The sequence below is a fragment of the Lepidochelys kempii genome, chromosome 14, assembly GCF_965140265.1.
Source record: "Lepidochelys kempii isolate rLepKem1 chromosome 14, rLepKem1.hap2, whole genome shotgun sequence".
Lineage (NCBI taxonomy): Eukaryota > Metazoa > Chordata > Testudines > Cheloniidae > Lepidochelys > Lepidochelys kempii.
The window spans coordinates 6,251,683-6,523,554 of record NC_133269.1 but is presented as its reverse complement, the minus strand read 5'-3'; the positions used below and the strand labels follow the sequence as shown (position 1 = coordinate 6,523,554).

The 271,872-nt window shown below is 44.0% G+C and overlaps 4 protein-coding genes across 18 annotated transcripts; all 4 read right to left on the bottom strand.

Annotated features, from left to right (window-relative positions):
• Positions 1-765: 765 nt before the first annotated feature.
• FAM20A (FAM20A golgi associated secretory pathway pseudokinase) lies at positions 766-43,195 on the bottom strand. Of its 3 annotated transcripts, none has more exons than XM_073312020.1 (11): positions 42,556-43,195; positions 19,723-19,907; positions 18,532-18,582; positions 17,006-17,084; positions 14,907-14,999; positions 9,848-9,963; positions 8,334-8,514; positions 7,683-7,792; positions 6,448-6,529; positions 5,767-5,826; positions 766-2,879 (listed from the first exon to the last, which is right to left on the bottom strand). In XM_073312020.1, the coding sequence occupies exons 1-11, from the start codon at positions 42,882-42,884 to the stop codon at positions 2,615-2,617; spliced, it is 1,551 nt and encodes a 516-aa protein (XP_073168121.1). In that variant the 5' UTR covers positions 42,885-43,195; the 3' UTR covers positions 766-2,614. The 3 variants fall into 3 exon arrangements, with proteins under 3 accessions (XP_073168121.1, XP_073168122.1, XP_073168123.1); XM_073312022.1 differs by lacking the exon at positions 766-2,879 and adding an exon at positions 3,675-4,641; XM_073312021.1 differs by lacking the exon at positions 5,767-5,826.
• Positions 43,196-64,550: 21,355 nt separating this feature from the next.
• On the bottom strand, positions 64,551-117,547 carry LOC140897711 (cilia- and flagella-associated protein 337-like). Of its 2 annotated transcripts, XM_073310656.1 has the most exons (21): positions 117,458-117,547; positions 116,060-116,221; positions 113,822-114,089; positions 113,097-113,243; positions 112,373-112,495; positions 111,035-111,206; positions 109,761-109,807; positions 108,483-108,620; positions 106,442-106,630; positions 103,099-103,290; positions 101,090-101,350; positions 96,849-97,013; positions 95,961-96,110; positions 95,524-95,708; positions 93,457-93,596; positions 89,759-89,904; positions 86,033-86,250; positions 77,849-78,033; positions 70,101-70,234; positions 66,758-66,910; positions 64,551-65,297 (listed from the first exon to the last, which is right to left on the bottom strand). In XM_073310656.1, the coding sequence occupies exons 2-21, from the start codon at positions 116,179-116,181 to the stop codon at positions 65,016-65,018; spliced, it is 3,417 nt and encodes a 1,138-aa protein (XP_073166757.1). In that variant the 5' UTR covers positions 116,182-116,221; positions 117,458-117,547; the 3' UTR covers positions 64,551-65,015. The 2 variants fall into 2 exon arrangements, with proteins under 2 accessions (XP_073166757.1, XP_073166758.1); XM_073310657.1 differs by lacking the exons at positions 101,090-101,350; positions 117,458-117,547 and having other exon boundaries at positions 116,060-116,684.
• A 15,297-nt stretch (positions 117,548-132,844) lies between these two features.
• On the bottom strand, positions 132,845-192,884 carry LOC140897624 (ABC-type organic anion transporter ABCA8-like). Of its 3 annotated transcripts, XM_073310476.1 has the most exons (39): positions 192,692-192,884; positions 189,883-189,989; positions 188,532-188,736; positions 187,715-187,885; positions 184,814-184,923; positions 182,137-182,363; positions 179,312-179,453; positions 178,055-178,240; positions 177,477-177,624; positions 176,554-176,728; positions 176,211-176,269; positions 175,419-175,529; positions 172,344-172,519; positions 166,708-166,827; positions 165,008-165,146; positions 164,045-164,135; positions 162,626-162,765; positions 161,662-161,781; positions 160,628-160,829; positions 157,912-158,081; positions 156,686-156,813; positions 155,910-156,047; positions 154,691-154,801; positions 154,064-154,237; positions 153,251-153,364; positions 152,724-152,840; positions 151,120-151,203; positions 150,294-150,385; positions 150,029-150,149; positions 148,226-148,343; positions 147,314-147,405; positions 145,616-145,794; positions 144,614-144,689; positions 143,370-143,464; positions 142,174-142,293; positions 141,346-141,486; positions 139,293-139,372; positions 135,623-135,678; positions 132,845-134,801 (listed from the first exon to the last, which is right to left on the bottom strand). In XM_073310476.1, the coding sequence occupies exons 2-39, from the start codon at positions 189,985-189,987 to the stop codon at positions 134,703-134,705; spliced, it is 4,932 nt and encodes a 1,643-aa protein (XP_073166577.1). In that variant the 5' UTR covers positions 189,988-189,989; positions 192,692-192,884; the 3' UTR covers positions 132,845-134,702. The 3 variants fall into 3 exon arrangements, with proteins under 3 accessions (XP_073166577.1, XP_073166578.1, XP_073166579.1); XM_073310477.1 differs by lacking the exon at positions 153,251-153,364; XM_073310478.1 differs by lacking the exons at positions 188,532-188,736; positions 189,883-189,989; positions 192,692-192,884 and adding an exon at positions 188,458-188,515.
• A 6,259-nt stretch (positions 192,885-199,143) lies between these two features.
• On the bottom strand, positions 199,144-253,890 carry LOC140897656 (ATP-binding cassette sub-family A member 9-like). 10 transcript variants are annotated; one of them, XM_073310547.1, is made up of 37 exons: positions 253,788-253,890; positions 249,127-249,285; positions 247,861-247,961; positions 244,837-245,063; positions 243,300-243,438; positions 241,343-241,528; positions 240,581-240,728; positions 238,685-238,856; positions 237,807-237,865; positions 237,049-237,159; positions 236,767-236,942; positions 235,039-235,158; positions 233,757-233,895; positions 231,517-231,607; positions 230,497-230,636; positions 228,388-228,507; positions 226,115-226,316; positions 224,327-224,493; positions 223,148-223,383; positions 220,050-220,187; positions 219,046-219,159; positions 215,818-215,988; positions 214,427-214,540; positions 212,190-212,318; positions 210,981-211,049; positions 209,449-209,540; positions 208,486-208,609; positions 207,578-207,695; positions 207,234-207,325; positions 206,053-206,231; positions 204,705-204,780; positions 203,890-203,984; positions 202,903-203,022; positions 202,421-202,561; positions 202,028-202,107; positions 201,876-201,931; positions 199,144-200,936 (listed from the first exon to the last, which is right to left on the bottom strand). In XM_073310547.1, the coding sequence occupies exons 1-37, from the start codon at positions 253,813-253,815 to the stop codon at positions 200,838-200,840; spliced, it is 4,728 nt and encodes a 1,575-aa protein (XP_073166648.1). In that variant the 5' UTR covers positions 253,816-253,890; the 3' UTR covers positions 199,144-200,837. The 10 variants fall into 10 exon arrangements, with proteins under 10 accessions (XP_073166648.1, XP_073166645.1, XP_073166646.1 ...); XM_073310544.1 differs by lacking the exon at positions 253,788-253,890 and adding an exon at positions 252,924-253,078; XM_073310545.1 differs by lacking the exon at positions 253,788-253,890 and adding an exon at positions 252,924-253,078 and having other exon boundaries at positions 208,486-208,606.
• Between the last annotated feature and the right edge of the window lie 17,982 nt (positions 253,891-271,872).

Sequence of the window (271,872 nt, the reverse complement as noted above, 5' to 3'; positions counted from 1 at the left end):
AGGATAGCAAACTGTTGACCTGGTTTCCATTATTGGAGCTCATAAGCTTCTCTAAATTGTCCACTCTAGTTTCCTATGTGACCTGAATGGAAACTTTGACTATATGGGGACTCTACGTGCGTGTCTTGCTGGGCACATGAAAAGAAATAAGAAAGGTGGGTGTGATTCTTAACTCACTCCTGCTGATGTAAAGTAGGAGTAACACCATTGACAGCTGGAGACTCACTAGAGGTGAGAGGAAAATCTGTCCTGATGTGTTCAGCATCTGGGATCGGTGGAGGTGGCTTCTGGGTAGTCAGCCAGGGGTGTTCCTGTCTCTTTTCCTTGGTGAAATCAGCAGCTTATTGGAAGCCTCAGAGCACATTTAAGAGCAAGGGCTCAAACCTAATTCCTCCTGATACATTTGCTAGTAACAGGTGTTTGTATATGTTTTGTTGAACAATTCTTGGATTTGGCCAATTTTCTGCAGTGCATTAAAGGCACCAGTAGAGGGAGATCTAACTTTGGGAACATCAAGTCCATGTGTTGAAATAACTACACTACATTGCAAGCTAAATCTCTCAACTCCTTTCATTTTAACTGATTCTCTGCTGTACTAGAATCGGTGTAAAAGGGGCAGGAGGGAGAACCCCCACCAGTATGCAGAGCTCTTTTGAGCACTGATTGAAAATAGAGAACTAGTTAACTGCTTTATATAGAGTTGCTTTGGTAGAAAAGCTCAAAGTGGAAACACTTGATGGAATCAAGACTCAAGTCAGGCACCTATTCTTTGGTTTCTTATCTTTATTACATTAAAATATTGGAGGAAGCTTTAATAAAAGACACAACAAATCAAACTTCCTCAGACAGGAAAAACTGGGGATCTGTCTTGCTTTCCCACTCTGGGTTAGCAAAGATTTACCACTAACAATTGCCACAGAATCACTGAGAAGATGTTAGCTTTGCCAAAACACAACTCTGATTACTCCAACTGATAATTGCAGTCTGCTGTGGACCTGTTATAGTATGTTGACATACAGCCAATTTAAAAATCATTCTGGAGTTGGGGAAGTTTAAAGTACAGTCCCATGGGGAAGGTGGTATGTGGGATGGGGACAGACTTGATTAAGCTAGAGTTGAGGTTAATCTTCATTTTGCACCTGTTATCATGACTGAAAACTCACTGACTTAAAATAGTAAATTTCAACTAGCAACAAAACTAATGCTGAGGCAGCTTGCTCAAAGATGGTTAAGAACTCTAGTTGAAATCCATGTGTCTTGTTTGTAAAGGCTTAATGCATCAAATGCAATCTGAGTCAAATTCTCAGCTGACAGGTGTCAAATGTTCTGTCAAGCACACCGCAGAATACAGTGGTGTTGATAATTTGGCACAAATCACTGGAAAAATCACTGGAAAATAACACAAGTTCTCAACTGCTTCCATTAGGCTACCAAAAAACTCAGCTCCATCATTCTGAACACTTAAAAAATGGAACCAGTTGGTAAAGATTCAATTAGCAAACTATTCTTAAGCCTCATCCTAGGGAGGCAAGGGGAAGAGGACAGCTTATCTAAGGCCTTTTGAGGAGCTGGCATGTTTTGTTTTTGGTCTCCAGTTCCTATGATACTTTTTGAAATCTGCAGAGGTGCTAGAGAGAATGAAGGATGAATCTCTTGCAAGCTTCCACTGTGTTCTGATGAACTGCTTAACAATTGCTTAAATAAATATTGGTTTTTAAAGCTGTTATTCTGTGCCTACATTAACCTGAGAGAGAGCCCCTTGCTTAGCATCCCAGTTCTCAAGGCAGTCATGCTCTTGGCTGAGTGGATGTATCTCTGTCAAGCTCTTTATCTTTTGCAGAGCTGCACTGCTGGGGCCTAAATACTATGAATGTTAAATTGCCTCTCCTTTGCAACACACAGCATAATTCCTCTTCCTCCCCCTTCCCCCCCCCTTCATAACACCAGCTGGAAAAACTCAAATATTTGGCTCTGTGGTGTAGGCCTTGTGACACACAGCTCACCTGGAGCTTCTTGTCATTTTACCCAAGGCTGATGGAGGGTTTCTGATTGCATGAATAGTAGACAGGTGGTGCTGAGCTGGCCCCATGAGCCTTCTTGACTTTAAAGTGACAGATGCTGCCCTAGCTTGCAGTGATGAAGGCCACTTTTACTCAAGTGTATGAGCTCTCTCACAGAACCTGGCCGTGCTAAGCACGTTTTCCTTTCAGCATGGCTTTATTCAAGCCTCATTCTTGGATCCAGTTTTGGGGTGTCAAGGACAGGATGTGGCTCCCATGCAGGTACAGCAAGCCAATGCCCAGGCTCTTCTCCTGCAGCTACAAAGCAGATGAGTCTGTGCTGCTCCACTGAGGGACAGCAGCTCATGGAATGAGTCTAGTGGTCAGGCCCTGGCCTGCAAATGTACTTGCAAAAGTTTACCCCATGCACTGAAGCTTGAGTGGAACAGTCTTGCTGGGCACAGTCACCATAAAAGCCCAGTAAGAATCTAAGCCCTTCCAAACAGCTTTGACTCTCAATCCAACAGGCTTGTGTAGGTGAAAATTATCAGCAATTAAAGTTCACCGGCTGGCTCCCAGGGGCTCTTCCCTGCCCCTCCAAAGAATTTAAGGCTCTAGCTGGTTGGCATCACTCTGTCAAACAAGGGCACTTCCAGCTGCTTGGTGTCATTGGCCACAACCTTGTCTTCTCCGTGTGCGTCTATGCATTTCCCCACTGTCTTAAGGATGAGCCACAAACGTCTGTCCAAAGCCAAGAGATGAGGTTCAGTGAGGACAGGTGCAAGGTGATCCAGCAGGAGGGATTCCCTCATGACATCACTGAGCCGGTACTCAGGCAGGGCCAGGAGCTGCAGGTGTAGTAATGTTGTCCTCTTTATTCTGGGAAAACAAGGACTCGGATCAGACACTTTTACACCAACTTTTTGTATCCTCCCAGTACTAAGTTGCTGTGTCAGCCCAGCAATCTGCCAGTGGGCGACAGCGAGAATGGGTTTAATTAATTTTTGTCACAGTATTTTTGGCAAAGTGGTGTTTCGATGGAAGTGAAGAACACTCTGTTCCTTTAAAGTGTAACAACGGTAGGGATGATACATGTTTGTGTGGCTACGTGAAATTTGAGCCGAGAACCTCTAGGCACTTTACCAACCAGGAGACACCCTGCAAGGTAGCCAAGCACTGGTCTCAGTCTTCTCTCTGCTTAGCTTTAGATTTTTGTTGAGCTAGGACAAGGGCCCTCTTTTGCTATAGAGCTATAAAAACACTGAGGGCACTTTGTAAGTGATAGTAACAGCAATATCTGGGACTAGAGCATATCTTGACCTATCTGTATAAATACCTTAACCTGAATCTAGCAGGCTCTTTAGCTTAATAGACACAGGCAGAACAGGAAGCTGAAGTTAGGAAAAACTCAAAGGGGAAATAAGATGTTAATGTTTAACAATGAAGGGGACTGAACTTTGGTGCAGCTGGCTAAGGGATCTGGTAGCTTCTCCGTTAGAGTCATTAAGACCAGAAGAATGTCCTTTTCGAAAAAACAAAACCAAACACGGGGCCAGAGTCTCAGCTGGGTTAAATTGAGGAATGGTAAAGAAATAAGTCAGACATTTCCTAAAGAGAAACCACAGGGAACAGCAGCTCTCACCATGACTCCCTTTAATTTAACTTTCAGCTATTGATTTATGTGAATTAATAAGGGAGTAGCTGAAATAGGATTCAAATAGTAAAATTTATGAGCACTTTTTAATAATTGGAGAGGGGGAAACCAGACTGATTAACTATATCAACGTTCTCCCAGGCCTTTAAAAGGCAGAGATTGTCTGAGTGTTACGGGCAGGGTTCTAAAGAATTGGATCTGAAATTCACCTTGTACCTTTATTTGTTGATCATTTTGATGGCGATTGAGGTTTATTTTTAAGTGTTGATTTAAAATTTTCACAGTTGCGCAAAATAGCGGGTGTTAAGCCTTTGTTCCCTGATTCGTACTGATTTTACCATTGAATGAAATTATGGTGGGGGGGAGGTCAGACAATTATTGAATGACAGCAGAGGATGAGATTCAAAAAGCTAAAGCTTTATAACTATTAAAACACACATTGACAACATCACCTGTCACAATAGACAAAGTAAATAGCCTTTAATCAAACCCTGATAACTTTTCAGATATTGCCTATCTGTACATTTTTATTATTCGTGGTGGAAATATTTTTTCATTGGTTTCTGCATGTATAGTGAAATCAGTGTGTGTGGACATTTACTAACAAAAATCTAATCCTTCCAAGCCTATGTATAGATGAGCAACCCAACCTCTCGGGAAGAAAGTGTAACCCACACCTGCTTGGTGTGGCACTCTGTCCCCCTCTAATGGCACCTAGACCAGCTAGCGATTGATGAGCCTGAAACAGCCTTGGCTAAGAGATGTATCTTTTAACTCATGCAAGTAAGCGCCAGAGGTCCTAGGTTTGATCCTGGCTGCCAGCGTCTATTGGCGTTACAAAAGCGTGGCTGTACGAAGGCTGTTTCAAAGAGTTGCTCCTCTGCACCAAATCTGTCAACATTTCATGTTCCTTATGTAACTCCTGGGGTGTTGGGAGGCCCAGCTGGGCTTTTTTGATATGATGTAAGATGCTCTGCTGAAAAGGCACTAGAGAAACGGAAAGTGTTAGGAGTTGGAAAGTGTAATGTGATACAATATTCTAGTATACTGCAGCATTGTAGAGCTTAGTACTATAATATCATGCTGGAGCCGTGGTCTCCAACCTTTTTCTACACAGGACCACTTTTTGAATTTAAGTGCAACCCAGGATAGGCCCTGCCCCTTCCCCAAGGCCCCACCCTGCTCACTCCATCCCCCCCTCCTTCTGTTGTTTGCTCTCCCCCACCTTCACTCACTTTCACTGGGCTGGGGCAGGGGGAGGGGTGCAGGCTCGGGGCTGGGGTTGATGGGTTTGCAGTGTGGGAGGGGTCTCTGGGCTGAGCCTGGGGCGGGGGGTTGGGATGCAAGAGTGGGTGAGGGGTTCAAGCTCTGGGAAGGAGTTTGGGTGTAGGAAGGGGCTCAGGGCTGGGGCAGAGTGTTGGGATGCAGGCTCCAGGAGGGGGCTCAGAGCTGGGGCCAGGGGTTGGGGTGCAGGCTCCCACTGGGCAGTGCTTACCTCGGGTGACTCCTGGTTTGCAGTGCAATGGGGCTAAGGCAGACCCCGTGCTGCTCTTGGAAGTGGCCATCCCTGCGGCCCCTGAGGGGGGAGGGACATGTCTCCACCCGCTGATCCTAGGCACTGCCCCCGCAGTTCCCATTGGCTGAAGTTCCCCATTCCTGGCCAATGGAAGCTGCAGGCAGGAGCAGCGCGGAGAACCCCTACCCCCCGCCTCCTCAGGGGCCTCACCCCCATAGGGGTGTGCTGGCCACTTGCGGGACTCAGCACACGGGGCCTGGGCAGGCAGGGAGCCTGCCTTAGACCCGCTGCGCTTCTGGACTTTTAGCAGCCAGAGATCACGATAGACTGTCAGAGACTCCAGGATCGACCAGTCGACCGCGATCTACTGGTTGGTGACCACTGTGCTATAAAGCGTGTTGCAGCATTGTGGAGCATGGGACTGTGTGGGGGTAACACTATAGAATCCTACGGTTGTGTCGAGCATTATGCTAGAATATCGTGTAGAATTAAAATTATACTCTGCTCTCTTCCCAAACTCCCCTGTAGTAATGCAGGTGACTCCCTAGCATGACTGGCTAGCAAATACAATTAACCAAGCTTGCCATCTCACTTACATGCAGCACTGGGAGAGTGGAGCCAGGATGGAGGTTTCATCATGGGAATGTCTTCCAAAGCTAGGGGCCAAAGGAAGGCAAGGGTGAACAGCTGCTACCCCCAATGCCCTGGACACACAGCTGTGACTAGAGAGTCCGAGCCTATATGAGAAGTGTTCAGAGGAAGCACTCAACACCTGTCTGCATCAGACCCTTGCTCCTTGGTTCCCATAACAGAATGGAACAAAACTGGCCATGGGGCGTTCTGGAAAGGCTGAGATGCCAGGAGCTGCAGGAGCAGGGATGTTACAGGTTAGAGCGTGCTGTGCAGGGGCAGGTCATATCCCCATTGTGCATGCCTGGGCAACATGCCCTTCATTTTCATGGGCAGCAAATTCTTTCCCTAAAGTAAATTTAGATACACATTCTAGGATGTCAGGGCAGAGTTCAAGTCACTCATAGTGCCACCTGAGGTCTGCCCCCTCCCAAGGCCCCAGCATCATCCGCTCCTTTTGAACCATTGGACCATCTGCCCACCCCCCAGCTTCATTGGGCCCCACTTACGTCCCCCCAGCACAATCTGACCCCCAGCACAGTCTGCCTACTTCCATGCCCCCTGGTACTCAGCCCCCTCCTGTGTCTCCATCTGCTCTCCTCACATTCCAGGTGCCCCAAAATTCATTGCTGGGGCGAGTGCCTTACCCTCTGGCATTGTCCAGGTGAATGAGGAAGCCTTCATCCCCGAACTTAGTGAACATTTCATAGTGATGACGGTCCATGTTCCCTTTTGAGAGAGAGAGAGAGAGAGCATATTGGTCTTGCCATATGCTGGGTAGTGACTGAGTGCCCCTTTGAACTGGCCAGCGTGAAAACGCTGGTGCTATGTCATTCTTCAGGCCCGCGCTGAGCAAGGGTTACTTGGCTTGGGGTGGAGTATTTGTGCAACACCAGCTGTGAGTCAGGAGGCCTGGCGTTACTTGACAGCGGTAATAGTTTGCTCTCCCTAGTACCCCCAATCCCAGGATCTCATCTCAGAGTGCTTTACCAGCAGTAATGAAATTACCTCCTTGCTGGCTAAGTGCGGTGCTTATATGACCCTCATCTCCATAGTGTCTCAGAATCTATGAGAGATTAACCCCATTTTACAGTTGGGGAAACTGAGGCACAGAGTGAGGTGAAAGGAGTCACCTAAGGGGATGAACCCCAGAGCTACTAACTCCAGGATCTGTGTTTTTTTTCGCCAGGTCAGGCTCCCTTTCCTGGATCTTCCTCCAGGAAGGTGAGTACAAGATGGACATCTGTCTGTGCCAAGGGCGTTCAGGTATTACAGTGATGAGGGCATATAAATTCCCGGATGAAAGGATATTGGCGCCTCTTATAAACTTCTACATCAGTTGACCTCAACCTGGCAGCCAGGGTCTGATTAGTGAGACAAGACCACAACGGGGCAGGCTGCAGAGGGATGGTGGATAGAAGCATATCTGCACAGTCCTGCCCAGCTCCAGATAATAAAAAGATAATGAGAACCACTGCCTTAGTCCTTGTGCCCCAGCACCTGTTGGCTCAGCAGTTCAGAGCCCCGGCACCTCTGGGCTTGCTGTGTCCGTTATGAATGTAAAACTGCTTGAACCCCGGCACTTTGTTACAAATTAAGCACTACCTGTGTCCATAGGGTCACCAAGGGGCTCTGTGTTGGCTGGGCATTGTGTGCTTGCGGTAGGGAAGGGAGCCTCGGAGACCGTAGGAGTCTCTCAAACCACCTCTACGGAGCAAGCGTAAGATTTGGAAAACTGGCCTCTGAGCGACCTTGAGAATTACTGGGGGGTGTAGAAGGGAAGAATGACTAGACGAAGGGAGGAGGTGTAGGAAGATGGAAGGAGATGAAGGGAGGCGGGGGGAAGGAGGAGAGCAGGGGATTGTTGTTCTGTCCATCATACCGATCAAGAAGTCAAATATGGCCATGTCGATGATATTGAGCAGCCGGTTGCCGCTGTTGTAGGGGTAAATCTCCCTCACTGTGTTGCAGTAAAGTGGATTCACTTCCCACCTACAGGAAACAGAGGGGAAGCATGAACACAAGGCGGCTTCTCAAACGCATCCTCCAGGAGCTACTCGAAGGCAGGGATGTGATCGCAGTTGCCCCAGCCAGCTCTGCCTTGCTACGGCTCTGCAAGCCTGGAGAATGGGCAGAGTTGAGACGCCAAGGGCTGGATTCAAGTCTGGCACGGGCAGCAGTGGCTCTGCTGACGAGTGCCAGCTGCTTACAGCAGGGCTGAGTTTGGCCCACACTGCTTCTCAGTGCCTGCCACATTTAGCTGGCTACCCTGCTTGGCAGGTTTGTTGTCTCTTGGCCACAGCAACGATATTCCCCCACTCCCCTTCAGCTGAGTTAAAACTGCATCCTAATAGCAGCAGCTGGAGGGGAGAGATGCTGCATCAGGCCCAGGCATTAGGAGCTGGTAGGCTACATGCAGGCAGCCTCTGAGTCTTGGTCTCCACCTCTCCCCCACGTGCATGACCACTCGCCCCCTTCTTGCTACTCCGCTGCCTCCTTCCACTGCACAGAGCTGCAGCATTTACCCACTTACTCCTCTTTTCCAGCAAACGAGTAGGACCGGATCCAGGGGTTTGGGATGGAAAGTCTCGGGGCCAGATTGAGAGACGGCAGGAAAGCGGAGAGGGATCCCTCCAGCAGGTGAGGGTTCCCACACACAGCATACTCCGTCTTGCACATGTACGGGCATTTCGCAAAGAAACACACGTTGCTGGCTACGGGAAGAACAGAGAGCCAGCTAGTTCATATAATGAATTGGCTACTGTATATGTGCACCGCTGCCCTCTGCTGGGTGGGGTTGGAATGGCTCTGCTTTGGGTCATAGGCCCTACATTGCCACCACCCAATGGAGATTCACCTTTAACTCAGGTGCTGGAAGTGCTGTTTATGCAGCAGGAAGATCCCAGTGTTGCCAGGCAGTTCTGAGTGGCTATGACATTTAGCATTGTAACAGGAAGTCCTAGATGGCCACCAATTCATTAGGGTGTGCCGTAGCGTTAGCTGTAGCCAGCTGCATACAGCACTGGCTTATGTCTCTGTGTGTGTGCTTGTGAGGGGCAGGAGTGGTGGACACTCTTCACAAGTGAGGGGCTACTGGTGCCCAAACTGTGTCTCCGTCCCTCCTGCGCTGCCCCTTTTCCCCAGGCTCCTGCCCCTGCGCTGCCTCTTCCCCTCAAGACTCCACCCCCTGCTTGCTCCTCTCTGCCGGCTCGCCCTTACGGACAGTAAAAAGTGATGGAGCCATGACCCTCTGGTCCCCCCCGTTCAGGCGCCCCTGGAGGGGGAGGAGGAATAAATCCTGTAGGAAAGTTGCAAATGATGGAAGCAAAACACTCTCTGGACCAGATCCTCAGCTGATGTAAACTGAAGTCAATGGAGCTGTAACAATTTACATTGGCGGAAGGATCTACCTCTCTACCTGTTGAAGAGACTGCAAGTCATAATGTCCGAGAGAGAGACACCACTGCCCTCTACAGGATGGAGTCTGAGTGTGAGCGTTGGGTATAGCCCACCTGTTATTCCCCACTTCATTTCCAACTAGCTACATAATAATGTTACATACACCAAACCACACTAACAGAACGTTATTAAGGTTGCCAAGACAAGTGCTCAGAAGTTAGGAGATGCCAGTTTTGGAGCTGCCTGTGCTTAATTCAGCCTCCTTGTGCTTGTGCATTACAATACACTCTTTAATCACATAGATATAATCCAGTTCTCCAGATCAGCATTCAACTGCCTTAACTGTGAGATCATCCTTTCTCTTTCTGCAATACCCTGCCTCATTCACTACACACCTTCCACCTTCGGCAACAAATGAGGCAGGGGCGCTAAACACAACAGCCTCATTCGCTACTCAGCCCTGATTTGGTGGAAGACGCGATAGAGGTATTATTATAAACATGTGTCATGCAGAGTTTGATCTCTCCAATGCAGCATCTAGCGCACACTTCCTTTGGACCTTTCCTGTGTACACCTCTTTCCCCATCCGCTTGGTACTGCAGAATGTATTCGTAAAAGGAACTCGCTTCTGCATCTTCACTCACGTACCGGGTGAAACGAAGAAGACGCTCCGTAGGATTTCATTCTTGGTGACCTCCAGGATGTCCTTGGTGACGTTGATCAGCCTTCCGATTGTGGGCGGGACCCGTCGGAAATCCAAGATCCTGTGCAAAAGTGAAAATGTGTCAATCAAAGGGTACTGAAGCAGAGTCCAGGAGGTGGGGAAGGGAAATGGTTTCTCGGCACATGGTAGGGCTGGGGAAATGGTCCAGCAACTGAATCCAAACCCCGCTCCATATAAAAGAGCTTGTTTCTATTCTGAAATCACGCTCCTTTTTAAAAGTCTGACAACATTGCCAAATGAGAATCTTTCTTGTGTGATCTCTAGCAAATATGCAAGCCCATTTTACACTCCAAACCAAAAGAGGTGTGGTCTGGGATTTACTGCTTCGACAGCTGGGCCTTGTAAGAGTTTGGAGACTGGCTATTCCATCCAGGATCTGCTGTAATTCTAAGCATCTTTTCCCCCAGCCAATTTATCGTGTATCCATACAAGTCTGTTGCCTCTTTCGAGGGTGAGAGACCGCCAAGGACCTGCACAATGTTGTGTTTGACACTCTGCAGAGATGTGCTGAACCTGCTACAGCACAGCACAGACAGTGGGAAGCTGGGAGGGGCTCGCACACACACCAGGAGCCACTTAGCCTATTGTCTCAGTTGATTCATCTCACTGATCTCACTTCGGATAATCAACAGCCTGGGGCTGAGGGAATTTTTAATGATGACTCTGGGAGTGGAAAACCATTGCTGATTCCTGAGTCAGTAACCACTGGGCAGGCTCAGTAATGCCATGATGCAAACACTGAGCAATCACTCAGCTTCCAAGAATCAAATGTGAAACTGAATTTAGCTTGTCAATTACTGAGCACTTTAAAAAAAACAATATTTCGCTGGTATCTAGCTGCTTTCCTCTTCAGACTTCAAAGCACTTTAAAAAATTGAGCAGGTGAACATAAGAACGGCCATACTAGGTTAGACCAAAGGTCCATCTAGCCCAGTATCCTGTCTTCCAACAGTGGTCAGTGCCAGGTGCCCCAGAGGGAATGAACAAAACTGGTAATCATGTGATCTAACCCATGTTGCCCATTCCCAGCTTCTGGCAAACAGAGGCTAGGGACACCATCCCTGCCCATCCTGGCTAATAGCCATTGATGGACCTATCCTCTATGAATTTATCCCGTTCTTTTTTGAGCCCTGTTATAATCTTTGCCTTCACAACATCCTCTGGCAAGGAGTTCCACAGGTTGACTCTGCGTTGTGTGGAAAAAATATTTCCTTTTGTTTGTTTTAAACCTGCCATCTATTAATTTCATTTGGTGACCCCTAATTCTTGTGTTACGAGAAGGAGTAAATAACACTTCCTTATTTACTTTCTCCACATCAGTCATGATTTTATTGACCTCTATCATATCACCCCTTAGTCATCTCTTTTCCAAGCTGAAAAGTCCCAGTCTTATTAATTTCTCTTCATATGGCAGCTGTTTCATACCCCTAATAATTTTTGTTGCCCGTTTCTGAACCTTTTCCAATTCCAGTATAACTTTTTTGATATGGGGTGATCTGCACACAGTATTCAAGATGTGGGTGTATCATGGATTTATATAGAGGCAATATGATATTTTCTGTCTTATTATCTATCTCTTTCTTAATGATTCCCAACATTCTGTTAGCTTTTTTTGACTGCTGCTGCACATTGAGTGGATGTTTTCAGAGAACTATTCACAATGACTCCAAGATCTCTTTCTTGTGTGGTAACAGCTAATTTAGACCCCATCATTTTATATGTATAGTTAGGATTATGCTTTCCAACATGCATTACTTTGCATTTATTAACGTTGAATTTCATCTGCCATTTTGTTGCCCGGGCTTTTTCTGTAGCTCTTCAGTCTGCTTGGGATTTAACTATCTTGAGTAGTTTTGTATCATCTGCAAATTTTTCCACCTCACTGTTTACCCCTTTTTCCAGATCATTTATGAATATGTTGAATAGGTCTGGTCCCAGTACAGACCCTTGGGTGACACCACTATTTACCGCTCTCCTTTCTGAAAACTGACCATTTATTCCTACCCTTTGTTTCCTATCTTTTAACCAGTTACCAATCCATGGGAGGACCTTCCCTCTTATCCCGTGACAGCTTACTTTGTTTAAGAGCCTTTGCTGAGGGACCTTGTCAAAGGCATTCCTGAAAATCTAAGTAAATTATATCCACTGGATTCCCTTTGTCCATATGCTTGTTGATCTCCTCAAAGAATTCTAGTAGATTGGTGAGGCATGATTTCCCTTTACATAAACCATGTTGACTTTTCCCCAACAAATTATGTTCAGCTATGTGTCTGACAATTTTGTTCTTTACTATAGTTTCAACTAGTTTGCCCCGTATTAAAGTCAGGTTTACTGGCCTATAATTGCCGGAATCATCTCTGGAGCCCTTTTTAAAAATTGGCGTCACACTGGTGTCATTAGCTTTGTTTTATAGATGGTTAAACTTGAGTCCCAGAGAGGCTGAATGGCATTGAGGCACAGGGAGTCTAGGTGTGTCGCTCCAGGTCACAGAGCAATGGCAGAGCTAGAAATGGAAAGAACTCAGTTCTCCTGACTCCCTAGCCTGGGGTTTGAATGATCTAGCTACAGGCCTAACAGCCAGCCTTATGTAAGTTGCCTTTGTGAAAGGAAGAAGATGGAGTGCAAAAAGCAGCAAAGCAGCCGCATCCCTTGTGCTTAGTGGAACCTCTCCTGAGGGAGAGGAAAGCTGGCTCCTTTTCCAATGGGATTTCATTTTATGTTACCTGTAATCTAGCGCTGGTGAAGGGGACCAGGTTAGCCCTCCTCAGGGTAACAGCCTGTTTCACTGTGGGCTTGCTGCAAACAGAAGTTGCACCGGTTTTATTCAAATCAATTTGAAACCTGATTTAGGTAAACTGGAGCAACGGATGCTTTGACATACGTTTAAAACTGGTGATATCGATTTAGCCAGCACCTGTAAATGTCCTGATGGGCTCTAAACCATTATAAGCTAAGTTTAAACCCATCTAAGAATGTCTGCAGACAAAGAGGCAACGCTGTAACTAAATCGGTACAACTTTGTGTGTGTTGACCAGGCTTTACACCCCAAATGGCCCCCATCCTTAACAGGGCCAGACCACTTGGAGGGTTAAGAAGGGCGAGTCGCCTCTGGGGTTGGTTAGTCTGCGCTGTCTCTGCTAACACTGCCAACTCATGGCTGCTTTTGGAATGAGGACATCTGGAACTGGACTGAAACTACTGGCTCATTTTATATCAGGCTTCCAATAGGCTTGGGATGGAAACTGGCAAATTTGGACAGGTAAATCAGAGATGAAAGGCTCTCCCCTGTCACCCAGCCCCTATCTAATTGAACTCGACTTCAAGGAAAAGAAGGCAAGGGCTGACAAGAACAGTGTTCTGCCTTACTAGAGATCAGTGAGCACTTTGAATGGGGCTGGTAATTCACTTCAGAGGGACTGGAGAATTTACAGTATGGAAAACAGGCCTAATGCAATTCTGCATTTCCCTCTGAAGTGGCAGCTCATGGAACAAACTCTCCTGCATTGTCAGGTGTTTGTTTCCTGTCTCAGTGAGCAACAGTGACTCAGAATATTCTGTATGATTAAAGGCCTGATCCCAAAAGGATCTCAGCCGCTGCACATTCTTACTGACTTCCATCAAGCACTTCTCAGGATCAGGACCAAAATGTGTAATGACTAGGCACAAGGAGTGGCTGCAGATTTTTCCCATAATGCAAAGCTGTCTCCTTTGATAGTCTTTGGAAATGGCCTGACTCGAAAATGGAAACAAATCTGGATTTAGCAAATGGCCTTTTATCCCTCCAAACCTCTGTTAAAAATATAGGATCCAAATTCTCCCAGACTTGGAAGGGTTTGAAATCTGGATCTGGACCTAAATGCGGCAGCTCAATAATCAAGGGCCATTGACCTCAACAGGAGTTTTGCACAAATAAAGACTCACTAAAATCTGGCTCCATCTGTGCAGTGAGGATGTGCGACAACAGCTGGGATTCTAATTGTATCCCCTTTTGGCTGATTGTTTTCAGAATGGAGTCCAGCCACTAAGCTACTTTGAAGCAGTATTTCACAGCCAGTGCTGTTTCCAGAAATTGCAAACCAGTGTCAGCCTCCCAGGGAAGGGTTTGCATTTCAAGAACCCTGGCTCTGTTGTAGCTGGAAGCTACTGCAAGGGAGGAAGAGGACAGTGTCTGACTGTTTGGAGTTTAGGGTGAGCAGAGGTTTTGATTAGCGATGGGAGAGAGAGTGGCCTGGCCAGAACAGTGAACTGGGAGTTGAGACTCCTGAGTTCTAGTCCTGCCTTTCTGTGCCTCATTTTCCCCATTCATTGCATGGAGGAAACATTTTCTTGCCTCACAGAGTGGGTGCTATGAGTTGGAATTAATTAGCATTTGTAAAGTGCTTGGAAGTCTTTGGCTGGAAGGGGGTATAAAAAGGGAAAGGCTTATTAAATCCCATGTGCCTACCTACCCTGTCTCATTTCCTCCCCTGACTTCCCTGCTGGGGTGGTTGCCTTGGAGAAACAATACAGTTCACCAGTGCTACAGGCTGGCAAGCTACTGACCCATTGACAACAGGTAATTCATCATCAAGTCTGTCTTCATGCACGTGCCTAATACAAAGCTCAGTGAAGTCAACAGGGGTCTTTCCTTTGACTCCATTGGGATTTGCATCTGGGCTATAGTCCCACAGTGAAAGATGTTTGAAATACTAAGCTGACACTGTGCTTGACGTTGGCCAAAAAGCTGCTCAAGTCTTGCAATGCCCAATCCTGCTTCCTCACATCAACGCTCTTTGGCCTAGAGTTTGACAATGGGAGTTAGGCATCTCATTACCCTTAAAACTCTTGCCCTTATTAACATCCATGAGAAGAAGGAGGCGGCCCATACCATGACTTGGATTCCCCCAGGTCACTGCGGGTTTTTAGGAACTGAATTAATGGCTTTTCTCCCTAGGAAGTGAGAAGAGGAGTAACTCAGAAGCTCCGTGTTCTGGGCACAAATACCTGTCAAGGTGAAAGGCGGCTATTTCCGCATTGTGTCTCTGAAAGTCAGTGAAGTAGAAACAATCTTCTGGAGTCTCTTCCTCTCGTTCCTGTCTGAAAGAAATGAAGGGGTTACTAACCGGGCCAGGAGAACACACCCGGGGAAGGATGGAAGCGACCCGGGAGCAAGGTGGGAAGCGAGCTTTTCAGAAGAGCCCAGGGCACCGCAGAGACCTGCAATGCTTGTGCTAATGACATTCTCCGAAGGACAAGAGCATCAGGCTATGGCTGCTATTTAAAAGGCACTGGTGATGGGCCAGGGATGATTAAAAGCAACAGCTGGATGGAGCAGTGCTCAGATGCTTATTGGAATGGCAGACACACGGAGAGAGGCGGGAGGTGGACAGTGCTTCTGGGGTTTAGAAATGTTTGTGCCTGCACGTAGATCAGGACTGGCAGCCCCAGAAACCTTGTTTACCCACAGCCTGGGGCCAGGCTGCCCTGCCAACATGCCTCACTCCTCACCACCACCTCTAGGGGGGCAGAGCGTCTCGCTCTTCCTATCTCTTTGATTCCTGGTCCTTCTGCTGAGACTGGCACCAAAAGCCTTAGGGTGCGTCTACTCTGCCACTGGGAGGTGTGATTGCAGCATGTGTGGTAACAGTGGTCACTCAAGTATACGCCCAGGGACCTGGGTTGGGGGCTAATCTGTGAGGCCACCCATGCTGCTACAGCTTCACCATTGCAGTTACTAGAGCTAGCTGAAATCTCGGTCAATCGAAGGCTACATGTGCTGCAGTCACACCTCCTGAGAGCAAGTAGCCATGCCCTTACCATCAACCGTGGACATCTGTCCTTTAGCAACAGGACTGAGACCAGCCGCCTATTTCTCTCAGGCCACCAAACAGCCATCAGATAGCGATTCTGAGTTCCTACCGTCTCTGTTTATGAAGCAGCACCGTCGGTTCCATATCCCCTGAGCTAATCAGTCCTCCAAGCTCATGTGTTTAACAGGAAAGCATGCTAAAATCCAAAGCCTGCTGGCCTTGTCTCCTCACAGCAGGCGAGCCAAGACATACCTTCCTACCAGCCCCAGCTAAGTGAGTGTCTTCGGAAACTATATATTTTACCTCTTGGAATTAATAGAGACAAGCCATGGGGAAGAGAGAGAGAGAGAGAAGCCTCTCTTATAAGCACATAGTTGAACTCAGAAAAGCTCGACCCGTCATTCCGAGCCAAGGCAGTGCGCAGAAAGCAATCTGAATGGAAATAAATGTAAAGGGCCAAAAGGGCTATAAATAAATGCAGAAGCAATTTAAAACTGCTATTCAAGGCTAGCAGCACCATGAGATAGTTCCTGGAAATAGACATGGGACTTAAATAAAAAAAACAAATAAAGGAAAATAAGAATTCTATTGGGAAACAGCAGAAATTTATAGGCCTCAACAATCTTCTTCCTTTGTCTCCTTCCTTAGAAGTTTTTAAGGTCAGGCTTGACAAAGCCATGGCTGGAATCGGTCCTGCTTTGAGCAGGGGGTTGGACTAGATGACCTCCTGGGGTCCCTTCCAACCCTGATATTCTATGATTCTAATCTCTCTCACACACACACACACAGAGCACGGTCTTGCGGCATCAGCAGTGTGGAGCGAATCCAGTTTTAAATATGCAATTCCAACAACAGGTGTAAGAACTTCGTGTGTTTTTCTGGGCCATGCACACCTGTCACACAGTGGGAACAGCCAATGATAGCTAATTTTTATGGAAGCCTTTTGCGCCATCAAGACAAGGTTTACTGAGTAAAGGAGACAAAAGATGCTAATGCAGTTTCCACATCCTTTGTCAACCTGTGTTACTACAAAGCCAGGTGGTCAGTGTCCCATTGCTTCACCCCATCCACTCCAGCCTGGAGCTATTCACTTGCATCATGTCCTTCCCTGCTGAAACATTTCGGGTTGGTTGCTGTCAGTGGTTATTTGCGCAGAGGGCTCTGCTAAAGAAGCCAGAGGTCAATTGCCTTTATTCTAGCGTAGGCCACCTTGCTTAGCGGCTAGGTGAGGCTATTTTGGGGAAAAGCAGCTGCAGGTGATTTAGAGCGAATATGTATGTACACTCTCCTTACCTCATGGGTTTAAACATGGCTTTCCCAAAGTCCTGGAACCTCAGGACCAGTTTCAGGTGTACACCGCTGGGCTTCACAACTTGCGTCAGGGAAGGAGAATAAAACAGAGTGGGAAATTCTTGGTTTGACACTGGTAAAATATTTCTTAAGTATCATTTTGTAGCAAAGAAATTCAACTTCCTTCTCCACATGAGTAAATCTCCCAACTCACTATGGATAAAATAGCTTGTGTCAGCTGGTCTATTTATTGGTAATTCGCTGCTGCATCTCACTCCTACAGTTCTTGCCATGGTAATTTTCCCTGATCCTCTTCTGTGCTAGGCACACTATTTTCCTTTAGCATTTCTAGTCCTCAGTCATTTGACATTTCTCCTCTGCGATCTTGGATTTCCCCATCTCACTTACCTTTATTGAACAATAACTGAGAGTAAAAGCTGCTGGTGGTGTATATGTGCAAGTCAAAAAATCCGCAGTGGGAGCGCCAGATGGAAGCTGACTGCCTGGATTCTGCCTTCTGGGAAAATCTTCAACACAGCCCAGGAGCATAAGTGGGGTTGGCCCAGGAGCCAGGGCCGTGGTCTATAGTATGCCCACTCAGCTGTTCTCACCAGGCACTGAGTGCTACATGTATTCTACTCTTTTTGAAAAAACAGAGTGAACAGGGGGCTGAGAGCTGGTCCTAGCAGCTGTGCAGGGTGACAAAAGTGCTACATTGGCACCCACTGCAATTTAAAGTGATTCTCATGCTGGTGAAAGCTGCTAGCTTGTTTAAATCCTGAGATGGTGGGCGGAACCTCCCAAAGAAACGGAAGCCCTGCCCCCTCGTTTAAGCCATAGAGCTCAGGATTTGTGTGACAAGGCTGCATAGACAGCCCTGGAGAATGGAGCTCTCTGCTTGTTCTCAGAGCAGGTACAGCCTGGGCACGGAGCAATATGAGCTTCCTCCTTGCTGCCCTGCGAAGTTGTCTCAACCTCAGGCTGGAAGGGTCCCCTCTAGGGGTTGTGGGGGTTAAGGCACCTCCATGCTCACTCCGGGTTTGACTCAAAGCTCACTACGTCAACGCAAAGACTCCCAATGCATTCAGTGAGTTTGGGAGCAGTTCCCCAGTTCTTGGCCTCGCGTGCTAAGGCTAAAAGCAAAGGCACCAATTAATTGCACTTGTGGTCATGTGCTTCTGCGATCTGGATCGCAGTTCCACTCGAAACAGAACTCAGGTCATCAGCTTTCTTCACACAGGCCAGCAGAGAGATAAGGGCTTTGGCTCAGCACTGACCTGGTCTGGATTTGCAACTTTCACCTTTATTGTTTAAGGCAGCAGTTTGCACAAAGACTGAGGAATTACTGAATGAAGCAGGAAATGTTCACATGGGATTCAGGGAAAATTCAAAGCTGCTATTTCTTTTACATGCATTGCACTTAACAGAAGAAAATGTCCTCTCCGTACAAGGTGTCAGGTTTGCTAAGCTATCTAATACAAGGAGGTAAAATGAGGTGCAAGTAGCTAGGACACAAATGAATCACTTACTCTGGGTGCAGTCACAAGCTCCTAATAAAGCTTTCTCGTCCTGACTGTAATCTGCAGGGAAAGAAAAAGCGATAAGAGAATCATTCACATTGAACCTGGACTCATTCTAGCAATGTTTCATGACCCAGCCTCTGCCATTTCAAAACAGATACGTGCCGCTGGAGACTGGTGCTGCTGGAGTTAACCCACTTGCTGCGAAGCAAACGAAATGAAGCAAGGTCAGGTCGGTCTGGTGTCTGGCTCAGGACGACTCTCAGAAAAGGCGGAGTCAGAGACCAGTGTGAGTCCAGCAGTCACTTCTCACAAGTGACTATCCCCCTGGCAGCAAGTGCCAGAGTTTGGGTCAACTGACTTGGGCTCGTGTGTGGGTGTAAAGGTAGCACTATCTGCAGGGGTCCTCAACCATTTTCTTTCTGAGGCCCTCCCACTCCATGGCCCACCTCAAAACTCCATGGCCCACCTCTGCCACAAGAACTGTTTTTCTGCATATAAAAGCCAGGGCAAGCGTTAGGGGGGAGCAACAGGTCAATTGCCCAGGGCCCCATGCCACGGGGGCCCACAAAGCTAACTTGTTTAGGCTTCAGCCTCAGGAGGTAGGGCTCAGGGCCCTGGGCTTCAGCGCCATGTGATTGGGATTTGGCTTTCTACCCTGGGCCCCAGCAAGTCTAAGGCTGACCCTGTTTGGCGGACCCTCTGAAACCCGCTTGTGGTCCCCCACCAGAACCACTGGTGTAGACCACTGGTGTAGACACCTGTGCTCTGAGGCCCTCTGCCCTCGTCAGGTTTCAGAGCCCAGGCCCCAGCCCGAGCCAGAACATTTATAATGCTCTCTTAGCCTCGCAGCATGAGCCACAGTCAGTCGCCCCAGACTCGCTGCCGTGGGTCTTTTGTTTGCAGTGTAGGGCACTTAGGAGCAGGTCAAAAAAATGGAAAACCTATTTTCCCTATTTAAAATCATGTTGATAATGTTATTGAAATTTGTCAGTTACGTTTTCAATAAGGTTTTGGAGAAAGTTTTATACCAAATAAAAATAAAACCCCAAGGTTTGAAGATTGTCCCTAAATGTGTGCATGTATTTATTTTTTACAAAAAAACCTTTTCATTTGAAAGATTCCAACTAGTTCTATTCTGGTGCCAAGCGAGCAGCCTTTCCCAGCTCTTGTTGAATGTGAGTATATGGAAACTCTTACCGGCACTGACAGTGTTAAAATCTTGCATGTCATGAAGGAGTTTGTTAGTGGCAGGGCTGGATCTGGGATACAGCCCATAGCGAGTGATGCCCAGGTGGAATTGGAGCCAGCTTGCTTCCCGCCCGAGCTGCAGCAGTGAGTCAGGAGATGTTAGGTTGAGCTCCTCTCTGTAAAGCTTGTGTCTCCTGAAAAACATTACGTTATGCGATGAAAAGGGCACATCACTGAATGTCAATCCTTAGTACTTCAAAACAAGCAGACTGTGGGTTTTCAAAGAGCTGGGAAAATGCTATTAACCGACAGCTCCAGATTATACAGAGCTTTCCAGTCACAGATAGCAAATTGCCTTACGAGAGTGGGTAAGGATTACGATCTTGATCTTACATGTGAGGAAACTGAGGCACAGAGAGAGTGAGAGCCTTGTCAAAGGTTACCCAGCAAGACTGTGGCAGAGTTGGAACCAGAACGCAGGTCTCCTAAGTCATGTCTTAACCACGTGACCGTTATTCCCAGTGTGGTGTTCTCTCTGCCAAACCGGAGAAAGCAAAAATATTCTTTTCATTACCTTAATATGGTTACACGGGGTAGTAGCTAGGGACCCCCGTTGGAGTTCCATGCAAACTAACAGCCTCACAATCTAGGATTTAGACAATATGCAAGAGGAAAATAAACAGACAAATGGGGGAGGAAGATACCAGCAGAAGTTCTCATAGTTTTACAATAGCTTCCCACTTTAGCTGCCGGGGCAGCAGTCTGAAAGCTCCGGCTGGTGGGTTAGCAGAGGAGGAGCTTCTGCTAGTCTGTTGAATGAAACTCTTGTGGGGAGTTGGAAGGCAGGGTGGGAAGGTGAGTCCATAGAAGGGTCTTACTCCTACAGAGATGCCTGCAAAATGAAAAACACTGAACAAAGGAGAGAAAAGGCCACGGTGGGAAGAAGCTGCGTCTGCTGAATGTTATTGGGCAAACTGGGGATAATGGGACTTCCCTAGCACACGGGCGTTGTAAGGATAAATCCATGAAAGACTGCGAGTCCCTCAGGTACTGTAGTGATGGAGGCAGTCAAGTACCTAAGATAGTCATTTTGAAAAGGGCAAGTTTCAGAGAATAGTATCATAGGACTGGAAGGGACCTCAAGTCTTCCACTCATGGTAGGACTAAGTATAATCTAGACCAGGGGTTCTCAAACTGGGGGTTGCGAGGTCATTACATGGGGGGTTGTGAGCTGTCAACCTCCACCCCAAACCCCACTTACCTCCAGCATTTGTAATGGTGTTAAATATATTAAAAAGTGTGCTTAATTTATTAGGGGGGGGTCACACTCAGAGGCTTGTGATGTGAAAGGGGTCACCAGTAAAAAAGTTTGAGACCCACTGATCTAGAACAATGGTTCTCAAACTTCATTGCACCGTGACCCCCTTCTGACAAAAAAAATTACTTCATGACCGCGCCGGAGGCAGGACCGAAGTCTCAGCCCGTCTGAGCACTGTCACCCTGGGTTCGGGCGGGAGGGGACTCAAGCCTGACCACCCAGTGTGTGTGTGTGGGGGAAAACTGAAGCCTGGGGCTTCAGCCACAGGCAGGGGGCCTGTAACCTGAGCCTCACCGCTGCCCAGGGCTGAAGCAGCAGCTGAGCCCCACAGCCCAGGGCTGAAGCTCTTGGCTCAGCTTCAGCCCCAAGTGGAGGGGCTCGGGCTTTGGCCACAGGCCCCAGCAAGTCTAACACCAGCCCTGGTGACCCCTTTAAAACAGGGTTTCGACCCACTTTGGGGTCCCGACTCCCAGTTTGAGAACCGCTGATCTAGACCATCCCTGACAGCTGTTTGTCTAACCTGCTCTTAAAAACCTCCAGTGATGGAGAGTCCACAACCTCCCTAGGCAATTTATTCCAGAGCTTAACCACCCTGACAGGAAGTTTTTCCTCATGCCCTAAACCTCCCTTGCTGCAATTTAAGCCCATTGCTTCTTGTCCTGTCCTCAGAGGTTAAGGAGAACAATTTTTCTCCCTCCTCCTTGTAACAACCTTTTACGTACTTGAAAACTGTTATGTCCCCTCTCAGTCTTCTCTTCTCCAGACTAAACAAATCCAAATTTTTCAATCTTCCCTCATAGGTCATGTTTTCTAGACCTTCCATCATTTTTGTTGCTCTTCTCTGGACCTGCTCCAATTTATCCACATCTTTCCTGAAATTCGGCACCCAGAACTGGACAATGATCCATCTGAGGCCTAATCCGTGTGGAATAGAGCAGATGAATTACTTCTTGTGTCTTGCTTACAACACTCCTGCTAATATATCCGAGAATATGGTGTATTTTTCCACTGCCATTTGCAATGATGTATTTGCAATTCCACAACCGCTTTCTAGAGTGGTTTGGGCTGGGTTGGCTGTAGAGACCCTTGCCCGCTGGCAGCGTGTTTAAATCAGAGCCCTGTGAGACTGGGTGGTTTCAGTTAACAGGGGTTTGCGTGAACATTTATTTCGGTTACGATCTGCAGAGTTTTTGCACTTCCCTTTCCCACCACTCCGTGCCCTCTCTCCCGTCCCAAGTTTTACTTTGCGAGTTGGATTTAAAAACTCCCCAAAATTCAAAGCCCACCTCACTGGAAACAGCAGAGTCACAGATGGTGTTGGATGGGAATCCTGGAGAACGACAGGTTTTGCATACCTTCTGGGCCAAGCCCTAAATCTGCCCAAGCTTGCTCAAATAAAGGATTCCCCTCCTCCACTCGCCCTGATTCATCAGCATCAGCAAACCTGCTTTGAGTCACTGCTTTGTAATTTACGAGCCATCTTCCGCATGGTTTGGAGATTCATTGCAATCGTTTCTCAGGGCTCTAGTCATAACAAAGTACGTTAGGGCCAAGGCCAGTGGGAAACTTCTGTGGCTTAATTCATTAATACCTGAAAAGCAGCCTGTGCTCTGCAGATGGCTGGGGCTAATGAAATGCCGAGCTCCTAGTCTATTTTATACAGTTTCTTATACCAGGTTCATCTCCACAGCAGCCAAGTACATTCCAGTAGTGGATTAAGCAACATGACTAACGTCTGCCACACGTGTTTTATTCTCAGCTCATGTCCCCAAGAGAGCATTGGGTGTGGAGCTGGTCGGCAAACACATTTTCTGTTTCGTGAAAAACTTTGGGATTTCAAAGAGTTTGTCTCTGGGACAAAAAACTTGCAACTATTTTTATGGACTGAAATTCCTAACAGCAACAGCAAATTGTCTGGGGGTCCATTCAAATGGCTCATGTTGATCATTTCAAAACATTTTTTTTTGATTGTGGAATGTTAAAAAAAATTAAATTGGTTTTAATATAAAATAAATTAAATGTCTAAACAAGAATCTTTTCAAAATGAAAAATCAAACCTCCTTGTTCTGAAAACGTCTGAATGGGACATTTGAACATTTTCTAAAAGCTTTTCCAGTTTTTTTCCAAATGAAGTTTTGTTGAAATTGATGTGACAGCATGACCAATTTTGGTTTAGTCTAAATGGTATTTTCTGATGAAAAACAGCTTCCTCGGAAGTTTTCTGATCAGCGCTATGCAGCAGAGTGTTTTAGTTTGGTAGAGACTTAGTTTCTTGTCTATATTCCCACTCCACTAGATCATTGAGATTTCACCACCCCCATGTTGCTTCCCCTTTCACTGTCATAGTCCTTGCCCTACATGACCCTCAGATGGAGTAAGTAGGGATGAAACGTCCCCTTGTCTACCTGATTCTGCTCCAACCATGGGCCAGAGTAGAACGGGGAGGAAGTAAAATTTAGTCTGCCCCAGTGAGTGCAGAAGTCTCACGGTGCACGCAGATGGCACGGAGAACTAATCCTGGGTGGAATATACAAGGGAAGCAAAGGCAAATTGGGAAAAGTCACCCAAGACTATGAACAGCAGCTTTCCAAACTTCCAGTTTAAGATCATTGGCTGGCTTTTGTGTCCACAAAACACAGCTCTTCCAGGGGATAAAAGGCACTCGCCCTTGCCAGAGCATATGGTCTTTTGCAGTACCCCATAAAGAAGAGAAAATGGCACTTAAATAGTGTTTCTTTGCCATCGTTGAGTCGGAGCCTCTCAGAACATCTCATAAAACGTCTGCTTTCCCCCACCCCCAGCGCACAAGGGAATTATAGATCTGGCTGCGGCATGCCTCAGATCTTGTGACACGCACTGTAACGAACAGCCAATTTAATGAGGCTTTCAGAAAACTGTCATTCTAAATGCAGACCTTGAAAACTTAACCTCTCTGGAGAGATGCATCGGCACAGTCAGAGGAGGGCTGGCCTTGCCTTAGACTGATGAGTTCTGTAAAGGCCCCCTTGTTAGCTCAGCTACACCACTTTGGAGCTTCCCTCTCCATCATCCCTTTCACATGCTCTCCGTCGACATGTTCATTTAGTGATCCAAAGAAGGCAGTGCTGGCATTTGTGGTGACCAGGAAGCGACCCCAGCACTGGCAAGAGGTAGCTGCTCCAGGTTGCATCCGGCGCTGTTAGATTCTCCTGGCCACATGCCATCAGCTCCATTCCACCACAGTGCTCAAACCCCCTTCCTGCTCGAACCCACAGTCCCTCCTCAGGCAAATCTCCCATGGGAGTCACCTGGAGTTTTGCTTGGGGGCATTAGGCACTTCCTTCCTGCTACACCCAGAGCGAGCTACAGGACTGACCATATATTAACTGTCACACAGGTTAGGGACTCCGAGGTCATAGCATTGCCGTGCATTTGCTGGGTTTATTCTAGCTCCTGCTGGTAGGTGGCGCTCAGTGTCATTAAAAACCAAGGTTTCAGAGTAACAGCCCTGTTAGTCTGTATTCGCAAAAAGAAAAGGAGGACTTGTGGCACCTTAGAGACTAACCAATTTATTTGAGCATAAGCTTTCGTGAGCTACGGGTGAGCTGTAGCTCACGAAAGCTCATGCTCAAATAAATTGGTTAGTCTCTAAGGTGCCACAAATACTCCTTTTCTTTTTATTAAAAACAAAGCATCGCTGTGAGAGGTTTCATTTGGGAGAGGCCCATCAGTGGAACAGCAGGCCTGTTGGAGGTGGACTGCCAGAGCTGTGCAAGGGTTTTACACAGCATCTGACCACTTGGGTACTACCCACCTCTATCTCCCACCTCATCACAATCAGGGCAGAAATAGAGCTGCTGGGTTTTCCCCTCCTTTTGTCTGTGGTGTTTACTGAGCAAAGCTCAGAAGCAGGAATGTTCAGCAAATCCACCCTGAGAGGGAGCACAAAGACCCACAGAGAGCCGTGCTGGTTTAATACTGTACCACATGGTTATAGCTTCTTCCTGGTGGACAATCAGCAGGAAGGGGCTAGGGAGGAACTGAATTCCCTGGACGGACGTGTTCTCAACTAATTGATCTGTCAGGGATAGGAGGGCTTGGTTTCTCCTTCTCTGCCATTGAAGAAAAGGGGTGCAAGTTTGTTCTCGAGAACCTACAGACCTCTCTAGGTCTGCCCAGCGTACAGGGGATCTGTTGGAGAATGAGGGTCTTCATGGGGAGGACCTGTCCCTCTTCACTGGCTTTGAGCCCCCATAATCTCCTACCAAGACCTGGGGAGCAGGACGCCACACTAGGAACCCCTCCTTCCCGAACACCAGCCCTTAAAGAGAATCCCAGACCAGAAAGACTTCTGCTTACATGCAGCTGCATCCAATTGTAAGTGGATTCCTCTCGTGGGGTGGTTGCTATGAGTGATTGGGCACATGCAAAGTTAAAATGTTTTTGTTACATTTAAGGCTTGACCCCAGCCTGCCTCCTCCTGTCTCTGGCTTGCATCCTTCCCAAAGGGTGGGTTCTGGCCCCTGGTGAGGGCTCTCTGCAGGGACAGGGCAGGAGCCGGTGTGGGGAGCTGACCACTTTCCTTCCTCAGGGAAAGAGCCTCCTTCTTGAGCAGAGAAAGGGTGTAAAATGCATAGACAGCCCATTTACTCCTCCTGTATCCATCGCCCCCCCCCCCCATGGCCCTTTGTCATTGATACAGGACAGTCACTTGCCCAGTAACTTCACTGCATTTGTCCATGCTCTAGAATGCTGCTTGCCTCGGTCCCAGCAGGAAAAACGAACATTCCACATGTTCACTGGAAATCCTGCCAGGCCATAAAAGAAGGAGGAGGAAAGCCAACTTCTGCTTGGTAAACAAGTGAGGAGAGAAGGGCGAAAATTAGGCCAGTGAAAAACCCTACATGGGTAGCAAACTCCCTCTTTCCATAGCCGGGCTCAGGAATATGAGGGGCCTTTAACTAGAGTCAGTGGGGAACTAGCCAAAGTGGGTGGAGGCAAAGGAAAATGTCCTGGAATGTGGTGCTTTGTTTCTGGGTTGTATTTTTCATCGACAGGGCTCAACTGCTTGGCAAATGAGGGTACGAATGTACATGGGACAATTAGTTTGGATGCCTGCCTTCTATTTCTACCTTTCTGCTCTGCGATTCCAGCTCATCTATCAGTCGAATCTTAGGGTTTTATCGTGTCCACCAGCACCGTAGTCTCTGAATCCCCCAAGCTCCAATGGCAATTTGTTCAATTTGTGCCTCAATTTCCCCATCTGTAAAATGTGGGTAATCGTTCCTTCCCCGCAGGGGTGTTGTGAAACTGAATGCTGACAAGTTAGTAAAGTCTTTCAAGGCCCTCAGCTGGAACTCCCCCTATCACAGCAACCTATTATTAATGGAGTCTATTTCTAAGTAAAGTGAAGAACAACAGGATAAAGTGTGTGTCATTCAGTCTGTTTTGGCACTGTGCAAGCCTGGGAAGAGGCCAACAGATGGCAAATATGTGCTGGTGTGCTGGAAAAATTACGCAAGTGCTCTTCATTGCATCTTAGACCTGAAGTCCTAGAAAATTTTTCAGCCTATTGGCAGATGTTTCTGCTGTATCTTGTCTGGAAACAGTTCCTGCAGGGGGGATTATGCCACACAAGAGCTCCACAGGAGTAACTAAGTGCCAATGAGATGGCTGCTCTTTCGCAAAGGCTGGTTAGTCAGACATAGTCTGAGATACAGGGCCAGATTGTGAGCAGCTGATGTCAATCAGGATAGCTCCCCTCACTGCAGGGCTGGTTAAATCCGCTGAGGCTCTGGCCTGGAATGAGACGGTCTCAAGGCCAGGCAAGAGTTTGGCCTTGGATTGCCTAGTGAGGAGGGTCCAAATGGAGGGCCCCAGAGGCTGCTCTTGGGGCCATTCGGTAACTGGACAGGCAGCTGAACTCAGATGTAACAGAGGCTCTTGGCGTGGCTGGTAACACAGAGGCACCCTAAGGAAATGTGTTCCAATGGCACCAGAAACGGAGGCAACCCCCCCAAGCTTCATTGTTACTGCAGAGCGGGGCAAGCCCTTCTCTAAGGCGAGCAAATGCAGTCACACACGCCCTTTTTCCTCGGGGCTGGCATCTCCCGTGTGCCCTGGGACCTGAATGGTGCAGTGTCAGAAATCACCTGCACTGATCTGCTGCTATAAAGCTGTGATTAACCCAGACAAAGGAGAAGCAGCAACATGTATTTGCAGTTACTAAAGCTAATTACATTACTGCAAACAGCTGGAAGGCTGCCTGAACTGGGCAATCTACCAGTGCAATGAATTCCCAGTTGGCTAGAGCCAGTGTAGCCAGCTCCACGCCACCCCTGCCTGCCGCACTTGGTATTGGGGAGGGGGTGCGTTGGGGCCTGGGTTTGTGGAATGGCCTCCGTGGGTATGTTTACACTGAACTGTAGGGCTGTCTGTGGGACCCAGGCTTGTGGACTGGCAGTTTCCAAGCCCAGCTTTGTGTGTCCACGCTGCATCGTAAACCTGGGTTACCTCAAGTCTCAGAGCTGTGCTAACATGTTCAAATGGAATTATGCAGCCCCTCGCACTCAGGTTTGTGGCTTGAGCTGTGTCCGCACTACAGAACGACAGAGCTTGAACACAAGTCTCAGCGGGACTCAGGTTCTCACCCAATCCCCTACTAGGATCCTAGGACTCACGTGCTGAGTGCTTGCTGATCAGGCACAATACAGGCAGATTTGTGTGTCGACAGAAGTGGGCTCAAACCTGAGTCACAGCCTGGCTTTAGTCAGTGGTTTAGACATACGGGACCAAACCCCAGCCTGGCTGGTCCAGAATTGGGAGAGTGCAAAGGTAGCGTGGGTGCTGGGTTGAATGTAGCTCAGTCAGGTCTCAGGCTCTGACCCTACTACACAATGCTAGGCCTCACCATTTCATGTGGCACGCAGGGGGATTTCAGATGAGTTACACAGAGCTCTGTATGAAACTCTTTGTTCAGGACCAGATCTGTACCTCAGGGCTTGGGTAATTGGTGCTTGTTTTCATGTTGTTTGCATGCTTTTTAAAAGGGTGAGGGAGGCATTTAGGAGACCAAAATAACACAAGACTTGGGCCTTTCATGACGGTGGCCTCCAGGCCAGGACTTAGAGAGACCCTGAGAGGCGATGGTAGGCAGCCCAGGCTAGAGATATCGAGCTAGCTGGAGAGGTAGGGTCCTGTCTGAGTCCAGAAGCCTTAGCGAAGGAATCTTTTTATATTAATTACAATCGAGCCCTGTCTGTTTTTTTTTTCATGGTGTTTAAGATCCTGGCGAGTAGAAAAGTTCATATCAATGTAAAGTGTGAATGCAGTGCTGTAAATGGCTGTGATGATACCAGCTTTCACATGATTTCTGCCCTATAAATGATGACTCTATGAAGCAATTTTTGACAGCACTACATTCGTGTAATGGTATAAAAGACAATTACCGGAACCTGGACCTTCCTTGATAAGTAGAGCGGAGCAGGACTCCTGGGCTCTATAGCAAAACTTCGGGGGATCGGGAGGTGGGTTGCGGGGAAGCGCTACCTTTCATTTGGATTTTGCAAATGTTTGCAACATTTTCAGCTTTGGGCCAATCTTTGCTAAACCGCAGTGAAATTAAGTGGCGAGTGGACTAACTGGAGGGACACTCACCACATATCCTTTGGAGGAGAGAGCACTGGCTGTTCATTCCATTCGCAGCAGCAGAGCCATGGACAGGGAAAGCAGCCTTCCCAGCCCAGTTTGCATTGAATGCCTGGGTAGATCAGTGAAAGAAAGCAGGAGCCTGCAGCTGATAACAAGTGGTTCATTAACAGAGAAGGGGACTGGCTGGGACTGAACACTCTAGAAGAGGAAAGCGCCAAGTTAATCCAGGCCCTTAACAAAACACACACTGTTGGGCAACACAAAAGCTGAAAAGAAAGTTGCCTCTGAGAAGGAGCTTTATTTTCTGGATTCCTGACGTAAGCAAAATTAAAAGCATCGAAGCACTGGAGGTTGAAGGCCGGAGTTGGCAGTGTTCAAACTGGTTGGAACAAAGGACATGCTGTGGGAGAGGAAACCCAGAAGGCTCTTGCTGTACGTGGGTCTGCACTCACAGATCTACAACTGGCAATCACTGTGCACCCCCCACCCCACTCCCCACTCTGCCGTGCCCTGCAGCAGGCAGGCGGTTGTGCACTCAGACTGGATGGCACCTGCAGACCTCAGCCAGGCTGATCCTGACCTGCAGCTCTGGCCGAAGGGAGTGGGGATTAAGGGGATTAAGGATGGGAAGGGACACCAGGAGCTGCTCCTTTCCCCTAAACTGTAACTAAATAATTCACTAGGGGGCCACTGCTGGATACAGATGGTGCAGCAGCATGCAAGGTGGTTGGTGTTTTCCACCGGGCCCTGAGGAATGCTGGAGTAGATGGACCAATGGTCTGGCCTGGCCTGGCAAATTCTCTGCACCACATGCTGCCTTCTTTTATGTGTGCGCATCTCCCAGTAACATCATCACTGCACTGCTCCCCTCCAGCCTTCCCACCCGCCTCAGCGGTGTTATGCCTACATCCTGGAGCAGGATTCAGTTCCGAGTGTCTCAAAGGGACGTCTGTGCGGTTTTCTTGCATGCAATGATCAAAGCCCCACGTGCTCCGTAGCAAGTTGGACTGACATTCTGCCGCAACTGGTGGAGATTCACCCTGGGAATAAATGTGAACAGTCCCCGGGCCCCTCAATCCAGCACGTTAGAAGAGTCGAATAAAGAGGAAACTTTAAATCAGGGCATGCAGAGCCGCTTGGAACGGGGCTGGGACCTGCAATGCTGCTTTGGGAGGTGGTTGATGATAGTATGGGGCTCACTCCTTCCCTGCCTCCCTCCAACGGTCACAAGGTCGCAGACGACAGGAGTTTGGAGGTTTCTGGAGCACACAACCGTGGCACTGAACAGACAAGGGGACCCATGGTGAATGCTGGCATTGACCACCGGTTAGGCACCGCACAATGGAAGCCATTTGCAGAGCATAATAACAACTTTATTGAACCCACAAACTTACAGGCAGTGCCGCATATTCCTATGTGCTAGCAGATGAGATTTTTTTTCCATTAACCAACTTCAGTTATACAGACGTCTCTCTTTTCGAGAGCAGTCCTGCAACACCCTCTGCCGAGGCGGGGCCAGAAGTTCATCAGTGTTTGGGCTGAGCCGACTTCCTACCTGTGACATAAACTAAATGGATAAAATGCTTCACCTTGGTTGCATTGCGGAACCAATGGACAGAGCACACCTAGTATCAAAAGCTCCTTTCCAGAAACTGGCTGGGCTGAGCCCAAATGTACATCCCCTTTGCCGTTTAGTGCCCCAGGAGGGAGGTGGCTGTGAGTGAATTCAGCCTGAGCATGTTCTCAGAATGCTTCCCATCTTTATGAGAACCATATTTTATTTCAAAGTGACTAAGGAATAATCAATACCCACTCCCCCAAAAGAATAAGAGACAAAGCTAAGTCAAACAAGGGCAAGTGACTGCCTGGCCAGCACGGATTCGCTCCCGGCTGGGTAATAAATAAACGTCATAACCAAAGGCAAACTACAAACATTTCTTCACAGCAAACAAAATAAGCTGCAAAGCGAAGTGGGTAGACTTATTACCAAATAGTAGGAGCTGTGCCCCAGGTTAGAAGGCAGCAGAGTAATGGGAGTGTTGCTGTAAGCAGCCAGCATTTAGTGTTATGGGCTTTTGTTGGTGATGTAGAGTGTCATCAAATCACCTACGTGATCTGATTGTGTTTAATGTTCCCACAATGCACTTGCTCCAGGAACATCCATCTTAGTTTCAAAATTCTAATATATTCCTGACACGTTGCCCAGCTTTTAAAAATGTAATCTCTCTGCTTAGCACAATAGAGATTTGCATTGCTCCAGAATCTATGCAGATTATTTATAGTCCCTATATAGACCCTACATCTCAGACATGCACATATCTGCCATAACAGCTAAATTGGTGTTCACTCTGAGCATCTAACTTCCAGCCTACTGTTATTGTTAAGGTGCTGATATAACAAGATAGTGTCTTGGTTGAGATTAGTCCCAAAGCAAATTCCAAATCAATATCCATTCACAGGAACGGCAGCATAACCTGATAATGCTTAAATACTTTTTACTTAGTTACCCTCAACTTTATTTCTCCAGCTTTTGTTGTGAATAAGTACAGCAACCTCACTGCCTTGAGCTCCCGGTTTGCTCAGCCATGTAAACGTGCTATGGAAAGATATTAACAAGCACGGCTCCTAGTTTGTTCTACACAATCACAACACTGCAGGCTGTTTGCAAAGGGTAAGGGCCAGGCGCTTCAGTGGTAAAAACTAAATGGTGCTCAAGCATTTCCAAGGCTCCTCTTCACGCCTTGACTTCAGTGGGCACTGGAGATGCTCAACACCCCTGAAAATCAGGTCTTAGATGTCTCAAACTGGGCATTGTAGTAAGATGAGGCCCTGAAAACATAAACTCTTGTATCAGAGGCCCAGTCTGAGGCCTGAAGCCTGAACCAAAGTACTTCCAGGCATTGCTAAGCAAAGGCTGGGCTGTGAGCTAGAGGCAGGCCCCAATCACAGAAGTTGGCAGGAAGAAGAACTTGCGCCAAGATGGCATCAGAACACTCCACAGAGATAACAAGGAACAGGCAGGTGCATCTTAAAGACAGGGTCAAAAGGACAACATGATGGATAGATTCGTTTGAACCAACATGTAACAGGGGAGAAACAGCACCCTAATGAGTAAAGGGGCTGCACCTCAATACATCAGGAGGGATGAGTAATCTGTTCTTCACCTGTAGAAGACTAGGTCTGGAAGGGCACATTGTCGTCCAGCCTAAGGGGCAGTGGAGTGTCCCGCCCCTGGCTGAGCTGTGTCCATTGCCGGGGGCACATATTCGTAGTATGCCCTGTAGAGTCTATAGGAAACTATTCCTGTGCTTCGTTTGACAATAAACCTGGCCGGGTGCCTTTGTACATTATTGGAGTCTGTGGTCTTTGGGGGTTCTCTCGGGGTCTGCTGTGTCAGCGATCTGCGCAGAGCTGGGGCAGCACACAGAGGGAACACGCACGCAGCCGACTGTTATCATCATCGAACAAGAGAAGAGCACCACACCGGTAGCTACTGACAACAGGCATCACATAATGGAGGTATCCAAATTACAGACCACTTATGAAAATATAGGTTTAACTGACAAGCCCGAGGGCAGCAGTGGAGAATTCAGGACTCTCAAAAACTAGCTCTGCTAAGTAAATATTTATTGACATCGCTACAGTATAGTCCACTGACCTGCATGGCTCTGGACTAGTCTGTTAACTTGCACAGAAAATGCTTCAGGCTGCTTCTCTATGCTAATCAGTTTCTGCCACGTTCATCCTCGTGATATCTGAGCACCTTCCAATAAGGCACTGAGCGATGTGACTAGCATATGCCAGGTATTGTTTGCCACTGGAAAAAAATAAAGAAGGTCTCACCAGCACAGTAACAAGTTTCCAGTCTGAAGAGTACTATGCTGTGCCGTGGTCTCTGAGAATCTTTTTCTACTTAAGATAAGTATCTGGCCCTCATTACCATGGTCTCTGGAGTCTGGCAGTCTTTCCCAGTGTGATAGGAAAGTGGCAGGATCACCAGTTTATAAAGGGGAAACTGAAGCACAGAGTGCCTCGGGCTCAGATTTCTAAAGGTATTTAGGTGTTGCTGTGCTCAGCATTGCAAGGCCTAACTCATTTAGGAACCTAAATCTCCTTTTCAAAAGGGATTTAGGTTTTTCAGTGCCAAAATCCCATCAAATGTCAATAGGATTTAGGCTCCTAAGTGCTAAAGCTCTTTTGCAAATGAGCTTTAGCATCCTAAATCAGTTACGCCTTGAAACACCTAAATACCTTCAGAAATCTAGCCTAAGTGACTTGGCCACACAGAAAGTCTGTGGTGGCGCAGGACTTGACCCCAGGTGTCACAAGTCTTATGCTAATGCCCGAACCACTGGACAAGATTTCCTCTCATGTCTGTTTTCTGTTCTTTAAACTTGAGATCTAGCTCTGGTTTACACCAATAGTCGCACCAATTGCCCCGAGCTTCTTTCTCATCCGCTCTGAGCTCAGTGTTCTGCCCGTGCTGTCTTCATCATATTTTCTCATCTATTCTACTGACACATGTGGTCAGACTCCAGCGTTGCTCACATCAGCGTAAATCCAAGTAACTCCACTGACTTCAACGAAGTTAAATTCTGGAATGAATGAGGTCAGAATCAAACCATGTCTCTCACATGTGTTTATCCGGAGGAAGTGAGTCTGATTTTCCGCTGCAATGCAATGCGGAAGCTCCGTTGTTACATCAGTGTAATGCTGAAGTAATGAAGTGGAGAATCAGGCCTAGTACAGGGATGAGGGCAGAACATAGGCCACAACTATGTACATACTGAGCTATGCGTTTACAAGAAGTGATAGACAATGACATGGAGTGGTAACCAGATGCAGCTCAAAGGAGAAAGACTGGAAACACTGGGAGTTCCTTTTATTTCAGTTCACCAGAGAACAATGTCAGCCTTGGTGTTATAGGCGACATGCTCTGTGACCTTCAGCACAGTGTCTGACTGTGCACAAGGAACAACATAGTCCCCCCAAAGCCTCTGCAGCAGAACTTGGTGGTTGAAAGTTAATAAACTGCTTTACAAGTAAACCAGAGCAGAAATATGTTGATCTCTGCTGAAGTCCAACAGCAAAGTGATCACTTGTACAAGAGCCTCAAGAGCCAGCTACACACTGCACATCCTGGCGTTTACATGGGCGCTCCGTGAAGTGTCTTTTATACCAGCAGCGTCCAAAGCTGCAGGAAAAGCAGATTCAGCCTCTTTTCACCCCAAAACGTTTCTCAACAAAAGAAAATGCATTGAGTATCCACCAAGAGGAAGAAAATAGGATCCTTTCCTCATCCCCTAATCAACACGTCACTTACACTAATGTTTTGCTGTGGTTTGTTACATGATCAAGGTTGTTCACATGTGGCTAGGTGTCCATCTCAGACAGAATTCGGGGGAAGCAATCTGTGCATGGCACATTTCTCTATGACCCCCTTCCCTCCCTTGTTTGCTACCCACTCCCTAAACATCGTGGATGAGATCTTCAGCTGGTATAAAATGGTGTTATTCCATTGACTTCAATGGGACTACACCCGCTGATGGTCCCCTGTTTTCATAGCTTGCTTTTCCTCACTCTGGAAAGATCTCAGCCATTCAAAGAGATAATGGACTGGGGATCTATTCAGTCAACCGGATGATTTACAAAGAGTGTCCGTTACCGGCTCTTTGTAACTTCTACACAGAGAGTACCACAGGTGCCCTGCCTCCAAGACCAGACCTCAGGCATGGGAGGCTGTGGAGAGGCACGCAAGGGCTGGAGGCTTTCTGGAAGGCAAAAGTTTTTAAAGGAGCGATTTGAAGAGGGTGCTTGGGGGACAAGGACTGGGGAGTTGGTAGCGAGACTAGGGTACAGCATGAACGTGTGAGGACTGTCCTTTGGTTCTGTGTTTGTACAGTGCCTAGTGCAACGGGATCCCGGTCCATGCCTAGGGCTCCGAGGTGCTGTGGTAATACACATGATGAATAATAATAAGCCAAGCGTGAGATGGGGACGTGTCAGAGCAGTATGGAGATGTGGGCGGGGAAGACATCGGAAGGGAGAGGTGGAGTAGAAGGAAACAAGTGCAGAGAGAGAGACATAGTTGAGATTATGCAGGGCCTGGAAGGATAAGGATAAGGCGCCCGAGTATGAAACAGCAAAAGGCCAGAGCCGGTGAAGGGAGCCAAGCACTAACTCTTGTTTTCTGCAGCTCTCCCCTGGAGCTCAGACACCAGCTTCTAGCATTGCCCAGGGCCCACACTCACAAGGCATAACTGCCTGAAGTGAACTTGTGCTGAGACAACAGTGATGTCAATGCACAGGGGAAGGCCGATATTACCCAAAGCACTGTGGGAGTGAGAGGTGCCCCGCTACAACGTCATTGACCAAGGGGCTCAAAGTCAGCATTGACCTATACCTCCAGCAGAACTATGCCATTCAATGCCACATGTTGCCATCAGGGGGACTGCACAAGAGGAAAGGCTGTGTTGCTTCTCACCCAACTGGTGACATCTCCTGGTATCTAATGCACTGCACACCATGCAGGAATTTAAAACACAGGATAAGGATAAGGCTTACTGTAAGCCTAGAACAAAAAGTGAAAGAAATGAAAGCTCCACTAGGTGATCTAATCCAGTGCTACTCAAAGTGGTGGTCCGTGGACCGCTGCTGGTCCGCGAGCCATCGGCTGCCGGTCTGTGTGCACATCGGGAAAAAAATTTGCCGGTCCCCCACATCAGAAAGCTTGAGAAGCACTGATCTAATCCATCCCTCTGCCAACACAAGACTCTCCCCTACAGGGTATTTTCTACTCCTTTGTCCTGTCTAATTTTATGTCTCAGACCTATGTAGGCGCTTATATGGTCCTCAGTACTGTTGTATATGAGTGTGATTCAGTGGGACTTCTACTGCCTGAGAGATTATTCCAGTGTCTAATGTATGCACTAACATCCAGAGACTTACAGATGTCTGCACGTAAAAGCAGAGTTGACTGGAAAACACACTCAAAAAAAACCTCCACGAATCTTTGTTTCCATTTTTCATCAACATTGAAATGTTCTGATCAACTCTGACTGCAAGTTAGGGGGCAACACAACCCCAGTATGATTGATCTGATCTGCAAACAGGAAGGGCTTCTTTAAGAAGATGGCATCTTTTGAAACATCATTCAAACCACCTAGCTCAAAGCACATTGTCGTGGCGCTTATGAAAGAATCTGGGATTGGGCAGCAAGCTACCCTGAAAAGCAAGCAAGAGATAGTATTTGCACAAAGAGACTGGGCTTGAAATGTTCAAGAATGCTGAAGGCCCAGATTTTTAAAGGTACGTAGAGGTTTCTGCACTCAGCATTGTAATGCCTACCTGCTTTAGGTGCCTACATCTCACTTCCAAAAGTAATGGACGCACTTAGGAATCTAAATAACATCTACTGTCAATGGGATTTTGGCTCCTAAATGCCTAAATCCCTTTTGAAAATGAGATTTAGTCTCCTAAGTCAGTTTGGTGCTGCAACATTGAATCTAAATGCCTAAATTAAATTAGTTAATGCCTAAATACCTTTAAAAATTGGAGCCTGTGTTTTCAGTTATCTAGTTAGTCGCTTTAAAAAATTGATGCCCTGCATGGAGGGATAGCTCAGTGGTTTGAGCTTTGGCCTGCTAAACCCAGGGTTGTGAGTTCAATCCTTGAGGGGGCCGTTTAGGGATCTGGGGCAAAAATTGGGGATTGGTCCTGCTTTGAGCAGGGGGTTGGACTAGATGATCTCCTGAGGTCCCTTCCAACCCTGAGATTCTATGATCCTGTCTATGACTTCTACAGATTCAGGTGTTTGCTTATTTTTGATTTGTTCCCCTCCTCCCTTGGTTTTACACCTAATGAACACTGAATGGTTTTATTTATATGGTATGTCCATCTTGTGCATGTATTTATATATGTTTTCTTTTGTTATGTGTTTACATTTTATATAAAAACAATAAAGTAAAAAATCTGAGCCTAAATGATTTAGGACCCTAAGTTCCTTTGTCAAAAGTGATTTAGTGGGATTGTCAAATGTGCTTAAATGAGTTAGGTGTCTAAGTGCCATTGGTTTTCAATAGGAGTTAGGTGTCTAACCGATTTAAGTACTTCTCTGTTCTCACTCTTAGGCATGTCCTCAAACGTATTTAAGTGCCTAACTCCCATTGAAATCAACAGGTGCTTAAATAACTTTGAGGATTCGGGCCTTAGGAGCCTAAATCTTATTGAAAATTAATGGGACTTCAGTACTGAAGTGCCTAAATCACTTTTGAAAATGGGACTAAGGCTCTAAAATTGTATAGGCACTTTTGAAAAATCTCACCCTATGTGTGCAAGCCAAGTGCATTTGTCAAAGGTAGCAAGCCCAGGCGAGTCCATAGTGTTGGAGGTGACAGGACTGGAGTGAATACCTGGGTCATCTGTTATTCTGAGCTTCTGTAACTGTGGTTCTGTGGACCCATGTGATCACTTATGCAGCAGGAGACTGTGTTAGCAATGGCAATGTAGGCCTGAAAACTACCCGAGGCCCGGGGGCTGGCCTGACTAGATTAGGTGAGGGAGATTGCACAGGAGCTAAGAAACTCTCAGACTCTGCCACTCAAAGGCGGGGCTATAAACTGTCATTCTGGGAGTGATCTTGGACCCAATTCAGCATGACTCCCATTGATCTACAGATAACAAATGCTTTTGTGAATCTAATCTCTGGCCCAGGGCCAGTTAGTTACAACAAACTGGTTGTTGTAATGTGAAGGAGTGGGACTATGTCTGTACAACTGATGAATTCTGTGTGAGGTTATGAACCCCATAGGTCTGGGTCAGGCTGCACACTCCACTGTGAATGGGCAGCCTCTTGCCTTCTCTATGGTCTGTTTGCCTCCAGGATGGGTTGAAAATTCCAGACTGGTGGCAAAAGAACAACCATAGAGGGGATTTGGCTCTTAAGTACCCAATTGTTGGAAATCAGTTCACGCTTGACAAAGGACTGGTCCCTGTCCAGAAGAACTGGTTTAGCAGGGGCTAAGTCACCTTGGCAACAAAGTCACCTGGGAGGGGTTTGTGTTCAGATGGGGAACCTGGCAAGGATGTCACCTGACATGGGAGGGTAGGGGGCTGAAGATTTTACAAGGGTAGAGGCTGATCTGCTAACTTCGGGGGGGTGGGGGGGCATATTCTCCAGTCCAGGAGGGAGAGGTTAACCTGATATGGGCAGGACCCTCCTGCCCTATTCCTGATCCCAGATGGTCCCAAGGACTCTGGCAAATCCAAAAGACCCAGACTCCAGCTTAAAGAGTGGTGAGGAAACTGAGGCAGGGCCATGCGTTTAGTGTTTATAGTTTTGTACGATCCATACTCTTCTGTGCTTTAAATATAAAAGAGCATAAAGGTGTTAGATTGGGCAAAGCGTGTGTGTGTGTGTTGACTGCTTCACAAGTACTGCTTGCCCCTGAGAGAGTTAAACAGTAAACCAGAAGCTTTGCACCTTTGGGGTGGAGGTCTGGAAGAGGGGGTGTGTTTAAGTACTGGGGAGTCTGAAGGATCAGTGCTGCACCCAGAGGGGCTAGGTAGCTGGAGAGCGAGTTCCAACACCCTGAGAGTGCATGTAAGGACCCCGAGAATGAGGCAGTAGCTAGACTCCATTCAAGCTCCAGGAGCTTGAAACACCCCATGGAACCAGAGTGCAAAGGTTTGGATTTCCCTCACAGCAGACTTAGCGGGTGGAAGGAAGTGGTGCTTGCTAGGATCTATGTAGTAGTGTGTGGAGATTTTTAAAACACTTTGCAAGGGTTTATGCTTTTGCTCTTAAAGTGTAAAGTAGGAGCAGGTCTGGTAGTTTATCTTGGGTATAAATTAGATAGCAAGCATGAATTATGAGCAGCTCAGGAAAGAGCAGCTTCAGAGCCTGTGTATCTCCAGCCCAGGACCTGTTAATGAGGCTGAACTGGGTGTTGGTTTCGTGATAAGGATAACCATTCACTGAGCATTAGCTAAAGGCAATTGACCCCCTTTCTCATGTGATCTTCTTTGATCTGAACATCTTAGGACTGGTAGCATGACATAGAATAAGCTGCATCTCTAGAGGGAACATCAAGAACGATTTTCACTCTCCAGCTGAGTGGTTCCCATTTACGCCATATGACTGGCGTTCTCCAGAATACAAGGTCCCCCCTAGCCGCTGCCAGAAACTGGTCTCCTGCCCCACGAGAAATTTTGAGACTTTGAAATTTTTTCTCATCCTTAAGCAGGCCCCCATATTGAAAGCTCAACATTTTCCATGAACTTATAGTCTGAAAGAAAATCCCCTTGGGCCACTCAAAGCTTATGCTCAAATAAATTGGTTAGTCTCTAAGGTGCCACAAGTCCTCCTTTTCTTTTTTCAAAGCATTTTGTCTCAATTTTGACTTTTCAACATTTTTAACTTTTATATTTTAGTATAAATAAACTCAAATTTCAAACAGAAAAGTCATTTCCAACAAGAAAACAAAATGTTTCATTTTCCAAATGTTTCAAACCAGGGCATTTTAACCATTTCAAAACTTTTCTCCCCAAGAATGTTCCAGATTTTGTAGTTTTGGCAAACCTGCCCCTTTCGTGGGAGCCGTTTCAGTGGCGATGAATCAGCATTTTCCAGCGTAAAAATGGTTTGTTAGAAAATTCCCCACCAGCTCGCCTCACGCGCTAACTCAACTCCTTCCCTGTACTTTCTCCTTCCCCAACTCCTCGCTCTTCCTGCCCACACCCCCTCTTTCCTCTCTTCCTCCTCACAAACTGCTGTACACAGCACGCAGTGTACACGGCTGCCAGTTTACTCCCCCTGCCTTTCTCTCCACAACTGTCACTTCTGAAAGCCTGCCCGGATGTGTTGCTGCAATTCCTTTCCAGCGAGGGCCAGGCTTTCTTGCCGTGACAGCAAGTGGGTGGACAGAGGGGGAGGGCAGTAGCTTCCAATGGTCCAGAAAAATTGCGGGCCACAGGAAAATGGTTGGGGCTGCAGTGATAACAAAGAGGTGGCTTCCTCAGTCTTCTGAGACGGGACCCAGAGTGTAGCATGGAGGAACACAGCATGAGAGAAAAGGTGTGTTGATGCAGCGTCGCATGGTGTATTGTCATAGACCATGGCAAGGGGCACTATTACAGGCAAATGTGCCATGCAAGGACAAAAGGACAAATTCAGCGCCAACATATGTGGGCACTTCGCCGATTAGCTTCCCTGGGACTTGCACCCGCTGGGGCTGGAATTGGGCCCAGAGTATCTCGGAGGGAGGGAGCGTAGTCTAATGGTTAGAACAGGGGAGTGCTTCTCGAGAAGTATCAGCAGTGAGCACACCAGGCGTTATTCCCCGCTCTGCCACTGACATGGTCACTTCGCCTCTGAGCGCCTCAGTTTGCCTGTGTGTAAACTGAGCAGAAGGAACATGCAAAGGGAAGCGGGAGGCATTGTTAACTAACGTCTCTGAAGCGCTTTGAGATCCTTTGGGAAAAGGCTCCGTGGGAGCAGGCTCATCACACAGTTCGGATTCTGCTCAAGCACCATTTAATTTTGTTTTCCGTATTCATCTCTGGAGTCAAGTTTGTGTAGCACCCTGTTATTTTTATTTGATGCTGTTTAAACAACAACTCAGAAGGGTGAAAAGGGCACCTCTCTACTACTATCGAGGAGCGCTACAAGCCTTCATACCTTTGCTCTCTGCTGCTGGATATTGTTATAACAATGCAACTGGGCTCCACTCCCACTGAAGTCAATGGGTCTGTTGCCATTGACTCCAGCGGGGACAGCAGGATCGGGCCCTTATGATAAGTGACGGGCTTGTTTAATTCTACTATTACATCCCAGTGGTTATATAGACGTACAGTTTGCAGTGCTGAGCCAGAGCAAGGTCACAAGCTCCCATTGATCTTCTGGATCCAAGATCATTGCTTGTTAAAAAAAAAAAAAATGTACGAAATTGTGACACGTAAGCGGCACGGTTTAGAGCACATGCTCAAAACAGAGAGGCAGGCAGGTCTGTGAGGATGATTTTGGCTGCAGTGCCAACATACGTCCGGTAGAAAAGTCAAGCAGAAAAAGTGACCCCTGTGGTTTAAAGGTTGCAGGTAAGTAGCTAAACAAGCACAATCACTGCATTTACAAAGGTTATCTTCTCAGCACACTTTGGCACACAGCCTCCCTCTGACACAATTTGTTTTGTATGCTGGCTGTTTTTTTTAGAAGAGGCAATTACCTATTTTCCTTGCGAGGGCCCTCTCCGGATCCCTGCTCCACCTACTCTGTCCTAGAGACATAAAAGGGAATTCATAGAACTAGGCGCTGTCCCAGCCACAGTCGTCGTCATTTCAATTGTCCTGCTTGCTAAGGATGAAGCTGCAGTGTGACTGTTGCTCTGTGGGACTGTTGATGGGCTAGGAGGGTGGGGCAGGTCTTCTGGGAGTCAGGAAACCTGGGTCAGAGCCTTCCCTGCTTTGCCACAGACTGGCCTGTCTGGTCTTGGGCAAGATATTTACAACTTGGTTTCCAAAGGCCTTGAGCACCCCACAGTTAGTGGGAGCCAGAGGCATTCAGCACCTTTCAAAAATCAGCCCTTTGCTGGGCTTCTGCAATGCCCTCTGCAAAACAGGGATGGTGATAATAAAACTCATCTCCTCCAGCCCAGCTGTGTTGAGAGGCTGCATGAATGGGCCAGCTCACCCCTCCCAGGGAGCTAGGGGAAAGGAAGCCCGGGGGAGTTTTCCTGTAAATTTGGAGGCTCCTCCTACTCCCAACCTTATGGATCACAGGAATCTGTGAGAGGGGAACCCTTTTCAACCTAGGGCCGCATCCAGGCCTCTCCTCCGTCATGGACTGTCCATGCAGCCTGATTCCTCCGTCCTGCCCTGGAATCTTTCCCCACAGTTCCTGCTCTGGAGGATCCCTAGAGGAGGGGCTGTTCACTTCTGGCCCACACTCCGGCTGCTGGCTAGGTGTTTTCTGGTGGGTATACAGCAACAGTGTCAGTCAAGGCACCCAGCACCAGTGTGGCTGTACTTCTGGTGTGGCAGATCCCAGGGCCAGTTCCCCACTGCCAACCTTTGATAGGGGCCATTACAGGCCTTGGGGCCTCATGCGGTATGGACCGCAATCCCAGCCTATAAATCAAAAGCCCTGAAAATGAGTTAACTTGTCTAGTAGATTCAGCCCAGCCTCACTCACCACGGACAGTGCTTGGTTGTCACCCACCTGCCCAAGTAAGCCTGGGCCAGCGCTGTGTTTTGCCTCAAGAGATCAGACCAGAGAAGTTAGAGAAGAGCCACCCAGATCGAGTGGGATGATCTCACAGGCTGCCTGGAGAAAGGAAAGCCTGGGACAGGCCCTCGGAACAAAGCTGGAGAATGGTCCTGCAGGAAACCACCCAGCCCCTATCACAGAGAACAGTGAGGCCAGCTGTGCAATGGGCCGGGGGAGGTCTCCGTCTGGCCTCTGACACTTCTCTGCCTAAGCGGAGGGCGAACATGGGTCTGCAGTGAAGATGGGGCATCCCGCAGAGACAGTCAATGGGGACAGGGTGGCAGGGACTGAGGGAGCTGAGAAGCCTGGAGAACTGGAGAGACCAACCGGAGAGCAAAGCAGATGCCCCCGGGAAGCAAGACACACAGTGTATGTGTGTGTGTGTGTGGGGGCCCTAGCTCCACGGGCAGGGAATGGGGGCCGGGTGGGTATCCGGGGTATGGGGTGGGCAGGGGCACCCGCGCTCCCGCGGGGCTGGGGAGAAGCAGCAGCCTGGCACGGGGGGGGGGGTGGGCAGGAACCCGGCATGGGGACACCCAGGGTTGGGGAGGGGAGGAGGCGGCTGTCCCCGGGGGGTGTCCGGGACGAGCTAGGAGCCTGCCCCCGGCGGGGAGGGGACCCGGGCGGGACGCACCTGTTCCAGCGGACCATCTTCCGGCGGTAGTAGCGCACCGCCTCCTGCCGGCTGAGCAGCGTCTCCTCCGGCCCCCGCGGCGGCTGCTCCGGGGCGCGGTAGAGCGGGTGAGCGAAGAGCCGCCGCAGCTTGGAGCCCCGGGCGCTCGGGGAGGCGGCCGCCGGCGAAGGGGGCAGCGCGGGGCGCGGCGCCCGGAGGCAGGGGCAGCCCGGCGCGGCCCCCGCAAGCTGCCGCCGCACTTCGGGCCAGAGGTGGAAGTAGAGGTCGGCGCTGAGCAGCGCCCCGAGCAGCAGCAGGATGAGCGGCCGGTCCCGCCGGATCCAGGGCATGGCCCGCGCGGCGCAGCGGGGCCGGGGGAGCCCCGCCAGGGATCGGGCTCGGGCGCCGGGGCAGGGGGCTAGTGGCGGAGGCGCTCCCCGAGGGGCAGGGCTGGGAGCGGGGCAGCCCGCCGCAGGGCGGCTCCGGGCTGGCGGCTCGGCGGCAGCAGGTGAGCGCCCGGCGAGCGTCTCTGGTTCACACCCGGACCCGCCGCCGCCAGCCGGAGCGCGGGAGCCCAGCCCGCTGCCGGAGCCGCTGGGAGAGCTGCCGCGCAGCCCGCACCTTGCCAGACCTCCCCCGACCCAGCCACCCCCGGGCAGCGGTGCCCGGAGCGCGTGTGGCGCCGCTCCAGGGGGAGGTATTAGGCGCTAACCACCCCCTCCACCCAGCCCTGATCACCTGCCAGCTCCCCCCTCCATTGCAGCAGCCCGGACTCGCCCATCCCGAGCGCCCACTGAAGCCCGAACCCCGCCGTGGGATGCTGCGGAAATGCCCTGGAGCCGGGTGCGCGTCAGGCCCTTGGGGCTCTCCAGGGGTCTGGGCGCAGAGGGATGGACCCCTCTCCTGGCCTGTGTTCGTACAGGAGTAGGAGCTGGCCTCCAGGCACTGCCTTTCATCCCTGAGCTGCCAAGGATGGAACTAAGGACACTAGCTCCTGCAGCCCCAGCTGCAGTGGTCACTGCATTTCCCTTCTCAGGTCCTGGTTTCCTTTGCCCATCAACCCTGGCAGGGTTTCTACACCCCACAGTCTATAGGAATCATTTCATCTTTCACCAAAAGGCAGCCACCGCTGAGGCGGGAGTGGGTAGCTGATTAAGGTGCTGCATGCGTCAAAGACTTAAGCACCCTCTGGAAGTTAAGCTTCATCCTAGTTACTCCCGATTTTGGCCCTGATTCAGAAAAGCACATAACCCTTTATTTAAGGGGACGTGTTTCAATGGCGCTGCAACAGGTGCTTATGGGTAATCACATGCTTAGGCGCCCTTCCTGACTAGGGATTGTTTTTTGGGCCAGGCCCTTACACTGGAGTAGGTGAGGTCAGGGAATCAGAGTCAGGACATTCAGCTGAAGCTGCAGGTGGAATTTAGGTAAGCAGGATGAAATGGCCACACTTACTGCTCAGAATGTAGGTTTGGGGTTATTTTAAAGGATTTTGCTATAAATCTAAATTCAAACCCTTCAATAAACCAAACAAGTTGTTGGTTGGATTTAACTTTACCTCTGCAGCCTGCAGAAGCCAGATGGCAATTGAGAAGAGCAGAGTGCCTGTCCCCATACTGCTAAATGAGAAGGAGGGGTCCCTGCTGGAACCTGGCTGGGGACCCCAGTATGGTTGAGAATCACCTTACTTAACCCTGAGCCCACAGCAGTGAAATAGAGGAGGGACTGAATATAAACAAAAGGGCGAGTGACAAGGCTGAGCTAGTTTCATCGTTCCAGCTGAGTGAACAAAAAATTAACAGCAGAAAGGGTGAAAGGAAAATTCTATTTTTTTAAGCAAACTGACAAGTTTTATTTTTCACAAAGCTGAGGGATTTTTGTTTAATGTGTGCAGTGGCCTGATCCACAGGTGGGAGACACTGTCCTCAATGGAACTAACACTTGAGAATCTGCATCATGATTTTTAACCCCTACTCTACCCTATAGCAGGGAAAAGATACTTTGCAAAGAGGCTGCAGGAATTCTTATCTCAGATTTTCCATGCCTGTGTTTTAGGGTGTTTTGTACCTGAAAGCTCTGATTCTGCACCCTAACCATATATGCTGTCAACACCCAGATGGGGAGGGGGAATGGGGAATCCACCAATGTAGGGGTTATAGTGCAACCTTACATTGCCTTCCTGTGCTGCCCCAGCATTCTGGCAAAGTGGCCCATAGGCAGCCGTTCAAGGCTGGCATAATTTAGAGTAACCCCTTGACTGCTCTAAGTTGTGGCTAGGCTTGGGAATTCAGAGGGGGCAAAGGTGGTTCTGTCTCTTTGCTTCACCTGTACTGCACTGCCTGAGTTGTGTTACTCAGGTGGTGCATCACCAAACTAGGGCTGGGAGGAGGCCAACATTTCAAAATTAGGAGGCCAGATTCTGATCTCAGTGACACTGGTGTAACTCCACCGACTTTGATAGAGTTACTGAGGCTCTACACCAGTGTTATAGCTGTCAGAGTCCACCCCACACACTGTACATGGAATGAAAATGCAGCCCCATGCCTCCCCTCCCTTTTATCCCAATAAAAACACCCTTTATTTTTAGGCAGGTAGAGGAGGAAATTCTGGTCCTTTCTATTTTTTCCTTCTAAGCTTCTGGGAAGATTTATACTCAAGACGTGTGCCCTGATTTATCCTGACACCTGTATTTCCCAACTACTCCATCAAACGTGAACCATTCATACAGTTACCAGAACGTAGAGGCCCATCTGTCCCCCAACATGCTTGGGGAGACACACAACCCTCAGTCTCCTATGCAGCATAGAGCATTTTCTCCTTTGGAAACAGGCATAAGTGAAATGCAAAAATCTTCCATTTCTCCTCTCTTCTCTTGTTCTTTGGAAGATCTGGGCCATTTTACACTCTTTCCAAAGAAGAGATCCTTTACTCTGCACTCTCTTTTATTCACGATCTAAAGAGATTCGAGTTATTTGAAGAGGATTTGCTTTAAAGTTCCGTGATTATCAGATATTTTTTCTAGAATTCAGCATTTTCTTCAGGAAAATCTGTATATAGATTTTGAAGAATTCTGACAAGCAAGGGCACCAACTATGAGTGAAATTAGTTCTCATGAACTAATTAGTTCTTGTGAAAATAAGGGTTTGCTAATGCTAGTCACAGTGCAGGTAAAGGCTATACCATCTAGTGGCACTGACAAAACAACTTGTGTGTGATCTGCCACAATCCTGGTTCTCTTACACTGAGACCAAGTATCAGAGCGGTAGCCATGTTAGCCTTATCGATTAGTCTCCATGCATCTGAGGAAGTGGGTTTTTTACCCACGAAAGCTTATGCCCAAATAAATCTGTTAGTCTTTAAGGGGCCACTGGACTCCTCATTATTTTTACACTGAGACGGTCAGCTGGGCCTGAGCATGCAGCAGCCTTGGGCCCTCTTGGGAGTAAGATGAAACCATTAAACTTGGTTTCACTTATGATCTAAACCAGATTTAACCCCAGGTAACCACAGGCACAATAGTTGGGTTTTCATCTATATTTTAAAGGTTGTCAGTCACTGCTGCTGCCCTGGCATTTGTGTCTTGCCATGCTAAATTAACACTTGCAGAGTGATTGACTCAGAGGGGGCCCTGCTTTCGAAGGTGTTGGTTTAGGGTCTGCTTCAAAGCTTGCTGCCATCAAGGGAAAGACTCATTGACTTCAGTGAGCTTTGGATCAGGCCTTTAGTGTATTTAAAGGAGAGAGAACCTGGCAGTGGCATAGAAGATCTTGATTTATATTTTCTAGATCATAAGGACAGTCTATGATGGGGGCAGGGGTACATTATGGAGGGTTCTCTAGCTCTAGATAAATTAAAAGGGAACCACGGAGGCAGAGTAGAGCGATAGTAGCTGTAAAACAGCAGCTAAAGTAGCCCGCAATGTACAAATCTGTCCAAGTATCGTTGGCTACTCAGAGTGCTCTGGTCATGTGTCTGTCAACATCAGTAGAAGATGAGGGGATCGCCACCTCCCAAGATCAGCCTCTGTGCCAGGTTCTTATTTCCCGAAATTGATTTCATTCTAAGCCAGCTGCAAGTTTCTGCGATTCCTGAGAGGTGTTGTAAAAGGAGGGATTAACCAATCCATTCCAGGACAAGCTGGATTCCAGCAAACCTGAATGAGTCTGAACAGCAAAACGCGGCTCAGGGATTTACGGTATTTAAAAGGCACTTACTGACTCACTCTGACCTAAGGAGCAACTTGTGACTAAATGCCATCCAAATAGCAGAGTTAACACTGGATTCGTTTTTAATTCTCGGTGCTATTGCCCCATTACTAATCTCTCCACGGGCCCAGTGTTACATCTTTTCTCTTTCTTGGCACTAATTCTAAACAATGACATCAGCAGAACATTAGCTAGGGCCATGTCTTTATCTTTTTTATCCTCAACGTGGAGATCGTATTTTTGTAATTAGTCTAATTAAAAATGAACAAAAAGAGTCTCAGTCCCTATTAAGCTGGAGTAAACCCGCACACTGCAGTCTCTCTCAGAGCTTCCTCTGCCATTTAGATATTGCCAGTCACTAAAACACTGGAACAAAAATGACTGTTCATGCTATTGTTCAGAACATTTCAACAATGCACACATAATACTAGCTTTACCTGGATTTTTGCAAACAAAGCCTTTTGTTCAGCATTGTTTGCCTGGTAAGCTGTAAAGACCAATATGTTTAGCATACATCTGCATATGCATTGCCTTAGCAGATGAATGCAAAATAAAAAACAGCAGGCATTAGCTAGCTATAGGTTTTTTACAGCACCCATCACCATAGTATCTAAGCAATTCCTGGGGAAATTAAATCTAGGAAACAAAGTTCCCACTGAATTTTATGGAGTCTCTTTTCCCTTCTCTGTTATACCGGCTCTGGAGAGGTAGTTGCATTCAGGCAGTAGAATGCACAAAAGCTGGTTTTTAACTAAATTTCAATGAGCTTGTCTACTAACTTCGAAGGCCCCACTCCTGCAGACACGTAGGCTTAACTTGAAGCAAATGAATATTCCCGTTGACTTCAGGGTAGCCATTCACATGCTTAAAGTAAAGCATGTGTATAAGTGTCTGCAGGATCAGGCCTTCCTGAGGGTGGAGAGGTTGGGCAAACCTTATGATAATGTTTAACTTGTAAGTGTTTCACCTCTATGTTCCATACCAAACAGTAACACCATACTCAATGGAAGCCGGGGCCACATCTGACAGAGCTTACGAAGGCAAAACTGCCCATCGACTTCAGTGTCGCTATATCTTGGCCCAATCCTACATGCATCCAAGTTAGTGGGAGTTTTGCCATTGACTTTAATGGAATCAGGATCAGGCCCTCCCCTTCTCTCTCATGCGCTGTATTATTCAAAATAGTTCAACATTATCCGAAGACAATGGGAGATTTTCTTAAGTAACTGCCAGGACTGCACGACATGGCTCCCAGGGTGGAAAGCAGAGTTTTATGTCCAACTTTACTTCGGAAAGCACCTAAACACGTGCTTAACTTTAAGCATGCACTTAGGTCACCTTGTCTTCAAGTGAAGCAGTACCTACCATCCTGCCATGTAGAAGTGCTCATAATGGCTGGTCGTGTTCCTAAAATTAAACTGTACAGTCTGATTTGATAGGAAATTGACAGATTTTTACAAAAATCCCAGTATCCCTTAGAATTAGCAGTTAATTGGCCTTATTTCTATTTCAAGACTGAAAAAGAGTCCCCCTGCTGCAGACAACTGCTGTGGGGAAACATCCCCATTCAGACAAAGTCTCTTAACAGCTTTAAAGCCATTGTAAATAACGTCTTGCGCTGAGACGGCCTTTCTTTGGTATTTCAGAGAGCAACTAGCAAGTTATTGCTAAAGTCATAGTAAAAAAACCCTTTCCCTCCCTCTCTCCCCCTGTCCCAGATACATAACTCAAAACAAAATATTTGGGAGCTATAAATATGTAATTTGAATTATTTGATGCACTATCGGTTGAAAAATCAGCTTCCTCAGAGATGGCTCATGTTTGCCAAAATGCAAATGCTTCTGGAACAAATGCACCCAACACACAATTTTTCTTCCTTTTCCTCTTTATTAGGAATGGTATAAAAATTACCCGGGTCTGAGCCAGTAGATTATCAGGTTTGTAAAAAGAAGAAAGAGACCGTAACGATCCCTCTTCTATCTGTCTGCCTCATTCGGACCTGGGATAAAACCCCAGAGCCACCACATCAGCATTATAAAGAAAATATAAAGGGGAAATCAAGGGGCAGAGTTCTGCATTCCCTGTTTAACTATCAATCTATCTAAGCAGGACACACTTTATGGTCAATAAACTTTCTAACAACAAACATCCAGATCAGCTCTCTTTGCTTAATCATCCAAACAAACTGCTAGGAACCTGAATTGCTTTTCCAACATGTTCTGCCCCCAGCTTGCAGACTGAGGAGTGGATTCTATCTTCCACTGTCAGCACCCTGTGACCTTCTCCTACACAGTACCTTTTCCCTTTGCAATCATGCCGGGCTTTGAATTTTACTTCCCTGCAAGCCAGAGGAGATTTGACCACTTTAAACACCGAGAGCTGGGAGTGGCAGTCACTTACTCCAGTAGTAAATTTGACTCTAAATGTGGTTTTAGGCTATTTCACTTACAGAAAAATTCTCATCTCTGGCTGGAGCTCATGCTAAACAGAGGAGGGAAATCCACTCAGCACTCTCATCCTTCCCCATGGACTAAGCTGTTTGCTGGAGTCAATTGCTGTGTTTCATTAAGGTGTGTTAGTGCATAGCCTTGGGGGTCAAAGTCTGATTCTTCTTCTGAAACTTGGACTATAAAATGAATGAGTAATGTCAATGTCATCGCTGCATTTCCTGCCAGTGGCAGCAGCTCTTCCACCCTGGGTTGTTTCCTCAGCCCCTTTGCTTTCCAAGTCAGCCAGAGATGTGGCCCAGCAAAGGAGCAGACACAGCCATAGTAAGCAACTGATGGAGTCTTGGGGGCATAGCCAGGCAAGGGAGAAAAAGGCATGAAAGTGAGACTGACCCATAGCATTTACACGGGGCCTTCCCTCTTCAAAACACTGAACCCCAATCTGTGGCCACTGATATCAGTGGGAGTTTTGCTACTGATTTTAGCAGGAGCAGAAGAAGGTCTATTAACCCGCCCGTCCTCTTGGGGAAGTAGGTACAGATGGGGAAATTGAGGCACAGGGAGGCTAAGTGAGTCACTCAAGGCCGCACAGACAACAGAACCTAGGAGTCCTGACTGCCAGCCCCCTTGCTCTAACAGCTGCACTAGCTGGTAAAATGTAACACTGTTGAAAAAAGAAAATATTCCACATCCGAACAAAATAAAACTCTGAAATGAAGATCCTGTGCTTGATAAAGGAGGAGAAAGCCTCCAAGGACTGGAAAACAGAGGAAATATATTAGAAGGGGTTTTAAAACATTGGCAAAAACCAGCAGTTTAAACCTGACTGGGACAGACCCAGCATGTTCAAAGGCATTCCGGGCATGCAGCTTATCCGTTTAAATCATTCCCTGTTTCCCTGGGCCTATGATGTAGATTCTTGTCTGCTTTCAATGCTTTTCTCATTCAAATGAGCACGCAGCCAAGTTTTCATCCACTGTCATAATAGTTCCTGCCACACCCCTCGTGTTCTCAACATGGTTTCAGTGAGTCCGGTGGCTTTGGGGAACTTGGCTTGCATGGGCTCTCAGCTTCCCAGGAGGTTCCTGAAACTCTTCTTCAGTGTTGGGCTGGGCTCCTCTTGGCCATTCTTCATTTGGTGTGACCTTTTAGACTGTAATTAGAGTTCAGGAAATAAAACTGCTGGCATGGGTTCCGCCTGTGACCTCAGATACTAAACCACAGCCTCCAACCAAGGGATTTGGCAGCGAGGGGGAAAGCAGATTTAGCACAGATGTGTCCGCTGCTCCTTTTTGACCACTTTGGGAAACGGTCATTCTCATAACCTGGCCTCCTATAAAGAGAAGGCCAGATAATCACACGTCACCACCTCTTCCTGGGAGGAAAGCACATTTTACCACTGACCTCGAAAACGAATGCAACAGGCTGGGTTTATTAGCGAGGAATGTATCTTCGTTGTGTTGCTTTCTAAACTCATCTCATTCTTCGACGAGTGTGATCCAAAGCCTAATGCTTAAAGCTTTCAGTAGGGTGCATCCAGCCAGCTGCTGCCCTATAAACTATCTGGTAAACAGATCCGTGGCGCTAGGATTGCTAGCCATCTCCGGTTCTGATACACAGGGAGGGCAGGAGGCCCTTTTACTCCTCACTGTTTGCTAGGGTGCCCGGAGCGATCGGGATGGACGTGCAAGATATTTTCTTCCCTTTAAGGCCTGGTCTACCCACAGTTTTTGGCCAGCATAACTCTGGCAGAGCGGGGAGTGATTTTTACAGACACAGTTATACTGGCCCAACCTGTAGCACAAACACCATGAGGTGACTTAGAGCTTATTTCCCTTCCCATACTGGACTAAGCCACACCGAACTTTATACGGGCACATTTATCCTGGCAGAGCTGCAGCCACTGGTTGTACTGTTTTAGTACAGTGATGTAATTCAAGCAGTACAATGGCTGCATGTAGACAAAGCCTTACGGCTGGGCTACACTGAAATCCACACCCCCGAGAGACACAGCTCTGCTGACCTAACTCCTGGTGTGGACAGCGCTAGATTGACAGAAGAATTCTTCCATCGACCTCTTGGGGAGGTGGATTGCCTTCGCCGGTGGGACGACCTCTGCTGTCGGCGCAGGTAGCGTCTTCACTGAAGTGTTACTATGGAGCAGCCACAGCGTTTTAAGTGCAGACAAGCCCTTAGTTTCTGTTGCTTTCTGAGGAGCCGGCTGAGCTGTTATAGAGAGATTTAGGTGTTCTTGGCTGGAGGGGGGTGTTGGGCTGTTCCTCTGCACTAATTCGGATTGGTTATGCATCAGAAAGAAAGAGGTGTGGTTGGAGTAGGAGGCAAGAAATCCTGAGTTTTGTAATCCAGGATCTGACACTGGTTCCTTGCACAGCCTTTCCGGAGAGAGCTGCGAGGTTCATTTAGATGATGTTTACAAAGTGCTTTGAGGTGTTAAGTATTATCTTCACATCTGCTCAAAAGGTTTGCGTAGGGTAGGAAAAGTGGTTGAGCTTGGATTGGAGTTAGCTAACGTGAGTGATTTAATCAACCCTTACTTAACCTCTATCACTTTTTCTAATCTAGACAATTCCCTAGAGCCACAGGTACCTTTACAAACCAACATTTATCGACAGTATTTACACCCACAAAAATGACATTATTTAGTTTGCAAAGTCAAGCACCAGGAAATGTCAGCTTTACAGCTCTGTGTGTGCTCCACGCTTGGTTGTTTTGGGAAGTTGTCTTGCAACTTTATCTCCTGCCTTGGGAGAACTGGACACCTTCCCTGGACAGACAGACTTCCCCTGACTTTCCTTTGCAAAGGATAGCCATTGTGCGGTACCCTCAAGAATGCTGCAAGTTTCCTCTGGAATTTCAGTTGAAAACAACTGGACATTCGATGGGCTCAGTGGGCAGGGCTATGCTGCACTGAATCAGCTGTTTCAAGATTTCATGTTGAATATGGGTAGTAATTGCTGCTCCATGGATACGTAGATGGCACAGGGGATTGGTAATGGAATAAGTCAGCCTTTACCCTCCTGGCTAGGTCTGCAAGGACAGCAAACCGTTACATAGGACAGCAGGCAGGAGGCAAAAGGAGCTGGTGGATCTCTCTCCTGGCTCAGAGGACTAGGGCTTTGTAGCGGAGCCTGGAGCTGGAGCGTGGAGCAGCTCTGGAGCAGTGGAGCTGCAGGTTTTTGCCTGGAGCTGGAGCGGAGCCGGAGCACAGCTCCAAAGCCTTGCAGAGGACAAATATCCAGTTCACAAGAGCCACCACCATCAGCACTAACTGACACCTGTTTGGCAGAATCAGTTGAGAGACCGAGGATTGGAAGGGTCAAGGAGCCTGAGCTCCTGTCCCACTGAAGGTCAGAGTAGAAGCATATTGGGCTGGGGAGGGCAGACGTGGCCCTGCTGATGTCTGTACTACACCTATTGTCCGTTTTCTAGGGCTGACAATCAGGCGTCTTTCATGAGCAATAAGGGCCCTATTGTTTTCCCAATGAGGACATAGGGAATCGAGCCATTCTTTAAAACAGGAGCAGAATTGTGCTTAAAATACTTCCCTCCTCCCCTTCTCCTTTATTTTCTTCCTTCTCTGGAGGGTTTGTGGGAGGGCCGAGCAGCATCCGCACACCATGTTATGGGACAAAGGATATGTCGCAGTTTTGAGAGCATAACCAAGCATCCGTTTGCCAGCAGAGCAGAACGCTAGGGGTTGTCACCACAGCACTAATTACCATAACACTACACATCCAGGTAGCTCTTAGTATTTGGGGTTAGATTTAAGCGGAGGAAAATTTGCCTCTGTTAACAAGCATTGCTCAAAGGTACATGTGGTGGGAGAGTTATATTAGCTGGCTCTGTGTGATGACCTCAAACAAAGAAAATCTTTTGCCTGGAACAATATATTTACATGGCTATTTTAACCCTGCCCACATAGATGATTTACACTGATCAAAGTTGAATAGTCAAAGGTCTGGGTCTGAGGCTGCAAAGCCTGGGAATGTGGAATGGCAAAATTTACTGTGTTCAGAGCTGTGCCTTGTAACTGGAGGATTTATAAATATGCATGCTACCAGATCATCTGTCACTTTTCTGATTTCTTTGCTGCTCTTTTGGTTTGCAGGAGTCCTATATCCTGTGCCACGCACTTTGAAATGACAACAATTTTTGGAAAGCCGGAGGAGGCAACGCTCTCTGGAAGAGGAGAGTTACCTGTTTTTTTCCTTTTAATATATGATGTTTTGGTGGGCTATATTTAAGCTCTACTGAGAAGTACATAATTTTGCGAAATATAAGCATCATGAAATTACAGACTTCTCCAGGTTCTACAGATGTAGCCATTGCTATAAAAATTCCTATTAGCCAAATAAACACAGCCATCACTAGGGCTTCCCCTATTTCTTACTAAATTGGGCATTCCCTGCGACTCCTCAGATATCTGTGACTTGATCCCCTGGAAAGGACAGTCCTGATTTACAAACCCAAAATTCTGTTTTCCCGAAGCAGACAAACTGTGGGTTTTAGTTGCATGCATCTCCAGTTGCCACCCATCACAGGTTGATAATGGCTGGAAGTCACTCCTGGAGCTGGGCAAATTTTTTGGCTGAAACTTTTTTCAGCCAAAAATGCAGCTTTGGTGACACCAAAACACTGCACAAATTTGTGTCAATTTTTCCCAAATTGTTTCAGTTAAAAAAAAAAACCCTTTGAAAATATTGAAACATTTTGTTCTGACGTTTTCCAAACAAAACATTGATTTTTTGGGTTCAAAATTACTTATTTAGCAACTTCTTTTTTTTTTAAAAAAGAAAAATGTAAAATGTAAACAATTGCTCACAATCCAAATAAAACATTTTGTTTCAGGTCAAACAAAATGTTTCATTCAACCTGACATGATTTTTGTTGGACTTTTTTCAATTTCCCAAAAATTTCAATTTTTTGGGATCAACCTGAAATGCCTCCCCTCTCCCCCCGAATTTCCAGTGAACTGAAAAGTCTCTATTTGCACTGCTCTGATCACCACCGTATGGTTGTTCGATAGTCTAAGACTTTGTCTACACACTTAATTTGGACCATTTGAACTATACTGGTATATTTAAAGCAACGCAACCCACTTTGTGCCTCGGTTTCCCCATCTCTAAAATGGGGATGATGACACTGACCTCCTTTTTAAAGTGCTTCGAGATCTACTGCATAAAAGCATTATGTAACAGCTAGGTATTATTAATTAGCTAATTATTATTATACGGGTATTTTTGTGCTTACCTATATAGTTATTCCAGTATGGGAAGGAGAAAAAACATCCACGGTTTTGGATGTGCCAGTATAACTATAGTGGTAAAAAATGACACCCTTCACCAAGATCATAGTTATCCAAGGAAAAGTGCTCTTTAGGAGCAAATTTCTATGCCACAAAGCCCACCCAAACTGGTAGTAGTTGGCAGACTCGCCAGAGGCAGCAAGGACTGAATGCCCTGTGTAACTTCTCTGTCAATAGCTCAGCTGGAACTGGTCTATGCTGTGGAAATGTGGGCAGAATGTGGTGGATTAATGCCCATCTGGCTGCCACAGCCAGATCTGGGCTCGGCACCATAACCCTATTCTTGGTTGTGAGATAGGATTTTGACTCTAAACAAATAGCAGCTGCGAACATGTGATCCGTCCTTATACGGGCAAGTGGGCTAAAAGTGTCTATTGGAGCTGTGTAATCTAACTGTGCCCACAGGCTGCCACAGGGAATGTAACAAGGATTTGGACCAGACTCACCATAAATGTTTCCACACGGAAACTCTCAAATGCCTAGTCGGGACATCTGGTTTTATTAAAAAGTGACCCTGTTTTGTTTTGTGTTGGTGTTCTGACAATCTGATGCCGGGTTATAAACAGATTTTTCCCCCCTTCCTCTAGTTTTGACAGCTGGCTCCTAAGGCTTGGTAGCCCTGCTTGAAGGAGAGATCTTCAATCTGACAGGAGAATAGAGCCTGTATTACCATTTCACATTCCAGAATCCTAGAAGGAGCTGCTCGTTTAACTTCTGCAGACTGCAAACTCTCTCTCTGACCAGAGAAGGGCTGTCTTGTGGGAATAGCCAGCGGGTACCCAAGTGACAGAGGGAGATTTGTGCATAATTTTTGCAGCAAAAAATGATATTCATCTGCTTCTGTGTTTTGTCACAAATGCAAAACTCACACCCTAAGTTCAAGTGACTTTGCTGAGGTCTACAAACTTTTTGAATGAACTGGGCTTAGTTATGGGAGAACCTGGGATGTTTTTTTTAGTTTTGCACTGAAATCATATGATCTTTGCAGTTTTCCCAAGGTATTGCCATGTAACCCCCCTGCACATGCAGCCATAGTTAAAGAGCAAAGAAGGATGGAGGCCTGGTCTAACTATCTGCATGCAAATTTGTGGGCATAAATTTTGTAGGTTCAAATTACCCTTGGTAAAGGGAGGCTGTTACATCAGAAAAATTGCCCCTGATTATTGCCCCTGATTTTCCTGTGTGTTAAGAGAACCAGGTTGTGTCTTGAGTAGGAACTTTATCCTCCTCTTGAAGCTAGGGACCGTTTTTCAAATGCATTAAACTAATTCAAGCAGAGCCAGACCTTCACATCCAACCAAGTGTTTTATCTACAGCCCAGTTTTACCACCATTGGCGGTGTGCCAGCTTTGCTGAAACAAGCAGCAAAATCTTCCTAAAGAAACTAACCTTCAAAGGGAAAACAAAATGTCCCAGAAATTCAAAATGGCTATTTATATAGAAAATAACAACTCCTGCCCCTTTCTAAACACTTCATTGGCCTCCAGTCCCCATGGTAAACCTGGGTGCTCTTTAATCAGAAAGTGAATTCTGATGTCTATTTCATCCAGTGAAGAGCCCTCAAAATAATGCTGTTGAAGAGATATCGATCCCACTCGCTCTGTCACTCACGCCTCACCACTGGAAGTTATTATTGCGGTAGAACCTTGTTAATCTACAATCGAAGCGGAGAGATGTGCCACTCTTCTCTGCAAAGATTTAATAGCAGATGCTGTCGTGAAGAAGGTGTCATTTAAAAAATAAAAAGGTCCCCTAGTACTTTTAACAGGTGTGCGATGAAATATTATTATTTGTACGGCAGTCACGGGCAAGAGCCTGAGTCATGGACCAGAACCCCATGCTACTACCTGCCATACAGCGACACGACAAAAAGATGGATCCCCCAAACTAATTTAAACTAAACTGCGGCTGTCAGAATGAATCAGTCACATGCCACGTTCTCAGTCCAGTCCTAGGGGACGGGTATCCATCTCCTTCCCCCTCAAAAAAGCATCATATTCAACCCAATTGGCACCCTGGTTGCCAGTCTCAGAAGCGAGACTGAGGATTTATTGGGCCATGGAGCCTAAGTCAGAGAAGATCCGTTTGTTTGACTCACATGGGACAGGGTGGATTGGAAATGACACTGACCTCTTAAGCAACACTTTGGTTTGCTGGAGCCTGGCTCAGCTTGCATTTCATTTATGAAGAGCTGACTTAGAAGATAGCAAAAAATAGCCTTTAGCTACTAGAACATTTGCAAAAGAGGAAGGAAAAATCTATTTGTATTTTAAAGATAAAATAGGCACAGCCTTCTCTCTCTCTCTCTCTCTCTTTCTCAAAATGGCGTCGGTCTGAGTATATGATTTCTTTAATCAGTATTTAGTTTGTTAATTACTTTTATTGGTAGTTAACCACCTAACAGTCTCAGTGGAACATCTGTTCCATGATTAGGAAAAAAAATATTCTTGCTGAGTGCAATTATTTTTGGATGCAAGGGGAAGATTTTAGAATCATTAACAAGATAAAATGCTAATTATTTGTAGAGTGTTTTTTTGAAGTTGCTTTTAAATAGCAAGAGAAGCCCCATTTATTTATTAATATTATTTTGGGTTGCTATGAGACACTTGTAAAAAAAAAAACCAGTAACGTCAGTGGGGTGGAGAGCACATGTAGCCTTGTAACTAGACAATGAACCTGATCCTGAGAGGAAGCGGGCAAGAGAAACTCCCACTGAAGTCACTGGGAGTTTGCAGTGCTGGGAACTTACGAATAAGAGCCTGTGTATTAATCATTTCCTTTATGAGAATGCTGAGGGCTTGTAGAGGGATCTCAAAGCACTTGACCATAAGGATGAGCATTATTTAACAGAAGAAGATGAAAGGCCTTGTCTTGTGGCAGTGCGGGGAATAGAATTGCAGTCTGCTCTCAGCCTACTCAGCTCCCACTGGACCACAACTCCCTTCTCAAGGATCCCTGCACTTCAGGTGGCCATTCTTGCTGTTTCCATTGCTAGCTCTGAAAGCAAATGAGACACCTCTGCCCAAACTAGAGACACATAGTATATCCGTATGAGCCAAACGGCATCTTAGCGGTAGAAAATCAACAGCATGTCATGTGGAAGCGTCCCATATACACTGGGCCACACTGGTTGACTCCACTCTGTGAGCAAGAACAGTGCTCTGAATTCCTGAGAGGAAACCAGACTGTGATGGATGTTGTTTGTTATTGTGGTTGCACATCTTGTCCTGGCGAGAACCACGCACAGTATGCGTCTGTAAATGTTCGCAGCAAACTAAAGCAAGCCTATCGAACCAGGTAATGACGGATGGTCTTGGTTGATAGTGGGAACTTCCTTTCCTTATTTGAGAATAGCCCAGTGCAATCTGACACATATTGGCCTTGGAGCCTTTCAGATGTTATTACTGGGACCAAGAAAAGACACCGTAACACTGACTGCATCCAATTATACAGCAGGCAAGGTGTCTGTCCCTCAACAGATGGCAAATGGGCGTAGGGGGATGGAGGTGAAGAATGCACCTACTGGTCACTTTCCAAGAAAGGTAAGAGCAGGCCTGGAAGCCGACCATAACCACCCTAGAAATGAAGTAGGGGACTTCTGGGTTCTCGCGGAAGAGGGAAGAGCACTGTTGGGCCCTGCCGGCCAAGATGACCAGGGTTGGCGAATTGTTATACCTACCTTGTTTCCTAGACAGGGGGCACAGGGAAGGGAGATTTTTCGGGGGTCTGGAACTAAACATTTTGGAACTTCAAACAAAGGTCGCTCTCCAGCCTGGTTCTACGGAAGGAGGTTCAGAGAGGGCATGAGCAAGGCACCCAAATGTTAAGTCCCCCAACCCCGCCCTCCAATCCTTCCCTGGAAATGCCCCTGCCTGCCACTGCATGCTCTGCTTCTCCCTGATTCCAGTTGCTTTGTGAGGTTTACTGCGGACATTCACTCCTCCTCACGCATACACTCAATCTTTTTCTCTGCCATGGTCACAGAAAGCCAGGGTCACCTTAACTTTAGCAGAAAGTCAACAATAACTCACTCTTTGGGCCATGACCTAACTGACCTTGCCTCCATGGGGAAACATCTAAAGTGATCATCAAGTTGGGCCATTTCCAGCACAAATCCAGGTTTTCTCACCCTCCACCCCGCCACACACAAATTCACTCTCCTGCTGGTGATAGCCCATCCAAAGTGACAACTCTCTACACAATGTGCATGATAATCAAGTTGGGCCATTCCCTGCACAAATCCAGGTTCTCTCACCCCCTCACCCCCCTCCCAAAAACCACACACACAAACTCACTATCCTGCTGGAAACAGGGAAATGGAAAACCGAAGAGTCTACGTCAGTGATCCCCAAACTGTGGGTCACGCCCCGAAGGGACGTTCAGGGGCACGCGGTGGGGCCTGGGCCAGCCCCCACTGGGGACAGAGAGGGAGCGCCACCTAACCCTGCTCTGCCACCAGCTCTCTCCAGCCCTACCCCCAGCCCTGCTCTGCTCCCAGCCCCAGGTCCCGGCCCTGGCCTCAGGCCTGGGCCCCAGCTGCGGCTCCGCTCCTGGTCCCGGCCCTGGCCTTGGCCTCAGGCCTGGGCCCCAGCTGCGGCTCCGCTCCTGGTCCCGGCCCTGGCCTTGGCCTCAGGCCTGGGCCCCAGCTGCGGCTCCGCTCCTGGTCCCGGCCCTGGCCTTGGCCTCAGGCCTGGGCCCCAGCTGCGGCTCCGCTCCTGGTCCCGGCCCTGGCCTTGGCCTCAGGCCTGGGCCCCAGCTGCGGCTCCGCTCCTGGTCCCGGCCCTGGCCTTGGCCTCAGGCCTGGGCCCCAGCTGCGGCTCCGCTCCTGGTCCCGGCCCTGGCCTTGGCCTCAGGCCTGGGCCCCAGCTGCGGCTCCGCTCCTGGTCCCGGCCCTGGCCTTGGCCTCAGGCCTGGGCCCCAGCTGCGGCTCCGCTCCTGGTCCCGGCCCTGGCCTTGGCCTCAGGCCTGGGCCCCAGCTGCGGCTCCGCTCCTGGTCCCGGCCCTGGCCTTGGCCTCAGGCCTGGGCCCCAGCTGCGGCTCCGCTCCCAGCTCCTGGTTGTGGCTCTGGTCCTGCTCCCAGTCCTGGCTCCCGACCATGGCTCCTGGGGGCAGGTGTGGACAGATTCCATTATGGGTGAGGGGGTTGTGACTTAAAAAGTTTGGGGACCACTAGTCTATGGGCTTGTCTACACATAAAACAAGCTGATTTAAGTCAGTTTAATAACGGTGCTCAGAGTTTGGATATTTCACACCCCTGACCGAGGTACTTAAAGCGTTTCTAGTATAGACCAGCGCTGAATCTCTTACAGCTGCATTAAGATTCAGGGTGTGGCACAGTCAAACAACAAGCTTCCTCCAGAACCCGGGAGAAAAGTAGTTCAAGCAAAGCACAGGCTGGAGTGGGCTGACCCACACTGCTAATGAACAGCTAAAGTCCAAAAGGTCCCTTATAAAGTAAAGTACACCTGACAAAACAAATAGCCCACAGCAAGATTAAAGGAGAGCGGCTCTGACCTTTCATACGTTGGCCAGCAACGAAGGATCCATCTCAGAAAAGTGGCCTGGCACTAGAAAAGACAGAGCGTTTTAGTTTTTCTCTGAAATCAACAGCGCGTCAAACGGAATGTAACCCCCAGAGACCCAAACCAGCAGCATGTCAATCAGCAGAGAAGAGGAAGAAATGAATGCTATTCCAGGCAGGGGAAACCGGAGCTAAGGTTTATGTGCTGCCTTCTCATTGTTTTCCTGGAGAGTTCGTTGGTCCTGTGGTTGCAGAAAGGTCAAAATCCAGAGCAGGATGAAACAAAACAAAACAAAGCGAAGTATGTCGGCAAAGGGATGTGGCTTGTGTTGTTCACAGCTTCTTTTCAAAGGACATGATTCACTCGAGGTCATTTTTCTGTAGAGAGCAGCTAAACGATGGAACCTGGCTAGTGTCCCCAAGTCCAAGCTTGTACGCAGTAAGGAGCACGTATCTGGCTCTGCACTGACATGTGACTCCTCTATACCTCACTTCAGTGCTGTGCAATCAAAAACCCACAATACTTGACCTTTCTACAGCTCCTTCCAGTAAGGAGCTTAAAACCTCTTACGAACAATAGCTAATTTTCTTGTTATATTGCAATAGCACCAACAGGCCCCCGCTCAAGACTGGAGCTCTAGTGTGCTTGGAGCTGTACACAACGCATAATAGAGAAAGCCTTTGCCCCAAAGAGCTGGACCAGGTATAGGAAGTATGACTATCCTCATCATACAGATGTGGAACTGAGACACACAAAGATTCAGTGACTTACCCTAGGTCACATAGGAAGTCTACAGCAGTCCTGGGGCTACAGCCCAGATCTCTTTGTGCGCTTTAGTCTCAAGACCATCCTTGTTCTCTTGCAATCCTCTTCCGCGCACCTTGGGTAGGCACGGTGGCATCGTGTATGATGAATAAAGAAGCATCAGCAAAAATATTCAGTGAGAAGTGTGTAAAATCTTGGGCTATGTTTACGCTTGGCAATACGGAGAGTCAGGGCTGCGGGCAACCAATCTGGTGACAGGAATAACTGACATGAACTTTCACCCAAACTGCTGAACCTTTGTGGAGGTTTTGGTTCCATCTCACACATTTCAGTGGGACGTGGGTGTGGAAATACAAGAGTTAAAATAGCACCAAAGAGGCTAATTCTGTTATATTTCCAACTCAGCAGAGTCCAAAGTTTGCTTTTGAGGTTTCTGGTGCTGGGGAGACCTGGATACAGTCTGGCTAAGCATGCAGTCTGTTCAGGGCCATCAGTGATCCCCAAGAATTGTAAACCATTTTCCACCTGGTCTGCATCCATCTCCTCAAGGCAGTTGCAGTCTGTGTGAGCGTTGCAAAAATAGACACCCAAGTAGACTACCCTGCATTACTGAGATACCACCATAAAAGGCTTTTCTAGTATAATGTAAGGAGGGATGTAATACCACGTTCAACACAAGTAGCTGCAGCAGAAATAGATCTTCTTGATATGCAGGCAGCGTCATTGAAATCTCAGTAAATTATATCCCAGGCTAAGCTATTCCTTAAAGTCCCATGGGGGAATTTCAGTATAGCTCGGTACATCATCATAGGAGATAGGTAGAAAATTATAGTAATTTGAGTTACTTTTAAAAGAGGAGCGTGGCTTAGCTCGTGAATCTGAATCTTAGGATCTGGTAGTGTAAGCCAGTGTGCAATGAATGTTTCCATTTAAGAATACAAACTCACACTAATTCAGTGCAGCTAATATAATTGCATACCACAATGTGTCACTGGTGATCTCCCCTATCCCCATGCTACGTGAGATTTTGCTGGGGATCATTCATGCCATCCCTTTCCCCCCTAATTCCACTTGTGTTCACATTTCTACCTCCATGTCACACATACGGGTGGTTCTGAAATGGACTCATTCACCCACCCGGTGCAATGCCACTCTGCAGGGAACATTTCTTCCTGACCTCAGTGGTCTTCAGTATATCCTCTGAAGCATGAAGCTTGAAAGCCCTTGTAATTTGCATCCCAGCTAGTGCAATGGTCGAGGCTGTTCTTATTCATATAAACGTCTAATCTTTCTATGAAAATTGCTCAGAGAACAAGTTTAATTGGCATCTAGAGAAGACCTAGCTGTTTCTGCAAAGTGTGTAAATTGCCTGTTTCTATTAACTCACCATAGTCTTCCTGTTAGGAATTGCATGCTGATTCAACACTTCTTTTTGTGGCTTATAGAACCCAAAAGTCATATTCAAGGTGCCCTTTGAACACGGGGGAAAAAGAGGCTCATGGAAAACAAATGCTGATCATTTTCTTGAGTGCAGCTCTTCTAAGGATTATCTCAATGGATAATTCTTGTGCACTTCCACCAACTGGTTCCCTTCTAATTTTTCTGAAGGCTACATGCATCTTCGCCCATGATCTTCTCTGTGGCTCTGTTATGGTTAGCTGCCTTTCAGGCTCTGCTGTGTGTGGCTATAATGTGGGCGTTTGCGTGAGGAGACAAGCATGTGCAGTTTCCTGGTGGACATTTATTTTTATTCCCTGCATAATGGTTGGAGTGTACAGCTCTCTGCCTGCCTAACCCCCTGGATCAATTCATACATTGTACAGTGCTGTACAATGCATATGTGGCTCTTCATTGCTACAAGAGGGGTTGTTTGGGGTTACTCACAAACCAAGATTCCCCTAGCAAATGACCTGAAGCTGCTTCTTCCCCACCCCCATCCCACCCAAACTGCCTCAAGGTTTTTGCAAGACAAAAATACTTTGGAATTGCTAACTGGGTGCTTTTTGCTTCTTCTCTGAAACCACTAACCTCACCACCCCCATAAATTTCCCGGTTCCACTTGAGATGGAGGTGTTTTTGGGACACCGCAGTAAAATTGCCATCTGATTTCAGTGACGGATCCATAGAGCCTGCTTATGTTTTATGAAACTCAAAATTACTTACTGGGGAAATGAAATCTCTGCAGTTTGCCACAAGTTCTTATAGGCTCATTTATAGGCCATTGGTCTTTATCACATTTCTTCTCTCTGCAAGGTTGAATTCCTCCAGTGGTTTCTTTTTCTACATAAATGTCATCAACATGAGAGACTCTGGTGGAAAGTTTAGACCATTTAAAAGAAATCTGATTCACTGAAATAACTTTTCCAGTTCTGCCTCCAGCCTTATACATAGTTAAACGCCACTGCCTTAAATTTTAATGCCAAGATCTGTCCATCTACAAATATACGAGTTCTGCATATCTGGAGAGAACTAGCTATGATAGCTCTCATATATATCTATATCTAATCTGTCCATTTCCAGTGTTTCTAAGATGCCTGTCATGGTGGTATCTTGGGATCCTATTTCTGAGAAGAATATTTGAATTGTAGGTAATATAACTTACATTCCTCTGAGCTACAGAACCAAGGTGCCTTTGTGGGGAATAAATCTTGATTTGCATTTACCAATCCCACTTTGTAATGAAGCTGCATGGCACCAGGTTGCAGTTTTAAAGAAAAATGGCAAATTGCATGCTGGGTAATCATTAGGCCACACCCATCGCATGGTTTGTATCAGAGCTGGTTAGGAATTTTCCATTGAAATGTTCTCCCACCCCCATGGAAAATTCTGTTTCCACAAAATCAAAATTTTCTGTGGAAAAATTTTAAATTTGCCCAATTTTTTTAGTTTTCCAGCAGGAAAATTGAAATGAAATAGTTCAACATTAACCTGCTGCTACCTAAGGTGCTCTTGTAGTGCAGGAGCTTCATACTGGTCATTAACTGGCTGGGCTCCTTGGTCAGACTTACACCTCCCATTATGATCTCCACTTGCAACTTTTCCAAACTGGGATTTTCCACAACTTTTAAAGTCCATGAAAAATTTCAACATTTTGATTTTTTTGGTCCCAATTCAGGCTGAAAACAAATATCAGAATTTCACAGAGGATGGACATTCTGATTTTCACTTGATTCTAGTCGCGACCCTCTGACGGCTCAAAATCTCTCACTCTGAATGCAGTCATAAAGACCTTTAAATCAAGCGACTGCTGCATCATCCAGAGAAAGGGTCTCTTTTTGAATAGTGCTTTGAGTCACATTGCTTTGTTTATATTATTTAGGTTTACTCCCAGCCTCCGGAAAGTTTACTGATGCAAACTATACAGTGAGACTGCAGTGTCTAAGGTCAAACTTATGATTTACTGAGTGTCTTCAAACAGCTTTCAACAGCTGTTCACCTTCCCCCACTTTTTTCTTTTTTTTAATAGTAAGGAGAAAATAACCATCCTTCAGTCATTGCAGCTATTGCTCAATTGCATAGTTATTTGTGACATGACTATTATAGGATAATTCTAGTTGAAGACACTATGATTTTACTAGATAACTAAGTATCAACATTTTATAAACTACAGGGAGTTTTTTTGCTCATATGGCAATATTTAGCCTTAACTGGAGACATAATTAACCAAGTAACTTCTAAAATACATAGTAACTACCAGAGAGAACTAACAAGAATGCAAGAATTCACTGAATCTTTCTTTGCCTGGCTTTGATTTCCCCCATTATATTCAAGACCTCATTTCAACAGCTAAAGCAGGCTTCATGGGGCACTTGAGATGCACAAATGATAGTGGTTTGGTTTGATCTCAGCAGTTTGAGTTTTTCAAAATTGGGAGGGATAGAGATTTGAGCCACAATTGATATGAACTTCCAAAGACTGTCAAAGGTTGGAGAGATGGTTTCCCTTTTGCCCCTCACAAAATCCAAGGTTAGTTGCTTTATTTTCATTGTTAAATGTAGAGATGTCACCATTTTCAAACTAAAGTACAAAAATACTCTTTTGCAATTACTTTGTGTGTGTATCAAAGAGGAATTTAGGTGTCAAAGGGATTGCTTAAAAGAATGCTCCAGGGTCTAATACAAAAAAAGACAAAGCATATTGCTCTAGAAATGGAATCCAGGTATTCTCTTTCAGAAGGTGTCAATACTTAGCATCTATTACAGGCTAATAGAAACAGCTAATGTGGGAACTGGGAGGGAAACTGGAAACTTTTAGCCTTTTTACTGTGGGAGAGGCTAGCTCTGGTAGGTTTAACTAATGGGGGGAGCAAAGGGGTTTTCATGTGGACTGATGACTTCTTTCTCTCACTCAGGCTGGGCTCTTCTGTCTTCTCGCCGTCCAGTTCTGGGAAGGTTAACGGTAATGACCTTAAGTCCGACTCGGTGCTGCAGACTATACCCTGCCTCAGCATCCGAGGGGTCATGGGTAAGTCTTGAGGTAAAGTTAATTTCTGCATCTCCTAAGACAGAAGTAGTTAATAAAAATGCATAATGAACACATAGGCCAACCTCGAGAAATACATTCTATCACAAGCATTTCTATAGCATCCATCATTTTAGCATAGGTGTGTATGTGTCAGGATTTTGTCTGAGGGGCTGATGATGGGGTGGTTCTCTAATTACAGCCAATTTCAGGGTTGAATCTCTCTGGATTTAGTTTGAGACTAGTTAAATTATTTCTGTGGTTCCAATAATCTATGTACAAGCACCCAGAGACATTGTAATTGGTGTATTTTTAAAAATCATTCAATTACACACACACACCACCCCTCCTCCCTCTCTGAGGACTCTACAGAACAGAGAGAAACAACAAAAGTTGATACAATCGGATTCCTCCAGTGCATTTTGTAAGGGTGAATATAGATGAGCCCAAATGGCTCCTCTCCTCACCATCTCCACATCTGGAAACCCCAAACCTGTATATCCCAAACACAGGGGCATTTGGGGTGAGAAGTAGCGTTCTCCTTGGCCATGGGCACAATCTTCCCTCTGCCTATAAGCGTGAATGGAATCCAGGGCCCATAGAATCCTAGCAGCTCAGAGGGTTGTTTTGTGGATTAATTATTTGATATTTATACAACACTTAGCATGTACACACCGTTCATATTTGCAGAGTATTATAATTATTATTTCATAAATATATTAAAGACTGTGAGGTGCTCAGATAGCATGATAATGGGAGCCAGACAGAGAGATTTCAAACATGAAAAAATTATCTAAGTTAAACAAGTATTTTAAGAAATCTCTGAAGGAATGAAGATCCTCTTTGAAAGGAGTTCAGCCAACTCGAATTTGACTCCACATTTAATATTTGAACAAGCAAGCTTTTAACCCAAGCGAGGATCAAGAAAAATATTCCCACGATATATTTTTTAAACAAATTCAAATGTAAACTATTATTTTTAAGAGATCAATATCACCCAGGCCTAGCTTGCAAACAGAAGCCTGAAAGTGATGCTAAGCAAAAGTGAAAGTGACGCCATTCATTTTCATTTTCCAAGAAGTAAACAAACAGAAAATAAATAAATAAAATAAAAAAATAGATTTTTAAAATTCTTTCCATTTTAATCTTGTTAGATTTTTAATCCATTTAAAATTTCCATTTTAATCTGTTGTTAGAAAGGTAGGTAGCATGACTTTACTTCAGATTATGATTTTTAAATTGATGTTAACCCATTAACAAACAGCTGGGTGATTTACTTACTTAATCCTCTTGTAGGGAAGTTTTTGGAGAAAATATTAACCCTTACAGGAAAAGCCACAAGGAAAATATAATGAAAACAAACAGCTTGTTTGGCAGGAGTCATTGCCTGGCTGATTCTGAAAATGCTTTTGGACTGGCTGTTGGCAGGATGAGCCTTGGCAACTGGGGGACTGGTTTGTATTGAATGTAAAACTACCCAGAGGGAAGGACACTTACCGGCGTTGCTAGCGCATGAAAAGGTGAACAGAATGTCCCAAACCGGTTGAATTTGTTAGCATTGATTGCCCCAAATACACGCCGACGGGCTTTCCTTCCTGTAATTCTTTTCACCAGGTCATTTTCCAGATGGTGTCTGAAAAGGCTCTGGCTCTGCAAAGGGAAGAGAAAAACTTGGGTTGCGCTGGCAATGATGTGGTCACACTAATTTAAAGACTATCTCCCTTTTCAGAATGAGGGAACATTGATTCGCATTGGAAACAACTAAATCCACCACCAGAGCTGCCCTCTTCCTAAAGCTCAGAAGCAGAGGGCATCAATATCACTTAATGGAAATGCCTGACAATGGTTTTATAACAACATCAATAGATCCCCTTCCCAAAGGAGTGCTAATTACAGCTCAGCTTCAAGAAAAGGAGGACTTGTGGCACCTTTGAGACTAACACATTTATTTGAGCATAAGCTTTCGTGAGCTAAACTGAATGCATCCGATGAAGTGAGCTGTAGCTCACGAAAGCTTATGCTCAAATAAATGTGTTAGTCTCTAAGGTGCCACAAGTCCTCCTTTTCTTTTTGCAGATACAGACTAACACGGCTGCTACTCTGAAGCTCAGCTTCAGTGGCTAAAGTGTAAAACGGACACACTATTCTATATATGATTATTTCCCCCAAACTCCAATATAGGCCAGACATTGAAGAGAAATAAACACAACACATGGCCCATGCCCCAAAGGGTTTACACTCCTATGCTCATGCAGAGTCCATGGTTTCCTAGTGGACATCTGCATGGAGCTCATTGTAGGAGCCAACAAGCAAAGATGATAGATGAGATTGGAGAGGAGAGACAAGGTGACAGCAGGATTCATGGATTATAAGGCCTGAAGGATTCACTGTGATCATCTATTCTGAGCTCCTGTATATCACACACCAGGAACATTTCAAAGGTTCCATCACATGTTTTTGGTTCTGTTTATTGTTCTTTTCCCTGCTCACTTCTCGTGTCCTTCCCAACGGATGTGAAATTTGAGGAGGGAATTGAACATGGTGAGGGATGTGGCAAGGTGACCTGGTTTTGGAAGGGTTTTTCCAGGTTAAGGGGAAGCATTGAAGAAGGAAGAGACACCTGGTGGTGGTTGCTGATTTTAGAGAAATTACACAGTTTTCTTTTAGAGTAACAGCCGTGTTAGTCTGTATTCGCAAAAAGAAAAGGAGGACTTGTGGCACCTTAGAGACTAACCAATTTATTTGAGCATGAGCTTTCGTGAGCTGCAGCTCACTTCATCGGATGCATACCGTGGAAACTGCAGCAGACTTTATATACACACGGAGAATATGAAACAATACCTCCTCCCACCCCACTGTCCTGCTGGTAATAGCTTATCTAAAGTGATCATCAGGTTGGTGGACAGTCTCTACGTAAAAGAATAAATGGACACAAATTAGATGTCAAGAATTATAACATTCATAAACCAGTCGGAGAACACTTCAATCTCTCTGGTCACGCAATCACAGACATGAAGGTCGCTATCTTAAAACAAAAAAACTTCAAATCCAGACTCCAGCGAGAAACTGCTGAATTGGAATTCATTTGCAAATTGGATACTATTAATTTAGGCTTAAATAGAGACTGGGAGTGGCTAAGTCATTATGCAAGGTAGCCTATTTCCCCTTGTTTTTTCCTACCCCCCCCCCCCCCAGATGTTCTGGTTTAACTTGGATTTAAACTTGGAGAGTGGTCAGTTTGGATGAGCTATTACCAGCAGGAGAGTGAGTTTGTGTGTGTATGGGGGTGGGGGGGTGTGTGAGAAAACCTGGATTTGTGCTGGAAATGGCCCACCTTGATTATCATGCACATTGTAGGGAGAGTGGTCACTTTGGATGAGCTATTACCAGCAGGATAGTGAGTTTGTGTGTGTGGTTTTTGGGAGGGGGGTGAGGGGGTGAGAGAACCTGGATTTGTGCAGGAAATGGCCCAACTTGATTATCATGCACATTGTGTAAAGAGTTGTCACTTTGGATGGGCTATCACCAGCAGGAGAGTGAATTTGTGTGGGGGGGTGGAGGGTGAGAAAACCTGGATTTGTGCTGGAAATGGCCCAACCTGATGATCACTTTAGATAAGCTATTACCAGCAGGACAGTGGGGTGGGAGGAGGTATTGTTTCATATTCTCTGTGTGTATATAAAGTCTGCTGCAGTTTCCACGGTATGCATCCGATGAAGTGAGCTGTAGCTCACGAAAGCTCATGCTCAAATAAATTGGTTAGTCTCTAAGGTGCCACAAGTACTCCTTTTCTTTCTACAGTTTTCTTTCTTTCTTTCTTCTTGGTGGTGTGACTTTTAATGACTGACAGTTCTGGACTGATTGCCCTGGAGATGGTCATTTCTCTGAATCCACAGAACAGCTATAGATGAGGCGGTACAAGCTTCCCCCACCCCTGCGTTTCAGTCCTGGCCTGGAGAGAGCAGACGTCCAGGAGTAAAAGGACAGTTCTCAGTCTCCTTGGCCCATGTAGTCCCTGGCCTTTTTACTGAGAATGCCAAGAAGATTGCAAATTAGTGCCAGTGGAGATATGTCCACTGGAAAATGGACCGATCCATCTCATTTCATGAAGGCGACAGAGCAGACTTGGGATGTGAGTAATTTCAGTCATTATGGATGTGGGCTAATTCCACTGCTTGCAGTCCGTTACAGTTGGAACAAACTACCCAGGGAAGTCTTCATATGAAGACTGGCTGCCTTTCTGCAAAATATGTGTTAGTCAAATGGAAGTTATTAACCTGGGATATAAGGGACATTAAACCAAATGATCAAATGGTCCCTTCTGGCCTTAAAATCTATGAATCATCAACCCTCTGTGCCACCCAAACACCCTGAAAATTTACATTTAACATTGGCATTAAACACCTGAAGAAGGGATACTGAAGAATACATAAGAATGAAGCATTCGTTATCAGACCTTGGAGATTACGGTTGTCTGCATTTCCTTATTAAATATAGTTCAGCTCTGCTGCCTCACACAGGAATAAAACCCACTGGCTATTACTTTAAGAAATCATCCATTCTTCTTCTTATTATTATTTTAAAAAAACCGTTCAACAGTCTGTTTGCTCTTATGTTTGCAATAGATTGGATTGCTCTGCATAATCCGCAAACTGTTCCCCATGCATGACTTCTTTGGCTTGCCTATCTGAAGCAATCCCCAATGCTTTATCACTTTGTGCGTCTTTTAATTAATCTGAGCTCATGGCAGATTTTCTTATCTTAAGCTGCAGGGTTTTACCCTTCAGTGGAATGGCAGAGGGTCAAGGTCAGAGATAGACAAAAGATCTCACAGACTCACCTCTTGTTTTCTTTGATTTGAGGTACCGGTTAACGATTGTGGAGTAGTCAGGTGGCTTTGCACTGCATCCTCGGCAGCAATCTGGCTGGAGGATGTGGATGGATGGGCACCATCCACTCTTGGTAATTGGAACTCTGTAGAGAAAGAATAGGGTCAGCAGGGGGCACTGTATGGTAGAACATGGCATGTACAGTATTTCTTAAAGGCATGGACAGTTCTGTCAGATTCTTCTTAAATGGAATCCCAGCAAAGCAAGGCAAGGGCCTAAAACTGAGCAGGGACCACACACACCCAGTGCTAAATACCATATGACTTAGGAGAAGAATCACACCTCTTTATTATGTGGATTTAGCTTCCTAACACTGTCACGGCCTGATAAGCATCACCAGATCTTAGTTTTCCCATTTGACTCATTGGCTTCTGGGACACCCATGTAATTGCCATAGGTGCGAAGGCTCTGCATGTGTTAATATTGCTTGAAGCACTTATCAACCTAACTAAAAAAAGAACCAGACTGTCGAACGTGTAGTCACACTCGGCCTGGCTCGGTCAAAAATGACTTGGGCCTATTAGTTCTTTGCATTCGAGCCAAATCATAGCTTTGTTATCAACAGCTGCCCCCTCCCACCTCAGCATCCTTCCTGGATTTGAAAAGTTTGATGGTTTGAAAGCCTTTGTGGGCATTTACAAATGGAAAAGTTTGTTTCTGAAGCCAGGCTGCAGTGTGACCAGACAGCTTCGGAGCACCTTTGCTTGAGCAACTGAGCTCACGTGTGCTCGGCTGGGAGACAAAGGAATGTAAGTGCCACAGTGATGAAATGATTCAGTAAGTGTCTCTGATCTTCCTGAGATGATGCTGATCCAACACTCCAGCATGGTTTGGGATCACTGTGCTGACAGAGGTCAGCAACAATTTCATTTCAGTCTTTGATAGAGGCGGGGTTTTAGCTCCTGGAGTCTGACAATTGCTCTCTGCCTCTTTAAACAGCTGTTCCAACTGGGACACATGCTGCTTCATTTCCTGTCCATGCAACCATGCAACATGCTGTTCGCTGTGAAACATGCTGCATTTCACCCCAGAGATGGCTGCACTTCGGTAATGCTTGAAGTGGTCCCCATGCAATTTGTCCATCAGCTTGCGAAAGGGACAGTAACGGATAGTTAAGGTCCAGTCCAAAAGAAATGTTTCCATGAATTATGAAAAATTCCAGTTTGAACTCCCCCCCCCGCTGCAGGGGCTGCACTTAAAACAACCCCCCTCACTTGCTTACGGGGGTAGAGCATGGCAAATACAGCTGGCGCAAATATTTTTGACAAAAATGTCAAAGCCAAATCGTTTCATGGAGATGCATTGATTTCGACCAAATTTTTGACAGGAAGGCTTCAGGGCTTTCTGGTCCCTTCTAGCTAAATAGAGGGAGCGAGCAACTTGACTGGAAAAACCTGACCTTTTCTATCCACAACCCTGTTTCACAAAAACACATTTTGAAACCTTGAAAGTTGTCATGCAACTGAATCGGCCTCCTCCAGCCAGCTCGTGCGAGATGGTTAGAAACACAAATGAAAGTCACACAGGTCTGTATTCATTGGACGCTCCTCTCAGCCCGGGCAAATGGCCAACAGCCCAGCCCACAAACCCTGACCCTCAGCTCAAGGGTTCACAGAGCCAGGATCCTAAACCTGAACTGCCTTAAAGTTCATGAGGGGCTTGGAGGGATGGGGGTAGGGGGAAAGAATCAGACCCATGTCTAATAAGTTGGAGAAGTGCATGAAAAGTGCATGTAATTATTAACATTCCTTCATCTTTAACAATCAATGGTTTCTTATAACATATGGAAGGGCATTTATTTTCCCCAAGCACCCGCTATTTTGCCTGGCAGTGCCCCTTTAAGCTTATGAAGTCCTTTGGGATGAAACGTGCCAAATAAGTGCAAGACATTAATTAGTTTTATTAAAGATGATGATACAAAGACAAATATCTCTGGACTCTGCCAAGCCCGCTTCGGGAGGCCCCAGACTGACAGAGACTGAGCGAGGTATCGAACAGTCACTAAAGTTCAAACATTTGGAGCGTGGCGGGGAGAGAGCTGCCCTTCAAAAGACCATCTCTGCATCGCTGTGGGACAGATGTTCACCTACCCTTTCCATATAGGGTGGGGTCCCTGAAAGGAGAGCGCTTCTCTTCTCCCCTCCTCGACTACCTCTCCACCCCTAGCCCCCTCACCTTTCCTCATGAGACCTTAGGTCCAATCCTCTGGTGCGGCTTTTTTCCTCCCCCTGACCTTGCCTGCTGGATATGGTTCCAGATCTGTCCCCTTCCTTCCAAGGGATGGGAATTGGTTTGCTGTCTCCCCTCCTTCCTGGCCTGCAGCTTTACGTTCTTGGCTTAAACCCCTTTCGTGTGGAACCCTACTCTACACAGCCTGCATCCCTAGCTAGGCTTCAGCATGCTTGTAACGTAGTTTGTAACAGGGCTAGGTGTGGACGCAAGCCCTGCACCATTGCACTAGGTAGGGTGACCAGAAAGCAAGTGTGAAAAATTGGGATGGGGGTGGAGGGTAATAGGTGCCGAGATAAGAAAAAACCCCTCAAATATTGGGACTGTCCCTATAAAATTGGGACATCTAGTCACCCTAGGCTGCAAGTGCATTTGAAGGTGGCTCCTAAACACAGGGCCTGATCCAAAGCCCACAAATGCCAACGGGAGCCTGTCCACTTCAGTGACTCAGAGTCCTGGTTAACAGCTCCAGGGTGGACAGAGCTTGAGACCCATGAGGGAGACAGGGATCCCACTGCTGTCACTGGGAGGTTTGCAGGAGCAGTTTGCAGGTCCACACCAGCATGGGATCCTGTGCAGCATGGATAGCTTTTGCTTTTGTTCCCCACTCCGGCCCCTAAGGGCTGAGAAGCGGACAAAGAGGCAGACGCAGCAAGGTGACTTCAGAGGATGCCCGGGCAGGGCAGAGATAATTCGTACAGCATGTAAAACAATGGCAGCCTCTGATGATCCAGGCGAGGCTTGGAAGGTAGGATTTGGAGAGAGAATTATGCAGCCGTGCCTGTTTGAATGAGGGAATTCGCTCTTTTCCCATTTCGTTCCTCGCCTCCAATACCTGTGAGTTTTAAACAATTTGATAGGCCGGAAAAAGGCATTCTTCAGCATGGCCGGGGCTCAGCACAGTCTAGACTTCAAAACACAACAGTGCACACCCCTCCTTGAACTCCTGCCACTGCCTTTCTCAACATTTCCTAGACATGGAAGCTGAGAGCCCTTTGCTTTGCCAAAGTCTCAATCATGCTAATGAGCCCCGAGTTCCTGTAGCATCTGGCAACTGGTCCTGCTGAACTTACAGCAGGTGTTAGCAAAGTTCATTTCCAAAACCACATCCATCTGAAAAATTCAGCCTTCACTTCCCATTATGGAGTGACAGCATCTCCCTTCAGGCTGACAGAGAGAGAGAGAAGCTTGGAGCAGTCCGTTCCTGGAGGGACTGCTTCCTAATAATTACGCTACAGGGGTAAGCTTTCTACTGGTGTGTTACTGTCAGGCCAAATTGCTGTCTAAATCCTGTCAGAAAGGAGATACCTCTTGTAGCTTGGAAGCATGTCTTCTTTTCTTTAAAACCAGCTATGTCCAGAGACCCGAGGTCGCAGCTGCCCTAAATAACCTGCTCTTTCTCGCGTATTTCCTTTCCAGCTTCTTATCTGTATGCTGAGGGATCTGTGGTTCTACAAATCTGGTTACCCTTAAGTGAATTTAGATTTCTCACATACTGAGGTGTTTTTTTAATTTTGGGCAGAGTTTCTCACGTTAATAGTTAGCCTTTAACTCCATGGGTTTTCATCACAAAGAATGGGACCTGGTTGTCCCTGTGTCTCTGAGTGCAGCCCAAGTGAAGAGAGTTTATAATGAGAAGGCACAGGGTTTGCCTAACCCCATGATCTAAGTAACTCCTTAAAACCCTGTTTCTACCCCAGTCATGCCCCCTCCACATCCCTCATGATGTGGCTCAGCCTGGACCCTTTAGTGCTGAGAGGAGGCATTTTCTAATTGCCTCTTGTCACCCGTACAGCGTGTGTCAGGTCCATGACACGTCCATCCCCTGCAGGCCTTAGTTATGTGCTGGTGAACGGGTTTGCCTCGCTGCTGTTCTCTACTGGATGGACTGTCAGACCTGCTCCTGTATCAGCTCTTTTCACCCTCTGGCTATCTTAGGTACTTTAGAGCCCTCATAGGACTTCATAGTTATTAATGGCTTTTATCTCACTACACTCTGTGACACAGGGAAATAATCTCCTCAGTTTTAGAAATGGGGAACTGAGGCAGGTGGTAGGTTGAGTGACTTGCCCCGTGTGACACACCGTGACCCTGTAGCTGAGCCAGGAATTGAACCTATGTCTTTTGAGTCTTAGTCCAGAATGCTGATGGCAAGGCCCTTCTTCCCTCTTGTGGCCTAGGAGGGACAGAACCAAAACTAACACTACAGGTAATTTAGCTCATGTAACAGAGGCCTATGGTTTCGGAGCTCAAGGTGTCAGTTGCCATGGGAGTGTCCTGTGATTATTTTCAGAAGTGACTAGTGATTTTGAGTGTCTCAATTTTTGCGTGCCTAACTTGACACCCCTTAAAGGGGCCTGATTTCCAGAAGATGGGTGTTCAGCACTTTCTGGAAACCAGATCCCTTTAAGGTATATCAAACCGGGCAGCCCAAAATGGAGGCCACCAGAATCACCAGTCACTTTAGAAACTTGAAGCCCCAACACTCCAAAATTTTGACCCAGAGAAAAAAACACTCAGCAGAAACAATTTATCGGTGTTGGATCACCGTGGAGCGGATTCCAGCCCCACAGCTCTGATCCAGCAGCCGGCAGCTGGCAGCTCTAACTGATAGGCTGGAAAAGTAAAACAAATCAATGAAAAACTCCATGTTAGGACTCCGCCCATCTGATGTAGATTTGACCGTGTGTGATAGATAATGTGTCAGATTGAGCTGCAGCTTAAAAAAAAAAACAAATGTCACGCGTGAATATGAAGGGTGTGTTCATCTAAGATGCAGTGTTCAGTGGCAGGACACCGAACGGTAATTAAAACATTCAGCAGATGGGAACAGACCAGCAAACACTTAAGTGACACTAAGCCCACCTAATACAAGGAATGCGGAAGGTGCACGTGCGAAGCAGAAAGGCAATAACCCTACTGCCTTCCATTCCACAGTGGATCTGAAACCAGTCTCATTAATTCAGTTCCCCCGCAAGGTGGGTTTTACACATGGGGACTCTGTGGCACGGAGTGTAAGTCATGCAGGAAATCTGTAGCAGAACCCCGGAATCCTGGCTCCATGTTTCCTGCTCTAATGGCTAAACAGCACGCCACCTAGTACTTAAGGGCTTGATCTCAAGCACATCGGAGTTAAAGGAAAGAGTCTTTAATTGCTCACTGTTCAGGATTTGGATATGGAAACACATAGAATCATAGAATCATAGAATATCAGGGTTGGAAGGGACCCCAGAAGGTCATCTAGTCCAACCCCCTGCTCAAAGCAGGACCAATTCCCAGTTAAATCCAGATATTAAGTGCTGCAGTGTATTGGGAGCTCTCCAAAGTGGCAAGATGGCAGATTTCTCTGTCCTCCCAGGCAGCTAGAACAGATTTTCCATTTGACAAAAAAGTCTGATCTATGGGCTTCCAAACAGCACTCTGGACAAAGCGCTTATATGTGTTTTAACAAACATGTTCGTGAAGGCAGGGTTTGCGGCTAGCCCACTAAGAGTTGGCTGCAAGCTGCTCCTAGTTTGGAAGGAAAAGTCCAGGAAATCTGTGTCCAGGCTAAACAAATCTGAGCACATGCACCCGTTCAGCCTTGAATCTCGGAAGCCTTTGACCGGCCAGTAGCTCCAGGTGGTCAGAATTTGCAGTCTTGCTGGTTGATTTCTATAGGGCAATCCAGACCCCAAATGGTTATGTGGGTGCTGTTCTTCACTCTCCTCCCAGCTTGATAACTGCACAGTTATTACCATCTCCATATGGCACATGATTTCCTGGGGCAGATTGCGTCATCAGCCCATCACATCCAGCATCCCAGCTTTTGCAGCAGCCAAGGCCTGAAACTTCAGAGCAAGGCAAATTGATCCTTTTAGGCCCTCACTCAGCAAAGCACTTAGGCGCTTGCTTCATGCTAAGCATGTTCTTAAGTCCATCTCTATTCTGCACTTAAACATGTGCTTAACTTTAAGAACAGACTTCAGTTCCCTTGACTTCAGTGGGTTTTAAACACCTGTTTATGTGCTTTGCTGAGCTGGCACCTTCATGCATCTGGCCTAGTATGTAATACTATCCACAGATGTGGGATTTCCTTCCTGAGCCCTGTGGTGATCAGGTGGCATGAAGCATGAGATTTAACTTCCCTGATCTGATCACGCATATGGCAATAATGGTAATCCAATTATCTAGCCTTTTAAAAATGCAGCCACACTATTTGACTCTCTGCTCCAGAAACGTGGTGTTTCACAGTGAATAGATTTCTGTTCATTTGGGAAGATGTAAAAGTATTTCCATTGTGGGCATTTGTTCAGTTTAATGTATACTAGGGGTCACTGTGTGTCCCCCGCTCCACTCCTAGGCTAGGAATTTTCTGGGCAGTGTTGATTTTTTTCCATAGTTTGTTTTTAGCTAGCTTTTTTTGTTGGTACCCAAAGACCTTTGGGTGTTGGCACTACATACATGAGAATATTTTATTATTTATCACAGTTATGAATGCGACTCTGTTTGCTGCATGGCCCCTAATGATTTACACAAATTCCTGGAACCCATATTGTGCAAAGTTAATGGAAACCTTGCAGCTGTGCATTCCTTAAGTGAAAAGTGCAGTCCAGTTCCAGTCTGTTTCTTAGCAATAAGTCAAGCCTTTGCAATCTATGGAACAGCTTGGCAGCCGTGTAAAACTGTCTGACTGTTAGAACAGTTTGTTGCTAATTTATTCTGAGTCCTGCCCTGAAGTCCTGACTTCAGTAAACCCCCATCCCTACATTTCCAATATTTGCCAGTTGGCTTCACTGAGTTTTGACTGCGAAGACTTCAAGATTGGAGCCTTAGGAGCACTCCTGACTCTTTGAAAATCACAGTTTTTTTAACTCAGCAATTGCAGAACATTCAGATCATTTTAAAGAGGAGGCAAACAAGCAGCCGACTGGGATTTGGCTGAAGTAATTAATTCAGCTCTTCACAGCCTCATTAGGTATAAATTTCTCTCTGGAACCTAATTAAAATACTTGAATATCCATCTTTCAGTACCTTTTGTGAAGCTTGATGACAAACAATGAGTCACTCTATTTTATAATTACATAAATGTTAACTTTTTTAAAAAGAGACACATTTGGGGCCAGATCCTAAACTTTCCATCTGGCTACTCTGGGTTGCGCAGACCGCACAGAACAGCCAGGAGCCTGACCTAGACGGGCAGCGGGGGATTCCCAAGGTATACAGCAGCATCTCCCAGAGAGCAGGTTGTGCTGGACTAGCTGGGGGTGGAGAGCCATGAAGGTGTATGGAGTAACCTGGGTAGGTTGTAAACACACATAGCATGGGTACAAGGGATCAGGGGATTACATTTTTCTGAAAGGGGAGGAAATTAGTCTTCAAAAGTCTGAGATATGCTGGCATGGGGAAAAGGCAGCATAGTGGGAATGGGGAACAGGTGGGAGGAGGCTCCTGGCTCTTAAGGCGGGCCCCACTGCTGGCAAACACTTACCCTGCGGTTGCTCTCTCTCCTCCATTGTACTTCCCCTGTTGATCTCCTGGTTTACCTTCGCTTCGGTCTCTCCCTCCACATTGCTGACAAGCTCCCCTGAGCTGAATAGCAACCCATCCGTGTATGCCAGCTGCTTGGTTGGCGTTCGTTTTTTCCTGATTTCTTTTCTCTCACTCCAGGGGTCCCTGATAAAAAAAGAAAAAAAAAAGTAAAATAAAACGGTGCTACTGTGAGAGTGGGTTAAATATCTGTAACCAAACCCGGGCTGATCATCGCAGCCAGCCGGAGAAAATGTGAAACCCAAACGGGTCAGAATCATCTTACCGACAAAGAATCATAGAATACCAGGGTTGGAAGGGACCTCAGGAGGCCATCTAGTCCAACCCCCTGCTCAAAGCAGGACCAATCCCCAATTTTTGCCCCAGATCCCAAATGGCCCCCTCAAGGATTGAACTCATAACCCTGGGTTTAGAAGGCCAATGCGCAAACCACTGAGCTCTCCCTCCCCACAAAGGATGTCGGGAGCTCCATTACAGGAGCCATTGGGAACAGGAAGTTACTGTTGAGAATAATCTTGGATTGGGAAGGGGATTGGATTATTTTACTTGATGACCTTTTCCATCTAAGATTTCTATGGTTCACACAATGTCACAGATAGTCATATTAACCCTGTTTCTATAGAAGGAAAAGACAATGCTCCGATTGAGTTAAGTGGTGCTAGATGCCATACAGAACACAGAAAGATCTGCCTCACGTGTTATTCTATATGGTAATAAGATATTTGGCCATACTGGCAACGTGGAGTGTGGCAGGGATTCCTGAAGACAGAGCTCTGTGAAAAGGAGAAAAGTATCACCCCAACTGTGTTAACAGTCTTTTGCCATATCAGCCTAGGTCATTTCACAGTCTGAAAAGTTCACTTTTCATTAAACGCATTGAAATGGAAAATTCAGCACAGTTTGACACAAAAATTCATCTTCACTAGAATGAAACTTCACATGTCCAAAACCAGTGGGTTTCCTCAAAGATACTATTGCGCAGAAATCCATGACATTGCCCCCTGCCCCATCTGGACCAGTTCCACGTAATCGAACCCGAATGCGAAAACCTCAAATACTGCGAATGTCACTGCAAATATTTCACATGGCCATAATTAGCTGTGTGGCCAAAGTAGGAGCACTGTAGAAGTAGAAATTCAACAGTGTAAGCTACGGAAGAGGTTAAAACCACTACAGAAGACAGTCCCAGCTCAATAGTAAACTGGATTTATTGGTTTAATTTACGGACACTAGTCAGATAACGATGCCTTTGAACAATAGTAGCAATGCTTGAGCTGCTGAGTCTAATCTTGACCTAACAAGTAGTTTTAAAACTGGCCTATTAACTGGAATGGTGTGACACTTGGCTTATATCTGTTTACCAAATGCTTTCTCTTTATATTGCACTTTTGTCTCAGCTTGTGGCTGCAAAGCCAGTAGAGGTGACTTACCTGCAATCCCCCATGCCACCCAGTCGCAGCAAATGGCAAGGAGAGAACAAAACAGAAATGCTTTCCCACAGGAAGTGGGCCAATTCAAGGGGAGCTGCACAAGCTTGACTTTCTGGAGTTTGTTCTGTTGAGAAGATGGGTAACTTCTACTAAGAAAGTCTTTGTGAGAGAATAAGCTTAAATCAGACTGTTCTCGCTATGTAATAGTCATGTCTGTCCGAAGCTGTCCACTGAGATTATAGATAGCAAATAAAATAGACTAAAGTAATGTATGGCCACTCATTTCTCTTCTGAAAAGGAAATTCCTTGGGCCAGATTCACTACAGGGGCATAAGCAGGCACAGGTCCACTGACAGCCACCGAGTTGAGCCTGCTTACGTCAGCCCAGAGTCCAAAGCTTCCTGACAGGCTGGAAGCCATGACAGAGTCATACACTTTATCCATTCCCACGGCCCTGAAAGAATTCAGATTCTCCATCTAATAGTCATACACAGCCAGCTAAATGACTATGCTTGCTGGGTGAGGCAAGCTGGCATAAGGCTCCTGAGCCCAGCATGACTCCACGGGTGGTTAGCTTGGTCCCCGGCCAAAGCAGTGAAATTGGAAGGAAGTATGTGGCTTCTCTTTGGTACTTTGTGGTTTGACCATCTGCAGGGAGCTTGAGTAGGCGAGCATCTCTCTTTCTGCCCATCCCCTCCTCCATACCAGGCCAACAGCCAAGGAGCAGTGATAGTCTCTATCGCTATAATAAATGACACTTCTATAGAGCTTGCCATCCGAGGATCTCAAAGCACTGGCAAGCCTGCACTTGGAACACTGCATTCAGCTCCTGCACCTCAGTAACAGAAAGACGTAGAGGAAAGAACAGCAGCAAAATGATTGCCGGAGTGGAGGGGCTGGTTTATGATGAAAGAGCTTGGCCGTGCGGGATGAGATAATCACCTAGAGTATCAGAGCTGTGCCAAGGGTGGAGATGAATGGAGGGCATAACTATGGGTAATGGGATGAAGGTAAGAAAAGGAGCATTGACGATACCATGGGGAGTCTTTCTGGCAGTGAGATTTATTAAATAGTGAAGGAGTCTTTCATTGGACGTGGCAGAGGCCTCACCATGTGGCAGGCAATTTTAGTCTAGGAAATTTGCTCTCCACCAGCAGGCGAGGGACTGGACAAGTGAGATGAGTGTTGAATCTCTAATTTCTGTGATTAATTGGAGATCATCGTTAGGGGTTACAATCAGGGAAAACTTTTGTAAATCAGTGTTTCCATTAGATGCCTATTTTTCTAGGGTAACCCATACCTTCCCTCCCATCTCCCCCAACTTTTGCTTTGGCCTGAAACGTACTGGTACATGGCCAGAGAGAAATGTTTGCTGAATACAGCTAAGGAGGGTGGGGAGGGAAAAGTACATTCATGTCATTTTTAAGATGCAAGATTACAAAAAGCTAAAAAATAGACTTTTGTGGTTTCTGAAGCCATTTGGCATTCCTGGATGGGAGCTGATGAGGCTCTGGGTTTTTGTTATTATTTAGACACCCTTACATTTTGCAGGGCTATTTCTCTTCAGTGTGGGTATGTGTGGGTAGTAAAGCAGAGGGTATTTTGGGGGAAAAAAACAAAGTTAAAAATGGCCTGGTTATCGAGTTTAGAAAAGTGCTCATTGCATGTGCAACCACTTGTTTTTTTTAAAAAGAGAGCTCAAATTTGCTGTAGATTTTGAGGACGTGGGCATGCAATACCAAAACACAATGAAGTATATATGGGAAAACAACTGAAGCAGGCTCCTCTTGAGCTGAGATCCTGAAGAATAGATATATTTCATATGCATTTCCTGATTTATGTTAGTTTGTATCTAGTACTGTGTGGGAGTGTGGGTTTGTACAGGAGTCAGCTAAACCTTCTGGTGGGCTAAGGTTGGATTGTTTCAAGGTTGCTCAGATAAAGGTCCACACAAACAAAGAACTCTCGGCTGAACTCATTGAACTCACAAACTCAGAGAGCAGCGTCGGCCCAATATGCTGGGCTCTGATGATAATCATATAAGTTTTAGTAACTGTTGCACCAAATTCAATTCTTGTGGATATCAACTTATACTTCGAACCCCATCTTCAGTGCTGAAGGATTGTCACTAAATCCTGCATGCTTAGAAGAGAATCCTATTCACTAGCATCAAGGGTTAAGTGGCTTTTGACCTCTCTGTCCCTATTAGTGCCCAGCATACTCCTAATCTGTCCTAGGACAATTGCTGTGGATCTTATTCTTCCTGATTCAGGCTATGTCTACACTACCGCAGGATCGATGCTGCTGTGATCGATGCACTGGGGGTCGATTTAGCGGGTTTTGAAGACCCGCTAAATCAACGGCAGACTCCAGTACTCCAACAGGAACAAGAGGAGTAAGAATAATTGACGGGAGAGCATCTCCTGTCAACCCAGTGTGGTGTAGACACCACAGTAAGTCGACCTAAGCTAAGTAGCTGGAGTAGCGTAACTTAGGTTGACTTACCGCGGTAGTGTAGACATAGCCTCAATGTTGACTCAATGTCAGTCCAGTAAGTCAAGAATTATTTCACTTCTTTCTGTTTCTTTCTCCCAACATTGGACAATTAAACACTATCTTCTCGAACGGTAACAGTCAACGGATCAAGTTGTGGGCTCAGTTACACTGGTGTGTAAATCCAGAGTGACTCTGCTAATTTCAGTAGGATCACTCTGGATTTACACCAGTGTAACTGAGAGTAGTGTTTGGTCCATAGTTTTGATGTCAGACAAAACTTAGAGAAAAACAGTCACTCGATCAGATTTTGTAAGAGAAATAAATAACTACACTTCATTCTCCCAGTAGCATTGCCATGTGGTGTGACAGTTTCCTGAAGGAGATATTCTTATGGCTTCAGAGGCTTGCCCTCAGATGCTGGACAAATCTCTCTTGACCAGAGGTGACACAGTTATAAGAGATGCACATTCTTTACTTGTCAGGTTCAAGCACTTATTAACTATTGACTCTCAGGTATTCTCTGATCTGAACTTCTAAAAACACAAAAATATTAAGATTTCTGTTTTCCTGGTCCCGAAGTACATACTGACTTATCTAACAAGTGCATCCCATTTGATATTCTCTTTACCCATTAATCCTTTCAAATGGAGGAAAAAGGACTTTAAATTTCCAGTTAACTCTCTTTGTTCAACTAATGCTTCCTTGTAAAACCTTAATATGGCTAGTTTTCCTCTCGGGTTAATTAATATTTGATTAGTCATCTGGAAAGGTCATGGATGTTTATCAATAACAGCAGAGAGATGATTGTCTTCCAAAAATTATAATATCTGTAGAATAATTAGGCATTCTTGATAACAGCTAGACACAGATCTTTATTTACTCTTTTGCTGTGAGTGGAAGTTAATTTTGTTTGGCTATGAAAGAATTAATCCCAACCTCTTCACAGGGTAGGTTTGTCCAAAGCTTCTTTGGTATCATTTTTCCTATTGTGAACACAATGCTTTTTTTTCTGGCTGAAACAACTGGATTTGTGGAAAGAAACTGGAAGAACTTAGTATAATAGGCCTGACTTTGGTGAACATTGTTGATCTGAGCCCTTTGTTGTTTTTGTGGACTGGAGGGAGATTGAAAAATCTGGCACTTTACAAAAGACTGTTTATAGCTTTGGCTGTTAAGAAAAGCTGGAATCGAGTCATTTACAAAGCATCTGATAACCTTTTCAGAGCTCCTGTCTGCTTCAAATTAACAGTGTTTATTTTCTTTGCCTCTGGTTCCAGCTCAGTGTAATCAGTTGACAAATCTTCTGTGACTTTAGCTAGGAGCACGTTTGAAAGGTACGTCTGGTCTGTTGCTTACACATGCAAAATTTTCAAAAAAGATTTACTTTTACTACTTCCTTGCACATTCCGCCCGGTTGCTGGTTTACTGAATGTACCCTGTACAAGGACTAGATTTATAGAGCATCTGCCTCACCTTTGGAGAAGACTCTGAATGCAGATGCTTCCAGGAATCAGCGACAGAAATGCTGTCGGGGGCCATAGTTTCTTGGGCAAGGCCGGCAGGGGGTATGTAGTTGAAACAAGAATTACTGAGGTCACTCGGTATGGGAGTATGGTAATACCAGAGAGATTTTTAAATCAAAGCACAAATCGGTAAAGCTTTACAATGATGGCTTTTTTCCCATCCTGGACTCAGGTGCCTTTCAGCCAGCATGCAGCCCTTGGCTGTGTCTGTGCCGAGCTTCTTTGGCAAACATTTCCCTCTGCAGCTAACACAGCTGCAGCTCCTTTCTTGTAGAGAGCCTTACTGTGTACATGGCTCTCACAGCCACTGGCATTTTGAGTGCAGTGTCATTTTGACTTGCTCTGAGAGCAGACTTGTGAAAAATACGACCTTGCCAGTGCTTCCACTGCAGTTAACGCGACTGGAACGGCACTGATGTGAGCAACAATGGGAAATTTTTGCCCCCCCCCACCCCCCCAGAACCCTTTGTGTAGACTGCTCTTGAGCATCAGCATCAGTAGGAGAAGAGTAAAGGGTGTCAGGGGAGGCTGCTTTCAGGGGGTCAAGTGTTGCCAATGCTCATGATTGATTTCATGATTTTTCTTTGTTTCCCTGTAAAGCACCAGCTCCTGGAGTCATATGATTACATAATAATCTCAGCTTTCATTAAAAAACCGTACTTTTCTAGTCGTCGTGTTTGAGGAGAAAAGGTTGAAAATGTGAACCTTTGAAGGCGCCGGTACAAAAAGTGAAAGAACCCCAAATGTATCATTTTAATAATCTCAAGGTTTTTATGTCAAGCTCATGATTGGCGAGAGGGGGAAGAGTAAGATTAACTCAGCTGAGTTTAACTGACACTGTGGGATCAAGCTGATGAAAGAAGATTTTCTCACCTACCCTATTAAAGCTCTCCTCAGCAGGTCATCACATCTGCTGAGCATCCTCTCATTTACTGGCTTCTTTAAGTAGGAGATTTTCTGTATTAATCTTTTCATAGCTCTCCCACACCCCACAGGATGTACTGTGGCTAAATCCTAGAACCTTAGTTAGGCAGGCATGCTAACACCTTTGATACGTAGGCTAATTAACAAAACTATTGTTAACCGACTTCCAACTGCACACCCCTAATTGTCACCTACCACCTCACACTGAAACCCATACTGGGTATCATTAAACAATTAAAACCCTTTCTCAATAGGGACCCCATCCTGAAAGAAATATTTCCTGAACCCTTTCTTCTGGCCTTCAAACAATCCCCCAACCTCACCAAGCTCATCATCAGAAGCAAGCTCCCCGCAGACCAGGACCCACCAACACAAAGGGGCACCAGACCCTGCCAGAACAATAGATGCAAAACCAGCAGCCATAGCTCCACTGTTACAATGATCAACACCCTCCCACAACACACCTTTCCAGATTCCTGGGTCCTACATGTGCCTATCACAATATGTGGTGTACTGACCCAGTGCACAAATGCCCCAGTAACCACTATGTGGGTGAACCCAGACAATCACAATGCTCTCGAATGAATTCACACAGAAACATAATAAAAGACAAAAATATCCTGTCACCCATGGGCCAACGCTTTCCCCAAAATGAGCAATCCCCCTCTGACCTCAGTCTTTGTCCTCAAAGGAAACCTGCACAATGCCTTCAAAAGATGAGCTGGGGAGCTGAAATTCAATCTTTGCTAGACGCTAGAAATCACGGTTGCAATAATGACGCGGGATTTATGGCTTATTCTGACACTCTTTTTGGTCGTCTGACTGCAGGGGTGTTAATGGGCCATGTCACCTTGAACGGTCCTTTAGAACGTGTGTTAACCACTTATGCTAAACGATCTGTTCCACCTTGTATTCAGCTATGACACTCTGAGTCCCTTCCCCAGACCTGAGGAAGAGCCGAGTGTAGCTTGCAAGCTGGTCTCTTTCACCAACAGGAATTGGTCCAATAAAAGATCTTGCCTTATGCACCTTGTCTCTCTAATATCAAAACTAGCCCACATTTGCCCAGCCTACTGTAGCTGTTATACAGACTCCCTATGTACATCACAGCTTGAATAGCCTTAACATTAAAATTAAAGCATTTTAATATGTCCTAGCACATAATATATATAGTTTAATCTTGCACCAGGCCAGTGGTTACAGGTCAACAGTGATGAAGAAGGGAGGAGAGAACTTTATCGTTTCGCATCTGTGGTACAGGTAGGGTGCTGGGGAGAAGATCCCAAGAGATGGGAAGGATCATCTGGAGCCAAAGAGTATGAGCCCCAGTGTCACCCAAGGCACCCATGGTGATGAGATTACATAAGAATTTATATAGAATAGAAGCAAAGAGTCTCTTTGCAACCTGCACCTTCATCCCCCCTAACTGCCTGAACTCGCCTCCAATCCCTTAATGGGAAGCACCCCAGCCAGATCAGACTAGCTGACAAATCAGCCCCTCCCAGAATTGGTATTGTGCAGGTTAGCCAAGGCTAACGGAGTTCCCCACACATATGACTTAGTACAGACTCCACAAATCCCAGGGCCATCCTTGCCCTTCAGACTGTCCAAGTCAGTATCTATTTGAATTTCTTGCTAGGTAAGCATTGGTCATGACAATGAGATGCACTGGGGGCAGAGGAGGGGTAACGTTCTCAGAAATTCATCACAGAAATAGCCTTAGAAGTGATCCATCTTGGGCTGGAAACTTACTTGGGATGGGCGAACGTTGATGGATTTTTCAAGTCCCATCTCTTTTCCTGCCCAAAGGTTCCCACAAATTTCCCGTCTGGGGTCCACAGTCTGGCGCTTCTGTCCGAGGAGCCGCTCAGGATGAATGAATCTGAACCGAACATGAAGTGTTCGACACTCACCACAATGCTGTTATGGGCTCTCCAGCTACACAGTAAGGGAGGCTTTTCCAGAGAGCCCTGGGACAATGGACACAGGAGAAAGAGATTCAGGTAGCTGGCCACTAATCATAACCTTAAAAAAATCCCAACAGAGAAAGCAGAATCCATGTCACATGAATGGAACCTAGGCCATGGGATTGATCCAGGTCAATAAGGCTTCAGGTAAGAAGTGGGGTTATTCATGTGAGTGATGCATTTCGTTGGGTCTGACCTACCTTAGATAAAGGGGGAGGAGTTGTATAACAGATTTTTTTCTGTATTTTATCATCTTAAAACCATCAGCGCAAAAACCATCCTGTATTAATTCCTGGCTAATTATCCTGAAGAGATTCAGCCTTTGACCTTGTGTCCGATATACTTGGCATGGATTAATGAAACATTTCATACCCAATCTCGTCATTTAATTAGAAAAGGAAGACAGGAAAAACTTAATGCTCCCAGCAGCTAATATGAATTTCCAAAGCAGTGACCAGTCCCTGCTTCCAGAATGAAGATCCTCATTACCTTTAAAAATGGAGAATAATGAGCCCAATCTTTTGTCCTTACTCAGGCGAGACTGCCTTGGGCTTAATTAGGATGTGTGAGGGAGACAAGGGTGAAGTTAAAAAGCGAACACATGGACAGTAGCACCATTGGGACACGTACATAGTGAACCTAAAGTAACTATGATCTCAGCATGGTAACCCTCCAGCTGCCCTTCCCACCTTTCTTCTCTCTGCTATTAGTTGACAGAAAGGTGGGATGGAATCAGGAATGGAATCTTATTTGTTCTATAAAACACTTAGTACACGGTATGTATTGTACGTACTGTATAAATCATTGTTAATAATACTATGTGACTGGCTCCGTGGAATACTCCAGCTGCGGTGTTAGCAAGATGCTTATCGCTCTAAGTAACTTGTTTACTTAGCAGGCTTAATAATTGTATCGCTTGCTTTCTGCATGTGCTGTGTCTATAAGCCCCAGCATTGGAGATTTGTAAGGGAAGCAATCCCGGTGCTCAGCTCATGTTATTAGCTGAGTCAGCAAGAAAGGAGCACATTAGAGGCTGAGCTGAACTAATCTTATCTTGTTGCAGGCAACATGGCCTTTTGTCTCTCCAGTTTTCTCCATAAAGATTTTTTTTAATCATGGAGTCCATTCAAGGAAATCAACAGTCTTTGCTTTCCTGCCAGAGATGTAAATGAATGTAGCAGACATATTTGTGGGGGATGCCTGAAGGCCATATTTAAGATGGTGATGCTACAAACTACCATGCTTACATGCTTACAAACTAGAAGTTCAGGGAAACCCCAGGAGTTCCTGTTCAGGAAGAATGGACCAGTGGTTAGAGCATTAGCTTGGGAAACTCAGGACCAATTCCCTGCTTCAACAATGTCTTCCTGTGAGAGCCTGGGCAAGTCTCTCTGTGTCTCAGTTCCTCCTCTGTAAAATGGTTCACTGGTAATGGGAGCCATATGGCATAGATGTATTGAGCTTTCCCCACCAACCCCTTTGGCCAGTGGAGCAGTCCTGATCTCACATATATACATTCATACATATAGAGAGGCCTCTAATCTGCAGTTCTGTATCAATTGTCAGTAGGACTGACAAGCTAATTGGGTCAGAACAGCTACCACAAAGCCCTGGGGCCTCGAAATGTGAGGGCTAGAATAGTAATGTGTTCCTTACATTATTCATGGGTGATGAAGAGTTAGAACATGCTGGCTTGGGAACATTAACCACCTGGTGAAATGTTTTAGTAGATTCATAGAGTCCAAGGCCAGAAGGAACCATTGTGATCATCTAGTCTGATCTCCAGTCTAATGCAGGCCAGAGAACTTCCTCACAGTAATTCCTAGAGCAGATCTTGAAGGAAAAACACCTAATCTTGATTTTAAAAAGGTCAGTAATGGAGAATTCACCACCATCCTTGGTAAATTGTGAATGACTCTCACCACTAACAAAGTCCTGTGGATTGAGAACAGTGCTGCATTAATAGTTCTTACCAGGCTTTCTGGGTGATGGCTAGATGGTCCAGAGGCTCGCTGTGCAGAAGGAACAATAGGACTGATAAATGACAGGGTGGTAACTATAACTAAACCCTTCCCATGAAGCTCCTGGCAACAGCTTACTTCACTTCAGAGTCTGGTCTAGTGATTCCAAACCCATGGATAATTCTCAAGCTACTGTAGCTACTATTGGTTGTCACTGAAACTTCTGGAACTTTTCTTCCAGACCTCTGTGAAGTCACCAACTCGCTGCCAGGCTTCTCTTATTCAGACACTATGGCACAAAAATGTCTGTGTCCTGGCCTGTGGGAGGGGCTTAGCCACCTGAAATGGTGGTAGTAGCCGGATGGGCTGGGCATGTGTGTGCTTGCAAGCGTGCATGTGTTAGACCTGTGGGAACTTAAACACAAAGGGAGCCGCTGGTAATTCAGTGAATCACATCTAGTCGTAGGCAGGCTCTTTACTTAAATATTATTATTTATTGTGAATTGACAATGTCTTGTTGGGATGATGAGGCTGTGCAAAACCAGAGGAAAAAGTGTTCCCTGCCTGAAGGATCTGACAACCTAAATCAGACAGCCACCTGTCAGACAGACAGCTAAACTTCTAGGGATGCGGATATTTTAGCAAATATATTGTAACAATCCATGAGCACCAAAAACAATTTTCATTCTGCTGCACACCAAGGGTACTCAGAACTTCATGGCTTCTGTGCTAGTGGCAACAGAATACCTGTTTTCCTGGAATTAAAAGCTCAGGTCTTTGCCAGCTGATGTACAGGTGAATCTCTGCAAACTGTGAGCAGTGCATTTCCTATGACAAACATCTGGGAAGTTCTGATCCCATCCAACGGTGTGTACACCCACACCTATGTGTGTGTGTGCTTGCCAGTTCATAAAAACCTAAACGATGCTTGCTGAGTTATCACTGAATGACCTGGGCAGAAAATGTGAAAACAGAGATTGAACCAAATCATAAAATTTGGATCTGGATTCTGCAGGGGGGGCTGGAACAATTTGTATAATGAGGGTGCCGAGAGCCATTGAACCAAACTGTAAACCCTGTATATAATGGAAGCCACTTCAAGCTGGGGCATGCAGTAGCACCCCCAGCATCCCTCGTTCCAGCATCTACGGATTCTGCCCCAGTGTAGGGCCCTGGGGTTTGGATTCAGTGATTTCAGGCCCATTGTTAGTTTTGAAGAGATGTTTGGAGGATCTTTGGCTCACCAGGAGAGAATGACAGCTTGAAGAATAAAGGGTGGCATGGAAGCCCTAAGATGGATAATAAAGACTCGGGAAGTACCTATTCAAGTTTGCCTAATGCCTGCCGGAGACATTAAAAAGATGCCTGACATGCTCTTGCCCAAAGAAGTGAGCAATGCCCTCGACAAGTGAAGCATCGTGGACATGAACTCCCTAGGGATAATCAGGAAATAAATAACAACACTCATGAACATGGTAACCCAGTGAACTGCTTTGTCCGTACATGCCAAGGCCATTTCCATATACCGAGAATGAAGTGTCAAGATTTACCTGAGTTCTAGGGGACAGCCCATAATCTGAAATGTCCCAAACCTGGATGAATCCACCTGTGTCTCCAGATACAAGAACACTGTTCATTTGATTGGTGGACAATCCAGTCACAGCCACGTCCTCTGTAGCTGGGGCATAATAAAAACCTGAAACAACAAGAGAGGATGAAGGGTAACACTTTCAAAAGCCTATTACACTGACACTGTGGAAAGTGGCTTCATTAGGTAGCTCATCAGCAGCACTTCACTGAAAAGAGGATGAAAATTCTTTGTTCCACTTCTAACTCTATCACACTGCACCTATTATTAACACAGGAAAAGGCGTCTCTTCTGCACCATTAGAGTCGCATTGGCAGCACAGGCCTCCTCACACTGTATCACACCTGTTATAATAAACAGGTGCTATATTTAATGCCTTATATCTATATAACAACTGTCGCTGGAAGAATACCAATGTGCTTGCATATATAAAATTAGTCACCCACTATTGAAATGCAGCCACCTCTGGGTTGGAATCTGGCAGCCACTCTAACAACACTGGGTAACAGTTCTTGTTGTTGTTTCTCCTTAGAGAGAGGAATATTGCCTTCAGTTGAAATGCTGGAGTTTTTTTGGACAGTTATTCATGTTGGACTTTGGCAGAGAGCATGGGACCCACTCCAGAATGGCCAATACACCCAGTGGTAGGAGACTCACCTGGGATGTGAGACACCTGGCTTTGGAGCAGGGACTTGAATCGGGGTCTCCAACATGTCAGGTGAGCATCCAAACCACTGGGCTATAGATTCTCTCTCTCTTTGTCCCAATGAATATTTAGTTATTTATACAAAGTGGAACAAAAGAGAACTAGATAAATTCATGGAGGTTAAGTCCATTAATGGCTATTAGCCAGGATGGGTAAGGAATGGTGTCCCTAGCCTCTGTTTGTCAGAGGTTGGAGATGGATGGCAGGAGAGAGATCACTTGATCATTACCTGTTAGGTTCACTCCATCTGGGGCACCTGGCTCTGGCCACTGTCGGCAGACAGGATACTGGGCTGGATGGACCTTTGGTCTGACCCAGTATGGCCGTTCTTATGTAACAGCTCTAGCAGGAGTTATCTATAGACAGATGGACTCTCTAGCATGGTTGGGACATGTGCCTGGGGTGTAGGAGATCCAGGTGTGCATCCAAACCACTGGGCTGTTGGCTATTCTGGGGATTCTCTCTCTCTGTCTTGTTTTTGTGTGGGAAATTTTGAAAGCTCTCAGTTTTGTTCTGATGTGGAACAAAAACAAATTCTGAAACCTCACCATTTTTCATGGAACGGAAGCTCAGCATCTTGTCAGGCGTCTCATGGATGTACCCCAAAATCAAGGGCTACTTTAGAAAATATTGGCCCGAGGGTGTGTCCACTCAGCAGCTGGGAGGTGCGATTTTCACCGCAGGTGGACATAACACGCACCAGCTCTGCTTGAGATAGTGCCTCAAGATCGCACTGCAGGGACGGGGCTTAGCCTGAGGATGTACCCATGAGGTTGGGCAGGACTGTACTTGGGCAACTAGCCTGAGTGGCTGCGTGTGACTCTGCAACCATGCTATTGTTAGGTGCTAGATTGAGCAAAGCTAGCATGTGTATGTCTACCTGCCCTAGGAATCACACCTCCCCGAAGCTATGTAGACGTATCCTTAGTGTCTCTGCGCAAAACCTGATCCTACTGAAATTAATGGGAGTTTAGCCATTGACTTCAATGAGGCCAGGATTTTGCCCTCTGTGTGTCTGTTTGACTCACAGTTACTGGTAGTCATCACAGATGGAAATTCCTCAGCTGCAGTGGGTTTCATTTTCGGTAACCGCTCACCATGTACAATTGCAGCTGCCTGGATTGCCATTTCCCACCCATGAACTCTGTGCTCCCTTTTATGCTTTGCTAAAATGATCTGTTCCAATGAGCGTGGCTGTGCATTGAATAACACTGCTTTGTCTTTTTGCATGGTAATTTGTTGTACGTTTCCTGCAGTTAGTTTAAGGCTTGCTCTTTGGTTTTCATTTTTGTAGTTTTTTTTCTCCCCCACAGGGATACTGAAGTGGGTCACTGAAAAAAACAAAACAAAACCCAGCCCAACCCCAATCACTGGGAAAATACATTTCCCAAGAGAAAGGGTTTGAATATCCTGTTTTTAAAGCTTTTCTCATGTCCTGTTTGGAAGCTTTTCTTGTTAGCTAGCATTTTGGTTTTGTAAATAACATACATTTTCCAATTGTTCTTAGTGCCAGTATCTGAAGTTCCAATAACTGGAATATTGGCACTATAGGAAGGAGAGAGAATAAATAAGCATCAGATACATCCCTGCCGTTAGACCAGGGAAGAATTTGGCTCTTTGGGCCAAATCCTCATTCCAATGTAGTTGATGGATATTGTGCTTTTAATCCAAAGGGATCGTGATTTGGTCCAATAATGTCTTATGTCTCTCAGTAGGACTATGGTTATAGCATATGTTGCCAGAATCCTTCTGAGAGAGAATTTCTGGAACAACAGATCAGTTAAAGATCCGAACACACCAATGAACATGGATCAGTTTAATTACAATCCAGATTTCAGTCAGATGCCGGCTGCAAGGCCTTTAACATTAAGCTGTGTCTACACTAGCACTTTTGTCGGTATAACTTATGTCACTCAGGGGTGTGAAAAAACACCCCCCTGAGTGACACAAGTGACACCGACAGAAGCGCTGGTGTGGACAGCGCTACGTCGATGGGAGAGAGCTCTCCCCTTGGCACAGAGCGGCTACATGGGAGATCTTGCATTGGGACAGCTGTGCCGCTGTAAGGTCTCTAGTGTAGACATGGCCTTAGTCCTGGTCTACACGACAAACTTATGTCGGGACAACTACGTTGCTCCAGGTTGTGGAAAAACGACACCTCTGAGCAATGCAGTTATACCGACTGAACTCCCGGTGTAGACAGTGCTCTGTTGACAGGAAGGCTCGTTGACTGCCTCTCGGGGAGGTGGAGTACCTACGCCAATGGGAGAAGCTCTTCCCGTCAGCGTAGGTAGCGTCTTCACTAAGCGCTACAGCAGTGGAGGTGTGCTGAGGCAGTGCTGGGAGTGTAGATAAGCCCGCAGTTACAATTAGCATCAGCTTTAGGAATAGGTGGGATACGTGATCAACCAAAGCATTTCAGAGGGAACATCAGAGCTCCGAACACTCGGGGATGAATTCACCTGCAGGAAGAGACCCCTGCGCTCCAGAAGCCCATTTACAGAGTACATGCTGCAGAAGAAGCCGGCTAGCTAGAAGACTCTGTACTCCTGACTGTGGGTTGCAGGAGAAGACCAGCTAGCCAGAGGACATGTTCCCCTCTCTAACATGGGTTGGGCATGAGACATGGAGAGGATGGGAAGGAAAAGTAATAGTGTACAATCCAGGATTAATTACTTCAGGTTAGATGGAGGCGTCTCCCTTGTTTCTCTAGCACCAAAACAAGCCGTTTCTGCCACATCCTCATGGCTTGTTGGCCCACGGACCAAGAGGCCCGGAGGAGACACACACACCTTCGGGTCTCTAGATAGGCAGCAACGAGCTCTTAACACCTGCTCCCCATTGAAGTTAATAGCAAAACTCCCACTGACTTCAGTGAGCCAAAATTTCTCCACAGGCCGCCAGGATCCAAACATCTAGCTGAAGCTATGATGACTTTCACAGGTAAGTCTTACCAAATTGCCGTTGTTCTGCAAAGACGCTCCACCAGCGAAGGCTCCCGGCATCAGAGCTCACAAGGATTGCACTGTCTTTTGAAACACCACCCAGGGATCGATGCTGGAGAAAGAGTAGCTTATCCACTGGAGGATGTGACCTAAAATTCAGTGAAGAAGATGTTCAGACCTATTTTCCCAACCCTTTGTTTTCTTTGAAGTCCACCTGGCAGGTCAAAACACCCAACTTTTTAAAAAAGGGCTGGTTATTCCCATTGGAAAGGAGGGGAAAAGCCCGGAACTATAAATGCGGTTGCATTTGGGAATACTAATCACATTTTCCTTTGATTGCTTTCTTCACACAGACATAAATTAACCCCCCCCCACACACATTTAATTGTTTTTATTTAACTATTAATGCCAATTTCTACAGGAGAACCCCCAAATAAATGTCTGTATGTATTGGCTGTTAGACATCCAACAAAACTCTGCATTGTCTTCAAAACTTGAGCTACAGGCATCAGAGTGCTGGGAGCAAGAAGTCAAAAGTAGATCAGAACGATGGTCCTGAACCTGCAACGGGTGGCATGTGGGTGAACTGCTGTGCCCATGAAGAGCCTGACTGAAGTCAGCGAGACTCTGTACCAACTCAGGGGCCTGCCCATGTGGAGCTCATGGCAGGATTGAGGTCTAGTGGGTATATATTTAAAAGAAGTTGGCAATTTTTTGTTCAGTGGCAAAGGGTTGGGGAATGTCTCCACAGCTGGTGGCTCGTGGTGGGGTGTTTCATATCATGTGGCTGATATTCATAAACCCGGGGGAAGAATTGCATTTGGCTCCTGTTCAAAACCTTTGCAAAGGGTGTAATTCTCCTCAGTGTCCCTATCAGCCCAGTAATATTTCATTAACCCACACCACAGGAAACACCGGGCCTGATCCAAAGCCCATTGAAGCAGACACACGTCTTCCCATAGACATCAGGGAGCCTCGGACCTGGCCCGTCGGTAGATTTTCACACTGAGCCAGGGCAGGGATGGAAAATGAAGTCACACTGCTGAAACTGCGTGGAGAGGCAGGCCCTGGGTGTTTATTAAGGGTCAGATTCTGCCATCCCTGTTGAGGCTGGGTCCAGCTGATCTCAGCACAGCGCCAGTCTATATCTGCAGCAAATTGCAACATCCTCCCGCCTCTGGCTCAGCTGCTACACTGAGGATGGCTTCAGCTATTCCCCACCCCTTCTCAGTCAGGGGCCGCTCAGGTGGCAGGAAGTGGGTGCACAAGTTCTGGGTTTAGCCAGTGGAGGGGTGTAAGGGAGGTTCTTACTCCCATGGATGCATGGTGCTTTTTAACCCTGTATAGCATAGACCAAACCCATAAAAGCTGGCTTAAATTTAATGGACCCAATCCTAGAAACCATCTACTCTCAAAGTTCTTGTCAACATCCATGTCACGCAGGATTGGGCCCAATTTCCCCTCAGTGGGGCAGATCCTCTGGTGGCGTGAACGGTCATAGTTCCATTGAAGTCAGTGGTGCTAAGACACTCTATACCTGCTGAGCAGCTGCACCAAGGGATTGAAACACACCCGCTGCCCGGGTGCGTTCCCAGATTTCACCATTCAAACATGCAGGCCCATGTAGTCAGGATAATGCTCATCACAACTATAGCTGCTTGTCGTCTTCAAAGCACCTTGCAAACATTAATAGTGCTTAGGCTGGTGCTTACCTTTTGTGAGAAACTGTCACTGTTTGCCCAGCATGCTGACATGATCTCAGGTAGAGAGAGCAATGCAGATTCTTTAGTGTCAAGCACCCGGTTTTCAAGTGTGTTTTTAATAAATAACAACACCACCACCCACTCACACCCAGCAGGTAAATCATCAAGGAGGATGTTACAGGGAAATAAGACACCAACATTTTAAGCAGCAAGGCTCTCATAAAAATGCCCTCTCTTTTTCATGCTGTTTGTTAGAAGAAAAAAACAACAACTTGGAAATGAAGCAGCTCTAACACCCGAGCAAAGCCCATTACTTCCCCCAGCCCACAGTTTAATGAATAACTCACCATAAGTCATTAAAAGAAAATGATACCTTTCGGGCTGAGTCTGTCTGAGGTAGAGATACACGCTCTGGGATTCCACATCCCACACGATAATTTCGCCATCGAAGCTGGCTGAAGCAAGGAGCCCAAGAGAAGGACAATAGTCTACAGTCAGGATGTCCTCTTTGTGCAGCTGCCCACCCTTCCAAGAAGGATGCACAGTAACATATAGGGCCTACAAACAGGCAGAGAACAGAATAAAGCTCAGGTTTTACTAACTTGATTAATAAGACATACTGGGGCAAATTCAGTGTTGATGTGAGCAGATGTGGGTTCCTCTGACTTCAATGAGGTTTTTACCGCTTACTCTAATGTCACTTCCATGGGTGTAACAGAAGGAACCATCTTGTTCATTTAAACACAATCAACAACTAGTACCCTGTTTTTTAACAGGTGGCTATTCCCATTCCACTCCTCCTTTACGCACCCCAGGTTCACAGAAATCATAAAGGACGATTTTCTGATTCCATCCCACTGCGAGCAATGTTTGATCCCGCAAAGCTACAAGTCCCATGACTTCAGCTTCTTCCACTACCTCCAGTTGGTGCAAGTTTTGGCCAGTCTGAAAATGCCAGACCTGTTCAAAAGAAAATATATTTAGTTTTATCCACCCACAATGTTAGTCGTATCTTATCTGGCCCCTCAGCTATGGTGCCTGGTGTCAGAAGGGGAAGAAAAGGCATGAAAGATGATAAATGAAGTCTCTGTCTCAAAGAGCAGACAGTCTAAAGATGTGCTGAACCAAAACTAGGTTCTGATCACATCTGAAAACTTCAGAGAAGTTCCTATTTGATTCCAGAGCAGAATATTGCAGCTTGGGCTATATGCTAATTGTCATACCATGTGGAGTCATCAGAGCTTTGCAATGATTATTATAAAGGCTCTTAATATACGCAGTATGAGCAACATGGTACTTCCTGTCTATCCATATTTAAGGCCATTGTAGTGAACTGACAGTGTTTGACTGAAAATCCAACTCTGCCAGCAAAGGGTGAGCACGTTAAGTGTGTTCTGCTGACTCACTGGGGCAGATGGGAATGTCACTCTAGAGAGAGGACCTCAGCTGTGAGCTGAGCCAACCTTGGTGAGGAACCCTGCGAACAGCCAAACCTCAGAGATTTTGTGCTGAGTTGTTTTTGTGAATGCAGCCAGACAGCAGAAAAGGGGCTACATTTTGACCTGCTACAGCTTGTGTAGGCTGTGCTTCAAGCAGGGTGGGGGAATCACCTGCTCCCAGCTCTGTATTCTGGAAATGAAGGAAAGGTCAAAGGAACTGTGTCACAAGAGCAGCTCTATTCTGTTTCAGTAAACAAACCTTTATGGTCCCATTCCTTGCTGCCGTAATGAGCCTCTGCTGGGAGTTGTCAAGGGCCATGCATGTAATCTCTTCCTTCCCATGGGCATTGTTTATGAGGAGGCGTTTGGCCCCCGTCTCCACATCCCACACAGCAACAGTGGCATCGTCACCTCCTGTCACCACCTGTCAGCAGAGAGAGCAAAGTTTGACATGTTCTGGTTTTGAGTTGCTTTACGTTTTGCTAAGGAAAGCCCTGAGGAGCAGTATGGAGCAGCATCTCCGTTTGGAGCAGGACTTCACCTTCCCTGGATGGTGCATCAGTCCACCAGTTTATGCAGAAAAGCCAATTTCCCCACTTCAATCCATCTATAATATAGGCAGTGGCTGGTTCAAAGCAGCTATAGACTGATCCATGTATATCCATTGAACTGAATCACTGAAAATCACCGTGGATAAACACTTGTGAGGTCAACAGGGGCCAATGTAGAATTGTTCTCTGCAATTTATCCTCTCCAGTGCTATGTTCAGTCTAGTTTGAAATTACTTCATGCTGAAGGATGTTGAGAAATTTGAAGAGGGATCAGAGAAGAGCCATGAGAATGATTGAAGGATTGGAAAACATGCCTTAGTGAAAAACTTAAGGGGCTTAGTCTGTTTAGCTTATCAAAGAAAAAGTTAAAGGGTGATTTGTTCACAGTCTATAAATACACACATGGGGAGCGGAGAGACAAGGTGGGTGAGGTGATGTCTTTTATTAGACCAACTTCTGTTGGTGAAAGAGACCCGCTTTGGAGCTAGACAGAGCTCTTCTTCAGGTCAGAGCTCTGGGTAGCTCGAAAGCATGTCTCTTGCACCAATAGAAGCTGGGCCAATAAAAATATTACCTCACCCACCTTGTCTCTCTAATATCTTTGGACGGACGTGGCTACAACACTGCAAAAGGCATGAAAGAAATTTGACGCCAGAGGGTTTTTTAGTTTAGCTGACAAAGGTGTAACAAGAACCAATGTCTGGAAGTTGAAGCTAGGCAAATTCAGAGTAGAAATATGGTGCAAATTTTTAAACAGTGAGGATAATTAATCATTGAAACAACTTCCCAAGGGGTGTGGTGCATTCTCCAGCACTGGAAATTTTTAAATGAAGATTGGATATTTTTCTTAATGATCTGCTGCAGTTCAACTACAACTATTGAACTTGAAGCAGGAATTAATACAGTGAAGTCCTAGGGCCTGTGTTGACTAGATGATCACAATGGTCCCTTTTGGCCTTAAAATCTATGAAAAAAAATGGAGGCACTTCCATCACATCTCTTGGAAGACAGTCTTATAGAGTGCAAACATCAGTTTTCCTTTGCTCATTTCCATTTGATTTTGTCCTGTTATACTGCCGTGAAGCATCCGAAACAAGTCTCCTTGTTTGGTATTTATGTCCTGGGCCTAGGCATTCCCTAGGACATACAAGAGCTATTACTGAAGAACAAAAATGAGTAATGAGGAAGTGAAACATAGGACAGTGCCGAGTGTGAAAGAGGTGAGCATTCCAAAAACACTCAGAAAAGATTGGTGTTGGCCAGTTCAATGAAAGATGTGATTTAGAGAGGTTTCTAAAGGCAGCCATGTGTCAGGCTGCTAATGAGCTCTCATTGGGCACTAGCGCTGCTTGGAATGGGTGTGAAATTTGGAGACCAAAGGGAGCAGAGGACAGAGCTGAAGAGGTGGGTATATTTGGGGCTGGGGAATATTAAGAAGCGAATCTTGACAAATTGAAAGAAGTCAGGCTGACCAGCAAAACCAGAGGAAGAAGATGCAAGGGATTGTGGCAGAGGATGGGTATGGAGGGGAATTTATAGAACAAGGCAGCTGGGCACCACACAACTTGCTGGAGGTTTAATGGCTGACAGTTGAACACGTACAGTGATGGCAATTTGTTCCTAGCCTCACGCATGAGAGTAAAGATGTCAAAGCTGCTTAGCTGCAAACCCCAAGTACTGCTGAGCTCAGCTTGGGAGGTGCTGGAGATGTCACCGAAGTCATGCTTTCCGGAGCCAATGGGATTTCTTTTTGAAACTTTTGATTAAGGCAAAGCTACAACAAATGGTTATCGTACTACACTATACTTTAATTATTACTTATTCAGGATCGGTTTAACATTCAAAGATCCTGGCTAAAAAGAGTTGAACGTACCTGGTTTCTCAGTCCTTTCTTGCATTTCCTGGCAGCTGCTCCCCTCCCCTCCCAGCTCCCAAAATATGACACAGAAACACATTCTGGAGCCAGACAGGACACAACCCAAGCCAAACCACATGAACTCAGGGTTCCGTGACGGTGGAGGAGATTTAGAGGGCTCCTGGACTTGTTTTCTGGGTGGGTTAATGGCTGGAGTTTGTTGTTCTAACCTTGTCCGCCCTGTTTAGGGCAGAAGAAATGCATCCCCGAAACAAAGTAACTCTTTTCTTGTGGCTTCTGACAGCGATTCAGCTGCACGTGTTCCAGGGCACACAACCTTTGACTGTGCTTTTCCAGTTGGTTTGGGATGCAGTCAAAACAAGCAAGTGACTAAAGTCTGCGAGCTGCCCCGGGTGAAGAGCTCTGCTTTGCCTTATTTGCACTTAGTGACTAATACCGAGGGTTGGACGGATGGGAGACAAGTACATAAGCTCATCATCTGCCTGCTCTGGGTCAAGGAAACAGACAAAGAAACCAGCAAACGGCGCACAGCTGCTTCATCCCACTGTTTGCTTCTCCAGCAATAAAACAGGGAGATTTTAGTATAGAACAAGAGCAAACCCAAGTTCTTGCTTTTTCCCTCCATAGCAACTCACTGGAGAAATCGCTAGCTCTCGGGAAGCTTCGTATTGCTCTTCTTCTTGTCCCAGAGGAGAAGACTGTGACTCCCTCAATGTGCTTACATTTTAATTCGAGACCAGAGAGCACCTCTCAGTCAAGCTCTGAAGAGTCTGGTCATCATAAATATACCTCTCCAGAGGGTAATGGGGTGGAGGAGGAATCCCTGCCTGGTGCAGGGATTGGATGTGTTGACCTATATTAAAGTGCCTTCCACACCTAATTGCTATGGGCTCAGTTGTGTCTGAAAAGCACAGCCCCGCCCTAGGGGCATTTCAGAGCTGCACCATTCTAGCAGGAGCAGCCTAGTCCCATCTGTGCACTAGATCTGCTCTGGTGCCTGGTCCCCAGCAATTCCCACTTTGGGAAAATGCCTGTGGCTAGCGGGAGCAGACCCAGCTCACCACTAAGCCCTTAGGTAAAAGTCCATTAGAATTTCTTAGGCATTTAATCTATGCCTAAGGTCTCTAGGAGCCAATGGAGGCTGAGACACGTTCACTGCACGGGAGCTTTGCCTGAGTCCAAACCATATAAGGATTTCAGCATTCAGTCCACAGTGAGCACTTTAAAATCCTGGGATCAGCATGCAGCTTGAGAGGGTGGGCTGCCGGTTGGAGATCTGTGTGGGGATTAATGGAAAGGAATACTTCCATTAGGCTGTGGAGTGGCCAGAGCTGCTTGCTCCTCAGCCACCGTTGCAGCAACAGGGCTGCCCGCACTGCTCTGGCCAGTGCATTCGAAAGAGAGGAAGCTGGGCTCTTTTTCTGGCTTGCACACTGTAATTGCAGATCTGTAGTCACTGGGGATGATGCTTGAGGCAATGGATCAAATTTGCAGAAGCGTTTGTGTGCTTTTTCCTGCATCCTTTTTGCAACGTGCAACACACACACACACACTTCTATGGATGTGCAAATCCGAGTTTGTGTGCCTGCATTAGGATTTGTGCAGCACCAGTCGAAAGCGTGAAAAAGTGCATGAGCACATCTAAAAATCTCTCCCAACTGGATTTTCAAATTGCCGGCAGAGCATGTGCCTCTGGTAACTGGAAAAGCCAGTTTTTTACTTGGAATTTCAAAAACTGGACTGGGAAAGTCACACAGAGAGAAGAAATACAGAGATCCATAATGATGGTTTTTACAATCACTTTCCTGAAACTGGTTTCTCTTGCAAACCTAGCATAGAAACTAGAGATGGGTCTGAACCAAACTCCCAGATCCAAACACCCCCAAACCTTTAGAGAGTGTTCAAAATCTCTATCTGATTTTCTCAGTTGCCCAATATCTACAGTGGGCCAAACGAGTATCTCACATGCAAACACATAAAGGGGTTTAAATTCTGCATTCGTATCCAAATTTCTTGGTTTAAGCCCAACCCTACCGGAAAGCGCTGATCAATAAAGTTATCAGAAGTGCTGACCTGGTGGAAGAAGGTGTTATACAGAGCACCGCATAATGGTGCATCATGGGTAGCCAGCATTTCTTCCTCAGGACTGTCATGCGCTAGCTTCAACAATCCAATATAATCAGCACAGGAGACTAAGAGGAGGTGGGGAGACTGCTGGATGAGCAAGAAGGGGAAATCCCCCTGTTCTTGTGTTTGTTCTGGCTGGACACATGGGAACTTGAGTGCCAGTGTGTACAGACAAGCCTGTGAGAAAATATCCCAGACTTTCAGGACCTGAGAGAGGAGAGAGAGAAGCTGGGATTTATTTACGTGTTTGCTAGAGGCAGCTACTAGTGGCTCTGCATACTCCCAAATTTTGTGGCTCAGGAAGATTTTTTCTATTTACCATGGAGCGACGTGCTCGTGCTTTGTGATGTTTTAGCTCGTCACCTTATGTACTTCCTTTCACACCCCATCTTCTGGCAGAGTTAAGGGCGTTGCTGAAGCAAGGCCAGTTACAATATATTGCACAAACACTGAGACTTTCATCTGAGCTTTTCAAAGGGCTTCATAATCCTTAGTAGAGCAGGGCGAATAATGGTTTTTGGTTTGTTGGCAATTTCAAAAGTAAAAAAAAAAAATGATTCCAGGTCGAACTGAAAACTAAAAATGTTGCAATTTTCAACAAACCGAAAAGTAAAAAAAAAAAAAGATTTTGGGTCAAACAAAACTTTTGTTTGTATTATGACCATTTTTAAATGTTTGTGGATTTTTTAAAAACAAAATTAAAGAGCATTTTGAAAGACAAAGGTATTTCAAACCCCAAACATTTCATTCTGAAAATGTCAAAGTGAAGCATCTTAATTTTTTTCTGATTTTTTTTTTCAAAACAAGCAATTCCAGGAAACCAACACTAAGTCGCAAAACGTTTGAGTCGCTGAATTTGCATTTTAATAAAAATATAGGCCAAAAAATGTCACACAGCTCTAATTCTGGATTAATGCTTTTATGCACACGATGCCTCTGGAAGGGGAGCCAAGTATGATATTCTCTGTTTCACAGTCCCATACATTTACCACTAAAAAAGGACTTCCTTGCTAGCCCTGATTCTTAGGGAAATGGCAGAATGTAATCATATTTACTTTTATGTAGTCCAACTACCAACCTGCAGTGAAGGTGTGTGCATTCTTTTTAAGCACTTATTTGGCTTAAAATTATTAATTGCTAAAATTGCTGAGAAATTTTGCCCCCTCTTTTAATTGCCTGCAAAATGAAAAAAATTCAAAATACTATAATAACAACCTCTTCAAAAGGCAAGAGGAGATAAAAGAAACTCCTGTTGCCTCAAAAACAGCTGCACACTCGTTCCTTGGCCACAGTTACACGTTGACTTTCCATATGCTTTGACACTGGCATCAGAATACTGGGAATGCCCATGATGTCTTTCAGCCCAGGATCTCAAATCACTTTGCAAAGAATCATTAGTTAATGAAGCCTCACAATGCCCTGATAAGGTAGGTGAGGAATTCATGGAAATTGCTTCATTCACCTATGGAGTGAAACCTGGCAGCTTTGTAGCAAAGGAAGTAAAGAATGACACAATACACTTCTGTATCCAATTGAAACCGCTGGAGGAATTTTGGGAGGCAGAATGAGCTGATATGCGACAAGAGCACTGGTGTCAAAATGCCTGTTCTCATGAAAAGTGTCTTAGAATCTTTCAGGACCACAAAATGGATGGGAGTGCCTTCGTTTTACAACCTGGTCAAAAGCTGGCCCCTTGGGCAGCGTGGTACCCATTAACTTTGTGCTGAGTCAGGCGTTTCGTTTGTCATGACTCAGATGGAAGAGCACCCCCTACTGAACCCCCACACCACCTGCTGCAGCACCTCAATGCTCCTTGGAGGTCTTCTACCCAAACACTGATCCAGTGACGTATCAAACGTCCATCTGGCATGGTGCATATTGAACAAGAGAAGGAGAGGTGAACATTGCCATTAAAGGAGGAGCGCTGGCTAAAACCTAGCACAAATATGACAAACCGAGTCCTTGGAATAGCTGAATACGTGTCCTCGGGGCTCATGGATGGCAACTGCCAGAATTGTAGTATAATGTCCCTGAAAGGTAGCAATTGGCCAGCTTGTGACATATTGGTTCCAGAGTTGCACAGCATGATCCACCCCTCCGGTAACCAGCAGATGCAGGGATTTGCAGTAGTCGAAGCATTTTACACCCTTGAAAAAATAGGAAAAAAGCAGTAAGTGTTTTGGAAAAGTTTGTACAGTCTATGCAGAGTATCCGGAATGATGCTGTGCAGGGCAGAGAGGCCCAAGAAGACTCAGGGCTCATCTATACTTAAAACACTGCATCGGCGCAGTCCAACCCCCTGTTCAAAGCAGGACCTAAACTATGCTAATGGGCGAGAGCTCTCCCATTGGTGTAGTTAATCCACCTCCCTGAGAAGTTCTCCCACTGACATAGAGCTGTCTACATGGGGGCGGGGGTGGGTGATGGTGGTTAGGTCAGTGTAACTATGTTGTTCAGGGGGATGGATTTTTCACACTCCTAAGCGACATAGTTATAGCAAAGTAATGCTGGGTATCTGGCCTCAGTACAATGTTAAAGCACACGAGGGAACCTTGAGTGCACACCAGCAAGGTCTACCAGGACCAATTAACATGCAGCATGTTAGTGTATCGTAGAACTCACACCCCTGTAGAGCACATCACCCTACCTTGTAGACAAGGCCTCAGGAATAGTGGGGTTTTTCCCCTTTTCATATTTCAGCTTTGTGATTCAGATATCAGACATTGTTACTTTTTTATCCCTGATTGATAAAGAAAGGGTTCTGAGAATAATTTCGGTCACAAAGAAGCTCTTAAATATTATGATTAAAAAAATGCACTTCCCCCGCGTCTCGCATAATCTACTCAGACATACAAAGGAAACCTTTGCACTTCGCAATTAGAATTTCTGTCCGGATCGGAGGGCTCCAATTCTTTCTTTCCATGACTAAATTTTTCTGTGATTGTAGACCAGAGGGGGGAAAAGGCCTGTTTTGATTTCAGCAATGCTAAGTTTTGTTTAACTATCCAATTGCAAAACCACAATGAACTGAATGGAGCTAATTTAGATGCTTCCAAAGATTTGGTTTCAAATTCTATTTTTCCTGAATTTCATTAAGCTTTGTGGAGTCTATCTATGCTGTTGCTTTTATTGTAAAAATAGAATTGTTAGCTAGTAAAATATACTTGCTATTTTTTTCATATTGAATTAAAACAGCGTAACTCCCATTGAAATCAATGGGAGCAGGTTAGGCACCTAAACCTACTTAGGTGCGTTTGAATATCCATCTAGCTCAAGGGTGGGTAAACTTTTTGGCCCGAGGGCCACATCGGCGTTGCGAAACTGTATGGAGGGCCGGGTAGGGAAGGCTGTGCCTCCCCAAACAGCCTGCCCTCGCCCCCACTCCTTGTCCCCTGACCGCCCTATCCCAGGACCACCTACTCCTAACCGCCCCCCTGGGACCCCACCCCCCATCCAACCCCCTGTTCCCTGACCCCCTGACCACCCCCACCAGAACCTTTGCCCCATCCAACCACCCCCTGCTTCCTGTCCCCTGACTGCCCCCTGAGACCTCCTGCCCCTTACTAACCCCCCACTTCCCCCCTCGCTCCCCGCCCCCTTACCATGCCACTCAGCGGCAGGACTGGCTTATTGGAAAGCCTGGGAGGTGGGCGGGCGCAAGCCGCGCTGCCCCTGCGACAACGTGGCTGCAGGGGAGGGGGGACAGCCTCCCCAGCCGGGAGCTCAAGGGCCGGGCAGGACGGTCCCACGGGCCAATGTTGTCCACGGGCCATAGTTTGCCCACCTCTGATCTAGATGCCTATATGCATCTTTAGGCAATATCTCACAAAGACCAGGGTATGGTTACACAACCTATATTAGGTCGACTTACAGCCACTGCAGTAATTACTGTGGTGATGCATGTCCACACTGCCCTCCTTGCACGTGCTCACCAGCAGCGCTTCCACTGACCGAAAAGGGACAGTGTGTGCTCTCTTTTCCTGTCCTTTTTCACTAGGCAGAAGACGTGTTCTCTCTGCGAGAAGCCCCAGGCGGCTTCCCAGCCGGGAATGGAGAGCAGGGGGTTAGGAGGGGCTCCTGGCAGGCTTCCCCTTCCACCCCCCTGCTCCTCATTCCTTGCTGGGAAGCCACCTGGGGCTTCTCGCCTCCCCGTTCCCCTCTGGGAGTAAACGCAGAGAGAACACGTCTTCTGCCTAGTGAAAAAGCACAGGAAAAGACTGACAAATGTGCAACCCTGTAGAAAGGAAACAGGGCCCTGTGGTTAGGATACCAGCCAGGGGCTGGAGAGACCCAGATTCAATCCCCTGTTCTGTCATAGACTTCCTGTGTAGCCTTGGGTGGGATCCACAAAGGTGCCTAAGCTCCAGTGTGATCCACACAACTCCTGCTGACCTCTGGAGGCGTCTAAAGTAACTTGTCACCTACGGTTTTTGGGTAAAGGTTTCCTTGGGCTCTTGTGTTCCTGCCTTGGAGCATGCACACTGCTGCCCCACTCCAGGCATATAAACGCCGATCTCCTGCCTAAATCCCCGAGTGATCCGTGAACCGGGGGAAGAGAGGCATTTGCTCGCCTATTTCATGGGGCCCAATCCAGTAGGCCACCTCTGAGCATGCTGCTGGATTGGGTCTCTTTCAAACTCTGGTGGTGGCACCGGTGCCCCTCTTATAGCCTTTAGCTCAGTGGTTAAAGCACTCACCTAGGGTGTGGGAGACCCAGGTTCAATCCACCTGCTTGAGGGGGGAGAAAGGAATTGAACCGGGATTTCCCGCCTCTCTCTCAGAAACATGCTCCAGCCACTGAGCTATGGGCTGTTTTGACATGTGTCTCCTTCAGACTCTCCCGTTGAGGCTGTTCCACTGAGGACAGATAATTAAAGTGACTGGGCCAGAAAGAAAGAGACAGTGGGAATGACTGTAGCCTGGTGGTTCAGGCACCAACGTGGGCAGTGGGAGACCTAGGGTCCAGCCCCTCTGCTCCAATCCCGCTTTCCTTGCAACTCCATGTCATTTTGTGGATCTAGGCCTTAGTCTCTCTGTACCTCAGTTCCCCACCTGTACATTGGAGTTAATAGCCCTGTCCTCACAGGGGTGTGGTGAGGATAAAGACTTTAAAGATTGCGAGGTGCTCAGATACTGGCTTAATGGGGGGCCAGATAAGTACCTGAGAGAAATAAGAAGAGCGATAAACTCTGGTGAGTATAAAAACAGGAATATAATATTATCAAGTATACGTGACTGTGTTCATTTTGCCTGATGCTGGAGTAAAAACATTGGCCACAGGACAGGAAGTGGAGCTACCTTCTTGATTTTCCAGGTGTAAACTTTTCTCTTTCTGAGAATATCCATGATCACCACTGAGGTCTTGGGACTGCCTGAGGATGTAATGATGAGTTCTCCCTCTGCTACATACTGGATTTGGGAAACTGCTTCCTTGTGCACCTCTGGGATGGCTTGATATTGCAGGAGCTTACTGTGCTCTTTAATTTCCTGGGAGAAAACAAGGGATAGAAATGTCACAAGGCTAGTTCACCTACTAATCACCCAGCATAATATGAACAGTGGTAGCATGCACACAGAAAGGGAGAACTATAGAGGGGTTGGAACAGCAAAAGAGATGTAGGGTTTAGCAGTGAAGTTTGGTGAGCCCTGGGCCTAATGCGATGATGTTTATGATGCCATGCCAACCCAGCAGACTATTTTGTCCCCCGGCAGTGTGATTAATGACTTCATGGTGGGATTAGAGTTGAGCCCGAGAGGCACAGTTCAGATCCAGAACCAAATATCCCCAGGCTTAGGGCGTTCAGGGCTTGGTCTGGGACAATTCTGAATGGCCGTGCACAGCGGTTATATTCTTGTCCACCAGGCACAAACCTGCGATGTTTGCCTCAACTTGAAACCAGCTTGTTTGGAAGGATTTCTCTAGTTCCCTCCATCCCCACTCGCCAAGCTCTAAAAATAACCCACTATGCTTCTATTTATAACCGAGAACAGCAGCAAGAAACTCTGCTCACATGCTTGGGAGCTACTGCAGCCTCACATTCTTTGATATGAACCTAGGGTGGTGAAGGCGTTTTACAGTCTGAATGCTAGAGATATGCCTCTAATTTGTGTTGCCCAGTGGACTCTCGCAGCCTTGACCTTTTATCTCAGCCCAGAGCAGCATCCAAGGCTATTTCCTTTGAATAGATGTGAATTCACCTTGGGCAGCTCTCTCATTCCAAAGGGAATTTTTTTTTATATATATAGAATTTTTTTTATAGCAACTCCTGCCCAGCTCTGTAGAAATGAATATTTCACAAGCACTGAATTCCCCCACCCTTCCATTATTTGTAGAAGCTGGATATCAGAGATTAATGTAGAGGGTTCAGTGGGGCCCAGGAATTTAGAGGGCCCTTGGGAACCCCTGCTTAACTGAGAAGATTCCCTGTTTATCCTCCTCATCTTGCTACGGGATGACTTCTCTGTCTGGCTGAGGACAACTGGACTTGGCTTCTGGCTCAACTGGGACTTAAGGTCAAGACAAACCTTAAGTGGTGAAGTTTCGATACGGTTTTGCTAACACACGGGCTAGTAGGTCATGCCTTCGTCACCATCTGAGAGCTAAGCCAATCTGAGAATAATGGTGTGTGTGTGTTTGTGTGTAGGTCATTAGTAGAGGAGTTTAAAACAACCTGGTAGACTTGTGGGCTGATCGAAGCAGTACCCAGAATTGTGTCAGCTGTGCAGGTTGGGTCCCAATCCCTGTATCACCTTCGATACAGGTCAGTGCTCTTCCAACTTTATCAACTAGGGAAGCCCTGCATTAGAATAATGTTTGGTCCACTCCTTTATGGACCGAGAGGGAGAGCCTGGGGAGGAGGGGAAGCATTTGGTACCCTGTAGAGGCTACAAAGCCTGTGCTCCTTACATGTCGCTATCAGGACTGGCTCTAGGCACCAGCCAAGCAGGCATGTGCTTGGGGTGGCACAATTCCGGGGGCGGCCTTCCGGCCACCCTTTTTCATGTATTTATTTATTTTTTGCTTGGGCGGCACTCCAGCTAACTGCTGTGAAGTGGGATTCTCTCAGTTAAAGACAGAGTGGGGCAGCACTTGGCGAGATGAAAGTTTGTGAATTCTTGCCTGACGTAGCTGGGCTGATGGGGAGAAGATAGTGGTATCTACTTGGCTGTGGTAGCTAAGCCTGACCTAAACTGGACCATCTTTCCTAGCCTAGGTTCTGTTTTCTAGGGCCTCCGAAAAGAGGCCAGGAAGGGCCGTGGCAAAGGAGGGATGCTTAACACCATTCTTAGCACCATTTGAAGTTTAGCACCATTCTGGAAGGTGCCTTTCTGCCCGCACCTGCAGGAAGACTCTCTGTGGCCCTGACTGATCTGAAAAGGGCTTTTCAAAGATGCCCAAATGAGGGTGCAGCAGCCAGAGCAGGTGAACGTCACCGTGGTCATCTCCCCAGAGCAGCAAGGAGCGACTCCCTAAGGACTGGAAGGAAAACAAAAACACAGAGGAGGAGAGAGGAGTTGGGATTTGCCGGGGGAAGCTGATGATGTTCCCTTTATGGTCCATCTTCGCACGGTTAACAGCGGATTAAACATACACTGAATGTAATTGCGCTTGAGTCACTGCTGAAAACCATGCTACAGTCCGTTGGCCCAAAGCCAGGGAATTGGCCCACGGCTCGAGTAGGGTGCTGGGCATGCCTTGGGGACCTCTGCAGGGAGCTCTGACACAGCACCCCCCATGCTGTCTGTGCATCCACCCCCTGGGTCCATCCGAAACACACCCGTGCCATGCCCCAAACTCACCACATGTGGCCACACAGTATGCCCCTTCCCCCCAAGAGCTGGGCTCTGTCCAGTCTAGCAGGCTCGTACATGTGCCCTCCCCAAATCCTGGCTCTGGACTAGGGTAGCAGCACAGCTTTGGGTCCCTGTGTCAAGGCCCTCACACACTGCAGAGAAGTAAGATTTGCCCCATCCAGCACAGACAGCTGATAACAATCAAACCCCCTGACACAGGGTGTGAATTGGAACCATCTCTGTCTCCTGTACAGGCAGTATTGATTCTGCTCCCTTTATAGACACATTGATTCTGTTACCCTTATATATAACATTGCATGTCTCCCTATAGACACCATTGCACAACTGGCTAAGTACATCACTGGTGGAGTGGGGCAGGTTTGCCTTTCCCTGAAACATCAGGTGCCCACCTCTGCTACAAGCAGGGCATTGAATTTGATGGAGAAGGCTCTGATCCGCTCTGCAAATCCTCTGTTCCCAAGAAGATTATAGCTAGAAAAGCTTCCTAAATAAATCCCACTTTCAAATCTGAGAGCACCCTTGTCATTCCTTTAAGTAATAATTAACTTTTCCTTCTTGCCCTGAATCTTGACGGGCTTCTTAGTCCCTCACAAGAGAATGGTAGCCAACAATCGTTGTGACCTAAGTCAGGATGGGTTCTTGCATCTGAAATATAAGACAATCCTAGACTGTGACCTTACCACAAAGAGTTAGAGCTTGGCACAAATGCTCATAAACACTTTTACGTGTTGGGGATAAACAGTGAAGGTTACGGGTAACTTTATGAGCACATATTGAAACACAAAGTGCGGTGCCACCGTACCTTTGCATCATACCAGTAGTACAACGAAGTTGGAACATTTTTCAGAGCTGGAGGGATAGAAAGAGAAATGGAATATTAGAATTATTCATAACTTTTTTCTACCCCACGTCCTCAATATCCATTTTTCCATGGGATACGTAGAAAGGGATCCTGTTCGCTCAATGCAGTGGGAGGGGATGGAGATGCATAGAACTAATCACTCTAATGATTAGTTAATGGCAGGGAACAGTGTAAATTCCTTGGGTATGCATGAAAAAAGAGAGGCCAGAATGATGTCTAGTTTTCTCTACCTATATCTATTTTCATGGTCAGCTACACACTCTTATAACCATCAACATAACCATCACTAGAGACAGACATGAACCAAAACTCTGGGCCCAAATACTCATTGAAGTGCTGTGAAATTCAGAAATGGATCTGAATTTAGCAGCTCAGCCTGTCTCTAATCACTTCTTGCATTCACCTACTCCCAGCAATTGCTGTATTGTCATTTATTTAAATAAGGTTCATTGGGCCTGTTTCTCCATTGCAGGAGGTAAATGCTACCACGTGAGAATGGTAGCACATCACTTCCACTAGCCGCACAAGCTGCAAGACAGTGTAGAATCAGATCCACTATACATAAAGGGCCAGCTCCTCATATGATGTAAAATTGGATCTCAGTGGAGCTATGCTAACGAATGCCAGTTGAGGATCTGACCAAAACCACATTCTGCCCGATTTATAGCTCAGGTAATCCCATGGGTCACAAGCTGCTTTCACTAGTGTAAATTCAGCTTGACCTCGCTGCACCCAATGGAGCCAATCTGGATTTATGCCAGTACCAGTGTGAACAGAATTTGGTCCACTGACTTCAGTAAGGGTCATCATTCCAGCCTTCAGTTTAAACCTTTATGCCCATACATCTATAGGAATCCATCTCCTCCACAGCTGACCTACTAGTGAGTGTTGGGGTCTGGTTCTGAAGCTCCAACTCTCCATCTGCTGCATGGCTTTAGCTACCTGCCTTTGGCCAGTTTTGGCTAACTCCATTAAGCAGTAGGAGAGAACAACAACAGGGACCCCAGAGAGACTGCAGTGAGCAGCAATTAAGGACTTTTATTTGGTTTCTTGCTCTCCAAAATACCCAGGTTTCTGTGCAAATAGCCTGGTGTTTTCTCCCCAGAAAGCAATGCTGGAAATCAGAAGCCTGATTTAGACGATACCCAAACCTCAGAATAGAATCTGGAAACATGAACAGAGGCCCCTCCTATTAGTAAAACCCTAACTTGTACCAAATAAATGAAACTCTTCAAAAAGGTTTGCCGTGGACACGTCAAAAAAGTGAATATCCCTGCAGGTGGTGGCTACTGCGATTTTGTGGACATTTGCCATGTACGCAGCATCTGTGGTCCAGAATTTCAACCTTCTTTTTTCTGCTTGAGAGCCTTTGGAATCTGTTGCAATCTGTTAGAAAACAAGCAGCAAAGGAGAACTCAAAAGATTGGAATCCCTCTCAGAAGAAATGCACTGGGGCCACCTTCAGCATGAAACAGCCATTCCCTGATGAAGTTAATATGCCTGGATTCTGCAAGGAGCTGTGTATTTTTCATCTCCCACTGAAGGCACTCAGCACTTGACAGGAATTTCTCAGTGGCACCTAGCAGTGCCAGGGGCATACTGCTTGGAAAATGAAGGTAACCTGCTAATCCTAGCTTCCCAAACATATGCATTATTAGTGATCTGTACTGCAGTAGCATTAAGCGTCATGGACTGGGGCCCCATTGTGCTAGGTGCTGTATACACTCCCAAAGAATTTACAATCTAAGTAGTCACCAACAGACAACCGGAACAGATGGACAGACAGGCACTCTGACCCCATATAATGCTAGTTGATGCAATGCATTTAACGATACACAACAATGCAAACCCCTTATTTTCCCCAGGGCAGATGGAAGGAGTACAAGGAGCCACAAGAAGCGGTTTATGAATGTAGGTACTGGATTCTCATTAGGGAGGGTTTAAACTAGAATTTCCCAGAAAAGAGAAATTCTGACACTTTGGAAAATATTTGATTCAGATTCAGAATGAAACACAGGAATTTTGGAATTTCCCATTATGGGAAAAAACAGTGTTTCATTTCAAAAATGCTCCCAGGCTCCCCAGCAGTCCACCCGAGGAGTTGAGGGCCCACGGGCTTCCAGGACCCCTAGATCCCAGGGTAGCTGGCTGGGCTGCCTGACTGTCAAGTTGGATACCTCAGGGAGTCAGGGAGCCGGCTGCCCAGGGAGTCATGCAGCCAGGTAGCTACCATGGAACCTGGAAGCCCCAGATCTGCAGCAGCCCTCCAGGTGGGCAGCCAAGGAACTAAAGCTTTTATTTCCATTTTCCTATAGACAGTCAACATTTGGGGGCAAAACTGAAATTTTCTTGCAGAAAATTTGAATCTTGCGGAAACTACATTTTCCATCGGAAAACATTCCTTTGTAAAATCCCAACCAGCTCTCATCGTCATTGCAAAGAGGCTAAACTCTCCTTCAGATAGCAATTTATTGAGTGAAATCTGGATGCTGAATTACTCCCAAGTTCAGTTGTCACTGCATTTACCCCCATGCTATTACCAACCTCTTTACCTCATAAGTTTTCTGAATATGTAGAGCGCTGTCCCAGGTAGTAAGAACTCCTCCTTTGCTGACACTCACAAACCAGAGTGGTGGTGGAGAAGAGATGGCCAATAACCTGGTAGTTGGTGCCAGCTGAAAAACCAAGACACATCTTGCTCCAGTGGTCAGATCTCACTCTCTTCTCCATTTCACATTATATACGTGCCTGTAATTCAGCCATTGTGTTCAATGGTGGGTATAAACAAGGCTAGGATTTGACTGTACACCTTCAAAGTTATAGGGAAATGCTCAACCCAACTGGTCCAGAAATAGGTAAATTATGACCCTGCCCTTTTATTTGATAAAGTGACCTCTCCCTAGATTTAAGTGCCTGCCCAGAATTGTTTTACAGTTATGTCAGTGGAACAAATCTGGAATTCTTTATTCGTTTTTTACTAGAAATTCAACAAGAAAAGCTGCCCTGAAGACAATTCTAGCTAGACAGAAAACTCTGCCAGCCGCTGTCTGCCTGTGTCCTCAAGAAAACTGCAATAAAGCTTGTGGGGGAAAAAAGAGTAAAGCTCAAGTTTTTAATTCCTTTTATATTTTGTTTGTGAAGGAAAAATGCAGCTGAAGAAGAGAGGAATATTGCCGAACTACACACAGCACCAGAGAATGGTTACACTGCTAGCCTGTCCAGTTACAATTCAGCTCCTCCACCCTCTGCGACCAATACACTTCCCTCTCCGCTCACCTTGTTCTGCACACAGTGTCGGATGAGGGGCTCCCTGCCAAGGAAGATCTCCTTCTTGGCTTTCATGTAGTCCCTTTCTTTGTAATAGAGCAGCAGGTATGTGCAGAACTTGTTCCAGTCAATAAGGCCATCACAGCTGGTGTCAACCTCAAAAAACATGGCAACAAACAAGGAGGGGGAAAAGCCAATGTGACTTCACAGGGAGCGGGAGCAGGCTCAATAGTCCTAGTGATCAAATTCCACTCTGATTACTCATCGCTTGTATTACAGAAGCACCCGGAGGGTCCACCAGGTAACCCATTGTGTTAGGCACTGTACATACATATAATGAGACAGTCCCCGAATATGATGAGCTCACAGTCTAAATGGATAAGACGACATAGGGCGTGAATCTCCATGTCCCTGCATGTATATACCTGTACAAAGTAGCTGTAAAATGCTATGAAATCGTGGTACTTCACTCAGTCTGGTGGTAGCATTTTACCTCCACAAGATGCAAGGCCTTGGAGAAGCAGTTAATGCTGAAGTCCCAGGCAGCCAGTTACAAGACTAGCTGCCATAAGGTAAGAGTCCTAATGGGAAGGGGAGTAATGAAGGGACATGCAAGGAAAAGATCAAAATAAGAGTGTTTCAAAATAACGTGGTGCCTGCATGCTAGAAATGCTAACTGGCTGGGATGGGAATTATTTGCATTCATGACTCATCTAACCCTAGATCCTCATTACCTTGTTGAAAAGCAGCTCCGATTGGTTGTTCCAGATCTCAGAGCCAGTCAGCTCTGACAGGACTCTATGAAACTCTTGTAGAGTCAGACTTCCTGGTGGCTCCACTTTCTGTTTTCTGCAGGGTCTCACCCACTGGTCTTTATTCTCTGTTTCCCTGCCTTGGTCTTCCCCTTTGGGAGAGGTGTGATGAGCAAACAATGCTTCCAGGAGCTGCAAGTGACCCAGCTCCAGCTCTTCTTCCAGACGGGGGCTTTTACTCTGATCAAAGCTGGTAGAAGAGGGAAGCAAAGCAAAGAAAATGCTCATCGAGGACAGGATAGGCACAGATTGTTGTGGGGGTATGTACTGCTCAGATCCAAGGGTGTTAATTTGCTAAGTGCTCTCTTACAGGGAGTAGTAAGAACAAGAGGACTGCAGAGGGGTCAGTATTTCTGAAAATCAGGCTTAACGAGCTTCATGTTGGACACCCAACATTAGTGGACTCTTGAAAATGTAGACATTAAGCTCTCCGGGTGTGCCTACCCTGCCCTTAAAAATCCGCGGCTGACCTGTGCCAGCTGACGCAGGGCTTGGGCTAAGGGCCCGTTTAATTGCTGTGTAGCCATTCGGGCTTGAGCTGGAGCCCAGTTTCTAGGACCCTCAGAGGTGGGAGGGTCCCTGAGCCCGAATATCTACACTGCACTTCAATAGCCCATTAGCCCAAGCCCGAGTCAGCTGGCACAGGCCAGCCGCAGGTGTCCACGGCAGGGTAGACATAGCCGCTGTGGCTCAGTTTCAGCCATCTGTCAATCATTAGAGTGTTCTGCATCACAGTGTTTTTGGGAGGCTTCGAGATCCTTCGATGGAAGGCACAATTGTTTATTTATGATGATGATGACGATTACTATTAGTGCAATAAATGCAAGAGCGGCACCAGAGAAAGCAGGAAGTGAAGATGAAGCGAGTGTACCAGGCTGCTTTCCACACCCTCACAAGTGATAGTATTTCACCAGGAAATCCCGTGTGGCTTTCCCTTAGTGTTTCTCAAAGTCCCAAAGAGACATTTCCCTGTTCCTTTCTCCCCCCACATGCCCATTTCCAAGGCCCTGAGTCTTCGCGACTTTCCTCCTAGCTGAGAAGGAATGGACGTGACTCTTTGCACTGCTCCTGAACCAGCAAGGGGGCTAGTACAGAGCTATGTGGGGCACTCTCTTCCCATCCCTGGGGGCTGGATATAGTCTGAAACTCAGAGCCAGATCATCAGCTGGCACAAATCAGTGCATCTCCACTGACTTATCCTAGCTGAGGATTTGGTCCTCTGAGCCTCTATCTAGTCATAGGCTGTTCCACCCTTGCACTTTTTTCTCAAGTATTTAATTCCCAAACCAAGTGCACTCAGATCTCAATAGCACATGATGCCATGGCAACATTTTCTCTATGGCAAGCATGTGATCAGATGAAAATATCCAGTGTGGGTCACTGCATAGCTTGGAGGAAATAATGACGACTCTAACACATATTAATTCCATGATTACAGGGGGTAATTCACAGTCAACTAATAAGCCACAATTTTTTTTTCTATTCAAGGTGTTGCTATATTGAAGTACAACCTGTTGAATTCTTATTTTGTACCGAAAAGATTTAAATAAGTACAACACAGCATAACTTTCTATTTGATTATATTCAGCTTCTTTTCATACGGTCTTTTCAGAGGAAGTTACAACAAGTTTAATAGCTGCCGTAAGTAGGTAATATGAACAGCAGCATCAACAACTGTGGATGACCACTGAGGATGGTGGGTGTGCGACATATCTATGACGTTGTTTCCTTCTCGCCAGGTACTGGATAAGCTTTCGGCGTGATGTATGTCGATGTAGCCATGAGCTATGTTCATTCAACTGACAACCAATGGACTTGCACGGCTAAAACCCAGGTTGAAAAACGTGCAACATAGCGTCATGTCTTAAGGGCTTGTTGCTGTTGGGAAATTAGTGCACTGCAAGCAAAAGTGTGAATTTACAGCACTGTCTGCTCTGCGCTAACTCCTTGTGTGGACACTAGAAGTGCCTTTGTGAAACTTAGCTTAATACACTTTAAAGAGTACTACATTATCCTAGGGCACTTTTAGTGCTCAGTAAAAGCATGCACCCAGGAACTTAGTGCAGCGCAGCTAGTGTGCTGTAAATTCACACCCATTTAGACAAACTTTCCATTTAGACAAACCCTTAATAAATGTACTATTCTCAGAATGGAACTTACCATGTTATACGTGCTGGTACTTCTTGCTTATACGCACACCAGGAAGAATTCTGCTTTTGCTTTTCCATCACTGACATTTCAACTTTTTCTCCCTCTTTCCTGAAACTGTGATGGTTTTTCATGGCCTTTTCCCAGGACGCCAAACCTAATTAAGTTGTGACACTGGCAGAACCAGAGTTAATTCAATATCTTTTTCTTACCAAAAAAAAAAATCAAGATCTGAATGATCTTCAGCTGGAGCAAGGTGGAAGTTCTTCTCTGAGTTCTCCTGAGACCCTTATCCAATAATCCTTGAGAATTTGCTTGGCACCAAAAATAAATGTTTTCAGGAAGCCACGCTGACAATCTTGGTGGTAACTGCAATACGCTATGGCTGAATCAAACACTGCTCTTCAGATGCAAGCTAAACCAATGTTTCAAGTTTTCCCAAGCCAAGATATGCCATACCATGGAAGCAAACTAGCTAGTGCATTCTCAGACAGCTGCACTGCTTAGAGGCTCCCAAATACATGAGCAGGTGAATATATTACCCAGACAGAGAACTAGAAGCTTCATTTTGAAAGGCCAGTAGCAGGTACATTGGGAAGTGTATTCTGCAGTGTTACTAGCCTGGACTTGCATAACACGATCCATTCTGCTTATAATTATTTAGCAACAGTGCTCAAGAAATGTTTCAACGCAAAGGAATTTCACTTGGGGGATGGGTCCATGCAAAGAAAAGCATTTGGTCAATTTATGATTAACCTGATAATTTGCAGTTGATATCTACAGAGAGGAGAGACAATCAGAGATTTCTTTCCTGTGCTCTGTTGAACATTAAGGTTTTGCACCATGAGCGACCATACATAACAGGTGAACCTCTAGAAGGGGATTAATTTAGGGAATTACAAATAGCCTGTTGTGCAACTCTGAGACCATGATCAGCTGCGGTGGGTTGGTAACATACACTGCACAGAAACAGAAGTGAATAGCTAAAGAGACTCCTTCATCTTTGATCTCAGAAGTGGAATGCCCTGCCTGTTTCATAAATGTGGACTGGTTATTTAATAGTCAAGCAGGATAAATTTTTGCCTTGCTATTTCCATTAATATGTAATTTATTGTGCTGTCAATATTTTCTTGTCGCCATAACTACAGGTGATGCCGACGTTCCCCTCCCTGTTCCATTTGGTAGTTAAACTGTAACAATTCCATGACGCCTCCGGTCCCGTGCAAAGCAAGAATTCTAAGGAGTAAATGGCCCGTTCTTTCAGAGAGTTTGAGAGAGGGTGAAACCCAGGGTGCCTGTTGCTTTTTCACAATAGTATCACTTCTCTCCTTGTTTTTAATTGCTGCTTTCAGGCCTGTGACTAGTCTTTGCCAGCCTTAAAATCAGAGCGAGACCATGATACATACTTACATGCCTATTCTCCTTCACACCTGGGTGCGGAAGCAGGTCCTCAAATTTCCTGATACAGCCCTGATTTCCCTTGCTGTAAATCATCTTCTTTAGAACTAACATTACAGGCAACAAGGGCAACCAGAGGGGACCTCTTTAACGGTCCTGTGTGTCTTAATCCAGCATTTCCATAAGTGTGGGGCTTGTACACAGGCCTCTTAGTTATTTAGAACTTCAGCTTTCATATTAATCATTGACATCCCCATTCATTTGGGTGGAGCTAGGAGAAGTTGCATCAGATTTGACCCCCAGTGTGTGCTTAGATTGGATTGATAGACAATATACTGAGCTGTGGAGACTAAATTGGGATTAACTATATTCTAGTAGCTAATGTATTTCACAGTCCAGTGCAGTGAAAAAGGAAACAGTGCTTGCTTCATCTTCAGCAAAGATCCCTACATCCTTTGAGAGGTGGAAGCAGGTCAGATAGCTTGTAGAGAGAATATTTTCTTGTCTCCTGTTTCACATGAAACGAAGAGCAGGTGACATTCACACCCTTGACACATGCCCAGTGCTGAAGAACGCTGTCTGGAACAAGTCCCATGCAATTCTGAAGTCTAACCAGCAGATGGTAGACTATGAAAAGAGACGGAGAGCAACAGATACGATCTCTTTTCATGGGAGTGAAATCCAGTGCAGTGTTGGAAAACAACCAATGTCTCCAAAGGAACCTATGTCATATGCTGGAAATGTGTGGAAAACATTCCAGGAAAGAAAAAAAGTCTTGTGTATCCTTTCTTAGAAATTCTGAATTATTGTGCAATGTTCTTTTAAATCAAACCAACCAAACAACTCATTTTGTTGTCAAGAGAAAAACGAGAACAAACAACTCCTCCCCATCACCCAGCAGTGCCCCCGCTCCTCTGACTTTTCTGTTTGAGAACATTTTAAGCATAGAGCATAAAACTGTCTTCTGTCTCCAGGGCCTTTTCTATGTAACTCAAGGCTCCAGTGATGTCCTCTGCATGCCCCCCAAAATATTTCCCCTTTCATTCTTGTGCTCTCATTCACTGCTCCAAGATCTCATCATGACTACATCTCATTCAGAAGAATTAATTTATGGCTCATATCAAGTAATATTCATTTTTGGCCATTAGATTCATAGGGGGACCAATTTTAGGCCTAAAAGGAGACTCGACTGTGCCGTGAAACTTGATTTGTAAGGAGAGGTTTTTATGGTGAGTGATGGAAAGCTGGGTTCTGTGGGCCCATCTGATGTGCCGATCTGACTTAATACTTTTGCTCACAATGATGCATGTTTTGTGTGCATCTACGTTGCAGGAGCAATTTAAGGTTCCAATATCTGAAATGATAAACATGGAAAACAACCAGTGGGCTACATTTTCCATTCACTGGCAATGTACACTCTAAGAAAAGTGGAACAGCCTGTAGGCTTTAGCATGCACATTCCTGAGAGACCAAAAGAAGGGGTTTTCGACAAAGCACTGAGAGCAGTAACCTCTAACACAGCTGCTTCGGAATTAAACATTCCGCTTCTAGTCTTTCATGTACTCAGACACCTCTGAAGCAAATCAGTACTTCTGAAAGCCTTGTAGAGACATGATGTTCCATACATCCTGCACCTAGTGTGTTAGAAGCTCTGCACAATCTGTAACCAATGCTGAGGTTTGCTTCCAAAGAAATATTTATCTCCCATCCATCAAATTCTTTGCCTGTCAAAGTGTTTAAGGAAACGCACAGTCAACAAGGAAATAACAGGGCCTGCAGGGATAACTGCATGAAGCAACCTCATTGTGCCATCAACAGTTTGTGTGATACAGGTCTGATTTACTGAGTGAATGGCCAATTGATTTGTTGAGTTTATAAACGGCTTCACTCCTACCTGAGCAAAAAGCAAACCAGAAGATCTGTCCAAACAGCAAAACATAGCATGTTCCTATTCCAAAATGCTGCCATTAATTTGTTCTGCAGGAGAAGTGGCCATCATGGCTAATGCTAGGGGAGCTTGAGATGAAGCACCCCGTGGTTCAGCAGGGCTCATCTGATGGCAGTGAGGGTGTGTACACTACCTGGTACAGAATTAACCAGCCCGCAGCCAGTCTCATCCTGCAGATTTCCACAGCAAAGACATGGTCAGGAAGCTAGTATAGCCAACACAGTCTCACTGTCCCCTTGTGCTCCCCAGTCTATCGCTACCCACCTGCTGTTTGAAACAGGGGTATGTCAAAGCTCATTACCGAACTTTTAGTGCATGGAGGCAGAGTCCACAGGGCCAGTTAATGTGCTGTAGATTGGCACCCCAGTATGCCGTGCACTGAGTCGCCATGTGGACAAGCCCTTGTATTGTAAACTCATTGTGGCAGGGACCACTGTTTGTCCTGCATTTGTACAGTGCCTAGAACTAGGGGGTTCTGGTCCATGATGGGGACTCCTAAGTGCTACCATGATACAAATAAGAAACAACTAGCAGCTCTGCAAATTATTCCAGGTGGAAATTGCTCTCTCTGGATGTCTGGGTTGACTATGGTAGCCCGATAGCATCAAACATTTTAATTTCAGCATCAAGGAGTTGAAAGTTCACAGAAACCAACAAACAAAGAACCCGGCAGATATAACTGAATGGGAAGGATGATTGGTTACTAATGGGAAGCCAGGAAGGGGCAGTATTTGCTTGTCTGTCCAAAGATATCAGGCCAAGAACTGGATGCTGAAAACAAGCTGTCATTGAATTAAATGAAGAGAGGGAAAGCATCAATAGACAGACATGAAAGCTAAAAAATGAGAGCAAAGGACTGAGGTGCATGAATGCCAAAGGCACCTTTGTATTTATAGAAATTTGAGGTGGGATATGTACTGCTGATCCTAACCGATGATCCTGTTATGCTCCAGGGGAAAGAACCACACCCTGCTCTGCCAGTCATTTCGTTCCAGAACTCAGCGGGGGCAGTCAGTTTAATTCTGAACACGTAACAATACCTAATCCGACTTCTCTCCTCCGATGCCACAGGGATCCAAGTGACCTTTGTCTAATTCTCAAGCATGGTACTTATTACATGGCTTGGTAGGCTCTGTCTACTGCTCCCGGTGGCAGCAGCAACATGAAACTGCGTTGTCTTCATGTGCACCAGGTATAAAAGAAAAATGCACTGAGAAGCAAGTTGCTCTATATCATCCCACAGCGGGGAGCATTTTAGGTTCACATTGTTGTTCAGATGCAGCCCTGAATTTCAGCCAATGGAACACAGCCAGAGTTTAGAGAAACACACTTCTGTTACTATTACAATTGAGACACTAATTACACTGAAGGGAATGCACAAAAGTTCTTTAAGAGTTCACATGGCTCTACTTATGTGATTGAAAAGAAATGAGAGAGATTTCATGGCAATAAACAAGGATCCTAAACGTTCCTGTTAGAGTTCTCCTAACATGCAGCCTGTATAGTTCTCGGTGCGTGTAGAATACAACAGTTGCAATCTGTGCCTTTCTTTTTATGTATAAAGGGCCAAAATCAGTCTTGGTACAACTCCACTGAAATGGCTAAACCAAGTCTGAATTTGGCCCAAGGTTTCTGCCAGTATACATGTAGGACCTGATGCTACAAGCCCTTCCTGTATGTATCGCTGTGCTATAGTTAGGTTTTTAGGCTTTTGTTTTCTGCATACTGCTCCTGTCAATCTGTAAGGATTGTGCTGTCAACAAGTAGGCAGCCAGTTTGTGTTCAGAGCAGATGGTTCTAGAGGAGGCATTAACACTGCTCAGTCACTGAGACTTTTCTTTTGTTCTTTCTTCATGCTTTTGATTCATCTTCAATAAAAAAAATAAATAATGCAGGCGGAAAGGTTCTGATCGGTTTCCCTGGAGAAAAAAGATCACCATTTCTAGGGATAGATCGTCTCTATCCTCTGTTGTACTGCAGTCAGAACCCAGCCTGCAAGTCAGAACAAGGTGTTCTATAACAAACAGGAAGTTCGCCCCTGGAGCGTGCTGCATGTTTTACATACAGTTAACTTGTGTGTGCTAGAAAGGCTGCAGAGAGAATTCAGTCTTATTGAAAAGGAGATTGCCCGTTTGTTAGGATTTAATAATACCCTCTTTATTTTACGCTGCCGTTTCACATTTTGTCCAGATTCCTTGCAGGCAGAGAAATGTGAAAAGCTGAGTGACTGTGGTGGACACAATGGGCCATTGAGCAGCATGGATTTCTCCTTAAAGCACAAAGTGTATGCAAACCAATCAACAGGAGAGGGTCGGCAGAGAGAAGAGCAAAGTGTTTCAAGGGAGCAAAGAAAAATCTTGCCAGCTGGTCATTTTTCCAGTACTCAAGGCCAGGGCGAAGAGCGAGCAGGACCCTCCTCTAGGATTGCTCAAGGTCACTCGCTCAGCTCCAGCCAAGGTCTGGATGGCCAAATGTTGTTGCCATCTGATGGCTATTTGGCAGCGCCACAAGACCAGCCAGGCAGCTGCTGCAGGAGAGACATCAGAGAGTGACTGGGCCAAAGGAAAAGCAGGTTTATTCTGCAAGGGGATCCCTTTGGGTCAGGGTCGAGCAGAGCTGGATTAACGCTGGGGCTCTAGGGCTGCAGCCCAGGGCCTTGGATTTTGAGCCCTCTACCCCCCAATATATATAATTTACTGCATTATTCCTCAGTTGGCGGCTGCGGGCCTGATCCTGCCCCCAGGGCTCCCCCCGCTGGGCATCAGCTGTCCCTTCATGCCTCCTGGGAAGCAGCAGAGTGCTCTGGAGCCTCGCCTATCCTCACAGGAGGGACAGGGAGAGGAGCAGAGGAAACATCCCTGATCACAGGAGGGATGGTGGGAGCAGGAAATGCTCCACAGCTCAGGGTGGTTCCACTTCCCCTCCTGGCTCCTCCTCTCCCTTCCTGTGACAGCTGGCCTGGGAAAGGAAAGAGGGGTGAAGGACCCCTGGAGCTGCCGTCTCCTGCCTGGAAGGGGAAGGAAGGGGTGGGGGGGATGAAGAACTTCATGAGCAGAAGGAAGGCTGGTGAGGCCACAGCTGATGGGTGGGAGGGGGCTGGGAGCTTGAGGCAGAATTGATGGGGGACTGGCAGATGGGGGGTACAGGGCAGAACTGATGGGGGGATGAGCACATTTTGGAGTTTGGGGGGGGGTTGAATTGATGAGGCTGGGCAGATGGCCTTCAGTTTATTTTCCCTGTTTACTATCATGCCACGTATTTAATTTTAGACACTTTTCATTTACATTTAAACACATTGGACTATATTGATAGATGCAGATTTACAGTGGTACACCTTTAATCAGGCACCTAATCAGATACTGTAAAGCAATCAGTAAATGCCATACTTTCATTAGTTAGCAGGGTTGCGTACTGTTCAGCACTTTTCCCCTAAAAAACAACAACAAAAAAAGACCATGCGAGGTGAGTGTCAACATTTCAGGCAGTAAGAAAGGGAAATTAGATGTCCGTTCATTTCTCGTGAGTTTAACTTTTAATTTTAGTTCCATAGTTTTAATTGAATTAATATTAATAGCGTATTGCTTTAATAGCAGTGCACGCACTTATTCATTTGCAAGATTTTGCTGGAATATTGTTGTCATAAATATAAAGGGAAGGGTAAACCCCTTTGAAATCCCTCCTGGCCAGGGGAAAGCTCCTCTCACCTGTAAAGGGTTAAGAAGCTAAAGGTAACCTCGCTGGCACCTGACCAAAATGACCAATGAGGAGACAAGATACTTTCAAAAGCTGGGAAGAGGGAGAGAAACAAAGGGTCTGTCTGTCTGTCTATATGCTGTCTGTAGTCTTCTTTGTCGGGGATAGACCAGGAATGGAGTCTTAGAACTTTTAGTAAGTAATCAAGCTAGGTATGTGTTAGATTATGATTTCTTTAAATGGCTGAGAAAAGGATTGTGCTGAATAGAATAACTATTTCTGTCTGTGTATCTTTTTTGTAACTTAAGGTTTTGCCTAGAGGGGTTCTCTATGTTTCTTAATCTAATTACCCTGTAAGATATCTACCATCCTGATTTTACAGGGGGGATTTCTTTATTTCTATTTACTTCTATTTTTATTAAAAGTCTTCTTGTAAGAAAACTGAATGCTTTTTCATTGTTCTCAGATCCAAGGGTTTGGGTCTGTGGTCACCTATGCAAATTGGTGAGGCTTTTTATCCAACATTTCCCAGGAAAGGGGGGGTGCAAGTGTTGGGAGGATTGTTCATTGTTCTTAAGATCCAAGGGTCTGGGTCTGTAGTCACCTAGGCAAATTGGTGAGGCTTTTTACCAAACCTTGTCCAGGAAGTGGGGTGCAAGGTTTTGGGAAGTATTTTGGGGGGAAGGACGCGTCCAAACAGCTCTTCCCCAGTAACCAGTATTAGTTTGGTGGTGGTAGCGGCCAGTCCAAGGACAACGGGTGGAATATTTTGTACCTTGGGGAAGTTTTGACCTAAGCTGGTAAAGATAAGCTTAGGAGGTTTTTCATGCAGGTCCCCACATCTGTACCCTAGAGTTCAGAGTGGGGGAGGAACCTTGACAATTGTCTACTGGCACACTTCAATCTTTTATTGCGAGATTAATAACTGTGAACTGGCACACCACTCTGAAAAGTTTGCCATCCCTGGCTGATGGCAGGCTCACTTGAGAGCAAACATTTGAAGTGCCCTTCGGCCCTTAAAAACACCCTTTGGCTGCCAACATTTGTCCTTTGCCTTAGCCGGTCTGCCAGAAAATGTAATTGAAAATGATGGCGGTAGGTGAGGAAAGCCATAGCATCACTGTGTGTATTACGACCAGTTATGTGCCAAAATAAAAATGGTTTTGTTCACTTTAACTTCCATTTCTCTTTACAACAGGGCCGTATATCACACTGAAAAACCAGATCTGAAATAATCAAGGTCATTTTAACAATAGAGTGTTTGGCATCCCCCATGGATGGCGGTAAACGGTAAAGGGAAGAAATTGAATATGCAAAGAGGGTACCCAAAACTATAACAGCCCTGGGCCTCCATCAAACAATCCAGCCCTGGCTGGAGGTACATTAGTAGAGTTTCAGAGTAGTAGCCGTGTTAGTCTGTATTCGCAAAAAGAAAAGGAGTACTTGTGGCACCTGAGAGACTAACAAATTTATTTGAGCATAAGCTTTCGTGAGCTACAGCTCACTTCATCGGATGCATTCAGTGGAAAATACAGTGGGGAGATTTATATACACAGAGAACATGAAACAATGGGTGTTACCATACACACTGTAAAGAGAGTGATCACTTAAGGTGAGCTCTTACCAGCAGGAGAGCTGGGGAGGGGGGAGCTTTTTGTAGTGATAATCAAGGTGGGCCATTTCCAGCAGTTGACAAGAACTTCTGAGGAACAGTGGGGGGTGGGGGATAAACATGGGGAAATAGTTTTACTTTATGTAATGACCCATCCACTCCCAGTCTCTATTCAAGCCTAAGTTAATTGTATCCAGTTTGCAAATTAATTCCAATTCAGCAGTCTCTCATTGGAGTCTGTTTTTGAAGAGTTTTTTGTAGAGTTGTGTTGGACAAGTTTGGCTACTGCACCTGTTATGTGAATAAAGAAAGGATTTAGGTCTGCAGAGTGGCTTATTTAGCATTAAATTTATCCTTAAAAAAAATAAAAGACCAGCTGCAGACATTTGCTAATTATTAACATTCATTTTCCATTGCATGGCAGAACGTTATACCAAACAAGCATGATCTTAAAAGAAACAGCAAGATGTAAATTCCACCAAACAAGCAGGACAGGGATCCCTCTCAGAAAGCCCATGGAGGTACATCCAGGTAAACCTGGTACAAAATGAGAAGAGAATCAGGTTGGTTTACCTTAAGATTTTCTTCCCTGGAGTGAAGCTCAAAGGTGGTGTGTCACTCTTCAGGCTGTCTGAAAAACAAATTCCAAACACATATTCATGGCAGGCTGGGTAGGTGACTTGATGACAGAACATTTACAACATTAGGAGATACCAGCCAGTTCAGTTCTGCAGCGTAGGGTTTGTCTACACCAGGGGTTCTTAACCTCTCTCTTTCTGAGCCCACCCCCCAACATGCTATAAAAACTCCCTGGCCCCCCAGTGCCATAAGAACTGCTTTTCTGCATATAAAAGGCAGGACAACTGTTAGGTGGTAGCAAGCAGGGCAATTGCTCTGTAACTCACCCGCTGTGGATGCGCCGAATGCAAACTAAAAGGTTTCTAGTTCACATTAATGTAATCCTCTCCAGACAGGATGTCCCAAGATTTTGGAGCTGTTAGATGGGGCTGAGGATGAAAAGGGCAAAGCTCTATTATGGAGTCTTGCCAGGAGGCTGATAGATGCTCAGCCCAGAAGATACTATGAATTAGACACACTGAGAGGTTCCTATTCACCCACTTTCTCAGTTATGAACTTCCTAAATTTCTTTTTTTCTGCAATGCTCCATCCAGTTGCAAACTTAGAGAGGCATCAAGAGGATGAATGGCAAGAATGGGCAGGAGGGAGGGTGAATGAAGTGGATGTGAACAAAACGTTATGACTATAATGTGGCTTTCTTAGTCATTTTATGTGCCCCTGTAAAACACCCAGCCGGACCATCTTCCAAGATAACCCTTCTTTGTATAATATTAGTGATAGCTAAGCAACTCTGAAATGAATAGAAAAAATTAATGTTTCTATTGATGAGGATTTCAAAGCACTTGAGAACCGTTGATGAGTTAAGCCTTGCAACCCTAACCCCAATCGCAAACCTGTACCCCTAATCTCACAATACCTTATGAGCGACCGAAGTCTTATTTGCATAGTACAAAAGAAGGAAGGCGAGATTATAGGAGTGGGTGGGTGAACTTCTGTGGTCTGCAATGTGCAGGAGGTCAAACTAGATGATCATGATGGTCTCTTCTGACCTTCAAGTCTATGAGGTACTGGGAGATTAAGTGATTTGTTCAAGGTCCCATAGGAAGTCCGTGGCAGAGCTGGAGATAGACCCTGGGCCTCTCTTTAATTCACAAGACCATCCTGCCTATCAAACACCATACTGCATGAAAGTAGGTCCAGGTTACCCAGGGGCAGCCCAGTTCACCACATTTTGTCACAAGACCGTTGGTGAGCCCGCACTAGGGACTACATTGCCATGTTCTCTTTGTTCAAGGAAAACAGTGACCAAGGTCAAAGTTAAAGTAAACTCATAATCTGCTTTCTCTAGGACAGCATGAGTGGAACCCATATCAAGCTGCTCAGGAGTCAGGAAGCATTTTATACAGGTGTGCCCTGAAAAAGAATAGCCAATTATCTGTTCACATACACCTACTACACGAGTCGTGTAAAATCCCTCAATGGCAGAGCTGGAAGGAATAGGACTGGTAGGGAGCATCTCTCTACAGCCAGTTTGTGAAGGTTAAATAAGAATGAAAACAGCTGCCACAAATCAATAGATTTGTCAAAACACCCATTGAGCCAAACGCTGCCTATTCCAATGTACTGTAGCTGACCACACGGGGGGGGTGTCCCACTCCCCAGCAGAAAGACGGTCTTCAAGCATCGGATAAATAAGGCAAAGCAGATGCTGGACAACCATTCACTCATTATAATTCAATTCTGCTTCTTCGACTGCTTGGACCGACAGAGGAAATCAATTCTGGAAGCAGAGCAGCAGCTCCGCAGCTGGGGGCCGTGGCATAGCGACACATCAAAAATGAGCCTGTCCCATTATATTGTAGCTGTGTGTTGGCAGGAGCCTTTGATCATATTTTAAATGGCAAAAAAGTCAGCCATTTCAGGGCCTGAATTAGTTTACAAATCAAAGCAGCAAAAGGTATATTTTCTTCTTTGCATTGTTTCCCCTAAACTCTAGCGAGCATTCCTAAAGCATTCCTAAACCAGCTCAGCGGATGAAAAAAGTGTCTCGCCGGAAGAGTCTTGGCAATTGAGAGAACAGCCAAAACCAGCAACGTCTTTTCTTCAGATAGGGAAGGAGGATCGTTTTCCCAGCTGGAGGCAGAGAGAAAGCTTAAGGAGAAGGGAAAAGAGAGATTATATAAGTTATTGCATTATAATTAAATCATGCTTAAATGCCTGAGGTTCATAAATTTATATTCTAGGCAATATGGAAGTTATTGTGGGTATGATTTTCAAAAGGTGGCCTCTGCTTGTGATGGTGCATCTTTGTCCTCACAGACGTCAGCGCATTTGCCCATTGGCAGGGGTGGAATGGTAGGAGAGTCTATCACGCACGAACACAGGTCATAAAAAAACAACAGGTGGGAAACTATTTATCCAAAAGGATTGTGCGCCTATCATCTCTATGGCACACCTCAGTGGGACCTGAGCACCGGTGGGTGCAGGCAATCCCTGCTTCACCTCTTTTCTCTGCCTAATGCTTTTAAACTGGCTGGATTGGAATACCTGAATGCTGTCCGCTGGGCTTTCTCGTTAGGTTCCCTTCTCAGGACGCTGTGCATGGACATGTGTGGAGGCCGAATCTAGGCCTTGCAGAAAACCAGGCGCTGTCTGGTTAATATAGGTGCTGTGAAAGGGTACAGGCCACCCGGGCGCTGCAAGACTGTTGGGACTTCTCTACCGAGGTTCTTGAATGTATAGACTCCACCACTATAGGATCTGAATGCCTCCAACCCGACCTGATCCAACCCCCATTGAAGTCAGTGGGCATCTTTCCTAACTGAACATCAGTTGGAAGTGGAGGGTACTCTGCGGGTGGATGAAGCAATGGTGCAAGTGGCTAAGCGGTGTAATACGAAATCCAAGTTGGACCTTTACATCTCTGAGCTGCAGCCTTTGTTACAGTAGCTGTTGCCAACCCTGACTGAACATGCGACTTGTGCATTGCCTAGCACATCTCTGAATGAATATTTGGCTATTTGACTATAATGGAAGGGAAGGGTGATCCAGGGTAAGTTACAGAGCTTGTCTGGGACTTGGGAGACCGGAGAATTGTCTGCTCTGCTGCAGAGTCCCTGTGCGACCCTGGATAAGTCTCTTAGTCGATCTCTTCTCTCTGGGTAAGCAAAGGCTTTGTGATGGCGCTATTCTTCCACCTAGAAATATTATTGAGCGCTTGCTGAGAGAACAATGGATAGAAATTTGGAGGAAGGTGAAATGGACAGATTTTCGTAGTTAGTTTATAAGAATATTTCAACCCTGTCCAAATATGCCAGCCCAGACAGTGGGTAATCTGACCACCTACCAGCAAAAAGGGACAGGAAATACACAACCCTTTGTAACATAGTCCCTCAGTGCAGAGTAACACAGCTGTGCCTGCCCTATTCCCCAGCAGGTGGAAGCGTCTGTTCTCATTAGCCAAGGTTTTAAAGTTTGCTTTTCCTTTTTGATCTGCCTAAATCTTTTAAACTGGCTGGATTAGACCATCTGAGTTCTCCCTGCTGGGGTTTCTTGATATTTTTCCTTCGCTCCCCTGACTCCATGTGTGGAGGCAGCTGGCTGCTTTTTGTATCTCCCATCCCCCTTCACATATGAGATTCAGTGGGATTTTTTTCCTTATTCCTTTTGGCTTGAAAGTTCTTTTTTCCTTTACGAATACAAGACTCTTCCATAGCCAAAGGCGTGCGTCCCTTCAGATATCTGTACAGCCCTCCTGTTTGTTATGCACTGGCTAGTATGTGTGGCCCCGATTACATAGACTCAAAACTGCAGTGTATAGCTAAGGCTCTCTTGCCCATTGAAGTCAGTGGGAGCCTTTCCTTCTACTTCAGTAGGTGGAAGAATCACTCCATCACAAGTACAAGGATCAGACCCTTATACTTCATTATTACAGTAGCTGGCAATAAAATATTATAGTGTTAAGACACTGAAGAGCTGATTGCTACCATCCCCAAGTGTGAATAACCATCCCCGACAAACAATCCCAAACAGTGGGTAACCCTGAGAGCATTTCAGGTAAGCCCAGAAGGACAGTCCGGCGCACATGGGTATGTTTTCAGAGTGGTTACGTGGTATTTTTTCTTTGTTCCCCCTCATTGCCTTTTACAAGAATAGCACAGCCAAATCTCCATCTCCACTTGAAGCAGCTTAGGGTGCACAGGCAGAATCAATGAAACCTGCCAGTCAATGCAAAACTAAAAGAAAAACTTTGGCTCCCAGTTCTCTGTCGTCTCAGAAACTTCTCTAACTCCAGCAGTGCAGAGGCTGAGACACGCTGCAGGGCACATGAAGTGGTTTGCAAACTTGGAAACAGGGGCCTCATTTCTGTTTATGATTCCCAATGAGGGAAGTCATCTCACTGAAGGGTCATATGTCTCTTAAGCAGTGCACTTCTGATTAACACACAAAATCTGCTCAGGAAAATGCAGAAACAAGCTGTCCCTGTGAAGATAATCTGGAGCTGAGCAATTCCCAGCTGTAAAGGACAGGGAATAACTCAGTGCCTTCCAGACATTTTATTTTCCTTTCTTTTTTTAAAAGAATAGGTACAGTTTTTGAAGCAAAAGCACAAGCTATTTTTACAGTTTTAAAGACAGCAGATTCCAGTTCCTTTTTATGTTAGTCACGCTGGTGCAATGCTCTGTATCAGGAATTGGGTAGCGATGCATTCAGTTGGATTTTCTAGTTCCAAAGGTGTAGAACCTTCTCATCAGTAGAAAACATATGTCTCTGTCTTTCACCGTAATATTGTGTTGTATGGTATGGACCTGAGAAAACAGGCTTTGGTTGTTTGGAGAGCAATAGGTTATTAACAGGAGTAAACAGCCAATTCTGGAGTGGAACTGCATGGGAGAATTATAAATAAATATGCTGTTCCAACAACTAAAGGAGTCTCTTCTTTTTACAAACCCAAAACAGACTGGAGGATGACAGGGAGGGAAGAGGGGTTGAGGAAAAGAAAAGCAATACTGTTAAAAAAAAGGCGGGGGGGCGCAAAGAAACAAAAATCAGAAATAAAACCCAAAAGTTTAGAAACCCAAAGCTTCAGGCACAACTAAACCCCCACAAATCCCCCAACCAAATTTCTGTTGTTTATTTCCAGGTTCCCAGCTGCATATGACACACCAGAAAGCCACCTTATTGGCAAACTGCAAGACCATCTCCTGGAAACTTGCGTTAGGTTGTTAATGCCGACAGGAAACGTGGTCCAGGTGACGAAGCGCTCTGTGTAAGCTCAGAAACTTGTCTGTCTCGCCAACAGAAGTTGGTTCCATGAAAAAATATTAGCTCACTCACCTGGTCTGGCCCCTTCCCGAGGTTCTCAAACTTCATTGCACCGTGACCCACTTCTGACAACAAAAATTACTGCACGATCCCAGGGAAACAAAGCCCAAGCCCCACTGCCCTGGTGGGGGCCTGTAACCTGATCTTCATCGCCCAGGGCTGAAGCCAAAGCCTGAGCCCCACTGCCCGGGGCTGAAGCTCTCAAACTTTGGCTTTGGCCCCAGGCGGTGGGGCTTGGGCTTCTGCGTTGGCCCTGAGCCTCAGCAAGTCTAACGCCAGTCCTGGTGACCCCGTTAAAAAACAGGATCGTGACCCACTTTGGGGTCCCAATCCACAGTTTGAGACCCCTTGGACGAGACGGTTTTAGGGAAACTTGTAGGAGTGTTTCCAATTAAAGGAATTCCAGAGATCACAAACCACGGGAACCTGAAGGGGATGCCTCCTTGTATTCCTTGTTATTGCAATGAAGGGTTTTGCTTGACACTCTAACAAGCACTGCTGCTGTTCTCCCTATCAAGAGAGCCACCTTCTCAAATTTGCACTGGCAAAACCTCCCATCGTCTTGTAAGAAGAATTAATGCTTGGGGGATGGAGAAGCTGAAACACTGCAGTTTGCTAGGCAGCCATGTACTTGCTACAAAGTATTCTGGCTGAGAAACCCATAGGAGCAACTTTTGTGGCAAACTTTTGGTGAGAGAAGGTGTCAAATCTTTAAAATGATGGATGAAATCCTGGCCTCATTAAAGTCAATGGCAAAACTACTATTTCCAGGATTTCACCCCAAATATTTATGTTTGGCTTCCTGCAAGGCTAAGCTTTAAGGGTGGGACTGTCAAAGTGCCCAAGAGATGCACAAACACAAGTACCACTGAAAATCAATGGGTCCTGGGCACCTAACTCCCTTAGTGACAGGTTTCAGAGTGGTAGCTGTGTGAGTCTGTATCAGCAAAAAACAGAACAAAACGAGGAGGATTTGTGGCACCCTAGAGACTAAATAAATTTGTTAGTCTCTAAGGTGCCACAAGTACTCCTCGGTTTTTTTGCTAACTCCCTTAGGCACTTATGAGAATCCCAGCCTAACTGAAGAAGATGATCTTCCATTGAAGTAAAACTGTGTTTTTGTTTTTACATTTTTTCTGCCTAAAAAACCCGCAGTAGTTGGTTGGTTTGTTTTTAAACAGGGAAAGTTTTTTTTGCCTTGCTACTCTCTGCCCAAGAGCTCAACTCTGCATTTCATCACTGTTTGGAATACAGTAGGTCACAGGCATTGCTGGTTGTGAGATCTGTGTGAGATCAGAACCAGTGGGATGTGGGAAGTAACCCCATGTTTTCTCCCACAACCAAGCATCTGAGCAGCACATTCTAACCATGTTCAATTGTTAGAATTGATGTTATTTCTCTGATGGATGTTTGGGGTTTTTAAAACTTTTCCTGTATGTATTGAGATCACTTCTCCATCCAGCATCCTGTCATCTGGTACTTTACCTTTAGTGAGATTTAATGAGTAGACTACTGTATCATGCCATGTCTGAGTACCTTTAACAGGTTTCTTTGAGTATTTTGTCATCTCAGCTATTGTATCAATATCATATAATCACTAGTCCAAAGAGGAAAGGTGAACATTTAGCATCTTAGTGAGCCATACACAATTACAGATCAATACCAGATTTTCTTTTATATACAAGAGAGATAATATATGATTTTTTTTCCCCAGAATCTATCATCTAGACATGCTGGTATTAGGCATTAATGCTGGGTAATGCACAACAGGAGTACTTGATGACTGAAGACAAGTAGACGAGTTGTCATGAGTTGTAGTTCTCTTAAAAATGTGTATCTTAAACCACATGCCGATCTGATGTAGAGAATTCCATCACCCCCATGGAATTTATCTGTTGAGGGATGCAGTGGTGCTGTAGCCAGGTTGGTCCCAGGATATTCGAGAGACAAGGTGGGTGAGGTAATAGCTTTTATTAGACCAACTTCTGCTGGTGAGAAAATCATGCTTTTGAGCTCACTCTGACTCTCCTCACCCACCGTGTTTCTCTGTTGAGGGAGTTAGTCATTGCGGAATGAGAAGGAGCATGTGTGAAGCAGGTTTGAAAACCAATACGAGGTCCTTGTGTATGATTCCATGTTCAGTGTGTAGCTAGCGTCTGAAGCACCTGGGCGATGACACGACGCCTGCCCGCGAGGGCTGGGGGGTTGGGGGGGATACCAGTGAAAGGAGGACACTCAGGTCTAAGAATAGTAAACTATGCTTTATTGAAGGAAGGAAAAACTTAAGCTCCAATCTGCGCGGGGAGCCCCTAGGACACGCGGAGGGGCTGCAGGGGACTCTGGCCGTTCGGGACAGCTGACGAGGCAGGACTCCACCAGCGGGGAGTCCTCTGCGGCGCTATATTCTCCGCGCTTATCTTGGGGTTACATGGGGTCAACAGCTGGTTACATTCTTATATATAGGATTTATGCTTATTACATAAACTGACTTATTTACAGGCAAAAATATGCTGAGCTATGCTACAATGTCTTTTGGCAGGGTCTGTCGGACAAAGTTCATTGAAACTGCCTGCATCCTCCGCTTACATCCAGTCGCATACTCAGTCCACCCCTTAGCTCCTCGCCAATCTTCCGCAACCTTGCCCCTACACTCCACCCCTTGGCGGACTGAGGTGTATTAGTTACTGCCATCAGCGCACTTCGAGCGTGCGCACTGGTTTGGGGGTCAGAATGTCACTCTGCTTAGCGGGTTCAGTCCATTGCAACAGTCAAGCTTAGAGGCCACATGTGTGTCATGATTCAAAGGAGCTGTTGCTAGGTACCGATGGAGGATGGTGTTTCTGGCTGTTGCAGCTATTTAAGGTTCCAGCAGTAGTGAGAAATCTAGAAAGTCCCTGACATGTAGCAATTCCAGTTGATGCATACAGCTATTAGGATTTTATTCACTAAACCTGTAAACCATGTGAAGTTGGAGTTTGTACTTTATCAATGACTCATACACAAGAACTACCAGTAGTATTGCATTGCTTTCTAATTTTTTGTCATTGTCTTTGTCTCCTACAAATAATGCTGATGAGACAGAATCTCTCTCTGACATCAGCTCTGTTCTTCTGCTGATGTCCTTTTGGCACGTAAAGGAACAGCAAAACAGTACTACCATTAACATCCAATAGGAGAATGTTTTTTTTCTTCATATATTTAACAGGTCTCATAGCAAGTAACCTGAAGGTCCAATAATATAAAGAATACTCCAAAAATGAGATCACTCTGGCAAATTGCTGATAACAGTGTAAAAGCATCAGACTCAGTTAATAGCAATCACATCTCCGCGGCAGAAGATTGTTGATTCTAGTCCCATATAAGCACTTCGTCTCACCGAGAGAGATGACACTATTGCTGTACTGTTAAGTGTGTTGCTCCATTGTTGAGAGATCCCTCTATCCATAAGGTGAAAAAACTCAGGACACTTACAGAAAGAGACAGAGATTATCAGTCTCACTGATGCAAATCTAAATAACTCAGCTGCAGCCAGAGGACTAAAATCATAATCAATCTACTAAGAAAGCAAAATCAGGCCCAGTATATCCAATCACCTGTACATTGTTCATCCCTGTAATACATGAATCCCTGCTGACAGGTTTATGCATGTCGTCACTTCACCACCAGTATTTAACCGAAAACTCTGTAATGTGTTTTGTGTGATTTGTGTGACAAAAGGGATCTCAGTTCAAATTTCTGAGCAGATGGCTTTTTAAGATTCTGTTCTGCTTTTCTCGTATTTGCAACTGCAGATGTATTGAAATTGGACTGATTTTGCCCGTGAGCTCCCTCATCTTCTGTTATTGGCGGCCAACCCCATTTTTGGTCCTTGGCCAACTTTCTAATGCAGTCCCATGTGTCTCAGAACATATTCTTTGCTCCAAAAGGAAATGTAGCCATAGCCAAATGTAATTAATCAAAAAATAGTTTTCATGATGACTGGCTGAACTTTCCTCTCCTGACATTACCATAATACAATGTTAGTACTGGATATAACGTAGTATGTAATTGTACATGCAGATATTGTTTGTAGCAGAGATATAGGACTGTGGTGCAGAGCTTTAGTTATCATCCTGCTGAAGGAGTTTCCATTCTGCTGTACTATCCAGATTCATATCAAAATCCTCTTTCTCCTGCTCTCTTGAAAGCTCTAAGAACACCTGGAATGTGAAAGTTAAAGGAAGGGTCTAATTAATTCCCAGGATTGGAAACAAAGAGCTCAAACAATTTTGTTTTAGATTTAGATGTATTTATCCAACAATCCAAAAGGCACAAAAAGAGGTTGCAATGAAGAGAGAGACATGGCATGAGAAATTGTTTCTGTACTCTAACCCAATGAGATGTGAGCTATCAGAGGATGACATAATTCTGTTAAGTGGCAAAGAAAAACCAACACAGGACCAAATTCTAACATCAGTTACAACTGAGCAAACTCACTGATAACCACTGTTTTGAAATAACCATGGTTTTGAATGCTTGTACATAGGTGTCATTTGCATCTGAATAGAAATTCCATATCAAATCATAAGGCATTGCAATAATTATTGTTCTGTGCTTCTGACAGGTACACAGCATAGACAGTGCTGAGATGACAACCTTTATACCACTTATTGAGAACACCTCTCATTTAGGAGGCAGTGTTCCTAGTGCACAGGGCACTGGATGGGGACTCAGGAGACCTGACTTCAATTTTTGGCCCTGGTTCTGGTTTGCTGGGTGACCTTGGGCAAATCACCTCATCGCTCTGTGCCTCAGTTTCCCCATTTGTAAAATGAGAATAATGATGCTGGCCTCCTTTGTAAATCACTTTTAAATGTCCTGATGAAAAGTGTGGAGTAAGAGCTAGGGATCATTATTATTTGGACTGAACCCCACATGGACATTCTTTAAAATATGTTGGTTACCAGGTTAAATATGTTCATTTTTACACATTATATTTTCTTGCTTCTGTCTCAGAAATATTATAAATAGCACACTGTACCTGTTCCAAAGTGGACTGAGAAAGGCTGTACTCCTCCAGGTCGAAGGTACGTTTAGCTGGACAGAAATGAAAACACATTAGAAATCTCCCCCAAATATATTTTATGACTTTAAATAAAGATTCTTCAAATGTATGGTGAGTCCTTTTTGTTTAGTTCTCCTCAGACAGATGCAGAGAACACAGCTGTGCAAGCAACTGTCTAGAAGTGCTCCCAATAGCCTGAAGACATCCACGTTGCAAAGACACCATCTCTGACTGTATGTAACAATGGATGGGGACAGCTGCTTCCCTATTTGGCCAGTCATGAGTGCTCCTCACCACACTGCAAGTCCCCTCAAATTCCTGTAAGTTTCCCCAGTGGTGCCCAGAACCTTGAGGCTCACAATTCAGTGTTTGTGGCTGAAGTCCTTTATGGGCCCTGCACATCTGACATCTCACAGAGTTACAAAACAATCTATGGCCAGCCCTGGTTACACAATACAGTTTAATTTTGGACGAGGTCTTGACAGTCAACGAGCACAAGATAGTACTACTCAGCACTGATTAGGCTTCAGCTGGAGTACTGTGTCCAGTTCTGGGCACCCTAGTTTGCTAAAGATCTGGACAAACTGGAGTAAGTCCAGAGGAGAATAAAAATGATTAAAGGTCTAGAAAACATGACCTAGGAGGAAAAATTGAAAACGCTGGATTAGTTTAGTCTGGAGAAGAGAAGACAGAGGAGGGAAATGATCAGTCTTCAAGTACGTAAAAAGTTGTTATAAAGAGGAAGGTGATAAATTGTTCTCCTTATCCACTGAGGACAGGATAAGAAGTAATGGGCTTAAACTGCAACAAGGGAGATTTAGGTAACTGTCAGGGTAGTTAAGCATTGGAACAAATTACCTTGGGAGGTTGTGGAATCTTGATCATTGGAGGTTTTTTAGAACAGGTTAGACAAACATCTGTCAGGCCTGGTCTAGATAATACTTAGTCCTTCCTCAATGCAAGGGACTGGACTAGTGACCTGTCAAGGTCCCTTCTGGTCCTACATTTCTGTGATTCTATTATATACAATGCAAAGTTACACTGGAAATAAACTGATCAGAAATATTTTTCCTCTGCAAAAAACTGAGATGAGAATGATTTCTTTTTACATTTTGGTAAAAATATTTCAGCAGAAAATGTTGACATTTTGGTAAATTTCTTTTTAGCCCAATCTGTAAAACTTTAGGCCAAAACTGCCTTATGTAGGTGGGTGAGTGGGGGGTGTTGGTATTCTGATGAAAAAAAATTAGAAATTGAGGAAAGCAGATACTTTCTGTTAAAAAAATTGATGTACATTTTTTGATCAGTCCTGCTGGAAACACTCAGGGTGAAATCCTGGCCCCATTGAAGTCAATGGCAAAACTTCCATTGTCTTCAGTGGACCCAGGATTTTACCTCCAAATTTTGCTATCTGTAGGATTCACTCTCAAGTTCTCCTGTATGTATGGACTAAGCAGGGAGACGGCACTCTGAAACCTTTGGAGGGGAGAGCTAAGGGTAACATTTCCCAGGAAGCTAAGTTCCCTTTTAAAGAGAGAGGGACACATAGATAGACGGACTTAGGCTACCAACTGTTATTGAAAGTCAATGGGACTTAGGTGCTTTTGAAAATTTACTCCAGGTGTCCTGCCTGTAACATGTGGACCACCAGTATAGAATCATAGAATATCAGGGTTGGAAGGGACCCCAGAAGGTCATCTAGTCCAACCCCCTGCTCGAAGCAGGACCAATTCCCAGTTAAATCATCCCAGCCAGGGCTTTGTCAAGCCTGACCTTAAAAACCTCTAAGGAAGGAGATTCCACCACCTCCCTAGGTAACGCATTCCAGTGTTTCACCACCCTCTTAGTGAAAAAGTTTTTCCTAATATCCAATCTAAACCTCCCCCACTGCAACTTGAGACCATTACTCCTCGTTCTGTCATCTGCTACCATTGAGAACAGTCTAGAGCCATCCTCTTTGGAACCCCCTTTCAGGTAGTTGAAAGCAGCTATCAAATCCCCCCTCATTCTTCTCTTCTGCAGGCTAAACAATCCCAGCTCCCTCAGCCTCTCCTCATAACTCATGTGTTCCAGTCCCCTAATCATTTTTGTTGCCCTTCGCTGGACTCTCTCCAATTTATCCACATCCTTCTTGAAGTGTGGGGCCCAAAACTGGACACAGTACTCCAGATGAGGCCTCACCAATGTCGAATAGAGGGGAATGATCACGTCCCTCGATCTGCTCGCTATGCCCCTACTTATACATCCCAAAATGCCATTGGCCTTCTTGGCAACAAGGGCACACTGCTGACTCATATCCAGCTTCTTGTCCACTGTCACCCCTAGGTCCTTTTCCGCAGAACTGCTGCCTAGCCATTCGGTCCCTAGTCTGTAGCTGTGCATTGGGTTCTTCCGTCCTAAGTGCAGGACCCTGCACTTATCCTTATTGAACCTCATCAGATTTCTTTTGGCCCAATCCTCCAATTTGTCTAGGTCGTTCTGTATCCTATCCCTCACCTCCAGTGTATCTACCACTCCTCCCAGTTTAGTATCATCCGCAAATTTGCTGAGAGTGCAATCCACACCATCCTCCAGATCATTTATGAAGATATTGAACAAAACCGGCCCCAGGACCGACCCTTGGGGCACTCCACTCGATACCGGCTGCCAACTAGACATGGAGCCATTGATCACTACCCGTTGAGCCCGACAATCTAGCCAGCTTTCTACCCACCTTATAGTGCATTCATCCAGCCCATACTTCCTTAACTTGCTGACAAGAATACTGTGGGAGACCGTGTCAAAAGCTTTGCTAAAGTCAAGAAACAATACATCCACTGCTTTCCCTTCATCCACAGAACCAGTAATCTTATCATAAAAGGCGATTAGATTAGTCAGGCATGACCTTCCCTTGGTGAATCCATGCTGGCTGTTCCTGATCACTTTCCTCTCATGCAAGTGCTTCAGGATTGATTCTTTGAGGACCTGCTCCATGATTTTTCCAGGGACTGAGGTGAGGCTGACTGGCCTGTAGTTCCCAGGATCCTCCTTCTTCCCTTTTTTAAAGATTGGCACTACATTAGCCTTTTTCCAGTCATCCGGGACTTCCCTGGTTCGCCACGAGTTTTCAGAGATAATGGCCAATGGCTCTGCAATCACAGCCGCCAATTCCTTCAGCACTCTCGGATGCAACTCGTCCGGCGCACGTCCAGCTTTTCTAAATAGTCCCTAACCACCTCTATCTCCACAGAGGGCTGGCCATCTCTTCCCCATTTTGTGATGCCCAGCGCATCTCACATTCTAGAAACTAGCATCTTTGAATATCAGTCTTTTTAGGAAGACTATCATAATGTCGGGTGATCAGAGCTGATGTCTGATGCTCTGACATCCTTCCAATAAGGCCTGCCTTCCAGAGGCACCCCTCCTGCACTGTCAGAAGCAGCCATTTTAGAGCATCCACAGGACTGCTCAACAGGCCCCAAAGTTGTAGTTCACAGGGCCAGAACCTCAGCTCGGTGTAAACTGCCATAGCTCCAGAGACTTTAATGCAGCTAGGCCTATTTACACCCACAGAGGATCTGGCCCAAGCTTTTTTGACAGAAAAAATATATAGCTTAAAATGTGGCTGTATTACAGAGATTCCAACATTTGACAGCACCCCTCTTACCTGCCTCCAAATTGAAAAAAGCCTGGGACAGAGACTGTACATTTTCCATTGGTATCTTATAGACCATCAAAGAGGGATACCTGAGAGAAGAAATGTGCAGAAGGTGACCAGAACGTTTAAGCAATGATTGGATCACAGTCTATACGTACATGCGCCGAGAGAAGATTTCTGATGGCAAACCGCTCTTTAATCTAGCAGACAAAAGCATAACAGTGGTGCTGGAACAATTTGTATAGTGGGGATGCTGAGAGCCATTGAATCAAACTGTAAACCCTGTATATAATGGAAACTACTTCAAGCCAGGGTGCGCTGCAGCATCCACCGCACCCCTAGTTCCGGCACCTATGATAACACATTCCGGTGGCTGAAAGGTGAAGCTAGACACATTCAAAGTAGAAATAAGGTGCACTCTTGTGGTGAAGAGGGTAATTAACCACTGGAAAAACTTACCTAGTGATGCCATGGATTCGTCGTCCTCTCCTGAAATCGTTAAATCAAGACTGGATGTTTTTCTAAAAGTTATGCTCTAGCTCAGCCAGAAGTAACAAGATTGATATAGGAATCAATGGTAGGAATTTTATTTCCTGTATTATGCAGGAGCTCAGACTAAGGGCTTCTCTACACTACCCGCCGGATTGGCAGGCAGCGATAGATCCAGCAGGGGTCAATTTATCGTGTCTAGTATAGACTTGATAAATCGACCACTGAGCGCTCTCTCGTCAACTCCGGTACTCCACCAGAAAAAGAAGCGAAAGTGGAGTCGACGGGAAAGCGTCAGTTGTTGACTTACCGCAGTGAAGACACCGCGGGAAGTAGAACTAAGTACGTCAACTTTAGCTACGCTAATCGCGTAGCTGAAGTTGCGTATCTTAGATCGACTCCATGCGGTAATGTAGACAAGCCCTAAGTCAATGGGATTTTTTGCCAATGACTTCAAATGGTCCAGGATTCCACTCTAGATGATCATAATGGTTCTTTCTGATCTTAAAATATATAACTATGAGAAATGGGGTTCTCTCCTGTGAACACACATACCAGTCATCAGCCTTTCTACTCAGCTTGTATGGCATATCCCTTTCCTTTACCCTTCATCTGTTTTTGTTATTCAGATTGTTAGCTCTTTGGGGTTGGGACTGTATGTTGCGATATAGCACCTAATATATTAGGATATTAACGCAACATCATAAAATAATTTGTGGGTGGTTATGCATACAAGAGAAGCTGGGGTATTGAAAGCACTTGTCCACTCATAGTAAAATTACTTCGTCATGGAACTTGTATCCTTATTCAAATTAATATCAGTGGATTCAGAAGAGAAATATTAGGAAGCTAGGTTTTTTTGCATTGGAGTCACATAGAGGAAGACTCTAAACGTTGAATGATTTTACAAGGGTCCCACTAAGAGAAAGACGGTTGGTTCCCTGGAGAAATCATCTTTTTTATTTTACTAGTATGGAATGTCCAACCCCTAAATGGGATAGTTAGAAAAAAGTAAATAATGGACATCAGCTTGGAAAATATTCCCAAACTGATCAAAATTGTTTGGTAGAACAATTTCTAAATGTACCTTTTCAAAACGTTAGTCTTTCTTCCGAAAGTTTATGTGCTGTCCAGCTTTCAGTGTGGTATTCCCTCTCCCTCCATGAGTGACCCAAGAAGTATGTTCCATCATAAGGTGTGCATACTAAATTGGACATACTAACTTCATTACTGTTTCCTCTGGCCCTGATGATAATTAATACTCTTCCTTTTTAATAATCTTTCTGGGCCTATTGTTGCAACCAATTGCCACTCTTTGAAGCCATATTCTGGACTGGTGAGCAGGAGGTGTTGTAGATGGGCTCAGTTGGTGTCCTACCCTCTCCAGCCTATCATCCCCTGGCTTTGTGGATGCTGGAATTCATACACCTCACACACAAACTCAGATCTCTAAGTTAACCCACTGCTGTGCCGATTGCACGCAAATTCAAATAGCATCCAAGCCCACTATGTAACCCCTGCAGCACAGAAGCATTTGCATTGTCAATAAAGCTCCAGCATTCTTTTAAGTTACCGTTCCTGACGTGCTGCAAGTGGGAAGATTCGTGTAATCTCTGCATGGATGAGATCAACTTGTTCTGGGGCCTTCACTTTAATTTCCAGCAAGTAACCTTTGCCAAACTTGCTTTTCAGGTACTGAATGGAGCCGATACAGCTGCAGAGGAGAGAAGCACAAAGTGAAACACTCATCAATGGTTCTCACTACTCTCTTTTAATAATTGCAACCACATGATGTGAAGAAAGTGGCTGAATTCATTAGTTTTTCTATTAGTTCTCTAGGGGAAGGATTGATATTAGCTCAGATTCTTCCTAAGTCTATCTGTCTTCCAAGGGAATACATTTACTTTGTGTTTAAGCAACAGTATTCCTTGGAAGGAGCAGTATCTCTTGGCAAAATAAACTGGCAATGTGCAAGCACTTAACAACAGCTTTGCAACTGAATTTTGACAATATATATTTAATGCTGGTCCCTGAATTTTTTTTTAATCCAAAGCTGTATTCATTTTTGACACTTAGGCCTGGTCTACACTGCTGGGAGGGGAGGGGGGAATCGATCTAAGTTACGCAACTTCAGCTACGTGAATAATGTAGCTGAAGTTAATGTATTTAGATCTACTCACCGGGGTGTCTTCATTGCAGTAGGTTGACTGCTGACGCTCCCCCATCGACTCCACCTATGCTTCTCGCTCCGGGGAAGTAACGGAGTCGACGGGAGAGCACTCGGCGGTCGATTTATCGTGTCTTCACTAGACGCGATAAATCGACCCCCGCTGGATTGATTGCTCCGCAGGTAAGTGTAGACATACCCTTATATTTCTCTAATGTGTCTGCTGCTGCTTACCGAAGCTTTCCAGACACCATGATGGCCACTCGGTCACACAATGACTCAGCCTCTTGTATGTAATGGGTTGTCAAGATGACTCCTTGTTTCTTATTTTTCAATGCAGCACGAACAGCTGTCCTGCAACCAAAAAGTACGTTTGATTTGCAATGTGTAACTCCTGTGAGTATTTTCCTGCATCGCTGCTCTGACTTCCAGAAAAGGCAGAGACATGTAACTTTCCTCCTACAGCTGCCCTTTTACAATAATGAAAGGAGAAACTAATAAGCTAACCAAAATAGCAGAACTTGCATGATCACTGAACCTTCAAAGTTCAAGGCCATTGGGGTGGAGAGCTAGGGATGACTTGCAGAGAGGAAAGACAGGTGGGGGAGGGGAGAGGAAGGACACAGTGAAAGAAGAGAAGGAGGGCTAGGAACATAATTGCAGCTTGAGGGTATCTGAGAAAGCAAAGAGACCGAGGCTGGTATGGTCTATTTTGTGCTTAGAAAACGATCACTGATATTTTCAGAGTGATCACAGGCAAATCAGGTGGGAGTCCAGGTGGGGGAAGGGTAGAAGGTCACACTAACAAGGAACCTAAACCTTTAGAATTGAAGTGCTCCTTGTTGGGTTTGCTCATCCCCCTACAAGTAATGATCTGCTACAGCGCAAGGATTGAAATAACGACAAAAAGGTTCCTACGGTTTGTTCTGAAAGCAAGGACCCTTTGGATGTCAGATTATTTTATGAGTGTGAATCAGAGAGAGCGGCCTAGGAGTAACTAAGTCTGGATTGAAAATTCAGACCCTCTCTCCTGCTACCACAGGGCTGGATTCTGTCAAAAGAGCTTCACTCACTTGCATGGCTCACTAAGAGGTCAGGCAGCATTGCAAAACCTGAGTGCCGGAAACACAAAGGCTGCTCTGCTTCAAATCCTCCCAGGGCACATCACACACCTGACATGCCCCTCAAAACTACATGCCGCTTGCTGTGCAGGCTGCACCCCAAAACAAGTGTAGTAGGGGGTCCTCTCCTCTGCTATGAACCTCCATGAGGCCTTCTCCTTCCCTGAGCCTCGAAAGCTGGTCCCTCTCACTAACAGCGGTTGGTCCAATCACAGATATTACCTCACCCACTTTGTCTCTCTAACAAGCCCAAGGGGCATTCAAACAGCTGGCTTCCATGCTGCCTTCTGGACAGTTAGCCACACTCACCGCACATGATGTTGCCCCATGGGGTCCATTCCAGTCGACAGTTCGTCCAAAAGCACCAGCATGGGCTTGCCCAGCATGCTCAGTGCAAAGCATACCTGATGAGGGAGATCACAAAGTCAGTGGCTTTTACCTTCACTGCGTGCACTGGTCTCATTGGTAGTAACTGCCTTCACTCAGCATAGTCATAGCCAGAATGGCTCAGGTGGTTTAATGCAGGAACCCCCTTTTTTATAATGTGGCATGCACTTTGAGGGACTGTCAACATGTGGTGAGTGTAACTGGTATGAAGAAAGCAAGCTTTGACTGAATCTGCAGGGAATGAACAGGTCAGGCATGTCAGTGACACATGCTGAGGGGGCTTCTCTCACTCACGACATCTTCACCGTCTACTCAGGCTTCTCCAGTGATTCTGACACTGCACAGTAAGGTGTGACCCACTGTCTGCTAAAGAAACAATGTGTAACATTTCTTTCTCCTTTTCCAAGATGTTCCAGAGAAGGGTGTGAATTCACTCCTTTTCATACCCCTGGTCTTTGGAGAACTTCAGATCCAGTTCCAAACTGCATGAATGGTCCCTCTCTCTCTACTGGGCTGATCCAAAACCTCAATCTCAAATGTCCCTGAACTCTAGAGAAGTTCAGATCCAGAGTTTTGGGCTCAGGTCCGTCTTTAATTAAAAATCCAGGGCAGGGACGCACCAACTATAGAGCAATGCACAAAAATACCACTTGAGGCAGCTCAGGCCTTTTCACTTGCCATTCCAAAATAAAGAATGATTGAGAGGGATCTTCCTGGAAAGGTTCATTCCCTTCTCTAGACACTACTGAATCATCCTTGCCAGGGCTGATTTATCCCTGCCTTATAGATAGGGTTGGCTACCTGTCCAGGTTTTCCCAGGATCATCCCTTTTTTGAGATAGCTCTCCTGGGAAATCTGTACACATTGCCAGCTGTCCAGTTTTATAGGCTTGGGATCATTCCAGATGCCACAGTTTTTTGAACCTCTGAGACGACAACTCACAGAGTGCAAAATATTTGCCTTTTGTGTCCTCTAGATGGCACCCAATAGCACTGGTTTAATATCCACAAAGCCAAAAGCATTTGCAGGAAAAAAGATCCCCAAACTTTCTGAAAAGACAACTTGAAGTCTTCCTTCTGAACTCTTCAGGAGGGCCCAGGTGGAAACAGCAACTAGGAAGTGATTGGTTTTAGAACATAAATCACAGGAGAGAACAAAATCCACACCTTTCTGCTTATTCCTGCCGGTAGTTTCTTGGCTGGTTTTTGAAGATGTTCCTGAAGTTTCAGAGCATTCACTACCCTGGTGGGGAGAAAAAGTGAAATGAACCCATCAGGCATGTCTCTCCCTATGGAGCCACCTGAAGGGTGGCCTGCTCCTTCCTAGCCTTGAACCCCTCTGTCTGTTACATCATAATAATTCCTACAGCTACCCTTGTGATCTCACAAACCATCATCACTCCATCCTCTGGCTCCCTGCCCAATCTTCTCCAGCAACAATGACGTTCTCAGTCACCCATTTACTTTTTAGCATGTTTATTTACTAAAATATAATTGGCTCAAAACCACCCACCCAGCTATCCTTCCTCTTGTGTCCCCTATTTGTCACAGACGCTTGGTGTGTCTTGGAAATTAAAATACGTGCTGTGCGTACTCTACAGCACCAGCAAGCCCTGCTCCTGGGGTTCCTGGACCCTCCTATAGTACAAATAATAACAATAGTAATAACAATTTATAACAAACTGATACTAGTTAAAAAAAACCAAACAACCACCTTCCCGATTTTTCACTATGAAATTTCAAAACCTTGAAATTCTAAAATGTGAACCCCCCTGAAATTCTTATTTTCCTGTGTAGTCATTAGAAAACCTCTCCATTTTTTGCTAAATACACAAATATTTTTGCCGTTTTTCACACTAGTAGTTCCCATTCCAATGGCCAAAAGACAAGTGACCAGGCAAACTCCAGCTTTCCCAGCTGGGCCCTGGGTGCCCAATGAAATGCCTTACAGGGATTTTTTTAAACATTCCCTGCTTTCATTTCATTTAACCTGAGCAAGGGGGGAAAGAGCTCCACCTTTTCTTCTATGTCATAGGTACATGAATGTGATAAAGAAGCTGAACCAGAAACAGCTTTAGACAAGATGGGCGCAGAGGTCGCTAACGGTGATTAAACACAATGTACATCCCTCCACCTGCCATGGAGGCTGGAATCATTTTATTTCTGTACCGTTTGATAGTAACAGCAGCATCTTCTTTTCTCATCCCTTTCACAGCAGCATAAACCTCCAGATGTTCCTGAACAGTAAGATTTGGCCAGAGAGGGTTCTCCTGAGGGCAGTACCCTAGGAAGTCAGTTGTGTCCTCTTCTGGTTGAGAAGCAGCTGCATCTGTCCCCTTCATCACCACCTGCACAAACAATCGGTTTATTCTGGGCTCAAAGGTAGAAGTGTTTCTTCACAGTTTTTAAAAACTCTTCTTCAACATGGAATCCTGCAGACCTCACCAAGGGCTCTGCAGGTTTCAGCTCTAATATGGCCCCACTATTTCAGCACAGTCAAAGGGAGACAGGGAAAAGAGGTAAAATGCAGTTTCCTTTTTGTAATGCTGTGGGGAAGGAGTGAAAGGAAGGGGGCTATAAGATTAGGGGTAAACTAATAGGAAGGAATTATTTACCATGTTCATGAAAGGGACCTCGAGAGGTCATCTAATCCAGTTCCCTGCACTCATGGCAGGATTAAGTATTATCTAGGCCATTCCTGACAGGTGTTTGTCCAACCTGCTCTTAAAAATCTCCAATGATGGAGATTCCACAACCTCCCTAGACAATTTATTCCAGTGCTTGACCACCCTGATAGTTAGGAAGTTTTTCCTAATGTCCAACCTAAATCTCCTTTGCTGCAATTTTAGCCCACTGCTTCTTGTCCTATTCTCAGAGGTTAAGGAGAACAATTTTTCTCCCTCCTCCTTGTACCAACCTTTTATGTACTTGAAAACTGTTACGTCCCCTCTTAGTCTTCTCTTCTTCAGACTAAACAAACCCAAATTTTTCAATCTTCCTTCATAGGTCATGTTTTCTAGACCTTTAATCATTTTTGTTGCTCTTCTCTGGACTTTCTCTCATTTGTCCACATCTTTCCTGAAATGTGGTGCCCAGAACTGGTCACAATACTGCAGTTGAGCCCTAATCAGCGCGGAGTAGATCGGAAAAATTACTTTGCATGTCTTGCTTACAACATTCCTGCTAATACATCCCAGAAAGATGTTTGCTTTTTTTGCAACAGTGTTACACTGTTGACTCAGATTGTTCTGCATTTTCAGGTCCAGGATGTGGACAAATTGGAGAAAGTCCAGAGAAGAGCAACAAAAATGATTAAACACAAATGAATACATCTCAGAACTGTAGCAATTAGGCTGCAGCACCCAAATCCAACAAGTCAAGCTTTTCCCACCGTGTAAGACAATGTTTGGAAACTAAGGCTGCATGACTTTGATGTCATTGCTGCAAACTTATTGTTGTTTATTGTACGTTTCAAACTCTTAGGGTGAAATCCTGGCCCAGTTGAGTATGTGTACATTGCATCTGGAAGCGAGCTTCCCAACTGGGTCTACAGACTTGTGTTATCAGGGCTCACGCTAGCATGCTAACAATAGCTGTGTAGATGTTATTTTGATGTTGCGGCTCAGGCTGGAACTCAGGCAACCTCCCGGCTTCTTTTAGTGCTCTAGCCTGAGTCCCGCAAGCGTGAGTCTGTGGGCGTGGGCTGGAAGGCTTGCTTCTAGATGCAGTGTAGATATACCTGTTGAAGTCAATCGATCTGCTGCCATTGATTTCAATAGGACCAGGATATAACCCTGGAGTTTTCAGCTTTCAGTTAGTATTCAGAATAGACAATTCTCCTTCTCCTCTTTCCAAGGTTTCTCCTACCTGTCCAGCAGTTAGGGACGTGTCTCCAATGATCACCTTTAGAGTTGTGCTTTTGCCAGCCCCATTGGGTCCAAGTAGCCCGAAAACCTCACCTAGAATAAAATGGACAGATGAATACCATCTACTGGAACTGCTAACAACTGTACATCACTACAAAAGAGAGGGGGCAGAACCAGGGAAATCTAACATTTTTGCAAAGAGTTGCAGCTATTTTTCTCTACTGGACTAGTGCCTCATGCAAATGGTTTGGAATATCGTGTAGAAGGCTTTTATGTTTCCTGAAACTGATCCACTTGATGGTCTGCCATTTGTGCTGGCGGTACAAATATGTACTCAAATCTCTGAACTGGTGATGAGATAGAGAAGCATTCCTGGGTCACTGATTTAAATTCCACCTGGGTTGGTAGGGACTGAAGTTCTCTACCATCTGATGCTTGTTCAGCGGCCATTGTAAACTCCACTGATAGGGCCAGTCAAATCCCTATGATCAGATTCCAGTCACAGTTACACCTGCATATGTCTGGAGAAGTCTACAAAATTTAAGACTCCCCAGCATAAATGAAATCAGAATATGGCCTCCAGTATTGAGGTGTCTATATCACAAAATCAACCATTACTATTTCCATAAATATTGGCAATCTTAACAGAGAGATGGAGGACCGCCAGAGGTTACACACCCATCTAATTCCATAGGTTAGGTTTGAGAAAAATTAGCCAGGTAATGCGAGGACATTTGCAATAAGCCCCTACCCAAAATTACTTGATTTGTCATGCTTGGTGCTTGTGATAAATAGAAGACTTCAGTCACCAGTGGTGTTAATCCAATAACTTTCACAAGCTCTAAATATTCTATTAAACAAAATGCATAACATTGTTTTAAACACCTCTAGTGATATACTTGTTTGTTCTGACCTTTTTTAACGCAAAAGGAGACATTTCTTGTGGCGACTTTCTTCCTTTTCTTAAAAATGGAGCTGGCCTTCTTGTCTTTGTATTCCTTGCGTAGACTGTTGACGCTAAGGATTGGTCTCTATGGAACAAAAGCAAACCACCATCACTTTGATAAAATATATGGCTGTATCAGATATGGCCCAATCTGAGAAATGAATGAAAGATGATCAAGAAAACTGTTCCTTCGAATTCATTTGGTATCACAAACCCTCCTCACTTCCTTCCTCTGCTGACATTTTAAAATTTCTAGTTGACTATTGTTAACTATGTGGACTTGTGGATTTATTAAGCACAGTTTGAGAAGCAGCTATCTATGGCTCAACACCCAGCTCTGAAAATGCACATGGTAAGAAAAAGTTGGGTGTTTCTGAGGCTTCTGTGGTTGGTGGCCTTATTACTGAAAAATCATTTATGGACATCACTTGTCATGAGCGCCATTCAGGAATTTTCTGCTGGAATGATTTTCTGGCAGAAATGCAAATTTTTTCTTGGTAAGGGATCCCCTTTTCCAGGCAGCGCTGCTTGTAACTACGGCTGGTTGAAAATTTTCCATCTAAACTTCTTTTCGATGGCAAGTTGGGCTTTCAGATAAATTAAAACGTTCATAGAAAGTGTCTGATTTCCTTGAATATTTTCAATTTTTCATTGGAAAACTGGAAACGAAATAATTTTTGTTTTTTGGATGAAAACTATTGTTTGACAAAAAGTTGAATTTTTCTGCAAAAAATCCCATTTCCCAACTAGCTCTGCTTGTGACACCAAGAGCCTGTTAAATGTTTTCCAGTGTCCAGGGCCAACTTTAAGCACAAAGCATCTTGAGGCACCGCCCAGACTCTGCCAATTCACAGGCTGCCCTGCTCTTCCTGTCTGGCAGTAGGATGGAGCCACCATCTCTTCTCCCTGCCAGTGACATCAGCCAGAGGAAAATAGGTAATATGTGAGAAACTCTCTTTAGCTTGTGTTTTCCTCATGACCAGGAGGTATTTTTGGATAAAAAGTCTTGAGTAAGATTAAGCAGCTCCCTTGTGCTCTGGCTCTAGGGTGAAGACAGGGAAGACTCACATAGCATAAGCGTAATGCAGAAATGGATGGTTTTACTGCAAAATGAAATATATAAAGAGCTAGCATTTAACTGCACTGTGCTCTTCGTAGATCAGAATGAAGGCCTGGTGAAGATTAAGCAGATTTAAAGTCAGGCTAACTGCTATGCATTACGCTGTAGTTTACAACTACATCAGCAAACGTTTTATTACAGAAGTCTATAAAATTTAAAAGAGCCACCAGCATAAATGAATCAGAACGTGGTCCCTAGTATTCAGGTGTCTATATCACACAGCCAATCATTACTCTTTGCTTTAATATTGGCAATCTTAACAGAGAGATGAAGGAGCGCCAGAGATTAAACACCCATCTAATTCCATTTGATATCAGGTTTGATAGCAATTGGCAGGGTAATGTGGGGAGATGTGCAGCGTGCCTCTACCCAAATAATGTATTGTCATTATTTAGGTTGGACATTAGGAAGAACTTCGTAAGTGTCAGGGTAGTTAAGCACTGGAACAGATTGCCTAGGGAGGCTGTGGAATCTCTGTCACTGGAGGTTTTAATGAACAGGTTAGACAAACACCTGTCAGGAATAGTCTAGTTATTACACAATCCTACCTTGAGCACAAACTAGATGACCTATTGAGGTCCCTACCAGTCCTACATTTCTATGATTCTATGATTTCGTGTTGGATGCACATTCTCCTTATTCATTTCTACCTCTTCCTCGTTCTGACAGGTCATCACGCTGCTGGATCTTATTCTTTCAGCTTGAACATCTTCATCTTCTCCTTCAGACTCTTCAGGGTTTTGGCGGAAGATCTCTTTCCTTGGAGAAATTCTACAGAGAAAAGAAACCAAACTCAGTGTTCTTGAAGCATATGGTACAGAGGCAGATTTCCACATTTAGCTCCTGTGTCATGAACACCTGATTTATTCAGCCCAAGGCTCAATTCAATTTGTATAGATTCTGTTTTGCACAGACCTGAAGATTGGATCCTGTCTCGTAGTTTTTCTTCCGTATTTCCACTCCAGACATCGCAGAATGAAAATAAAAATAATACAGTGCAGGTATGGCTGGAAAATAAGCAAAAGACAATGGGTGAAATGCTTGGATCCATTGATGTCAATGGCGAAGCTCCAATTTACTTCAGCAGAGCCAGGGATTTTACCCAAATACTTCTTTTCAAATTTCAGATTTTAGCATCCCATGTGAAGATAAACGGAGTGCAAAAAAAGACAGAGGCATGGCCTAGCGATTGGAGCACAGGACTGAGAGCAGGAACAATCCAGATCTAGTATTGGCTCTGACATTGACTCTGTTGTCTTGCCAGAGAGAGTGTGAGGATGGATTATAGCTCAGTGGTTAAGGCCCTCGCTTGGGAGGTGAAATCAGTTCTACCAAGGATGGAGAAATTGAGAGAGTGGGGGGAAGAAGGAAGGAGGAGGATGCTATGATGCAGGAGTGTGGAGAGAGCCTTCAGGAAGTGGCAGATGCACAAGGGTACTCACGCCCACATGAGAAAAATGCCGTGAAGGTAACGCTTGTATTGCCCCCCCTCAGGTAGCTGGAATGGATGGCCCCTCTTTACCAGTGAGATGTTGAGCCCTCTCAATTCCCCCTGAAGTCAATGGGGGGTTGAAAGGGCTCAGCACATCACAGGATTGGGCAGAGGATCTTTTCTTTTCTTTTTTTAAATCTCAGAGCAGCAGTGTGAGAAATTTTCTGCAGCGAAACTCCATTTAGCAAGAGGAGGGCATTGAAAACAGGAAAACTTCACATCATCTTGGAAATGGAAGTTTGTTCTTACTGCCAGGCTAACAAGCAAGTGGCCTTTGCTCAGCATCATTTCTTGATCATCTTCCCAGGGGTTAAATAAATGGTCTGACGACACCTGCATAAGGATAAAACAATTTACAGATTAGAAACAGCAACAATTTCCAGTGGAGAGTAAAAGTGAAAGCCTACATCCTTTGAATGTAAGATAAGATTGAATTTATCCCTCTGTGTTTAAACACATATGAGCTCTCCGCAATGCTTTTGGTATCGTTAGAGAGAGTGTACGGGACCTTCCTAGACCTCTGTTTCAAAGGGGCTTTACAGTTTATCATTTGGCCGCACAATTACTCAGCACTTCATTGGTTTGGCATGATTGGACTCACTCCTATAACTCAATGAGAGATCAAGGTGATGCATCCCTGAGCCTCCCGCTTCCACCACATCCTCCATCTTCTCTTCTATCTTGCCCTCCTTGCTTCCTGTTTTCCTCCCACCACCTTTATGTTCTCCCTTCTTCCTTCCACATCCATCTCCTACCTTTTCTTACCCCCACTAGACCCTCATCCTACCTTTCACTGCTCCTTTGCCTTCTTTTTCTTGCATCCGGCAACCCTTGCTCTTCCCTTCATCCCCACCATTCGCTGCCATCCCCTCCACCCACTCTGCCAGTCTCTTCACCTCTAACTTCCCCCCCACCCCAGCTTACCCTCTCTCCTGATTTCTCTGGAACGCCCACCATCCACAGTTCCTTTACCTCCCTCCATCTCTATCTGCAGCTGCCCTCTAATGGTGGCACTCTTCCCACAGCCCTTGCCCCGTGTCATTTCCAAAGAACCATCATAGGGCCACTAGATTTCTCCTCTACTGCTATTTTTAACCCTTCTCCAATCTCACTTCTCCTCCTGCCTCATTCTTCTCTAGGTAGATGTGACCTACTGCCTCCCTGACTGCTCCCCATTCATCTTCCTCTTCCAGATTGATTTCGGCTCTCTCCCTTCCTCTCATTACAGTCCCTCACGTATTCCACTTCCATATTGACCCCTTGGAAAGCAACCTGTGCAGTTCCTTAGACAGCTGCCTCCTTGGTTTTATCTCCTTGTTTCCTCTGCACCACACTTTCACCAGTCCACTACAGTCTTTGGCATAGGGCTTACATATGGGGAGAGTGCTCATAGATACAAAATACTACCACAGAGCCAATTCCGAAGAGAGGCTGAGCATCTGCAAATTCCCACTGCAGTCAAGGGGAATTAAAGATGCTCAGCACCGCTTAGGATTTGGCCTGCATATTTGGTTCCATCTTCTCAGTGAATAGCTGCAGTACTGCATCCATCATAGGCTATTTGGATCAATACTTCGTCATGCTGGTAGTTTTCTGTAGATGCAAAGTGGCATTTCATAGTGCAGTACAGCTGAGAATTTCGGTAATGATTACTGATAGGAATCATTGCACTGGTTTGAAATTTTAACCCAAGGCTCAGGTAATGGTACATATCTAGCCAGACTGCACCTGGCAGTGTGCTACAAACAATTCATCTGACCGCCTTAGGTTTTTTTTAGGTTTTGTTGCAACTTTTTCAAATTAAAACTAGAAAAAAGCATATTATGCTGGAGTTTGTTATGTTCTGCACGCACCTTCACAATTATTCTCATACAGCCAGCTAACGTATAGAAAGGAATCAATGCAGTGAGGATGGTCGTGATGAAGTTCACATGGATTATATAATAAATTCCATTAAGCACGAAAGAAACCTAGAAAGCCATGATAAAAAAACAAACAAACCAAAGGCAACACGCCCATTAGTCCACTTTAAGAGAAAATTATATATATTATTTTGCTTCTCTGAAGATAACAGCTTGAGAGTGTTTCCCCAGTGAGCATGCTCCAACTGCAGGTATCTTAGCAGTTATGGAATGTCCTGCTCAGATGCTGGACAAGTGGGAAGCAGGAGCTCCTCTTAACCTCTGAATCTGAAAGCAAGATCCAGGTCCAAATTTTGAAATTGGTGCCTGTCTTTATAAGAAGCTGAACAAAACTCCAGGATGAAATCCCCACTTATGTCCTCTGAATTTTTTCTGCTTGATCCATCTGTGATTGTCACTATGATAAAATCTGATCTTCAATGACACTATAACCCCCTTCAAACCTTTCATGTACTTACAAATATAAAGATAAAAGCCCAAAGGTCACTGTAGCTTTTCTTTTTGCGAAAAGCAAAAGAGATCACATAAGTGAGGACGACAATGGATGCTGCATAGCCAAATATAGACACAACCTGAATGGAGAGAATCAGAATGAGCATCATGCCAACACAAACAATATGCAACACAAATTTAGAGGATAAAAATGGTATCACAGACATTTTTGATGGAACATTTGTGCTACCTAACCTTAACCAAAGTGGACTTGGAGCTGGGAAAGGATGCTACTGTAGTGAACAACTCTTCCTTGCAAACTGAAAACCCAATAACATGCTAAGACTGGACAGCTATTTCTCCCTTCTGAACATGTATGTTGAATTTGGTGCTGAAAAAAAGTGACAAACTTATGGTAATGTGCAGTGTAAAATCAGGCATACATAGCCAGGTGACGGGCACATTGCTCCCTCCATCTATCCTGACACAGCACAGTGCTCCTGTAGAATACCCTTGCTGTAATTCTATTACTGAGATTCTCCAGAAAAAGACAGCCAATTTGACAACTGACAAAATGAGGTGGCATGGATTTCTTAGGGTGTTAAACCTTTCTCTAAGGTCAGCACTTGCTATATCCATCAATGAAGATTTCAACACAGATCTTTCAAGCCTCCCAAAGCTCAGAATAGAAAACAGGTGCTCCGATACAAGGATGGTGAAGGATATGCAAGAGCCTAGAGTATTTGGATAACATTTTTAAAAAGTCAGGCCTCAATTTCCCCCCGTTATTTTATTATTGAAGATGAATTTTCCACATAGTTTATTAAAAAGGAATTTACCATAGGTAAGGCTAATAATCCAGGAGTCAGACTAATTTTATAATTAATTAAAAACATAATCCCAGTCATTGTGAAGAGAAGAGCACAGCAGAGAGGAATGTCCACCAGAGCCTGGCCACACCAATATGCTGAAGGGAACATGCCTGAAGTCCACAGCTGGGAGTGAGCTTTTATCTAGGAAAGGAAATGGAAAGGAAAGAGAAAGCATTCACTCAATTGTCAAATAATTACATTGAACGAGATGGAATGGGAAATACATTCTGGAAAAATAGATATGAAAAAATAAAAATACTTGTTTAGAATTCTGTTAGGGGAGGGGATAGGAGTTTGGATAATCCAAAGTATGGCCCCGATACTGCAAACACTTCCTTAGCTTTGACTGCATATGTAGTCTCACTGAAATCAATCTTACAACTCACATGAAGTGTTTGTAGGATCAGGACCAATGGGAGAAGTCAGAGGGACAGCACGCGCACACACATTTTTCCAATTGGGAAACAACACTGACGTGGTTGGATTTCTCAGCAGATCTTTACAAGATGTGAAAAAGCGATGATCTATTGTTAAAAACAAGAAACACAGCAGATATGACATTTACTTTTACCTACCCAAAGTATCCATTCTTACCTTGTAATCACCTATGCTGCTCATTGCAAAGTGAGGTGCCAAACCAGAAGCTAAAATAGACATGAAAAGAATGGAATGCCAAAGTAACCTTATTCCGTGCTCAGATGATATCTAAAAAACAGTAAGCAAAAATGGCTATATGCTTTCATATAATGGCCATGGGTGCTTACGTAATGCCTATAAATAATAATAACAGAATAGATTTTAAATAATGTCACCATACAGCCGAAGAAACAAAAGCATCCTACTTGCTTTACAAAGGTCTGGCTTGAAGTTGCATCTGCAGAGGCATCATATCTATGCAACTTCAAAGCACCCCTTTTAGTAAGGCACCCAGAGAGTGACAGCCAATGCCACTTCTCTACAGACTGACCCTGCAATGTTGCATTCAGTCCTGGATGCCACAATACAGGGGGATGGAGACAAATTGAAACAAATGCAGAGAAGAACAAAAATGATTAGGGGACTGGAAGAACTCATCTCTTGGGAAATAATTACCCTCCCCTCCACCCTAGAATCCACACACACTCCAGCAGAAATTTCCCAAGCAGAGGCTAATGTACCTAGAGATGGAATGGCCATTCATCTCCCCAGACTTGGCAAATCATTAGAAAATGTACAGGTGGAAACAATTTGGCACTGGCTGGGATAGAGATGGGAATGGCTTGACTTAAAGGCTTGTCCCACACTGTCTGGATAACAATCTAGCAGTTCTTTTCTAGCTCTAATTTCTATGAAAACATAATGGTATTATCACATGTAAAACACAGATTTGCATTTGTAAGGAATGATGTGTACAGTTTCGGTCCCCTCATCTCAAGGAATATATAACAGCACAGACTGAAAATTCAGCAAAAAGACAAGATGATGACAAGAATGTCTGAAAGGGACTTATTGTACGCATGACTAGAGAATGAAAGAGCTAGCGTCATTTAGCTTGGAAAAGAGAACAGGTGAAAGGGACCTCAAATTATATAAAAGAGAGAACATGGGGACACGTAGTGGCAAGATTTTCAGAAGTGACTGGTGGCTCTGGGTGCCTCCATTTTTGTGTGCTCACCTTGAGACCCTTTAAAGAGGCCTAATTTTCAGAGGGTGAGTGCTCAGCACTCTCTGAAAATCAGGCTTTTTTAAGTTCTCAAGTTGGGCATCCAAAAATGGAGGTTTCCAAAATAACAAATCACTTTTGAAAATCTTGGGCAGAATGTCAAATACATACCATAGGGGACATCCTAGTCGTGACTTGAATATGCCTAGTGGAATTTAAGTTTCTTAGTAATGCATTGCTAATGATGTTCATAAGCACTGGAAAGCAATTGATTCTCTTGGCATGGCACATCACTGAAAATCTGAAATGCTGAAGAAATGAAAGATTAGTCAGTCTTCACTCTAAAAACTAGACTTTAGCTAGCTGAGGAAATTGGATTGAAAAAAGCAGAGGGGTAAATTTTGGCCCATTTATTCCATCAGTGTAAGTGAGCACAGAATTTGGCCCAGATTTTACAGTTAAAAATCCCCATATCTCTAGTATTGTTGTATGCTGACCTTGCTCCATGAAACTTTTATGATACCTGCTCCATTTGCTAGCTTAAAACCCAAATAAGAATTTTTAAAAATTTATTATTCTTCAAATTGCTCTTCTAACAAAACCCTCTTTAATCTATTTTTTGAGGCAGAGACCTTTTTCTTTGTATTATTATAGAAACTGTCACGTGCATTCATAATACCATATAAATTAGAGATGAGCATAAACCAACCCCTTGACCTGGATGCTGCCAACGTTTGGATGTAAGCTCTAGATCTGGATTTCATTGTAGACACATTTCTGTACAATGAGCCAAAGTAAAAACAAGCCTCCAAACTATAGGAAAGGCTAGATCCAAAGTTTGCTTCTTGAATCCACCTCTAATAATAATAAATAACCATAACATCTTCCATCAGTGGTTTTTGAGTTATAAAGTTTACAGAACGTCATATTTACTTAGTCTCAGTTACCTTGTCTGCAAGTGATACTTTAATAGCCCCATTGTATTCTTGACCATCTGAGATGTTTTTCCCATTAGCTATTTCCAACATTATATTCTGACTTTTCACAGCCCGGATGAAGTCCTCAATGTCTGAACCTAACAAATTAGAGAAAGCAGAATTTAGACAGCTCTTTTATAGTAAAAGCACAAGAATGATAAAATCAAATTGAAGATCCCATCCAAACACCCTATTCTGTGAGAAATTCTGTATCTAGATCTGAACTATGTGGCTTAGGTCCATTCCTAGTAAAATTCTAATGTCACTTTAATAAGGTCTATTGGAAGCTGAAAGTCTGGAGAGAAGCTCTTTGAGATTCTTCCATCTCACTAGCCTTACACCTCTAACATTTTTCAAGTGATGGATTTCTGAAAGGGGGCATGGTCTGACCTTTTAACAGGAAGGTGTTTCTTAGCAAAAACTACTTTGCTGCGCACAGTAATCAGGAAGTTCGCATGGTGAGAAGTAAAGCTGGTTAAAAAATATAATTTCCTACAGGATGGAAATTCAGAGATTTTGAAATTTGCTTTTTGTCTCAAATCACAATGAAAAGTTGAAATCTCAGAATATTTTATGAAATGAAATATTCGGAAACATTAATTGTGAATAATGAATCAGCAGAGTTGCTGCCCATCTTGTTTCTTTTGGTATTAAAGTTAGTCTGCTCTCCACAGGTCTCCACAATTTCAGTTTTCAACTAAACATTCCATTGAGATGATTAGGGGCAGTCAAACCTGTCAGAGTCATGAGCGCAGGCTCTCTGCAGATGTAGGAAGCCAATACAGAATCCGCTTACACTTCATTCAGGTTCCCAAGGTTTACTTTAGAACCATGAGGGTTAGAAACATCATTTTAAAAAAAAATCTGGAGATGATTCATTCAGCAAGGTATGGATATCATGGCAAATGCAACAGCCATTTAATAGTGGTTTAGAAGTGACTCTGATTATAACCCTTCACATTTTCAAAGCATGCAAACAAGAAATGTTGTTCTGGTCTAAACTAATTAATGAAATGATCTTGTATGAATTATTCAGGGAGTCACTATTAAGATGCACTAGGATTTAGTGCAGGAATATACTTTGCGACTTTGTACTGGTTTTGTGTGTTTCTTTGAAAGAAAAAAATCAACAGGACACTTACAATGTACTGTGTTGTAGATTCCAACATTGACATTATTAATTCCATTTTTCTCACCTGTATCATTGAGGATCAATAAGCTGGTGTGACGTGTTTGGTAGTGCTGCTGTCCAGGTTGGAGAAAATACATCTGAGGTGAAACCTTCATCGTAAGGGCAACAATTTCTCCATCACTTATTATCTTGGAGATCAGGAAAGGTAGTATAAGAAGACCACACACCAATAATCTAAAATGGAAGAGTAGGTGATGAGTTACAATATACATCCATTTATTAATCCATGGTGCCAAGTTGGCTAGAAAATCAAAATAAGATGCTTATACTCTCTTATCACCATGTTTTTGGCATCATACCAACTGATTTTCACAAACCTGCAGGCTTCTTAGAGCTAAAAGGCTAGCCATGCAACTCAGGGATGTGGAATGATCACAAACCTTTAAGACAGCGCCTGGTCTCTGCCTATCATTTCTTCAACCCAGAGGTGTGCCTGGCAGAGAGAAGCTTCAGGCAACCGAGTGCTCTGATGAGCACACCATGCATAAACCATGCTTGCAGGGACAGCGAGCAAAACCAGAGCAGAAGGTGGGGAGGGGTGCCGGGGCAAGGATGACAGGAGGTAGAGGAGGGGAAGAGGCTGAGTATGGCATACATGTAAGAATTTGGGACTGTGTCCAGAGGCAAGCAACAAAGCCCTAGGTAAAGAGCGGGACTCTGAAAAGTTCTATGGTGGGTGACAAGAAATTCTTCTGATATGGCTACCGCCACTTTTACTGGACCGTGTGGCTGCCTGGGCAGATTATAGAAAAACACAGCACCAGGTCAAGCCACTTCTAGCTGCCACTTCAGCGCCCGGCAGCCAGGACCCCAGAAGCTGCTGCCTTTCACTCTGCTAGGACCACCTCCTTCACAGACCTGGTATCAGACTCATTTCTTCCTATATTAGCTCTGTCATTTAAGAACCTGGTATCTACTTATGTTATCCCATTGGTGCTGCTTCTTTCCCTCAAACAATGATGAAAATAAGCGGAGCGGTGGGGGAAAACCAGAATGTCTGTTTCGCAGGAAATTCAGTGATTTCAAATTTTGTTTTTGTTCCAAGTGTTCAAGTTTGAAACAAAATGTTCAAGTTTGAAATTTCAAAAAGTTGTTTTGGGGTAAATGTTTCCTTTTGATTTCCTTATTATTTTTAATATAATATAAGATCAACTTTCAAAACAAAAGGGCATTCTGAAATAGAAAAGTAAAATGTTCTATTCCAAAAATGTCAAAGCGGAGCATTTTGAAATGTTTTATTTTGATTTTTTTTTGGCCCCGCAAAGCAAAATTTCATCCAATTTGACAGGTGCCCATGGAAAGTTTCGATTCTGGTGAAATGGCATTTTCCGATGGGAAAATGTTCAGCAGGAAATTTTTCAACCAGCTCTAATAATACAGTCTCAAGAACTGCGATTGTCCGTTTCAAAGGATGAACCTGCTGCAGCCTTAATAAAGAATTATATTATTAAATATAATTGAGTGCTCAGGCCTCAAAGTTCAGATCCAGACACATCTGGGGTTTTGTGATTTATGATTTTGGTTTGGCCCATTTCTAATTAAAATAATTCCAAAGTCAAATGGGCCAAACCACATGCACAGTCTCTCCTCTGACTAGACTGGTGAATCTACTGTAGCGATTTAAACACATGTGTGAGTCCAACAGGGCTGCTCTGCATTTGGTCAGTTAGTGTCTTGGAGGGAAGCAGAGCTCCCGCCTGCGCAGCACCAGGGAGACATAGTCTTGGGACCCAGCGCAAAGACTCAGGAAGAGCTTTCACTTCCCTTTATTACCTTCCCGAAGACCACTTCCCTTCCTGTACCTGAGGTCCCTATCTCTTAGGCCTGGTTCCTCAGTAAAGTAAAGCAAGATGCAGAAGAGTACAGGATCTGTGGTGACTTCCTTCTCCAGGTGAGAAACACATGGTCTCTGAAACTCCTTGGAAGACTGGTTTAGCTGCCCTACCAAAACAACAAGAAAGTCTTTGTTTTGAACCCTCTCTCCCTTAAGGGGAAACTGAAAAACTTTTTAATAGGTTAAAAATAGTTTCTAAACTCTTCCTGGAGGGTGGTGTGGAAAAAAACCAAAACCCTAACCCCAAATCTTAAAGTAAAGTGTCACAAATCAAAGTGAGATTACAGTGAAGTTTGCAGGGTTTCCATGATCTGGAAGAGACATTCTGTTTGTCTCACATATTCAAAGTACCCCTTTCTGTTGGCTCATACTTCTGTTTAGTTGCTTCCAGACAGCAAACAGGCCCAAGTGATTTCCTGAGTGTGTTGATTAACTCTCACATTCCTGATATGGAGAACTAGAGCTTTCTCACTCAGCAAGTAATTCTCTTGCTTCCTTGGGACCTAGATGGCTGGTACATTTTGATACAATGACCTTACTACAATACCCAATCACAAGTGAATACAAGAAACAAGTCCCCAAATTACATTTCATTTGGCAAAGCTGTAAGAAAGTCTCCCATGGAATAGCAAAGCCACAGAAAATAACAGGCAGATAAAAACAATATTACAGTCAGGGGTGTCACTTCGCAGAGGTGCCATGAGCTGAAAAGTTGTTTGTTATTTACAGTGAATTCGCTATTTAATCTGCAAGTTGTTTTGAGTGCTGATAGACAAAATAAATACCAGTGAGAAACTTTTTCAGGTTTTTTTTTTTTTTTTGACATATGCAGTCTGAGTTTGCTTTTGCTTTTCATATATAGGATCAGATACACTCTGGCACTTACATGGACCTAATAGTTTGACTCTCATGCTTTAGCTTTAAGAAGCGAATTCTTGCCAGGGCACAGACTTGCTGTCTCCAGAGGGCTGTGCCACTTACAGTCGCCTTTCCAGTGTCTGAGAGTGACAGGAGACTTTGTTCCAATTCGTCGGGAGAGAAGGTGTCTCTTTCCTCTTCTGCCTGCTCCTCACTGAACACACCATAATCTAGGAGCAAAGAAATCGGCCAGTTAAAGCTTACCCCTTATCCTGGAGTGTTTGGAACACAGAAGTTCTTTCCTTTTAGCTTCACTGAAGAGCAATATGGAATCAATCCCAGATTACAAATAAATGGGGAAGGAGGGGAATGATTTACCAAACAAATTGACTTAATCTGCATCTCATTGCCACATATAATGTTCTACATTATATCCTGCAAAGTTGTGGGAGGGGGAAAAGGTGGAGCATATCAAGCTATGAAAATTCAGATGGGGGGCAAACCAAGGTTTGGGGGGAGGTGCTACTGTCCTCTACAGCAAATTATGCTCCTGATCTGAGTTCTCAAATCAGCGAGTAGGACGTTGAAATGGATATTTGGATACTGGGTTTGGAAATGACTACTCAACTCAGAGGCTGAAGTTTCAAGCTTTTAGTCCTACATGATATACCAAACCATTACTAAGTTGAAGCCCTGATGAGTCACATCAGCATGTGTGTCTGGCTCTAGTGAGTTTAATTTTTTTGGGCAGGTTTGGGAGTGCTCTGTTTAATTTGAGAACCGCCATCTAATTGGAGATGACCAGAATAAGATTCAGGATTCCAGGCAGTTATTATAAAAATGTGAAAAGAACTGTTTCAGAAATCAGGAAAGATGCCTTGGGATGCTTTCAGTGGAACAGAAAATACCATAAGGTTACTTATTTGGATTTATTTGATCCGTGATACTGGGACAAATCCCACTGCTCTTATCAGACAAAACTCCCATTCACTTCAATGAGAATTTTGCCTTTGTAAAGACCGAGTCATCCTTTTCACTTTGGACAGCATTGGACTTTCTTACCTGCTTGATCAATTGCTGCTTCTTCTTCCAGTGTCAGGAACACATCAGCCAGGGTTGTCATGGAAATGCCATAACTCAGAATCTCCTGGCACACATGAGTATCTAGCTCACAGAACAGTTCTGAAACACAAAAATATCTAACAGTTGCTTTCTTATAGTTGCATATTTTAAAGTTTTAAGAACAGAGTGGCTGCTAAATACTTTGGGCCAAATATGGATTCACCTCAGCCTCCATCGTGACTAGATTTAGGCATTTAAACAGTTAAGTGACAGAGAACAGTTCTTCAGGCTATTTTATGGAGAGTGGATATCCAACCAACCAGGATTTGAAATCCCTGATACAGATGCTCACTGGGAAGGTGTGCACTCAAAAAATAAAATAAAATATAATAATTATAGTTTCAACTTGTACAACACCTTTCATGGTAGGATCTCCAAGTCCTTTACAAACACATGCTCTAATCCAGACAGGAATTATTTCAGGGAAGTTTTCATGCTGTGTTATACAGGAAGTCAGACAAGATAATCACTGATTGTCTTAGAATCTATGAATCTCTGTACTAAGCCTCACAACTCCCTTGTGAGGAAGTTGTTATATCTTGACTCTGCAATGTGGAAATGGAGGAACATAGCATGTAACTATGACTTGCCAAAGGTAACAGAGGTGTCAGAAACTGGGCATAAAACCCAGATCTTCAGTACTCTATTCACACCACCACCCATCTCCTCCAGCCCTTTCTGTTCATTATCTTTTCTCTTAAAAAGATATGGTAAAATGGGGTTGCTCAGCTTAAAAAGAGACAATTGATATAAAATAATTAAGGCAAAACATTAACAGAAAACAAAATTCAGACAGCTTTATGTATGGATATTTTCTTCCAGGAGTCTTTTAGACTTGTTCTGAAACTTCTCTGCTACAATGACATCCTAAGGAGTCACTCTTAAATTACAAAGTGATAGTTACCAGGGAACTTATCCACATTTTCAAGGGGCAGCATGTAAATCAGTTCTTCATGACTCTGCCCAGATAACTTAGCATTGGGAATATGCTGCTTGACCAGAGATGTCATTTTTGCAGAGTCACAAGAGTCATTGATGTGCAGGCTGGAAAGGAAAGAAAAAGGAAATATTTGTAACGGTGCCTCTTCTGTTCATCCTGGAACAATCCAACAAATCCAGAAATGTACATCCAGCCACTTAATAAGTTGTTGGAAAAAGTTAAGTCTTTTGAAGAAAGTTCAGAAACGAATTGTCCACTAGCATATATGTAACAAGACTTCTAATCACACACCTAATCGGCATTTGGAATGTTAGCTGTTTAAACTATCAAGGGTTCTGTTTCTCTCAAACAGATGGAGAAGTCCAGAGGTTACTGACATATTAGATGTGATGTAGGAGCAGGAGTGGCATCTAATTATAGGATCAGCTCCAGGGTTTGCCTTTCTGCCACCTGCAATTGAGAATTTGATTTGATTCCTGAGAGAAATAAAAGGTTGCATGAAAAGCACAGGAACATCAGATATGGAAAGTCTATCACAGAGAATAGATCAGTTCCAGAGTTCACAGATGTAGAGGGGCTTTCTTTGTGTGTATTTAGAAGATATCAAGTAAAACACAGTTATTCCAAATTTGCACTATATGCCCCAGAATGGAATCACTGAATTAAATTGGGGTTGAGAGAGCAAAACGCCTCTCGGGATCAGGCACATAGTCCTCAGTCACATGGGATTTTATTCTCTTAAATGAAGGGATGAAATATTTGGACAGGACACCAAATGGAGTCCTCATAACTGAACTGATCAGTTACATCAAGAACTTTGTACAATTTGTCAAATGTAACATAGGAAAAAAAATGAGTTAAAAAAAAAAAGTTTTTGCCAGGCCCCATAATGCTAAATGACAGAGATTTATCCAAATCCTGAGGCCCTTATGCAACTCTTATGCAAGCAAAGTTCCCATTCAGGTTATTGAGAGTTTCCTTTAGTAACAATTCAAATAAACAATGGAGCAAAAGATGGGGAGAGGACAATACCAGCCAACCTTATGTCCTCTGGTTATCTACGTACTTTATTGTTAATCAATGTCAATTTTAGACATGAATTATTAAACTGTTTTGCATGTTTTTTTGATTTTTTACCCATATGTGAAAAGATCTTTTCCTTTTGGTATTGGACAGAGGACTAAAATGAACAGATGTTCAGTACTCAGACAGATAAAATATATAGCCGAGAAAGATGCTTAATATACAAATGACAAAACTAATGCCCACCAGTACTCTGTACATTAATTTTGACAATATAGAGATTATTATCCCCCCCCAAGAAATATAGAACCAAAACGTACTCAAAATGGATCCCTTTAACACAAGCTCAGTATACTGCACCTTAAGTGATAACCGATTCCCCATTTTCTCTTCAGAAAGAGAGAAGAGCCAACACACTTTAACCTCCCATGGGAGATAAAAGCTTTCCGGTCTAAAGAAACAGAAACAAAATAATTTGTACCATAGAGCTAAAATGGGAGATTGTTCCTCACTAGAGAGAAAAAATGTGTGAGGGGAGACATAAGTGTCTATAAATAAGTGCTTGCAATGTTGTTGTAAGCTGTGTTGGTCCCAGGACATGAGATAGACAAGATGTGTGAGGTAATATCTTTTACTGGACCAAATTCTGTTGGTGGAAGGGATAAATTTTCAAGCTTCACAGAGCTTTTCTTCAGGCCTGTGAAAGACCTGAGGAAGAGCTCTGTGAAGCATGAAAGATTGTCCCTTCCACCAACAGAAACTGGTCCAGTAAAAGATATTACCTCACTGACCTGGGTCTGTCTTATAAATAAATGGATGTACTAAAGACAGCAGGGACTAACCTTCTCAACAGTCAGGAAAGAACAAGTTATGACATTGAGAGCAGGGCAGGAATGGCTTTTCCATTTCATGGGAAATTCTTAGATTTTGAACTTTTTTCTGTTCCAAAATGGAATGAACAGAAAAACCAAAATGCAATTCTGAAAAAAAAAAATCATGTAAACTGAAACATTTCATTTGGATAAAATCAAAATGTTTCATTCCAATATTTACTTTTTACATTTTATATTATATAATGTAAAATTTTAAAAACTTGAAATGAAAAATCCTTTCAAACTGGAAAATTGAAATGTTCCATTCCATATTTTTTTCCTAAATGAAATTCTGTCAAAACTGACACACTTCCGCAATACGTTTTCCTTTCAACCAGTCGGCATTTGCTGACAGAACAATGTTCCACTGGAAAATTTCTGGCCAGCAAAATGACATCTGTGTTACCGTTATCATCATCATCTCTCGGGGAATGAGCAATCCAGTGCTCACCAGCGATAATATCAGCCTCATCCGTTAACTGGGTACTGAACAGGGTTACTCTGTTAGCTTTATGCTCCTTCAGTAGGCTCCATACATGGTATCTGGAACTGATATCCAAACCAGCAGTTGGCTCATCTAATATCAAAACCTGCCAGGAGGAAATAATAAAACATTCCATTCCAGCCACATGAAAGACTCTGTGACCGGGACACAGATTCTGACATTTAGGATTGCACATTTAGCAGAGTGTTTAGGATTTTAATGGGACTGAAGCATCTAAATCCAACACTTCCTGTGGAAAACATTATATTCAAAGAAGGAAAGAGAATTAAATAGATAGACACAGCTCTATTTATACAGATGCTAAGTGCTCTCATCTCTCATTGGGTGCGTTCTTGCCTGGGTAAGCAAGAGCTCCTGGCCCATGCAGTCATGGTTCCCTCTGCAGGGCCTCGGCATGAAATTGCCACCAGTATCTCTGGACCAGAAGAGGCAGCATGCACACCTTAATACTCATGACCGGTCCCCCTAGATCGGACTGAGGCTCTGAACCCCAAAACACTCCACTGGTGTGGGGTTCAGCTTGCACTGTTCACGGTCAGCCTGAGCTGAAACTGAAATTGCATTTGAGGTCAGAGCCACAGCTACAGTGAGAGTCACAGAGAAAGGCTTAACAAGCCTGCACCTGTTCCTGAATGCTGTCCTACGCTGCGTGTGTACAGGCTTGGCTAGCACAACTGGCTAGGCCAGGGCAAAAATGATTCTCAGTGGCCTATGGCGTAGCACCCTCTGGAGAGACCAGAAGCCTCACCAATCTGTACGGGGCGTGGCACAGTGAGTGTTTGGTACCGTGATGGGGTGTCCACCACCCACACAGGACTGGAAGGGGTTCAGGTGGCCAGGCAGGCCTATTAACTCCAGAGGCTGCACCTGGAGGAAGAGTCAGGGAGCAGGGAATTGGTCGCAAGCAGGTTCAGCTGGGCCGGAACAGGTGGACCCTATAAAGGCAGGAAACTGGCAAAGACAGAGGCTGCTGCTGGGAAAGGGCAGTCACTCCCTGGGAAGGGGAAGGAGGGTTTGGAGCTAGTACCCAGAGCAAGGAAGGGAACCAGGAGTGATAGGAAGCACTCCAGGGAAGGAGCAGTGAGGGCTAGGAGAAGAAAGCCCAGATCTTCTGGGTTGAGAGTCCCTGGATTGGAAGCCAGAGTAAAGGGCAGGCCCAGGTTCCCCTCCCAGCCACCAAGGGCGTGGCATAGATCAGCGGTGCAGTGAACAGGAAGACTGCCTGGGTCTCTGTGGGAGTGACAGAGAATTGAAGGACTGTACCCCAAAAGGGGGGGAACGTTGAGTAACCTAGCGGGAGGGCTGAGTCACAAAACGGGTGCTGCGGGGTTCCGGGAATGAGAGAATTGCTGCAGAGACAGCGTGACAGCATGCAAAGGAGTGGCAACCTCAAGAGCTAATCCCCAGAGTGACCAAGAGGTGGCACCAGACTCGCGGTGAGTGGTGCAACTCGTGACAGGTACACAGACAGAGATGGCTGGTGACCAGGTTCTTGCATAAGACAATACATATAACGAATGGATAATAAATAGCATTATGACAAGCACAGCTCTTCAAACTAAATCAGCAGCTTCTGGCGACTTTCACCAGCCTATCTGCCTTCTTGTCAGCAGGGTGTCCTACTAACAGGTTGATGTTAATCTTACCTGGGGGTCTCCTAAAATGGCAATTCCAAGCGTGAGCTTTCTTTTCTGTCCACTGCTTAAGCTGCTAGCTTGGCAGTCCTGGATGTCTTTTATTTTCAACATAGTCAAAACTTTTTGGACCTAGGGAACAGAGAACATCCTGGTTTCAAGCTAGTCATTTAAGATTTTCCTCAGAGCTATTTGTTGTTTCCCAAACAGCACTTTGGACACAGGAGCAGCACAGGAACTGGATTAGAAATAATTACTGGGTGTCAATAATTGACTGTGAAACCAGTGTTACACCCCAAAATGCTTGCTGAGCTCCATGCAGTCATTCTGGGATAAAATTTCCAGTGTGGCCAGTTCTTGAGATTGTATTGCAGGTCTCACAATATGCAGTGTTTGTCTTAAAGCCCCAGCTGCTGAAATCAGATTATTTCACGAGAATCTCAGCTTTCATTTTTTTCAAAAAGTAAAGCAAAATTAAAGAACACAATCTTTATTATTATTTTTAAAATCTGATGACTTTTAAGCCAATCTCGTCATTCTGGGGGTGGGTGGGTTCTGACATGTTTTTGAACACTTGGGGCTGGCAGTATTTGGTATAATGACTAAATAATGGCACATCTAGAAGTGGTTTCTGGGAACTTTGTAAGAAAATAGCCATTCCTGTGTGAAAAGATACAGGTACAGTGTATAGTCATTCTGTGTCCCCATATCACTGGAGACTGGCTGAGCCTGACATTGGTGTGGTTATTTTGCGGGGGTGGGCGGCGGTTGGGGAGTGGGTTCAGTCCCAGCAGAGGTTTCATAGTCTCTGCTGGAAATGCCTCCTTGCACTGAAGCAATCATGGGGAGCTGAACAAAGCTCAGCTCAGTACATTTAAAAGGGGCTGGGGTACTCTCATGGGAGGCAGAATGAGGGGTCTGCTGACAAGAGACTATGACTGAGAGCTCTGAGACATAAAAGTGGCCTTGTCTAAAACATTAGTTTGGGTTTTCAGTGTCGGCTTGAAGTTTACACACGGCCGAGCAGCAGGAATGGAACAGGGCCAAGAACTTTGCAGGCTGGTGTTACTTTGGTTTAAACAGAACTTTGTGAATAAACGTTTTATTTTCATTATCTTCATATATGATGTGGATAATGGCATGGAGAGTAAGCTTATAAAGTTTACGGCTGATACCAAGCTGGGACGGGTGGCAAGCGCTTTGAAGAGCAGGATTAGAATTCCAAATGATCTTGGCAAACTGGAGAAATGGTCTGAAATAGGTGAAATTCAATAAGAACAAATGCAAAGTACTACACTTAGGAAGGAATAATCAACTGCACAAATACAAAATGGGGGAATGACTGCGTAGGAAGGAGTTCTGCAGAACAGATTTTCCAGGTTATAGTGGATCACAAACTAAATAGGAGTCAATAATGTAATACTGCTGCAAAACAAGCAAACATCATTTGGGATGTATTAGCAGGAGTGTTGTCAGCAAGGCACCAGAAGTAATTCTTCCACTCTACTCAGCACTGATAAGGCCACAAGTGGAGTATTATGACCAGTTCCCAGCACCACACTTCAGGAAAGATGTGGACAAACTGGAGAAAGTGCAGAGGAGAGCAACAAAAATGATGAAGGGTCTAAAAAAATATGACCTACAAGGAAAGATTGAAAAAAATGGGTTTGTTTAGGCTGGAGAAGAGAAGAGTAAGGGGGGACATAATAGTCTTCAAGTACTTAAAAGGCTGTCATAAAGAGGAGTGTGATAAATTGTTCTCCTTAACTACTGAGGATAGGACAAGAAGTAATGTGCTTAAATTGCAGCAAGAGAGATTTAGGTTAAACATTAGGGAAAACTTCTTAACTGTAAGGATAGTTAAGCACTGGAACAAATTACCTCGGGAGGTTGTGGAATTTCCCTCACTGGACTTTTTTAAGAACGGGCTAGGCAAACACTTGTCTGGCATTGTCTAGATAATATTTAGCCCTGCCTCAGTGCCTTGCAGGTCCATTTCAGTCTTACATTTCTAGGATTCTGTGCTTAGCAGGGACTTGTGAACAATCTCCACAGCTGCTCAATTCCCGGCCCTACCTAATGCATGGATTCTTGCCTTACTCATGGGCCTGAACATGCTTCCTGTTAAAGGCATGTTAACTGTAGGGCAGCATGTTCTAGTGTAGAGGCCAGGTGGATCTGTAGTATGATGAGTGGAACTGGAGAAAGGAGGTCAGGTTTTAAGAGGGACCTAGTTCGGTGGGACACAAAGGACTCTGCAAAGTGCCACATCAAGTATCGTTAATGACTCCTTGGTTCGAGGGAAAGGCTGGGAGTTCAGAGACCTGGATTCTATTCCTGGTTCTGCTATCGGATTTGATGCAGGGCCAATCACTTAACAGCTCTCTGCCTCAGTTTCCTCAACTGCAAAATTGCTGTGTATGGTAATACTCCCTAAGCTCTGTAAAGTACTTGTGTGAAAATGCTACAGAAATGCAGATTCATTATTATTGTTAATCGTTGTCAAGACCATGAAACAACTCTAACTAATGAAAAACGGAACAAGTGTGGCTATCGGAAACTTCCACCACCATTGAGGAATTTGTAGTTTGGGATTGTTTCAATTCGCTAACATGACACACGTTCATGTAATGCTCAATTACATTTTTCATTTGGTCTTATTTAACAAACAGATACACAGCAACGACAAAGATTTATTTTGGAAACAAAACCAGTTACATAGGACACTGAAACCCTCTTTGAAACTCATTGTAGAATTATCCTGGGGTTTAAATTTACTGTGGGAAGTTCATGGACACATGAACAAAATGTTCAATGATTTCACTAACTAGTTTCCTGCTGGCTATTGTAGCTAAACCAAATATGCAAACAGTTACTGTTTGCTTACTGCTGAAAGCCAAACAATATAGTTTGAATCTTTGGACTGTATCTGCTTGGCCAATGACTGTAACAGAGTCAGTAGAAAAGGGAACATCTGGTAGTGGAGTAATCAGTTTCAGAGCTGTTTCATAAGCCGGAAGTATGAGGATTGCACAATGAGAGAAATCTGGATTTCCAGGTCCCTCCACACTCTCTCAAATAATCACCCAATTGTCTCTAAGATATGGGTGGTACAGTATCTGCTCTGAATGCCTAACTAACTTCCCTGCAAGAATTATCTTTGATTTTGATCCATGAAAGCAGAATGTAAAAGACCGCCCCATGGAAGACCTCAAACATGATGGCTGGATGGTGTCAGACACTTGTCCCTCACAGGCATCACCATAAAGCACCAGACTTGGCTCAGCCGGGACATCCTTAGGCATACGCAGCACGGCATAGGGCATCCGAAAATTTGGGGCACCCCGGGATCTTAGTGTCCACCCTCCCACCTCCACCTGTTCTGACCCTTCCTGCAGGCTCCCACCACAGCTTGGTGGGGATCTAGTACTTAAAAGTGAAAAAATGTCCAGCCTGCCAGACCTATTAGCACAACACTGAAACTGTTAAAGAGCTATTCGAGTGGTAACGAAGCCGTTTAACAGGCATTTGCCAACCCCCAGGTATATACTGTCAGTTTATGAAGTTACTGACAAAAACAGTTGTGCATTACTGTAATATTTACTCAGACCATGTTAGTCTACAGGACCTTCATTTAAAATTTGCTTTACAAATATTTTATTAGTGTGTTGCTGAAGATTATAAAATCACATCTCTAAAAAATCCTTGCGTAGATTTTTAGATGCACAATTTGAGTATTCATCTTTCGCTTTAAATGCTTGGATCTTCAGACATATGTTTTTTTAACCAAATCCTTCAGAAGACCATGCTTATCTAAAATACACATGTGAGCCTGGGATGCCGTCAGGCATCGGGGTACCACTTTAATAATACTGCATAGTGCCCCATAAATCCTAGGGACAGCCCTGTAGCTCAGGATAGAACATAATGCAGGTGCATAGTGCATTTGATAGCCTCCATGCTCTCCAGACAACATGCAAACTAACCTAATATAACTTTCCGGGATATGTCTACACTGCAAAGGAAAACCCACAGCACCAAGTCTTAGATCCTGGGTCAGTTGACTCAGGCGAGCAGGGCTCGGGCTGCAGGGCTAAAAATAGCAGTGTAGACATTTCTGCTAGGGCTGGAGCCTGGGCTCCAAGATCCTCCCCTGTCATTGGGTTTCAGAGCCTGGGCTCCAACCCAAATGGGAACATTCACACTGCTATTTTTAGCCCTGCAAGGCCAAGTCAACTGACCCGGGCTTTGAGGCTCGGCACAGCGGGTTTGTCTTTGAAGTGTAGACATACCCCATGGGTCTTTTGGTCCCTGAGAATAACCCTACATTTCCAAATAATGCACTCCTGCCTTGGAAAAAAAGGAAACAAAGGCATTTTATCCCCACAACAGAAATAAGAGAACATTTGAAAGGTCACACTAATAAATTACTTTCATTAACAATGGGAAGCATGTAATATGATGATTCATATCTTCTCAGTCAGGAGTGCCAGAACTGGGGTGGCAGGGGCAATGGTAGTTTGGGAGGCAGGGGGCCGTGTTGCCCCCACCCTCCCCAAACTGCAAGCCTCAGGTTGTATGGAGTGGCACCGGCAGGGGCTGTGCTTCACGGAGGGGGCGCTGATAAGGTGACCAGCTTATCCCACAACGAAGCTCCCCCACAACGAAGCACAGCCCCTGCCCATGGTGCCAGTTTCTTCCCAGTGGGGGGGGCCGAGGTGGGCCTTAGCCCCCCGGTCTCCATGAGCCCCAGCCCCTCTCTGTGGCCCTGCCCTTGCTCCTCCTCTGGGCTGTGGTAAGAACCGCTCAGGGAGCTCAGGCCGCTATGGCGAGTCCTGGACCTTCCACCTGCCCTGGGCGGTGTGGATGTGGACCAGAGGCTACCCTCAGGCACCCCAACCCCCTGTCCAGGGCAGGTGGAAGGTCTGGGATCCCCCACAGAAGCCTGGGCTCCCTTGGTAGCTCTTACCACTGCTCGGCTCCGGCTTCCAGCCTGGCCGGGGAATAGGGCTTCGGGGGGAAGAGGAGGAGCAGGGGATAGGGCCATGGAGTGGGACAGGGCCTTGTGGCCCCCCTGACTACTACCAAACTTCCAGGACTCCTGCTCAGAGTTACTATGTGACCTTTCAGATCCTTTTGGATAAATGTACAAACCTGGCCTCTTACCTTGTGCTGACAGCCCTGGGGAGATAGGATGGATTAGTAGGTATGGCACTGGACTGGAAGTGAGAAGACCGGGATTTTATTGCCAACACTGCCACCCACCTACTATGTAAACTTAGGCAAGTCACTTAACCTCACTGTGTCCTCTCCCAGCGTGTCTCTGTCTTGTCTATTTAGATTGTAAGCTCTTTGGGACAGGGTCAAGGTTGTCTCTTTCATTAGCACAATGGGGCTCTGAGCTCGCTTACAGGATCACTTACAGGTCCTAATGCAAACAAATAATAATTTGCAAGAACAAATGGAATTTGTGTGTACTGACGTGCCAATGCTATTTGTACGTGTAAATGTGGTCATTTGGGCACTTCTACGATTGCACTTATAAAATTGTGCATACAAAGTTAGAGACCAGTGTGAAAATTTGGCCCTTTAAGTCTAGTCAAAGGCAAGGTTTCTCACCAGTCATCTTCCATATGAAACATACTTACCTCTTGTTCAACTTCTTTTGGCTGAATACCTTTAATTTTAGCAAAAATCCTTAGATTTTCTTTCACTGTTAAAACTTCAAATTGAATGTTAAATTGTGGGCAAACTCCAATTATTTTCCTAATTTCTTCCAAGTCCTCCATTTCAGATACTTTGTATTTATATATCATGGCAGAGCCTGCAAAAGTAAACATGAGTAACAGAAAGCATAACATGCTGTTAGAATGCATGGTATGTCAGACATTGATATTGAAATATGAGCGAAAGTATCTATCCTTATAACCTGGATGAAAGAAAACTCTGGATATTTGCACTGTGTTCCTTCCACAGTAGATGTAACCCAGTAGTATGTATCCCACAAAAGCATTAACCTAATTTACCCAATGAAATTTTCTTACATGATCTTGTTTTAAGAAAATAAATAAATAAATCGATTAAAATGTTACCAACATGAGAAATCATTTGCCGGATATTTTGTATAGCGTGCCAGATTCGCAGACAGTGCAAACATTTTGCTTTCTTTTGGTAATATAAGGCTGTGCAAAAATAAAAGGAAAAATATACATACATACAAACGCTAACCAAATATTTTCAAACTTTAGGAAACAGATGAAATTTTGGGAGAAAGTTTGGGTCAACTCTTATTTTATTCTAATCAATTCACCCATCCCGTTCTTCATCTGCTTGAAATAAGGAGAGTCTCTGGGAAGGGAGGAGAGGAAATTGGACTTAATACACGGTATAAAAGCTTTTGTGCTTAAGAACACAAAAAGAAGGAGAAAATAGAGGAGAACAAGTTAGCAGGTTGTGGAAACATAAGAACATAAGAACAGCCATACTGGGTCAGACCAAAGGTCTATCTAGCCCAGTATCCTGTCTTCCGACAGTGGCCAATGCCAGGTGCCCCAGAGGTAATGAACAGAACAGGTAATCAAGTGATTCATCCCCTGTCGCCCATTCCCACCTTCTGGCAAACAGAGGGTAGGGACACCATCCCTGCCCATCCTGGCTAATAGCCATTGATGGACCTATCCTCTATGAATTTATCCCATTCTTTTTTGAGCCCTGTTATAATCTTTGCCTTCACAACATCCTCTGGCAAGGAGTTCCACAGATTGACTGTGCGTTGTGTGAAGAAATACTTCCTTTTGTTTGTTTTAAACCTGCTGCCTATTAATTTCATTTGGTGACACCTAGTTCTTGTGTTATGAGAAGGAGTAAATAACACTTCCTTATTTTCTTTCTCCACACCAGTCATGATTTTATAGACCTCTATCATATCCCCCCTTAGTCGTCTCTTTTCCAAGCTGAAAAGTCCCAGTCTTATCAATCTCTCTTCATATGGCAGCCATTCCATACCCCTAATAATTTTTGTTGCCCTTTTCTGAACCTTTTCCAATTCCAATATATCCTTTTTGAGATGGGGTAACCACATCTGCACGGAGTATTTAAGATGTGGGCAAACCATGGATTTATATAGAGGCAATATGACATTTTCTGTCTTATTATACAGTATATCCCTTTCTTAATGATTCTGTTCACTTTTTTTGACTGCCACTGTACATTTAGTGGATGTTTTCAGAGATCTATCCACAGCGACTCCAAGATCTCTTTCTTGAGTGGTAACAGCTAATTCAGACCCCATCATTTTATATGTATAGTTGGGATTATGTTTTCCAGTGTGCATTATTTTGCATTTATCAACATTGAATGTCATCTGCCATTTTGTTGACCAGTCACCTAGTTTTGAGAGATTCTTTTATAGTTCTTTGCAGTCTGCCTGGGACTTCACTATCTTGAGTAGTTTTGTATCATCTGCAAATTTTGCCACCTCATGTTTTACCCCTTTTTCCAGATCATTTGTGGATATGTTGACTTGGACTGGTCCCAGTTCAGACCCCTGGGGGACACCACTATTTACCACTCTCCATTCTGAAAACTGACCATTTATTCCTACGCTTTGTTTCCCGTCTTTTAACCAGTTACCAATCCATGAGAGCACCTTCCCTCTTACTTTGCTTAAGAGCCTTTGGTGAGGGACCTTGTCAAAGGCTTTCTGAAAATCTAAGTATACTATATCCACTGCATCCCCCTTGTCCATGTGCTTGTTGACCCCCTCAAAGAATTCTAGTAGATTGGTGAGGCATGATTTCCCTTTACAAAGAACATGTTGACTCTTCCCCAACAAATTATGTCATCAACGTGTCTGACAATTTTGTTCTTTACTTTAGTTTCAACCAGTTTGCCCGGTACTGAAGTCATGCTTACTGGCCTGTAATTGCCGGGATCACCTTTGGAGCCCTTTTTAAAAATTGGTGTCACGTTAGCTATCCTCCAGTTATTTGGTCCAGAAAGTGATTTAAATGACTGGTTACAGCAGGGGTTCTCAAACTGGGGGTTGGGACCCCCCAGGGGGTTGCAAGGTTATTTCATGGGGGGTCATGAGCTGTCAGCCTCCCCCCAAACCCCGCTTTGCATCCAGCATTTATAATGGTGTTAAAGGTATAAAAAGTGTTTTTAATTTATAAGAAGGGTTGCACTCATACGCTTGCTATTTGAAAGTGGTCACCAGTACAAAAGTTGGAGAATCACTGGGTTACAGACTACTGTTAGTAGTTCTGCGGTTTCACATTTGAGTTCCTTCAGAACTCTTGGGTGAATACCATCTGGTCCTGGTGACTTATTACTGTTTAGTTCATCAGTTTGTTCTGAAACCTCAATGACACCTCAATCTGGGACATCACACCTCCTTCCCTGCTATGGATATGTAGGAGTAAAGGAATTGTCCTACCATTTTAGATCAGTGGTCTATCTACTGTAATGTTCTATCTCTGACAGTAGCCAGTATCAGATGCTTCAGAGGAAGGTTCAAGGAGCTCCTTAGTTAAGTGACATTCATTTTCAGCTCACTGACAGCACATGGGCATTCTCATGTACTCATAATCACACATTTCTATTGTGCCTTCCCACATGTAACCATAAACTGTTCATTCCTTCAGACAGCCAGAAGGTGTGTGTAGGTAGGGGAAATCACACTTTGGTAACCTTCTCTTCAGCTTGTCATTCGACCATTTTACCTTCTGAAGGTGGGCAAAGTCCACTAAGGATGTTCAGTAGTGTACTTTTTCCAGCTCCACTGTGACCAAGTAATGCAGTGATCTGGCCTTCATAGACATTAAGCAATAAACCTAATATAAAAAAAATGGTATTGGTAATAAGGTTAAAGCAAAGGAAGTTTAAACCAGAGAAGGGCTAGGAATTAGGATTAAAAATTTCCCAAGCTTCAGGTACTACAGGTAACTAGGTAATTGATCTAGCTAATATTACCACACTAGACATTGGCAAAGTTGCTTAAGATGGAGCATGTCTAATGTAAACAGGAATGAGCTGCTCAGGGATTTCTGCATGAGGGGCCTTGATTTGGAAATTTCCCCATCCTGGCGTGCCGGAGCTAGGATTTGTTAACCTTTTCCATTATGCAGGAGAGCCCACTGGTTTTTTTCACCCTTCTGAGGAGAGCTGGGCGGTTTGTGGATGTTGATGGGCATCCTGTACATTATATTGAGCGTTCAGATTTGTGGGATAAGTGCCCAGAGAATGGAATGGCCTAAATAGTACCCACATCTGTATGGGCAACAAACTGGGTACCTGAGCCCAAAAAGTTCCTTTTTCATGTATAATTATTAATAGCTATCAATATCCTTGTTGAATCTCATTTTTGTATTTATAAACGGTGTCCATCACCTTGGTATCTAGGTGCCACACAGGGACTAAAATGGGATGGCCTGGGATAAATGGACGCATGGGTAGCTTGGTGCTTGGAAAAAATACCCACAGGTACCTTCACTTTCAGAGGCTTCCCTCCTTACCTCTTAAAGCATTCACTGTCTTGTCCTTCCCTTTATAGGTTTTTTTAATATTGTTGATACTGAAAAAGAAGCAGACAGGTTTGAATTAACATTGGAATCGAAGGGCTAGGCGCGTCCTAAAGCTCTGCTTCTAGGTTGGGCTAATAGTCGGCAGGGACTGCAGGGGGTTCCTGCAGTAGTCTTCTACTTCTCAGCTCAGCACAGACCTCCTGGAGAATCAGGTCCAGGGTACTTTATGGGGAAGATTAAATAGAAATCCAAGTCTTTACATTTCTCTAGTGATTGGACTCATATAAGCCTTAACACTGTAGAAACCAAACAAACACACTCTTATTGCCCATACCTGATGGCCTCTTTCCCACGAAATTCTGGAGGCACTTGCTCAACATGATCATTAAAGACCTGGTCACTGTATTCTTCATGGTCTAGGATATCATTGTTGACAAAATTTTTTCTTTTTTTAAACCAATAAGATGGCTTCAGGAAGAACAAACGGGAATGGTGCATCCCATATTTATCTAATTATTAAACCAAAATAAAATGGAACATTTTATTCAGTGAAATATTGAGATAAAGCTGCTGCAGGGGATGGGGGGCATTTTCTAGGGTACCAATGACAGTTTTGCACCATTGAACTAAAAAGAGAATTAGGCACCAAATTGCCATTTGTGCCATCACCATAGCAAATGGAACCCATTCTAGCAATGTCAACAAGTCAGGAGGCCAGGGATAGAGATAGAACATGGAATGAATAATCTGTCTTCCCTACAGGTAGCCCTTCTGGAATATTATTGAAGCACCTTGGCAAGGCAAGGAAGGGGAACTTGCATTAACACTCCTGTGCTGTGTTAGTTTTGTGGGAGAGGACTTTGTCCTCAGATGTGTCATACTCCCGTGGGTTAAATGTGCTTAGAAAACAGTAAATAAATCAATCTGAGCTTGAGCAGAATGAGAAAATAGATTCTGGATATAATAACAACACCTAACTGTTATATAGCAGTTTCTATCAGTAGCTCTCTAAGCAATTTACAAAAAAGGCAAGTACAATTATCCCCATTTTACAGACGGGAGGCACAGATAGGTAAATGACTAGCCCAAGGTCACCCAGCCAGCCAATGGCTGGGAGAACCCAGGTATCCCTCTGAGTCCCAGTCTAGTAGGCTACAATACAGTCAAACCACGTTATTTACAGGAGATAGTTCAAGAGAAGGGGAAAGCAATGAAACCATTTAAATTAATTTAAATTGCAATCAGACTCATACTTACCAGGCAAAACTTTGTCAAAGTAGATGGCTAGCATCAAATAGAGAAGAGCATCAAAAGCCAACAGGGAAAAAACTGCCAACATTGGGAAGGAGTCTTCCAAAAAGTCAGAAAAATCCACCCCTTTCACAGCGTCTTCTAAATGTACAATCTGAAATAATGCAGACATTTACAGAGGAAAGAATACGAATGGATGTTAGAGCAGTTGGCTATGTAGAAGAAGCCTGTGGGGAAGTACAATAAGGGGTTGCTTAATTGTGTGGGTTGGATGGAATAGAGAGGATAAGGGCAAATAAGGATAAGAACCAAAGGGTAGACACAACAATTAAATTATTCAGGGCCATGAAGGCCAGAAGATGTTGAAATTTTATGTGGCAGGTTAGGTGAAGCCAATGCGCTTGAGGTTCTATTACTAGATTTGAAGGACTCAAACCGTTTCACCAGGAAATGGGTGTCATCATCAACTTTCCTTCACTGACTGCATTTCTGAAGAGTCAATGAACCCAAAAGTCTTAAAAGATAAAATGTTCATCCTTCCCAAAATGAACGATGCTTGAGGAGGAAATTATTCTGCATCATACCCGCACAAATCCAGCCGCGAAAGCAAAAGGACTGAAGAGACCTAAAGCCCATTCCAAAGGTTCAGGAACATGGTTATACAATACAGCAAGGCCAAGACTTCCAAAGGACAGGGTGAAGAGGAACCCAACTGTGCCAGTGAGCTTAGGTTTCTTCAACAAAGAGTTTAGCAAGAAAGCAAGTGACATCTGAAAGAGACCAAGGGTTTGTTAGCATCAATTTCTCAGAGAATCACAATATCATCGTACAGCACTACAGTTGTAAGACTGTTGGTGTTTCATTACTCTTATATAACCCCTAGTGACAAGGTGCTCAGAAGGATGGGCCAACATAAAAGAGTTATTGAGACGAATGATGTTTTCCATCCATGAGAACTTTACTGAACAAGTGTAGGAAAAGCTACTATTATGAGGTAACAACCAGCTCTGGGGGATGTTTTAAAGGCCTTATCTTATGTCAGGGTTGCCTTGACCCTGAATGCTTCCGAATTTGGAAGTATCCTGCCCTCTTCATTAATTGGCCAGTATTTTTAGTCTGAAGAACTAATGAGCTTTTTAAGGTTCAAACTGTCAGTGATAGAAATGACTGAAACAACACTTGTTTTAGGTGATTGGCAGCCTGCCTTCTCTGAAGCAGCGCTTTAATGATCTTGGTCCTTCAATGGCTTGATAGCTTGAGTCTATCCAACATATACAGGCCAAACCATGCCTCACAGCTTCCAAACATTACACTTGGATTAGCATCTTTGTATAGGTCTGAACTTGGCTCAAGGCCTTTAAAACACTTTTTGTTTAACTGGATCATAAAAATAAACCTAAAATCCAAGAGACCATAGCAAAGAAGCTAATACTGCAGAACAGAATTCTCCTTAGCATTACTTAATTAATGTAAATGAAGTCTAGTTGAGTGGAGAGATCCCAAACCAGGGTCGCTCAATCATTCTCTGGACTGCGGAAGTAAATTCCTGTCCTCTTTGGTCTTGGCTAAGCTTGCACTGAATTGTGAGAGGAATGTTAATCTGCAGTTGAAAATGAATTGAGAAAATGAACAGAGCCCAGCAAGTTTTGTCTTGGAGTGGACTGAAAACATGACTCTATTTAGGATCTGTATGAAGGCTGTCTGAATCCTCCAGGCCAAATCCTCTCTCCCCCGCAGCTCAAAAAGTTTTGCTTGTTGCAATACCAAGGATGCTTAAATCCAGACTTATTATAAGTCCAGAGATGGAAACAGCTATGTTTCTTCTGAAACATATAACTTACCAAAGAGATGCCATAGAGGTAAAAGAGGAAGAACATCACAGAATGGCTGGTGTGGTATATAAATTCATCAGATTTCATGATAAGTGTCAGTAGAATTGCCACAATTAAAATATAGCCTGCATACAGCAAACCCCAGGAGAACCTAAAATCAAAAGACATTGCATTACTTTTCTGGTTTATGTATGGATGTGAGGTCATGCAGTAATCTGTTAAAAAGCGGGGACGGGGAAGGGAAGCCTGTACTTTGATACAATCATTGATATTTCTTTGACAAAACATGTCACCATAATGTTTTACAGAGATACTGCCAACTTACCATTTGCTTTCAATTTAGGTTTTAGTAAAAAGGGGAGTTTCATGCCATGATAGAAATAGAAATATTTTTATGCAATTAAAAATAAATAAATGAATTATGTTTCTCTTTAATATATTTGTCCTCAAAACACCTATGTGAGGTAGAGCAGTGCAGTTATCCCCATTTCACAGATGGGGAACTGAGGCACAGAGGCTACCCAGCTTAAGCAAGGTCATACAAACAGTCTGCGGCAGAGTAGAGAATCTAACCCATGTTTCCCAAGTCCTAGGCTATTGCCATGGCCATATACCAAGCTCAGATGGACAACTTATAAACACAAAGAACTGATTTTTAAATGTGATAGGAGACAGTGCAGACTTAAAGCCCCAAGAATATGGGCAATATATGATCTCTAGTTTGCCCGTCAGATGGGGAGAATGTAAAATACACAACTTGAACGGACATGAATCAGTGTGCATCCATCAGCTTCCATCTTCCTCTGTTTACTGATCAGAATTTTATCTGGGATAATGATAGGAAGATTTTAAAACAGGGAAGACATCCTGGGAAAAATGTTCATTCTGACTGTGGCTATTCTTCCTGACCAAGAAGTTTCCACATTTCTCCCAGAATTTACAGGGTAAAAAACTGGCTCCATTGAAGTCAACAGATTTCAGATTTACCTTAATTTCTTTTAAAGCTGGATGCTTTCCCGTAAACATGCATTTATTTTAGACATCAATTTAAAAATTGTTGCACAATGTTTCTCTAAGCAAAAAGCGTGAAGTTCATTTTCCTAATGGCTACTCTTGCATTTCCGGGTTTTGTACAGTAAAGATTGATAAAATTGCTCATGCTTCCTAAACAAACGGCTATAAAAATATAACCAGGCACTCATGGAAGGGCCAAGGACAGAGAGGCAAGAGAGAAAATTTGCTGGAGGCTCAGACTTGAGCACAAATCACCATCTTCATGTTGGGATTTAGAGCAGGGTTTGACACGAACTTGGCAGAAATCTTTAGGTATTCCTTCCCAGGCTGTTTTTCAAGTAGAAAGCTCCAAAATACACAAGGAGCAGCTATACACTATATTTCCTCAGAACTCCTGTCCTGATCTGGGGTCACTGTGTGTACCTGTATTGCTCACTCTTTTATGGGTAAGGCCCTATTTAAATTGCAGGAAGGTCTTCAAATAATTGCAGTTGAGTTGCGGACAAGACTTGGAAAACCATGGAAAAGTAATAACGTAATTTGGAAAAGCCAGAGTAGTCCTATGCGTTCAAGAAAAATGTCCTGGAACAATATAAACACTCACGTGTTAGGTCATTGCCTGCTAATTATTTCTGATAACCAGACATTTTGCTGCAACTACATTACATTAATTAAAAAACAGTGACCGGTACAATATGAAATTCAGAAGCCAAAAAATCTTAACACTATTGCTATAGAAATCGAGTCCAATCACTTTAGCCCTTTACATTTTACAGGCATTGAATGTTAGTGCAGTACTACTTGCATATTCAAAATTATGCAAAATTGTGGACTGTGCAAAGTTAGCGAATTAAAATCAAAATTGCCATGGAAGCCTAATATTGCAGGATCTGCGATAAGGACCTTACTTATGGGCATAACCCGTCCTCCCTATAAGGTGCTGAGCCTAAATACTACGGTGAGTCTGTGTATAATTAGCTCCCAGCTGGGAGGGTCTACCTGAACAGGCACAGAACCCTGGCTGGAAATTACCAGGCCATTGTCTAGCTCAGTGGGGTCTCCTCTATTGGACACTCCTGGGTTAGAGAACAGTAATGCCCCGGGGCTCGCAGAAGGGGGCACTGAAAGATCCATACACCCCGTCACAGAGCGGTACCACAGATACCATTCAGTAGCAAAACGAAATCAGTCTGCACTATTACTGACTATAATGGACACACATTGGCTTCAGTGATCAAGTTAGAACACGTTGAAATGTTTTGAATCCTGAACATTTGAATGTAGGGAAAATGTGAGAGGGGTTAGGAGGGGGTATAAGAGGAGGAAAGAGTCCCTGAATTTTCTTTTTGGACCCATTCTAATGGAATTCCTCTGAAAGACAGTTTGGCCCCTTGTCCTTGTATTTAAGGCTCAATTCTGCATTATGATCTGTGGAAGGACTGCTTTGCCTCCACCGATTACAATGCAAGATCTACACCTTTCACATAAAGCAGAGAAAAACAAGCAGCCATTCAACGATGTCATGACAAACTAAAGGCTCTCAATTTGCTTTGGCTACTTCCATTGACTCTCATACATTGTGCAGCTGACTGGTAATTCTGATGCACTGCTTATATTTAGCAGCTTCCTTTGGCAACATGGATTACACCTGGGCTTAATTTACGTTCTCAGGTTTTGCAAATGGAGAGGACACATCTTGCTCACCCAGCAGAATTTCCCAGCTTCTTACAGTTTACTTTAAACGCATGGCTGCATCGGTGAGATATTAATTCACCAGTTGATTTATCTGCCATACATAGTTAAGTGGGCATTTCACACACCAGAAGGCTAAATCCTGGAGCGCCATCATCTTCATCAGCTCCTTAAACTTCCTCTTTTCTTTTGCCACATTGAGTGACATAAAGTATATGAGTGGAGAGAATGCCACTGCAGTGCAGACAACCAACATGTCATAGTTAATGCCTTCTGCAACACGAAAGGGAGGTATCCTCATTTGTACAGCAGTGACTGATTGTAGCTCTTCCATTACTGAGTGGTTTGATGCAACCTAAAATACAAAACAAGTAACCAATTAGTTTAATTTGACAAGATCCCAGATTTTTAGGGACATTTTGTCAATGATTCTTGGCTGTGGGAGCTGGATTTGAGCGCTCTCACTGTAAACTTCTCCATCGGAATTAAGGAAAGATGAGAAAAGGGCAACCTAATTCACTCTCTACACAAACACTCACTGATGCCTGAGCTCACACCTGCACTCCAGACCCTGAAGCTGCAGCTGTAAAGAGGATGATAGGCACCACGTGGAAAACATTCCAATCACCAGCAAGAAAACCCCCATGTTTCTCGCTGTTTTCTAAAGCAGCAAACATTTTCACTCTAGCCTTATGGCACAGGGTGTATCTGTATGGCAGGCATTTTTTTTCCCACAAAGTGTTAAACTCTCATTTTGACACAAGAGGAGTGACGTTCACTCGCTGGAGCACTGGTGGTAGCGGCGGGATGGTTTTCTTGGAAGGGCGGCGTTCAGGGCGTTATTTCCAGCAGTGAGTTGCTTTAATGTGGAGACAGTGTGGCCTGGTGGACAGACAGAACATTAGACTGTGATTCAGCCTGCTTGGTAAACTTGGGGAAGTCACTTCATCTCTCAGTTTCCCCATCTGTAAAATGGGCCTAGCGAGAGTGACCTCCTCTGTAAAACGCTTTAAGATCTCCTGATGAAAAGTGCCGTATAAACGCTAGGTATTATGAACAGGGGGCCGCACACAAAGATAGTCCAGTTATGTCTCCCTCCGTGCAGCTACACTAGATTTGGAGAAGATGCCAGGGTGCCGTACTTTGGCTGCAAATGCTAGAGTGCAAGAATGCAGTGGAGGGTGGCTTGCTCTGTCGCGTGCCTTTGTTGAGCTGAGGCGGATTCATGGCCTCATGCGCTGCATACTGGCAAGGGAGCAGGTGACGCCCTTCCAACAGGTAGAGGAAGAGTCAACGTTGACTGTGCACCACTAGAGACACGACGACTTCGACAGTCAGACGGTCACTGCTGGAAGGCAGTGGGGTCTGGAGGGATGTGTGCAGGTTTAGGAAACAGGCAGTCAGGGGTTTTAATTCTGGCTATACCACCAAATCTCTGTCTCCCTCAACACTAAGGGGATAATGATCCTCATGGGGGTGTTATAAGAATTAATGGCTTGTACACTGGGTTTACAATGTAGAGTGCTAGATAAATACAATGAATATTTAACTACTGCAGCTGGGGTGCAAATGCAAGCCCTTTCCACCAGCTCACCATACTGCTCTAAGAAATGATCTGTTTATTTTAGGTACTCCCATCATGGTAGTATCTGAGCTCCTCAAAGTCTTTTCATATATGTGAGGTAGAGAAGTGCTATTAATTCCATTTTACAGATGGGGAACTTAGTCACAGTGAGGCTAACTGACTTGTCCAAGGTTACACAGGAAGCTTGTGGCGGAGATGGGAATCACACCTGGTCTCCAGCACCCCAGACTTGTGCCTTAACCACGGGCCCTCCTTCCTTTCACAGCATTTGTGCAATTCAGCACTTTGAACCAAATTATGGTAGACTTATGGACACCCTATTTGGTGTGCTCAGTATTTTTGCATGGAAAGAAACAGAAAAAAATAGGGCTGGAAGGGAACTCAGAAGGTTATCTAGTACATCCCCCCATGTTGAGAATGGATTAAATATATTTAGACCATCCCTGACAAGTGTTTATCTAACCTGTTCTTAAAAACCTCCACTGACATAGATTTCACACCTCTCTTGGTAACCCTATTCCAGTGCTTAGAAGTACTCAGTAGTTAGAAAGTTTTTCCTGTTATCTAACTTAAATCTCTCTTGCTGCAGTTTTTCAACCAGTTATTTACACACCTTAGAGTGATTTCATCTAGGCTATATTTCCCTAGTTTTCTTAGGCAAATGTCATGTGAGACTGTGTCAAAAGCCTCGCTAAAATCAAGATATATCACATCTACTGCTTCCCCCTATCCACTAGGCCTGTAATGCTGTCAAAGAAGGGAAAGAGGTTGCTTTGGCATGATTTGTTCTTGATAGATCCATGCTGGTTATTACTTGTGACCCTATGATCCTCTTGGTGCTTACACACCGATTGTTTAATAATTAGTTCCAGTATCTTTCCAGGTATCAAAATGAGGCTGATAGGTCTATAATTCCCTGGGTCCTCTTTGTTCACTTTTTAAAGGTATGTACTTTGCTTGCCCTTCTCCAGTCCTCTGGACCCTCACCTGCCCTTCATGAATTCTCAAAGATAATTGCTAGTGGTTCTGAGACTGCTTCAGTTGTTTCCTTAAGAACCTGAGAGTGAATTTCATCAAGCCCCGCTGATGTGAATACATCTAATTTCTCTAAAAAGCTCCATCTACATGTTAAGTATTTGGTCAGAGATATTCTTTGGTTAGGTCCAATACTAATAATCTGGCTAAAATGAACTGACTTTCAAGCTTCCGGCTCTACTTACTTGAATGATAGCAGCGTCAATGTTTGCTTGCAGGGAAACAAATCCTGAAGTCCACTGTTGACTAACAGCACAAGTGATGTCGTCATAAAATATGGAGCCAGAGCAGCTGCCTAGAGGAAAGATTTTTTTAAAAAGCAAATAGTATTGTGTGTGTGTGTGGGGGGGGGGTACATGACACAGAGGATTAGGGAAGTGGAGCCTATCACCTGTAGGTCCCCCAATTAGACTGTAGTCTGTGGCTGAAATCCTGACCCTGCTGAAGTTAATGGCAAAAATTCCTATCGACTTTGGTGGGTTTCACTGGAGGCCAATAGTGCCCGAGAGTCATTTCCATATCATGGGCGTTCAGTGGTCACTACGCAATGATTTCGGGGAGTTTTAGTGTAATAGCTAGTGAGGTAGGTACACACTACCAAAGCACCCGTACAATGGGCAGAAAAGCACTAACAACTTGAAAATATATGGTTCAGTTAGGAGGGCCAGAGTCACCCATTTGAACATGACCAGGACACGAAGTTAGCACTGTACTCTTCCAATACCCAGGACAGGCAGGTCCCAGGCCATATCTACACTCCGGGCACTACAGCCCATGAAAAATCCACACTGCTAAGCACCATAGTTATGCTGACCTAACCTTTGACATAGACGCAGCTAGGTCAATGGAAGAATGCTCTTGTCAACCTACCTACCTTTGGCTGGGGAGGCAGAGTGACTGAAAAAAACCTTCCCTTTCTGTAGGCTGCATCTACACTACAGGGTTACTGCAGCATAAGCTAAGACACCGTAGCTATATGCTGCTGTAGGGCCCAGAGAGTAGACATTGGCTTACATTCAGTGCATTTTCTGGGAATGTTTGTTTTGGAGATGGCTGCTGCAGAAATTTGGAAGCCTGGCTTCTTCTGGGCATAAGAAATTAACCAGGTGCATCTCTTTTCCTGAAAAGCTTTATTCCAGACAGATTGTATTTAGTGGCTTGAAAGACGAAGGGAGGAAGCCATAGCATATCTTTAGGGTGGGGATGAATGGGATGGAACAAAAGTAGAATACTACCCAGATCTAAGTGGTAAAGAGGAAAAAAAAATTCAGTTAGAAGGTCAGAAGTTGTAGTGTTGTTCTGTGAGGAAAGAACTGCAAGGTCTTTGAACTGATTGTTACAAGGAAGGCCACTGGAGCGGATAAGAAAAACAAGGCTCACAATGGCAAGGCATATCCCTTTAAATAGAGTCTGCCTGTTTGCCCCACAGATTCTACCTGTTTCCACAGAGCTAGTAGACTCTGAAAACACTTTCCCCAAGGAACAAGGCTTTGGATGGTCACAAAGTCTGAGGCCATGTTTTCAGAGGAGCTCAACACACAGCAGTCACTCTGGGAAACAACGGATGCTGAGCACTCTGGAAATTCTGGGCACTGGCGCCCATAGGCTCCCAAAGCACTGGGTGCTAGCTCATCAAAGGGGTCAGGAAAGATCACAGCATTCAGGGATGTGAGAGATCCTGTTGACTTCCAGAATGGCAGGGTTGGGGGGTTTGCTCCCTGCCAGAGGAAGAGAGGCTGTAAAAGCTGGTGGATAAAGGTGCACCTGCCTCCTCCACAAAATGCCTCGTCACTAATGTTCATTAGAGTGCAGGCTGCCAGGGCTGAACGGAGGGCGGGGAGGAAAGCAGGAGATATGGGAGAGAGGAAAAGCCCTCTGCCAGACCAAAGTCTAAGGCAATCCCGTTGTCCCATGAGAATTCCACAGGACTTAACCAGTGGTGCAAGTAGAAATCATTTCTTGCTGGTATGCTGCACTCATGGGAAGGGACACAAGGGGGGGGGCATGTGACCTCTCCATGTGATCCCCCAGGTGACTTGTGCCCAGTCCGGGGCCCCCGTGCTGTCCCTGTCCCTTCCCCATGATCCACATCCATCCCACCTTACTGGTGGCGGGGCTCTGTCCTCCTCCTGCTGCACCAGAGACTTCTGCTGTACAGACCCCAGGCAGGAGGACTCAGGAGACGCAGCTGTGTGGAAGGGCGGGGGCAGGACCATACCACCATGCTTGCACCGCCGGGGCTTACGGAACTCTGGGTTTGTGAGGCAGTTCCTGGCCGAAAATTTTCCAGGGGAATGTTTTTCAGCCAGAAAATGTCAATTTGTCAACGTCAACATTGTGGGGGAAAATGTGTCATTTTCTGATGAAAGTGCTTCAATAAGGTCCTTATTGGTGTTTTATTTTGAAACAACTTCTTGTTTCTAAATATGTTATTTATTTTATATTATGCCAATTACAATACTTATTTACCAAACCCAGAAGCAAACCTGTTACTAGTTAGAACATCAATTACCAAATGAGCAAACCAATTACCAGTTAGAAGGCCAATTTTCAATTATAACACCAATTATTTTCTTTTCAATTATAAATTTAAAAAAATTAAACTCTAATTCTGAAATAAAATAAAAAAATAAAATATTTTAAAAAGTTTAAACAGAAACAAAACATTTCAAATGAGCCAAAACAATCCCCCTGCCCAAATTCGGTTTTCTGAGAAATTTTGAAATTTCAGCTTTTCATTCCAATGGAGAAATTTTTTTTGTTTTTTAAATATCAGAATTTTCCATGGAACAGAATTCTGAGTCCCAAACAGATCTATTCCTGAGTATACTGAGTGGAATATGAAAAGTGGAAGTATACTTTGACCAAGTTATCTACTTCTGTGAATGCCTAGAGTCACCCAAAAATCCATTCCAAGTAGACAGATATCCCATATACAAGAATCAATATTAGAAAATAGTTGTTTGAACACTAATTTTATACCTACATACATTTTAATCTCACTTTGACCGTTATAATTTGTGATTAAATTGAAAGATTAAAATTATTAAAATTCACAATTATTTGTGTTAAACGGGAAAAATCACCTGAATGATGATCCATATTGTCCCTTTGCAAATGGAATTCAGAATGCCAATGGGAAGCTAACTCATAAGAGAAAGCGTCATTAAATTTAACTTCTATAAATTCATAGAATGCCAGAGTAGTGTTTTCCAGCTCTGTTTGTTCTCCAGTGTTCTCTCCAACAATATGTACATCTGTGAAATATAAGAAAAATAAATGTGCATGTTTACAACTATTGTCTACCAAAACATCAGATGACTGTCACTTTTATGACAAGCAAAATAAACCATCAAAACTAGGGAAGAACAGAGTCACTTTGTCTAATGTTAAGTGGACTTCAAAATCGTGAGTCAGGAACTTTAACTTGAATGTTAAGACAGCATTTCATTCAAGAGAGGAGTGAAAAACAAATATGTAGCAACAGCTAAAAAACATAAGCAGAGAGAGCCAGAAGGAAAAAAAAAAACATAATGAAAAATGAATGTAGAGATCCCGAGGCCAATGGAGTAAGTTAAAGCAGCCCCAAGGCTGCTCTTAAAAAAACAAACACCAGGCCAACCGCAGTGCAGACTGGCCATCAGAACTGGAGAGCCATAACTGGCACCCTAGCGTCGCCCACATCCTCTCTTCTGCACTGAGTGGCATATGGCCATAAGAGAGACTCTGCCCCAGGACATTCATTCACACCACACACGTGGACTGGCACTAGCCTCCTCTGGTATTAGAGATTAATATCTAACGAATATTCAGTACAAGCAAAATATACCTTTTAATAAAAAGTCTCCTGAAATACAGGAAATGTGAACAACAACAGTGTAATAAAGTTAGGAGAGAACGCACTCTTCAAAAAGGAATCAGAAGCCACATGCTGCATTATTTGCCTGGTAGTATGCGTCACTGGTGTATACTGAATTCCATAACTGCGAGAATTAAACTTATCTGCACGCCCAAAGTCAGCTGAAGGTGTTGCCGGGTATCGCCTATACCAACCCCCAATTATATTCAGATACAGTATGAGGGGAATCAGTAGTGAGAGGACCAATTCCTAAGGAGAAAAAAAATTGAAGCAAATTAGAAGTTGGTAGCACATCTGTAAATCACCTGACCAGCAACCATACTGCCCTGTAGAAGGAGCTTATCCCATTGTAGGGTTTTGGTATACACTTTGGGAGAGCAGCTCCTAACTGAATGACCTTACATACTTGCATATTTGTTATGCAAACTACGCCCCTTGGCTGTGCTGTGAAGCATGCAGTCAAAGCTCAAGTGCCTTCATCCTGTCAAGAAGTGAGAGCATTTAGAATGGCAATTTCTGACTTTGCTTAAGCACTTTTGGAACAATTGATGAGTAAGCGTTGACCCATACAGTTATACCTGATACCCTCCCAGCCACCACCTCAGTTAGCCAATTTAATGATGCCAAGGATGTAACTTTTTATAATACTATGCCATTTTTTTCTGTTCAGCTTCTGTTGAGTAGAAATGACATACAGATCCAGTCCTACACAGAGGGATGGGAGTAGGGTGAGCAGAGGGCAAGTGTGAAAAATCGGGACAGAGGGTGGGGAGGTAATAGGTGCCTATATAAGAAAAAGCCCCCCAAACCGGGACTGTCCATATAAAATGGGACATCTGGTCACCCTAGATGGGATGTCAAAGGTTTGGGGCCCCATCTCTGCCAGAGAGTCCATTTTGGGTTTTCTCAGTCTTGCACACTTTCTTGAGCATTAAATTCACAGCCTTTTTTCTTTTTAAGCAGAGAACAGCCTGGTAATGAGACGAGCCAAATGGTCAATGAAATGAAAAGAGCACTGAGAGTATCAATAGCAACTGAAGAGTGAGAGCTGGACTCTGCCTTCATGGCACTGGACCATGTCGCAGGTCGTGCAGAGCTTCAGATCCAGATCGTCAAAGGTATTTAGGCACCTGACTCCCACTGAAACCAGTGTTTGAGGGGAGCACAAAGCTTCCTAGAAGTTCCTGGTGTGCAGCTGTAGCTTCACCATTGCACTACACATAAGGATACTTTCCCCTCATTGCTTGCTACAGATGGGAAGGTGGGGCTTTGTTCTGCCTCTGACCTGTCCTCTTTGGCTGGTGCAGTCTGGCTCTCTGACTGCTGCCTGTTGTACAAGTTCTCCGGTGAAGCCCAGCCCCAACCTCAGAACAAACCCCAGCTCTTCTGACTTGCCTGTAAACTCTGCTTTTTCTTCCTCCATTTCACCAGTATATGCTTTAATAGCAGAGCCCCGGTTTGTTGACACACACTGATCTCTCGCTGACATCTAGGAAGCATTTCTGGAATGGGGTGAGAGAGATTGAGAGGTTTTTTTTTCTATTAGTGCAACTGAATGGAGCACTTTGTGTGGTGTGTGGGAGGGGGCAGGTCATCTGTGATGGGTCTTTTGGAGCATCTGGATTTCATTTCATGTGTCTGTCATCCATATGTCTCATAAAGGGAAACTCATATCCCCTTTACTCCTGGTGGCAGGCATTAGCTCATCTTATTTTCAGCTGTAATGCCAAACACTTATACGAAACAAGACTATTTAGTGGATTGTCCTTTTTTTAAAATGTATGTGAGGGAGAGTCGGTGCATTGATCTGCTATTTGCTGTTAAGGACTTGAGAGAGATTACTGGGAATGTGCCCATAAGTTATAATTAACATGGAGTAAAATTCATGATAAGATGATAAAGGGAAAACATACCCTCCATCTCTTTACATGAGTTAAATGCTTTAGAATTACCACCACCTTCCTTTAGGACAAATGCCCAGAGCAGATGGAAAATGTACACATTGGGCTGAAAGCCTACTATGATGTGGCTGTAAGTTCCAATAAACCTTTGCATCATATAAGTGACTAGGACCCAGATCCTCAAAGGTATTTAGGTTCCTAACTTCCGTTCATTTCCAATGGAGCCTAAATACCTTTCAAGATCTGGGTCTAGGGAACCCCCTAAACTCGTTTATCCAGGACAAAGGACATAGAAATGAATAACTTTAATACACACAAAACAGTGAGGATAGCTCTGTAAATATCTTTATTTGGGGTACCTATCTGCTCCGATGATCATCTAGTGATGTCAAAGAAATCAAAAGGCAGCTAAAGTGAACCTAGCTAAGTTGTGTCTTGTGAATTTTCAGACTAGCTACGACTTATAAACAACTTAGTTTGTTTATATTATGTATCTCTTTCTCTCTCGCCTTAATAAAAACTTGCTTCAATTAGGCCAGTTGTGGCCTTGGAATGTTGTTCTGGAGAATTCCAGCATAGACTGCCCCGGAAAGAGGAAACCCTCCTTAGAAAACAGGGTATCTGAAAACTCACTCATCTTGGGTTCTTGGTGAAAAAGGAACATACTAAAGGAGACCTCTCACAGAAGAGGCTGTGGTTTTGGTGGACAGGAGGGAGGTACTTATCAGCCACAGATATGCAGTGGGTTCGAAAGCCCCAGAGTTCGAAAGTTTATCTGCAAAATTTTACCTCCCAACCTGGGTGGAAATGCGGGGGGTTAAGTGTAAGGGGCACCTTACACTTCCACTGAATTCAGCATACCTCAGGAGGTACACTGGAAATTTGCACTGCCCACCCTCAAAAAAAAAGTTTCAAGTTTGCAGTGAAAAATCAGCATCAGCAACATTTCAGCTGAAAACGGAACATTTCAATTTGGAAATGCTACCGCAGTGCCTCAAGGGAGTTGCCATTTAGGTGCCTCATGGCCTCATTCTCCTCTGTGGGCCAGGCTCCTTAAGGCTACATCTTCACAAAGCACCATAGGCCCCCCTTGTGGAGAGCTGTGATGGTGCTTTGTGGGAGTTCCTGGCCCTGGTGCATCCTGGGAGATGTTAGTCCAGTTGGGGAACCCACTCCATAGTGGGAAATGGGGACATGAGGCACTCAAACTTCAACTCCCAGAAGGCATCACAGTGGCATATCCAAATTAAAAACTTTGGGTATTTGAGAGTTTAACACAAAGTTGACCTTTTTCGCAGACAGCCGTTTGTGAAGTTTTTGTGGAAAAATTGTTTAGCCGAAAGTCTAGTTTTCCAACAAACGATAGTGTTGCTCAGCCTCACTCAGCACTTTGCAGCACATACAGCTGATCGGGGAAACCCAGCTTCAAGAATCAAAACTGACTCCTGAGAGGAGCCATCTGCTAATGTCAGGCTACCAGCAGAACTTCAGACTAGACTTGGACGGGTTAACAATTGTCGTGTCCCACAAAACTTTTCAGAATTTTAATTTTTTTCCTGTTTTGACTCCAAGAAGAAATTTAATTTTAATTTTTTTCCTGTTTAAATTTAAAATTTTTCCTGTTTAAATTTTTTCCTGTTTAAATTTAAAATTTAATTTTAATTTTTTTCCTGTTTCGACTCCAAGAAGAAACCAAAACCTTTCAAAGATTTTCATGAAAAAAGAGAGACCACCCACCTCCACATAGCCAATCAATTGGTGATTAGGGCAGTCCACAGGGAGGTCGAGACCCAGGTTCAAGTACCTACTTGGCCATTCTCTGACATCCCAGGTGACTGTCCTGACCACCAAGACAGTGGCTATTCTGGAGTGGGTCTCTCTCAAGCTTTCCTGTTGAAGCTATTTTACTTTGTATAACTATTCATCAGGGCTCAAATTGGAACCTGGGTCTCCCATGGCCCATGTGAATCCCTAACCACCAGGCTATTGGCTGGTCTGGTGTGCAACTCTCTCTGGTTTTGCCCAGAAATTCCATCCTGGACCCGAGGAATCTTTCCCAACAAAAGTTTTAAAGTCAACACTGGTACACCTCTATGAAAAGTTCCAGTTTCAACAAATTGGCATTTTCTGATGAAAAACCGTTTGGTCAAAAATTTCCCAACCAGCTGTACATCAAACAAGACGTGCCTGAGCAAAATCATTTGCAGTGTCAGTAAGCACTAAAGACTGTATAGAGGGAAGAGCACTAATAGAATGATAGGAGCTCAGACAGCATAGAATCAGACAGGCAGAAATAAACTCACCTTCACAAAAGCCTTCGGAGAAAGGAAGCTGGGACACTTGGAAAAGTCTGCGAAGATAGTGAAACACTCTCCTTGTTTCCCTGCACAGTGGTTTTGATGCCAGCTGGATGAACTAGTTATTCAGAATAGTCACTGAAAGGGAACAGCGTCCTTTTAACTGTCATGCTGCCAAAATGCTCTGTTCATGTGACCATTTCCCCGTATTTCTCAATTGTTTTCTCCCTCCCCTTCCCTTACTACCAGTTCTCCTAGCTAGCAGTACTGCGGCTATACTCATGATACTGCAAACAAGCTTAGCAAGGGAGAGCACTCCCAGGAAAGTTACAGTCTAAAATTTCTTAGAACTTCGCCTCTGCACCTTTCAGCTTAAACGAAAGATGGACAAAGGTCAAAGCCCAAAAATCTGGTCTGAGAAAGCAACAAGTAAATATGAGCTTGATCCTGTGAGATGCTGAGCACTTCTTTGGGAATGCTTAGTGACCTCAGCTCCCGCTGAATTCAGTGCTGTTTGACAGAACTCAGAAGCTTGCAGGATTGGGCCCTATGCAAATAGAAAACCTTGTTGTGGGGGAGGGGAATACTGAGGGTTGAATTCATCCCAGGGCCAGAGCTGAGTTCAGTAAAGAAACTGGAGGGAGTGGGGGGGGGGGGGAAGAGTGTGAAGAGGTGCCTTTATGCCACCTTTGCTCCTGCTCCAAACTGAGGGCTTCTGGGGGCTGTACCTGTCCCTGGCATAGGTTAGAAAGCAGTCTGGAAAATTGTCCTAGCTTGCACTTAGTTGGCAACTGCCACAATAAGTTATTGTGGCCTCCAGGAATATCTTGGGCTATAGGAATGCCCCAGCCATGCCCCCTCCCTCCTCCAATGTGCCCTTGCCAGGGATGTCCCCCTTTTTCAGAGGCTATCCCTGCCCACTCTGATCTTTATTATATCTTCTGTGGTACTGTGTGCGGAGAGAAAGCACAATTACTGTGGTTCGCAGGAGAGTTGAACTCAACCAATTACCTATGTCTGTTCCTGTCTCCCCCGAGGTCAGTTAGTCCCCAAGGTACACATCCGCGACTGGACCAGCTAATGGTCTCTGTGGCTCAGGTCAGGTTATACTAATATGCACTTCTACCCAGCAAACTAATTCAACAGTTTTCCCCCATGTCTATTCAGAGTCACAGCTGTTTCCTTTAAGGACAAGCAGAGCTGGTTCTGTAGGACTTTTTGCAGCTATTATTCCATAAAGTTAGCCATTTTTCATTATTTCTACAAGTTATTCAATTTTTCAGCTGCTCAAGCTGCCATAGAGACAAAAATCCATTTTAACACTCCCGTTAGCATAGCAGAGCCAACACAGCTAGGTGCAAGTGAGATGGGTTCTATTCTTCCTCAGACAGCAACAATGGGTTTGGTGATTTAAGTCACGATCCTACCACACTATCTGCACAGCACTCCTGAAAGAGGAACCCACTGAAATAAATGAGGATGTGGTTGGATTAACTGCCCAGGGGTGTTGCATGCAAGTATAACCAAGGGAAAAATAAGACAACAGTGGGGTTTGCAGTGGCATCATTGATGACAGAACATGGCCTGTGGAATCTTTGTCATAGAATCATAGAAGATTAGGGTTGGAAGAGACCTCAGGAGGTCATCTAGTCCAATCCCCTGCTCAAAGCAGGACCAACACCAACTAAATCATCCCAGCCAGGGCTTAGTAGCCTGACCCAAAGTTGGGTATATATAATTGTAACTTGAGGATTAACAGGTTCATGTCCCAAGATCAGGCCCAGTAAGATTATTGTAAAATCATCATATAATTTGGGAACCCCAATGTGCACAGATGCAACACTCACAGCGTAGGAACTCTCTCTCTATATATTTACAAATATATAATTTATTAATAATTTAGCAAAGATTATACACACACTTAAATTTAACAAGGCAGATAGAGATAAATACAGAAAGTACATTTGGACATCCATACTTACACCTGTATCTTTCTTAACCTACTTAACCATTATCTTACATACTTAACCATTATCTTTCTCATCACCGTCATCGTCCTCATCTTCCCCAGTGGCCATCATTCTGGCCCCTCCCAAGGTCTACATCTCTACAACCTATCTGCTGCCTGTGGGATGTTACTTTTATAGTAGGTTACACTGACGCTGCCATGTCCAATGCATATTCAATAGAGGTCTTTATTTGTATTTCCTTCCCTTAAGCTGTCCGTTTTCTATAGGTGAGGATATGTATGATGTTACCCTATTAGCATACATGTCAATTTTCTGTCATGGCTCCTTTGCGGTCAGGGGTTCTGTCTGAAACCTTCCGAATGCTGGTGTCAGCTATGTTCTGTGGGTGGCTGAAGTCAGTATCCGGGACAAAATTTCCCCTCTTGCATGCTACTTTTAGTTCCCTATAATTTATGAGTTGCTTAAGTTTATTTATACCAAAGATTGTAGGCCTCAAGCCTCATACTATCGACTAAAGCCAAATCTTACAGGATAAAAGCCTGTAGGTTCCTTGCATTATTACTAAATATAGTAAAGCAGAACAACAAAGCAATGAATAGAATACAGGTAAGCTGGCTCACTGGGCTAAAGCTTTGTCAAGCCAGTCCTTAAAAACCTCTAAGGATGGAGATTCCACCACCTCCCTAGGTAACGCATTCCAGTGCTTCACCACCCTCCCAGTGAAATAGTGTTTCCTAATATCCAACCTAGACCTCCCCCACTGCAACTTGAGACCATTGTTCCTTGTTCTGTCATCTGCTACCACTGAGAACAGTCTAGATCCATCCTCTTTGGAACCCCCCTTCAAGTAGTTGAAGGCTGCTATCAAATCCCCCCTCACTCTTCTCTTCTACAGATTAAATAACCCCAGTTCCCACCGTTTCTCCTTGTAAGTCATGTGCCCCAGCCCCCTAATCATTTTTGTTCTCTTCTGCTGGACTCTCTCCAATTTGTCCACATCCCTTCTGTAGTGGGGGGACCAAAACTGGACGCAGTACTCCAGGTGTGGCCTCACCGGTGCTGAATAGAGGGGAATAATCACTTTGCTTGATCTGCTGGCAATGCTCCTACTAAAACAGCCCAATATGCCTTTGGCCTTCTTGGCAACAAGGGCAAACTGCTGACTCATATCCACCTTCTCGTCCACTGTAATCCCCAGGACCTTTTCTGCAGATTAGCTAGAAAGAGCACAGCTTGAATTTCACAGCACAGGTTGAGTCTTCAGGCCTGGCAACTAGGGATGTATCCCACACAGGCCTCGAAGTGGTTAATGTGGGCCTGAGAGGTCAAATAGCATACCTGGCAACACCTGAGAGAGAGAGAGAAAGCCAAGCTTAATTGAATGAAGCCCAGCTGAGGTGGGGCTGGTGGTGGTGATTATGGGGAGACAGCCGCTACACCACATCTGACCACGAGGAGGCGCTACTGCACTGAGCAAACTCCTTTACAGGGGTAAAATGCCTTGTTTACTTCCAAACTGAGAAGTGTGTTTTTGGAAAGTATTGCGACAGGATACATTTGGAAACTTATAATGTACCTCTGGTTTCAACAAAATCAGACTTTAATTGGCAGAGTACAGAAATAAAATGTAGCTAAACATAAATACATTTTGGGTAAATATGTCTAAACTTTTTGCTTGATGGGCAGGAAGCAGAGAACATTGAAATATTGGGGGCAGGTTCTCTGTCATTCTAGTGTCCACTGAGCCACGCAAAGTGTGCTTGTTGGGGGTGCCATCAGGCAGCAGGTTGTGATTCCCCAATTCTCTTCCCCCAGCTTCAGCCTGAGTGCATGTTAGAACAGCCTGGGGGCTGGGGGCTGTTCTAACTCTCACCATCTAGCAATGGTCCCCAAGGGGCTTTATTTAGTCAAGCAGCGCTCTAGCCACTCTTCCTTCACAGAGCCACCTATGCCAGCTTTGCACCTATTAGCAGGAACATTGGGGCCAAATTGCATTGCTTTTGCACCACAAGGCAGGTGCAAAGGGAATGAAGTTGGCCAGAGACTCAGGCCCGTTGCCTTTAATATGGCAGAATAAAAATCTTTTGTCTGACCCTAACAATACTGTAGCTCAGCCCAATACATCCAGTGATCTTAAACACAAAAAATAAGCTTACAAGAAGTGCAAGATTGGACAAATGACCAGGGAGGAGTATAAAAATATTGCTCAGGCATGCAGGAGTGAAATCAGGAAGGCCAAATCACACTTGGAGTTGCAATTAGCAAGAGATGTTAAGAGTAATAAGAAGGGTTTCTTTGGGTATGTTAGCAACAAGAAGAAAGTCAAGGAAAGTATGGGCCTCTTACCGAATGAGGGAGGCAACCTAGTGACAGAGGATGTGGAAATAGTTAATGTACTCAATGCTTTTTTTGCCTCTGTCTTCACAAACAAGGTCAGCTCCCAGACTACTGCAATGGGCAGCACAGCATGGGGAGGAGGTGACCAGCCCTCTGCGGAGAAAGAAGTGGTTCGGGACTATTTAGAAAAGCTGGATGAGCACAAGTCCATGGGGCCGGATGTGCTGCATCCGAGAGAGTTAAAGGAGTTGGCAGATGTGATTGCAGAGCCATTGGCCATTATCTTTGAAAACTCACGGCGATTGGGGGAAGTCCCGGACGACTGGAAAAAGGCTAATGTAATGCCCATCTTTAAAAAAGGGAAGAAGGAGGATCCTGGCAACTACAGGCCCGTCAGCCTCACCTCAGTCCCTGGAAAAATCATGGAGCAGGTCCTCAAGGAATCAATTCTGGAGCACTTAGAGGAGAGGAAAGTGATCAGGAACAGTTAGCATGGATTTACCAAGGGCAAGTCATGCCTGAATAATCTAATTGCCTTCTATGACTAGATAACTGGCTCTGTGGATGATGGGGGAAGCAGTGGGCGTGTTATTCCTTGACTTTAGCAAAGCTTTTGACACGGTCCCCCACAGTATTCTTGTCAGCAAGTTAAAGAAGTATGGGCTGGATGAATGGACTATAAGGTGGATAAAAAGCTGGCTAGATTATCAGGCTCAACGGGTAGTGATCAATGGCTTCATGTCTAGTTGGCAGCCGGTATCAAGTGGAGTGCCCCAAGGGTCGGTCCTGGGGCTGGTTTTGTTCAATATCTTCATTAATGATCTGGAGGATGGCGTGGATTGAACCCTCAGCAAGTTTGAAGATGACACTAAACTGGGAGGAATGGTAGATACGCTGCAGGGTAGGGATAGGATACAGAGGGCCCTAGACAAATTAGAGGATTGGGCCAAAAGAAATCTGATGAGGTTCAACAAGGACAAGTGCAGAATCTTGCACTTAGGACGGAAGAACCCCATGCACCGCTACATACTAGGGACCGAATGGCTAGGCAGCAGTTCTGCAGAAAAGGACCTAGGGGTTACAGTGAACAAGAAGCTGGATATGAGTCAGCAGTGTGCCCTTGTTGCCAAGAAGGCCAATGGCATTTTGGGATGTATAAGTAGGGGCATTGCCAGCAGATCGAGGGATGTGATTATTCCCCTCTATTTGACATTGGTGAGGCCTCATCTGGAGTACTGTGTCCAGTTTTGGGCCCCACACTACAAGAAGGATGTGGATAAATTGGAGAGAGTCCAGCAAAGGGCAACAAAAATGATTAGGGGTCTGGAACACATGAGTTAAGAGGAGAGGCTGAGGGAACTGGGATTGTTTAGTCTGCAGAAGAATGAGGGGGGATTTGACAGCTGGTTTCAACTACCTGAAAGACTGTTCTCAGTGGTAGCAGATGACAGAACGAGGAGTAATGGTCTCAAGTTGCAGTGGGGGAGGTTTAGGTTGGATATTAGGAAAAACTTTTTCACTAGGAGGGTGGTGAAGCACTGGAATGCGTTACCTAGGGAGGTGGTGGAATCTCCTTCCTTTGAGGGTTTTTAAGGTCAGGCTTGACAAAGCCCTGGCTGGTATGATTTAGTTGGGGATTGGTCCTGCTTTGAGCAAGGGGTTGGACTAGATGACCTCCTGAGGTCCCTTCCAACCCTGATCTTCTATGATTCCAGTGGAAGTGGAACGCACAAAGCAACTCTCGGGATTCTTTCAGAACCCCGCAGGATTGGGGCCCTGGAGCCCACTATTAGAATATGCCCATCTTCACTACACAGTCTGGTGCTCCAGAACTGCTGACCTGAATGAACCCACCATCCGGAAAAGGTAATCTCTTATATTAAGAGATTTAAAACATCATTTTATCTTCTCCTTTTTCTGAGTGGGGGGAAGTGCCCCAACTGTCTGAATTGTAGAGCTCCCACAAAGTAGAACTGAAAGCCCAGATTTTTAAAAGGTATTTAGGTGTTGCAGTACTCAGCATTGCAACGCCTAACTAATTTAGGAGCCTAAATCTTATTTTCAGAAGAGACTTAGGCACAGAGGAACTTAAAACCACTGATGGGCTCCTAAATTAGTTAGGCGCTGCAGTGCTGAGTGCTGAAACCCCTAAGCGCTCTTAAAAATCTGGGCCTAAATGTCTTTCTACCTTTAAAGATAATGAAGTATTGACTACGCAGGTAGTATTCTCACCAAGCTGTAGAGGTATGCAGCGCTGTACAATTGTAATGCACTAAACAGTTAAGAGTCACTGAACCCTACCTAAAAGCACAAGCTGATAAAATATATTGTTATATAACAGAGCCAACAGAATAGTACACAGCAGAGTCAACGTGAGGGGTGGATGGTTCTGGGATGATTTATGCAGCAAATTATCTTAAACACTTAGGGAAAAGGATGAATTTTATAAGCGGTTTCAGCACCTTTTCTTTATGTTTCAATCCACAGAGTGGTAAGAAAAGCCAGAGTGGTAAGAAAAGCCAGTTAAATCTGCAGGCTGCTACATACTTATAACTGTTGCAAATGAACAAGTGGGCGATAATAAATTGTTCCCATAAAACAAACAGGACGTTTTCTACCTATATGATGCTGGTTCAGACTCCAATAAGCAGCAAGTTTGACTCGTGATAGTGATATATTGTATCTTCTTGTGGACGCGGACTCATTTCTAGTTACTCCACTGACTAAACTGTCGTGTGTTTGAAGTCACCCACCTATGACTGAAGGCTCAACTTCGTACAGGCTTCTTCTCTGATGAGGCAAACGTAATAAATGACCCTATAAGGGCTTAGATTTTGTAATTAAAGATAGAAAGAAAACAGATGCACTATATATAAACTGACCTTTTTTTCTGTGCACTAGATGACTGTGTTTCTCAGTTATTCCCTTCCCTTCAGAGGAAAGTGCACAGGAATGGAGACAGGAACTTGAGCTCCAGTCACTGCTTTGCCACTAACTCACCCTGCGACCTTGGCCAAGTCACTTACCCTTTCTTTGCCTCATTAACCTCCATAGGGCTAATACTTACCTCTCAGGGGATTTGTGAGGCTTTAGCCCTCATTCCTACCCTGTTCTCTTCAGACTAAGGGAGAGGCACTGCAAAGGGTTTGAGAGTGAGGAGTCGGATTCTGCGTCATGACTAGCCTTGCTCGGATGCACACGTCATCCCCATTCACACTTGTGCTGCAGCACTCCCACCAAACAATTACTTCCAAGTTCAAAGTTTTACTGTTTGTGTTATACCATGTAAAGCACTGTACACTTGCTGCATGGTTTATATAACATCTGTAAACGAGGCAGGCAGAATCTTAGTGGGAATAAATGGGCACCGCTCAATTAACAGCTCTGTGCGGCTTTGCATGAGCTGAAGATCTGACCCAGATCCTCATTTGGATGGCGGAGACTGAAGATGTTTTTTAACTACAGAATAAAACTCTGGCTAAAAAGGCAGATTCATATTTAGTTAACTGTTCACTTCAAAGCATGCTTCCACATCCATATCAACCAGCCCAACCCATCTGTCAAGTTCACTGACTTGTTTCACAGCTGCAGGCCTGTACTTTCTCTAACACCTATTGTATGCAGAGCAATTCACCTTGAGTACCCCAATGGCTTCACCTTTAAAAATATCCTTTTCTCAAAAGAGGGGCTAATTTAGGAAAAATTATTCCCTTCTCCAAAGTACAGAAGCTGCAAAGCTACAGGCCTCAATTTTTATTGTGCTGATAAGTGTGTGGAAACGATAGCATATATGTGCATTATTAAATCACACACATCAATACTGATTAAAATATAATGGAACATTTTTAAAGGTCTTCCTGCTGAAGTCTTTTCCACTCAAAAGTTCCTTCCAAAGCCATATCAAAATTATCCATTTCTTGCTCACGGGAGAGTTCTAAGAACACCTGAAATGTATGACAACAACAAAAGTCTGGTTATTCCCTGTCACTGATAACAAATACATTAAATATTTGTTACTATTTTTATGAAGGCAACACATGGGTTTGCAATTGCCCAAAAGATGACCATCACAGAGAACAGGTTTTCTGCTGATACAGCTCTCTTCAGAGCAGCAAGTGTTCGCTAATTTCCAGTTCACCAGCTCACCAAAGGTCAGGAGCAACACTAGGAAAAGACCATCGTCCTCTCTAAGACTGTATATTTATTTTGATTCACTTCTATGTTTGTTTCTGTAAACAGATTTCAAGCCAAACTCTGTGAAGTTGGAATTTAATGATGGCTCTTTATGGGGACTGTTCACACCATGATGCCCTACAGAAACTGCAAGGCAATGTTTCACAGAGGGGTGTTTGCCCTTTTAATTCAGTCACACAGGAGTGAGTTATGGCGTTGCCTCATGCCCTGTGCATTGAGCCAGGCATGGGCATGCTGCTCCATGAGCAGCTCACAAAGCAGACTGTGACTCAGTCATGATCTGTCTGCCTGTTTCTCCCTGCTCCAGCAGATGGAGGTACCCCTGCACCAGCCTTATATCTGCTATCTCTTAGTGCACCAACATAGCTGTGCCAACCAGCCCTTAGCGGGATCGGTGGCTTGCAGAGGACGTTTTGCTCACTATGCAGCTACCCACGATGTGGATACCAGTGCAAGGGAACAGGAAGGCAACCTCTGCCCTTTTACTCCCCTTCATGGCTCTGCAGGCTGGGCCACCACCTGACTCTCACTGCTACAATTATTCCCTTTAGAATCTTGAAAATGAATCTTTCTCCAGTAAACGTCCTTTTTTTCCCCCTTCCAAAATTTGATCATTGTGCTGTGCTGCCTTCTTTGTTCCCTTTACAATTCCTTTACAAGGAGTTGCGTATAACTTTGAAATCCCATGCCTGCTCCAAAGTGTTCAAAGAAAAGCTGTACTCCTCGAGGCTGAAGGTTCGTTTGGCTGTGGAGAAATGAAGATACAGTTAAAAAAGCATGTTTCATCTTTACATGTCCTTTTCGAGTGATCCTAACCTTTTGCTGATAGTTTCTCTCGTACCTGCCTCTAGCTTGGAGAACGTCTGGGACAAAGGCAGTGCATCTTGCATTGGTATCTTGTAAACCAGCAAAGAAGAAACCCTGAGGGAGAAAAGAAATTGCATCCATTGTCCTGTGTCTAGCTCGTAGACACCACTTTGAGTCAAATTCTGTCTGGCTCAGGTGTGGGGGCCAGAAGGGAAGGAGAAAGCACAAGAAGCTTCCGTATCTTATTGCATGGCCCAGACACAACGACAGTCTCTAATCAACTTGCTAGCTAGGGACTGTAACCCATTAATCTCTCCCAGTGAGAGATCTTTGTTCAAGCTGTGATATTTGCTGCCAAACTCCAGCAGTGGGAATGATATACTACAACTCTGCAGGGGTTCAGGACCCTGATGTATTTTGCAGTTACCGTTCCTGACGATCTGCATGCGGGAAGATCTTCAGAATCTCCATATGGAGGCAATCAACCTGTGCTGGGTCTTTCACTTTAATTTCCAGTAAGTAACCTTTGCCAAACTTGCTTTTCAGGTACTGAACAGCACCAATGCACCTGGAGACAAAGAAAGCAACACAGTGGGAAATACTTAGTAGTGGACAAAGAGTCTTGCTTCCATGACCCTCTCCTCTTAGTGGATGTCAGGGATTAAATTCAGCCGGAGCTGTCCAGAACAGAGCTCTGGTAAATATTCTCACCCCTCCTGTTGTTTTTATAGCTTGTTGGGGGTGGGGAGTGTGGTAGTGAGGGGGAGGGGGGGCGCTCCAGGAAATACTCTATGAGACTTTAAGTCCTGGTGGGTGTAATGAATGAGGTTGGCTCCATAACATCTGCCTGTTCCCTGAGAACTTCTACAGTGTCCATCCTGCTATTGACCGATCTATGTTACAGCCTACCGGAGCTTTCCACACACCATGATGGCCACTCGATCGCACACTGCCTCAGCCTCTTCCATGTAATGGGTTGTGAGGATGGCTCCTTGTTCCTTGTTCTTCAGTGCAGCCCGAATTGCTTTCCTGGAAAGAAAGACAAAAATTATTTCAGAAGAAGAGCCAAACAAGTTTTTCTATTGTATTTCCCCCTCAAAATGATAAAGGAAATGTAATTAAAACCTAAAAACAACTTTACATTGACGTCTACATGAAAGTACTTTGAACTTCCCATTTGACCAAAATCCATTGAGGGATTGCTCTGAAATAAGGTTTGCTACAGTGCTGATTTAGTGGGGAGGGACTGTTAAGTTCTTTTTTTGTACCTGCTTTAGCTGAAACGTGTTTCACTTTGGCCAGTGAGAATTAGGATAGTGTCGTTTCAGAGGAGGCAGCTGTCAAGTTGGGGTCAAGATTTAGTTGGGGATTGGTCCTGCTTTAAGCAGGGGGTTGGACTAGATGACCACCTGAGGTCCCTTCCAACCCTGATATTCTATGATTCTATGATTCAAGTGGACAGTGGTGCTAAGAAGGGATGGGATGAACCCGCTCAGGGAAAAATAAATACCAGCCTATATTTTGCTCCAACCGCTGAACTGAAACTGAAGCCTCAACTGATTTTTGCAGATTGCAAATGGTTGGGATGTGAACCCCCCCCCCCCCCGAATTCTCAATGACACTAAAACAGAGTACCATTAATTCTAGAGTCTAAGTTGCAGCTGTCCCTGCACTGCTAACGCAGACGGCGAGAGAGAAGACACAGAGTGTATATCTGCCGACCCAACCTCCCATGCAACTGTGAAGGAATGCGACTTATCAAGGGTACTAATCTGCTTGGCTGTCCAAAGCCTAATTCCCATCGCGAAAGTCTTAGCCTTTAAATTTTTATTATGCTGTTTTGTTTTAGTTCTGATCTTAAAAACAGGCCTAGTAATTGGTTCAGGCATTACTCACCACATGTGACTTTGCCCTTTAGGGTCCATTCCAGTTGATGGTTCATCCAGAAGCAGAACTGTCGGATTACCCAGCATGCTCAGTGCAAAACACACCTAAAATGAAGAAAAGACTTTGGGAGCTAAGTTCTGTCTCCCTGGCCTACTTCACTAAAGCCAGTGGTGGTGCCAGGTGTAAATGAGAGCAATTAACTCATTTTCTTTAAAAATAATTATGCATAAGATTCATTTCTATGCAGGACTCTGAAATCCTCTAATTCAGAGCCAACCAGAAATATGTCAACCTTCGAAAGATGAGTGGCTTGGACTTCATTTCCTCCCTCCACACATATATGCTTGTGATTTAAAGAAGTTGAACAATCTGAGAAACATACTGTGCAATATTCTGTACTATGTTACATGGACGTAACTCCCTTTGAAGTGAGACAGCACAAAATGTGTGTTTGGGCCCCACCGTCACAGGGGAAGCAATGAGAATCTCATCCATGTAACTGGAAACAGAACTAGCCCCTCTCTTTACCAATACAATTTTTCATTCACACTATGGACGTTTCAGAAATATGCCAGCTATTTTCTGGAGATAAATTTACCAGCCATAACTACAATATGTTTACACCCAAACAGAGATTTTACTACTGTACATTTGAAACAAAAATTCATTTTAGAACATGAAGGGTTGGATTCTGCGCTCATTTATATCAATGCAAATGCAAAAAGGACTCCACTAGCTTAGTGGCGTTATTCCAGTTTCAACACTGAAGAACAAGGAGCAAAATTCGTCCCAGGGTTTGATCCAAGAAAAATGCAAATGCTCACCTTTCGAGTTATCCCAGCAGATAATTTCCTAGTCACTTTGTTGACATGATCTTGAATTTCCAGAGCCTTTGCTATCCTGTGAGGAAGGAGAAAGAAAGGAAGTAAAATGAACATTTGGTTTTTTTTCCCCAACTCAACACTTTTTCCATTGTGCTGTCAGTCTCGGGTAAGAATGGACTCGGTTCCTCCAGTTTCTGGGGGCAGCTGGGCCCTGGGAGGAAGTCTCTTCCACAGAGAGTACAGGGGTGCTAAGAGGAGAGGTTAGTTTTCATTTCTCAGTAGGGACTCCTGATAGAATTTGCTTGGGATACACATCTTCTTGATGCCCCCTCTGCAACCAGCAATTCCCTATTATTTGGGCTTCTCAGCAGAACCCCCAGAGGTTTGCCCTTCCCTGACAGCTCCTCAGAATGACACAATGCTCTGCCCCCTCTGGTAATGGAGGGGTCCATTTCCCCTTTCTCCATCACTACTGGTGAAACTTTGGTCACTCTGTTTTAGCATTCTTCTTAGTTATTTTCCTGATGGTACCCACTAAAGAGGATTTGTTTTGGAGGTGCATTGTTTCTTTCCGCAAAATGACTCTTTTTTTTTTTTGCATTTATTCTTTTCTCCTAAGCAAAGGCATCCAGAAAATGCTTACTTCCCCTTTTCCACAGGAGAATTCTTGTGGATCTATACTATGATGCTGAAAAAAATGGATACTGCAGTCACTGTGTTTCAGTTTTCTTAGATGCCCATAAACTTATCTGACTGTGTATTTTCACGCAATGAAGCTGACCCACTGAAGACCGCGAATCTTTCCAAAACTCACCTTCTGAAGTCTTTTCATAATCTCAAGAATCCTTCGGTTCTACTTCCCCCTGTCCAAAATTTTTCTGGAAAGTGTGCTAATTTTTTATTTTAAGCAATAAAATCATCAGAAACTAAACAAGAGAAGCTTTTCAAACAAGCTGTTCCTAACAGGATAGAATCTCTCTCTTAATCATTAGAATCATATTATTAGCAATATTAATAACAACAATCTATTATAAACCCTCTTCATCTTGCCTAGAGTGGACAGTACAGAATTGATTATCGCCCTAATTTCACTTTTTGGCACCAGACATTACAATCTAAAGTTTAGACACAGATACATCCAGCATTTAACACACACTAATTTTAATTCTAACTTATTCTAAATGAGAAAATCTGGGTGGCTTATTTTCTTGGCTAAATCATCAGAGGAAGACACTTGGGCAGTTTGACCGTGGAGCGTCTGGTTTTCAGCAAAATTCTACTTTCTCTCTGCTTTATAGTTCTAAGATATGAAACATGAATGGAAAACTTGATGCCTTTTACTACATACCGTTTGATCGTAACAGCAGCATCTTCTTTCCTCATCCCTTTCACAGCTGCATAAACCTCCAGATGTTGTTGCACAGTAAGGTTTGGCCAGAGAGGGCTCTCCTGAGGGCAGTGACCTAGAAAGCCAGTGGTGCTCTCTTGCAGTTGAGAGGCAGCGGCACCTTTCCCCTTCGTCAGCACCTGAACAAACAATCTCTTATTCTGCACTTGTGTAATCTTGTGATCGATAAATGTGAAGGGTTAAAATTACAGGGCGATTATGGGCTTTTCAGGCTTTATGAAGGGAGAATTACTGAGCAAGGGACTGATCTGCAACCTTTGCTTATCTGAGTAGTTTCATGGAGTACAGGTTGTAGGTCATTTTCCTGCTCGATAGGGTCTATGGCTGTAGTTGTTTGTTCTAGGTACTGTTACATGAACGACCCGTGAGAAATGCCAATAAAAAGCCTTACAAGACCATTTCCAGCATTAGCGAAAGTCCAAGATTCATTCCTGAAATGATTTACTTTTAATTTATTTTGAGGCAAATATAATTGGGGGTATGGATGGAGCGCATGGTTTCATTTCAAATGTTCTGGCATTGGTTGGTCTACATAAATAGTGTTAATGTCGTTTTGTTCATTATTGCAAGTGACATGTTTTTATGTCAGTCACAATGACTGATGATAATTTTCATTAACGATTTTCAGAGCATGACGTGCTAGGCTACGGGCTAGATTCCAAACATCCTTTTGGGTCCTGCTTTGAGCAGGGGGTTGGACTAGATGACCTCCTGAGGTCTCTTCCAACCCTGATATTCTATGATTCTACAGCTACATCAGAGCCTGGGTGAGACTTGCAGCTTGTGGAGATGTACCCCCCACTAACTGTACTCAGGCTAGCTAGCTAAAAATAGAACTGGACTTCAGTGTAGACTGCACAAGCTGACTGATACCCCCTTTCCTCCCCGGGGTACATACTTATTTGGGCAGCCTGTGCTGAAGCATGTGACGTTGTTCTCTCTGCTATTTTTCACAAGCTAGCTAGAATACAGCTAGTGTGGGTATGTTTACACGAATTGCAAGTCACCCCCCGCCCCCGCAGTTGAAGAAGTAGCCTTTGTTTCCGTTAATGTATTGTTTAGGGTTAGCAGTGGGTTTTTCACTCCGACCTGTATTTTAAAGTCTAACCCGTTTCACCTACCTGCCCAGCAGTCAGTGTTCTCTCTCCGGTAATCATATTGATGGTTGTGCTTTTACCAGCTCCGTTGGGTCCTAATAGTCCGAATACCTCTCCTAGAATGAATATGCATCAATTTTTAGTAAGACTCGCCCTTCCGGACAGAATGTCAGGCATATTCACCACGAAAGAACAAACAAACAAACGAGAAATCTTTTGCTCATACCTGTGATCAAATAACATTCATTAAAAATTCCATGAGGGCTGTCTAGAACTGAGATGTTCCAGTGAGTGAGTGGTCTATATATGTAACCTTCAAATCAGACAACCGTCAAAATTATTATAGTAAAATACTCCTGGGTTCTAACCTTTTTTCACACAAAAAGAGACATTTTTAGTGGCCACTTTCTTCCTTTTCTTAAAAACCGAACTGGCTTTCTTGTCTTTATATTCCTTGCGCAGATCGTTGACAATGATAATTGGTTTCTAGGAAAGGAGCAAAATGAGAGAGAATTTATAAAGAACAAATCCCTCCCACTATCAAAGACAGTCTGGTTTTTCTCACTGTTGTGTGTGTCTTGCTGTATACAGGTTTTATTCAGAACACTTCCTTTGACTATTTTGTTGCTGCTGAAATGTGTTGAAATTTCATTGCTAAGAGGGGAGATAAAAGTTCAACAGTGGTGAAATCTACTAGACAGTCATGTTAATCCCATATAGCTTTTTACTATTTTAGGTAACTATATGGCTACCATTACCATAGTATCCATGTGCCTCACACTTTACACACAGCACCTCTTTACTGTTTTATAGGAAAGTACTGTTCTCTCCGTTTTACAGTTAAGGTCACAGAGGAAGTCTGTGTCACAGCAGGAAACTGAACTGGTTTCTGTGTCCCAGGCTAATGCCCTTTCCACTGGGCCATCTTTCCTGCCCATTCAGGTTAGCTATTATGCAGGCTGTATTATTAATTATTAGTTAAACTAAAAAAAAAAGAAACATGCTTGACATTGAAAGAGAAGAGGTCACAATCCTTATTCCAAAGATCACTCATTTTAGATTGCCCGAGAACAAAAGACAATTACATTCTATTTAAAAATTGTATTCTCAGTTCTGATGATATCTGTTAATGCCACTTGGAAAGCCAATTTCTACTTACAGTAGAAAAATATAAGGGGAGAAACACTGGATTTCCATATTGATGTTTATTTTTTCCCCAGTGGGTAATTTAGGAAGAGTAAAGAGACAGACAGAAAAGGGCAACTTGAAGTTTTACCTCTTCCTGATTTTCAGAAGCTATTGCTTCCCTAACTCTTGCCCTTTCAGCTTGCACATCCTCATCTTCTTCTTCTGGTTCTTCAGGATTTTGATGGTTGATCTCTTTCTTCGGGGGAATTCTACTGATCAAAGGAGTCAAACTCAGCATTATATCCTTTGTCCTAGTTCACAATTGATGTATTATGAGTAGAGCAAGACCGAATGGCTGTTTGGTTCAATACTTCTGCTTTTTATTATTTGCTATTTGGAAAGTCAAGCACACAAAAAGTTAAGAAATACCAGAATTAAGGTTGCCCATACAAACTTAATTCAGCCCTCTTGTTGCATATGGGTTATGACAGCCTTGACCAACATCAGTCATATAGTATGTCTGTGGAGGAGCCAGGAATAGAACCCAGCTCTTGTGTGTCCCAGACCAATGGCTGAAATACAAGAGAACAACCTCTCTCTTCCTATAGTCCTTTGTCTTATTCACTGTCCATTCTGTGCCCTGTATGAGGCAGGGTTTGTTAAGAACAAATAGTACATGATCCTGTAGATAAAGATGGTATCAAAGTGCACCTGCAATCTATTTACTGGATTTTCCTAGCCTTTGAATATGTGGCTTTGCAAACTTAACACCATTTCTCCTTGGGGCAGGGACTATATTTTTGTTTTGTGTTTGTATTGTGCCTAGTACATGGTCCATGACTGCGACTTGCAGGCATGACAATACAAATAAACAACAACATTGTGATTTCCCATTTTTCTAGTAAGAATACTTGGGAGGGGAGAATGTATCATGTGAAACTCTATGGAAACTATGCATGGATTTTTAAAAAAATCAAAGTTGCTAAATGTTTTGTGAAAAATTGAAAATATCAACTTTTTCTGTGGAAAAATGTATTGTCAAGAAAAGAGTGAGCGTGGTTGCTATGTAGGGCACACACGTGCTCATGGAAGGGCATGTGTGGGCACAAACCTAAAAATCGGATCCTCTCTCATAACTGCTCTTCCATATTTCACCTCCAGCCATCGAAGAAGAAAAATGAAAACTGCACAGTGGAGGTAAGGCTGAAAAAAAGAAGAAATAGTCAGCGTTGTAGAATGAAAATAGCAACGTTGTATTTGATATATTTTAATTACAGTTTAGGTAAAGTGCCTTAAAAGAGGGATTGGCTTCTCCTCATGAACTAGTTACCTCCTGAGCTGCTAACTGGCTATTTAATGTTAACTTAACATTAGGGGAATGTTAGGTTCACTTTATTAAGATTCTAATGTGAGAGATAATAGAAGAGTTTAATTCAGTTCTCCCTGTGTCTGCCTCTTATTTAATCTAGGTGGGTATTTATCCCATATTGATCACTCTGGCAGCCTGATCTGCCTCACTTCTTTATTCCTCTTATGGATCCATCATAGGTACTTCTCTGTCCCCACTTGCACGTAATCTGAGCATCTCCCAAATCTTCATGTATAAATGCCAAAATAAAACCCTCTTGCCCTGGGACTGGCAGGGCCCCAACTATAAGGCTACGTCTGATATGATCTAAAGAACAATTAAATGAAAATGTTTCAGTTTTAATAGTCCATATTAAAGTATTATCTTCCTGTTATTTAGCTGTGCGTATCCTAGGTTTTCTCCTCTAATGCTTCCCATTACTGGTAGCAATGGTGGTGGAACTGGCATAGGTCAGTTGCCAGTGTTTTAGCCTTCATGACATTGAACTCAACTCAGAGCAGGCCTAGACAACATGGGGGTATAACGTTAGTAATTACTGGCACCTTGTCTCAACTAGCTTTCTCACCATGGCTGCCACCGCTGGAGCACAACTGGTGGTAATAATGGAACAAAATATTACCATTTACTACATTTTCCCCCATATAAGAGTCTAGTCCATGTAGATGTAGTCTTCAGACTTGGGTTGAATTTTATGGACTCTGTTGGAGTCTACAGCATGTAAAATTGTATAAGAAGTTCATATTTGTATTAACTAATACTAATGCATAAAATGACAGGTAATGACAGATTACACTAGCAGAGAAATCACATGTTAACGCATAAGCACAAAGGCGAAAGGTAAGGCTGAGCTCACTGCATGATCTGGGGCTTATTTTGTTTTCCCTCGCCTGTTTCAGACGAGCACTATTATTATTTCTGAGTAATTGGGTGCTGTCAACTGCCTCCTCAAATCCAGGCAAAGTTCTATTCTGTATGGAATGAGTCTGATATTCTTGTCCCACTTTCTTATAGGTAAAAAGCCTCAAACAGTCCAGCCTTCTCTAATAAGGTGACAGATGAAGTCCTAGGTTTATGGACTAACTTCTCCTGCCAATGAACATTAGGCTACACTGGAAAACTCTCCATCTCAGTCCAACAGATATGACCGTGAAACATCTGTCACATTATGTATGTTTTGCTAGCTGCGGGGAATTATACAAATGCAATATATAGTCACCACATTAGAATGTGTGTCCTCTGCAAAATAATAATGCAATATTCAAATTGTTTCTTACTGCAAAGACAGATACGAATATGTCGCTCCAATTGCCAGTAAAACTGAAAGCCTCGTATTCTAAAAAAATCTGTGCGTGGAAAAAAAAATACATAAAGCTTTAATATAATACTATCTCGTTTTAAAAGAATGAAAACACAAGTCAGTAAATATTTCAGAAGCATGTGAACATTTTTTGTCATTTTACTCAAAATTCTTACATTAGCAAAGGGCAAATATAGATGCTGGAATCTGGGTGTCCTAATACTAGGAAATAGTTACACCCTCAAATACAGATATCTTCCGACTCTTCTCTCCAAGACTAATAGCTCTGTCAGATGCAAGAATTTTATCTCCCTAGCACCTCTGGGGAGAAGTGGGAACAATAAGGATTGCACAAAGCAATTCTCAAAATCCAACCCCTACGAGCAGTGGTTCTCAAACTTTTTTTTTCCCGCGAACCACTTGAAAATTGCTGAGGGTGTCGGCGGACCACTTAATGATCTTTCCAAATGTTGTTTGTACCATTAGCTAACTATTGTACAGCACTTTGGGTAAAAGCGCTATATCAAAAAAACCCTTAATAATAATTAACTTTTTTTGTTCTACATATAAAAGCACACAACTCATTTTTATATCAGTACCTTTCTGATGTGATGGATGTGCCCTCTCTCCCCCGCCACGGCAGCCCCCGAGCTGGGGCTGGGAAGGAGGGGAGTATCTCCCTCACCACAGCAGCCACATCGCTGAGGCTGGGAAGGAGGGCTGTCTCTCCCCTGCAGCCACAGCCCTGGACCTGGGGAAAGTCACCTCTTTCTCTGGCCGCCACACAAATTTCCCCCACACCCTCTTCTCACCCTGCTGCCTCCTCCCACCTATCCCCTATTTCCCGCAAGGGCACCACCTCACTTTAAATGTGCATCTTCTCCAGGGTCCAGGCAGCTAATTAGCAGAGCCACACCTACGCGGCTTCACTAATTAGGTTGGTGGCCCTTCATTCTCTTGTGTGCGGCTGCCCAGGCATGCACCTTAGAGGGAACTATCCGTGGACCACCTGAATGGAGCTCGTGGACCACAGTTTGAGAATCTCTGCCTTAGAGAAACCACAAAGCTCTTTGCAAGGGTGTTACTGCCAGCTTCCCATGGAGAAACCATGAGGTTTGTTTTGTTTTTCTAAAAAACTTAGCCAGTTATGCATCTAGTTTCTTCATGACATAGTACGATAGTTTACCTTCTGAGACCGGATCACAACATCTATTAATGGATACACAGGAATCAAAATGGACAAGAAATAATGGAAAATTGTCTCTATGGAAGCAATCCGCATGATGGTATCAATAATGAAGATAAGCAGCGTTACCTAAAAAGATGCAAGAAAGTAACTTATACTAGATAAAAAAAAAAATCTTTGCTCACTGTTGCCAAGAATTGGATGACACTGCATTTTGGGTTATATGGTAAATACCACACAACTTACTTATTAGATGCTGAATACTAAATACAAAACACAAATATGAGAAAGGTTGATGGGAAGGACTCAGGGTAATGGGTTAGAGTTGGTGTTTGGGAGAAAAGAACATTTCTGTCACTCCACTGCCCTCTAGAGCATCCTTAGTTTTTACCCCCCAATACCTATTTGTCAGAAGCCATACTGCTAATCCTACACATTCCAAAATCATGAGTCAGGTCCTAAAAGATAATCAAGAACTTTTTAAAAATTGGATTCTTGTTATTTGCATTCTGTTTTTTGAGCTTGGGGGGCGTGTGTGTCACACTTCAACCTTTTCTCCACAACAGTGAGTGTTACACATTTATTTTGAATTAAAACAAACAGTCTCATGTGATCACATGACTCCAGGAGCTGGGACTTTAAGAAAACACACCAAATATTATGAAACTTCCAATAAAAATCAAAGGCATTGCCAGCACTGCATACATTGGCATATTCTGGTAGATAAAATACTGGGAAAGACCCTTCCATTAAGTTGCAGCATAATTAGCATGGAGGCAGTGAACATCTTAGCTTACTGATGTATTTATTTATTTATTTTTACCATGAGGCTTTTAGAGAGTTCAGAGTGACTATGCAGATATCTGTAAACAACAACATCACTTGGGGATCCTTTTCCCAATCTTGTAGAAAAATGACATGATGTTTGAACCTTTTTCGATCCAGAACTGCAGGATGTACAAACCAAAGATCTTCTCTAGGGCCTTTGCACCTCACGTCTAGCCTTGGCAGTACACGAAATCCTTACAAGGGTGTCTCTGGAAAGTTTATTTAGGTTGCAAGAGGCACCAAAAGAGTTGAGGTGTATTCTGCTACAGCTCAGTAGTCTGCAGACCAACCATAGAAGGATGTCTCAAGTCTAGATTTGGTCAGAATTTTTTTTTCCCCCCTGCTCTGGGGAAAGTTTCAAGTTTTCAGCAAAAAAATTAAAATATTCTGATTCTGAAATGCCTCCTGGGAGTCATAGTTCAGGTGCCTCATGCTCCCATTCTCTTCTGTAGATTGGGCTCCCTGGTCAGACTACATCTCTCATCATACAGCGAGGTCTCCCCTCTCGGCTAGGGGAGGTGGCTCACATGGCCATGGTGCATCATAGGAGCTGAAGTCTGACCAGGGAGCCTGGACCATAAGGAGAATGGAAGTATGAGGCACCGCAGCAGCATTTCAGAATCAAAATATTTCAGGTTTTAACCAAAGCTTTTTGATTTTCAGGCTTAATTCAAGATATAAAATTGTCTCTTATGAAATGTGTCGGTCATTATCTGCTACAAAAAATAGAAGTTTTCCCTGTAAAGCAGACCCTTTTCACACAAAAAGCACCAACTTTCCATCAAAAAGCAGTTTAGGCGGAGAATTTTGAGCCAGCCCTATTCAGGAAAGAAATCTGTTCATGAGGCAGCTCCGAGCCTCTGAAATAGTCAGTTAGGATCCTGCGTGGTACAGTTTCCCCAAGGCCAACTCTGTGGGGGATTTTTGTTGCTGTTATTTGGATTGTGGTTTACAAGATCTGGACGAAGAGAGATTTTCTAACAGACAAAGGTGGTCACAACAATAATACTTTGTATTTCCATTTGGAAAAACACACACACACACACACACAAAGATTTTGCTTATGAGATTTCACCCTGTGCAAAATATTGGGCGGGGGAGGGGGAGGGAATCAGTTTTCAACCACAAAAAACATGGAGCAAGAGACAGTTGGGAATTCTGGGTAGGGGACCACAAACCACTTGAAACTAGAAAGGATTGGAGAGGATATTAAAGAAGAAAATGATGTGAATAATGCATCATAGTTAAAGGTACAGAGCTGTCCCTGTTATAAGATGACTGTCATTTTCTATTTCCTGGAGCTGCACAGGGTGTTTCCACTTCTATATCATCACCTGAACGCTCAAAAGCTTGAAATACAGTTTTATAAACTTTATAGCATGCGGTACATAATCTAGCCATTTGCTTACCGCTATGAGGATAAACGACCAAAAATCACAGCTGTTGCATCGCTTTCGAAATGTGAAGGCAATTAAATATACGAACAGGATCATAGAAATTCCATAGCCAGTAATACCGGTAAACTATAGAGAGGAAAGCTCTTATTAGGGGTAAGTGAACTGGTATGAACAAATAAAACCTATCTGCACCACTTTAGTTCAATTTAAATGACAATAATACTGAGGATTAAGGGATAAAAAAACCCCTCCAATTAAGTGCAAAGTACTTTTATAAGGAGGCTAAGATTTATTATCTCCATTTTACAGAAGGGGAAACTCAGACACAATGCAGTGAAGAAGAAAAAATAGAGCAACAAATAATAAAAATGCCTAGCTCTTACATAGCCCTTTTCATCCGTGGACCTCAAAGCACTTCACAGTCTGTAATATATTTATCCTCACCACACCCCTGTGAGGCAGGGCAATGCTCTTATCCCCGGTGCACAGAGGGGGAGCTGAGGCGCAGAGAGACTGAGTGACTTTCCCAAGATCACAAGGATGTCTGTGGCAGAGCAGGAAACTGAATGCAGGTTTTCCATCTGCAAGGCTAGTGTCCTAACCACTAGACCATCTTTCCTCTCAAACAGCACAAAGATTTAAGCACCTGCGAATGTGATAGTGCTATCTGAACTGTTTAACAAGCAACCTGTGACCATTTACTTGTTGGGGACGTATTATGTTCCTCCTTGCTTTGATTATTATTGCTAGGGGGGAAAACCTGCTGCCCTGGATATAGTTCTGCTCTCAGACCTGGTTGTGTCCAGAATTTCACCCCTAAAATCAGCGAGCTTACTCTGGGTTTGCACCGGTGTAACTTAAAACAGAATCAGACAGTTTCCCTAGAATTGAAATTGCAATGCTGACTACAACTCCCAGAGGCATCAACTCTGGGAACACTTGTACATAATAGGAACTCGTTGGAAAATCTCTTCTAGGCTCATCTTGCATTTTTCTTTTTACTAGGTGGGGGAGGAGAGAACAAGAGAAAATACAAAAGACCTTTTTCACAAACAGGAATCTCATTTCACTGTGAGAAATCCATTTTCTGCGTCTGGGGCAAATTCAGAATTCTTGCTGGCAGAAACGGCAACGTTTTGCCACGGATCGAATTTTAATCTTTCCATATGAATGCCCAGCAAAAAAATGGCCCCTTTGCCTTGCTCTGATCTATGGGTGCAGACACTTGAAGAGCGAACTGGCATAAATGATTACAATTTAAATGAATTCTGAAGCCAGGAGCTGACCGGCTTAATTGCTCCCCTTCCCTGGTGTAGAGAGAGGGGTAAACTTTATCTTCTGGATGTCCCTCTCTTGTTTTCAAAGGTGAATTATTTTTCAGTGATCTAAATAATCAGATTTACCAGGGCAAGAGCTTCACCGGCACTCTTAGAAATTCTGTAACTCAATGCAAAGATAACTCCAAACATTGAGAAGAGAAGAATCAAGTACAGGGGAATATCCACCAGAGCCTGCCCACACCAGTAGGCTGAAGGGAAGAGCCCAGAGACCCGCAGCTGGGAATGAGCTTTTATCTAGGAAAGGAAAGGAAAAAGAGAGGTTGTATTGTAGAGTTTTTAAAAACAACAACAGTCCTTCCAGTTAGTTGCCTTTATGTTCCAAACTGGCTCAGGGAAATAAAGGTACAAACAAATCTCCATTTCTTCTTCCTCTGTAGAGTTATAACAGGACTTTCCCCTTTCTCACTCTCTCTAGCTATTAGAAAAGGAGTACTCGTGGCACCTTAGAGAATACAGACTAACACGGCTGTTACTCTGAAACCCTGTCTCTAGCTATTGCCACTCTCTTCTTCTCCTCCTCCTCTTCACTGTCCACATGTCTGTTTTCCCTGCTTCTCTCTCTCCCACCCCATTTGTTTCTTCCTTCCTTCTTTAGTTGCTTCTTTTTCCTGTCTCCTTGCTTCTTGTCCCGATGGCAGTGGAAATATCTTAATAGCGTACCCTGAAATACTGGTTTTCATTTTTTATTCTTCATTAACCAGTGTCTAAAAATGTTAACAAGGTAGCTCCAGAACAAAGAGTCTTTCTATGATTGTCTGCATTCATTAAAGCAAATCCAGGGATGTTTCTCATGTCAGTTTAGATGAGCATGCTGTGTATAACAGGACAATAGAGTAGATGGATAAAGGGATACATCAGGGTGTCATGCGGGCAGATTTAATATTCCTTCAGTGTATTCTTCACTCATCAACAGAAACATTAATATTATACATTAATACATTATGTTATGACTGCCCCAAGGGTCGGTCCTGGGGCCGGTTTTATTCAATATCTTCATAAATGATCTGGAGGATGGTGTGGATTGCACTCTCAGCAAATTTGCGGATGATACTAAACTGGGAGGAGTGGTAGATACGCTGGAGGGGAGGGATAGGATACAGAAGGACCTAGACCAATTGGAAGATTGGGCCAAAAGGAATCTGATGAGGTTCAATAAGGATAAGTGCAGGGTCCTGCACTTAGGACGGAAGAACCCAATGCACAGCTACAGACTAGGGACCGAATGGTTAGGCAGCAGTTCTGCGGAAAAGGACCTAGGGGTGACAGTGGACGAGAAGCTGGATATGAGTCAGCAGTGTGCCCTTGTTGCCAAGAAGGCCAATGGCATTTTGGGATGTATAAGTAGGGGCATAGCGAGCAGATCGAGGGACGTGATCGTTCCCCTCTATTCGACATTGGTGAGGCCTCATCTGGAGTACTGTGTCCAGTTTTGGGCCCCACACTTCAAGAAGGATGTGGATAAATTGGAGAGAGTCCAGCGAAGGGCAACAAAAATGATTAGGGGACTGGAACACATGAGTTATGAGGAGAGGCTGAGGGAGCTGGGATTGTTTAGCCTGCAGAAGAGAAGAATGAGGGGGGATTTGATAGCTGCTTTCAACTACCTGAAAGGGGGTTCCAAAGAGGATGGCTCTAGACTGTTCTCAATGGTAGCAGATGACAGAACGAGGAGTAATGGTCTCAAGTTGCAGTGGGGGAGGTTTAGATTGGATATTAGGAAAAACTTTTTCACTAAGAGGGTGGTGAAACACTGGAATGCGTTACCTAGGGAGGTGGTAGAATCTCCTTCCTTAGAGGTTTTTAAGGTCAGGCTTGACAAAGCCCTGGCTGGGATGATTTAACTGGGAATTGGTCCTGCTTTGAGCAGGGGGTTGGACTAGATGACCTTCTGGGGTCCCTTCCAACCCTGATATTCTATGATTCTATGTATTATACTATACATTATGTATTATACTATACATTAATCATGCTATTTCCCCTACAGGCTGGGAAGATTGAGGGGAGGGTGGGAGGAAGAGAAAGAGACACTGTTATTGTCATGTTTATATATTTGGGAGGCTCCCAGACACTATCATGATGGAAGTCATTGTGTAACTAGGTAGCTAGATAGATCCCTGATACAACTCTATTGCATTCAGTGAAAGACTTCAGAACACACATTCCTTCATAGTGGTAGATAATCACCTCTGAGTCCATCACCTAGGCCAGGCGTTCTCAGGACAATTTTTTTGGTGGCCTCAGAGTGTGGCCCCCAACTCTTGCTGGTGGCCACTCTCACATTTTTTCCTAAAATACTTAATTAGCTTTAGGCAAAGCAAATAAATATGCCCATAGACACGTCCAAATCATTGTAATATATTTATTGCTAGCTAGTTAAGTCTGTTGTGAAAAGTGATATGAACAAACATACAGGTATCACTTTTCACAGCAGACTTACTCAGCCCAGGCAAGCCTGGGGACAAATTAAGCCCTGGATGGAGGGTCAGGGGAGGCAGCGGGGGCCAGGGGAAATGGGGGTGAGGGGTTGGGGGAGGCAGCAGGGGGCTGGAGCCCGATGCCCCACGGCCAGAGCCTGCCCTCCCACCCCTGGGCTGAAGCCCAAAGCCTGAGCCCCACCGCACATGGGAAAGTAGGGAACTCATCGGCTGCCTGTTCCTACAGCAGTGTGCACCAGGGGACTCCAGAAGGGGGCATTCCTGCTGCTGGCCTCAGCAACCAAGACCAAGACAGGGCATCCAGGAGCAACAGGGAGGGGGAGTGGCCACTGCTTTGCCTCTTCTCCTCCAATCACAGCCCAGGAGGCTCTGGCCACAAGAAGAGCCCCTGGTGGCCGCGTTTGAGAAACACTGAAAGTCCATCTGATCTGCCTGCAATGTCCTGTACATCAGAGGAGAAGAAGAAGATGGAGAAATGAGAGAATAAGTTTGTATATTTCTGGAAAATAAAGAACAACCCCCCCCCCCCGCCTTTTTATAATTGCAATTTGATTCTATTAAACCTGCCTTCTTCCGTCATGAGAGTACCTGTCTTTGACCTGTTACATATTTGTACACAGCTATCACTCTGCCTCTGCTCTCGGTTTTATTTCTCTAGATAGATCATGCCTTGGTCTTTTAGCTGTTTCTCAGAGTGGTTAATTTCAAAACCTTTTAGTATTTTGATTTCTCTCCTCTGAACTCTCCAAGCTATGTCCTTGTAAGAATGTGACAGCCCAAACCAAATGCAGTACTGAAACTGAGATCTATCCAGGCCTCCCCCTACATAATGTCTAATAAAATTCAAGGATTTTACCTTATAATCTTGTATGCTGTTCATTGCAAAGTGAGGTGGGAAACCAGGAATTAAAAACAGCAAAAAAAAGAGATAGATATCAATAAAATAATCCCATAATTCTGGATGATTCTCCTGGGGGGGCGAAAAAAAATCAGAAAACATCTGAAGAAAACATCTGCATTGTATTAGTCTGGGTATCACAGCTAAAGTTCGGCAAATAGTTGGGTTTTTTTTTTTTGTTTGCTGGCAGTTCAGAAAAATTTGGGGAAAAAATTGGTTTAGGTCAAATCAAACCTGAAAATTCTGAAAGATTTCAACAAATTCAAAAAAGTCTGTTTCAGGTTGAGGGACACATTTCATCCACTTGATATGTTTTGTTTCCAGGCATTTTAAAAGGTCTAGAGTCATAAAATTTTGGAGGAGGTACCCCCTTATCACTTTTAGTCCAGTGGTTAAGGCACTCATCTGCGATGCGGGAGAGCTGGTTCAATTCCCCCCGTCTGCTTGATGTTGGATAGGGATTTGAACTTGGCTTTCCAACCACCCAGCTGAGTGTCTGAAACACCAGGCTACAAGGAGGTCCCCTGTGTCCTCATGCCTCCTCCCATAACCTCTCCTCCCCCTCCAATAGCCCCTCCTCTCCCATACTCCCCTCCTACCCCGCACCAGAGACCCAATGATTAGGGGGAGGCTGCCAGAAGGGAAGTTCAAGACTCATGACTAGGGAGGGCCAATGAACCCCCGAAGAAGGTTCTCCTACACACAGGCTACGGTGCAGAGTTCTCTTTTTTACAACAAATGGATATGAGCCAAAGTCTCCACTAGTATATGCAGGCCCAACTCTGCTAAAAAAAAAAAAGTGTTTATAATTATACTAGTGGTGAATTTGGACCTATACATAAAAAGAGATAAAACAAAATTGCTTCCTAATAAAAAATCTGATCACATATTGAGAAATTAGATACCTCTTTCCCAACCATATGTATTACAAGCATTTCTGGCAGTGAAGTTATGACACTTACAGGAAAAAATGGATGACTCCAGATTCGAATTTGTGCTGTGGAATTTAAGGTTCGCAGCAATGCATTGCTGATGATGTTCACAAGCACTGGAAAGCAGTTGATTGTTTCTATGCTGCACATAACTGTAAACCTGTAGCTCTGAAGAAAAGCAAGACAAGACAAAAGCTCAAAGGTGTTTTCTAATGGAGGGGGAATCAGGAAAATTATTCATCAGTTTACATTCCCACTCACAGGCTACTTTACTGCGAGATGAATCTAGGAATGCGTGAATTAGTTTTGCATTTATGTAGGCAGGAGTGTAGGCTACAACTTGACCTGCTAAAATTGAGCCAAGAGGTGTTAGCCTGTATCTAGAGGAGATTAGTAAATGTGGTTGAGTTGAAGTCAGGCTTACTTAGCATAGTTTTGGACAAACAGACTCAGACCAGTGAAATGTCCCTCATTGTAGTCCCATGAAGACAATAAATTATGCAAGCTTACCACTGCACACCATTATACCACTCCTAACAGTGGCAGATTTAGAGTTAGTGGGGCCCTGTGCTCAGCTTCATTTTTGGGGCCCCTGCTTGGGACCCAGCCAAGAAAAAGAACATTCGCTCTGATCTCTCCCCCCACACCCCTGTTTTTCATTCTTTTTTTCTTCCTCCTTCTCCTATAAGTAATAGGAAGTAAATGAAAATAAAGAGAATTACCTTGATAGTTTTTGTAGTCTAACTTATTTTTCCACAGACCACTTGAAAAACCTCTGAGTGTCTCAGCCGACCACTTAATGACCTTTCCAAAGATTGTTCGTACTGTTAACTAACGATGGTAAAGCGCTTTGGATAAGCGCGTTTTATAAAAAAAATGTTAAAAATGTTTGGGTGTGGGGTCTGGCCAGGACTTAGGGTGTGGGGGGTGGGGGGGCTCAGGGCTGGGGGGTGCAGGGTCTGGGAGGGAGTTAGGGTGCAGGAGCGGGCTGGGGGTTGGGGTGCAGGGTCTGGCCAGGAGTTAGGATGCAGGTGGCGGCTCAGGGTTGGGGCAGGAGGTTAGGGTGTGGAGCGCTTACCTGGGGCAGCTCCCATTTGGTGAGAGGGGTGCAGGTGTGAATGTGGGTCAGGGTGCAGGAGCTCCCGTTTGGTGCTCAGGGTGGGGGTGGGGATGTGGAGGGGTGCAGGAGTCAGGGCTGGGGTTGTGGGGGTGCTCCCTGAGCAGCTCAAGGCAAGGGGCTGGGAGGGTATGTGTAGGGGGAGTGCGGAGGTCACGCCTTTGCTCCGCCCTGCCCCAATTCCACCCCCTTCCCCAAGGCCCTGCCCCTGCTTCTTCTCCACCTCCTCCCCTGAGCGCGCTGCGGCCCTGCTCCTCCCCCTCCCTCCCAGAGCGACTTGAGCGCCGGCAAACAGCTGTTTGGTGGCGGGGAAAGCGCTGGGAGGGAGGGGGAGGGGGAGGGGCAGGAACATGGCACGCTTGGGGGAGGAGGTGGGGAGGGGAAGCTTGGCTGATGGTGGGGGCGGAGCCTGCAGCAGGAGCCCCAAGAGCCGGCAGGACCAAGCTTCTGCCACCACAGTTGGGGGGCTCCATGCCAGGGCACCCTGTGTTTTACTGTAAATCTGCATCTGACTCCCATGAAGACCTTGGCAGATTCTAGTCCTTCCAATCCTCGCACAGGGTTTAGCATCTCCACTGGACAAAAGGTCAATTTGTTGTCCTCTTTGTCAGTTCAGGGTGGCCCTTTATGCCCCGAGCCTCTGTGTTTCCTGGGTCTCTTAAATCAGGTAACAACTGTCACTGCCCCTTTCCCTGAGAGGGCTACTAAGGCTGGGTATCTGCATAACCAGTGTTGGTATTTTTCACGAATCACCTCTTAGAGTACATCTACAGAGGGATGAAAGACCCCGGGCATGACCATGGCTGGCCTGTGTCAGCTGACTTGGGCTGAGGGGCTAAAATTCTCTGTGTAGACATTTGGGCTTGGGCTGGAGCCTGAACTCTGGGATCCTCCACTCTCATAGGGCCCCAGAGCCTGAATATCTACACAGCAATTTTAAAGCCCCGGAGCCCAGGTCCTGCAAGCCTGAGTCAGCTGACTTTTTTTATCCCTGTGTAGACACAGCCTGAGTGATTCCTGATCCTCCAGGAAATTGTGCCCAGCGAGCCAGGAATGCACAAATACATCTAGCATGCCTTGACACAAAGGCCTCTAAATATTCTCCTGTCCTTATCATATGGCTCATCTCAATACAACAGCCTCTGAAGTTTTCATGCTTCCAAGGACGGGGTGAAAGATACAGACAATATTTATAAAGTTAAAGCCACATTTCACAAAAGATATTGCATGCATTTGCAATATCTGTCACAGTCATATAGCATCAGATTGTTTTGCATTTACAGTAAAATGCTGTTCCATTTTTAGGGCAAGTTCCAGAGACAGCTCCTGGTTTTGCAGCTCAATAAAATGCATCCACAATTCACTGAGAGCGTAAAACTGCAACCACAAAAATGAAGCGTGTGACCTGACCCAGCTCAAAATCAGGCCTTTCCTGGCTAAATATAAGCCCATTTGCTTACCCACATAAGATTATTGCTTATTATTTAATATGAGATGGTCTAGATCATCAGTCTGTGATTTGCCCAGTGTAAGGAGCAGTGTGTTGCTGACCCGACCCTGGAGCTGCCCTGAAGAGGGATTGTGAATACTAGGACCACAGTCTTCTTTCTGATCTCCCCACTACTTTGCGGAGGGCGTGTGCTGTGATCTGCCTGTCCCTGGTGCAGTGTATACTTCCCAGTGCACCTGTGTAGCTCTGCCCTGTCCAAGTGCAAATTCAAGAAAGGGGACAAAACAGCTTTGAAAAGCCTGACACCCCCATATACTGGAAGTGATTCCATGGAACCCCAAGCCCCTTTTCTCCTGGATGCAGGTGGGCTACAATCTGGCCATATTTGAATTAAATTTTGATGTGTTTGTTTATTTTACAATTTTGTGAATTTCACTTTGGCTTATGTTTGATCTTCATGTCGTTGGCGCTTATCCATCAGGAGCTTCATTCAGACAAGTTCCACAGAACCCACATTGGCATCTTGGTTAATTATTAAAGAAAAAAGGAGACACACACTACCTGGTGCTCACAGGATACTTGTATAGCCCCATTATGTATTAGCTTCTCTGTGATATTTTTCCCTGTTGCTATTTCCAGCATTATGTTCTGAGTCTCCAGGGCATGGATGAAGTCCTGAATACTTGAACCTAGTATGAAGCAACAGCAGAGAAATCGCAATCTTTGAAGTTGTTGTTTTTTGTTTTGTTTTTTAAACAATAAAAGTTCTCCTCGGGTCTTTGGTAAAAAGTCCCCACCTGCCAAACAGGACCAGAGAAATTATAATAAAGTAAATTCTATAGAATTCATACACCATTTGTGTAATAATCAATTGCATTTTCTCCACAGTTAGTTAATTTGCTGCTTCCAAATTTTTGCATTATGAATTGACTCACTACTCTGCTGATTCTCAGCATGTTTAATTAGTTTACTGCCCTAATTCTTCTGTATTTCAGCTGTTTTACTACTATTAATTTCTGCTCTCTTGCTATCATGCCTATGATTCTTCTTCTTTGCTACCTTGTCTGTGTCTCTCTCTCTAACACCACCTCTCCCATCACTGAACGCAGTCTCCTATCTCACGTCCATCTGCTTTATTTATTCCATTCCTTCCCACTTCCTTGCTTTCATTACCACAGTGTTCACAACCCCTTCCTTCTCAAACTTTCTGTGCTCCATGGCTCCTTCTCCTCACAACTTAAGCAAGAAGAACAAGGAGTCCTCGTGGCACCTTAGAGACTAACAAATCTTTTTGAGCATAAACTTTCATGGGCTAAAACCCACTTCATCAGATGCATGGAGTGGAAAATACAGTAGGCAGGTATAAATACACAGCATACTGCAGCATCCTTCTCTCAGGTGGCCGAAACACACGTTGCCCTCATTCGTTCAATACAAAACGAAACCACAAAAGTTATTTGCCTTCCAGGTGATCTGACAATGTCATTCTTCTCCTCAGATCCTTTCTCTGGCTTGTCATTCAGCCTCACATCAAACATAAGCTTTTTGCCACCACCTCCAGATCACCCTGTCCTTCTCTGCTTCTTGGGTTGCTCTCCTTGTTGAGCCCTGTATTGCCCTCTATGACATCTGCTCTGCCAATATTCCCGCCCCCCTCCTCCCCCGTCAAATTTCCTTGCAAGGCCATCAGCAGTGGTGTAGAAAAAGACCAACCTTGCTGTTCTGTTTTTCCCCCCTCACCTGTTTCATTGAAGACTAGAAGGCTTGTGACTTCCTTGTGAGATTGTTTTCCAGGAGGAAAAAAATACAGACCAGAGGACAGCTCCCAAGAATTGAATTGTTTCCATAAGTGAATTATGATAAATTGGATAGCTAACGGTAGCATAAAAAGTCCACACAGCAGTAATCTAGATAGAAGAACAGATCACAAATGAGTTTGGAGAGAAGACATTTTGCAAGTTGCATTATTGTAGGGGGAGCTAGTAGCAACCCATATATTTCAATTGTATTGAGAAAAAAAGATTCTTGCCACTTTATTTTGAGAATGTGTAACACCCCCATTGTGTAAGTCAGGCCTTTAAAATTCAGCAGGAAGAAAGCTCCAGGGTTCGAGAGGTGCCTTTTCTTTGACCCATGAAATTCCATTCAGGTTTGGCAGAGATATAAACTTTCATAAATCACCATTTCCCTTCTATTGCTTGTGTTCCTCAGGGAAATTATGGTAGTATGCAAAAAACAACAACTGAACATGAACATTCTTGTCTAATGCCGGGCTGACACCACTGCCAAAGCAGCAGCAGCATACGCAGCAGTGGGAGCCTCAGAAGCAGACGGCCTCTACAGGGGATGTAGGGAAGAAAGCTGGGATTCTGGTGACCCCTGCTCAAACACAGGTCCCCACTGGCCCATCCCCGCCTCAGAAGGCACCAGATGGAAGGTGCTCCTCCAACTTCCTGGGTCGGTGGGGGACGAGAAGGGTAAGAGATCCAGCCAGTTCTAACCGTAATAACCAAGCAGCTGGTTGAAATTTTTTTTACAGTAAGATTTTCTGCCGGAAAAGAGTTTAATTCAAAACAATTTTTCTTCACAGAAAAATGTTGTTTAATTTTTTTGGTCTTTGACAGGACATTTCTATACAAAATTAAATTAAAAGATTTTATTTAGTTTCCTTTTAGAAAGTCAAAAAGATTCTAAATTTTGGATTTTTTGTATTTTCCTTTTACTTATCCTTTTCCCCATTTCTGCTATTGAATGCAACAGAATGAATGTCTAGGGTTTTTCCTTTCTCCTTTTTCTTTTTTTCAATTCTAACTTTTCACAACTTCCTTAAAACTTTGGAAAAGTTACAGAGTTTTTCCAGAGTTGGAGAAGTTTTGAAAATGTACCGATTAGAGGGGAATTAATGAGAAACAATAAAAAGTTGAAAGAACAAACAGACATTATTCATTCTATTGCGTTCATAGACAATATGGGGAAAGGAAAAAATGTGAAAGGAGAAAACACAAAAATTTAACATTTTTTAACATTTTCTTTTTTTAAAATACCAAGATGAAATGAAAATTTTGATTTTTAGTTTTGAAGTTTTCCCACCCCCCACAAAAAATCAAGATATTTAAAAAAAAAATTTTTTTTAAGAAAGAACATGGGATTTATAACCAGTGCCAATAATCATATGACTAATTTAATTATGTACATCGTTCAGTGCAAGAAACTCCCGGTAATAAATTAATAATGGGATGGGGATGCGTAGTTAGGGAAGCTTTTGTGTAGCTGGAATTGGCAAGGTAGGCATTTCTCCAGAACACTGGGATGATCAGCTTTCTATGTCACCAATCATTTAGAGCAAATATGTGATTTACAAGCAAACACTGTTGTGATTGAATTATTTCCAATGGTCCAGGAACATTCAAGGTGAGAGGGAAGTGGATCCCTGAAGTTCCATCCTAGCCCACTCTGCAGATTGCTGTGCTATGAACATCCTCCCACAGACTGATTTCACCTAAACAAGTCAGAAACACTGGCACTTACATGGACCTAAGGGTTTTATCTTCATGCTTTAGCTTTAAAAAGCGAACTCTTGCCATGGCACAGACTTGCTGTCTCCAGAGGGCTGTGCCACTTACAGTCGCCTTTCCTATGTCTGAGAGTGACAGGAGACCTTGTTCCATTTCATCAGCAGAGAAGGCATCTCTTTCCTCTTCTGCCTGCTCCTCACTGAAAACACCATAATCTACAAAGAGTTTTTAAAGTACATAGCTCAGCATAACTCCTTGACAATGTTTTTTTACATATAATAAAAACAGAAACACTGGCAGGGACAAGAATACACAAAATTATCAACTACTGACCAGTACTACATGGCAGGCTGAACATAACTATCTTCTAGTTTGCTACAAGGAAAGATATCTCAGTTAAGATGGGTTTCAGAGTAACAGCCGTGTTAGTCTGTATTCGCAAAAAGAAAAGGAGGACTTGTGGCACCTTAGAGACTAACCAATTTATTAGAGCATAAGCTTTCGTGAGCTACAGCTCACTTCCTAAGTTAAGATGGGCTCTTTGGGGAGTATTAAGTAATAGAAAACACTCTAGGACCTTGAAGGGATGTACAGAAAATCCATCTCTCATCCGCAGTTCTGTATCCAGAGATCTCTTCCAGTTTTCCACTCATAAGGCTTCTTTTCCATAATTATACACTTTAGTAAAGGACATCTGAAGGTTAAAGTGTTAAGTAGAATTTTTCATGTTTAAATCTTTAAATGTTTTTCATGTTGCAGGTATAAATAGACCCCTAAGCCACCACGGAGAACCCTCCAAAAGGAAATGTTCATCATTCATGGAAACCTGTGTTTTCATAAAATAGAATTCTTAGGAGTTAGGAGCATTCTGTGGAATAGCACCTGGATTCACTGTATTAATTAAAAATAAACAAATAGAAGACTAGAGACATTTATAATACTCAGACACAAAGTGTACGTAACCGGTTGTATTTGAGGCTCAGAGTCACTAAGAACAAGTAGACACTGTGCTTTGGTTAGCACATGCCTGATTCTGCACCACTGACTTCACAGGGAGCAGGATCAGGCTCTAAGTGCATAAAGTTTTAAGCCCATCACCAATTTTATTAGACACAGTTAAAGTATAAGAACAATAAACTATTCTTAAGTGAAAGACTGAAACAATAAATACATTTTCTGAAATTTAAAAAAAAAATCAATGTTTGATACAGTCCTTAGTTCTATGAACTGAAACAAAATCCAAAGTTTGGGATTTAATCTTCAGCAGGAAAGAGTCCTGTGGCACCTTATAGACTAACAGACGTATTGGAACATAAGCTTTTGTGGGTGAATACCCACTTCGTTGGATCTTTAGCAGGTTTCAGAGTGGTAGCCGTAAGTGGGCTTTAGCCCATGAAAGCTTATGCCCAAATAAATGGGTTAGTCTCTAAGGGACCGCAAGGACTCCTCGTGGTTTTTGCAGAGATCACTTTAAAAAAATAGAAAAACTGTGGTATATTGGAAACTGTGTTAGAATCACAAGCTACCACTTCAAGTTCTAAGGATTTCCTGGTCCTGCTTGCAGGCTAAGGGGGCTCTGCAGGGAAGTGCGGCATCTGGCTTCTCAGCAGGGAGTCTGCAAAGAGCCTGACAAGAACAAAGTGGGTTGAGTTCTGCATCTCTGTCTTAGGGAGCAACCTGCTTTGTCTCTGTTTTTAAGGTATGGATTTTAAGAAATCCAATCCAATCTAAAAATTGGAGCACTGGTACACATTCTTCCCTGGACAATTCAGGAGAACTTTGCAAAATAAGTTGCAGAATGAAGCCTATGCTACAGACTTTTCTAAAAGAATGCCTGCCTCTTTGTTGTTGTATCTTATGAAATAATTACAAAAGCACTTACAAAAAGAAAAGAAGTACTTGTGGCACCTTAGAGACTAACAAATGTATTAGTTTATTGTTAGTCTCTAAGGTGCCACAAGGACTCCTTTTCATTTTGCGGATACAGACTAACATGGCTGCTACTCTGAAACCTAAGCACTTACCTTGTCATCCATTTAATATTTGATAGCAAGTCAGGAGTAAAAAAAAAGTCCTCTTTCTGTGTTCTATATGTTTGGATTTCCAGTTGTTTTTTAGCCATGTTTAAAAATATAGTTAACTATTCAAAGCAATTTTGCTAGTCATTTCTATCTTTGAGGATGCCCAAAAAGGTAAGGATTCACATTTAGCAGAAAAAGAGCATATGATTAATTTAAAAATAATTTTCCCTGGCTGAAAACTGCATGTTTGGACTCAGTATTTTACCTTCTTGATCAAGTGCTGCTTCACTCTCCAGCTTCAGGAAGACATCTTCGAGGGTTGTCATGCTAACGCCATAATTAATAATCCCTTGGTCAGAGTGGCTGTCTAGGCCACAGAACAGATCTGCACAACAGAATGATACATGTACCTTGAAGGCATAAGAAAATTAAAATTTATCTGGGCTAAAATTGCGCTCTCAGGTATAGAAATGTAAATTCAATGTAATTCCGAACACACTTCTGTACCTGAAAGCAGAATTTAACCCTGTCTTCTAATCCTAGGGTAACCATTAGAACTATGGGTTTACAGAAATCTCCAGGTCTCTATTTTTAATCAGTCTTTGTGTTTGATAATATTCTGCTGAGTATTTAAAGATTGAATTGAAGTTTTACTGGAATACATACGCTCAAGAGTCAAAAAAATACCAGGTGCCAATTTTGATTGTCCACTTTTAAAATTTTCAAACACCTTTACACATTCTCCCATGCTACCTCTTATGCATGGAACGAGTTCCTGGTAATGATCTGCAAAGGCAACTCAGTGTCCTCTTTCAAATGTGTCTTTAGAACTCTTAGCTGCTATGATGCCTTAACAAACAACCCAGCAAGGTTTAGACAGCTGATTCACTGGGACCACTGCCTTTCCCAGTGACCAGTTTCATTTCATTATTTTCTTGTGTTCATCTCATTCGTTTGTTTAACGTACTGTGACGGGGCAAGGCCAGATGGCTATAGAAAAGTAGTGGGAGATTGATATATTAGCTCCAGGCTAAACAAATCCCTGGTACCAGGTTAAGTGAAATGGAAGCTGCTCCAGGTCAATTAAGACACCTGGGGCCAATTAAGAACTTTCCAGAAGGTAGGGAGAATGCTCGGTTGATTGGGACACCTGGAGCCAATCAGGGGCTGGCTGAAACTAGTTAAAAGCCTCCCAGTCAGTCAGGTGGGTGTGCATGTCAGGAGCTGTGGGAGGAAGTTGCACTGTTGGAGAGGCTGAGTAGTACACACCATATCAGGCACATGGAAGGAGGCCCTGAGGTAAGAGTGAAGTGGAACTTGAGGAAGTGAGGGCTGCTGTGGCGGAAGTAGCCCAGGGAATTGTACATGCCATGTTTCTAAAAGGTCAGCTACCATAGCTGATACTATTAGGGTCCCTGGGCTGGAGCCTGGAGTAGAGGGTGGGCCTGGGCTCCCCCCCCGCCACCTTTGCCCCCTGATTAATCACTAAGACAGGGAGACAACAGAGACTGTGCAAGGAAGGATAACTTCTCCTCACCACCCTTGCTGGCTTATGATGAAAATGGCTCAGTAGACTGTGACCCTTGTCTCTAGAGAAAGAAGGGTTATGTGGAGGATCACAGCGAGCCTCTGAGGCTAGCGAAATCCGCCAGGAAACGTGGGACCCACGAAGGCAAGGACAGAGCTTTGTCACAGTACCTACCTACCATTATTTTTCAAATTTCAACCTTTTGTGCATTTTCAGGCTCTGGCTAGGGCTGGATCTGTAAATGCCAAAATGCGGTAAGACAGACTGCGCTTACAGTATTTCCAGCCCAGTTGGAAACACAAAATTAGTAGAATTCTTATGAGGGAGCATGTACTCCAAACTCTGGCCCTTTGCAGACTCAAAGAAATATCGAAATTTAAATAACTAAACTGAAACTAAAATCTGATTCCTAGGGGTGCTGGAACGATTTGTATAATGGGGCTACTAAGAGCCATTGAACCAAATTGTAAACCCTGTGTATAATGGAATCCACTTCAAGCCAGGGTGTGTGGCAGTACCCCCAACACCCCTAGTTCCAGCACCTACGAGGATTCCTTTCAGTTTCCTTCATCATTACCCTGCATTTAACAGAAAAAAATAAATATTTGTGTCAAGTTCAATTTTTATGTACTTCGTCATGAATGGAAGAAAAAACACATATTTTGATCTTAAATACATACGGAGACTAAAATCTTGGAAAAAATTCCTCATGCAAAAGTTCCTCATCAGTAGGTTGCCTTCCTGATGGAATTCAGGAGTCAGATACAATATCTCTCAACATTAATTAAAAAAAAGAGAAATTGTTCTATGCATGGTGGATTCTGGATTATGTAAACACATCATTACCTGGAAATTTATCCACATTTTCTAAGGGCAGCGTATAACTCAGTTCATTTCCATTCTGTCCTGTGAATGTGGCGTCAGGGATGTACTGTCTGACCAGGGATGATATGCTCTCAGAGTCACAAACCCCACTGACATGCATCCTGTTCATATTAAGAAGGCAAAGGCTTACATTTCCACAAGAACAATGTATGTATCATTATGATGTCAGATACCAAGAGAGTCAAATCCAGAATAACATCCAATCCCTGCAGCAGATCCTATTTAGACAAAACTTCAGTGGAAATTTTGTCTAAGTAAGGATTGAACGATTTGTTACCAACTCCTTGTGTTTAGCAAACACATGAGGTTGCTATATGTAATAAAACAAGTGGTTAGGAATAACCAACTGATTTGACAATATCTACAGGAAGAGTTTGGCAAAAAGAGTTTTACAAAGGGCCCAGTCCTGCAAGGTGCTTAGGAACCTCAATGCCTATTGAAAGGAGCTGAGGATACTCAGCATCTTATAAGAGATGCCCAGAATTTGAGGATCAGGCTGAAAAGAAAGATGGCTTTTAGGATGGGGAGTGCCCTCTGAGCCAACAGCTCTTTTACCTGGGGAAGTGAATCACATCTGCTTAATGGAACATTTCATTACAAGGATTCTAGGAATTCGGCACAATAATGAGAAAAAAAATTAATTGGCTGCAAGTGGAGTCTGAATACCCAAGGCGTTACATCAAATGAAAGGTGATCTCAGATCATAGTGCCTTACAAATAAAATTAACAGCAAAAATATATGTATTTTTCATAACTGGAACCATAGATATTGCATGTGCCAGGTTGAGGGAATATTTTGACACAGTGTCCTCAATACATTTTGAAGTTTTTATATTCATTCCAGTTAAGCTATATTAGAAAGCATTTATCTTTAAACTCCCAGAGATGTTGCTTGGTAGGAATGATATAACATTTCTTCTGCTACGGTGATGCAAATTTAGCACTATCAGGAATGTTTTCACATAAAATAAAATAAAATACCTTAAGTGATACCCAATCCCCCATTTTTTCTTCAAAAACCGAGAAGATCCAACACACTTTATTCTCCCATGTGAAATAAAAGCTTTCCGGTCTAAGGAAAGAGAAAAACAAAATAATGTATTAATGGACCTCACTTTCTGGAATTAGTTCTTCTTGAGTCATTAACACAATTAAGAATCTAAAGTTCAGCATCTAATAAGCAGATCACAGAACATTGGTTACAAGACATGGAGTGATAATTCAAGAAAGAATGGGCATTCAGAGGTTAGAGGTGAAGATAATTTAGGAAGGATTATTAGCAGAAGTGGGTTTTTAAAGAGGAATTAAGACAGATGGGGTGCATGGTGGACACATGGGAAACTGTTGCAAGAGTAGGAGCAATATGATAAAGGATAGAATGCCAAGGGTGAAATAGACAAAGAAAAAGGACAATAAAAGGACTTCAGAAAGCAACCTGACCCTGACAGAGCAACAGACGCAAAACCTGGAGACATATGTCCACTGCTACGATGATGGATAGCCCCCACAACACACCTTTCAAGATGCATGGGTTCTGAACATGCCTTTCACAATATGTGGTGTAACTCATCCAGTGCATTTAATGCCCCAGAAATTACTCTGCTCTCAAATGAAATCTCATAGAAAAATGATAAAAGACAAAAACACCCCATCAAAACACTTTTCACAAAGCAAGTCCTCCATGCCTGACCTCCCAAGCCTTGTCCTCAAAGGAAACCTGTATAACACCTTCAAAAAATGATCCTGGGTACTTCAATTCATGACTACGCTGGACACGGAAAACCACAGACTTAACAGATACACTAATTTTATGGCCCCATTACAACAATTTGTAACACACCTGCTGCCTACTAACCCTCCATTATCCTATGACTGCAGAAGTATTAATTGCCTGCTTCATTTTAAGTTGTCTCCTACAACATGTGTGAATCCCTTATGTTTTACAATCTGCCCCATCTTGTATTTATCTTGGACACTCCGGTTACCTTCCCCAGACCTGAGGAAGAGCTCTGTGAAGCTCAAAAGCGTGTCCCTTCTGCCAGCAGAAGTTGGTCCAGTGAAGGATATTACCTCATCTACCTTGTCTCTTATAAAGAGCATAAGCAGTGAAAGGATACAATGAGCTTGTGGTGAGATTAGGTAATGGGGCTGCTGTGGGTGAGGATGACACAGTAAGACTATTTCACAGACACATGTACATTCAGAATTAGAATGGTATCTCAGATGTTATTGTAATGTTAATAGAGATGTGAAGGAATTAAAATAATCTTTGCCCCCAGATCAAGAGTAAGAGAAATGAAGGATGCTAATATCAGGAAACAAAAACGGAAATTATTTGGTCAAAATGGTAGGACAGCAAACTGGATACAGAGTTGCTTATTTGATAGCTGCTTTCAACTACCTGAGATGTGGTTCCAGAGAGGATGGTTCTAGACTATTCTCAGTGGTAGAAGAGGACAGGACAAGGAGTAATGGTCTCAAGTTGCAGTGGGGGAGGTTTAGGTTGGATATTAGGAAAAACTTTTTCACTAGGAGGGTGGTGAAACACTGGAATGCGTTACCTAGGGAGGTGGTAGAATCTCCTTCCTTAGAAGTTTTTAAAGTCAGGCTTGACAAAGCCCTGGCTGGGATGATTTAATTGGGGATTGGTCCTGCTTTGAGCAGAGGGTTGGACTAGATGACCTCCTGAGGTCCCTTCCAACCCTGATATTCTATGATTCTATGATTCATTTGCAGGACATGAAAGGTGCTTCAGTATTGCAGCAAAGCCTCCACATTCCTGACCAGAGGACTATTAAAATGATATATTTTAATTTTAAAAAAAGACACACACACACACCCTTCTCCAGGATAAATAGTCAATAGGAGATGGACATGAATTCACACTGTATGTGGCCCCTCGTAACCCTAGTATTCTAAAGCAGAACAAATTTACAGTGAACTTGGATTTAGTGAAACTCAACTTAACAGTGAAGCACAAAGTCCTGAATTGCTTCATTGTAGTTCAATGAGTTTTTCTTCCCCTGTAAAAGCCAACCTTTCAGACTTGATTGAGTGAAAACTTCTATTAAAGGCAATGAGGATGAAATCCTGGTACCGCTGAAGTCAACAGGAATTTTCACCGAAGAATTTAGCCTGAGCAAGGTCCATTCTAAAAGAAAACTCCGCTTATTCCATCTACTTATAAAATCTTATTATCTAATGAGATAAGCTGGTCTCACCAGCCAGGATATCAGCTTCATTCATGAATTGGGTAGCGAACAAAGTCACTCGACCAGCTCTACGTTCTTTCAGTAGGGTCCACACAAAATGTCTGGAACGGGGATCCAATCCAGCAGTTGGCTCATCTAATAGCAAAACCTACAAACAGGTATGAAATCAGACCTTTACAATGTTGCCAACTCTCATTACTTTAGTGCGAGTCTCGTGATAATTGATGTTTCTCTTAAAGCTCCAGATGCTGGAGTCAAATGATTGCATGGGAGGCTCAGCTCTCATGTTTTAACAAAGTTTGCATCCCTCTTGGTTGCAGGGAAATGATGGAAAACATGACCTGAGGGCACCTTATTGGCTCAAAAACCAGAAAGCAAATAAACAGAACCCCTCAATTTTTTAAAATATCATTATTTTTACATGAAACTCATGATTTTTGGGACCTGATTCAAGATTTTCAAACACTTGGGGTTGGCAATACTGCATTCAGATCCAGTTACAATGAATAATTTTTGGTATATTTACAGACTTGAGTGGTTTTAACCTCAATTTTCTTTTCAGGTAATTTTAACATCAAAATGCAACTCTACAAGCTTTTCTCCATGGGGACATCCAGGAAAATTAATTTGAATTAACTAAAGTTATGAATTTGAAGTGGATTGGTTAAAACACACTAAATCCCTGTGTGGTCATTGTTATTCAGAATTAAAGTGGCTTTAATTAACTTTGGAAGTGAATTAAACTAAACTGAATTAAGGCCACTTTAATTTTGAATGACAATGTCCACACAGAGATTTAATATGGTTTAACTAATCCACTTTAAATCCAGACCTTTAGTTAATTCAGTTTAACTTTCCTGGATGTGTCTATGGGCACAAGCCCTATGTCTGTATTTTTACTGGTTTTCCTAGTTTGTTTATTATCCTTTTTGTTTGCGCTAAACACGGTATTGATGTAGTCTCAATCTATCTTTCGTTTGTTAAATGAATTTCAGTCATTATTCTGGAATCATTTAGGTATTTTCCAATCTTGTTCCTTGGACAGATCATATTGTTTGAGATTATGTTTATAAATTAATGGCATGAAAATGTACTTTGTCTGGTCTCTATCCCATAAAGACTTACTCATGTATCTAACTATGCACTATGAGTCTTACTGAAGTCAATAGGAGCTAGGATCCTCACAGGGTGTAGAAATAAGTATGTGCGTAAGTCTTTGTGGGATCAGAGACTGTGTTTAAATGCATATACGATACAAACACCAGTTGTGCATATGACTGCTCCTTTTTACCTGTGGATCTCCTAACAAGGTTATCCCAAGAGACAACTTTCTTTTTTGTCCACCACTTAATTTATTAGCTTGGGTGTCCTGAAAGTTGATAATATCCATCAGTTTCAAAACTTTTTGCACCTGGAAAATGACAGAGAAATAAATGTCAAGGACTGGTATGTTTAGGCTTTTGGGTAAGTAACTTGTAAGTAACCGTTTCACATAACTACAGTGGTTACACAACAACATGTGTGTCTGTCAGTTTGTGCTGGATGCTTTTTTGTCAGAAAACAGTGACGCAGCAAGAACAAGAGCAAGAAGAATGGTAGTAAGATCTTTATTAAGCATGCACATAAGCCAACGTTACATGCGGAGAGGCCTGTGTTTATCTGACAGCAGCCTAGCCAGGTTTGCGCTTCTGAGGTCCGGGTGTCACATTCAACTAGATCACTCCTGAAACCTCCAGTTCTACTCACCCTGCAGAAACTACACAGATTGAGACGTCATACAAGAACACAAGTTCTCAGATTTAAAGCCTGACTATTTCACAGCTACATGCCCATTCAGAATTAGAGTGGTACCTCAGCTGTCATTGAAAAATGAATGGCGATGTGAAGGTATTGAAATAGTCTCTACTATCATGGCATTATAATGGAGTGCAGCAAGGAAAGTCTCCCTGGTGTGGTAAAACGAAAAGGGTTATGTAGACTCTTAGGGTACATCTACAAAGCAATAAAAACCCTGTGGCAGAAAGCCTCAGAGCCTGGGTCAGCTTACTTGGGTTCACGAGGCTCATGCTGCAGGGCTAAAAATACAAGTGTAGGCATTTGGGCTCATCCTGGAGCATGGGAGCTGAAACCTGACGAGGTGTCAGGGTCTTGGAGCCCACCTCCATCCTGAGCCTCAGTGTCTACACTGCTATTTGTACAGTTGACCCGGGCTCTGAGACCTGCTGTCATGGGCATATTTTGCTGTGTAGATGTACCAGATGTACCGATGAAGTGAGCTGTAGCTCACGAAAGCTTATGCTCAAATAAATTTAGTCTTTGTTAGTCTCTAAGATGCCACAAGTCCTCCTGTTCTTTCTGCAGAGTTTTAAAGGTACTTGGGATCCTAAAGAAGCAAATAGGCCCTACTGGGATTTTCAAAAGCACCCAAGCACCTATTTGCATCTGTCGGGCCTAAATATCTTTAAAAATCTGGCCCCAAGCTCTCTGGGCAGCGGCCATTTGTTCTGTCTTGCACAGCGTCTAGCACAATGGGGGTTGGGTCCATGAATGGGGCCGCTAGAAGCGAACACAAAACAAACAAACAAACAAACGAGTATTGTCTCCTCTACATGGGGTTCTGCAGGTACTCCTATTATCATGGACACATGCACCCGTGATATTTGTATACGTAATGGGCTAACTCCTCCGTCAGTGTAAATTGAATTTACAAACACAGCTGAACCTCCACTGACACTCAGGGTCTTAGTCTTAGACAAATTTCATACCACACAATTTGCATGAGAAAATGACAGGATGCTGTGAAGTAGAAGTTCTTCCCAAGTGAACATATACTTACCTCAGCAGCTTTCAAACTGTGGGTCGGGACCTCAAAGTGGGTTGTTTTAAGGGGGTCGCCAAGGCTGGGTCGCCAAGGGCTTGGATGGGCTCAGGCTTCGGTCCCCCCTCCTGGGATCGTGTGGTAATTTTTGTTGTCAGAAAGGGGTCGCGGTACAATTAAGTTTGAGAACCCCTGACTTACCTCATACTCTACCTCAATGGACCGAATCCCTTTGATTTCAGCAAAAACTCGCAGATTTTCTTTCACTGTTAAAACTTCAAACTGAACGTTGAATTGTGGGCAAACCCCAAATAATGCTCTAATTTCTTCCAGATCCTCTATTTCTGATAGTTTGTATTTGTATATAGTTGCAGAACCTGTACACATGAACAAAGAAAGATTGATGAGTCCTTTGTTGTTTCACCCAAGCACATTTGAAATCAAGCACATTCTTCCTTTCAGTTTAGAAGTGTTTCATCGTACCATCTGATGGCTGGGAAAGTCCACTCAGGATGTTTAGTAGTGTAGTTTTTCCAGCTCCACTATGACCAAGTAATGCAGTGATCTGGCCTTCATAAATATTTAAGAACAAACCTAGTATAAAAATAGTATTATGTTAGGATTAAAGTTTGTGAAGTAAACTAAGTCCTTCCTGTCTCTTTCTATGTGCCCATCACCAAAGTATGGTGTCCAGGTGCCAGACATGACAATTAAAGAAATAAGATTTCTATCTAAGATGAGATAAGCAAAGCCAGAAATTCAGAACCCATAATGTGGGTTGCATCTCCAGTAACCAGGTTCAAACTTGCAAAAAGTTTTTCATTATATTAGTAGAGAGGGTGCAATATCTTAAATTGGTTTACTCTGCTCACTCCCTTTTATTTTTAGTAAAGATAGAAATACAGTCACAGGGTAACCATCAGTTGCATGAATTAGATTTTGGAATAGGCTTTCAAGCAGTCATGGCGGGTACAAATTTTGCTTCTTTACTTCTTCCACCTTTTGATTTCAACATTTTTTACAGCTACTATGTTTTCTTCTTATTTAATAGGGATTAAATGTTGCAAAGAAAACATTTGCAATGTCCCTAGATTAACATTTTAATAAGCTGTTTAAAGTAGGGATAAGCAGAATTACTGTATCATCTCACAATAAGAAAAGAGCAGCCCTAAAATTTCAGAATCGATTGGGTTCATTTTTGGTTAAAATCCAAACAAAAAAGTTTAAAAAACTTTTCATACCTCTCAAAGCTTCTATTTTCTTGTTCTTTGTTTTATATGTTTTTTTAATATTGTTGAGTCTAAAGGAAGGGAAGCAAGTTATCATTAGCGCTGGATTCCAATTATTGAGTAAATACTGCCTTGCTCCGTAATAAATAATACCACCTTGCTCATATATAATGCTTTGCTTCAGTAGATCTCAAAGTGGTTTACAAAGGAGGTCAGTAACATTATCCCCATTTTACAGATGGGGAAATTGAGGCACAGGGAGGCATAGGGACTTCACCAAGGTCAGTCAACAAACAGCAGAGCTCAGAATAGAACTCAGGTCTCTGGACTCTGAGTCCAGTGCTCTCTCCACTAGATCACACTGCCTCCCTAGTAATTTATACCTGTGCAAGGTAGTGTATACCTCATCTGGTAGCCTTTCACAATCCCCTTTCACAAGTGTCAATGTCTACAGAGAGTGGAAGATCAGCCCCTTCATGTATAAATGTGTAACGTTACATCAGATTGTCCTTTTACCTTTGAAGGCTTTGGGGATCAAACCTGAAGCAGGTTGCAGGTACAAGGAGTTTGGGTTCCCCCTGCCATAGTTATTTTTGGACAAAATTAGCATCACAAAACCAATTTGCAATTTGGCTCAGTTCATGTATGACTGGCCTGATTTGGTTCCTAATCTCATCTGCATTGTAATAGCGTTTGACCTAACGCTGTACTCTTACTTTGTGAAAGAACATATTCTTGCAAAAATCCCACGGAGGGGAAAGCTGAGTAGGCTGAAGTAAAGCTAAATTGATCCCTGGAGCAGGGATAGCAACAGCTGCAGGTGAGCTCTGCTAATCCTCCGATACAATATGTAATCTAAAGGTTTCTTCTTACATGCAGTAGTGTCGTACCTGATGGCTTCCTTCCCCTCAAATTCTGGAAGCACTGGCTCCACGCTGTCATTGAAGATACGTTCATGATTTTGTTCTGTTTCAGGTCTCTTACCACCATAACCTCTCCTGCTTTGGCACCAGTATGATGGCTTCAGGCAGAACAAAGGGGGATATTTCATACCGTATTTGTCTATTGGAAACAAAGACTATGAATCTTTAGTTTATCAAGGCATAGCAGACTAAAAGATAATTCATGGCAATAAACAGTTTTAGGGTCAAAAATTTTAAAGGTATTTATGTGCCTAACAATGTAGATGGGCACCTTGCAGGATTTTCAAACGTGCCTAAGCCCTTAGATCCTTTAAAAATCCCACTAGGCACCTATCGGCATCTTGAGGCACCCAAATACCTTTAAACATCTGACTCTTTATTGATTTCAGCACTGGGCAAATCCACCCCTCTATGGCCACAAAAGGACCAATTGTTAGAAGAACTGGTATAGCTCTACAGCAAAATAGGAGGGCTAGGTGTGGTTGGGTTCACACGCCCATGTGTTACAGAATCCATTCTGGGCATAACAACACATAAGAGACAGGAGGGAATCCACTGCTCTGCAGATGTTTCCCCCCCTCCCTCAGCACAGGTGGTTCATATAGAGCTTTACTGAGGCTACTTTAATCATTAGGCTACAGTAGCCTCTGTCCTGGAGCTTCAGCCAGAGGATCGGGCCCAAGGTTAATCTCTCAAGCACCTGTCCTAACTGTCAGAGCCAGGTGCTGGGTTCAGGATTTGAGCTATCATGGGAAGAAAAAAACCCCCCTACACACTCAAAATGGAAGGGGAAGAGGGAAATCACATTTCCGAAAAAAGGCTGAATAATTTTGGCCAGTTTATCAGGCTGACGGCAATGGCTTAAAAGGTAGGAGCATGTCACTGGTATTTCTTTAGCTTCCCTAGCTTTGTCTGCCATAGTCACAGGTCTGTGCTTAGGACCCTGGCTCCTGGAATCATTTAATGACCTCTGAATCTCAGATACCATTTAAAAACATCTGTTCTGAGCCCTTGTCATTGCAAAGGAAATGCTGAGAATGTGACCTGAAGGAAACCAAATGCAGAAACATCCACCTGAGTCTATAGGTGTGAGAGGTTTGACCCATTCCAAAAGGGTGTTTGCTCCAGGACCCACTGGTTTGAGGGCTCTCACACTACGTGGCAGGAGGAAAGAGGGCAGTGGGCTGCATGCAAGTAGAAACACCCTGGCTGCTGGGATAAGTTTTGTATATGACCTTACTTGCTACTACCCCTGGGGGAAAAGGGGGTTCTGTTGCTGGGAGACAGGAAGGAGTGGGGAATGCTGCTGACACTGGAAGTGGCGAGCAGGATCATGGGGCAGGGGCTCTGGATTGCCTTAACTTTGGTATGTACAGTTTATGATGCCAGAGAGCAAGTACTGGAGCAGTGGGACATTCAGCTTTGGACGATATTTTCATAGTCAAGGGTCCAAATTTGATATGACTGTTTGTATTCCCAGCTGTGAACATCAGCCAAATCTGAACAACAAGCTAATTGCTTGTCTCTGTTAATTACAGTATATTTTAAAGGTTGAGGCGACCTAAAGTATGATATGAAAGCTGATTCTTGGTTGGGCTTATTTAGGAATCGACACCCAATCTATAGTCTGTTGTCTGGAAATATTGTTTAACACCAGTTACAGATGAAAGAGACATTAGCTGATCCACCCAATGTGGGATGGTAAATTCTAATTCTACATTTTCCTTTGTTCAGCATTATTCTATCATCACTTATACTGCTTTGAAATAAGTGGGGGCTGGGGGCCTGGGGAAAGAGAAAATTATAGGCGTAAGTCTATGTCTAAAAAAACATATACAGTATTTTAATTATAAATATACTTACCAGGCAAAACTTTATCAAAATAGATAGCCAATAGCATATATAAAACACTGTCAAAAATCAGCAGGACATAGGCTGTAAATACAGCATATGATTCCTCCATAATGTTAGAAAAATAGAAACCCATTCCATATTTTTCTAAATGCAAAATCTGAAAGAAAAAAAAACAGACTAAGAATCTTCAGCTGAAAAAACAGGTATGTATGGTCAGAATTTTGATGAATTTTGATGAATTTTATGCAACACAGTTATCCAGAGACGCTTTGGAAAGTCCAGCACTACATTAACCCACACTCCTTTTAGTTTCTTTTCCTCGCGAGAAATACATTTCTACTAACGATAGAGAGCGTGTACGTTTTCATTCCAAAGGTTAAAAAGTGCTCCAGAAACAGATTCACACCATCAAAGTACAACCTCATATCACCATTTTGGGGCATGTGTCAGACTCTTCTAATATAATCCAGTACAAACAAATTATATTCACATATCATGATTGCTTTTTTCATAGGGGAAACTGTAGCAAACGGACAGTTTTTAACCAATGTGTAGGCATGCTTGAAAACTGCACTTGCTGGACACTTGAAAACTAGCGAGCAGCAAACTTTTTGGGGCAATGTTTGTACAGTACCTAGAACAATGGCAACTTTAAATGCTACCATAATACACAATGAACAGTAACCTAGCCTGGCAAATTTCAGGCACATACAGCCAATTAGCTACCAGTTACAGCTTTACTGCATACGTGTTCCAAATAATTCACCATACCTTTGAGATTCCAGTAATAAAGGCAAAGGGGCAGAATAGACCCAAAGCCCATTCCAAGGGTGCAGGAAGTTTTTTCACCAATGTAATAAAGCTCAGACATGCAGAGAAAAAGGTGAGGAGGAATCCAACAGAGCTGGTGACTTTAGGCTTCTTTAAGAGGGAACTGAGCATGAAACAGAAATGGATCTGCAGATAAGGAAGTTTCTAGTTAGTGGAACACATTTCCATCAGAGGTTTAAAATGCATCCTACACGTTATGTCGGACTGCTAGAGAGAGGCATTGAAATAAGAGTTGGCCTTTAGGAGACAAACTGGAGAGACTAAAGTCAGCGGGAGCTGCACCTGTGCACCTTAAGATGTTGCCTATCCTCAGAAGTTCATGACTTGACTGGCTGTAAACACTTCAGACTGAAACTAATTCATATTCAGGCCCCTGGGGGGTTAGGGACACCAGAGCATGGGGTTTCCTCCCTGACCTTCTTTGCTAATTGCCATTGATGGACCTCTCCTCCATGAACTTATCTCTCTCTGAAGCACCTGGCATTGGTCACTGTCAGAAGACAGGATATGGGTTTAGATGGACCATTGGTCTGACCCAGTATGGCTATTCCTATGTTATCTAATTCTTTTTTGAACCCAGTGATAATTTGGGCCTTCACAACATCCCTTGGCAACAAGTGCCACAGGTTGACTATGTCTTGTGTGAAGAAGTACTTCCTTATGTATGTTTTAAACCTGTTGCCTATTAATTTTATTTGATGACCCTAGTTCTTGTGTTATGTGAAGGAGTAAATAACCCTTTCTTACTCACTTTCTCCACACCATTCATGATTTTATAGACCTCTACCATATCCTCCCTTCATCATCTAAAAGCCTATTTAGACCCATCATTTTGTCTGTGACGTTGGGATTATATTTTCCAATGTGCATTGGTTTGCATTTGTCAACACTGAATTTCATCTGCCATTTTGTTGCCCAGTCACACAGTTTTGAGAGATCCCTTTGTAACTCCTTACAAAATTACTCAGGATAGTTAAGTCCAAAGCAGATTGTATCATCTGCATATTTTGCCACTTTGCTGTTTACCCCTTTTTCCAGATCATTTATGAATATATTGAACATCACTAGTCCCAGCACATTATTCACCTCTCTCCATTCTGAAAACTGACTATGTATTTCTACCTTTTTTTCCCTGCCTTTTAACCAGTTACTGATTCATGAGAAGACCTTTCCTCTTATCCCATGACTGATTACTTTGCTTAAAAGCCTCTGGTGAGGAACCTGGTCAAAGGTTTTGAAAAGTCCAAGTACATTATATCCACAGGAATGCCCTTGTCTACATGTTTGCTGACCCCCTCAAAGAATTCTAGTAGATTGGTGAGGCATGATTTCCCTTTATAGTAGCCATGTTGGCTCTTCCCCCAACGAATCATGTTCATGTGGGAAATCTTGATCAACATCATGACTACTGTAGTTTAAGAGCCAAGTGGAATCACTCTCTCATATTCTATCTATGAAAGTGGGGAAGAAGGGGGGGAAGTTAAAAAAGTTATATTTGGGCAGTTTTATTTCATAAAATTAAAGCAGCATGCAGCACAGAAATCATTTCATTATTTACCGGCCACTAAAGGATTCCATGGGCACAGACATTATGTGTTCCATCTCTCAAAGTTCTGTAAAGAAAATCAGTCTTTGTGGATGGATTTGAGATTAGAATTCACTTTTGTCCATAGCCCACAGAGTCTGGTGTCTGTAAATTCTTCGGGTGGTAATTCAAATAATGTCCAATTATGAGATTACATGAGATTTAGAGAAATCGCTTCTTCAATTAGTGTGACTACACAAAAGCTACAGTGTTGGGCCACTCTCCAATCTGCCCTACGACTAGTAGCAATGTGGCTCATAGAAATTTTAACTTTAGAAAATGGAGAAATTTCATTTTAAAATCCCAACTTACAGATGCTATGCCATAAAAGAAAAACAGAAGTAATATTGGAAAGAAGCTGCTTGTGTAGAAATATTCATTAACTGTGACAGCTGTCAGCAGACTTGCCATAATCAAAACACAAACAGTATACAGCAAACTCCAGGATAACCTAAAAATGAAAATATATTGTTATCTTTCTGGATAATTGATGACTGCTGTCATGATTTCAGCCATATGGTAAATCCCATTGTTAGTTCAAATACTTAGGATATCCCTGGAAAAGCCACAGCAACATTTCACATACAGTTGTCAATTAAGGCATTATACAAAGGAGATTGCCAGACAATGAACTTGGGAACCCATCTGTCCCTCCCATGGGAAATGAGCAAGAAGGTTGAATGGGAAGGAGAGTTCTGTCAGGTCTCACATAGATTGTACTCCTTAATCTTTCCACCAATGGAGGTACCGTTTGTCTCATTCACCATCACCCCCCATCCTCCACAGAGAACCAGCTGTCCCCAAACATCAGATATCAGGGGACCAATGATTTGCAATGCCATCTGCTTGGAAGCCTCATCCATCTGTGTCAGCTATGGGTCTCTAGGCCAGCTATGACTATGCTGCCAGGACTCCTATACCTGGCAGGGACTTGGTAGAGGAATGAGAAGGGGAAAACACTACAGTCTGTGGCTGTATTATATTTTTGCCCTCATTTCCATAAGTCTAGTGAGAGATGATGCTCATAACCTCCAACCAACCACTCTGTATGCACAGAGTCTAAAGACAAGGAGGGAAAGTTGCCTTGGAAGTGTCCAAGCCCTTAGCCCTGTGAGAAGGGGAGATCTATACATAGTTCTAGTTGGTACAGTTGGATCCCAGGGTTTTTAAGAAAAGCAAGCATTCTAGATTCATAGTTGGCTTCCACACCTGTTGTCTTATTACAGGTCTCATATGACGACATTGCCTCTCTTTCAGGTTGCAAAAATCAATGATATCATCAGCTCTGTCTAACCTCTGCTTAGCTTCCTAGTGTTTATTCCTTTTTCTTCTACTTTTATCCCCTTTACCATTGTTATATTCCCTATTGATGTTAAGTAAAAACATATTAGGCACACCAAATCTAATAAAATTGGGTAACTTTTTAAAGGGCACCAGCTCATTAAATGGAGGTTCGCAAGTCCTAAGAGTTACATTTTTTTGTAAAGTTTTCCAGTGGAGTTACTGTTAGGATATCATCCTAGAAAACTGAAGAAGGCCTCCATCCCCTTCAAAAAATACTGGCAGTAGCAGAGCAAGATTCCACACGCTGCCCCAAACAATGCACCTCGATCACATTCTGAAGGGACAACCTCTAATGGTAACGAGGTAATGTCCACTCAGTCCTTGGCCTCTCCGCTTAGGCTATCTAATTGAGGTCGGCTGTTTTCTTTCTGAGAGTCCCTCCTGCCCATGAGAAGCTGGACTGAAACTGTCAATTCATTTTACAAATACTGAAGAATATATGTATTCTGTCAACTATTAACTTAAGACAGTAAACCTATGCACTTCAGCTACTTGTGTTACTCACCAGAAGGCTGCATCCTGTAACCCCATAGTCTTCATCAACTCCTTGAGCTTCCTTTTTTCTCTTGTAAGACTGATTGACAGAAAGTGCATAAATGGAGAGAAACACATTGCAACAGCAAAAATGATAAAACTGTGTTCCAGGGTAACTGATGGTTTGAAAGATGATGATCCCATACGGACACCACTAATCGATTTCATTTCTTCCCAGACAGAATGATTTGTTGTCATCTAAAAAATTCAAGTGAGCATTTAATTTAGTTTTATGTAATGAAATATGGTCATAGTGCAAGGTTATAACATGTCACTTAATATTGTGAGTGGTGCTGTAAACTGATCATATATTTCCGACGACAGCTACCTTCTCTTTTCTGGCCTTGAGAAATGCAGACTTCCCCCTTCAGGTCCATTCAAAATACTGACACTGAGATTGTCTTCCTAGCCTGTTGCTTTAATTTCATCACCACTTCTCTGCCTCCCTACTCTGGGCCTCTCTCATCTTTCAATCAAACACCACGTATCCAGTCTTTTAAGGCCTACCCCTGCTCAACCTATCACCTCTCGTATGTTACATCAAGCCAGGACCACGTGCCCCCACTCTCCCAGCAGCGACAGCCTTCATGATTCGCGAGCTCAGTTCTCTCTCAAGCACCTTCACTCTGTCTTCCAGGCTGCCCCTCATTTTTAGGAGGAGCTCCATGATAAATCTGCAAAGCCACAACGCTCCCCTCCTTCAAGTCTCTCCTTAAAGCTCACTGCTACCGCAAAACACTCAATAGCAGGGGAACCGACGTGCTGAGAATGCGGCTTATTATACTAAACAATCATTTCAGTGTTGTCTTGGTCTTCTCTCCTCTTCCCCCCAGCTGGTTTTCATTCATTTGGGAGCAAGGGTTGTCTTTTCATATGCCTAGATTGTAAGCTCTTTGGAGCAGGGACTGTCTTTTTATTACATATGTGTACAGTGCCTAGCACAATGGGGCCTCTAGGCACTTCCCCAATAAAAGACAATTGCATATTAAAATTGTTAGTCTTAATACTAACACTGACAACACTAAATTTCTCAGCTGACAACCTCCCTTTCTGAGTTTATAATGTTGCACATAACAAAATCCAGTGCTAGGACCCATAATGGAGACGGGCAGAAAACAAGAACTTGAACAGAATAGCAACAGGGCAGAGATCTGTGAACAAAACATTTAAAAAAACATTTCTTAAAAAATAAATTAGGTGAAGTCAAAGCATAAACCAACATCAACTGCTCTTTAAACATCACGTGTTACCCAGGAGGCCAGACTCGATGATCACAGTGGTCCCTTCTGACTTTGGAATCGATGCTGATGCTAGAAATTACAATTGTTTCCACTGCAAATTGCAGCCAAAAGCCTTCAAGCCGTGAGAAATAGATGTGAGATAGGCTTCGAGGCCTGGCTTGTCAGGGATGTTCCTGTAAATATCCTAGTAGATGGAAACCGTCATGGAGAGTTGGCTCTTTCCTGAGCCTTCACGAATTTGAACCTAGCAGGAGGTTTTTGACGGTGCAATTGGGGGTTAGGTGCCTAAATGCCGCTTGTATCTTTTAAAATCCCCCCTTAACCTTTGAGGCCAGGTTACCTTAGTGAGAGCCCCTCTCCTCTTTGTCATTCCAACAGTGCAGACCAGGTTGTGCATTCTTTCCAACATTCCCCACGTTTGGTCTGCTGGGGACTGGCTGCAGAGAATTCTCAGAGGTGAGACTCTAACTCTAAAATTAGCATCCTATGCTGATCTGAAAAAGCCCCTGTTTTTTAGCCTTCAGAACATGCTACAGGGGCTCCCCTGTCTATTCTTTCAGACCTGTAGTGGGTAAGAGGAGCAATTATCCTGTTTTATAGCTTTCTAAAATGGCAAAAGGCACCACTCAGAATGCTCTAGGCTCCTCTGACAAATATTTCAAGACCAATATATCATCAAAATAAATAGCAACTCCATAACACACAGCACAGAAATAAACCAAGCTATCCCCTGTCCGGACACACAATCCCTTACAATATTTGCTTATTCAGCAGATTTCTTAAAAAGGCATGCCGTACAGCATGCTCCGAAGTTTAACCAATTTGTGTAATTGTAGACCAAGGACGAGGGGCACATTTCAAAGTAAAGAGGCCCGCACAGAGAATGCCCTTCCAAAAGCCCCTCCTTTGGGCCGAGGGGAGTACCTCTGCAGATCTTAACTGTAGCAGCATAGCACAGGGAGAGAGGCACTCTCTCAATTAGGAAGGTCTGAAGCCATTTAGGGTTTTAGAGGTCAATACCAACCCTTTCAACTCTACCCCGAAACCTCAGATATCCAGCCCAGATCATGGCACATGGGTTGAGCCTGCTTGCAACCAAATACTCCAGTTACCAAATGGGCTCATGTATTCCACACGAGTTTTAGCTTCTGAGTGGGTTTAAAAATGTAGTCCCAAGTAGATCTGTAGTCTCAAAATGGTAAAGGAATTAATTACAGTTGTGAGGTCCACTAGTCCATGCTGGAAAGAACAGTTGCAACCTCCTTGCCTGATTCAAATGTTATAAAGTGGCCTCGGCTACTTCTGAAAGATAATCATCCGGCTATAATCTGTATGTCAGTACCTGTTAGACGTTCCAGTTGGATTAGGGCCGTATGCTGCTGGGCACGAGTGAGTTGCATTTCACTTGTGGTTCTGGGAAGTTCTTTGTGTCATTACGTTTTATAAGTTTTACCATTTCTATTTTGTGACTTTTAAAACTGATCGTAATTTTGCACAGAGATTCTGAGGGGTGCATGTTTTCGAGATGAAACTAAAAGCAGTCAGTTTCTACAACCCATTCAGGACTCTGAGTTATTTCACACGTCGTTCTTTGGTAGAAGCTCCCGACACAAGACGATCCGTCGCTTTTTTTTACATTGTAATAATTCCATGCACTAAAAAAACCCTGATTATAGAAGAATTTATTTTGCTTAATGTTTAAGGGTCAGGTTAGAAGAAACAGAAAATAATTTCAGTGCAAGAATTCTGCTTACTTCTATAATAGCAGCATCAATGCTTGATTGCAGTGATAGAAATCCTCTGTACCAATATCTTGGACTATCGCAGTAATGTCCTGAAAAGTTATAACAAGAATCTGCAAAGATGAAAGGCCAAGTACATTACTTAATTGTGTGCAACAATCATTTTAATGCAGTATCAAAGTTGGGACTTTAATCCAACAAAAGTCAAGAAATTCAGATTTAATGGGACTACAATAATAACTCTGCAACAGCAGCAAGCAATTAGCTCCCAAGGATAGTGGAAATATCAAAGGATCAGCAGTGTATTGGACTAGTTCAGTGTCATCCCATGGAATAATAGCAGGACCTTATTGCCGTGGATACACCTGACAGCGTCTCTCTTTGCTCACTGCTTCCCACCTTAGTGCCTTAAGTGCATGTGAAATGCCAAAGCTCCCATTTACTTCAGTGGCAGAGGATCAGCCCCATACTAAGGATCTGGGCATATTTTTTAATTCTGTAGATGGTTTACAACCTGCCCAATGATTCAGCGTTTTTAAAATTTCCAATAAAAGCTGCTTGACTGCGATCTTCTGCCTGCCAAAAAAAACCAGAACCCAAAATCAAAGAAGAAACCAAAAAAACCTGGTACACCATTGTCTGCCGTGCTGCAGGCACTTCCACTCCCTGCTGCACAAAAGTGCCTCATTCCTACCCTGAACAACTGCTGTTCAAAGTGAGAAGTGAAGACAGAGTCTCCACAGCAAATCAATTCTTCACTTCACTATGTAGCCTCCTGAAAGGCCACAGGACTGAGGACACTAGTTCAGTCCTTATCAGCCATCAGTTGCTAAATTTTGCTAATAATTTTCATTATTTATATGGCGCGTATGTGGAGGTGTAAAATAGACTGTAGGGCAAACAAAGTGTAAAATGCATACTAATCTAGACCACAAGGCTGATCTGTCATGCATGGACCCTACATGATGAGACACGGGAAAAAGACTGAAATGGGATGTAACATATCAAGTGGGATGGAATATTTCAAGTAAAAGGGAGAAATATGCCTAAATCCTCAATTTAAAAAAAAAACCCAAAGTTTCTACTGTCTATATATTTAAAAGAAAGTTGGTGGTGTTGGAGTTTATTATTTTGTTACAAACAATAAAACAGACTTACATTTGTGGTTCTTTCTAGCTCAGAAACTCACATGTAGACTAAGGGCCAAATCCACGTCAATGAAGCTATGCTAATTTACGCCAACTGAGGATCTGGCCATCTTTATTTATTTTTAATTACCTATCTGTCCAAAATGCTCATTTGGAGCAATCACATTGCTGGGAGGAAATCTGAGGCAATAGGAGAAGTCATCGTTAAATACAACCCCTACAATTTCGTCGTTCAAAATCCATGCTGCCTCCAGAGCTGTTTCATCTTCCATCACTTCAGTTTTTATACCTGTGGTTTATACAGAAAACATTACGATCAATAGCTACAACACTGAAAACGTGAGCACAGGGATTTTATACATCTAGCCAGTTTTGTCAGCTGTGTGTTGTTCCCCTCTGAATTTCCGTTCTCTAGGCCAGGTATATTTGTAGATGCTTTGGGTCACATTCAATTTGATCAGCTGGGAAAAAGTTAATAAGAAAATCTTAAGTTGAATTGTGAATGCAACAACAGGTAGGTATCTTAGTCCACAGATGGCACTGTATCTAGAGATAACTACTGTATAAAGATAGGGATAGAGATTTTCCCAAACTAAAACCCAGGATCCAACACCCTGCAAACTTCTCCTAGAAACAGTGTGGAATCCATATGTAGATATACATCTGAACTTCTCAGCTGGTCCTTATCTCAATAATGGATTCAGTGAAAACCTAGATTCTAATACAGTGCACTCCATTTATAAAAATTATTGATATAAGCATCAACCACATATAGTGATCAAAATCACTGGGACAAAATCATTTCTATACTAATCATAGTAAAATACTCTACTTATAAGAATCATTTAGTGGCACACTGACTACATGTAACATGCTACTCGGTCAAGAGCAATGACATGTAATAAGCCAATAAAGCTGTTTTGAATTTGATGACATCTCGCGTTTTTAGGCACGTAGCACGTATAAAGAATCATCCCTGTGTAAAAAAATAAGTTGTGCCATTTATGTGAGAGTTGATCGACATAGCAGGAAAAAGAAAGACGCTTTCTGCAGATGAAAAACGCCATCTTCTGGAGTTCTGAAATAGTCCTCCCAAGACCAGCCAAAGCGATGCTGCTCAGAAATTGGGCATTCCACAACTTAATTGTCTACGATTCTCAAAGCAGGGAGAGCATCATACAAAATGAAGGAGACAGAAAAACAATGTGGCCAGACAAGGCACCTATGGTCGAGGCCGCTTTCATAAAGTGGATCAGAAATGCCAGAGAGAGAAATACCCCCCTATGTGGACTGTTGGTGACGCAGAAAGCAGAAAAACTGGTGGTGGCCCTGGGTGTTACCAACCTCAGGGCATGCACTGGCTGGTTTGAGTGTTTTCAAAAACAAGATGAGATTGTTTTTAAGAGAGAAGCCAAAGACACAGACATTAGGTTGTGTGAAGAATGATTAGAAAACTAGTGGATCGAAATGAGACATGACTTCGCTGAACACGACATTTGGAGTGCAGATGAAAGTGGAATTTACTTTCGAGCCCTGCCTGATGGCACTCTCACTTTTAAATTAGACAATAAAAAAAGAAGGAAAGAGGTCTATAGAAAGAATTACTGCTCTATTCACCTGTTCCATGACTGGTAAGGAAAAGAACCTTTTCATCATTGGGAAAAGTCAAAACCCACAGTGTTTTAAAAATGTGAGATATCTTCCAGTCCTCTATGCTGCGAAGTCAGCTGCCAGGATGACAGGTCATCTATTCAGTGAGTGGCTGAAGGACTGGAATCAAAAGTTGGGGCCGTGAAAGGAGAAAGATTTTGCTACTTATGGACATCTGCACAGCCCACATGACAAAAGGTGTAGCACTGAGGAATATCCAACCTGAATTCCTCCCAAAAAACACAACTTCTATCCTTCAGCCATGTGCCCAGGGAGTTATCAGAACTGCCAAGGCACACTTTCATAAGCAAACGGCTCTCACGGTGTTTCACCACGCTGATGATGAGAACAACAAAGCTACTTCTGTGGAAATGGCCAGGAAGATCCATCTTTCAGATGCCATTTTAATGCTTGCAAATGCCTGGTCTGACATCAGTGCTTCAACAATTGCTGGAGAAAAGGAGGTCTGGTGATCGCACATATGGCGGAAGCAATTGTGTTGAGCCACCAAGACGATTCAATGCACATGAATTTGAAGAGTGGATAGACATTGATGATAATGCTTTTACTATGCAACCTGTTTCTGATAACATTGTGACTGAGATCAGAGACCATTTTGAAGTGAAACCTGAAAACGATGCAGAGGTGGACTCTTATGATGACACGGTAATCATCCCATCCTTGACCCAAATGAAGGATGTGACAAAAACTAATGGTCTATTGTACAGGGGCTTCAATGATTATAAACTCCTACATCACTTTGAAAAGGAAGATATGGTGATACTCTGAAATAAACGTTAATGTGAGCCACTACTGTTAAACGGTCTGTTTTGTTGTTTTACGTTGAAGTTTAAGCTATAAAAGTCAGTATAATGCACTTTCATATGTTACATTTGTTGCAGTTTGAGAGATTTTTAAAAATTTACATCTTTGGATCTTTACATTAAGAGGTAGATAGCGCCGGTAACTTACACTTTATGTAAAGTTGTAACATGCACAGTATTAATAATGCCTTGAAAAAAAGCACCAGCTAAATGATTGGGTAATAAATAAATAATAATAATATGCTGCTCAGTTAGAATGTTGGTATGGCTGGTAGAATGTTGGTTTTGTTCCACGCTGAATATGTTTAAAGTCTAAAGAATTTAGTTACGGTAAATGAGATGTTTCTCAATTGAATAAAAAAAGTCAGTTGTTTAAAACATAATGGTTGATTTAATCCATTCTTTGCAATTCTGCTTGTAAGAATCAACTGCTAAGAAGAATCAAATTATCCAGGATAGGTGTGATTCTTATAAAAGGAGTGCATTGTACTCTAATTATTGGGTGTTTGAAATCTGGATCACAGTTTTATGGCATCTCTGCTTCCCAGTCAACAAAAGGAGGAGTTTTATAATATCATTCTAGGGAAAGTTTCTGATCTGAGTTATTTATTTCTTATTAGGTCCTAAACCTGGCACCACATAGGTCACCTGCAATGCCAGCTAGCAGCTAATCAATGCAATTTATAATCAGGTATTCAGTGGGAAAACATATATTGTTTCAACTCCGCTGTTTTCCTTTCTTAAGCCCCTTCTATCACTGCTGGACTTCAAGGTGCAGTTAATGAAGTTTCTAAAATAATGAAAGAACCATTAAAATTCAGTCAAGTTTGTCAGAACATTGCTTGTGGATCAGGCTGCTAAATATTTTCATGAAACTGAATTTCAGGAGTATTCCACAAGGGAATAAACATATGTTTCCCTTGATGCTGTTGTGCTGTACTGTGAACATTTGTTAGCATGATCCATCAGGAATGGAAAATTAGTTACTATAATTGCCTGTTAACACCCCTCTTAATACAAAAAACTCACAAGCATTCCGAGAAAATTAAAAGTATTGGATAATGAAAACACAACTATCCATGACAATGAATGACAGAGAATATGGCCAAAAGTAACAACTGGATTTAAAAAAAGAATTATGGTAGATATATTCATGGAGGATGCAACTACATTGCTCCAGACATCCCTAAACTTCCAACTCCCAGAAGCTGGGACTGTATGACAGGGGCTGGATCACTCAAAATTGCCCTGTTCTGTTCATTCCTTCTGAGGCATCTGGCAATGGCTGCTGTCAGGAGACAGGATACTGGGCTAGATGGACTGTTAGTCTGACCCAGTATGGCTGTTCTGATGTTTTTATGAATATTGTATACTAGCAGAACATGTTAAGACACAGTACAGGTACGGCAGCTAAAGTAATAACAAATCTAAATATTTAATGGGCATAACGTACCTATCATTACAGAGTCTGAAGCCACTTTATTCATTATTTGTCTTGTGCGGCTTGTCATGGGTGTATAAGCAACTGTAATCCCAGTAGCATTATAGGCAGGGTCATCTAATCGTCCCAGGAAAGCATGAGGCGCTTCAGGATGTGGGACATTATACGTGAACGTTGATATCAAGTACACCAGAAAGAGAAATAGGAGTGACAGGACCCATTCCTGGGTAATGGAAAAGAGTAAACGAGCAGAGAGAATGGCACAACAATTTCAGAGAGAATGTTCCCTCCCTGATTATAAGATAAGCAACAAAGCCAGTCAATACATTTTAGATGGAACAGTTTTCCTTCAAAAAAAAAAAAGAAAGTTTCAGCAAAATCTAAATCTTGTCACAGAATATAGTCACTTTAACATCATTCAGAGCTTACAACTTTCACATCCGCTAATGCCTGAAAATCTGATCTGCAGCAACGCAAATACAAAGGGTAATATCGCCTATTCAGTCAATGAAACACAAAGCTCAACACTTTGTAAAAAGTTTACTGATTTTACATTAGTGCATATAATATGAAGACTGTGCTCTGCGTGTCACCACAAAACCATGATCAACTATTAAAAGTGAAGAGTAGTTTCGATAACAACCCGCAGATGAGAGAATTTCTCCTATTGTCTGTTGCAGCAATAAGAAAAAGAACTCTGATAGATGAAAAAGCCCCACAAAAAACGGCAACAACAACTGGGGCTTTTCAAATATTGTCTCACTTTCGCTACTCTCTCAAATACAAAGTGGTTTTTGGGGGTGGGGGGAGGGAAAGAACCCACTCACATGAGCCAGCTTTTTTTCTTTTGTTCCCAAACTATCTTTTTGTACTTGCCTGAAAGGTCTGCATTTTCATTCTCCATTTGATAAGTAGATTTTTACGTAAGAGAGCCTTAGTTTGCTGGCACACACTCATATTTCTCATAAGTCTCTGCATTTCTCTATCTAGAAAGAAAAACAAAAGGATGTAAATTCTAATAAAACAAATCTAAGAAAAAATATTTGTTGTATTTGTACAATGCTTTGCATCCAAGGATACCAAAGCACTTTACCAAGCTAAGCAATATTTCCATTTTACAGATTTGGAAACAAAAGACTTGCCAAAGTTTCTTCATACAAAGGAAGTCTGTGTTGGCAGAGAAATCAAATTCAGATCTCTCCCTCCTAGACCCAATGCCTTAACTAATAGACCATCTCCTCTCCCATGGCTTTTATAATTACTATTTGGTGAAATTGTCTCTTCTGTACTGCAAAATTAAAGAACTCACTTCAGGTGCTCTCCTTTACTAAAAATGTTAGGGGTGGGGAGAAACGACAAGGATAATGAAAACTTTTCTGTTGTAGATGCAGGGTTTTCTTAACTTTTTCTCTATTTAATGTTTTTAGTCTTCTTCTTAGACATTAAACAACAGACAATACTATTTCATTTTTAATTCTATTGATACTTTCAGAAAAAGTGTGTACGCATTCTGCTGTTTTTAGTTTGAAAGTATTATTTCCTAAAAGGACCTCAAACTAAATGATATTTATAATTTGAAAAATCGAAATCCAACTTACTAATTATGCATTCATGTATATCTGGGTATGCAAAACAGTACTAAGAAATACAAAATGTGTTTTGAATTTTCAGTGGAATCCTAAATAACCTAACAATGGTAAAAAGCCTTAAAAAAAACTAGAAAAATAATTATTTTCGTATCTTGGCCTACCAGTGAACAAAAGTGTTAATTTAAAATTTAAAGTCAAACTCTTCTGTTTATTATAAACGTATACATAGTTTTAAGAAACAACGCCTACAGTCCTTCAAATCATTTGGAATTATGTCTAGGAGTGCTGCATTTAGCCCTAAATAACCATTAAGAGATGATGAGCGAGCAAGATGAAAAAGTATGGTTCAAACCACCACCACAGAATTGAATTTGAATTCAGCCTCTATTATTCACTAAGGGCTTGATCCTGCAAAGTGTCGAACAACTCCTGAAGGTGCTGTGAGCTGAGCACCCTTTGCTTCTATGGAAGTCAATAGGAGTTGAAGGCATTTCCACATCTTGCAGGAACAAGCCCAGGGATGTTCTTGAGTGAATTTTTGTTCCCAATGATAGTCACATAAAGAGAAAGAGTAACAAATGCATGTTTGTGAGAATATTTATCTGGAAGCACTGGAATGGGTTACACTGGAATGAGAAGCATTGGAATGAAAAGTGGTGGAATATCTGTCCTTAATTTTTTTAAAGCCCGGCTTGACAAAGCCATGGCTGGGATGATTTAGTTGGTGTTGGTCCTGCTTTGAGCGGCGGATTGGACTAGATGACCTCATGAGGTCTCTTCCAACCCTAATATTCTATGATTCTATGAAGTGTTTGGCTGCTTCCTTTAAAATTCCTTTCAAGTTGGGAGTTATCCAATCAAAGCAAAAACAACAATGTGTTTGGTCACCTAAGTATCACCTATCTCAAAAAACATATGTAGTGAACGTGTAAAGCACTAGTTGTAGAGAATTGTTCGATCAGTCCATAAGGGTGAGCTACGTACACATAAATCAGTCAAGTTTGAGTAACTTGTGAAACCTTCAAGGGGTTACATATGTGAAATAATAGATGTCCAAGATCTAATTACAATCACAAAGCCAAAATGCAATCATACTATGGTATAACTGAATTATGCTTTCATACAAACAGACGTCCTGACCTTTCAAGAATTAGAGCTCAGTTACAGAGACAAGGTGGGTGAGCGAATCTCTTTTATTGGACCAACTTCTGCTGGCGAGAGAGAGAAGCTTTCAAGCCACACAAAGCTCTTCTTCAGACTCTCACCAACAGAAATGGGTCCAATAAAGAATATTATCCACCTAGTCTCTCTGATATCTGAGGAACAACACAGCTACAATGACGCACGCATAGCTCAGGATCAGCCACCTTTGCATCTGACCCTTTAAAATGTCTGTAGCTGAAATAAAAGGAGCTTGGATGTGTTTCATTGTTTTCCCTTTGGATATCGCTTTCAGATGTTGCTGACTGGACAGCTGGACTTTACTTATAAATGATGCCAAAAGCACTTCCATGGCTCGGTTCCCCTTACTATTGTTGTTGTGTGTGGTATCTTTTTGTGGGGGGAGTAAAACATTTGCATGCTCCAAGTGCAATAGGTTCAGATTTCTAATTACTCCTTCAGTGCTAACCAAGGAACCTATCCCGGAACGTGCCTGGGCATTCTCCATTGTCATTGATTTCAATGGGATTTGAGATCACTTGGCATGATATAGTTGGTCTTGTTAATATTTTTTCTTCAGACTTGGAATTTGATGACAAATAGTGCAAAAGACAAAGGAGAAAAGCTAAAAGTGCACATCACACGTTCACATCTTGCTTATGTGATTTGCTGTTCTGAAGAAGCAATATACTCAAAAATGTGGAACTAAAGTTATTTATCACATTATTGTTATTATTAATTATTCTTATTCTTATTACACGTGAACTTCTCTCTGCTACTAAAGCCAGAAGGAATGCCACTATAACTGAAAGAGCAGGACTGAGGTAGGCTATTCCAAAGAGAAATTACTCCAGTCATTTCATAATGGAGTACATCTCTCATTTTAGACCCAAAATTACCTCTTAGTAGAGCAACTTGTTGCTGCTAATTACTTATACATGGGAAACGTTGAATCAGAAAACTAAGGTTACAAGAAATTTGGTTATAAAATTAATTCCACATTTCAAGCTTCCTCCTCTGCTATGCTAGTCTCATAAATAAATACATACTATAGAGCACTTTACATCTTCAAATGTCTTGTACAAATATGAACTAACCAGTAGCATTTATCTCACATGAGTGTCCTATCCCCATTTTACATACAGGGAAACAGACACAGAAGTTAAGTGAAGTGATTTGCTCAAGAACTGACTGCAAGAGTCTGATCCTGATCCCATTGAGCCAATGGTAAAATGCCCATTGATTCCAATGGATAGGATTAGATGGAATTTGGCCCATAGAAGATGGAGGCTTATCATGGTGCTGAAGATTTGGGGACCAAATCAGAATGAGCTAGTATGGGATCAAGGAATCTAAGCATCTGCAAGCCCAGGGCACTTCTCTTGAAGGGAGCGGATGTTTTTAAAAAAAATTAAAGAAGTTTCCCCATTAAACACTTGGGTGTGGAGAATTTTAGGTTGCAAACTCATACCGATGTGTGTAAACTTTTCTTTCAGAAGATTAAGTTTAAAAAAAAAAAAGTCAGAAATCCAGGCAATTCAGGGAACCACATGGCAACCTCGGCACTCTATGGCACCGAAACAGCCACGCTCAGGACATGGGAGCTGGGAAACTGAAATCTCTGAGAACCTCTTAACTCAGTTCTGAAGGGCGTACTCTTTGGAGCGCCTTGATCTCTTCAGTACAGAAGGTTAAAGGAGAGAATGAGGAAAAATGGAAAGCGCTGCTGTTGATTGGAAGGAACGGGAGAGAAGGAAGAAATACAAAACGCAGCTGACTGGCAAGGAAATGAAAACAGCTGGTGGGTTTGAAAAGCCCGCCCACTGCAGCAATTGATAAGCATGGCCGGTGGCAGCTCATTTTCTCAGGGGTTTTTCCTCTACATTCAGCGCTTCATCGCCCAGTCTCGGTGATTTGAGGAGCTAGTTTGGTTTAAAACACTGCACCTCTGGGTTTCATTTCAACTCTAACTTCTACAGAACTGCAGACAAATCACCACCACAATCCAAACTCTGCTCCAAGAAATAACGAAAGTCAACATTTGTACTTGGAAAGGACAAAAAAATAGTTTCCTTGTACAGTTGGAATTGAGCTCTCTGCAGAGTCACTGTAATAAATTTACTTCAAAATTAAGTCAGCTGCAGATTTACACACTTCCAGAAATGCATTCCGTCACTCTGCAGACGAGCCAACAGAAAACAATTTCACATTATCATCCCGACGGAACATTCATGACAAGAACCACACAATTGCATCAAGCAATCAAAGTAAACAATTTCACCATTACTCTCTTAGCTATCTATAGAGACAAGTAAGTTAACCAAACACAAAACTGCAAAAATAACACTGTGCAGTACTTTCTAAATGAGTCTGAGCATACTCCATTAGAGCAATCTTCTGGAGCAGGGTTAATCTAGTGGTGGTGATTTACATGTAATGTGGAAGTACAAATTTATCTTTCAATTCCTTGGTTGTTTTCTCTCCTAATAGAGGTTAAGCAGTACAAATGCACTATAGCAGATCTTTCTTTTTTCACACCTACCAGGAGGTTTCTATGGCACATTTCCTGGGTTTCTAATTTTATTTTTAAAACACCAGTGTTCTTGAAAGATAATATACGCTTGAAACGCTGATACATGCCTGCAACTTTAACATCACAGAAACAAAACTCCTTGTGTAGGAATTGCAAAGAAAATAGGGCATCAGGTACTAATACCACCTCTACTGTCCTTTCTCCATAGACCACCTCAAAGACTATGTCTACACTATAGAACCTACACTCTCATAGCTTCCTAGTGTAGATGCAGAAAGAGTTTTTCTGCCAATGTAGGAACACCACCTCACCAAAGGACAGTGCTTAGTCTACACTCAAAAGATATATCAGCATGGCAACGTGAGTCAGTGCCAGACGTGGCCCTAGCCCATTGGGAGCCCTAAGAAAGAATGTTTTTGGGAGGTCGCCTACAACACATACTAATAAACTTGTTAAACAGAGGGCAAGTCAACACTACAGCACTACAATGGCACAGCTGCACTGACGCACTGTGGCATGTCTGGTGAAGTACCCATTGCCGTAAGTACGCCACCGTGGCGAGAAGCGGAAGCGATATCAGCGGGAGAGCATCTCCCACCAACGTAACACTGGTGTGGACAGCGTGAAGCTTGTGTCACTCGGGGGCGGGCTTTTTCACACTCCTGAGCGACTAAGTTAGATCAACTTAACAGGTAGTATAGACCTGCCCAGAATAGGGAGCCCCCTTGAGTGGTTTGGGGCCCTAAACAATTACTGATTTTGCTTATGCCTGGCACCGGCTCTGGTCAGTGCTGTGAAAAAACCACTCCCCTGACCCACAGAGTTATGCCAATGTAACTGTCAAGTGTAGATGCAGTTTAGTCAACAAAAGAGCACTTCAGTCTAATGCAGTGGTTCCCAAACTTTAACAACCTGTGAACCCCTTTCACTAAAATGTCAAGTCTCGCAAACCCCCTCCTAAAAATGAATATTTCCAGGGATTTTCTCCTTTACCTGAGTATAGATTATAAAAGCAGTGATCCTGGAAATATAAAATTTGTTTTTATGACATGCTTATTACACACTATTTATTATTATTATTTATCATTACAGTATTTTTATTACATTATGAAAACAGCAACACCCTTCCAAGATCTCACTTTCGTAGCTTGTATCACTTAGAATATGCCTGTTATAAGACAAGACTCCTACGTTTCATCAAGGAGTATCAGATGTGAAACAGCATGAAGGTATTTAAGAAGACAACTCAAAGAGTTCCTCCTATACAAGCATTCAGGTCTTGAGCAGTTGTTCAGGCAAACAACGCACGTTACAACAAAGCTTAAACTTGTTCTTCATAATAATTTTTAAAACAATACTAGCTGCCTATTTAATTTTAAAAACAGCAAAAAGTATCCACCTCCCTTTCTATTTCTTAAAAGGAGTCTTGAAGTTTAAATCTCCTCAGTGTGATAGATATGCTTGCTTTGATCTGCTTAGCTCTTGGAAGTCCAGAGGCTCCAGGCTGCTGGCCCCGTGCTGCCCAGGGTCCCTAAGCACAGCTCTGTCCACCATTAGGGAATTTTTTCCCCAAGAACCCCCTGTAACATTTTGCGAACCTCCAGGGATTCATGAACCCCAGTTTGAGAACCACTGGTCTAAGGTAAGGTCTGTCTATGCTATGGAGACTGTATTGGCCCTGCTATGCCAGCATAGCCCCATGGTGTAGATACAGTCTGCACTGACAGAAGTAGTTTTTCTGTCCAGGTAGGAATACCACCTCCCTGAATGCCATTAGCTACATCAACGGAAGCACCTTTCCGTTGATGTAGCTGTGTCTACGCTGGTGGCTATGTTGGCATGGCTACCTCAGTTAGGTGTGTGGGTTTTTTCACACCCCTGACTAATGTAGCCATGCCAGTGTAGACTAAGCTGTCAGTTGGGGAGTTGGTGTTCCTACACTGACAGAAAAAAACCCCTTCTGTCCACGTAGGCTGCATTTACATTACAGGGCTATGCCAACACAGTTATGCTGATATAGTCTGCCTAGTGTAGACATACCCCTTTATTAGCACAATGCTTCCATAGAGGGTGGAAAACGGCATGGAGGAATTTCAAAAAAAATATCTCCCCACTGGAATTTTTAAAAAACATGTAAAGGAAACGTCACTTCTAGACATATATATACACATACACGTATGTATGTATGATTTATTCTGGTTTTAAAAGAAGGCAGAAGAATAAATTTAGCACACACACACACACACACACACATATCTTTTAAAACCAGAATACATGCTGCAGTAAAGCATGCTCTGTGAAAAGCTGAAAAATTGTTAATATATTGTTATTAGACCACAAATAAGACGAAAAAGTTATAAAGCCTTAAAATGGCAATAAAACTTCAGTAGAAAGAATTTAAACTTCATCCTTTAGAAAGATTCTGCATCTGCTAATCAGGCAATTCAAACAAACAAAACAGCAGAGCACACTGGAGAAATGTTAGTTTTAGAGTCTTTAATTACCAGATGTTTTCATACATTAGGAGTCAAATGGAATTTTAAAAAAAATAGGGATCTTACCTTAGGGGAAAAGTTTTGAGAAGCGTTCAGAATATTTGCTCTTGTAATGGATCGGTAAACACTGCAGAGGTCTTCTTTTTCCTGCCGTTACTTTCTAATCGTTGTAATACACTCCATGCTTCTGTGCGGCTCCTCCCACCCTTCATTTCAATCATTCTGCCAAAAAGGCATGGCTTACATGACCACTTTGGTTTACTTTACTAGCTGCCCCCTCTTTACCCTCTTTCTTCAGATTCCTCTCTTTTCTATAGAGCTAACAGAGGATACTGTTGCCCAGCTGCTGAAGGAAAATTCCTCTCAAAAGTTAGGTTCAGGAAACTCTTGAAACTTTGAATACAAAAATAAAAAACAAGCTCTGCCTGGTCAAATCTCTTGTTCCTTCCTACAAGAGTAGTAGCTGACTGTAACCGCCCTGCAAGGATGCCGTGATGTAGGTAGAAGGGCAAAAGGTTGAGCCTTATTTACTCAGCAGATTAACAGCTTTGTTGGCAAAATATTGTATATACCAGAGTTCTGTAAAGTAACTCCAACTGGCTGGAAATCCCCTTTATCATGTGGAAACGAGGCACATCAAACAACATTAAATTTCTCTAACACTATATTTTAAAAGGGAATTCTTCTAATTTCATCGATATAGAATAGAGGTTAAGCTATAAAGCTGCACTATATCCGATCTCTATTTCTTTTTCAGAGCCAGAGGCAGACTTCTATGGCACATATTCAATAGTGAAAATTAGGGATCTGTACATCAGTTTCTAAGTAAGTTCCCAAGGGCGGCGGTAGAAACCCACTGTTAGAAGTATTCAGAATGACCTGGGACACAACAAAAGCTAAGGCTGTATTGGAGGATGGACTGCAGGAGATCAGCGGCACGCAACATGCGGGGCCCTGCCCAGAAAGGGTTTGCCACAGCCACGTCCAGGGTGATTTGTGTACCATGTAGCTCATGAAAAGCAGACGTGCCCTGTACTCGGGCAGACACGAGCGACACGCCAAGCATCAGTTGTGAGTCTTGGCTGTTAGGCATGGTAAACAAAACAAAAAAGATGGTAAAATTGCTATGGTCAGATTAAAAAAGTGTATTATTATTTACATAACATTAGCGCATGACAGCCAAGTAAAAGTGGGGCCTGTGACAGGGTATATAAACCAATCTTAGCTGTTAACTTTCTGCCAGGGAGCCCATCCCAGGGTGCACCTGCGCTGCTTCTTAGGCCAAGGGTAGGACTGGAAAAGGAGGAAGGGGAGAAGAGCAGAGAGGCTTCTCCCGGGCCAAGTGACAAGTCTGACTGGAGACACAGGCTCTGAAAAGCTGCAGCCGGCCTGAACCTCTGAGTAAGGAATGTGCTAGCCCCAGGGCTGACAGGCTGATCGAGGCTCAGCAGACTGTGGTTAGAGAGGAGGAAAGACTAGAGTGACTCAGGTGCATCTGGTGAGGAAAAGGTAGGGTTGTGATGCTGTAAAGCAGTTTAGCTGGAAGGCCAGGTCACTCTTATGACTAAAGTAGGCCAAAGATGACACTGGGGAAACTGAGGCAGCACATCTGGACACAAGGGGATGTGCTGGAGTGACAGCTTTGCTACAGGACCCCATTATGTGAGGCACTGTACATATTAGTAGATGGGTCCCGGCCTGAAGAACTTACAATCTAAACAGACCAGACATATGCAGGGTGCGTGAAGGGGTAGAACACATGAGCAAAGCTACCAGTGGGATAGGGACAAGCGTCATGTTAATTCCATTTTTTTTTGAGGGGGATGGGTTAATTAGGAGGTGACCAGCTAATGGAAAGAAAGGGGAAAGGAAGGGAAGGGAGATAAAGAGGGCAGGGGAGTGGAGAGAAGAGGGTAAGAGGTGCAAGCGTGGGGAGACTGTGAGGAAGGGACTGGGGACTTGGGAAGGGTTGGAGCAAACAGCCAATCAGCACAGGGCATAGGAAGTCTAGTCCAAACAGTTCCCTCAATGTCCAGGGTTACAGGGGTTCCTGCTTTGGCAGCTTCCGCCCCTACTGGCTGGAGTCTCTGGCTGGCTCTCCTCTGCACCCGCTTGGTGGTGGAGGGGATTCATCATAATACCCCAGAGTGTGGAGAGGTAGGTCATGTCTCAACGCCACTTTAAAATTATGGGGTTGGGGAGGAAGTTTCATGGAACGCAATATTTTTTAAAAAAACCCCAACACTTTAATTTACAAAATTGGAAGATTTGCTGACATTACATTCCCTTTGGGGGGGGGCGGAAGGGGGGAGATACAGCTCCACAGATGCTAGACAATGGGGTGTCAGGAAGGCTGTTATGGCTCCCCGTTTCAGAGGGTAGACCTGTATTAGCCATAGGTATTGTTTAGATCTGACCAGGAGGCAGCTTAAATCTATGCCAGCAGGCAACAATCATCAAGGGGTAATGTGCCAGCTGGGGATAATTACAGTGCAGTGAATTTTGGCCAGGTAAGGTGAAGCATTAACTCTGAATCAACTGAAAGTTGTCCTATGATGAGGGAACTCATACTGGGCTAGATCAGCTGCTTTGCATAGTTCTGGTGGCGTTAAGGGGCCTGAGTACACAGAAGAATCTGGCCTTAGGTCTTCATTCTTTCCTGGAGCTGTGGAAAGAGACCAATTCTAGAACCAAGTCTGGCTAAGCTCTGCACATGGAAGCTTCAGAAAAATGTAAAACATAAATTTAAAATAAAAGCCCAGATATCTGACACCCTTTCCCAGGCAGTCTTCTCAGTCTCACTAACTCAGGACGCAGAATAAACGTACGAAAAGAGAGCACTTGCCCCAGGAATAAATCACCCACTGTATAAGCTATTGCACAGGGTCATCTCCATCAGCCTTCCACCTGCTGAGAAGAGACCCTTTTATATGGGCAGTAGGATCTACCTGTTCTCCTGTAATCCAAGTGGAGAGAAGCTGTGCCTGGCAGCTTTCTTTCTCCAGCCTTTGGATATGTGGCCACTAAAGAGAGGCAGGTCGTTTCTGGCTCACAAGGGCTCTCTCTGGGATCTGAAAGGGCTTGTCCAACGCACTCCACACACCACTGCCAGGGGCCAGCTCTACAGAGGCTGTTATCCCATCGCCCCGCTGGTAAAGAAGCCAGTATTAGCATGCTGCTTCCCAGGGTGGTGGCAAATGAGGAAAACATCATGATGCAGAGCCAGCCACCACCAGGCAAACCTGGCACTGTGGTACTTCCTGGGCTGCAGCCAACATGGAGGCCCATGGTCAGTTACTAGAAGGAACAAGCTCCCAAGTAAATAATATTGTAGAGCAACTAATGAACCACAAGCCACTGCTTACTCCGTGGGGTCACAGGTTAAGAGTTTGTGACACAGTATGGCATGTTCTGCATCCTCAACATCTTGGGCTAACACTGCACCTACCCGATATTTGAGGAATCAGTTTGCAGGACAAACGTCAGATCAAAATCCAGACTGCATAGCCTATGTTACGTATATACCATCTCCATCAGTACTGAAATCCCTATTACATCAGGGAAGAAACATAGAAAGGCAATTCGCTGTCTACCTGAAACTAGCTCAGATGTGTTAACTAGCAGTTTCATCTGTGACAGTGATACCGTGGTAAAATCCAGAGTAGTTTCTTGGAGAAGCTAAATAGAGTCTAATTGCTCATCTGGCTAGGTTGTTGTGTGTTTTAGTTCATCCACTTGGAACCAAAGGCTAGCTGCATAAAAAACACACCAGTAATGAGACAAACAGGGTGTATTAAATGGCCACATCATAATGTAGACAATTGTTTTTATTAAAGTTATAAAAAATATAGATGAACTTTAAAGGCTGAATTCTACCTGTGACTCTGGAGAAGTGAGACAAACAGGAAGTCAGGAACTTCTGACTTCTATTCCCAGCTGTCCTGATGTGGCACTTAAGTCACACTCTGTGAGTCAAGTTAGTAAACCTCTACAGGCCTCATTTGTAAAACAGGGCTAATGCCAACTTTACTAGGGTGCTGTGAGGAAGAGCCAAACAAGTTTTCCCGTTGTATTTTCCCATCAAACAGCAAAGGAAACATTACATTAAGCAAAAATAACCACAGATGGATGGGTACATGAAGGACTTTAAAGAAACCAAGAACATTTCCATCCATGACTGGAATCCATTCTATAGATATGTTCTGAAATAAAATTTGCTACAGGCTGAATTCATTAGACCAGACAGTTTTTAAGAGCTTTCTTTGTACCTACTGTAGCTTAAATGAGTTTAATTTTGGCATGTCAGAATCAGAATAGTGTCATTTCAGGTAACATAGTTGGAACCACTTATGAAAGATGGGTTAGCCAGTTCAGAAAAAAAACACAACTGTCCTTGCATGGGTGAGTGAGGAGTTTAGGGAGTAGACACAGAGAGCTTTTCTTCCTACCCAACCTTCTGGCAAGAGGCAAAATATTGATGTACAGCTCCGTTGAGGGCTAGGCTGTTTGGCTGTCCAATGATTACTGCTCTAAAGTGAGCGTGGCCAACTCTGTCGGTGGCCGAAAGCTCTAATCTTCTTTGACATTGAATTGATTTAGGTCTCTAGTTAAACAGGCCTCATAGTTAGTTCAGGCATTACTCACCACACATGGCACTGGTCTTTTAGCATCCATTCCAGCTGATGGTTCATCCAGAAGCAGAAGTGTCAGATTACACAGCATGCTCAGTACAAAACACTACTAAAATGGAGGAAAGCCATTGTGAGCCAAATTCTGCCTTTTGTTCTTCCTGGGCTACTTCACTGAAGCCATAGGTCTTGCCAAAGGGTAAGTGAGGGAAGGATCTGGCCCACTTTTTAAAAACACACTCTCTTAATTCAGATCTAAATAATACATGAGCAAGAGAGACTCAGAAAAAGTATCTTGTGTACAACAAAATAAAATACATCTGCTACAAATAATCCAAAATAGATTTGAAAATAATCTGCCGCCACACGCAGAAGCAGGCAAATGCCTTCCAGTGCCAACAAATAAATCTCACGCACGCACACACCAATGCTCAGGTTCTGGGTTAACTTTGCAACTGGTATCCAGTGACTTAAAGAAATTGATTTAAATACATTACTTGAGAAACATCCTGTGCAATTTTCTGCTCTATGATCATCCAGAAGAAACTCCCTTCAAAAATGATAGGGACCAAAATGCATTCCCAGGTCTGTTGGGTCATGGGAAGCAATGAGAATCTTGTCTATGTAAGTGCGGGCAGGTCCAGACTCATAAAACTTACTAACTTAATTTTTCACGGACTCTGTGAAGCTTGCCATAACATTTTCCTAAAGATAATTCACAAGACACAACTTGAGTTTTTGCTCCATAATAGAGATTTCACCGTGTTTGAAATGAAAAACCATGTTAATGCATGAAAGGCTGTATTCTGCTCTCCTTTCACACCAGTACAAATGCACAGCAACTCCACGGGCTCGAGTGGCGTTATTTCAGATGCAGCACTGGTGTGACTGGAAGCAGAATTTGGCCCAACATTCTATATAAGAACATCTTGATAGTTATCCTAGCAGATAATATTCCAGCTGCTTTTTTACAATACTCCTGAAGCTTCAGAGCCTTCATAATCTGTGGGGAGGGGAAAAGAAAAGTTGTAAAAGGAACATTTCATGGTTTGATAACAACAAGGGAGATTTATTTGGGCATTTTTCTGTTAGTCTTCAAGGTGCCACCGGACTCCTCCTTGTTTTTGTGGATACTGACTAACACGGCTACCCCTCTGATACATGGTTTGATAATGGGTACATCTTGGTTATCTGTGAATAAACATTGCCCCATGAGACAGCACAACAGAAGGAGTAGGTTCTAAATACTCCCCTGGGCTTGTGGGGGAAGATAGCTCCTACTAAGTGATTCAGAGACGTTCAGGAGAGCTTCCTCACTCCCTCTCTCTTCTGAAACACGAAACTCTAACTGGCATTATTTTGTCTTTGTACCAATTGATAGCAGCGGCAGCTTCCTCTTTCCTCATCCCTTTCACGGCAGCATAAATCTCCAGATGTTCTTGCACAATAAGGTTTGGCCAGTGAGAGGGTTTGCCTGAGGCCAGTGGCTCAGGAAGTCAGTTGTATCCTCCTCTGGGTAAGAGGCAGCTGCATCTTTCCCCTTCATCAGCACCTGCACAAACAGTCTGTTCTTTGGATTTTGTGTGATCTTGCGATAAACAAAAGTGTCCCTAGAAACGTTTTACTCTTTTCTCTTTTACTTTAAGAAGAAATATTATGGACCACACAGCCAGAGGAATAATGATTATTCCATCATCATTAGACTGGGGTGGTAATCTGCGTCATTGATAAAATTTCACTCAACAGAATCCCTGGGCACTATCTGGGATTTACACAACCTTACATACAATTGTGGATATAAGACATCCCCAGGGAATAACACCACCGACACCTGACTGAATATCATTTTGTCACTCTCTGCTTCAAACCACTTAGTACCAAATCAATAACAGCAATTATATTTCTCCCCAAAGTTTTTCAGTAGTTACCATATGTGTAATTAAATGTCAGACTGTAAATGACCCAAAGGAGATGTGAAACAACCCTCATTCACATTTATTTTCAATGTCCTGGCCTTGAAAGATTTTGTGCAAAATGGGGATCCTCTTCTAGGATCAAAATTTTAAACCAACAGATGTGAAAATGTCAAACTCCGTTACAATTCCATATTGAAAAACTGGCATGGCTCAAAGAACTCATAAGGCTTTCAATTAAAACCTACTTGATTCTGCTTCTACTGAAGTCAATAGGAGCTTTCATGTTGATTTCAGTGGCAACAGGATGGCACTCAGTGTATCAACATTTATTATTAAATGTATTAAAGGCTACTGTGATATAATTCAGTTGGTCAATATGCGAGGCATCTCATTACAAGGTTTTCACATTAAATATGTATAAGAAACACCCTCCACCCCTGTATAGTCTTTGAACCACATGAAGTGGCGTTTTAAGTTTTGGGGGCAGATAATGGAAACTTCTTTCAACCAGACAGGTAAATATACGCACAGAGAATCTTTCTCCCCCATGGATCTATTGAAGAAAGATCTGATACTTAATGTTAGTGTAAAATGCTCCTATGTTAATTACATTAACTGATATGAATTTGCATTGATATTTTTGCTCTTTGTTTCATTGAATTTTTTGTCTACCATGAACTCTCGGTGTTTCACTCCTAGCTACGTCACTCAGAGCGATGAAAGATTTTGCACCCTGAACACTGTAGTTAGTTGACCTAACCCACAGTGTGGGCATAGGTAGGCTGATGGAAGGATTTTTCTGTCAGAGAGATAGGTTACCTACACCAAAACCCTTTCTGCTGATACAGGAAGTGTCTACATTAGGTCATGATATGATCAGTTTGGGTGCGTTTCCAAGAATTGATACATATTTATTCTAGGAGAGCTATTAGGATTGCTAGGACCCAGTGAAGCTGGTAAAAGCACAGCTATCAATAAGATCACTGGAGACAGTGCTGACTGCTGGGAAGGCAGGTGAAATCTAGGGCATGGGAGTAGGAGTCAGAATGGAACACTTCATTTCAAAATGTTTTATGGTTTCAATTTTTTTAAAGTATTATATTACAGTAACAATCCCAGTTAGAAAAATTACAAATGCCCATTTAGAATACCAATTGAGCAAACCAAGTACCAATTTCCAAGCCAAGTAGAATACCAACTCGAAACCAATTACCAATTTATAAAATAAATATAAAAAATACAAAAATACAGTCAAAAACAAACTGTTTCAATGAACTCAAATGATATTTTGTAGAAATTTCATTTCATGGGAAATTTCAACTTTTCTTCTGATTCAAAATGAAAAGTATTTCAGAAATTTTCCACAGAGTTGATACTCCAAGTTTTGACCAGCTCTAGTACTAAGGGTATGTCTGCACCACAGCAGCTGTAGCTTCGACACTTCCTACATTGACAGAAGGGGTTTTCCGTTGATGTAGGTAAGCCATCTCTCTGATGGCCAGCGTTTTGGTCGATGAGAGAATCCTTCCATCAACCTAGCCATGTCTCCACTGTGGATTAGATCAACTAACTACAGTGCTCAGGGTGCAAAATCTTTCACGGGTCTGAATGATGTAGCTAGGTCTACCTAAGTTTTAGGTGTAGACTAGGCCTAAGAGACTTAGTGAGCTCTATGCCCCTCAGCTAGCATCAGCCTTCCTGGCAGGCTTTATCTTTCCTGCAGGTTGCAGACCACTGACGTGCCAGGTTTCAGGGTGGGGAAGCATAGAAATCCTCTCGAGGCACCAAAGCTTAGTTATCTTCTAGTCTCGAGCCTATGACTCAGGGGCCCTCATAACTTTGTATGAAAGGATACTAAAATGGTGTCTTAAAAGATTCTGAAGCTTCACTCCTCAGATGATACAAGGCGGAGGCGGTTAGTACCATTAGGCGGGACTGCCGAGGGAAATTTAGTCAAAAAAGAACTGGCAGTAGCTCTCCAGAGCTCCTGAAGGCCCGGTTGTTGGAGCATGCTCAGTAGAGCAGAGCCTTCAAACTGGCTTACAGCTACCTCACAGAACCGAAAATCTTAGAGCTGGGGGAGTTTCCCCACACGATTTGCCCTGGAGATGCGAGACCCAAGGCTGAGAAGCCTACCGAGATGATAGCTTCATAAAAATGCTCATCTGTTCCACTTCTAGGTCATCAGTGGCTGGATGCTGACAAAGCGAACCTTGTGCATGATCCTTTCACCATCTGGGACCATGTGTGTGACAAACTGCTAACCCTAATCAGTAGGCATACACATCTACCAGGCAGAGCATACATGCGACACACCATGAGAGCAAGAAAGGCTATCACACCTGAGAGACCCTGAGAAAGAATTGCTGTTGCCTTTTCACAGCCTTCCCTAGAAATGCAACTTCTCTGTTTGAAACAGCCAGGAGAAGACTGGGAGAGGGGGGAGCAGCCAGAATTGGAGACAGTTTGGAACTGCCGTTATCCACAAGGGAAAAAGAATGGAGCCTCTCCCTACCTGTAGGACCCTCAATGAGGGAAAAGACTAAAACCGGCCAGTGGATCCCCCTGCTCCCTCCATGCATAGCAGTGAGATAAAGGGAAGTTTTCTTTCCAATCCAAGCCAGAGAGACAGTAAAGCACTCAGCAGTGCCTGAAATACTTCAGTGCTGGTTTCTTATTTCTGGAAGTTCACAAAAGAACTGGAATGAGAAGGTACTAGATAGAACATGGGGGTCCTGGGAAAAATGTATCTGACTGGTAGGTTATGGGAAGAAAATATTTAAGATCCATGGGACTGGCAGTCCCAATACGTGTTTTCCATTTGGAATACCTAGGATTGTTAGTGGGGAGACCTGCATGGCTGACTCCAAGAGCCTCTAGTAGTCTCCTGGCTCTTCTATTTCCCCTTTGAATAGTCAATCCCAGAAACAACTACTCTTCACTCTCCTGATCCTGGTGTCCCCCTTGCCTAAACCCTTCAATTCCACCTCAGTTCTCCACTCACCCGGAATCTCTCTGCTGGTGCGCTACGTGCCACTTCATTTAAAAGTTTGGATGTTCTAAAATTAAATGCGGAGCCCAACAACAGGATTTTCAAAGGCAGAAGAGCCTGATGACTATTGGAGGGTGAGTAGGGTAGGAACCGGGAGAGGCCGGAGAGTCATGCAGAAGAACAGACAAAGACTATCTACCAGAGCAGGGAGCCAGTTTTGGAGTAATGGAGATTTTTGATACTGAAACCTAAAGGACTAAATCATTCAGATTGTGAAAAAGAACACTGAATGCATCATAAACCTTTGCATCTTTTTTTTTTAGAATGATTTTTTAATTTGATTTTTAGAATAAACTAGTCCACGATCCCTCACTCCTACCGTTATCATTTCACTGTTGCTTTTGCAAATAAAGGTCTCTTCAAAACACACTACAAGCATTTCTCATGTCTTGCAGCGTACTGCCATCCTGTGGCCATTTACATTTCATTTGTTTAAAATGACACCTTTTTAAAATTCACAACCATTTCCCCCTCCACAGTTAAATGTACTCTGTGATAATTGGATTATTTACTACGTGTTTAGTTTTCCTTCTCACACTAGTTTTCCTTTTCACACTCGGGGGGGGGGGGCATGTTCTCTAATGGTTGGCTTTGTTTTTCTGAAGTCTGAAGTAAAGCCCAAGGACATATACCATTTATAGTTACATATTAATGAACAGGTTACTGATAACGTTAGTTGAATTTATTTACCTTTGTGTTTTTAAGCCCCCTACAGAACCTTCAACTCATCCGCTTCCTATGTGAAAAAATGTGATAGGACAAAGGCCCAATTCTTCTCTCATTTAAGCCAGTTTTACACTTATATAATTCCACTGATTTACAGGCAGTATGAAACATCCACCTTAAAAGGGGTAATAACTACATAAAGTGCAAGGCAGTGGAGAATCAGGCATTATATCATCACATACCTTTGGGCACCAACCTATCATAGTTATTTAGTAACAACTTGTTTCCCTAATGTTACGTATCCCTTCAAATAAATCCCAAGTTGGCACTGACAGAAGGTTATCACGCAAAGACGGGTTTAGTGAACTACATGAAATGCATTTGCTGGTCATAGTCCAATTCCTAAGTGTCCGCATCACAAATCACATCACCATAATTGGAAAGCTTTTTGGAAGTCTCAATAAGGTGGACAAGGATTAAATGGACCAGGGTGAATTAACTCCCTTCTCTCAAGTTATGTCTACACAGCACACTCCTTGCGGTGGCATGTAAAGTATATACACTGCATGCCCCCTAGCACGGGTATAAATAGCAGCATAGACATTGAGGTACTGCTTACGCACGTCAAAACACACTTGAACCCTGTGGGTATGCACCCGGGCATGTACCCTACAGCCGTTCTGCAAGCACTGCATTCCTCCCCCACCCCCATAGGAGGTGATCCTTCTAGAATAAAATTTCGGCGCACTGGCCAGGCAATGTGGAGAAACTTGAGTTGTTGCTGCCTTTGCTGTACGTGTTCTGTGGCTTGAGGACCTCAGCCCTTGGGGGTGTCTGTCCAGCACTTTTCATGGGAACTAAATAAATAGCAAAAGATAAAAATATGTAAAAATTGAAAATTCACTTTAGGACATGAAGGTA

Bases quoted from the DNA above. Each gene is read 5' to 3' on its own strand.
- FAM20A (XM_073312020.1), bottom strand. From the start codon at position 42,884: ATGCCCTGGATCCGGCGGGACCGGCCGCTCATCCTGCTGCTGCTCGGG. The intron at 19,908-42,555 runs GTGCGTCCCGCC...AATGTTTTTCAG, and splicing joins AAGATGGTCCGCTGGAACAG to GAGACACAAGCTTTACAGAG. The intron at 2,880-5,766 runs GTAAGTGAGATG...TTGTTTTCCCAG, and splicing joins CCACTCTCCCAGTGCTGCAT to AATAAAGAGGACAACATTAC.
- LOC140897711 (XM_073310656.1), bottom strand. From the start codon at position 116,181: ATGAAAAACCATCACAGTTTCAGGAAAGAGGGAGAAAAAGTTGAAATG. The intron at 101,351-103,098 runs GTTTGTCATATT...CTCCTCTCTCAG, and splicing joins TCAGCTATTCCAAGGACTCG to GTCCTGAAAGTCTGGGATAT. The intron at 65,298-66,757 runs GTAAGTGTCCTT...CTTCTGTCTTAG, and splicing joins TTCATGCGCTAGCAACGCCG to GAGATGCAGAAATTAACTTT.
- LOC140897624 (XM_073310476.1), bottom strand. From the start codon at position 189,987: ATGCTTCCTAGATGTCAGCGAGAGATCAGTGTGTGTCAACAAACCGGG. The intron at 143,465-144,613 runs GTGTGGATTTTG...CTCCCTCATCAG, and splicing joins CGGCAGGAATAAGCAGAAAG to GTATGCTTTGCACTGAGCAT. The intron at 134,802-135,622 runs GTACAGTGTGCT...TTCACATTCCAG, and splicing joins CTCAGTCCACTTTGGAACAG to GTGTTCTTAGAGCTTTCAAG.
- LOC140897656 (XM_073310544.1), bottom strand. From the start codon at position 252,981: ATGACAAGCCGCACAAGACAAATAATGAATAAAGTGGCTTCAGACTCT. The intron at 243,439-244,836 runs GTGAGTAACACA...TTTCATTTTTAG, and splicing joins TTACAGGATGCAGCCTTCTG to GTTATCCTGGAGTTTGCTGT. The intron at 215,989-219,045 runs GTAAAATCCTTG...TTCCTTTCCTAG, and splicing joins ACAGCATACAAGATTATAAG to ATAAAAGCTCATTCCCAGCT.